We start from the raw sequence: 256,422 nt of genomic DNA, 5'->3' as shown, positions 1-256,422 counted from the left end.
GAGCTGCAATTTACTGTGGAGCAACTACAGCGGTAGTGTTATTATTTTCATGCAAACGTGCCACACAGGTAGCATTCCAAATTAATAGTCTTAAAACCTTTATTTGGACATGAAAATCATTTGAGATAATAAAATGTTCGGACATACCTGATTGAATTCATTGAGGAGTAGTATTGGATACAAAAATATATCTACATGTTTTGAGTTACGTTGACCTACTTCGAATGAATGAAATGATGAATCAACTTATTATAGGATGATATTTCACCCAGTTTAAGTTAAAAAACCATATGGACCAATCAATTACATAAATTAGCCTATTTATTTTGTATCAGTCAATTCAAGAACTTATAGATTTATGTTACTGAGGTTTAAAATCTATTGATGAAAATGAAAAATCACATTATTTTAATCTTATTCAGAAAAGTTTTTGAATTATTAATTTCGTAATAAAATTAGCACATGAAAGATAATATATAAAAAAAAAACACAATTGCACACATACGGCATGCTTGCTTTCGGATAATAATACGCATATTACGTGTCCATTAAAATTCATAAGACCTGTAATGAATACAGAATCGCTCTCTAACGATCAGTGTCATAATTGAAATGTTATTTTTTTATAATTTTTTGGAACATCTGTCGAACCACCCAAGTGGACGCCAAAGTCTTCCGTTTTTATGAGCAATTTTAAAATTCGTAATTTGTTATAATAGCATATAATTCGAACTTAAACATTAATTGTTCGAAATGTTTGACGCATTTGATAACTTCTCGGTTGATGTTCTGATCGGGCCAAGATACGACTTCTTGTATGAGGTCAGATATCATTTGGGAATTAATCTGTAGGTAACATGACTTTATTACCAATCATTCAAACGGGAATGCATGTAGGCATTGAGTTGCATATAAATTGAAGTTGTCAAGCGAATCGGCGGCCCTCATGCGGCTCTGACTGACGGCTCCTCGTTACCGAAAGGTCGTTGCTTGCTCGATGTCATTCTTTTTTTCTCTTTTGTTCGTATCGGTGATGGAGGCCAATTAATCAGTGTTATGACGCGTGACAAGACGTAATGAGCGCTCGGATTGGTCTCTCATGCAGAGAATACGAACTGTCTATAATGACACTAACTTTCGAAGTTGTTAATTTCAGGTACTCAATAGTATGAATTGAGTTTCAGTTTAGGCTATATTGTACCAAGTATGTATAACTTTTTTTTTTTGATTAGGATTATTGTTCTATCTTGATATTCTAAGTAAAGTCACAGCCTATAAATGCTGCCCTCTCGATCAAAAGCCTACTCTCATCTTGAGAAGAAGGATTGGAACTTTTTCACCACGCTGCTCGATAAAGGTTTGTTGGATACACATATTTTACAATCACCCAACACATGCAGGTTTCCATACAAGTTTTTCTTCACCACCGAGCAAGGAGTGAATTCTAAACACAAAAAGCACATAAAAAATAAGTGTTGCTTGCCCGGGTTTGAATCTGCAATATATTGTAAGATCCACGTGCTCCAGCCATTGGCAATCTCTGACATTCTGAGTACATATATGTAATTTTATATGTCAAGAAATGTTTGAATGATAGAATGTTTGAACTTCATACAGGTGGTCCGAATTTTAAATTTAAAGTTTTTGTTTTAGACCTCCTGTAATCTGTTAGAAGTATTCTATCTTGGTGGTCATTGTAGTCGACCATCAAAGTTTATTGCTCGACCACCTGAGATGAATTGTTCGTATCCTTAAACTAAAGATATTAAGACTAAAATTAAATAATAAATGAATACTTTAAATCCTTTTATGTGGGCGTCGACATCGTTACATACTTAGATAAAATTAAGCTGCTTAGCTCAAAATTATAACATTATGCAAATGTTTGTAACACATCAACATCGATGAGGATTGAAAACATAATCTTTGCTTATTATATAATCTAAAATTTACGCATTAAACGTATGCAAACATTTTATTATTAACATTTTATACGTGAAAAAAAAAACACGCGTAGTATAGAGTTGATCCATCAAACCGAATATAGTGTGCCGCCTAGTTTGTTTACATGCTGATCACGTGTCAACTTAGAAAAGAAAAAAAGTAAAAACAACACAGACGATTCACCACCCACGGCGGTACTGTCTGAGTCGCACGTGCGGCATTTGACGTGCCTCATCTCGGGTTGCTCGGTCTTACACTGATTTTTTATCACCATACGTGCAAGAAAGGCAGTTCCTACCCGTTTTTTTTTTTTAAATATTCGAACTCACGCAAGATAATAAATGCAAATTATCTTTAAGGCTTACAAGTATAAACTGCAACCAATTAGAACATTTTAGCAGTAATTTATATTACATTTTTACGACAAAATTCCATTAAAACTAATATGCAAGATATTTGTTGCTCCCGGAGATTCATTAACGATTTTATCTCTATTCTGCAAAGCGTAGGCAGTTAAGTTCAAGTCCGATTCATTCCAAACATGCCTTTAATATGTCCGCTGTCGATACAAAGAAAGAATCGATCCTTTAAAGCGTGCATTAATCGTGCCAATTACAGTTGCGTTCCGCCGATGGAAGGTAAGCTATTCCTTCAAATTAATTGAATTGATTAACCAATTCAATTTAACGCAATTCAGTTTCTATTCGATTTTTTTATGAGACAAGTTGTTAGGTTGCGAGAAGTATTTAACTCCGATCACATATTTATAACTCTTTAATAAGTAATCGGTGGTACAATTTTTCATTTGTAAGTTTTAGTACTTCTTTTATGTAGGTATATTATTATATGTATTGTTATTTTCGGTAAGGCGTCGTTCATTGAGTTTTGTATTTTTACATTTCACAGTTATCGGTGTGATCGCGTTAATGTAGCCTGTGTAGAGGCCATTACTTAGGGCGACGCCTCCGTACAGAATGGCAGCGACATTTCGATGCTTAATTACCGAGCTGTTAATGCGCGCCTTAAAATAAAATGGCCAGACGGAATTTTATCGAGCGGCGGAGACTCCTCGACAAGGTTCGCCACTACGCTGCCTCTTAAACTACGCGTCATTATTTTTTTACCTAATTTAATTTTTCCGACCGTTCGGCTTGGAATTGTTGCTGGAATCCGGTGATTAAAATTCGTATAAAACTCGAAACATTCGAAAAATGTTTAAATAATATTATATATCAAAATTACCTTGGCTACGGTGAACAAATGTATTAAAATTATACTTTATACCATGTTATGGGTACTAGGTAGGGTAGATAGGTATAAATAACTGATACTCGTAAAAGTATCAAAAGAGAAAAATATTATTATCACATATTTAACATTAATATATGTAGGATTTTATCTATTTTGTCTATTAAAGACATAAACATACATTATTCTGGAATAAAAATATTATTATACATACAAAACAGAACAAAAAATAAAATAATAATGTATTATATATATGTACATAATTAAATATAATGAAAAGTGATCAGTTCGTATGGCGTTCATGATGCATTCTTGTGCATGAAATAGTTTTGTCAGAAGATAGACGACTACACACGTCGAACGGCCAAAGGTGAACCTCGTGTAATTTTCAAAATTCATTACACATATGTAATTTCCTTTTCTACATTATAATAACCAATCAAAGCACCTCCTTTAATATATTATATATGCACTTGACTGCTTCGTTGGTTTAGTGTTAAGCTTACCAGCCTTGACGTCTGGACGTCTTAAAAAATAGACCATAATTCTGGGGCTCGTGGCTTTGTGGCTTTGAATATACTACACATACCGTTAAGACGGTCCTGAGAAGGACGGATGTCGGAATGCCTACACGATTCTGTACGCACTATTGGGTCGGGGGTGCGAGATTACTTTCGCCACCTGAGGAGAGATCCACCGAGCCACGAGCGGAGCGTAACGCACGAGGGCCGTGGATACGCTATATGTTCAGGATTCCGCAGACTCATAAAGGGATACCTTTTCGAAGTTTAACTACGTGAAAAAAAGCCAAAGGGCTAGTTTGTAAGGCCCCAGCGGCTAAGTTGAAGCCCCGTGTAGAGCACTAAAAATTTGTTAGGTTTTTCTGTCGACATATTCATAGCAGAAAGGATATACAGCAGTTTTTTGCACACACGCTAGAAGGTACATTCGAATATATCTCATGCGAAGTTGCCTAATCTCCGTTGAGAATGTTTGCCGACTGTCGAGGCCGGAATCGGTCAGGAGCGCGGGAGGACATCAATTAATATGTTGTTTGCGTAATCGTTTAGAGGATAAAGCGAACATATTTGTTTTAATTGTTGACGTAATTTTATGACTTGTTAGTCCTTATTTTATATTGAACTTGCAACTATCATAAGCTAGGCAGCTTGAACTCTATTGGACTTTCTAGGAAATTTACAGGCTGATATGTAATGGGAACATCAACGTGAATATTAATTACTTAACTACGAGTGCATTTAAGTGTTCATCCGTAAGTAGGCTAAAAAACAATTATTATGGAATCAACGTTGATTAATTTTTAGTTAAAGTTCTTCAGTTTTACTCAGAAATCCTTTTTAATTTTAATAAAGATACATATACACGTTATGATGCTGTCCACCTGATAATAAAATATTTTAAGCACGTTGCTGTTAACGAAAGTTATTGATCACTCTCTCCGTATCGTATGTCGTGTTATCCATATATATGACTCAATCTTGAATTTGGTACAACTGCTCAAAAACTTCAATCGACCTTAATATCGTATGCAGCACTGCGCATGCGTTGGTCGAGAAAGGACGAGTTCGTCACGAAACAGACTTAAAATGATTTTATAAGCTGTATCTACCCAGTTTTACGACATCTGCTTGCATTAATCAAGTCTCCTGTGTTTTTTCTTATTTCAACAATACAAATAAAAACATGATAATATACAAACAAAGTTTACAAGCGACCTTAATGTTTTCGCGTGCGGAACTGCGCGTGCGGTCGGGAGGACGCGCCCGTCACGATACAAACAGCTGAAATAATAATAGACGAAGCTTCAAAGAAGTACAATTGGTGCTCGTTTCGATTTAGTCTATTTATTTTATGAAAATAGTTTTATATTTTGGTAGAAATATGGCTATTATTTCATGGATGTATTCATTTATTTACTAACGCGTTACGACAAACGAATCAAAAATCCTTGTTTTCCTCTAACTTTTTAGAATATCCTATACACAATGTACAAATATTTTTTTCTTATCCCAAACGATTCACACATTATTCACAAAGTATATATATATTTCATTTAGCCTTCGAATTCAAAAACTGAACACTTCGTTTCGCACCTAAATGTTCAGACATTTTTAAGAATTAATTAGTTAAATCGGTTAACCAAATTAATTAAATCGTTAAAGGACATTTCGATTTCGGGACGATTCGAGTTGTAGCTGTGTAGACTTTTATGGGTAATTTGACGTTTTGCTTAATATACGAAATTGTCATGAAGCAATTTTCGTGTTATTATTAGAAATTTATTTAAAAAAAGATATTAGAAAATAAATACATTTTCAATAGTATCGTAATCGCTTAAATGTTGAATTTCATATAAAAAATATTTTCTCTTTAGTAAAGATAGTTTCAAATATAATGTTCTGAGCTTTATAAAATACAAACAGACTTGTTGTAAATTTTTAAATGCCATTATTAAGGGCCAGTATTCGCATTGGTTACTAGACTGATTAAGGAAAAAAGAAATACGAAATATAAATAATTAAATAAAAAAATACTATTAAAAACAGATTAAATTACTTCAAGATGGTATATATTGGTAAAATCTAATATTATAAATGTATATTATCTTTATATACTCTCCTTGAGTAAATATAACAATTAACAACCCGTATAAGTAGTTTTGAGACACGATTCTCCACTTAAACAAACATTTTCGGTATTAAAATGTATCATTTTAATAAAATGCGTATTTAGTAATGATATTTTTAGTACAAATTAATTCTGTACACTTTTGAAGCTAATTAAAAATATCTTAAACTTATAAAATACATTAAATCTTTTTCAGAACACATAATTAATCTTATAGATAACGTGCGCGTAAAAGTCATTTGCACTTTTTAAAAGATGGACATGGTCTATTGAAAAACCTCGAGATTCAGATAGCAAGGTATCGTAGGTGCTATTTAGCTCTCCAGGCACCGACTTCGTGACTTACCGCTCGCAATAAGAAATAAAACGCCCACGCCGCTTTAAAAATGTTAAAATAAATAAAATGCACACGTCCAGGCTTATCTTGTGCTTGCGCATAGCGAGGACAGGGTAAGGCGCACGTGCAGTGCAACCTGTTTTTATTTTGTTTTTGTATAGAGCTAGATTATGTAGATACATTAAGCCTTTAGGTAAGGTCTATTTCATATCATTGGAAATAAAAATCATTACGAGGGACGAAAAATTTACTTGAGAGTATGTAATCATTTAATTATGAATTTACATAAGGGAAAATGATTTGAGTTTACAAAGAAATTCTATCAATAGGTTATCATTTCCATTTTATTTTATTATCATATAAATCTTATGTCGATTGTTTTTTTTTTATTTTAATTACTGTCAAACGCTACATTGTTTTCTTTAGTTAATATACCTATAATAATTATAGGATTTCAGGATCATGAAACTATGTTTGAATGTGTGAGTGAAAATATTATGTAATTATCAATTTATTAAATTAAGTACATTTATATACTCGTCTTAGTGTGCGCGTAGCCTTCGTGGCGTGTGCCCGAGGCAGGTGCTCGCGACCGGTCCACACTACGGCAATATGGCACACGTATGCGTAGCCCTAACGAGCTACCATCATTCTCCGCGTACTCTATTGTTCTACATGAAATCATAATTCCACAAGACCCTATAAATGCCTTAAAGCCTTATCTTCTACCAGCCCGCCAGTAAGTATTTTAATGATACAACATAATTTGCCTAAGAAAATAAATAGTAATACAAGTAAAAGCTTCTTAAGGACCGCTTAAAACTAAGTAGGTATATAATAATAAGTAGGTATTTATATAAAGCAAAGAAAGACCGTCTAATTACATAGAGTAGTGTAGCTTTAAAATATGGTTTGTAAAAGATTTTTTAATAATATATTTTCTGTCATAATATGATGGCGTTTTCATATAACGTCATTGTCAAATTTACTTTGTTGTTAAAGTATAGAATATCAATCACATTCCATACAACTAGACACGTAAATAATTACTCTAAGATATTTATTTGCTACATGTTACTAATTACTCAGTAAACGCAATATATTATTGTACAAAAATAAAGCTAGATTATAATATAAAAATGCAGGCACAGACACGCTAAGTAGATAGAACTAGTTAGGTTAAATTAAAAATAATTACTACTATTAATTAAAAAATAAATAAAGATTGAAAATCAAACTATATTCTAAACTATTTATATAAAAATTGTGCAATTTAGATGTGAAAATGTCATAGAGATGGATTATCAACAACCGTATAGTTGATTGTTATAGTTCTAACATATTCTGGTGATTGTATTGTAGTAAGAAGTGTTACATTTTGTTACAATTATGTTATTAAACTTTCATCTGTCATCATTAGGTACGGTAATATTAGAATTAAGATTTTTCTTATAATGTAATTGAATACACTGTGCTGCTTAAAGTTTTAGTTTTTTAAATTATGCGCAGATTTTTTTAGATACAGGAAGAGCTTTTCACGAGACTCGATGCATGCGTTTCGTCACTGTCATGCGAATTCATTCACGGTCGGCTAGCGACGGTAACTGCATCCTGCGATCGCAATAATGTATGGTGACTTGCATTTCATATTTTACAATTCGCAATTATTCAATATCTTATTTTCTCAATTTAATCACAAATAAAATCGTTTCTTGTGTTTTTTTTTTAAATTATAGTAAAGAAAAAAATGCATTAAATAGAATACAGAGATGTCTGTTAACCAAACTTGTATTAACTTTAACCCATATTTTTATAATGTTTTATAAAATTAAATTATTTCGTTTTTATAATTTTAATTAAATTATATATTTAAAACCTAAAAATGTTTGTTTCATATGTAGCTATCGAATTGTATGTGATACCAACTACAGTTTTTTTTATTATAAAGTAACCAAACAAAGACGAACTGCACATATAAAAATATCAATCATAAGTAAAAATGGACAAGTCAAATTATTTTATTTAGTACAGTGTACCTACTTTAAGAAAATGTTTCTTCATATTGTTTTGGTTGAGATTTATATTAATGCGCTTTTACCTGGAACTTCTTGTAACAGGATTATAAAGAAAAATGAAAAATGTTTGATGTTTCCGCCATCTTCACAATTGCGCCGTATTTTTAACGATTATTAACGTCATGATAAAAACCCTCATTAAAAATAAATGTGGCATAAAGTGTGCACTAAGACGCATGCCGAAGACACTTCAATCTGAATCCGGTTTCGACGAATCGTCGACCTCTGTAGTTTTTTTATTCGCGAAACTGTCTTATTTACGTTAATTAAGTGAAGTATAAGTTCGTGACTAGTTGTGTGGGAGAGTCTGTAATATCGAACAGAAACGTGACGCCCGCTTCTGCTGTTGTTCTGTCAGTCATTCGATCATATTACTTGGTTTCTTGTATGCAGCGCGTACATCATCCAATGTCTGTTATTTGTAATTTAAAAAATCTCACCGTGGCTTATAACTCAATAGTCGATTACGATAACGTAACTTGTCGAAAAAATAACATTAACTTTTTAAGTGTTTTATTTTGAAATTTCACCATGATAAAAGTAATCAATACAATATACGGCGTTTTTTTAAAAATTGAATACACACGAAATACTGATATTGATTATGTACAGTTTTCTTTGCCTTATTTGCGATGTTTTTTTTTATTTTGAATTGAAATTCAAATGTCAATATTTGTGTCTAAGATTATAAGCCTGATGAGCTGTCTAGGTTGCAAGCCAATGTGTTGGGGAAATAATATACGTAGAAGGTGATGCTCATGATCTTGCTTATCGTATGTTTTGCGCGTTTGCGCATGATCGCGTAGAAGTTATCCATACTAGCATCCGTAAACGTTGCTGAAGCACTATAGTGTCGTAGCTTCCCCAACAGCGCCCAAAAGCATTTGGTCTATTTAACACGACGGGGTACACGCGTAGTTCATCCACAGAATGCAAGCGTAGAAAAAAAATATAAATGTTTTCCGCAAAAAAATGATAATTTGACCAATTTTGGTACTTATATTTTCGTATGAAATTGTTCTGTACTTTATTATAATGGGAACGTAGATCTGTACGCGGCAATATGTGACTTATGGGCGCCGTACACGTTCTTTATTACAGTTATTACATGCCCGAGGCCCACACGAATTATAGAATAACAGGTTCGAGAAACGAATACGTTTTTTATCCACTCCATTTCACCTTAAGGGTAAGTAGCTCTCAACCATTGTTCGGCTTCGCATGTACCAATTACCTATCATATTAAACCGCAACATAGTACTAATGTCAGATAAAATGTTTCAGTAAATAATTATAATCAGTGCCGCAAGCAAAAATAACGATCGTAGCAAGAGGTCTGACGTTTTATAGTTTATATCTTTAGTTTATGGCTGTTTTTATTTTATTTACCTATATTATGAGGCGGAGTAAATTACTTTAATTTATTTTGAAGGTTTAGTATTCAAGTTGCGTGCTTAAATGATCTGTACATTTATAAATAACAGTAAAAATAGAAAAATTTGGACCTAATACGTATTATAAATAACACTAATGCATTACTATAGAACAATTATGTAAACTTCTATATATTTTAAATAAAAAATCAACAGGAATGTCAACATTAGCTTGCCATTTAATGTAGCAAGTTCAATTAAAACAAAAGTTAATTATGTTTTGTTATATATTATGTTCCATTCTAATATAACAACATCTAACCAACTTTACCCGATATACTTTAGTGTGTGTATATTCAGGAATAGAGAACACATATGTGTATGTATTATCTATTCCCGAATATAAAATATTCCGATGGGACAGCGAGAACGTAGAGAGAACGTAGCTTATGCTTTTTTCGTAGTTCGTTTTTATTAGGCTAGTGCAGGACGAATCACAGCGCACAAATTTGTGGGCGCATATAAATGCAATTTCTTTTCCTATAATCTTTCGGCATTCTGACACGGTTGGGAAGATTTCAGGCGTGCAGGACTAATGGCTTTTCGTTTTTACAACTTCACGAGGGTATAGCTGTTACTGTAAAGGGTTACTATTGAAATATTATTGATAGAAAAGACGTTTGATATAATATAGCCTTTCCGTGATTTTAATTCAGGACCTCTAGATTTGCAGTAAAACCTAACTAACAACATGGCAGTTTTTAATATCTTATGATCTAACGCATGGAAGCTCGTTTATATGTACCCTTAACTCTATTAATCTGTCAATAGCTGTGCCTAGGTGACGTAGTAGGCATCATCGCGCTCGGTTGGTACTCTGTATACAACTCGATGTAGCGTGAAGGCAACCGTGGCACTTGCAGTGAGCGTGACGGAGAGCGCAACGTCATTCCCTTTGGACACGCATGTCTTGTTTCGCCTTGCCAAGGCAAATTAATACTGTTATGTTGGAAAATGAATAATGTTGTTTTTTCTTGAAATTTATACGAAAAATTTATAAATTAATAATACATATAATACGAAAAAAAAATATGTGAAGGTAATGTAGCCAAATGAGTCCATTTGAGCATACTTAAAGTCACGTATATTATATACATTCGTACATAAATATATAATATATTATTTGATCAATGTACTTAAAGGTATATTTCAATAGAACAGACATATTCTTACAAGCCGGTGATTATAACCGATTTAGCTCAAACTTAGCACAGACTAGTGTGGAATTTGTTTAATATTCAGTTGCGATATTTGGCTCACACGAATAGGTGAAATTATATAAAATATAGTGTCGTAAAGATATCTAATGTGTAAATATAGAAATAGAAACGTAGTTATAGCATTCCATGGATTTACCGTGCGGGCGCCGAGTCAATCGTGTAACATAGGGAGAAACTCCGAGCAATTCCCGTGACTTGCTCTCACTGTCCAGACAAACATGGTAGAAAACTGTTCTAACATAAAACTCAACAAAACAAGGTCTTATAAAAGGTTATAGAGTGATTTTGCAGGTATACCTCCCGCTCCCACTTCCCCTACATATACAGTCATTTAAGTAAGATTTCAAGTACTATAAGTTTGATTTGTCTATAGGAAAATAATATGTCCGGTCTAGATGACGAAATCCTCAAGCCCTGGGGGATTTATAGTGCTTTTCACACGTGACCATTAAAATACTCGTAGAACCTGACGACATAGGATCGACTAAGCCTTAATTTAAAAAAAAGCCTTCTTTTATTAAGCTGATTTGTTTTTTATTTGTGGTCATTTCTTTTTTAGCTATAGATACTGAAAGACTTACATACGTTAAGCGCACGTATGATTTGAAGTATTCTATCATGGCGATGTGAGTAATGACTCCTAACATGGAACACCTTGCAACTTACCTGGCTGGCTGTGCCAAGGAGGCAATACCTCACCACAATAATTATAACAAGATTTTTCAAAGGCCTGGGTGGATCATATGGAAGATATTATTGGAAAAGAGTAACTGATTTGGTATTATGTAGTAGTTTGACATTTAATACAATTTTGTAAAATTCATACTGCATGTAAAAAAATTTCAACAAGTATATTTTGATTTGATCGATTCAAATAGAATTTTAAGAAGGCAGGACCAGTCTTATAAAATGGTGTACCACAACATGGCTAATGTGATGCAAAATTCAACTATGGTTAACCGCTCATTTTGTATTTTAAATCATCCCATTCGTTAAGTGCGTTAGCCCAAGCCATCTTATCAGTACGTATTCATGACATATGCAGCTAACGTAACCAGGAGAGATTTACCGATATCATAAACAAATAAAAGCCAACTCAGATGTGATATAGTTGTCGTATATCCAAACCTTTTTAGTATTGTTTAAAGACTGTTGGCCTACCTAAATGAGGAAAATAATTTAGGGAATTATCGACTACTACCTCTAATGTTATGTACATCTTTTGTAATCTATTTTTGTACCAAATTTGAAAGGCACTGCTTTAGCAATCGCGGTAATTTGTACACATTGCATTATTCATTTGTCTATAAGAATATTTATAATTATATTTCAAAGGTTTTGTGTGTTTCCTTGATTGCTAATATGGTAAATTGCAATTGTGTGTGTAATGTTATCATGTCAAGAACCACATTGGGAAATCCATAGCATTTCAAGCCGAAAATGCGTTCTCGAGGTTTATCCAGCAGACTGTTATTTTCCTATTAATTGTTCTGTTATCTTTCGGGCTTACCGCTTGTAACGTGATCAAATCAGACAGCTAGAAATGCAGGGTAGGAAACCTTTCTTACTTATAATGACAATAAAGTAATTATTTTTATATAATTTAAAAACTATTATGCTGGCTCGCGTGTGTGAATTTATCAGACAAGAAAAAACATAATTCCTTAATCATATACTGAACTGTAATGAACAAAAATGCATCTGTTCATATCGCAAGTCACTAAATGTAACAAGGGCCTTCATTATTACAAGATAATTGCTTGAAGATACAATCACAAGTCCAGTTTTCGTGTTAAAATAAGGTCGGAAAATTGCAAATAGCCGATATCAACAAAATTATCTTATTTTGTTATTCTTACTTGACAAAATATTAAACGATAATATATATAATACAACAGAAATCTCTGAGAAGAATGGATTCAAAAAGAAAACTTTAATATCATATCTGTATTATGGATTTTAATTTTTATGGTAATTTTTCTAAAATATATAAAAATAATAAATTAATAAGTATGGTATAATTGTTCAAATGCAAGTTAAGTGGATTTTTTGCACACTTCCTGTCTGCGTAATGATCGAGGTCAAACGTTACACTTGTAAGGTTAAAGATTTTTCCAAACAATGAATTATATCAATCTTTAATCATCGTATCAGCTTTACGTTATGAAAGAACAAGTATGTAATTCGCTTTAATTTGCATGTTTTATGCGATTTAGCCGACAACAAGACAACATTCGCTGTCAACATTTATTCGTGTTTGGTAGCTGGTGAATATCTACGTGGACAATCGACATGTTTTCCCTGTCTGTGGTTAAAGTGGTACAACGCGTGACGTCTGGACAAAGTCTGTTCACGGTCGGTGTTGAATACCAATTACTAAATGTGCCAAACTGATTGTTTTCGTTTTTTTATTATAAAAATTTTTGCTCTAATAATTTTTTTTTTCATGTAGTGACTCTCTCACAAGAGGCGTTATTAATACTAAATTTGGGTTTTATGTTAAAAAAAGTCACAGCAGCAATTTTGACGACTCTTTTTAGAAGTTTACATTGGTGGTTGCTGTATTATACTAGTGTTCTTTTCGTTTACATCGTTTACTTTTCTGGAACCCTAAATGATCACCAGACTCTTCGTCTATAAGTAAGCAACGCAAAATACCTTTACAGAAATCCGTTTTTTTTGGCATATCGTATCTATATCTACTTACTTATTCATCGTATTAAATTGAAAGATTGGGTATTTGTTGTTGATACCTATAAATCAATTTTTATAGAATAAATAGATATACGGCACGCTAGTAGTATTGGCCAAATACCTATTATGTCTTAGAATTGCAAGTTTTTATCGATCTTTAATTAGATGCATATATTACTTCAACTTCATTATTAAAATACCAATAGATCAATTTTAATCCTAAAAACGAAATTGAATTGTCACACCCATATAACACCATTACTTAAGTATAGATCTGTCAATCATAACTAACAATACTTTTTTACCGATTTAAAAAAAGAACGAGGTTATCAATTTGGTTGTATTTTTTTTATTCAAACTTTTTTTATGTCATTTTATAACTAGTAATTATTCTAGCGAACAATAAGAATATTTTTTTTTTTTTTTAAATCAATTATTAATATAATTACTGCTACATTTAAGTATTAAATTTTAATTACAAAGAAAATTGTTTTAATTAAGAAAATTTCGGGTTCAATAATTTTTGAACATATTTAGTAAAAACAAAAACTGTCAAGATTATAAGACTATATAGTTTGTAATTTAAGAAATAAATTAAGTAAGATATATTTATTTAAGGAATGCAGATTAATAAATAGGTCACATAATGTGGGCCTTCGCCTTCCCGACACTGACGGTGTAAGTATATAAACCTCATATATAAATTACTCTTACATCGTTAATGTGACGCCACCCACGGGATCGAGATGTTAATATCCCTTGTACCTGTAAATGGCAGTAGTATAATTAGCAAGTAGGTGATACCCAACTCAGAGAGACCTACACATAACCACCTAACACAGCTAGATACAATAGGACGGACGGTAGAAGGTATATAAGAAATGTTATAGCAATATAAAAATAATATTAATTTATATATAATAATAATATTATACTGTTTATACGATATGTGTGTTTTGAAGACTAAAGAATAGTCACAAACAATTCACCTTTCGGACTCAGTAAAGTTAATCTAACAGTACAACGTATCAATCAATTTCGCTTGACATCTTTTATGTTATATTTACCATCGAAATGCTTCTAGTTTATTTGTACTCGAAGCGTGACTGAAAACTCCTCACGCACCGAACCGCCACACGTGCGATGGTCTTTGTGCATCTGACCAATTTAAAGAGAGCTGTCTCTTGGAAAATCTAAAGGGTCACCACACACAGCGTTTGAACGCATCCGTGGTTTCGCTCTTAACTCGGTTTTGTGTAGATTTCGCCCACGATTACCGCTGTCTTTTAACGCGAGATATTTACGTGGGCTTAAGAAAAAATACGTCGGAAGCTTAATTACGTCACTGTCACAATCTTCAACTTAAAATAACTATTATACTATTTATATTATAGGATATTGTGTGATATTCCTTTCATTAAATATATTTTGACATACCATAGATATGTAGAATTACAAATTGTTATTTTTGTCTCAGTACGATATTAATAAAATATATAATTACAATCGATTGACAAATTCTAAGTAAATTAAAAACCGATAGCATTATCTTCTTTAAACCATGCATACTAGTATACACTTCAGCGCGATTCGAAAATAGTGTCGTATATACTTAACTATACTTATGCTATCCTTGAAAGCTAACTTTATGAAAGTAGACCGTGAAACCTCAATATTGTCTACGCTCACATTGCTAGTGTACTAACTTGTACATGACTTATAGATCTAGATATGCATCCAGTTCATTGTAAATCGGCTGTGTCGGTGTAAAGAGGCGGCATCTAATTCCCGGCTGAGCGAGCGCGTCACGACTCATCTGCGCCCGCGCCGCGGTAGGCGAGGCGCACACGACTCTGCATAAATTACCTCACGCTCCAAAACAGGATTGCAAAACGTGAAAAAATACGATGAAATCGAATGCACTATTGAAGGACGTGTCTGGATCGATTTTGACTTCGGTATCGCCAAAAAGTATACGGTCTAAATAATACAACACTATGATACGTATTCGTATATTGCCTATTTTGGTATAGGTACCTATTATATACAAAACATTTCGATAATTCATTCTAATCTAAATATTAATAATGTCAATTATTTTCATATACTTACGTAAGTAAAAGTTTAATTTGTTTTTTAAAGCTTAGAAGTCAAGAAAGCAAAAAGTATGTTTAATTTCTTAGTAGTTTGATATTCGTCATGATTTAAATTAAAGCTGCAACGCATTTTTAAATTAGACCATTTTTGATGCAATGTTCAAAGTATAGTAGCTTTCACCTCACCCTATCACGCCTGATAGAGATGCAATAGTCAGAATTTTATGGTGTCGAAGACATTACAAGCCAAATTATTAAACTATTTTTTCTATGCAAACATACAATATTTAAATACACTATTACATTACATGATTTTAAAGAAAAAAGAACGACGAAAACGTAGTTTTAATAATAATCCTAATTAAGTTAAAAAAAAGGGAACCGAGGCTGGAATGAACACTTACGTATTATATTAATATTAAATGTAGACTTTTGCTCGATGTCGCGACGGTGACAAAGATAATATTTTAATATCTTTATAAGCTAAAGTATTTATGGTACTCTAGTTTATGTTTTATTTATAATAAGAAGAAAAAACTACAATAATAGTGCGTAGGATGCGTACCGTGAAGGTACTGTACATTAAGAGGTATACAGATATTAATCGATATCTTTTTAGTAGTCTGAAAGAACCATTTCTATTAAAGAGCGAATTATAAATCACTTACAGATTATCTTCCCTTGAATTAATGTGTAGAAGACGTTTCCATCGTTCGATATTTACATAGCCTATAGACAAATGTCAAGATTGTCTTGACTAATGTCTGTGCTAGCCCTAACATTAGTATCATCCCACGGCTGGAAGCGGCGCGCGACCGCAACGACCTCGACGACTGCGACGTTTTCTGTGTAAGTGGAGTACACATGCAGGAGGTAAATATTTTATGAATTTAAACAAAGTTCACTTATTTTAAAGTAAATAATAAAGAGTAAATAAGAAGTAATATATATTTTTAAACAATAATTGTAGTACGTTATTAAATAAAGAAAGTTATAAAAATATTGGATATTATTTAATACGTTTATGTTGCATCTATAAAATGCATGTATTAAAAAAAGGGAAATGTGTGCGATTGAATTTTAAATAGTATTTCAATTTATCTTTTCTACCTTTTAATAAAAGAAATAATAAAGGTTCGCGAGAGCATTATGTGTGATTGTGCACACATTAATCTTAAAAATTGATAATACTATACACCAATAATCTTAGTTGTATTAAAATCAACTACCATGCATCGGAATTCAAATCAAGTCATAAGTCACAACACTGTAAAGCTCTATCGCGAGTGTGCTGCGCGGGCGCATGGGCGCGGGCGGCGCGTGCCTGGGAACCGGCGGCGCGCGCGCGTTCTCACGGCCCGCCTGACCCGCCCCTCTCGTCCCGCGCCGCGCTCTCACCTCTAAGCAACCGACTGTGATTTATAGACTCGCTGAATTCCGGCTCAATTAGCTTGGATTAGTCGAACGGTGATAGTGTAGTTTATGTTTTAGAAAGGCTATGTTCGTGCTTGTTGTTGTTAGATAAAAAACATTAGTTCTTTCTTTCATTTGGATAGCGAAAAGTAACTTGTTTGATAAAATATCTTAACAAGCGTTTCCATAACAGTAGAAGACGAATGCGCAGTAGACATTACTTCCAATATGTTCTTTTACTTTATTTATTTTACTTGTTATTATGTGTTTGTATATATGATTTTAAATATATGTTTAATATATTTTTGGTCATCTTGGTATTACCTAAATACATTCAAATATAATTGAAAATAATTACACAGCGAATAAATGCATTTAAAAAGGTCAAAATGTAAAATTATAGCCTTAATCTACGGTAAGTTTAAGCTCGTTGCAGAGCGCAGGATCTATGCGACACACTGAGATGCAATCAGTTTGCTTTACGACGCGCGCCTCACTAGCCTTATGATTATAACATAAAACTCCAACAGAATGTATATCAGTTCGAGTAACTTTATACCGAATCTTTTGCATTCCATTTATATTTCCATATCCATTCCAACTAACAAGTCACTTTCACTTCATTGCATTTTGTATTGTTTGCATAAATGCGTAAACGGAAAATCAAATTTTACAAAAATATTTTTATAAAACCTAAGAGAATTTATTAAAACAATCTATTTCAATGAAGGTTAAATAAATATTCTATTTAAATTAATGTGAATGTATACGTAATCTAAGATGATTATAAAATATAAAAATATTTCGAAATTAACTCGAACATTAATCTATAACAAATTTTACCATTGACTAGTTATCAAGTTAGTCACCAATCGGTATTACTTGAGATAAAGTGTGTGGTTTGAAATCAGTTTAAAGAATTATAATTAAATATCAACCAAGATACAACATAGATGAATTTCGTTTTAAATTAAGGTTGATATCTGAGTTAGCCGACATTATCTACTTTGCATACTGTATAAGGCTCGTGCTGGGTTAAGAAATAAACAAAACAACATCAGTTCAAATTAAGCGAGATAACTGCGCAAAAACACGCTACCTGAGCTAACCTTACCTCGGGTCCTTATTGTGAGGACACCACTTTGTGTGCTTCTAACAAAAATTACGAAAACAGAACCTCAGCAACGAATGAGACAGACCTATATCGGCCACTGGAGGAAAAAAGAAAGAGAAAAATATCCTTTCTTTCCTAAACTAAGGGTTATGTCAAAAGCGGTCGGTAGCCAGAACAAGTTATTTAAATTTGGTGGTCGCCAAGACGCTACGCCTACGTGCCCCGCGAACGAGTCACCGAACCGCAGACTCAATCGCAACCTTTTTTTAAAAAATCGGTATCATTATTGCACCCGAGAATTGAAATTAAAATGCCTTCGTATATCATGCGAATATTATACAATACGATATCGTGCTAATGTATGCGTGTGACCAATAAAGCAATCATCGGGATGGCCTGGCCAATTACGGCGTTGGCGGCTTATTGGCTGAGATCGGATTTTTATATTTAATTGATAATAACTTGCGGTCGCAGCTCTTGTGGCGCGCGCTGCGGTGGCTCACAACGTTTATGCAAAAGAGATGCTAATTCAATTTGCGCTCAAGATAACTTCGTGAACTTCTACAGAACGTTCGTTTCAAAATAAAGGTAAACTATCGATAATAAAATATTCCGACGCGGTATAAGAGCTTTAATTGAAATGGACACAATATTATTCGAACCGAAAAAATGCCGTCTCGGTCCATTTCAAAGCTGCCTTTGGTTGCAGCAATTTGTTTTTGATTGTCTGCGGATGAATGAGTGTCGGCGTTGTGAGACACGCTGTGCATACTAATGTGCGTAGCACTCAAAATAATTCCAAAACACGCTAAGTGCAATTTCAAAATATGTAATTGTTGAAAATATTAGTAAATACTGTTTGTCTTCTAAGTAGAAAGTAGGTACTCAAACTTTATCATAAACTTACAAAATTATTTATCATAAATATCAATTTTATAGATACATTTTAATAAAAGCTTAATAATGTAAATTGAATTTAAGTGTATGTGTTTAAAAAATACATAAAAATATAATTTTTTTAAACTTTGCTAACTTCATATTGTCTTTAAAAATATCGTTTTTAAAAAATAAAACAAAATAACGCTAGTACAATTTAAAGTTTACTATTTAACATTAATCAATACAGAAAAGCGTCCATTAAACTAAATAACAATACTTGTATCATGTACACGATAAAACAGCGCAATTTACTCGTTGGCTATCGATGTTATTTAATGCGGCGCGGTCGCATTCGAATGAGAGGTGAAAAAATAAGCGCCCGGAGTGCATTTTCGAAAATCGATTAAGGGAGACATGATTGAAGAGGCACGTTTTTGTGCGATCGGTACTTGGCCGGGTAACGCTTTAACTTAAAATGTTAGCATACGAAGTCATAAAGCAATCTGACGGTGAATAATTACATTACCTCGGTTACCTCCCATTGTACTCCATAGCGCCGTAATTATTTCCATTCATATGAACTGTCATCTGACGTACGGATATATTTTTGTACTACAATGGAATACGGCTTCAACGTACCATAAAGTTATGGATGCGAATGATTCTGCGTTAAATATATGAAATACTGCTTAAAAAAAAGTTTTGGTCAAATAACAAATTGGCATCGATTCGATTTTTCGTTTTTGTAAATATATTTATAAATACTTGTTTCCTAAATCTGCGTAGACATTAATAATCTAAAATGTATATTGTGATTACTGCTAATTAACTACATACTTTTATAATATGTGCAAAATTATGCATTTATATATTATCGTAGTAAAAAGAAGAAAAAAATAACGCCAATTTAAAAAAAAATTCAACCACAACAACACATAAACCATGCGAGCTCAATGAAGCCTTCATTATAAAAAATTTAAAAAGCTTTATTGTAGATTTAAAATCGTACCTTTAACTAGATAAAAGTAAAACATACCTTTACTAACAAAACTAAACTAAAAAAAATGACGTTGGGTCGAATTAATTGTATGAAAAGAAACTCTTAATTTAAATGAGTACATTCGCAAAAAAATTACTTAAAAATATTATCGACAAACGATAGCATTGTCGAAACGATAAATTGTATTGACTTATTCAGAAGGAAATCCGGTTCGATGACATCACCACCAATGTATTCATCATTTGTAATTTGCAATACATTCAACGCGAATTCATTCGATGCGTTTTAATTACGAAATCAATAATCGAATTGTGAAAGCAATTTTCATCGATTGTCCTTAGATACTGCATCGCTATCAGATGCGTGCATCGCAATTTTAAATTTTAAGAACAAATTGCACATGAACATAATGATAGTGGACACACTTTCATTTATGTTTTTAAATTTGAATACAATTTTATATTTTAATTTTTTTTTTAACTTTTCAGTATTTTCATTTATTTAAACCTTTTGATTACAATATATTATAAATGACATTATCGACTTCAAATAAATAAAGAGTAATATTTCTTATCTTTTAATTTGAATATTAGAATAATATTTTCGAAACTGCCATCTCTCGGAATCAAAGCTGAGAAAGTGAAGACAATAAATAGATAGTATTTCTTTATAACACACCTTGCAATCTTATATTATCAATAATTGCAATTAGCAAGATCTTGATTTCATTATTTCTATAAACTTCAATAGGCTCTAAGAAGATTGAATGAATAGAAAAATAAGAGTTCTATATGAAAAAAAAAAACATATTTTAAAGTAATTATAAATGTTAATATAAAAAAATATAAGCAATAATTTGACAAATTGACAATGTGTAATGGAAGTTGCGAACAATTTGTATTAATAGAACATTCGTCTTGTTAATATGTGAATAAACACGAGTTCAAATGATAAATTAATTAATATTTCAATGATCTATGATAAACAGTAAGCAAGACTTCTAAAATTTCCTTTATTTAAATACGTAACTACAATATATATTTTATAATAAAAATATATGATTGGATAGTTATAGCCAAATACATCTTTAACGACATAATTATTACTTTTAACATTGAGTAGCCCATTACATGTTTCACTCCTCATTTTCCATGCAAAGTAACTGTTCCGCGACTATTACACTGCAGTTGTCGCATGACAAAAAGGCGACCGTTGACCGGTTGCCTCTCGGTCATTAAAAACACATCAGCGTCCGATAAATTATTTTATTAAATGTCGATTCACACCTTTGCCTCGACTTCAGCGTGTCTAATCGAACGGAGCCTTGAACAAATTATAGACTGGTTAGTTTGTCGTTGTTGTTGTTAGAATTTCGATGTTTGGAAAATAAAGAAAAAAAGCGGTCGTCGTAGCGGCGAAGCGGTAGGTGTCTTTTTATGGCGTCTGTTTGAGATGTGCCGCGGCGATTATTATTTATTTGTAATTCTAATTGACGCAAGATTTTATGGTTTGGTTGATTTTTAAAATTCGTATCAAGCCGATAATTTTGTTAAGGCGGCTTAGGAGCAAGCTAAAACCGCATATAATAACCGTTTACTTTACCAGCTAAATGATAATATATTACCGACTATACCTAATAAAAATAAGGCATTTAATTTTATTTCGAATATTAACTTTTGTCGTTTTTAGAATTTCAATTCATTGGAAATTCATTGAAAGAATTAAAGTGTAATAAATTGATATATAATTAAATGTTACGATGTATTTTGTTTCATTATAAAAAATAAAATAGAGTAAACAGTATTTTTACAGAGCTCGGAAGCTAAGGTTCCAAGCAGTTAAATAGTGTACTAAGCTCTTAGTACTATAATGCAAAGGCACACACAAAGGCACATTGAGCTGTCGACGTAAATCTCACGATCGTCAAGGTTGTTACCATGGTGGTCTTCATCCTGTCTGTTTAGTTGAATAAGACTCTGACATGAGTACTCGAATGAAGTATATGTAAACTTTAATAAGTTGTATATGTAAGTATAAAGCATGAAATAGACATACAATAAATCGCAATTTTTGAGAATATGCTGTACAAGTACAAGTAGCATACAAGTAGGACGTGTAAATGAAAAAAATATGGTTGCTACTTAAGTTGGCACGCTGGTATTGGTATGCTAGATGTGGGGCGCGGGAGCGAGGATGTTCAAAAGCAAGACTGAACATTTTGGTTATAAGCATGCTACTTATGATATGATATTGCCCTTTTATAGACAATCTGGCTGTATACCATCTAGATTAATAACACCCCTATATAGCTTACAATTGGCACATGAGACTCTGGATCAATGAAAGGATGGGAAATAGATGAAAAATAGAGAAAATCACAAGAACAGAATCCAAGTAAAATTTGTATACAGTACTAATCAATAATCCTAAAAACTAGGTTGTGATGCGGCTTGGAAATAAACCCATGATTGTACAAAAAATAACGTCAATCCACAAAATAGAAAACCTTGTGGCAAAATAAGGATATTTGCCGTAAAGTTTTGATTGTCAAATTATTATTACTTATTTGTAATAGTAATCATGTCCTCACAGTAATGATGTCCGTGTATTTAGTGTATCTATTTCATCACATTATTTAGTAAATTAATTTCCTTATTTTCTCAATAATTTATTTCATAAGCCGTGGACTAATGTTACGTGCCCAGCATACATTATACTACCCATTCATAATTTAAAACTTAAACATGTAGTTGCTTCGGTTTAATATCGAGAATAAATAAACACGTTTTTTTTTATTTTATTCTCTCTCTTAAAATAAGGATAACGGTCCGGAAAAACTTAAAATCTAAAAAAATAACGATAGAGCAAGAAAGATCTTTAAAACATCGAAAAACCAGATGTAACGCCTTAAATGCCAAAATAGTAGCTCATGAAAAATAATATTATTGTTCTTTCTTCATTAAAAAACAGTTCGTTTGTTATTTTTACATATGAATTTAACCAGAAACTATGTAATATACTAACCCGTTTTATACATACTAACATCACACTGATCTTTCTTTTATTCAATTTAAATAATAAAAAAAAAAAACATTATTTACAATACTATCTAAGAAGGATCAAAAGAGAAAACTGAATATGCAACTAAATTTGGCGGTTTCTGAAGTGGAAGCTAAGAATAATCGATTTGTACATAATGGTAAAATTGTATGTCGAAATACACTAATCTCGGTGTACTCAGAGGGTACCGCTAGTTAATTAAGTCAATTCGTAATTTGTTAAGAACTCGCCTGATGAATAGGAATTCACTAAACTGGTAATTACACAATTATGTAATACTAGCTGTGCCCGCGACTTCGTTCGCGTAGTTGTCGGAAACACTATCATGATTATCGTTTGATTGCTCACGTTGGTTTTTGTTATTATAATCGTCAATAAGATTTAATAATATGTTTTACAGTACTTTAGCGTAGATTATATTTTTAGTTTTATTTTCTTGTGGTAGAAGAACATACTGATTTTGCCCGCAACCCGAAATTGACAACGCGACATATAGTTGGCCGTGTGAAAAGCAGTCTTGACGTAAATCGATTCCTACGTGTTTAAATGTTTGGCCCTGTGATTTATTAATGGTTACGGCAAAAGATAACTTAATGGGAAATTGAATTCTTTTAAAATTAAAAGGTAAATCATTTGGAATCATTGGGATGCGAGGTATAAGCACTGTTTGACCAACTGCCGGACCAGTCAAAACTGTTGCAACGATCACGTTATTGCGAAGGAATTTTACTTGAAGGCGGGTCCCGTTACATAAATTTGGTGGTTTAAGATTTCTGAGTAAAATTATCGCAGCACCTATTTTTAACTTCAGGGAATGTGGTGGAAGGCTGCTCGGGTTTAAATAATTGAGAAACTCTTGCGGGTAATGGACAGCATCTTCTTGATCCATTACATTATCAATAGATGTGTAGGTAGTTATATCGCCTGGAAGTTTGGTTAAAATTAGGTCGTTAATTTCGTCAACGCTACTATTTCTCGCCGCCAATATTGCCCTTTGACACATCCATTGGTAATCTTTATTTTCTATTTCGACGATATTAGGGTAAACTTTTGATATTAAATCCTCTATGCTAGTCACTTTTTCTCCTAAATCGCGATCAATTTCAATTTTATTTTCAGAATGAGGTACTTTTCCATCTCCTATTAAAAGTAACTTTGAAGGAAAATTTGTACTTCCTCCCCCCAAATGTGCTCTCATATTCGTAGATAGTTTTAAGGTATGGACAAATTTCCATAACGGTGAACTTTTAAGGCAAGACCTTACAATGTCTGCTCTAGTTCCTCTTAAAATTACCGGTAAAGTTTGTCTAAATAAATTACCAACATCTGTGTTTTTATTGCTTATTGTTATACGGTCAATTATGACAACCCTTTTCTTAAACATAAAAGAAATATTGTACAATAGTGTACGATTGCGAATATTTTTTTTGTTAACAATTCGATGCAGGTGTATCGACATCTGGATGTAAGACAAAAGAAAAAGTCAATTGTAAATAAATAAATCACAAACAAAATTCATACTCTGCCAAAACAAACAAAACGTTCAACAGGAAATGTAATAGTAAATCTGAATGACTTTTCTTTGTCTTGGATTAGGAGAAAAGTTCATGAATTGTAATACCTGACGGTGGACATGTTTGCTTAAACACTCAATTTTGATTCCAATTTTCTGTCATTATATAGGACCACTATGTACGTATAGGGTTTAAAAAAACATCAAGAAGAAGTGTATTTATCGATAGACCAGATTTACAAATTTGGAGTATATCATATATTTACAAACCTACCTTGGCTGACACCGCCTCCAAAAATAACAATAATTTTAACTATAATATATTATCGTAATAACTTTGCTGACTTTTAAATAGTCTAAATATTTTTAATTTCATTTTACATAGTATAAATCTAAAAAATATTGTGATCATTGTTTGTTATTCATAGGTTTGTGTTAAGTTAGATTTAAAGTGGGTAGGTACATACTTATCTCCTTGCGTGGAAACACAGAACGTACCTAGATATTGGTAAGTAGAATAAGTTACTTGATTATTAAGTTGTAGAATAATAAGCAATTATTTTTTACTTTTTAGAGCATATTACTTTTTTTCTCTTTTGAAGTCGGTTTTTTTTTTGTCAAAATTTTTGTTTCTAAAAGATTCGGCCGAGTATCGCTAACGTGCTCCTTAGAATTGTTCCGTTCCCTTCCGTACCGTTACTTTGTCAAGGATCCTATGCTCAGAACCTTACCAAACTTTCACCATAGTACCCTTGAAGTATATCCTTTATAATAAAAAAAGAATGATTAAAATTGGTTGGCACAATTTTGAGTTATTCACCTATTTATCGCGCACATACATAATGCACATTTAAGACTTATATCGTTTTCATAGGGATACCATCATCGTAACAGGATAAAATTAAAATGGGGCCCCACGGGAAGCACTACCTTTCAAACAAAAAAAAATTATCAAAATCCAGTGAAAAGTTATGAGGTAACAAACATATAAAAAAAAAAAAAAATACAGACGAATTGATAACCTCCTCCTTTTTGAAGTCGGTTGAAAACAAATAATATTAACTTAAACGTAATAAGATAAACAAACCGAACAATAAGAAGTTTAGATTGTTTCTCCTTTGGTGTTATTATTTCATAAGGTGATTATAGTACAACCGTGTTGAATATGCTTGAACGTAATAGAAATTACTTGAAATATTGAACTACTAATTTATTTGTGTAGTTATTTTAAACGATATTCACCTATTTGCTTATTTGCATAATTTATTTTCTCAGTGATGATTAATCTGCATCGGTGAAAGTATCGCTCGCCATTTTGAACTTTTTTACGTGTGTAATGTTATTTTTATACCTTATTTATACCGTGAAACGTTTGAATTGTTTACTTGCAAAGTACGAAGGAATGTTCATTGAAATTTTATCTTATATCTTAAGTTAAAACTACAGCAGATTATGATTTAAATGTAACCGATTTTAAACGATAAAAAATAATGAGCAAATAAGCTGATAACAAAACCTAATTTTGATAAATAATTTAACTATTAAGAATGTTAATTTTTTTAAGTCGTTATGTGCATTGCTACTTCGCAGAACTACACCCGCGGGTGAGAGTGGCGAGCGCGGCGGCGGGGCTGACCCGCCTCCCCCTCAGCCGCCGCCGCGCCCCGCCTGCTAGCACACTCTTAACAAATAGACATATAGTGTCACGGACTTTTTTTTTATTATTAAAAGAGGAATATATCTTTCATACACATTTTTTGAGTAACTTTAAACGTTTATGCTGCGCACGCATCGAAAGTCCATAAATGTGAATAATTTTCCCCGTTTTTGCAACATTTCTCACTGTCGCTGCGCTCCTATTGGTCGCAGCGTAATGTTATATAGCCTAAAGCCTTCCTCTATAATTGGACTATTCAACAAAAAAAGAATTTTTCAAATCGGACCAGTAGTTCCTGAGATTAGCGCGTTTAAACAAACAAACAAACAAACTCTTCCGCTTTATATATTAGTATAGATTTATGATGAGTGTTGCGTCGATGAAGTAGATATTAATCGTATGAAGTCTTCGTTTCTCTCCGTAATTAATGTTATGCTATAATTAATATTAAAAATATTGATGAACATTTGATTTCTCTTATTAAATATTCAGTCATCGTTTTACATGAGTATGAGAAAATATCACCAATCCAATATCCTCCGTTTGTAAATTATTTATTTGTACAAAAAAAGGAAAGTATAAGTAAAGTTACATCCTGTAAAAGACCTACTTCTGGGCCTTCTCCCCATTTGAGGGGAGCTAATTCCACCACACTGCTTCACAGCGTTTTGGTGGATACACATGTGGCAGATTCACAGCGGACACATGAAGGTTTCTTCACGATGTCTTCCTTCACCACTGAGCACGAGATAAATTATTATAAACACATGAAAAATCAGTGGGACTTGCCCGTATTCGAACCCGCAATCACCGGTTAATATTTACGAATAATCAAGGCAGTTTTTGTCGCTGCTGCGATTTTGATCACAATTTTTAATTTAGTTTTATACTACAATCCCCTTACACATAATTTACCTATCAAATTTTCCTAAATACTAATGTAGTAAGTATAAAGGAATGACCTCCCCGCGAATTTTACTATTTAATTTGATTTAAGGAACATTTTTGAATGATGAATAAGAACTTCTTTGATGAAATACATAATATAGGCACATAAATATAATTTATGTATGTGACAACTATTGACTAACTATAACAATACGTTTAATATTAAAATACTAGGGGTAGCTTAGCTAAAAACATGTTTTTTTTTTAAATATTTTCCTCTCGAACTTAAGTTTCCTTTGAATAATTTATAAAGGTTTTTTTCGTAGGCCTTTATCTATGACACAGTTCATATCGCGTCGGCCCGGGCGTTAGATCGCGATACGGTGTGTGGTGCGCGGGCGCCGAGACAGATTCGATTTGTACAGTCTATGGTAGCGCTAACAATTTACTGAGAAAAGCCAGTTCCATTCTTTTTAGTAAGTTTATTTTTATATTCCATCATTTTCATATTTATAAATATTAACATTATAATATTTTTTTTATTCTAGACAATAAATTCAATATTTTATTACTAATGCAATAAACATTAACTTTGAAGACCATTCAAGTCATGCGTAGCTTATAATAACGAGTATATTTTATTCATTTTACAATCGATTGTAAAGCATAGAGGAGGTCGTACTATTTTTATATCTGGATAGATAAAGGAACATAACAAGATCCTCACCAGGTAATCTAATGTATTGCAATTGCTTGATATGCATTTCGCATTGTAATGTATGTCTTATGAGCTATGATTTCTACATACCGATGTCTATAAAAGTATGTAATTACTTACCGTATGATATTATGATTGATTTCATGCTATCGGATGATTACACGGGTCTTATTACAAAGTACAAATTATATTTATGCTTTATATTTATAAATTATTAATATAAATAATTTTCGAATAATTTCAGGCTCGCGATTTTTTAAATATAAAATAATTATTGTTTTTCATTATTATGTCATTTAAAAATATTGTTTGTAAACATCAGTTTAACTACAGTTTAAGCTATACAGTGACATTGGGCACGTTAACAGGACACAATCTATCAGTGGCATCGATTCAATTAGCAGTAGAACAATGGCGTTGCCGGCCGGAAAATGTTCCCGCGCCATCCGAATAGCTCGACCGTGCGATCGTATGCATGTAACTAAAAACTAATTAGACACAAAAAGCTTTTTTACAATGAAAAACACTTAGCATAGTTGTATATATCTATATATTGTATATATTGTATATATATAATATATTTATATCTATCTAATAGGGTTTACAAACCCTTCCAACGTTTTTTTTTTAATTGTAAATTTATCTCAAGGTGGTAAAATATTTATTTGTTTAGTTTATAATATTGGCGAAATTAAAGAAATAAAAACAATGTACTCCTGCCAACAAATTATTAAAATTATATACGATACTAATATATATAAAAAAAAATATTGTAAAAATAAACTTTCAGTACAATAAGAATTAGTACATTAGTAATTAAACTATAAAAAAATAATAATACACATTCGAAGCGACTATCAAGACTGGCTTTGTGCAAGCCGGCTACTCATCAGTTTTTCTATCGTACGAACATCGGTTTGAACGATGTATGCCAGCCTGTGTAATTACAGGTACAAGACATACATGTATGTAACATCCTAGATTCCATGGCTTGAAACGCTCCATGCACTATGTAAGACAAGTTTTACATTTAGTATCGGTACCTTCCACCTGCGATCCTGCTCAATTAGAAAACTTTAACTAATAAACGATACAAGAAATGGATTATTACGTGTAAAAGAGAAAACGTACATATTTATATAATAAAATATTAAGCACAAATAATAAAAAAAAGTGTATGCATTTTAATTGAAATGTTAATTTAAAAGTCAATTTGTACCAAAACAAGTTATGCGTGAAGTTCAATGAGTTTAATTAATAGTTGTATTCAGAAATGGCTAGGGCGATTTGATATTGGATCGCGCGTGGGCGACTCTTGACAGCGGAAATTTAAGGCATATTATTCACCGCGTACCTTACTGTTTTGTTAAGCTGCTTCTTATACATGTGTTAGTATAACTGTAGTTCTATCACATAAATGTTAAGTCATTAATATAATCCATATTATACTCAGTAAATTCGAATAATAATAATACACAAAGTGCAAACAAGTTAATTAATTTCATTCTGAATGTAAAGAAATGAATATTCCCGATCTATTTTGTATATTATCTTTAACTTATTTAATTATATGACATTCTGAAAAACAAATAATAATTTGTTATATTTATAAATATGTAATAATTATTCAAAAAAAATCAAGTTCATTTACACATTTATTTTTAGCTATGTTTTTATAGTTTTTCAGCATTTTGATTATTAATCCTATATGAAATATCATAAGCAAAATCATATTTAATTACAATCTATCATATAAAACCGATAAAACCAAAACGTGTAACTTGTCTAAATAATTTGTTGTAATTCGACTTCGAGCTCGTCTGGCACGTAGAATTAATGGTTAGGATTCGAATGGTGATACCGCAATCATTATTCAGGGCTAAAATAAATTGAGATATTCAGTTCGCCATTGATTACGAATGACATGGCTTGATTAATTACTAACTAATAATACTCTTTGCAATTATACTCATAGTACAAGTATAGTTCTTATTCACATTTGATTATATTCTGGTGATTATATAAATGTTATTACATATATGTATTATGTATAAAATCATTTCATTATTTTGCATCTTTAAAATAAACAAAGTTTAATTTATTACATTAGTAGCCCAAAGAAAAATATTTATTTTTTTATACAGAGCATATGTTGATGCCAATACGGAGACCTAAAAAAAGTTAGAGTAATCCGACACGTGCATTAATGAGTTATCTTAGTCCAGCTTAACATTTCAATTAAGGCGATTAAGAAATTAAACGTAATGAGTGAACTGAGGCGCTGATTACGCGCGGCTTTACGATACAAAGAAATGCAATCATTAATAGCGTTTTGGGTCTGAGTACACGTCACAGCTAGGTTATCTTTTTGAAAATGATTCAATATTTTTTTTTGTAACTATTAATCAAAGTTACTATTAGTAAAAGTTTCCTTAAAATTATTTAAGGTCATTTAACTTATCTGAGCATAAATATTAATATTATTTTAATCATACATTGCAATAAAATCTATTTCAAAGCTTTATGTTTTGTAAATTATTATTTGTGTACATTAAGTAATTTTGATATTATCGATAAATCTTAGTCTTACAGATAACCCGTAGGGAATCGAATATAAAATTCTATGAACATTAATTATATCACCATATATCTTGAAATTAATTCGATTGACAAAATTTTCTGATTCACAAAAATACCTTTAAAAAAGAGACTTGTACGTAAGCGTAATTTAAGAGACAAATAAGTTAACATAAATAGAAACAATACTTTGAATATTGAACACATATTTTGATGTACAAACCGAGCTACGACGACTTGAGGCATCCACGAGGCATCTCATTAAACTGACATGAAAACGAGGTACTTATACGGCAATCGGTAAATGGATAGTTAGCTTGTTATACATTGTTCCAGATGGAGCTTCTTTCCATACATACAGACGGTAATTGGAGGACGCAATTGTATCTGTATACGGATATACTCCAAAAACGCAAGCAAAAACTGGCGCAAAATGCCTATGCGAATGGGCCGCGGCCTTACCATATGAGATGACAGCGCGTTTGCGAAGCCAACAAAGAATGATACAAAAAATAATTACGCCCATTGATCGAAGCTCATTAAAGTGAGCCAATAGCCGCTCGGAATTGGAATACAAAAGGAAAACACTAGGTACAATTTGCTCCGGCGCCGCTGACTGCCCTTTCTCATTGTTACAATTCGAGGCAGCTACCGCTGGATTCAATTAGACAACATGTTAAAAAAAATTAATGGTTTAATCTTCTGAAGAGATTATTTTCAGATACTATACAATTTTTAATCATACCTGTTATTTTGACGTGGAAAAGGGCACGCAATTCATAGTAAATTGTATAAGAAATCTTCCCATGTAAATTGCAATTTCTGACTTATACATTGTCGAGATAACGACTTAAAAAAAACACATCGAAAATGACATATACAATTTTTGACGATGATTAACTAACTACGTAGTTTAAATAACAAAAAAACAAAGTAAACTATTTTATTAACGTGTTATCTTAAGTGTCTGCACGTATAATAATAACATATTACTAGACTATTATTAATGGACAGTCAAAGAAGTGTAATATTGTGACCAACTTAATTACCTTCCGACGAAAAAATGGTACCGTAATCAATATCTTTCCCGAATCGTGTATTCGTATCGTTGCACCGACGGTGGCACTCGAGCGATATTTTACCTTTTTAATGTGAGCATCATTTATCGCTCCCATCGCTTTATGTGCCCGCTGTAATGAGCCCCTTCATGTCGTTATTAATTTTATACCTGTTTCAACCATGTTTTAGCGTCTCGTGGCGCATAAGGGTTGAATATCGTTTACTACGATCGTACGCATCGTTTCAACTAAGATTTTCTCACTTCATGATATTAATAACGCATGTTATAGTACTCGCTTAGGTGCTAATGCGACGGTCATATAATTTAATGTATTGGTATATTACGTTAGTGGAAAAAAAATGTAGTACAAATCGTCTCTTTCATTTAATAAGCAATTAATTTAAGACTCGTGTAATTTATTACAAGTGTAATTTATTATCTAAATGGTTTTAATTAAAATACCCAATGATAACTACCGTCCTATTTATAAGTGCTTTTAAAATTGCTTATACCCATCCTTTCTCGTCGATTACTCGGCATCAATTAAAGCAAATTATAAAACAGCTATTAATACATTTTACTCGTAATTTAATTTCGTTATAAAACGAATAAAAGCGAGTCTCGGCGGCGCACTAGTTTAATATCTCTATACGAAGACACGGCTATTAGCACAAATTAACTGCGACCCCGAATTAGTATTCCTGTCAGTCCACGTCCGGGCAATTGACAGTGCAATTATGGATTCTCATCACCTCGCCGAAACAGAACCGATCACGTCCTTGTCGGAGATAAAAAGTGGTAATGTTAGTTAGTGGGATGGACAAGAGGTCCGGCTACTTTTTACCGGTCCCGTATCAATGGAAAGCTGAATGGAGGCGGCTGTACAAAAAGCGGCGTGCCGCGTGTCGCCATTAGTATGTGCGGCGAGATCTCAGCGTGAGCATTAATTTATTGGCAAAATTGTATTGAATAATGCACGTTGAGCTGGCGGTCAATTTCTTGGAGAGCACGCGCTCTCTTCCTGTCCATATCAGGGTGTAGTTTAGAGAGTGTGATGGAAGTGCCTTCAAACATAATTTTATTTAATACCCAGTATCAAATTTAAGAATATGTAAAAAAAATATTTTTAATTAAGCAGGCCTGAACAAATTTAAATCATAATTTTTATGTTGCAGCAGAGTAAAAGTTATTTAAAATATATGTTTTTCATTTTATTTTATTAATAATATTATTTGATACTTTTGCTTCGAATAGTATCTCAAGCGTTATAGAATATTATAAACGTATGTAAATAAGATGAGGCTAACGATTCGCACATCATGAAAAGATGTGTCATATTCTGAAAAGCTGTCGTGCCACTGTACTGTGACGAGGTTTTTATCCTTAAAATACACTGAACTAATTACCTTTGCTGAATAAACAGGATTTTGAATTTTAAAGAATAAGTATAATTAAAGGATTAATTAATAATATACACTTCGTACAAAGGTAATTAATTTAACACAAAAACTCAATATATACATATATTTTAAAGCACAAATAAATATAGTTATTTAACATAATTGTTACAAATACGTCATATCTCTTATTATTTAATATCGTTTTCAAAGCTACCATTGTTAGTAATAATGGAACCAACAAAAAATGTAATTTGAGTGCGCTCCGTTATATGCGTCATGTCTGATCGATTTATTGGTCGTTTTAGTACCAATTTTTTTGATACTTCGTTTTTTTTACGATTCGGATGATGCAAGATTATTTGTATCATCAGGTTAGCGAATATTTGTAATCGCTTTTAGTATATAAAAACGCTCTTAGCCCATTTATCGCCTGTTTTAACGCTATCTCCCTCTTCAGGTAAAGTCGTAGCCTCGTACTCGCATTTTTTAGATGACCCTTTTTGTGAAGTGGCACAAAAACAGTTTGGCCAGTTATTAAGTCAGTCACCAGAGTCCTAAACTCGAGTGCAAATGTCGCATATACACTCCGATATCATTGCTTTTATAATCTCAATGGAAATCTCATCCATCTCTAGCGCTTTGTCACATTTTAGGCTTTTTATTACGGCTCGTACTTCATATGCATATTAAGGATTATCTATCGCGAATAATTTGTCAGCGGTGGGGTAACATTATATGTTAATTACATAGATGTTAATGGATAGAGCTGAACCCACTTAACGGAAACGACGGAGGCGTCGTCTCGGCCCTCCCACAGCTCCAACGCCCGACTACCTAGAGATCATAGGGCGTGATCCTGGAGCCTTGAACACGTGAGGTGAGAGTCCGCATCTCCTGTTTCGGCCCTAAGTACTCCTGCCGTACACACTAGCGAGGACTGTGGGGGCGAGATTACCTTCACCCTCTGAGAAGAGCACAGCTGATCCACGAGCGACCAGCATGAGAAAGGCCGCGGTTGCGTTGTATCAACATGACCTCATAAAACTCGGTTTCCCACAGACGCTTGGGTACATTTATACAGGTTTCCCCTTTCCAAAAAAAATTTAAAAAAGGTGTAATGCGAATAAAGATGTACAATATTCCATCTCATACTTTGTAAATGATGAATAATTAAAAATTACTATCCTTTTATGAGAGACGAATATATTTAGCTAATTTTTAATCGTATTTCTAATTAACTTAACCACAAGTCAATGAAAGTTATTTTTTGTCTTGAATTTATAAAATATCAAGACTTAAACATTTAATCTCAAGTTTCCAACATGAATAATACAACTTTGCAATGTTACCTTTTATACAAAAAACTAAAGCGTTTGTTGAACACGGACAAATCCTTAAAACAATATAACGCCATGATAAAATAAATGTCATCGTAAAAAAATGATCAGGAATTAGCTGCGGAAGTTTTTTTATGTACAAAACAACAATTTCCTTATATAAAAATTGATATATTCTGTGCCATTATTTACAGCGTTCAGAGGTTGAAACACCACACATGATGCAATACGCCAGGAACATTTGTTAAAGGCATTCTTTTGATTAAAACTACTGATACTGGGGAGATGTAAGAAATTAATTTTAGCAAATAAATGGATGAGCTAAATTAATAATGCTCAAGTTTAATCGAAGTTAAATACTTACTTTTTAATTTAATTTTATTTATATAATCGCTGTATCTGAATGCTTATAAACAAGAAGCAGTAGCTTACTTCATTAATCGCGCTAAGGTACTACTTAGCTGTTAAGTTACTTAATGGTAGGACTTTATACAAGCCTATTTGGGTAAAATATAGAAACAACAATAGTAAATAGTATTGTTGTGTTATGGTTTTCGTGCGACATATAATACATATCTATTGCCTGTATAATACTTATTCATAAATGTATTTATTTATATATATATGTATTGATAATTTCGTGCAGGTCTATGATAGACCCAATTAAAACCTATCAACAATAATTATAGATCTTTTAGTGGACAACATATATCCATGAAATTCGTAAAATCAAGATATATGAAGATCAACGGACGGCCATGCATGACGTTTACGGGTGCGTTCAGTGTGTTCCAAATAATAATTTCGTGCAAAGGACAGTAAACTCAAGAGAAACTTATCGACAATAAATGATTAATAAATAAAAAACCGTTTTTGTTTAGTTTTATTTATTTTGCCCAAGCGTAGCCGGGTTTTTCATCTAGTTAAGGATAAAATAATACAATTATATTTCAATAAAAAAGACGTTTTTCGCAATGAATTGTTAAAAAAAAAAAGCGAATGAAGGCGTACATATCAGATGACCGTGGATGGTCCCAAGTTTGCATAGCGTCCGGCAATTGACAGCCGATTGACAATAAGCTCTCATTAAGTCTCTTTACAGATTCAATGCCAGACGAAATCCCCATTTGTTTTATTTTTTGCTTTTACACACTGATGTTACTTCCAATTCATGTTAGCGTGTATCTTTTTATTTGATAAAACATGTTTTAATAATATAAAATAATAACTGAAAAACAAATAATTATCTGTGGATTAATATTAAAATAAATTTAAATAGACCACTCACGAACTCTTCCGTTTTATTATATTATATTTATTTATTAACAAGTATTCTAGCTAGAACCTGCTAGAACCGTTTTTGGTGAAGTACATATATTCCCTTTTAGTAAAGCTTGTGTTCGGTTTAGAGACGCCAACAACTCAAAGAATCGAACTTGTGACGCTTACGCTTGCTAGATGTCGTATTATATCATTAATTACTTAATGATATAATACGAAGCTTAAAGTCTTGTAATGAAGCAACACATAAACTCAGATTCAGTCATAAATTTCTTACGCCGTAATACTGAATATTAAGCTATAGCCAAAAGGAAGCGTATTTTATTATGATTATACAAACTGTGGTCATTTTATGATATGACACTGATGAATACGCACTTTACGGACGTGTTTAACTCCTCACCTCGAGTACAGTCGTGTCGTTACTTTCTATTTTGGAATGGATGAGAAAATAATATACCGTGAAATGCGTTTTGTTAAAATTACCAAGATTTATCATCAAATTAAGGAATAGTAAGACAGAATATGTGTACTATTCGGATCATTTATATATATATATATATATTAGTGATTTATGAACAATGTTATATTCATAGCCTTGTATAGGGAGATGCATCGCGTAAATTACAACAAGGGTAACGTACCGACAGAATGACTGATATATATTCAGCCAAGACAACTGGAATCGCGGTGGCCATAGCAGCTCCGCAGCCGGCCGCGAAAAAACCAGACTGCACCCACTGCTGACCAGTTATTTGTCAAAAATAAAAATTATACTCAGATTATTATTTCAAGCGGGAGAGACGCCCGGCATCCGCTGCCGGAGCGATACAGGCGATAAAGCGACAATAAAATATATAAATAATTCATACCGGGAACGCGAGTATTGATTCGTAAGAACGTGTCTCAAATGTTTTATTGCTGATGGTATTAATAAATGGGGCAGATGCGCGGCCCCGTTGTTCTTGCTGCCACGATTGCGTCCCGCTTGGCAGTTCAATTAATAAAAATCAAATAACTCATCTGTATGCATAAAACAAAATCGAATAAGATTGCTTAAGGAATAAGCATTTTATTTACGAATATGCAGTGACTTTTAACAGAATTTAATAAATGAAGACGGCCGTTAATGTCGTTCTTGTTTCATTTAAATTATGTGTTGACTTTATCGTAAAATATTAAAATAACAGAAATGCTTTATTAGCACCGAAGAATTACATTTCAATAATTTTTTTGTTCTCTTATTCTTACTTAAAGTTATACAAGAAAAGATTTATCTTTATAGAACTACTAGGATTATTGCAATATTGTAATATATTTATATAAAGCGCAATTTTATAAAAAATCTACTTTTTATACCGTATTAAGATAACTAGTAAATATTCGTTCATCTGTGCAATGAATAAAAATAATGATGGATGATCAGTAAAAAGTAGAACTTGTCGTAAGCATTAATTTATTATGGATGCAGAGAAAAATAATAAAAGGATTGTGGTATTCAACATCAAGTACCTACGTACAACATACCAGTGAATATCTTGTTGTACATAAAAAAAACACGTAAAATAAAACCAATGGCAACGAGTAAATCGTCCAATGAGAAGATGAAAGTGTGGTGTGTTTGGTGAGCTACCGTTGGAGGCGGATCCGATTGTTCGCGTCTCTAGGACATTTCATACGTATGCCTTGTTAATGTACGTTTTAATTATAATTTTTAAATCGTATTTTTATTTATAACTCGAATTACAGTATAAGTTGGTTTGTATGCCGTTTAAATGCCAGAATGAAAAAGTGAATGTGAAATAATGAAATGATTAGTTACAATTTTTTTTAATGAAACGTTACTTCGTAGAAACTGTTTCATTTTAATTTTGCTATCTATTTATCTTGCTATAGATAAAATTGGTGACGATTTTTATATTTTATTATTATTTGCTAAAAAATCTTTTCCGAACTTAATAAATAGCTTACCAGTGTCCAATACAAATATATAACATAATTATCGAGTGTACCGCTCTTAACCTGACAGGCAGATATTATTAATTCTTTTAACATTGTAGGATTTTATCATATACTTTTCTCTCAAAATTTAATGCATGGATTTTCGAAGAAAAATATAGAAAAGTAAAATTCGTTACTAGAACTGCTACATTACTGAGAAGTATCCCGTTTGATTTTCATCCATGATCCGTATTTTTCAAGTTATTGAAAATAAAGTCTTGAAAATTATTTGAAATTTATATTTTAAAGAACTTGATGATTTTTATATACATATGTATTATATTCAGGCTGAATTACCTCTGCTAGCTCTACCTGACTCACGTGACTCAGCTCGTGACCACGACAGGTGCAACTGTCCGGAATAATAAATAATAGATACTTATAAAGAACAGACTATATATGTATATCACGAATGCGTAAAGTGTGTAAGTAGAACTATTTTAACTGAAACAACTTTTCAAGAGTAACAATACGTACTCGACTATAAATAGAAACTTAAGAAAATTATTTACCTACCAATTTACGCAATTTATAAACGTATGAACATCCATCAAATAAACGATTATAAGTTAAGATGAAAGCCGCCGCGGCACGAAGATTTGCTCCACAAAATGTCAACAAGGCTTCTCGCCGACAAAGGCCCGCCTCGGCCGGGCATGCGCGGCCCGCAACGGTTATTTTAAAATAATCGGTTAATTGCGCACCCTTAACGAGTCTGTGGAAAATGATTGCCTCATTGCTTGCACTTTTTCCAACCATTTTATGTACTGTTGAAATTTTTAAATAAAAATGTGTTTAAATTGCAAGCAAAACAGAATTACTTTAATTCAGAGACATAAATAGCTGTTCCATTAGCTCCTCCTGCGTAAATATAACACCGCTGAAGTATATAGATAAATATAATTCTTTAATTTCGTAGTTAAGAAAAAAATAAAATTAAAAATAATAGAAATAGATATAACACTTTTATATCTACTCACAACATTTCATATTGATTATTAATATCCGAATATATAAAACCAAACTGGAGATGTTTTTTGTCGAAATTACTTTGAATACTATCACATTTTCCTAATAAGTAATACTCGAAAATATTTTTATTTAATCCGCGACAAAATCTGTATACAACAAACTGTACATATTATGCAACATTAAAAATGAGTATCATCGAATACATTACCTACATTAGTCGATCCCAAGCTATTAACAGATTTTTATACACACTTATTTAATTATTATTATACTAAAATACACGAAGTACCATTTAGTTGGTGTCATGCACAATTTCAAATTTGAATAAAACTGAAGTGCTTACGAAAGCTATATGATTATTCAATATTTTTTTTATGCATTCTCGTTCCGCAGCAATAAGCTCTCATTTGTCGATAAATATTGAAATTTGCATACATTTTAAATTCGGACCACACACGGGGCGGCACGTTTGTGCTGCCTACGTAACTGTCGATGTTTTTACGGTTTACTGCTCATCTGTGACGACACTCTGCTTCATCTCATAAAAATTAATTACAAGTAATTACGTGCAAAAATTATAATCAACCATTAGCGATACGGATCGCCTAGTATTTTAAGTATTTTATGCTTTCGTATATAGGCAAGTACCAGAAATATAGTTGTGGATTCGTTTTACTACATTTTGTAATTATTTCTAGCTATATACATCAAGACAATTTTGCCAAATAGTTTAGTTTAGTTATATTATTTTATTAATTTACTTCATTTCCTTAATAATAAAAGCTGCAATTAATTTTCATAGGTGCATTAACCAACTAAAGTTATGAAGCGTTCAGCGGAACGACATAAACACTAAGCTTATCAGTACATAAACTCTTTGTGCTAATACATCCAGTAGCTATAGTGTGTAATTATTTTTTTATGAGCACTCATTAAATGTATGTATCAAAGTCTTGACCTGGGCCATAACCAGTCCCAGCTCTGAGATAATTATCCGCAGTTTCAGATCTATTGATAAAGGTTAATTTGCCACTAAAACGCGCTAAAGCAAGGTGAATCGCAAGACAAACGCGAGATAAAAAGTTTTATATATCAATTATGCAGATAACTCATTAGTATCGTAAACGATATTCGAGACCTGATTAAATATTAAAGGGTACGTTTTATAATAACTTAGTCGTAAAGTCACCCACAGAATGTCAACGAGTTTTCTCGCTTTCTGCGAACTTCTAATATCCTAAATTATGTAACTGTTATCATTTATATTATTAGTCAGATCAACCGTTTTGAACTTTAGTGTTTTTGGAAACGGTCCTTATAACGTTTAATAAAATATGAATAAAAAGTTGCCAACGTCTGATTCTGAAATATAACATCTGCATTAATAATTGATTTCTGATGACGTAAACGGTATATCACTTAGAATACGTTGAAGTTGGTTTTGGTATTAAACTCGAATTCTTAAGCTATTAACGGACTTGGTTATTAAAAAAACAAGAAACAACCTATTCAGATGAAATTTCTTTGTATCTAAAATAAAATTCCGCGGAGTATTATTATTATTATAAGATATTCGCAGTGACTGTGACTGTGAAGCAAGAGCACTGAATATTATTGCAAAATCATAATTCTGAATATTATCGTCAGGTTCATTAATACGATATGTTGAAACCACCACTGCCTTGTTGGCCCGATGGCTAGCTTTTAAATGCAAATGCCCAGCAAATAAAACTCATTGAATTTTTCTCTCATCAAATTCTCCGTAGCAGCCGGAATTGGGAAGGTAATGGCAGTGTTATATTTTCGTCCCTCGGAAAGCATGTGAAGTTGCTCGTGTTTTCCCTCCGGTTATATCGGATTGAACTGAAGGAACAGAGTGCTTATATCCTTAAGAATATATGCAACATTTAAATAATAACGGCATAAAATAGAATTATATATTAGTTCTATTTAGAGGCAAACTTAAAAAAAATAAATGTTAAATCTTGTCTGTATACCGAGAGCTCCTAGAGTGATATATATGTATCTCATAACAAAAAACTTAAACATAAAAAAGGCATTTGCTCAATGCGTTATCAGCCTAAAATGTTTGGCCAAGTACCCTATAATATATATATATTTTTTAAAAGTCGAGATGTCCCTGTGGTAGATCATGTGAATTTTAACCAATGGTTGCGCTTTCAAACCTGGCCAAGAAGCACTTAATCTGAATTTTTTATTCACCTCGTGCTTTGCTGTTAAGGTAAAATGAGCCACAAGTATGCCTTATACGCTAGACAGCGTGAGCTCTAAACATTAAAAAAATTGTTGATGACTCAGTCAAGTACTAGTTAAATATATTGTAAATTTGTGCATTATCATCACCAAACTTTATGTAAAATATGCAATGAACAGAGTCCGGTCCGATTTATATTAATTACTAATGACCACTGCGCCACTGTTCCCTCTGGAGCCAATGTTGTCGCCTTCACTTTACGGCTAATTAAAGTAAGTCCCATGTACCCAGCATGTTCAAAATATTGTATTCTATTAATTTACATTACATTTTTTACATTAGCAGTCTGTAAATTTCCCACAGCTGGGCCAAGGCCTCCTCTCCATTTGAGGAGAAGGCTTGAAGCATATTCTACCACGCTGCTCCAATGCGGGTTGGTGGAATACACTTGTGGCAGAATTTCGTTGAAATTAGACACATGCAGGTTTCCTCACGATGTTTTCCTTCACCGCTGAGCACGAGATGAATTATAAACACAAATTAAGCACATGAAAATTCAGTGGTGCCTGCCTGGGTTTGAACCCGAAATCATCGGTTAAGAAATCTTATAATATATTAATTTATAGTAATTCTAAAACACTTAGCCTTTAAAGATGATACACCTTCATTTTACAAGTTTTTAAAATAAACTCTTTTATTCCACAATGCAATTGACATATTGTATGGGAACATTGAATTTCGTGACGTCACAAATTTCCTTCCTTTGTGTGGTTTGAATTAATGTATTGAATGATAGTAGCTGCCTGCTTCGTGACCGTGGGAGGGTTATATATATACGCCTTTTAACCGTGGGAACATAATAACGATCTAATGGTTATCTGATCATAATGGCGACGTTTATCTTAAAGAGTCAAAAACGTGTATTGAAATCAAAAAATAAATTGAATAATAAAGACCAATCATCATTCTTAAATGTTGACCTCAGTAGCTAAACGGTTGCGTAGCGAATATATTAATGTACAAGTGTATCCGTTGGTAAAGGGCAGACAATCCGACATGTCCGTAGTAGTATGATAAGGCGCAGGTTTAAAGCTTTTACAAACTTCCGAGACAAATGACTGTAACACTGACTTCTTAACTGCGCCTGCAGCCGCTGCTCTGGGCTAATGTCGAGCTGTTTTTAAGAATTTCTTAGAATATAACCTCAATATCTTTTACAAGACCAATCAGCGGTTTCGAAACGCAGAACGTGGGATCTTCGGCTGTATAGGCTGACTAGGAAAACGCTATTATTTATATAATATTATTCATTCTCTTGATTACTCAGTTGATTTAATTTCATCATCATTCAGTAATAAAGTGAAATCATAATTTAACTGAAATATCTGTACTTTAAAAAAAAATTAAATAAATGTAAATCAATCAATCGTAACTGTACTACGATTGAATAATTCCCCTTTATATACCGTAATAAGAAATACGTATATCATTTCGCTCACTCATGTTACTCGACACACAGTAACGTTCACTCAAAGTTAATTTATTCTCGAAGACATGAATGCAATCATAATTTAATGTAATAAGATGAGATTCGGAGTTCATCATAATTGTAAATTACAAAGCATCGATATGAAGAACTTGATTGCCTCATTATTTGCACAGTTCGGAATATACCTAATATTCCTTTATATACTCGTCCTTAAGAGACCATCAAGTAGACGCCGATATTACCCAGTGATTAGAACGGTTTCAAATCCAGGTCAGCATCACTGATTCGTTATGTGCTTGATTTGTGTTTATTTTTTACCTCGTCCTCGGGGACGAAGGAAAACATCGTAAAGAAACTGCATGAAAGTCTACAATATGCTTGCATTAGGAACGAGTTCCGAACCATCTTTAAAAGGAAGGTAGTAAACCTAGCACTGTGACATTTACAGGCTGTTACTTTACTCTTAAATGACTATTTACGTTCACAGCCAACTTCGTTTAAAAAAAAACATTTAATTTGAAGAAAATAAGTATATAGTATAGTTAAGTATAAGAATATAAACAATAATGTGTACAAAACAACACACAATAAGAAGAGCACTTTTATAGTCCGATCAACGATCTACTTAAAAAAATAAAACACATTATTAATAATCAGTAATTTATATAGATGGTTTTAGTTTCATCGTTAAGCTGTCTAGTTATGGCCGCCATACTGTATTTAAGAAAATGGTTACGGGTGGTAGAATTGTTTACATTATATATATAAAATCTATAGCCGTTTATGAAAGTTTATATACATGTGGCACGTACCCCTGTAAAAAAAATATTTAGGAACGCTCGTTATATGTAGGGTTGCCAGGCGTCCTGATAAAGTCGGATGTAGTTAGGCTTGCGTGTCCGGCCAAAATAGACCGTGTACGACTTGTCTGGCTTTTGTTAGACTTTATACATTTTATTTATTTATTTCGCCAACGACACTCTCTATTTTATTTATATATCATTAGAATTTAACAAGATTCATGGTAAATATCAGATTAGCAATAATCAGAAAAGCTTGATTTTACATAAAAAAAAATTATTGCATCTACTAATACTGAGACATAAAATCTTCAATAATGTAAGGTGTCCGGCCTTTTTACCCAAATGTATGTGGCCAAACCAGCCGGTTGATCTGTCCGGCTATTAGGATTGGTGACCTGGCAACCCTAGTTATATGTAATTCAAACACTATCGGATACTAGATCCCTTGTATAAATGACGTTGTTCGCGTCATAATTACGAAGTCATGAATATGCATATTTGTACCTTGCACACCGTACGTAACAATAGGTCATTGTTAGTTTTCAACCTATAACCCTTTTTGCAATGACGAACAAAAGACGTATCGATTTCTGTCAATAAAATGTATGAATATTCTAACATGACAATTAGATTAATTAATATTTGCTTTTTTATCTTATTTTTGTTTAGTCATATACCAATCATTACGGCGCATCTTTCTTTATAGTTATGAGAAAATGTTTTTAGAAGAGGGTTGAGAGTTGAATTGTATCAAAGATTTTTAACACCTGGATTTATGATTGGGCGTATTAATAATTATTATTATTTCTCAAGTGTTGCGTCACCGCATATATATAATTACATTCATTCATATTATTCCTAAGTACTACAATACGGGATATTTACCATTTATAGGAAGTACTATTAGTAGGATAACTTATTCACTTTATCACTTATTCAAATTGACTTACTCTTATTATTTAAATATTGACTTAATAACTGTTTTCTATTCTATGTTGCGATATAAGACGCTAAATTAGCCTAATATTCAGAAACAAAAAATTTAACATACATACATATACTCTATTCGTACCATAAAAGAAAAAAGCCAAATAAACAAATTGACGCGATATCATTGGTTGAGAGCTTGATAATCTATGATATTCACTATGGATTTGCGAAAAAATAGAGTTTTAAACGTCGAGGAAACTGTTAGCGGAATTTTGGAAGTAAAATTAAAGTGGAAATAAGTAGTTACGTGTATTATAAACAAAGGTATACTAATCATAAACTCTTAGTAGCAGTATAGCAGAGCTATTAGCAAATCGCATGAAATACGTAAATCTAAGGTTTGTTTATCTTTTTCATACTTCCATTGGAATAGGAAATATAATAGAATTAGTAGACAATAGGTATAAGCAGAGTGAAACTACTAGTATTTCAGATTAGTAAAGACCGCCTTCGCCTCTCGGTGCGTCAGTTCTCAAAATGACGCTAACACAACTACTTATATAGTGATGTGTTACAAAATTTCCAAAAGCATCTGAGAATCAGATGTCACGTGAAAGTATCACAAAACCGCTAATATGCAATTTAAATCGCTTAAATGAAAATTAAATCAAATAAATAAAATAGATTATAAACTAGACTAGGTTAAATGGTGAATCACGTATGGCAACTTTTGCCAAAAATTTATATGGGTTAGATGTAGCTACTCTAAAAATGTTTTTTTTGGATGTCAATTAGGTTGACGGACTGGCAAATAGGCCACTTTGTCACCTCGACTACACACCACATAGATCACAATAGTCACCAACACCCATAGACAGTACTGTAAGAAATATTAATCCATCCCTAACTTTGTAAAGAGCAAAGGTGGCCCAGTGGTCAGAACACGTGCAACTTAACTAATGATTGCAGGTTCAAACTCAAGCAAGCACCACGGAATTCATGAACTTCATTTGTGTTTATAATTCATCTCGTACTCGGCGATGAATAAAAACATTGTAAGGAAACCTGCATGTGTTTAATTTCAAATAAATTCTGCCACATCTGTAACCCACATTGGAGCAGCATGGTGGAATTAGCTCTAAAACCTTCTTATCAGAGGGAGAAGAGGCGTTAGCCCAGCAGTGGGGCATTAACAAGCTGTTACTTACAAAGTAAATGAACCATCAACCTTGAGAACAAAGATGTTGTATCCCTTGTGCATGCGGTACTTACACCGAAATACTCTTCAAACCGAAACACGACAAAACTTAGTACTGCTGTTAGGGCTCACAGACGGACTTGGACCAGTCCTATCTATCACCAAGAACAATTCAGTTATAAAAGTAAGCAAATTAACTTATTTTTCCGAAGTCGTTACAACTAAGTACTACTCAGAAAACAATCAGCAACAAAGTTGTCATTATTATTTAGTTTATTATTCTCGAACTATTATAATACTTCTATACGTTTAGCAGAATATGCCATATATTTGAAACGTTAACGGAAAATAAATGAACGTACATCATCGAGCGTCTTTATTCTTATATAATTCGGAAGAATTATGACACATAATAATGATAACAGTTTTATGTAGCATAGTAAGAAAAAGAACGCCGGAGAAGTAAGGGTATCGTGTTTAATTTGTATTGCGAAAAGATTGAAATTCGTTCCATTAAAAATAGTCTTTTGAAATTATTGTTCACCTAATTTAACTGTAATATTAATTTATATTTTTTGTCTTATAATTATTATATTAGGTAGTTATTATCTTATTGATTTTTTAAGACAATATGTATGCACATAACCGGTTTAATTGTATATTAATGTCAAACTTGTCGTTCCCTTGAATGAGAATATGAGAGTGAAAGAATAGATATTACATCTGTGATTGCGGGCTCGCTTGTACAGTGTGCACTATAATATATGGCAGCCGTTGCCAAAATCGGTAAATTTTCTCAACGTTTGATTAAAAAGGTCTGGACAGGCAACTTTCTGTCCGTCAGCATGTAAACTTTTATTTCAAATAAATATGCAATTTATTGGCATAATATATATATCCAATGTCCGACCTAGTTTCATATCAATCGGGATCAAGTTTTTGCCTGAAAATGACATTTATTTCATACAAACGACACGATTTATCGAAAACTGTCTTTTCCCCTTAATCTCAAACAATTGCAGATATATGCATACGATTATTATGCATTACGATAATAGACTTAGATTAATATATGAAAGGTTAGAAGGTGGGATCTAACAAGACTTCGCCACAATTTATCGTCGGTTTCATACAAAAAAAGAAAGATTAGTTTTTTCTGTCCAAACTATAATGTTTAGGTAAAAAATGTATAGGACAACTATTATTTGGGTTAATGTTCGTTATTGATTAGCATAAAGAAAAAACGAATAAAACAAACTTGGACCATAAGTCCCTCAGATCACGGTTCCGGCCCACTGCGGCGTGCCGCCGGTGGCGCTGAGCGCCTTCTAATGCGACACCTCCAAAAATGCATCGATCGCGGCACCGGTGCTCTCAAGGACCTTGCGCCCGTGTTAGGGCCGAAGCCGCGCGCGCGGTAGCAAAGCAAGGCGCGCCACCACAAGCTGCGTCTTTAAGTATCTACTGTACACAATAACTTTTTCGCCATACTTGTACGAAATGTTCTCTTTTCCGCCAACTCCCGTATGGAGTAACTTAAATTTTTCACACAAGTATGACGAAAAATACAATTCAACCCTAAGGAGGGTAATTAGACCATGTCAAACCACGTACTTACATCCGGTCTATTTTCCTTCCCTAGGCACTCCTAGTATACTATTATTTCAACGTGAAATCAGTCTTAAAACGGATAATTACGCATTATATTGGCGTAGTGTTGCATCGCTACCAACGACGCGTGCCGGCACATGTTTTGATTCGTTTGAAACCACGCCGATTGGTAACTCGGATGTATTAGAATAATATAAAAATCTAATTCAAATTGCTAGTGACGTTGCGGCGGTCATTTTCAAAGGCTTTTAGTACGCGTGTATTAAATTTTGTTTTACCGCTACACTGTAGTTTTGGGAAAAAAGCCTTGATGCAATGAATTAAGTATTATCTTTGAGTAAACATGTAAATAAATCGGTTTTTATTATGATAAAAATTACATAAAAGGTATCATTTTGTTATTTACTTACAGAGTTATTACATAGAGAGTATTGCGACATGCATCGGGGTCAGAGGTCATCAAAAACAGCTAGCGAAATCAATGAAAAAAAATAACAATGAGTGATAGTGATATCGAAGTTAAACACCTAGGTATACCTATCTCGAATTTTCATTTGTTTATCCTAGTGCAGTGCGCAACAAACAACGCAACGAGTTTAATCAGTACGGAACTACAACGCAGTATTCACATTTAGAAGATTCGTAGACGTCATCAAACCGAAAAGAAAACGCCAAATAACGCTTTTTTTATAGTTTATCGTCATGGTTGAGTCACTCTTCTAAGCGGAAGACATTTTCAAAGAACATTAATGTGAATCAATAGAATACCTTGAGAATTAGATACGGGTCGAAACAAGGCCTTAGATTAGATCAGAAACCTAAACATGGCATATTTAAATATAATTGTGTAATGTAGTACATAGTAATAATGCTACACTGTTGTGGTATTAAAAAATGAGGCGGTCATTGCAAACATTCCAACTTGATTAAATTCAACGATACAGTTGCTCAATAAAGATTTTTTTTAATAGCCAAAAACAATAGAAGAAATACCGAATCAAGTTAAATAACTTCATCTCATGTAGTTAAAGTTCGTTCATTAAGACCTATAAGAAAGAAATTATACGACAGATTTTTAATTATAAATTCCATTAATAGTAAAAGGCTTATTTTAATACATCGGGCGGTATTCCGTACGTTTTAAAAACAGTATGTGCGGTCGCTCTAAATTAAAAGTTAGACAGGCTAAGTTTATATTTTATTGTTAATAAGCATTTTTATGAAATGAGAGTTGTACGCTCAAACTTGCTATACTTTTGTATAAGCCTGCAAGTAGATTTATGTCTGGTCAGTTGTTTGTATTAGGTACTTGATATAGATACTAACAAATCAAATGTTGAAATATTTATTCTTTTAGAATACTCACCTAACCCAATAGATAAAGCATTTTGATTTTATTTCATTCCCGCTTACCAAATTTGGCGAAATTAAATTTAAAGTACTTTTTTATGACATTTAGTACTGCTACTAATTAATTACCGACACGAAAACTAAAATGTATAGAAAAATTTTGTACCACTTTCAATCCTTATACCATCCGTGATCATACATATAGCAACTATTTACTACATAATGTGTGTGATATAAAATATATGAAAAAATAAAAAAACATGCTTTCATTTTTTTATTAAAAAAATACTTCATGCATAAATATATGTAAATGCAGAATTTTAACAATTTAGTCTTAAAATTATCATCTCATGTCAAATACATGTTAAGTCTTTAAGCATTAAAGGAAAATGAGAACATAGGAGAGAATGAATACAAAAAATTTTGTTCAAAAAAATTTCTAAAGTTTAGAAATCCAATCTTGCAAAGCTTTTATGTCAGTTGGATTGTCATCATCCCCAATGTTGGCCGAACATTCTATGATCTCCACTTTGCAGCTCAGATGCGAAAATTCAAAATCTTTTCCTAACTTCCCGAGATAAGTAGAGTTGCTTGATTGTGATGGATCGACAGATTGCAGCTGACTGGACTTGGTGATCCGCACAAGGTTACTAGAAAAATTTAATTTACACTATCATTATGGAAACTAATTTATTAAGGGAATTGTACATAATACTTGTAGATATAGTAGATATTAGTGCTCATTTGAGTAGTTACTGCTCACTAGTAATTCTAGAGTCAAGAACAGCATTATTTGGACATTAAATTCTTTATGAAGACAAAGTAATAATATTTTTAAAACTCAACAGAGTATAATTCTCCTAGCAATGACAAATTTGTATCTTCATATGGGATATGGGGGGTTTACATAGGCTATATCCACTCCTAGCAGATCCTTAATTACCTAGCACTTGTTTTGAACAATTAAAATTATACAGGCATTTTAAAACTTGTTGTTTTTTGCTAAATGGTATATTCACCATCATATCACTTTTTCATTCATTACAAGACTCATAGAGCATTTATCTTTATTTATATAATTTAATCATAATTTCCTTACATTTCTTTTTCAAGCAATCCCTTGATGACTTGACTGCCCTTTGCCATTGGTTGGTCTTGTTTGTTGCACAGAATTAGCAATGGAGGGCAGTTACTCTGTATGACAGGATCCAATAATATTGTATATAAATATCTGAAAAAATGCATTATAATTAAGGATTAAGTATGTATTTGATTACGAATAATTAAAAATTCAAAAATTAAAATTGCATTAATATATATTTACAAATTATTTGTAGTTCTTACATAATATGAAGCAAATTGTTCATAAAAGTCTATAATGTAACAAAGTTAACATATCATAATAAACTTCATACTATAACATGGAATATTATAATTGCTTTAAAAATTTAACAATTATTTATATTTTGTTTAAATGACACCTTATTAGTATTTCATTATATATATATACTTAAATTGCGATAAAATTTCCACTAAATATTTAAATCACATTTAAAATTATTCATACAAAAGTAACCTGTAGGTTTATGTGTTACATTATCATAACAAATCTACAGATACAATTAAATATATTGAAAGTCAACATAATTAACCTAAAACTTGAAATTATTTGATATACATTAAAATTAATTTTTACAAGGAAGAATAAGAAGACTTGAGAAACAGCTAGTAATGTGTAGAAACTTACTCTGCAACATCTCTTATTTCCTTTTGAATAGTGACTGAGTCCACAACATACACAATAGCCTTGGCACTATTCTTGTACTGATCAAAGAACTTATTCCTTAGCCGTTCTTGACCAGGCAAATCTATAATTCTTAATGTTTTCTACAAAAAATAAACATTAAATTATTAAGACATTTAATTAAATGACTGTTACGTTATGTATGTAATAATATAATTATCAAACTTACATTAGATGTTATGTAGTCCTCAATATTTTCTTTCATGGATGTGAAAGTTTGTCTATACTGTGAGTATATCAACCTGACGAACAAAAGCGTCTTGCCGGCATCGGATAGCCCAGTAAGTAGAACAGAACGGCGCAAATGTCTACGTCGCGAAAAACACCACCAAAATACTGAAACATATAAACATAGAAGCATTTTTATGAATATTATGAATTATATATAGTAGAATTAATGAAGATAGTAAATAATGAAAAAACTTACGGAAAGTGAATAAAAGCACGATCAAACTTAATAAGGTTATGTACCGAGGATCATTTAACACCGGTTCAGTGTGAATTTTTTCTTTTATTACTTCAGATTCAGTCTCCATTGTGCTTGCAAAATAGTTTTCTAGATATTAAAGCCAAAATTTCAATTTAATATTGTTTCACACAATACAATATAAGTAGTAGGTACTAGGTACACAAAAACCGAAATGCTTTGAAGTTTAAAGTTTTGACATATCACGCGACGTTAAGACACGGTGACAATGATATTTGGCATTTGGTACGATGATTCGCAAGTGATAGTGGGGTACTTACAAAATAGAAATAAACATTGTTTATTTCTATTACCATATAAACATAAACATAATGTTTATTAAACATAATAATATATGGTTGCTATAGGAGCGTTCATAATATGTTAATGCTCAAGTCCCTAGTAAAATTGAACAAAGATTACTTTATTGTTGATTTCTTAATGCATAAATTATGTATAAATATGTATGTATCCTATCTATATTGATATAAATTTGTCTTAATAAATAATTAAGTTATAAAGTACAAAGTTGTCCCATGAATATTTATTTTTATTTTTCTCAGTTTACTTTTCACTAGATTATTTTATCTTTTTGGCTAAAGTATTAGTGATTTCGCAACGTAATTTTTCGATTATTCATTCCATTTTTTATAATCAGACTTCGACTAGAATATAAATTATATTTATATATGAAGGTTACATTTTTTTTAAAACCGTTTAATAATTCATGACGAAAAATTAATCTTAATTTGCAGTTTTTTAAAAGTGCTCATAAGGTAACGAATTAACCGATTACCTTGTCGATGTTTACCGAATTATGTATATGAACATAGGGTTACTTTATTTGTCATACTGGCTCTATTGGCAGAACTGCATTACTTATTGTTATTATTATACGTCTATGAGATTGTATTAATACTACAGTTTAATAAATAGACTAATTTGAAATTAGCACCTTTTGAAATCTTACTCTATCGGATATTTAAGAATTCTTCAAATGACATCCTTACTTTATTTCATGAATTTATGAGCTGTCAATAAAATCCTATAAAATCATGCTTTAATCACATACCGACACTGATAACAACAAATAAATATGTATTAAATATCAATACAAAAAAGCAACACAATAGTGAGTTCTAATTAGTAATTAGGTAGTTTGCCTAGGTATCTTACCTTACTTATGTTAAAATAGTTTTTTTTTTAAATCGAATGTCTTACTATTGTATATTTGTTAGTCTACAAAATAAACGAAAGTTATCATCGCAAAAAGTAAAAGTAGCAGTAGTAAAAGTAGCAGACTTTATTGTCACTTATAAGTTATGATATAAGTAATAAATATCGACAATTCGATAGTCGGTGCCTGTTGCCATGCAACACTAGAGTCTATAATGTAAATGTGTTATAAATTACTTCATCAAATAATGGTGATTGTATTGTATACTCTGTCATCAACTACAAAGAAGTTTGATAAGAAATAAGAATTAGTTTTATTAATGTTAACTGATAAGGTGCAAAATATGTAGCAATCATTATACTATTTGATAATACTTTACGTTAAAATTAGAAAATAACTGTTTTGATTTATTTTTAATTGAAATAACTGAAACTATTCAAGATTAAGTGATTAAAAGATATTGCTAGAAAATCTTAGACTTACTTTGAGCATTGTGCATTGATACCTTAAGTATATAAAAGTTATAAAATCATTAGCAAAGCGGAAGACGTATGGGAACTAAGTACATACAATTTTGCTGCAATAGAAAACTACTTACTGTACGCAAAATGAGTATCGACATTGGTGGTTCGTTTCAATCATATTTTTAAGAATTTATAATAATTTTTTTAGTGAATTTAAGCAAACTTAATCGTTGCAAAAACAAAAAAAAAATTTGCGTAATAATATTGAACTTTCATCACGAATAATAGAATATATTACTAAACAAATAAATCTACTGATATTATAATTTTTGTCATCAGTATTTTAATTTATATATTGAGTACTCATTGTTTTTTAGGCATGAGGATTAGATATAAGGATAGAGAAGAAACATTTTTAGAAAAACATCTAGTGTCAAAAGAACCGTTTGGTCAATTTAAGGCATGGTTTGAAGAGGCTTGTTCGAGAAAAGAGATCTTGGAACCTAATGCTATGTGTCTTGCAACTGCCACAAAGTAATTTGTCTAAATTTTGTTTTTAACACCTTATTTTAGTTTTGGTATATAATTATTTTTACATTCATATGTAAATTTGAAGATACACATATTTTTAACTTTTAATAATTTTATATTAATATGGATTTCTAATTTTAGAGATGGTCAACCTTCAGCCAGGTTTGTATTATGCAAAGGGTATGGAAAAGATGGTTTCAAATTTTTCACTAATTATGGAAGTAGAAAAGCCAAAGAATTGGTATGTCTATTACTATTTCAAAATGTATGTAGTAGTAATTTCATGAATTCAAGATTATTTTATTTGTTCATTGTTAGGAAGAAAACCCCAATGTTGCAGCAACATTTTACTGGGAAATACTTAACAGATCAGTAAGGATTGAAGGACATATTGAAAAACTTTCTGAAGAAGAATCAATCAAATATTTCCATTCCCGACCAGTTCCAAGTCAGATTGCAGCTTGTACTAGCTATCAGAGCACTCCTATTGAATCACGAAATGTGCTTTGTGAGAGGGAAAAGGTTTTAGAAGCAGAATATATGATACCTGAAAAGCAGATTCCTAAACCTGCATTTTGGTATGGCATTTATGTATTAGTAAATTTATACCTTTAAGATAATTTTTGTATCTATTAGAATTACATTAGATAAATTGCCAAACTTATATTGATTTTATACTGTAAACTTATTTAAAATTTCTTTTACTTTTAGGGGTGGATATCTAATACGACCAAGAGCAGTAGAATTTTGGCAAGGTCAAAGAGATAGACTCCATGATAGGATTAAGTTTAGAAAGCCTAAAGTAGGGGAGGTTCCCGATGAAAAGCTTCTACATCAAGGTGAAGATGGATGGGTATTCGAAAGACTATCTCCTTAATCTGTACTACATAAATATTTATAAATGAACAAAAATAACACTTATTTATGTCTCGGGTCTTCCATTTCATATTAGTAAATTATGTATATTTTATAATGATTATTGGTAATGGTTTATAAACAATAATTTCAAGAAACAATTTATGACTTTTTTATTTTTAAAATTTCTCTTTGTATTCCATTACTTGTTTTCCATACAATTTCGCTCTTAAAGCAAGTATCTTTAATGGCTGTTTCGAATTGTCGCATGCCACCTCCAACTCCAAAGTAATATGTTTTAGCAGCTATAAAAATTATTCCTTCATCTTTTAACCTGTGTTGGAATAAAGCAATAAGCTTATCATAATTTTTAACATTATACAATGTCTCTGATGTAAGTATTATATCAAATTTTTCTGATTCTTCAAGAAGTTGGTCAAACGACACCCAGTCGCCAGAGTAAAATTTACTGCTTTTAGTTTCTTGATCTATTTGCTCTTCTTCCATGTTTAATAAAACATTTGGTATAGTAGAATATTCAATTATTTCTTTATTCTGTAAATAAGGGGTTGGTTTTTCAAATATATTTTTCTTTTTTTTTTTCCAGGTTTTTAATTTTACTGTAAAATATATATATTTTGCATTATACATATACATTTACTTACATAATCTTGAAAAGTCACGAGAGCTCCTTTTACTAAGGCATATATTCCCAATATACCAGCACCACAACCTAAGTCCAACACTTTTTTATTTTTAAATTCAATGGTTTCTTTATTTTCTTCTAAATAATCAACTAAATCATAAGTACACTCCCAAATCTTTAGGCCTCCTGCAATTTATTTGTAAGATGTAGAATTTAACAAACTAGTCACATAATCTAAAATAATTAATTTGTCACCTTCATATTTGCCAGTGATAAGGTCACTATGTTCTTTTTCAGCTAGATCAAGGGCATTCTTCACACCATTTTCTTTCATAAACGTCAACATATTGCTAATCAGGACATGTCCTATTTCCACATCTCCGCATATGAACATTTTAGCCTGAGTGACTAAATCTTTAAGATCCTTTAATTGATTATTTGGAACAATTTCTTCACTACCAAACCATTCAATTTCTTCATCATCTTGAAAGAGAATGTTAATTTATTTTTTATTTTGTTTCGGTGGAATAATTTAACCTCATACAAGATATCGTTAATACCTTTGTCTTGGGACCCATCTGAAACACCGGTGAAATTAAATTTGAAAGAAGTCATTCTTGAAACAATGAATCAAACTTTATTAAAGGTTCTTAATTAATCTATTTTCTGTTATGATTTGTATCCACGTTTGGATCACTTTAAGAGCAGGAGTTGGTTGAAATAAAGTGTCGTGTATGGTAGAAGTTTGATCTGCGATCACCACAATATCGCTCGCATTAAGAGACAATGTTTTTTTCAAAATTATTATAACCTATAAAAGCGGAATAATGGTAAATAGAAAGTAGTCACGTTAGAGCAGGATATGTTTTTAATTTTGACATGGGTGCAACACTACTCAATACGTCATTTATGTCAAAACGTTTAATAAATTTGTCAAAAAGTCCAATACTACAATCAGTACGTTTTAATGTTATGACTGATAAGAATTAACTTAAATAGTTTTTAACTTTTAATAAATATTACGTCTGTCAATCTGACTGTAAGGACAATTAGGAGGAACCAATCTACGTAGGCTTGTCAGTCTTCCCCTAGACACATTTTTATGAAATCTTAATGCGAAGTCAGTGCACTCCAGTTGCTGGTTGCCTTATAAAATGAAATGATGAAAACCAAATATTAGGTGACGTGAAAGTATTTCTTAGAAAGGGGATATTGTTTTGTGACTAGCACTAAGGAAAGTAAGGGACTTGGGGATAGCGGAACACTTTCCCCTTCTTTTGTTAGCTATTAAAATTTACCCTTCATGCTAGTTGAGCACAATATATGCTAACAACTACCAAGATACTTATTTTCAAATTGATTGATTAAAACGCAGTAGATAGTGTAAAGGTTTACAGATTTACCACTATATAGTCTGAAATATAATTAAATACAATTTCATTTTAATTTTTAGCATGTGAAGTCTGATATTCAGCTTATTTTACGGTAAAAAAGCCGTATTATATTGTCATTTGTCTGAACAAAACTGAGTGTAATTTTTCTGTCTGATTCTTATCTTTAAGTTAGTAGAATTAATGTACTAATTGAAAAATATATATATATATATATATATATATATAATATGTATATATTTGTATATACATATATATATATTGATAGTGTATAACTGTCCTTTAAGACATCAACTATTTTATTTAAAATTTAATATAGCTCAAAGTGCTATGCTAAAAAAAATTAAATAATAATTTTTACAAATAAATATAAATTATATATATATCATTGTTATCTTAATGCACGTTTTATAAAAAAAAATAAGTTAAAATATAAACTCTCGAAAGCCATTCATTCGGAAAAAAAATTAAAAAGTATGTGTAACATTTTGTTGTCAATTCATTAATAATAAGCGATTAAATAATGGAGATAAATTGTTATGAAAACACAAATGTGGTAGGAATATTTATTTTACATTAATAATAAATGTATTATGCACAAATATTACAATAATTATTGAGATTGGACAAGTGAACGCACCCAATTATTCCAGCTATTCATTCATTCAAGCACACGAGTCAAACTAAAGAGTCAAAAGTTGTGCGGTTTCAACTGTGTAATTTCTATTACAGAATATTTATACTTGTAAAACGAATAATAGTATTAATAAACAATGACAGACGTTGCGAAGAAGGTAATGATAAAACTATATAATTCAGTGGTCATCCATTTATAAAGTTTGAGCAATATGTTTGTATCATCCATTGTGCTTTTTATGCAACATGCTTATTTGCAACAATGTCTAAAGATTATTTAAAAGACAGTCATTTAGGTGTGTGTCCGTAAATTGGTGTCTTACTTTAGAGTAGTTTTTGGGAAGTAAAGTCAACATAACCTCCTCGATGTTAGTGCGGCCATGGGGGTCTGTGATATTATTCATGGCATTCATTTATAATTTTATAATACCCATACGTCCGCTATTTAGACTTGTTATATATTAAATAAATATTAAATAAATAATATTTCATTTCAGGTTCAAGACTATAAAGATTCACTCAAACAAAAGGCAGAGCACCTAATTATAAAAGGATTTCCAGAAAAGATAGTAAAGTTGAATGAACTTCTAGAAACGTCAAATTTTCAAAATCGAGATCTTTCAGATGTTCATCAGGTAAACAATATTTAATTTATAGAATATCTACTTTATATGTAAACAAAAAGTACTTTTTTTTTTTAAATAATGGAATAATATTTGAATTTTAGTATTGTTTTGTTAAACATACAACTTTAATACTTTATTGCAGGACTTAAACATTCCAGTGCCTCCTCCAGCTCAGTCTGTGAATGAGCCAAATGCTAAAAGGCAGCGTATAGACTCATCTGAGGTATCAAGTAATTCAACTATTGAAGGCACTAGAGTGTATGCACTGCCTAATGGAACAGTACCATGTAATAAGCCTCTTAGTGATCTAATACATCTTGTCAAACCTCATATTAGAGAACTTGTTGAAGACTCAAACTTAGTAAGTATTAGTTTGATTATATATTATAGTTCTTTTGTGACATTAGTTAAGATTAAATTATTTATTACTTGAATATTGTTCATATTATAAATTTTATTTTAATATACATTCTTTGCATTTCAGCTTAAAATGTGGATTTCATTTATGATTCCAAAAATAGAGGATGGAAATAACTTTGGTGTGTCAATACAAGAAGATACTCTTGCTGAGATACAATCTGTGGAATCGGAAGCTGCAGCTTTCTTTGACCAAATTTCACGGTACTTTATTTCACGAGCAAAGATAGTATCCAAGGTTGCAAAATATCCACATATTGATGACTACAGAAGAGCTGTTAGAGTAAGTTTAATTTGTATAAATAAAGAGAAGATATTTATGTTTGGTTGCCTAATTGTACAAAATACTAAAACAATATACTTAAAATTTATACCACAAGATGCTGTAAGTTTAGTGTTCAGGTGTGTATCATAGGCTGTTGCTATTATGGCATTATGAAAGTCCCATCTTAGTAGATCCTGTAGACTTATCATATATTCTAACACCAAATAGCAATACTGAGTACTATTATATTCTCGATTCAAGGGTAATTAGCCTGTGTAATTACCAGCATAAGGGATGTAACATCTTAGTACGTAATGTTTATGGCATGTTGACAGCGTAGGGGCTAATATTACTTACAGAGCATGTGTAGAAGGGGGTTAGTTCCACTTGCCTTAGGTGGCGCATTTGACTACCTATTTAAAAAATGCTATAATTTAATTATATATTTTTGTCTCTGTTTCAGGAACTAGACGAGAAGGAGTATTTGTCTCTTTGGCTTGTTATGTGTGAGATTCGCAACCGCTATTGTTCTTTACATGACATTGTCATTAAGAATCTAGAAAAAATTAAAAAGCCACGCTCGTCTAATGCAGACTCATTATATTAGGTCTTAACTTTAATCTCAACTAGTAATCTTAGGTGCAAGGATACCTTGTGAATTTTAAGGGTAACTACCGAAAATTTATCTCGTTTTTTATTCACTAGGTATATCACTGTATATATTTAATTGACAGTATTTAAACACATAGGTGATTAGGTGCAAACTAATGTGCTATACTATAGCACGTAATAACTGTTTAAAATAGACACAATACTTAGCTAACTTTCTCTAATGTTAGCAATCACAACACAATTTTTTTTTTAAATCACTAGTGAGTAAAAAATAGATATTTGTCATATTGTGGTTTTGTAGCAAGAATTGTTTGTATTATATGGTGAGACTGAACTAACACATTTTAATATTTCTTATATAAAATGTCATATACAAATTGGTGTCATAATTGTTTATAATTAAAATTTTATATGGATGAATTTACTTTTAATGTTCTAGCAAGAGTTGATGCAATAATTTTGTTTTTTGCACATTTGGTCGCCGCATACATAACTGAAATTGCAAAGCAACAAAATTATTATGAATTGATTGCTAATAATGAATGAATGCAGAATGTTAAAAAAACAATGATATGATCTGACTCTTTAATAATTTTAAATTATTAAATGATGTTTGAATAAAAACGAATTAGCAACTGTTCTATACAAAGTTTAAAGCTTAAGCATATATTATTCTGTAATGTGTAAAATCAGAAGAATGTAGAGAGCTTAAAAATATTCCATGATTTTTTTTAATAGTATCTTGCTATAAAACTTCAATATGATTTCTTGTTCAACCATCGAGTGATCCCAAATTTTATTCTTTATGAGACATTAGTTTAAGTGCATAATGTTGTATTTACACTATTAAAATAATCCATTTAAACTGATAAGCTAATTTTAATTTATTGTACCACTGTTTCGTTTAGGATTGCCTCTTCATAAATTTGTAATTTCATAACCTACCACCTACCATCATCAACCGTTTTGAGAATTTTCGATGATTGGCTAAAACAGATTGTTAAGTAAAATTATAATCAATTCAATAAAATACGTTTCTACGAATATGTGGTGTTTTTTTTAGCTAAATTTGTTATACCTTTGACCATATGAATTCAAAAGTGACCTGAAGTTTACTTATGCACCTTTTTTTGTTTCTTTTTAACAAACTTTAAAAATACCTAATATGGTTAAACATGTAAATTTTAAGCAGAATTTAGGGATCAAACCAGGACACGAAAAACTGAATTTTCATGTGCTTAGTCTATGGTTTATATTTCATCAACCGCTCTGTAGTTAAGGAAAATATCTCGAGCAAAATTTTCATCTGACACGTGCAGTGTCAGATGAAAATCTACCACACATCTCGCTAGCAACCTACATGGCAGTAGCATGATGTAATAAGTTCCAAACCTTCACTTTAAAAGAAGTGCCTTAGCCCACCTGTGGAACTTTTTACTTTATTTAATATAAGCTCTTCGAATATTTCTTTATTTAAAATTTATGAATAAGTCATTGTTTTTTTATAATTTTACATAATTATAATAAAAATAGATGTCATAACTAAGGGCATTACTTTTTGTAGTAAATCAACGCGTTTGCCAAGCCTTCACTGATTTTACAGTTTGTATTGGCCTTTGAGTTTCACTTTGTGTTTGGCTTTTAATAAAATAAAATAACTAACATGCATTACTGGATATTAGAACTCAGTGTTCATATGGGCTTTTTATGCACAGTACGAATCTTTACCACTTTAGGCACAACTCGAATTAGAAAGATCGATGACCCAGATCACATTATATCCCATCAAACAGATTACACAAAATTTAGGATTTCTAATAAGATCAAAATAAAAACAAAAAAACCAACTTTGTAAAAAGTGATAATATTGCTGGTGATAATATTGTTGACGTTCATTTTTAGAATGAAAATAACATTTTGACATATGCCAATTTTACCAAGGCCTTATTTTACGTTTGCACTTTTTATTTCGAATCTTTTATTTTCGCCGGATTTAGTAAGTATGGTATTTTGTTTTTGACGTTATGGCGAGCGACATCGACCAAGGAAACTTTGGCGATAGTGCTCGGAATCGAACTAAATATGAAATTAGGCTAAATAGCTCAAATCATGTATTTGATGGCGCCGGAGAGAATATCCAGTATCACAGCGATAATGAGTCCTTAGCTTCGAGAAAAAGTAAAACCCGGTATATAAATCCGGCTATTTATATAGAGAAAGTTGAATCCACTCATTCTGTGACATCATTACATACAGACTCCTCTTGTGTTGAAGACGTCACACCACATCCGCATAGTTCTTATAGGAGTAACTCTACTCCTTTTCTAACTGGACGCATATCCAGTTCATCTGCGACGAGTATCAAAAGAAAATCATGTAGACTTATAAGTCAGGAAGAAACTGTTCGTGATGAGGACACGCCAAGATGTGGTCGTACTTATCGTGATGATGGTGCTGATACATTTCGTTTATCCGTCGCGTCGCTTTCAACTACAACGACCGCTAAAGAAGAGCGCGAGCGTAATGAAAAGAAAAGACAAGAAGCTTTTCAGCAGTGGTTAGAACGTAAAGAGCAACAGGTACACGAAGCTTTCTTCATTGTAGCTTTAGTGTAGTACATCAATACTTTTTATTGATCAATAACTTTTTACATTAATCTCACACAAAATAGTATAAAAATAAAATAATTTGTAGTAGTAATGTCATTTATTTTTAAAATAATTGCATCAAAATCACTAAGTAGGATCTAAGTTTCCAAATATTAAAAAATATCGAGAAACATTTCATCAGACATTCTCGAAGAGACAGAGGCAATGTCTTCGAAAAATTTTTTGCACCGTCATCTTGTACAATTGTATTGTATGTATAGATTAATATGATATGTGTATAAATATAACTAATTGAGGTAAATATTAGAAGCGAGATAAGGCGCGCCTAGAAAAAACAAAAACCCAAGTTGTACCGACAACTACCCAAGAACAGCGTGAGGAGTCATTTCGGCGATGGTTAGAGCGTAAGCGCATGCAGAACGAGCGACGTAAAGCCGAAGAAATTATGAAGCAGTATCGTCACAACGAACAGCTTGAACAAGAACGAAGGAAGCGACACCAAACTAAAGAGGAAAAATTGGCAGAATGGATAAGAAAAAAAGAGGAGGAAATGAAGTGTATGTTATTTTTATCGCATTAAAAACAAGGGGTATTGTTTATACGCCGTATAATTTATTGAATGAATGTTAATAGGTACTATTTATAAAGATCAAGAATCTAGTTTAGGCTTGATTAAGCCATGTAACTAAATATTTTTTTCCTATGAATTTACAGCCGTGATAATTTCCATAACATTACTAATATTATCTGTATTATTAAAAAAGGAAATCATAAGAGTTAACATTATTAACTTATAAGTAATGAAAACTCGATCCGAGCGTCGTGCTGCGCGTCTTGCGATCGAGGACGAACGTCGGCGCGTCCAGGGTGAGCGAGCGTACAGAGATTGGCTGCGGAATAGCAAGAACAAGCCACTGCCTGTGCCTCTTAATCAAGGAGAACTTAGTTAGTATATGTTTTAAATATTATAATATTTATGGTACAACTTCGTTCACGAGGCTTCACGAGGCTTCACGAGGCTTCACGATTTCTTGTGTCTTTTATGAAAATCCATGAGATACTACATGTCCCATGTTGATCCCGCTAATTAGCTAATTCCATGCTGAGATTCGTTTTAATGTTATCATTTAGTTTAGGAGTACATGCTGGGATCGATGGTTAATATTTTCAATATTTTTTTTTTGTCACTATCGAAATCAAACAATATTAAATTCAACTACCTAACATTTTTATATAATTTAGCAGTAATAGAGAGGGCTGGTGAATACATATTTAGCCGGCTTGGGCCTAGAGTTGCAGATTCGAGTGGCAAAACGTCTTCTTTTTTTTATATTACGTTTGTAGTTGAGACATTACGAACATCAATCAAAATCAAAATAAAAAAATACTTTTACAAGCACTTTCGAATCGTCATTTAGCAAACTATATTAAGTGAAGCTGCCATCGTTTCGGAATGCAGGTTCTACCGAGAAGAACAGACAAGAAAATCACTATTTACTCTTTTTCAACGTTTAAAAATACAAAGTCGTATTACTTAAATACAATTATATATATATCCTGCCTGGAAGTAGGTATATAATATATCCTGCCTGGAAGTCAAAAAGTATTAGCTCCACGCTTTTTTATCATCTATCATCATCACATCTTTCCAATGATTTTTCCCACTTGTCATTCATTGTTAATGCATTGATTTAATTTTTTTATGAAATAACTCTACATTTTTTTTATTTAAACTTTTTTCGAATGATTTATTTAACTCTTTTTTGATTTTCTCTAAAAGTAATTTTTAATTTTCATGCATACAAAATATTAGATGTGTAAAATGTTTTAACGAATGAGTATGACTAAAGTGTAAATTCATTAATATTAGTGTTTTTGTTTGTTTATTTGTTGTTTATTACTACCAATGTTATTTATTTCCCAGGTATGCGAGGATCAGTGTCTCGAATGTACATAAATCCTATTCCATGGCAACCCCTTACGCAATGAAGATATAGTGTTTATAATAATAATTATGAAGTTTGTTTTCGGAGTTATTTTGTGGGAATACTTTAGATAATCTTTGAGTTTTTAGAATAACTTTATAATAATATGCAATACTTATTTAAAAGTTTATTTTTTATTTGTTGTTATTAGACTTTATTGTTTACCATGTAATATTAAAATAAACAAGTGTTTTATTCTATATTAGTTTTATTATTAAGATTGTTTACTAAATTAATAAATTGCTTAGTTAGTAAGGGTCCCTACAAGCAGATACTAAAATACATTCAAATATACGAAAATACTATTCTAAGTAGATAAATACTATCCTAAAAAAAATAACATTCATGATACAGAAAAACTTTTGAGTCCAATTTAAAGTATTAATTGCTTAACATAAGAAACACTTTCAATTGTAAATTGCACTTGATTCCATCTTATATTTTAAATGAGTATGTGAAAGAAATTGTAGTATTTATAAAACATGTTTAGGATGGACATTTATCGTTCGTTCCTCAATTTTCCCATATCACTTCCAAGTCAATACGCTTCTTCCTCCTCTTTAAGGCGTAATATATCGGATTTATTCATGAAGTAGTATGACGGCTGTCGACCTTTAAGATCTTTGAGTACCCTTTTAGCACCAGCTCGTATGAGTATTCGGCTTAAGGATTCCATCTTTTCAACGCCCATCGCGTAATGTAATGCAGTGCGTTCCAGCTGTAATTTGAAATAATTATTTAAAGGAAGTCAACGCCTCCCGAGCTTTTTAATACAAATAATCTGTTAAATTAAATGTATTATTATAAGTATGGAATTGCCTAAGACGCATCAATATGCAGGATGAAGAATTATTATTTCATTAAAATTTGTAGGTTTTAAAATGTGTAGGTACAATGTTATAATATTGCGATCAAATATTTTTATGTCCAGTATAAATACTGCTTAGCAGATAATTATCTGACTATTAAGTATGACTTACCTAACCGTAGCATTCTTGAGAAAATATTTAGTAGATACCTAACTAAGAAAATATCTTAATTTTGATGATATTTATGTTAATTAAAATAAAAGTTACTGACATTATCACCGAGACGTAGCATTTCTGGGTATGTATTAACTAAATGTTCCACGATGTCCTCTTGTTGCGCTAACACAGCAATATGTAATGCGTTGCGGCCGAGTGCATTCTGTGCGAGGGCGAGCGTGCGTCCGCCCTCTACTGACAGCAATTCTTGAACACTGGAGAGGTCACCGTGACGTATTGCGCCCTGGAGTGCTTCCCTCGATTCCTTAAAACCAAACGTAATTCTAAAAGAGTAGCTAAAAACCTTTAACAGTGTCTTTTATTGAATTATTATTATCCAATTAGACATGTTAAACGTGCTACTGAATATTGTACAATACTTCTTTTGTTTCCAAAATATGTAAAATATTGACATTGGAAATATCATATATGACATCGAGTAACTAATAATATCAATTTTGCAATGTGGTTAATTTTCTTAATTTTGGGTTAATTAATACGAGATACAATAAAATTTCGCAGATAAATTGACATGTATCGATTAGTGGCTATTCAAATCATGTATTCATAAAACAAAATTAAGCGTGATATGTTTTACACACCTAATAATTTAAACGTGAAATTTGTATTTAAATTTCATTGGATTGGATTTAAAATTAATAACCTTAAGGCACTTCTAATAAAATACTGCCTTTGAAGCCTATTTCATTAATGTTCGTGAACTTTCTATGAATTTATTGATTTGGAGACAAAGTTGCACAGTGATTTGGAGTTTTTCAATGGTTTTTGTTTAAGAGTTACCTCGAAAGGTGGAATCGATGCAAGAAGATTACTCATTTCATTGTCGCCCCGTTGAACCACTACGTCGGATATTGGAACCCCCTCATCGTCTATTATGTCTAATATATGATCGTATCCTTGAAGTAACAATTCCATTATTTTGTCTGACTTTCCTGCAACGATTTTTGTTGTTAGAGTCTATGTTGAAAGTAATAAAATTTATAAACTGTATTTGAAGAATAGAACTATTTGATAAATTATTTAAATGTAAGCGTATGTGATGATGATATATTACATTTCAACAAAAAAAAATGAATACATCTTAAAGCATTCTTGTAAAGTGGAAATCAGATACCTCTAGCAGCTAAATGCAGAACCCATCGATCGATCTCAGCAGTATTCTCTAATACATTTGCTTGTATCGAGACATCACGTGCAGTGCGATATAACTCATCTCGATATCCAAGACTAATGTCTGATTCCTGTAGTAATTGAAATAACGCATTGTTTGTATGAGCTCGCGCTGCTGCGAAGTGTAACATGGATTGCCCATGCTCGTCCTTAAAAAAATAAATCTTATGAACAAATATGTCTTGTAACAAATAATTTTATTTTTAAACATACTCTTTAATGGATACAAATCAAAATATATATTCCTTCTTACCCTGGTGGGACTTGTGAGAGCTGTTTCGGGAGCATCAGGACTAGTTTCTAACTGGGGATCCACGGTGATGACGTCTATAGGTCTGTGTGGTCGGATAGCAGTTCGAGTGCGGTCAATCGCTACATGTTCTGTTTCTTCAACTGTATTCTCTGCAGTGCCATCTTTGTAATCGAACGGCGGATGTTCATTGTCTACTTCAGGTGCTTCTTTCGTTACCAACACGTTTGATTCCTGGTTAAGTGTAGTCTTTTAATGTTAGGTACAGACTAATAACGTTGTTATATTAAAAACAAAACTGGATTTCATTATTAAAAAAAAATATCATAGAGCTTGAAAAAATAATAACGTACACGTGTTGTACACTCGAAGTTTCAGTGACAATACAATGAGATTACCATAAACCACCCAACAGGAAATATAACATGTGTACTTTATTGTACTGTTTGTATATAATATAAATGTATAATTTTGATCTGTGAATGAAAACATAGTCACACATATTGTATTTATTGTCTTTGACGACCAATATTATTCTATACACTTATATGCACATTAAAGGTTTTTTTTATTCAATTAAATAATAAATATATAATAACCTGTGTTCCTAATCGAGGTTTCTCGTGCTCGGGAAAATTGTGAAGAAAACTGGCGAGAAAAGCTACGGGGTCTTTCGGTTTTATATTTGCCACTTCGGTTAGACCTTTGATTAAAGGATCGCCAAGTGCTGTAAATATTTCGAAGTCGAATTCATCGGAACTATTGACACTTTTTCTATCCATTTTCAATAAACAAAACTTTCAAACTTAAAAAGTATTTGAAAAAGCTTACACTTTGCAAGGTATCTGCCTTCTTCGGTATGAAAGATGGGAATGTCCATATGGCCGTTAACGTCATGGCTTGTACCTGCAAGAAATCAATTATTCACTAAGATGGCCTTCGATATAATAGCGCTAGGCGTTTTAAAGGAACATACGTGTTTGTATAAAATTGATCGATCGAACGTAATGATGAAAATAATACAAAAGCAGAAATGAGTTTTATAAACGTATTGTAGTCTTAAATACTTATTATAAATAGATTACTTTTCACATAATAAATATAGTATGTAACAATTATAACCACATTTGTTATCGATTAACATATTATACAAAAAGCTTTAGCGAAGACACATAAAAGACAGTAAGCATATAACTTATTTTAACATTAGATAAAATACAAAAAATTGGAAAGACAAAAGTGCTTGTGCTGTTTATTGTGCTCTACAATAAGCTTTAAAGTTTTATTCAAGCCTACGTGATATACAATAGTGATAAATCAACAAACTTTTAAATTCACACGGACACATTTTTTTCTAAGACACTCAAATAGCAAGTTAAAGTACTGACCTAAATATTTGTTGCGTATTTAAATTTTAATAAAATTAATCCGTAGAAATTATATCTCTTACAATGCACTTTTGTCTTTTCAATTATATTATGTATTCAAATAAAGTGGCGCAAAAACAAAATTTAAAGTGTACTTATTATGTTCATATTACTAAATTAATGATTTTCTTGAAATCGATCCACTGATTCGTGTATATCAGCTAAACTGCTTCTTTTTCTTCGAAATATATTACTTAGCATCGTAGCTACATGAGTAGAATTTTGCATCGACAAATCTTTTTCTAAGTGTAGGAGGTTTGATGTTGCTGTAGCAAAGTCGTTAAAACAATTGAATTCTGATATGCTCAAACATTGATAATTGCTTATTCTAGCAATATCAGTATTTAGCGTTTCTCTATATTGCAATCCTCTCATGGCACACAAGTACTTAATATTATCAGTATCTTTTGCTAACCCTGGAATGTTGACTATTAGACTAAAACGAATACCGGCTCCAAGAAAAGTTGGTCGGCTAGACAAGTGACCAAGCTTGTGATCCCAAACAAAATCGAGTTTATCATGTAAATATGTCATTATATGATACAGTTTGGTAAATGTAATGCCAATATCTCCTGGTGAATCAGCAGGCGTGGAAATGAGTACGCGTAAATGGTCGTGCACATTAATCCAAATGGCAATAGTTTTATCATCGCTGATAAACACACCACGCGCATATGGCCAATATTTACCATGGAGGAAGTTACAATCGTCAATTTCGTCTCTATCACAGAGAGGTATTAATAATCCAGCTGACGCTAAAATAGCAGATACTTCTGAAGGCTTTTCTAGTATCTCATTTAATGTGTAATAGGTACCTCCTTTATGGTCTGATTCAGCATTGACTTGTCCACTTATTAAAGCGAAATCTTCTCTCATTAAAATTGTTGTTATTACTCTTTCAACGCTTTCTAATTTACCAATTTTAAGATTAAGTGGTAATTCAAGGCAATCTATATTTCTTGAACATTCTATAGTTCCCGATAGGACAAATTCGTCGTTAGGATCGATATTGATTTCTATTAAAGGTTTAGATGACTGTGTTGATATTGTGTTTTTAGTAAAGTCAGATATAGGATGTTCAGGCAAATCCGCTTGAATATTAATGTTATGAATATCCTTGATAAGTGGCAATAAAAATTCAGCGAATACCTCATAAACATAATAATCAGGGGCTGAAACTCCACCGGGAAAATCTTCCTCTACTGTTTGTATAATATTCTTGTTATCAGGTAATTTTTTGACAGCTGGCCATATAACGTCAAATAAATTGTGATCAAGTTTAGTAATTCTATATTTGATTAAATCGAACACTTGTTTTTTTAGAAATCTGCCTAGTACATGTGGTGGAGTAGCATTATTAAACGATGCAGATAGTGGAGTTCGTCCTGGCTTAGCAGAAGCTAGAAGTCGGTAACACCGCTCTAAAGTTTCCAATGCTTCAGGTATATGTAAGATACGTCGAGATGATACGCGGTCATCTGGCACTAAATATATTTTTATTAGTTTTAGTAAATAGTATGGGTAACAATTATATCCTTATTATTTAATTTGTAAAGTTATTACTTAATCTAAAATGATTACTTTATTTCGTTACCAAAAAAATAATTAAACATTTTATTACGCCATAATATTCTAAAAGGGCAGGCGTCATGAAGCGTCTGAAGATAATTTTAACACCTAAAATCTAAGAGGACGGGTATAGGGAACATAATGGAATTTATTTGTAAACAAACCTTTATCCGAAAACATTGCATTGGCTTTCTCATCACTAATACCGAAATCTGTTAACATTTGCCTAAATGAAAACAGAGTTGGGTTTCTTTGGTAATCTTCAGCGGATCGACCATTCTGGAGTAAGATAAATACTAAGTATATATAAAATAATTTGATTAAATAATTTTTGTGAGTTAAAAATACTTTAACAAGAAATTTTAATCTTACATCGTCCAAATCCTTTGAATTAGCACCTAACTGTTGCAATATATGGTAATAATGACTGTTATCTGGTAATACTGCAGCGTAATGTAAAGCAGTTCTCCCTTCGAAATCCACTGCGGATAGTGTCTCAGGAAATCTTCAAAATAAGAAAATTAAGTGAAATGTTTTTTACGACTATAAAGTTAATAGTTGTATATTTATTGAAGAATTGATAAATTCTTATGATATAATATTTTTTCATACTGTTTTTTTCTTACCTTCCTCCTAAATATTTCATAATGTTGCTTTTTCCAAATACTGTAGCCACGTGTAAAGGGGTAGCTCCATTCGGTGAAATTGGATCTCGAGCGATTGCAAATTTTCTCCGGTCTAAAGCTGCTTGTAAATCTTTTAAATTACCTTCTCTGGCAGCTACGTGAACTCTGTTGATTTTTTGCTAAAAAATAAAAATAACGTAAGCAAAAATTACCCTTTTTTATATTATATTACCCTACAATAAATCTTAATAAATACTGTACCATGTAAGTGGGTACATTGTTCAAAAACGCTTGCAATTCCGTATTTCTAGACTGCCGTCCAATTAATCTAGATCCCTCTCCGTTTAATACTAAAGTTGCCAACATTTCCATATTAGCTGTATTGATTAAGTCAGTTACTTCCGGGTCTATTTCATTGTCCTGTTTATATAAATAAATACAATATAATATTTAAAACGATTACTACTTTATTTAAGTGTGAGGCATTCGCGGTCTAAGTTCAACATATAACCTAAGAAGCTAGCAAATTAATCTAAGTTTCGGTGTTGACAAGTGTTTGTGAAGTATGCAGAGTGCTACGTCATTTCTATTCTAAAACACCACAAGTAAGTTTATATTTTTCTGTAATGTTACCTTTCACATCATGGCGAATTGTGAAATTTATTGATTGCATATACTTACTACAATTAGAATGTCGTCGTGATATGGGCCATCTCTTTGAGTGATACTTGCGTCTTGCGTTTCTTGTTCAGCTTCACTGCTAATTATACCTTCTATAAGACTTTCCTGTATATTTCGGCCGTTGATGAGGTTTCCTTAATTAGCAAAACAATCAAAAATATTGAACTCGTCAGGGACCCCGTAATAATATAGTAAATTGAATATAATTATATTTCGTGAGTAGAACCAGAAGAGGCGCTAAAGTCACCTCTTTTGGCACTGCCATTGCTTTGTCTTAATGTAGCGCTTTTAGTGTGAATGTCATAGTGTTCTGGGTGAGAATTTCCTTGTACTTGTACATCATCATCATCTTCAGGATTATCACTATCATTACCTTCATTCGGTGTAGTTCTAGAGACATCCTCTTCATGAACTTTTTCCTTATTTATTGTATCTGATTGAAAATTGTCGTCATGATCATGGTCATCAGTTTTTTCAGGAGTACCATGACCATTACTATTTTCATTTACGCTTTCTTTTTCGGTTAATTCTTGAGGTGTACTTTCCAAGTTGTCGTGAGGACTCTCAATTTCTTTATTTTCTTTTTTAACTTCGTCATCTTTAATGTCAGAGTTGACACTTTCAACAGCAGTTTGATTTTTTATTTGTTCTTCTTCATCTTCTTGTTGTGTTGTCGATTCATTATTTACATTATCGTTGTTCTCATCAACATTTTTGTCTGTCTCTTCCTTAACTGATTCAATATCTTTTTCATCTGTGATTTCATTAATGTCTTTGGCTGTCTCGATGTTTTTGCCTTCTATATTTTCATTAGATTGACTAATATTTTCCATTTCATTATTCTCATCATCAGTATTTCCAATCGTCCTGTTTGTATTCTCGTGGTTTTCATTATTTTCATCATTGTCTTCTATGTTCTCAATATTATTTTTGTCAATATCATCAGGCTGAGCATTTTCAGCTGGGGTTATGTCATTTTTTTCATCAGAAATATTCTCATTTTCAATATTTTCTTTTACGTCTTCAGGTTCAGTTGCATCCTAAAATAAAAAAAATATGATTCATGCAAATGTTCCTTTTTAAGAAGCAATGCAAATCAATTAAAACAATTTCGTTACATGCCATGCGTACCTTATTACTTTGTGCATCTTCTTCGTTAGAATCATTACTAATTGCATGAAGTTTCTCATTATCATTTAAATCTGGTAAATCACTAATTAGCTCATGCGTACTGCTATTTTTCATCAAACTATTGTTATTTTCTACACTATCCGATATAGTATTCGTGTTGTTTTTTGATGATATATTTTCACTGGATGCTTTTAAATTTTTCTTTCTAGACTTTTTATTAAAATTTCCAATATACTCAGTGTCTAAAATTTTCCAATCCCATGAAGCTGGATAAGCACTAGATGGTGTTCTTGGTGCATCAGGCAAAATTTTAAAAATATTTTTATCGATATCGTGGGCCCTATTGACATAATATGCTGGTGTTTTATTTTTCTAAAATGTAAGAATGAATGTAAGAAATCTTAATTAAAATACGACTGATGAGATTATAAGCTTAACTAAAATATTTAGTTTTAAGCGGCGTTAAGCAATCATATAAATCAAAGTGCGCAAATATAAAAAAATCGTTACTACATTTTGAGCTGGACACGCGCCCGGACGCTTAGTCGGCGGAGAGTAGTTAATAAATTACTACAAAAAGCGCCATAAAATTTAATAACTATTACATCTTGTGTAGTAGTGAAGTGGTTGTATCTTACACTTACATTATCAACTGCGCCCTCATCAGCCCCAACGCTTATAAGCGTGTTATACGTATGTTGCTCATCTTTCACTATAGCAGCGTAATGCAAAGGTGTGCGACCATCATTGTCTGTGTCATTTATGCCTTGAGGGTATCTTTCTATCATATACTTCAGTATACTACCGCGACCCAGACCAGCAGCCTGAGGATATATACTTTTACAGCTTACGATTAAATAAAATTTACATTTGTACTTTACACAAGAAGACATAAAATGTATTGAAAAAGCTTTCGAAGACGAAGACGTTTGAAAGTCAACTAACGACATTAATTTATATGTATTTTTATTATATTACTAATAAGACCTAATATTACGATTTACTTAAGCTTTAAGAACATTTCTAATAGTAACTCAAGTCTACAATTTTGTATGTTAAGTAGCGTATTTAGTATGAGATGTGTTATAAACCGTTGAAATAGCAAAGGTTCAGTTATATTTTATTTGCAAGTGTTTTTTTTTTATTATTTTAGTAAATATATGACAGGATGTTATATAATCATATACCAATTAAACGTACTGAAACAAATACATATATATAAGTCCAATTACTTTTGTCTTGAACTCTTTACCACATGAGTAAAAAAAGTCTTATGACAGTATTCTGTAATTTATACAATAATGTTAGACTATATATTTATCAACTGGAAATTATTTTAAAATCATGTAAAAACACTTTTTTAGAGGATTTTATTTTAGAGTAAAATTCAGTTAATTTTCTTTTTTTTAGTGCAATTATTTGATGGAAAACGGCTTTCGGCCTTTGACCATACTTTGTGCATAGCTGTCAAATTGTTTGCATCTCTGCTAGATAGAGCTTGAGGTGGTATTGGGTCAGCTGTGAGCTTCATGAAACCTTCCAAATCATTCTGAATCACCGCGTTGTGTATGTCACGAATTGTGTTCTGCAAATTTTTAAAAATAAAATAATTAACAATATAAAAAAATCACCAGTTAAAGAAAAATGGCTGAATGACAATTGATATTTTTTTCTATATAAAATATAAAATTCGACATTATATTTAAAATATTTTACTGAAGACGTATTCTTTAAAACCATTAATTAAACTACTTACTTAATCTATAGCAATTGCTATAGATTTAAGATACGATTAATAAAATATTAAAAGATAAACGAAGTAAAAGCTGATTTGGGTTAACGTAGAGAAATACAATTTTAAATAGATCATCATCATAAAAATCTAAGTAAATTGTTATCGAAATGATTAATACCAACGACCACTGTTAATAAACATCTTTAAAATGGACGAGCTTGCAACGATATCATATCAACATAAAAAAATGGCTATCACCCAGTAACCTACCATTATATAAGGAACAGCTTCTAAAAATTTCTTAACGATCGGCTGGCTAGACACTTCGCTAAGCAGTCTTGCACCTTGGCCCTCCCACACAACGCGTTGTAAGCGTCCCATGTCGCATTCGTGGCACCATATTCGTATGTTGTGTCGTTTTATAACCAACCCTGTTGAAATAAAAATAAAAAACAATTTGGTTGCTGTTTAAGACATTGTCCGATCACTTAAATAATCTCGTCTTATAAGCAGTAGCTGGTGCGTCGATTAAATACTTGATGCTTACTAAAAACTCCCTAGCTACTCATTACAACACCGCTTCAGTGTATTAGAGATTACTTAATACCCTTATTCTGCAGAGAATTATTATACAGCGTATTATGGACTTTTATTTACCATTCATTAAATTAAATTTAAACTTAATCAGATAAAATGTTGTAATTAAATTAAAGTAATATTTTAAACATACTTAATACTTATGTATCAGAGTACATATATCCTTGAGCCCTTTAAATGTGGAACTTTTTGTTTGTTTGTTGTTTTAAAGGAGGCTTATGTAAGTTAGTCGTCACTGGGTATGAGATAACTTACGGGTAAGATGACATGCATGTCTTTTCGATGTAATTATACTGGTTCATTCACCACACCACATTGTTATATAAAACCGCATGTTGCATTGTTATTTTTAGTTGAATACCTCATGACTAGATAATAACCTACGCAAGGCTTCTACTTCCAAGAAAATATATACATATAATTAGTTATTTCTAGCTATCGGCGTCGAAAGAAATTCAATTTGGACTAGATTTCATCCGATCAATAAAATTCTATTAAAATTAGCCTTTAGTGTTAAAGCATATATAATATTGGTGGTACCATTATGACGATACGATGGTTTCGTTAATTATTCTACCTTAATCCTAGTTTTATAAAAATCCACTAAAATCTATTTGTATTAAAATTCAAAATGTTATGAAAATACAAAATATAAAATTTAAGCTTCAATAGCGCAATGGTTTACTCTAGCGAAGTATAAAGTCGCAGGTTCAATCCTGACCCTTTTGGCTATTCGTCGTTCAATTATTATAAAATACCCATTTTCCAATTGCATGTTAATATTTATATGCTATTATATGTAGAAAATTGTAACTACAGTGACTTTTACTTTTTTTAATGAATTCTTCCCTCACTATTGAATCAAAATCAAAAATACACAGTATTCAAAATATTTTATAGTTGTATGGTATAATGTATCAAGTGAATTATAATGTTATGTTGTTACAATTTAAAAACGTAAAAGAAGAACGTTTTTTTAAAAGCATTTTTTAGAATTTTCGATGATAAAGTTCAAGTGAACTGCTCTTTTTGAAGAATTGTTGATCATAATGCTAAGTTTATAAGACTGCAAATTTTGGAGTTAAAATCGCAGGTCGACCCACAAAAAGGTTACTTCATTTTATGTATAACAATATCTCAGGAGTAAACCTGGACTTGCGAAGTTGACATTGTTGACAATTTCGACGCGTAAAGATGCAGATCCTGGATCGGTCTCTTTTCGATCGAGTTGGAATTGTCGATTTTTCAGATTATGAAGGAAAATTAATTGAGATTGCATTTGTATTTGTGCACACATTTTTTCACTAGTAATATACCCTTCAGAATTGTCGCTGTGGCCGAAATCATCAAGAGGAACATAATCGACAGCTGTGGCGAAAGTTTTCCGTTTCGTTTTTGTTAACCCGCTTCTCAAAAATAAATTCCTAACATTTATTACATAAATGAACTAGTAAGGGATTCTAATGAATGCGTGTCTTCAGCCGACGCCATTGATTTCTGTCAATCGATCGCTTGACACATAATTAATTGTGGATGTCGATTGTCCTCGATTTTGAAATCGACTTATTTTTACTGAAACTATTCTACGAAGCCGCATAATATTATTATGTGGAACTACTAAAGGTTATTTATACTGACGTCATCGTTTTTATACATCGGAATTTCAGCGCTATTATCATATATTGCACTTATACATTAAGTAGATTACAAATACTCGATGTGCCTCGCGGATTTAGTCACGTGTTGTTCTAATGTAATAAAATGTTTATATGAAATATACATAAATTTAATAAAACCCTGCATAGTGATGATTAAATAAACCCAACCGCCAAAATTTAACGAATATAATTGATAAAATATAAGTATTACGATAAAATATCTGGTAAGAGCATTCTTCTCCGTTTCATATTCGAGTTTTGCAATAAATTAGTTACTTATAAATGAGAGTTAATAATTAATATAACGCGAAGCGACATTCAAGCGGAGCAAATAGTCTTATTAAATGTTGCCTATCTATATTAAGTAAGATTTTTTTTTTTAATTAGTATATTTCACAACAATGTCCATGACATTAATTAATTATTTTAAACTTTGTTCCATTTATATATATTTATGTGGTATATATATTTAAATGTATTTGAAATGCATGTTCTGATTCTGCAGTCTTACGCTTTTCTTTTTAATTTATTTGTCTACAGACATTGTGTGTGTACTATTTTTTGTTTTTTAGTGTTTTTTTCATTATACACATATTATTATATTTTATTGGTTGTAAAATTAATAAAACCAAATGCGAATGATTGTGACCTGTCATCATACCTTCATATCTATTTGGCTTCAGCGTAATCGAGTAATAAGCTTATGTTCGATGTCATAATATAAGACACACTGTATCAATGATCTGTATCTGGTTTCTATTCGTACTTTTTCTTTTCTTTTTTAATTTATGTCATAGGTAGGCGGCCGGACAAATGGGCCACCGAGGGTAAGTGGTCAGCACTCAGCACCGCCCATAGACTTAGGTGCTATAAAAATATTAACCATTCCTTACATTGCCAATACACCTGTATTGGCTCACTCACCCTTCAAATCGAAACACAACAATGATAAGCGCTGCTGTTTGGTCGTAGAATATGTGATGAGTAAGTGATGGTAGTGGTTATCCTCATGTTAAGTGGTCACCACCGCTCATAGACATTGGCGTTGTTAGAAATATTAACCATCCCTTACTTCGCCAATGCGTCACCAACCTTGGAAACTAAGATGTTATGTCCCTGGTGCCTGTAGTTACACTGGCTCACTCATCCTTCAAACCGGAACACACCAATACAAAGTACTGCTGCTTGGCAGCAGAATATCTGGTGAGTGGGTGGTACCTACCCAGACGGGTTCGCACAGACCCTCTCTTGGCGATGATTTCGAGGTTTCAATGTTTTTGACACGTAAGTCTTAAGATTCATAAATTATATAATTTTACCTATCATTATTATAATTACCACTGAGAACATTTTATTAAATAAATAAATTGACAATAATTAAAAGTTCGTAGATATTTTTGTTACTATTGTAACATAAATATAAGATGAAATGTTAACGTAGGAATTATAAAAGAAGTTCCAAGGTTACATTCAGACAGAACGAGCTAGACAGACATGTTGTTAATGTTTAATGATGTTGCCGTCGATCGATGGCACCAACCGATCGGAACGTAGCTTATGTAGGACATTTATTGGCTTACATTAATGTCTATACATTTAGAAGTTATTCCACGTGTATGTATTTATTATTAAATGTAAAATATAAATTAAATTAAAAACATTCGGAGAATTTCAAGGTTATTTCTACAGACTGGATATAAGTCTAGGAAATTTACATATCTACCTACCTGCTTAAAAAATACCGTCAACAATTGCTTCACTTACTAAAAAGGCTCAAGGGCCAATCTTTTTGCAATTTGGAATAAAAATCATATACGAGTATAACGTAGATCAACATTAGAGAGCAGTTTGTAGAAAATTTATTCCTACAAACTGAAAAGTTGTCATAATATAAGTACAAAATAAAAATCAGCTTGTCAGGTTTTTGTAATTTTAAAACAGTGACAGAACGAAAGTTTATATAGGACATGCGTAATATAATACGTAATATTTAGTAATAGCATTCAATAAAAAATAGTTAAAAAATAAATATATCTTCTTTAATGAAAGCATTAAAACTAAAAAAAAACACGTGCACGTTTACGTGCTTTCCAAAAAACGGAAATTCCAAATTCCGTGCTAGTAATAAGAAATTTCGACAGGAAAATCTAGTAACATTAACCAGAATTTTGAACCTATAAACTAGGGTTCTGTGGCCGGTAGGTAGCCACATCATTGAGACAAACCAAAATAATAATAACTAGGTAGACCTAAACCCTGCCAATAATAACAAATACTTTTAAGGTTCAAAGGACACAATTCGTAAGACTTCCGTCTTACATTTCGTGTGATTGATGGAGGCGGCAGTTACTACATTATGCTATTCACTTTATAGGTCTTTGGAAATTTTGCTATTAAATATACAGTAAGTGTTCATAATCTTATTCGTAACTAATACCGTTTCGTTACTTTATTTATCGCTGTTTTTTTTGTTAAACGTAAAATAATTGCTTAAGGGTACACTGTCACAAAATTATAAAAAGATATAAAAACAAATGGCCACTAAACTCTCACGTCTGCACATAAAAATGCTTGAACCGATTTGAAGCCGTAAATCTTCGGTTAAGTTTCATGTGTAACAAGCACTGGTCCATCTCGGCACTTAATTTTTGTAAGATTTTTTTATTAGTTTATGATTAGTTCGTATTATGTATAAAAAATAATTGGCTAATTTACAAAAACATACTTTAATCATAATAATTTCAACATGAGTTTTATTGATATATATATATTTTTTAAATTTATGTTTACATTAATAATTATTTAAATATTCTATTTATTGAAATGATAAATAAAAGCTATTCTTATTTGAATATTTATTGCTAATATCTTTATGTTTTGTTCAATGGAGCAACAAGTTCGCGTGTTTGAAAACCAGAAACAGAATCGTTACCGAGATTAGCATAATAGAAGCTTTCCCAAAACATTATGAAATAAACCGAGCGCCATTAATTGTAAATAATTATATATTGCAACAAGAAGACGTGAGTAATGTTATCAATATCAATATTATCAATATCAAAAAGAAAACTATGTAGGTACATGAGAAAATGTTGAATATGAAACTTGTGTATAAAATAAATGATTTTAACTCAAATAACTATTTGTTCTGTATCACTGTAAATATCAAAATAAAAATAAATTCAAATTAAACAGAAATCGATGTAATTATCTAAAAATTTTTATTCTTCATTCCACAATGATTTGATTGTAAATTACATGTCATGTTTAATATTAATAAATCAACATTTAATAATAATTAAGAGTTCCTAAAGAAGTAATAACTTGTTCTTAAAACAATATGATTATATGTGTTTAAGTTTAAAGAAAATAACAGCTGCTTGTCTCACACACACAACTGTGCGAAGGCCTCTCCTCTTGGAGAGAAGGTCACGGATTTGTGGACGAATGTGTTTTTGGTTAAATTAAACTTAAAAAATACTCAATTAATCAACACTAACTTCAAAATAAATCATTTCTATAATTTAAAATATCTGATATTGATATGAATTTAAGATATACAATATAATAGCAGTCCCGCAACGGTGGATAAAGTGCGTCCGGAAAAACTTAGTACCGAAACTAATAGACAGCTAGATAATGCGACGTGATAACGGGTGGGGCATCAATTCGGTGAAAAGGCTACCATAAAATAATATTCATGACCACGCAACATTCAACCCCACCTCTAAAAGCCAAGCCTTTACACGCCACTAAAGCTAGATATTATAATCGGACACTTTTGAAAACAATGTATAGAATATACAGTTGGCTACAAAAAATTGCCTTTACTTAGCCTTTATTGCGTGTATTTTTACCATATGAGTTTTAATACAAATTATATTACCATATGTACTTTTCAACAATGTTGAAAGCACCGTAATACTCGCAGCTATGAAATGATAACGATTAAAGCGCAATCGATTTGAAAAAATATGTGATACGACTATGACTCAGGACTCATTTTATTGAGTTGGTCATATGATAAATTAATATGTTTGGTTTGATTTGTACAACGTTGTCATATTAAATTAGTTTGACTAAATAATTTTGATGATTATTTATTTCACACTAATCGTTTGAATATACATTATAATAAGTAAAAATAGGTTTTAGATTTTCTACTAATTACATTTCTTGTTACTTAATGAATATAACATGATTTACTTTTCAACCAAAAATTAATTTGTGTTGTGCTTACATGATGCAACATTTGGGTTACTAATAGGTATAAATTGGTAATTGATGAATTAAAAGAATTGCTTTCTTTTTTGTTATTAATATTTTTTTGTGTGAGTTAAAAAACACACACGATAAATTTGTGTGTACACATGTTTAATGTACTCGTTGATGCGGAAAGCGTATTTAAACGCATTGTAAATGTACGCACACTCTTATTTGTAATACTTTAAAAGTAGTGGTTTCAAATTTTAATTGATGACTTAATATTGAAAAAAGTCAATAATTACATTTAATTATGAGCTATATAATGATTATATAATTATCGCTTTAATAGTCATCGTATATAAAAAAAACCAAAGCGTCTTAAAAAAAATCAATTTTACATTATATCTAATTATGTTAAAATCATGTTTAATTTTGATATCTGAAATTGATCTATTAATTATAATTATAAAAGCAGTAGCAAAGCGTAACTTTTAATAATGTATTGAACTTAAGTATTTTTATTTTAAACATACACATAGAAAATAAAGTTGCAATATTATATTTATTTGTTATAAATGCAAAATGCTACGACTATTAAGAATAGTAAAAAAATATATAAAATTAAATAAATTTAAAAGGTTTTTTAAAGACTGTAGTATTTTTACATATGACAGTATTGTTTACGGATGTTGATGCTGGTAACAATGCTTAGTAAGATGTTAAGGTAGTTTTAATTACAACGTTTGTCAGTTATTATTTTTTAAAAGAAGGCTGTCGTTCTGATGTCACTCATAATAGTGTATGGCATCTTTGCTCATAAAAAGTGTTAAACACTATTAATACATAATCTAATATATTATTTCCCTTGTGCATGAAATTACACTGGCTCACTCATCCTTCCAATTACGGAGTATTCTTATTTAGCTATAGAATAGCGACTTTATAAAGCTATAATAGCGTTGAACTATTAAACACACACACACATATGCATTAGTATTGTAGAACATATTATTGTAGTTTTTTTTCGTAAGCACATGAACCCTACATATTAGTAGTAAAACTCAGATTCATCAGATTAATTGTAATTTAATTACTAAAATTTTTTGTAAATTTGAATATTATATGCTCATAAATATTACCTAACTAAATATAGGTTTCATAGGAATTACCGTGCACGAATCACTTATTTTTGTTCCAATACCATCTTAAAGAAAAATGTTGAAGATTTATTTTTATAATTTATAATTCATCGTTTATCTTGTTTAATTTAAAAGTAGCAGTTACACAATGATAACGGGTTATTTTGACATAGATATTAATATAAATGCGGTTTTTAAAATTAACATGTTCAACACTTCAAACTTGAAGAAATTATAACATAAGTTAATATTAAGAGAAAATTTCTCTACTTTGTCAAGTATAGGTTTGGTCAAGGGATTCACGATAATACATGAACAAATAATAATAAGTACAATAAATAAATAATAAAACTTCCCTATTTTAAAGCAATGTCCAGTTCTTTCACACTCTGCCCTTTGGGTTAGTAAAATTCAAATGCGACAAAAAATTCAACAATTAAAAGTTAATCTTTAAAATATCTAACATATTGTACAAACGAACATTGGAATATAATAAGCATTATAATATATTTTATGAATTCTATTGTAAGATTTGTATGTTATGTTTTTTAAAAATTTATTCAACGTGAATTACTCTTTCAATTTATATATTTTGTTAAATATGAATATTGTACATATTTAAATAAATGCCACGCTTTATATTTAGTATTGTATGTTAATAAGTATCTGCATTATGTATAAGGGATGAATGAAATTTTAAATTTCATTAGATTATAGATATTTTTTATGGATACTTTATGTAAATAGTGGCGCAAATTTTGATGATTCTGGCTAGATACGTGTTTAAGGGTAACATATAATTACATATATAGTATTAATCCGGTAATAGCTAATATATTTATTTTCACCTAAAACGCAGTTACGAAAACAATTTATTTTTCTATTTCAATTTTTTTTTTTTCGTAACGTGGAATTGCTTGTAACACTTTATTTATTGCGTTTATTTGCTTGAGAAATAAGATATAAGATGTTTATAGCACTGAAAATTACTACTTTTGATCACTGAAATAAGTTCAGCAAGTAAGGCTGAGTACTCACCTGTCGGTCGCGGCATGTTCGCAGCGTCGGGCAGCGTGAGTGAAGTGCGCGCGGCACGGTAGTGTGCGAGCGTGCGACCACCCGCGTCCCGCGTGCCCCTGTCCGCGCCCGCCCGCTCCAACAATGCCGCGACCGCTGCTTCGTCCCGACAAGCAGCAGTGTAATGCAATGGTGTACGACCTTCCTATAACAAATGAAGATTTGTTGGATCTTCTTCCTGCGTATTCTTATTTATGAAAAAGATTAATGTTACTTTTTAGTATAATGCTCTTTATACATAGGCAGAAGTGAATAGAACTAATTTCCAAATAGTCAATGTCAAGTCTATATTATCGGTCACCGTCAGACACTCAGTATACTAATGAGTTGTTAAAACTTTAATTTAAACACATTGAAAGTAAAATAAGATAAATGTGTCGACATCAATTTTATATAGAATACTTACGGAATCTTTTTGATGCACAAGCTGTGGATAATTGTTCACAAGCCAATCTATGATATCCATAAAATTGTAAAATACTGCTTTGTGTAAAAGTCCTACGCCGGCTTCGTCTAAGCATGCTACATATTTGTGACGATTGTAATCACAGTCTATCAGCGCCTAAATAAAAAAAAAGTACAATTTCTGTATCTGTTATTGGTAATTGAGAAAATAGCGCGTGAGATAACTTAGCAAATCAAACAACAACCTAACCTTCTTAGGTTAGGTTGTTGTCTTCATGAGAACTTATTTTTATTTATTAACTTTAATTAACATTTTTTAGTCTAAAAAGTAGTATGAAATTATTAAAATGGTAACGGAGAAAAATTAAGAAGGTATGAGTAATGAAATAATATGTACCAGCAATACCTGCAGTTCCAATAACGACCCTTTCTCTACAGCACTATGTAGAGACTTGCATTTTGTAATTAAATTTATGAGATATCTTGAAAGAGGAAGGGCCTCAGCCTCCGCCAGAAGACGGTGGCCCTGGCCAGCTAAGATCGCTCGCTCCAGCTTAGTCTCCGAACCACGACGCGCCCATTGACGGAGTTGTGCTGATGATACTATTCCCAACACTGCAGATTTATTTGGAGTTATATATTTATTTTATATTGCTTGAAGCGCACTTTATAACTAGAAAATAAAGTAAAAAACTGCAATGTGCAATATGACTGCGATTTTACACTATAACCTAAATGAAGGATTTCTTTATTACCATAGCACGGCTTTTTAAAATATTTAATACTAAAGAAACTATCATATCATATATAATTTTGCTACGATTTTGCTACGACGTAGACGCTGTAGCATTGTTTGCTTCACTTCATCTTAATGTTTATAAAAATGAAATAAGTTTAGTTTCCAATATTAAAGACAATTTTTAAGAATATATTGTCTTAAGATAAAGGTTTTCTTTCTGATTCAAGATTTAGAAGTGGACGGTATCAAAGGTAATAACAGAATAAGCTTAAACTGTAACTTTAACATGACGTAGCAAGACTTTATCCGATGTTCGACTAAAGATTAGCCGATAATTTAAAGTGTGTTCCTTTACGCATCCAATTTTTTTTTTGTATATAATATAAACTACTACTCTAATTTTATAATTTAAAATATTATTTTTTGTTGATTAAGTGTCTAACTTAGGATATAAGAACGATTGCCACCTAATTTTACCTCTTTATCAGTAAAGCAACATTAAGGTTCATTTGAGTAAAATAAATAGTGATGTGAATTTGATAATATTTTACGGTCTTGAGTTCATATAGTCTTAAAATATTTAAATAAATATATAGATTGAGTAGTTACAATTGAATTTATGATATTAAGCTTGTTTAACGATGATTCTAATTTTGGCCTGTTTATATTTGATCTCGTTACCTACATAATTATGTTTTGTCTTAAAAAAATCACCCTGTTCCTGAAGATCGCATGAGTTAGCCACTTCGTGATGCGATATTGCAAGATTTATTCTTTAACAGCCGGTAGTGGAGTTGCCGCTTTCGACCTTAAGCCGATACATATGAACCTACATAAAGCTACCAACAAAATTGCGTAGTGAGTAATTTAATGTCAAACCACTTATACGGCGCTCGCTTTGTACGGATTTTTATGCAAATTCAACCTATTGTTTATGAGGTTTTTTAAAGTGAAATTATTTATACTGACCTACAGTGTTTCTATGTCGTCAATCTTATATGGCCTTCGTTGATGTTTTATACGATGTTGATTGTACATGATTTGTGCTGGTATAACTTTAAACTAGGCTGGCTATTGATTTGTTCTGTTATATGAATATGTTATGAACTGTGGTTATAACCGATTGTCATGATTGAAATTGTAACATTCAATTTAACTCTATAACCATATATGTATCGCTCAAAGAAATACTAGTAAGACTATAATAAAATATTGGTTAAGGAGAGCAGATAATGTGTTTTAATAAGATTTGTGTTTTAAAATCTTATGAGTGTACATCTGTCTTATAATGTACATAATATATATTATTTAGATTGTAACTATGTACTTCAGGGAGGCAACTCTACTAACCTATAACGGCTGAACGAGACATTAATGTTTTTTTCTTGTTAAATATTCTTAAGACAATAATACAAGAACATGTTAAAATATTATAACATTAGATTAGAATTAGCTTATAGGAATCGATATTGTACGTGGTAATAAAAAAGTGTTTTTTTTATGAACTGAAGCTATTTTACAGATTGATGTAGAATATAAATATGCTCTTTAGTATCCATGAAATATATATTCAAAAAATATCGATGATATTAGAATAGTCGATTAAATAAGAAAACCTATGTTGCTATAGTGAATTTATTTATTTGCTCATTTATACAACTTGTTTTACTATTGTGACGTTGTCATTAAAATTAAAACACAAGATTTCATAAACACGAATATTCAGAGTTTTATTTTTAATGGTTTGTTTAGACGATATTATGTGTTCACATTTAAAAAAAATGTACTGTAATATGACATATATATTGAATATATTTATGCTTGGGCTATTAATAGTATAGCAATAGCCTATAAAGGTTAAATACAACTGTTATTTTACGGTTTAATGGATACATGTGTCATCATTCGACTCGTTGGTGAAAACTAAACGCATAAAATAATGAAGATTATGACTGTCATTGTGACTTTACGGAACGGCTAACATTTCTTATACCACATACTATCTCATTTGACCGTCCACCTATTCATTACAATAAAAAGTTTTGGTTTAATAACATAATAGAAAGTAAAGTAAATAGCATGTAAATGTCCCAATGTCCTTGCCTGGAGACCTTAGCCTCCCTTCCCTATTGAAAAGGTTAAGAACTTATTCCAACACGCTGCTCCATGGCGGGTTGGCGGTTACCCATATGACAGATTTCAGTCAAATTAGACACATGCAGGCTTCTTCGGGATGTTTACTATCTCCCCCAAGAACGAAATGAATTATTATCAGCACAAATTAAGAACATTCATCGTGCTTGCTGTGCCGTGCTTCAACCCGCAATCATCGGTTAAGTTTAACATGTTTTAACTTTAGGCTTTTGGCTTTTAATTAAAAAAAAATGTTATTAGAAAAAAAAATTAATAGTATTTAAACTTGGGATAGATTAGTTATTAAACATACATTATTACGCTAATGACAACAACGAAAACGAGTGAAATTAAGAAACTCATAGCAATTTTCACTAATTCTTCCAATTTTTGTCTCTATCATCTCTCAAAACAAATAAATGCTGTTTGTAATTATAAAATCGATAAAACTGGTTTTCAATCAGATTTTGAAGTATAATTAATTATTAATTTCTAAAATTGAACGCATCTTATGATTCTGGGTTTTGATACATATTATTAATAATAGACATAAGGACAAAATAAATAAATAAATATGTTTTAATTTTCAATTGCTTTTACTACCGTTGCAGTATTTAAGGGTTAGTGCTGTTAGATATTAAAACTGTAATGAAATACCTGTCCTTATTAATCTAATAATCAAAAAATCTAATAATAATCTCTAATAAATATAAACATAAACATAGTTCTACTCACACATTAAAGAAAGACAATCCGCGTATAAAAAGGAAATGGTGCAAAATTTCACGGTAATTTTCTAAAGTTTACATAGCCTGCTTTCCTGTGATTTGGATGGACTTTTTAAATAAGTGCTCGTGTGCTTTATGCGATATGCTTTTCACGCGACATCACGCTAAGGTCACGTCTACATAGAATTTTTTTTTCTTATTCCTATTCAAATGATGCATAATTTTGTCATTAATTATGTTAGCTGACCACGAAGTGGGTACTATAAAAATGATTTAACACGGCTAATGAGTGACGTTTTCATATTTTATGATAAATCTTTTATACGGCTAGGTAGTACGTACGCTTTTATATAATTCAAAATAAAACTAATACGCATAATCAAATACATTATTTGTTTAGATATTTTTTGGAACCTAATATTTTTGGGACCATTAAATCCATAATATCTATTTGTTAGTAGTGACTAATCTCTGTTTTCTCGTTCACACAGTTTGATTCTTTGTTATATGAATGTAAATTATTATATACTTTTTTTATTTATACTCATATTACAAAGCTGAAGATTTTGGTTGAACGCGTTAATTTCAGGAACAAATAGTCCGATTTGAAAAAATATTTCAATGTTAGATAGCTAAATTATAGAGGAAGGCTATAATCTATTTATAATCACGCTACGACCTATAGGAGCGGAGTATTCGTGAAAACGGGGTAAAAGGAACACCTTTTGAGAATAGGATAGCTATATATGTGTAGATTTGCAAGCAAATGGAAAAGTAATTTCCATTGACTATATTTTATGTGTGTACAAGATATACCGTTTGCTTAAATCAACTAATATTTCCCTATCACGAGGTGCGGGTCATTAAAACCCGTATCACTCGGTAGCATATCAGTAACATATTGTGGCTTATAGGTATGAATTCAGTAGAGACCTAGTTATTCTATAGTTCTTATTTCAATGTCATAAGGCTCATATTCAAGAGTTACATTCCTATGAATAGGTTATATCGTCAAAGGAAAACGTCGTTATAACTTAGGTAAAGTTCAAGTTTAAACGACAAAGATGAATTGTTGAACACGACGTTCGATACTATCTATCCATTTGTTTGTTTAATATTAATTATACTTATATATTAAATGATTAAAAAAAAATGTGTTAAAATCATTTTACTTTAATAATGTAACGTGAAAAGTAATCAAATTTTAAAATAATATCGTCGTTTTTCACAGAGTATACAAAAATACTAGACTATTAAAATATAACTTATTTGAAAGTTAGTAATTAGTAAAACAATTAGTTCCTATTACTGTATTAGTAGTATTTTAATAAATTAAAATAATTCTATGACAACACTCCCTAACATCACAGCCGTGCAACAGACATGTCACGGCTTACAGCACGCGAACTTGTTCCAACAGGCGAAACATTTAACGTTCTCGCTAGTTTGTTTGTCATCACTCATGGTTATAATAAAATCCTTTTTGAAGTATAATTAATGATAATTATAGTATCAATGTAACATAAGATAACGGGAAGTATCTTATCGGATTTGATTCCCTTTGCAAATGTATGGAAAATGTGACAAACGATATGTTTTGATTGCGTAGATTTAGAGGTTTGATTTTTTCACAGTTCCATTCAATGGACTATAGACCTCAGTGTTTGGTATTAAATTCAATTTTATAGCTCTATTTTATAGAAAAAGAGTTGCCAGACAGAAAGACAACGGACGGACGGACACCGAAGTGATCTTATAGAGGTTCCGCTTTTTCCCTTTAGATGTACGGAACCCTTAAAAAAAGTAGGAAATAGACAAAATACTAACTTACATTTCGGAGGGCTGGTGTGTACAAATAGTCCATTTTTCTTCTCGATATGCGAAGATTTTTTTTTATTTAAATTCTCCATTGCGTTTTAATAAAAATATTACTTTGCATTAAGTTTATAATAATACACACAGCATTCATTATTTTTTTTATGTTCACCGCGTACTCTATTTCAGTAAGTATATAAAATGTCTAGCTGAGGCAATGCGGTCATAAGTTATTAATAAAATTTATACGTACATAAAAATAGGATAGCAAACAAAAAGCATATTATAATAACACACTTTGAATGTAGTCTCTAGATAAATACGTCTAGGTATCAAGGACAAACGAAAACTTACATTTTTTATTATAATATTTTAATGCTAAAAGCGTTCAAAATATTTTTTCAGTGAACATTTCAAACAAAAACTAAAGTTTTATTTATTGATTTCCACTGGCGTCATTAAAAAAACATTGCATCTATTGCTATCAGGTTCCTAACCAATTTAAGCGGCAATTAGGTGTCTAGCGTTAACATAAAACATGGTCATTTAAAACTATGTAGGCAAACATCAATCGATTTTATAGCCGGTAGGCACGAACGATCGAAAATGTTCCTTATCAAATATTTACCGACCCGTCCTTCTGGCATCACTTAGTGTGCCATCGAATGTTCTAAGTCACAACAAAAAATATTATCTATTTAATTAAACTTTATAAGTTATAAGTTTTTAAATACAGTTTTTAAATTTTTCTTGCTGCCAGTTTTCGTTTTGTTAATATATTATTGTTTTATAGACTTCGTTTTCTTTAACACTGTGCTATATGGAAGTAACACCCATGTACTAAAGTAAAAGGCAAGGCAGAAAATTCTATATAGAAACTTAACTAGAAGCATCTACAATAGGTACACACTTCCTAATAGGTTTATGTTACTATTTATTTAAAAATGTTTAATATTTTTATACGATTTTCTCAAAATATTGACAGGTTAGGTTAGGTTCCTTCTCACAATTTTGACGATATTATATGTTTAGTTAATTATGGTTTCACGATATATTTATTTAAATTGAAGATTGGGTTTATATGTAAACTGGCCACTAGTCTCGATCTCGTTTCAAACAAAATATCGAACAAGTATAGTAAGTATCTTAAATATTTTATTTATAAATTGTTACGTACATATTACAATTCAAAGTCTGCATTCAATTAACTTCTTTTCGATTTCTACATTAAGACACGTGCGTTATTGCTTGAATCTAATTTGAGACGGAGTAAATACAATTGTAATGTTTTAGGCAGTATGACTGTACCTGTTAACATTCATCTTAAATTCGAACGCATAATAAAAATGACGTTGCCTACTTGTGAAGTGAGGGTAACGACGGTGGCAAACCCGTAATTATTGATGATGATTATATATCTTTGGACGCTATAAGCTAGATATTTTTCTCTATTTTATTATTTCAAATAGAAATAAAACTTCTATTACACATCGATCAAAAAGCAAGTAAGTTTTTTTAATGAATATAATAATGATTTAATAAGAAACAGTAAAAGAGACCAACTAAGATATTATAAGTGTTTTACTTCAAAAGAAAACGTATTAATCATACACATACTCGATAGCAATTTAACTGTCGGCTAACAGGAACTTGACAGCATCGTTGTCCATGATACGGCAACATTTTATAAAAAAATATCGCAATTCAAAGAAGTTCATGTTATTAACGAGTTTGGTATGTGACTCTTTGAAACTAATTAATACTTAACTCGGTATACGGGGTGTAAGCTCCATTGTTTGTCTGCGCCGTGGAAATAAGGCCATGTTACATCAAACTGAGTAATCATCGTGAAGGGAAGTAATTTGTTCGACTGTTGGATTGTCGCATACACAGGTATTTGGAAAATGTTTGGACAAATAATACGTATATAGTAGTTGTTCCGATAAAATTTTATTTCTGGTTTAAAAATAATATAAATGTCAATAATCGGTAAGTAAATTCCAAATTAAATAAATGCCTTAAAACATTGAAAATTACCGCTATAAAAATTACATCCAAACTTTCGTATTATGTAAATTAGTTATAATGTATTCGGGTTGACATTTATATCATGTGCATTTTTTAAAATCATGCCATGAAGTGGTAAACTAAAGACTATCAAGTCTTGTTATTTTCTCCTTAGGCGAATTCGTAAACAAATACTATTGGTGATAATCAAACAGATAATTTGAGTATGTTAAAAAAGAAGAAATTAAAAATTAAACTGTTTCAGAAGTTATTTTTCTTAATACTTTCTTCGCTGTTTGGTACTGCGTCATTGATATTCAGACCATATCCTATTTTATTTTGATTACTATTTAGATCTTCATTTTCCTTATTAACGGCTTTGGCTGAAAATAAATAAGTAATAAGATACCCAAAATATCTAGTTCATAAATTTGTACTGTACGTTTTAACCTAGTGATATTTTTTTATTAAATAATTCTTACCTTTGTTAAACTGTACATTAAGTATTCGATGATATAGTTCATTGAATTTCTTTTGGCGCTTCATGTTAGATGGAGTTTTAACTACCAAAGTTGGTAATAAAATGAAATGTTCAAGATTAGGTTCTTCATTTTTATATTTCTTTCTTGATGAATTTTTTTTAATTACTAAACGAGGATTCTTTTTGCGAACTTTGCCATTGGTGTTACTGCTATCACTTGTTAGGTCTTGTATAATACTTCCTGGTATAGAACTAGATGCTGGTTTCGAGCTACCCATTTGATTTGAGGGACTTGATGTATGGTAGCAACATGTAGGTTCTCTGTTTGTTCGGGAATGACGTGTTGAATAACTAGGTCCTGGTGGACAGTCTTCTTGTGTAAATTGTTTCCTTTGTCTTATTTCAGATTGAAGAACAGGGTCATGACTTTTATGAGTCTTACCAGGATATAAAACTTTCTTATGTCGCCCTTCTTGCATTGAAATTCTTGTATATGTATGGCCGTGAACTATATCGTGATCGTCATTACATGGTATTTTCTTGTGACTAGCAACTATTATATCTCCAGTTTTACCCATGGGTCTACAATTTTCGTGACGATGGTTTAATTTAACAATTCGGTAGTGTCGTCGTCTTCGCCTTTCGACATGAGCTACTCGTTCTCTGAGTAGACTATCTATTAAACGCTGCAATTCTGATTTTGGTCCGTATCTTTCTGAGTGAGCGAGCCGACGTGCTAGTCTAGTATTTGGCCAATGAGTACGACAAACATCTTCCCATATTATATCACTCAAAACTGCCTCTCGAGAAGGTGTCAATTTTATTCCGTCATCACGTGGAGCAAATTCACCTTGAGCTAAATAATGGACTGTATCCATAAGTCTATAATCACGGACTGGATTAAGTTTGTGTCTTATTTTGTGAACTCTATCTGCAGCTATTCTCGGCCCATCGTCTCTTTTGCAAGGGACGGATGCACATTGACGTCTACCTCTTGCTGTAATGCCATCATACAAAGTAAAATCGCGACCATATTGCTCTGAATTGTGTTCTTTTTGAATGGTTGTAGCTTTACTGGCCGATAAAGGAGCAGGTTGCTGAGAATATCTCTGGAATGCTGATGTTTCAGGTATTTGACTATATTCTACATAACTACATCCAGGTCGCCCGTGACTTGATGACTTTTTCATTGTGCGAGCTTTGGAATCTTCATCTGATGAAGACAATGAAATGTTAGGATCAAAAGAACGGAATAACATTTGCTGTCTGAGAACTTTCCTTTCCAGTTGTTCTAGTCTTTTATTTAAATTATTTATGTTTTCAGTTGAGGTTAATATATCTTGAGAAGAGGAATTAGTTACTACAAAGGTACCAATATCAGCTTTGTTTGATCTTCTATTATTATTTTGAAATGTTTTTGATACTTTGGGGATTGTCATGGTAAATTGTGGTTGAGTATAAACATAGCATTTTTCGGTAAAACGTTGCTTAGAATGGTTCTTATAGAAAGGAGGACAAACAGATGAAGACTCAGTGTTTATACATTTTGAAATTCCTGTGGTACTATCCTCTCTTGTCGTAGTCGTTGAAGCCCTATTAGGTATAATTTCGCTTCTTGTACGATTTCTGTACAAATAATTAATAGATTCAGTTGAATTCAACGTGTTTGAATCATTGTCACTATAATCTAAAATAACATTAATAATTTAATATTTAAATGTAATATAAATAACATTATTGTGATACTTTAAAGTAACTACTTACGAGATGTAAGCGATGAATAATCTCCTAAAGCAAGCCGTGAACCCGCTTTAGTAGAATGCTGTAATATTTTTTATACGCATTTTAAATAAATCATCAGATGACATTTTGAATAAATATCGTTCACTTAAATAATTATGCTTTATGTTTACTTTACCTTCTTTGACTGGAATTTATTCTTTTCGGCTAAAAATAAAGTTTTGATCGCTGGAGATTTTGGTTTTATAGACACAAGTACTTTTTGAGATGGATTCTTACAAGAGGACCCCTTTCGAAATATTTCTACAAAAAAATTAGCATGTTCAATTTTAATAAACACGTAGCATTTATAAAATTTAAGAAATAAAGTTGTTACCCAGAAATAACTTTTTAGGTAAACGAGTTGAAGATTCCGCAATAGAATCGTAATCGACTTGACGTATTAATTTTTCTTCTTGAATAGATATTAATTTTTTATTTGATGGAGACTTTTTATTTTCCATTACATTTTATTCTCTTTTTCCCGAGCATAGTTATTTTATTATCGTAAGCCTGCGAATATCGCACACAAAACGATAATTTTGAATAGACTAGAAAATTTTACGTCATCTTCTTCTTCATTTTGATTCTTAACATAATATTGACATAATTCGTCCTGTTTCTTTCAATTAAAAAAAAATGCAAAAACTTTTTTGTTTTTATGCCTCTCCAAAGAAAAGATACTTACAGATATAAAGGTAAATTAATTTTATTTGTATTTTCTAAATTAATTTGAGTAAATGTTTATATTTGTATTACAAAAGTGAATTGAATAAAAATTATATTTTAAAATTAGAAGATAAGGAAAAAAACAAGTTAGTTAAATGTCAAAATTACAAAGCGTGACGTTTAAGCAATTATTGAACTTTTCTAAAAATTGATATCCATTTTTTTTGTGACAAAAAGTGAGTGTATCAAACGGATGGATGTTTGAGTTTTCCTAATGTCGGAACAAGAGAAAAAGAGTGGCGGGAGCGCCATCGAAGGCTCTGTAATGATGGTAGAAAAGACGCCAGGTGGTCGGTTAAAGCAGCCCTATAGACCCAATGAGCTGCAAGATAATACTGATTTTCACCAGAAACGTCCCAGGGCTCCTATCGTACCTTGTAAATATTTCTCGATTACAATATCCACATTCATTCAAAATATAGTGTAGTTAAATTTCTATATAACTACGCTAATTTTATTATATATTCAGTTTGTACGTGAAAGTTCTAATATTCTCATGAACAAATGTAGAGCAAACTTTTTAATATAACCGTCTTTTTTTAATAAATAGCTGTTGCTGAGGAAATGAAATATTTTACTGAAGATTGTACCTCTAATGAAAATGAGTTCAAGAAAAGAAAGGAATATGAAGAAGGTTCCTAATAGTTTTATATATTAGTGGTTTTTACCAAAAAATATAGGAATTTGATTTATGTTTATTATTATCATCAGGTTTTCTTGTTTTTTTTTTATTTGTTAAATTCTATGACTTGATCAAGTTTAATTTTGATTTAATTTTTTCTTTTCATAGTTTCTTATGACAAAGAAAAGCAAAGTATTGCAAAAAAAATTACATCAAATACGGAGAGGCGGGAACACTCACCTGAATCTATTATCTTACAATCTACGGAACTTGATAGAAAGGTCAAATTCATTATTATTTATATAAATTACACTTATAAAATATATTAGTTTGTTTTAAGCAAAATCACTTACCCTTAGATGAAAACTAAATGTTATACTAGTATCATATTGCGCTTGTTTTTTTTTATGACATAGTAATATACGGCAAATGGGCCAGTGAGTGAGTGGTCATTACCGCACATAGACATTTATTTATTTTTTATTTATTTATGTATCTATCACATTTTTTTTATTCATAATGTTGTAAAAGGTTGCCACGATGAGATTGCTGTAAACAACAACTATTGTATTAATACGCTAATGTTACTTAGTTTTATTTATTTTTATATATGTTATTTGCACAATATAATTTAATTTCACTAAAGATGGCCTAAATGATATTGCATTGAACACGAAAGTTATTAGGTTTCGTCTGCGTATACAGGGTTATTGGTAATTCGACGTATTCCCGTTAGGAGGTAATAAGGGTGACTATTTGTGAACATTTTAACCCCCATCTGCATGATGCAAAAGTGAACCATTTTTGAGTTATCACGTTTTTTAATTTTTTTCAAAATAAGTCAAAAATGCAACTTAAAAAATTTATTTAAAAAAAAGTATCAATTAAAATCTATTTTATTCTTTTGATTTGTAAAAATTATTAAACACTGGTTATTTGTCAATATTAAAATAGTAATCAAATTTAAAAATGCGAGACGGAAAAAGATATTACTTCAATATTTTTTTTGATATTTTTTCCACAAAAATGCCTTAAAAACTAAAAAAAATGTTATGAAACTTGTCCTGCAGATTATTTTAAAAACATAACCGTTTTCTTAGCTTCCAAAAATGTATAACAACTAGGAACTTATTTCAAAGCAATCGAAAAAAAATGACCACAAAGGACGCTGGTGGAAATTCGTATTCGAATAAAACTTACCATACGCATACCTAACCAATGCAAGATTATTCGCGTTTGTTTCCTAATCAACAGCTACCCGATATGTCACTTTATAATAAGCGAATCCGAGAACCTGGTAGTGTTCAGAGACGAAAAATTAGAGTCGAAAGACTCTCAGTCCATGTTGTTAATTACTAAGAGGATAAGAATTTATCGATGAACCATTCGAACCATTTCGCCAAACATCTTCGTCGCACGACTATCTGTAACAGAGCACAACACACACAGCATGGTCTAAAGTGCATAATGTAGGATTCCATCCTCATCATTATACTCCTGCGCAAATTATTTTCGAACAGGTCCCTGAAAGGAGCGTTATTTTTTGTAGATTCGTGCTTAATGCGGATTTAGGAGTCGCGTCTTGTTACGAAAAGTTATAGCCTATATGTTATAATTTATAAAGATAAGCCTTACTTAGAAATCTATGATTGTATAAACATTGAGAAGTAGATATGTATATTTATATGTATTATCATGAAAAAAATATATTTGTCGAACAAGATTTTTAAACTTGTACTTTTTCATATCGATTATAGAAAACAACCCATGGATCCATTAAACCTTTAGTTCAACCCATACCTGATGTGCGATCTACAACATCAGGTCTTATTGATAGTGAAAAAGAAGCGACCATGAAAATCGACGATGGCAGCATAACAGAGGAGATTGAAGAGTTACAGTCGCCAGAAGTCGCTAAAAAACACTCTGATTGGGTAATATCTTGAACTCCATACCTCTATATATACCTTGAATGAAAACATTGTTGATGCGCGGCAGCCCTTACTATAAATACAATACTTTAATCTGAAATCTACCTATTAATATTACAAAAAACAATGTTGGTTCTTATTGTTTAACATCGCGTTTCATGTTGTTTCTGTTGTAGTCGGATGACGAGGAGGCGGGCGGGCTGCCGCGCAGCGACTCGCGGGCTTCGCGCGTCTCTCGCATGGTGCGACAGTTCTTCTGTTGTGGAGTTTCTTATGAGGCTCCTTCCGAAGACAATATTTCGACGCATCGCGCTTTTGGTCAAGGCATTTGAATATGCCGTCGATCGTCGTTCCCATTTATGTCAATACTACTAATGTATCTATCTAAAAAAAATTATATTAGCTCGCCATTTCAGCCGTCAGTTTAGAATCTTAAATAGCATCTATGATTAAGTTATAAATGAGAACACGAACGCTAATGTGTCATTATAATCGGATTTCTTGTTGTCTGGGAATGGCTGGCTAGGATTATAAATATAATAAGACGTGAACTTGGTGCTTGTGCGAAACTGTGTACATAAAATTATCAATAAAAGTAGTTTTTTTTATATCTCCGTCCACTTCTAAATTTGCAATGGATGCGTGAGTTCGCCCTCGTCTAAAGCAAAATAGTGATTAAATATGTATTGTAATTTGTGTTGTAGATATCGAAGTGTGTGACTTACCTAAACGTTATCATGTTACGGTTTTTAATTTATATAAAATTACAAATGTATTAGCGATTTATTAATATAATATAGACATATACGTTCATTATAAAACTGTCATTTGATTCAAACCATTAAATGTTTATTTTGTAAATAAGTTCTTTTAAATAATTATTTTATTTTAATGATTTTAACATGAATACAATTAAAAAACTGCCTTTTGGTAGGTAGGTAGGTCTAATAAAAAAAAACCTTCGATTATGAGCTATGTTTTCCTATTAGTAAGTGGGAGGTTTCGATATAAAGTTCCTTTCGGGCTATTGACGGTATACAAAAAAAAAATTAATATTCCAGAAAACAATGTGCCCTTCGGAAGAAAAGAGAGAAGTATCTTGGAACAAATACGAGAATATTGCTAAGGTAAATGTGTCGAGGCTCTATTTTATTATTATAGTATTAACTATTGTGATGTAGGTACATATTATTAAAATTTTTATTTATTATGGAATATAGGGTGTAGAGGGAAAGCCGAGTGATGTATGTATATTAAGCCGTAAAGCCTCTATCGGGCCCTGCTTCAAGAATATGGCACCCCATAAGGGTCCCTCTGGAATCACTATATGCTTACCAAAGGTATTTTTTAGGTATTATATATCGTTTTCTAATATACAACAAGTAAGTTTTTATTCATAAATTGGTTTGAAATTACAGAAATCATTGAAATGTGTGAATCAACCATCTGGAATCAATGTCAATATATCAAGGGTATGCTCATTTTATATTTTATAATATGATTTGAAATAATTTGCTATATATGAAGATATATTCACAGAAAGGCTTAGGAAAATCTAAATCAACGGCCAATGAAATCTGCCCAATTGAAAGAGAGCAAACACTTAATATAGAGAAGCGATCCGAAATTAAAAACAGTGATGCTCTGAGGGTTTTTTATGATAGCGTCAAAGGTAAAGTTAGCGAAGTCCAAAGCAAAATTAGAAGTTTATTTCAGTCATGATTTTATTATGACAATAATAAAAATATAATATGATTTCTAATTTTGTTCCGTTTTATTTATAAAAATTATGATTAATAAATTACAGCTTATAATGTGCGATACTTATTCTTTTAATAAACATATTTTGAAGTGTTATTTTTTTGTATACCAAACACCACTACGTTTACAGTTGTGGAATTCTTCACAAATACAACAAAATCCAATTTGGCCAATTACAAATAAAAAAATGGCGACACCGAATATGTTTGAGGTTTTTGAAGTTCTATGAATCTTTGAATCTATTTCTCAATTCTTTATCGATTCGTACGCTTCTTGGTACATTGCAAACATTACATGAAAGTCCTTTTAATGGCATTTGATGTTTCAAGTTGGCAGCTCGCGCGGCATTGTAGTCCGCCTCCCGGGGTCTCCAGCACAGTTCTGTACTTCCACATTTGCAGCTCATTTCACGACATATCTATAAAAAAGTATGAAACTATCATAATTAGCAGATTGTATTATTCAATGTACAGTTTAGTAAAAAATATATTGATGCAACTAAATTGGGCAAGTATATTGACTGAATTATCAATTATTTTTTAAACAAAATTTGTATTTTTGTAAAATGAAACAAAAAGTTATAAAGCAACTGACACATCCCTAAAATAAAATTGCGACCTCTGAGAAACATAAGGTGAAATGTAAAATTTCAATGGACTATAATACCTCTTGAGTTATTTGGGTTACAAAGTAATGTAGTTTTTGGTGAAATTTTCGTGATTAAGGAATTACGTCCGTTGCAAAAGAAAAAAACAGATGTTATATACGTAAAATATTGCCATTAATGATGATGTTCGAATAATCATTATTTAACTCTTATAAAATACTTACTGAAGCTAGGTATTCGTCTCGACAAGTATCAGGACAGTCGCAAGTCCAGTTGGTAGGTGGTACACATGGGACGATAGGAGGCGTGAAGCATGTGCCTGGATGAGCCACACAGGTGGAACAGCAACATTGATGGCACATTGTATATACCTGTTAAGCAAATTATAACTAATGTCATTAAAATACTTATGCGAATTTGTAATCCAACTTCAAAGAAAAAACGAATTTAGATTATTGTTTTGAAATTTTTCAAAAAACGCCATCTTACCAGCCATATAGCGTGAGCTATCTCGTTACGAACGTATGGCAAGCAATTGCATAGAAGACAGTTCTCAAATTTGGATAGTTCCGGAATACCTAAATTTTTCTCGATTCCAGAAGGTCCTAAATTAACCTGAAATTGAAATCGCACAATTTCTCTTCAAGGTTTTTTTCACATTAAGTCGATGGAATGGTGTTAATCTTTTTCTTACTTCGCTTGCAAAAAATTGACAGTCCGGAGCGCAAGTGCCGAGACTGTCTACGTAGGCGCACTGTATGATATTTCTTCCACCTTGCAGACCCTTAACAACGTTAATAGTATTTCTTGCCAGAGCGTATGCGCCCGCTAGACAAGCTGTTTCAGTACACGAGCACTTAGCTGCACAGACTGCCTCGTTCCCGCTCATTATAGACGATGTCACACATTCAGTCTGTTATATTAGAATGAAAGGTTTACTATTAATTATATTAATAGTTTATATTAAAGTATAACTTTTGTTTTAAAATTAACCTGTTCCTGTGACATGGTACATGGATGAATAGCAGCGGAAAGTACCGGGACCATCGTTTTAGGTGTAGCTCCGCCAATGACGGGCACACGAACCGATTCCGGTGGTACTCGCATAAAATTCGCCAACACAGTATTTGCTCGAACACAGTTTAACTCCACACAACCCAGAAGCAATCGCGGGTTGTACATGCCACGCAGTCTTTGTATTTCACTAACTAGTGGAACCAAGCTTTCTATGGGCTCAGTTGCTGCAATCGTAAATGCCTACATAGACATATTACTTATTATTTATACACTTTAACAGTATTACATGCAATAAATCTTTAAACTTACGTCAGGGCAAATATTACAAATTTGCAGTGTAATTTCTGTTACGATCGGAGCATTGTTTTCGAAGGTATCACATTGACTTCTTGCAACAATTACGACTACTTTTGCGCCCTAAAATATTTATGTATTCAATAAAAATATTTCGTTTAAACAAAGAAGACAACTTGAAACAGCATTACTACACCGAATCGTGTTCAATTTTTCCAAAATAACATTCAAAGTGCATTCATACCTTAAGGGCATCGCAAAGCATATGACGTCCAGAAAATGACGACACTTTGCACTTAGTATCGACGTGACTTAGTTCCATGCCGTAACCACAAGTGGCGCAGACATCGTATAAAGCTATCTCGTCTAATAAAGGGCATTGCTTTAAAAGCAATGCTAAGGGTTGACCTATAAATATCAATATATTATAAAACTTGTAATTTCCAAGTTAAAAGTTACAATAGCACTTTGAAAAGATTATTAGAAAAATTCTATCTCGAAATTTATTTATTAGAAATACAGCCAATATAATGCAAAATACTTAGGCATTACTCAAAATCAAAAATATCTTAATACCAATGCAGCCTACTCAGAGCTAATAATACCTAAAACTTACTTAATGTAATATATACTTATAATATATAAATCATACGATTCAACTTATTAAGATAAAGATAAAGATTAGATGCACATATAATATATTATTATTAATGGTTATTTGTTAACTTCATACTTTACTTTTTAGTGCATTAAAATTAAGCAATTTCTTGGTATAAATAACTTAAAAATAGTAGACAGTAGAATACCGGTACATCCCGCAGCTCCACAAATTGTAATCTTCATCCCAGCGGGACAAGTGCTATAAGGACGTCTCATCCTGTTTAAGACATGTTTATGTTCTCCGACACAATTTTGTGTTACCCTAGTTTTGGTAATTCGTAGATATTCTTTACCCATGTTCCACAAATATCGTGTAAACATTTTTTTTTAAATTTTATAATATTTTATTTTACCGAAAAAAAAATTACATTGTACATTAAATTTGGATTTGAGATTTTACGTGTGCGTCAAAATTTGATGGATAGAGTAATTTGTCATTTCTTCTGGTTTTCAGCTATGATTTTTAATGTATTTAAAAAAAAGGTCCAATTTGAAAACAATTCCATAAGTTTTTATTGCTAGAATGAAATATTATCTATATTGTTATTTTTTTAGATGAGCAACAATGTAACAGTGTAAATAGTAGGCTTGAAATTATTTCTTAAAATAATATAGTACGAACAAAACTCATCTAATATCTAGTAGTTACAGCGACAAATCTACAGAAAATCATGTCGACAGAAACATAATGACGGTCGTGTAGTAACTTCTGACACGCGTTAAATATGAATTTTTAATTTTATGACGATAGTTTCTTTGTTAGATAACAAATAGCAATATCCTAATGTACTGGCGCAGCCAATAACTTGTAGCGTTCTATAAAGTGAATTGCTTAGACGCATATTTCTTTTCCGTGCAAATATTTTTATACTGTTTCAAAATGCTAAATATTTTTGAAAGATATTTTCATTTTAAAGCACGTGCTAAGCAAATTGTTCGCATGGAAGATATTATCAGACCATTATACATCGTCACTTCACTGCTCGGCTTGTTTCCTTACAGCGTAAGGTTTAAAAAATCAAAAAACTCATTCGAAATTATGAGCAACGCATACTTTAATTCCTTGTGCGGGTTGACTATTATATTAATCATTTTAGCATTCTCAGCTCTGCATATACAAAATGTATTTCTGACTGCAGATAGCGTTTCAATGACTGAGGCGATTATGACTAAAATGAATTATGTATTTGAATTAATCACCCTTGTAATTTTTTGCCTTGTTGTTTACATCTGTGCCTTTCTAAATCGTGAAAAATATGTCAAACTATTGAATATGATAATCAGTACATGGTGCGACATACCGATTAATAGCAGCAGTCAAAATATTCTCTCTAATTTGAAATTTCACGTTAAATTTATAGTGATGGGTAGTTTAATTATGATAGTAATCATACAAATTGCTGTTAATTTTTCTCGAAACAGTAATATATGGAAAGTGATTCTTGTAGCATTAACATTTAATTTGCCACAGACGATAGAATTTACAGCGCTGGCTTTTTTTTATTCGCTTGTAATAATGCTAGTCACCATCCTGGCTAACATAAACAACAACTGTTTAATATTGACGAAGAATACCAAAGTATCAGTGAGCGAAATTACTGAGGTACAAATGAAATCAACGGTTACTCTGCGTCAAATGGAACTGGCCTATGTAAAAGCATTTGAAATTAAAACATATATAAATAAAGCTTTTGAAGGGCCTATTCTAGCTTGCACGATACAATGTTTTCACTCAATAATAAGTGAGTCTCATATCATCTATCATGGGGTTGTAGTAGGTAACACTCTGACGACTCACGATGTCGTAAATTGTTCTATCTGGATTGCATATCAGCTTCTCAAAATCTTCTCGTTATCTTACGCTGGAAATTTGATAAAATTGGAGGTACCTCTTGGTTATTTCATGCATATTTTTCTACCCGAATTTGTCGTCTACGTTTTAAATAAATATTAACTTTTCAGGGATTAAAAATTGGCCAAACTTTGCACAATATTCCAACCGAAAAACAGGATTTACGTCGGTTAATGGAGGTATTTAAATTTTATTATGTTTATAGTATTCATTAAATTTTTAACGAATTCATGCCTTTACGTTAAGAATTAACCACATTCGAAATATATATATATATATATATATTTATGTATAATATCTATATAAATTAATAATTGTTTAGTTTTTGTATATAAATTATGAATCGAATAATATTAAGCGCTTGATATAAAATGATACAGATGAAATTGTTTCATACTGTTACTATTTTGAGAGAAGCAAGCTATTTCCTTTCGTCCAGCCTTAAATTTTAATTTCCGATTTAAAGATTTAAATCAGTAAACTTTCCAACTTGGGTCTTCGTTAATGAGATTTTTTTTAAAAAAAGTAAAATAGTATAGTTTATAAAAGTTCTTATCAAGTCAATGTCCATTGGTGACCACTAACGATCAAGTGGCCCGTCCGACTATCTATTTTATAAAAAAAATAAAATAAAGAGATAATGAAGATGTCTAGTTTCGTATAAGTCAAGCGAAATGTAAACTAAATGTTACATACTATTAACCATTTGATGAGTTTCTATGAATATCTCCAAACGCCATCATCATACTATCTCGATTGTACAATACCATTGTATTTCCTCTATAAATGCAAATGTAAGTATGCAAATTTATAATTATTCAGAAAAGGTTTGTACCTCTTTAGAGTAAAAAAATATTTTACTTACATATTTACTTCAGTATTTGTTTTTTGTGTGTAGTAATAATAATCCGTGATCTCCGGAACTATTGATTCAATACTAAAAATATTTTCACTGGAAAAAAGTCGTTGGTATTCCTGCCTGCTATGGGGTATAATATTATTTATTATATCGTTTTTTTTATTTATCAATTGCTACAAATCTAATCTACGAAATCTGTGTCTTAACCATAAAGGTATACCTACGTGGAAAGACTTCAATTGTTACAGTTTCATTGTTTAATTTTTTTGTTGATAATCGTTACTGGAAAAACTTAAAAAAATATATATGTTAATAAAATAACCTATATAGTGTTAACCAATATATTACACATAGGTATATTATATATTATTATTATATAATATACTTATGGGATTTCCTATAATAATTATTAGATATTATTAAAAAAATTAGAAACAATTAGAAGTCATAAAATAAAAATATTATAATAACAAACTTAGTGGATGTTATTATTAGCATTCTTTCGTAATTTATCCATCACAAGTTTTTTTTTTTATTTATATTGGAAAATTAAGTAACCTTTGACTTATTTATACAGAATAACTTTTTCAATCTCTTTTAACAATTTTTTAGGTAATCGAAACGCGTAAGTCGTGATGTAGCCTCTACCACGTCGTCTAGTAAATCAGTGTTGAACGAGACGTTCTACTGAATGAATCTGTGACTCTTTAGGCATATTTAAATTATCAACGACATGTATCCACCTCTTAATGTTTTCAAATTTTTGTTCGGCTCTAATATAATTTTGGTATTATATTTACTTGTTACCGTCTGGGTAGGTACCACCGACTCATCAGGTATACATCAGGTATAGGCCGCCAAACAGCAATACATAGTATTGTTGTGTTCTGGCTTGAAGAGTGAGTGAGCCAGTGTAACTACTGGCACAAGGGACATAACATCTTAGTTTCCAAGGTTTGTATGTATAGTTATTAATAGTTATTGGTATAAAGATGGTAACATGAAAGTTAAATTTCTCGCTTCGCCATAGTCGGTTGAAAGGTATTTTAATATTTATTTTTTTAAACAAAGTATATTAAAGATATATACAACTATTTACTGTATTCTTTACAAACTTTACCTAATTATGTATATAAAATAAAATTCTTTAACAAACTAATGTTATCTTCCAGATTCAACATTTCTCTTCTCTTATGTCTTACCAAAAAATAGAAATGACGGTGTATGAATACTTTCCTCTGGATGCGACTCTTTTGTATAATGTAAGTTGTAAAAATTTCGGTAATAGCCAAAGAATTATCGAAATCATATCATTCATATACTATGTGGATGTACGATTTTTGATACTGTAATAAGTAATAATATGTATTTTTTGTGTTATTTTCAGATGCTGGCATCGGCTATGATGTATTTGATAATTTTAGTGCAAATTGATAAGCGAGAATAAATTATTTCGTGTACTATTATTTAAACACTAATCTTTAAATAATGAAATTTATGTGTGGGTTTAAAAAACAATATAATAAAGAGATTACTTAAGCTTGTTTGTTTATTTTTACGAATTCATGCAAATAATAATAATTCGACTGGTAAGTTATTGGCAATATACTTTTGAAGCGAACTTTACCAAAAAGAATGATGAGATTTATTCTCCTGATCACCCTAGAAACGTACTACCTTAATGGGTACTATTATGAATACTCATGGTATACTCACTAGAGTATTTATATCCCATATTTACTTATATGAAGTTTTTTTAATCATATAATGATAAATTGTAATGCTGAAAGCAGATGTGGTACGATTTTTCAGTTCTGATTCAAAATTAACATAAATATGAGATGTTTTTATGTAGGTATTTCGATTAAATATGTAAGGAATTTTGACTAAAATTTCAGAAAGTTATCCTTATTAGCAATACTATTGGCTGCTGCAATAACACATGACTTTTTTAAATCAACGAATTCGACTTACGACTCGGCCAAAGTTTTTAAAATGCTAATGGTACACATATATATATATGTGTTATAGTTACGGTTATGAGCGTCTATACAAATATAAAAATATATACTAAAAAAATATGATTACTTTTTTACCTCCTCATTATAGGTAGTAAATATTGACTAAAGGTAGCAAAAATAATTTGAGACGAGTATGATTTATAATTGTTTTTTTCTTTTTGGCTTTTATTTGTGCCGTTATATACAGGCACAGATTATTTCGCCAATGTATGCTTTATAAATACAATAATGCGAATTATGTGTGTAATAAAGCACTTATCTTACTGTATTCAGCCAATAATCATAATTAATGATAGTTGAAAATTATAACCCCTTCTTCGATATAAATAATGAGTAAGTATATTGATTGAATAAAATATGCTAATTATTATACACACTATTTCAATTGCTATTTTTAAAATGACAATACCTAATGTATTTAATGACAATTCGTCATGACACATAAGATGATGGCAACTTTAACAATTCTATTGATGGAAATTGGAATATCTCATGTTCGGAGTCTAAGCGCTTTTGTAATAATTAACTAAAATTTCGACTTTTTATAGTATTAATAATCATTAACTACGCTTATTTCTATTTTATCTTCGTAGTTTTGTAAAAGTTGCAACTGTGGATAGATTACACAAAATGGTAAGTTTACTTTGTGCAGTCATGAAAAGTAATTTCATGCATACATTTTTAACATTTCTTGTTTATATAATATATTTCCAATGTTTCTTTTAACCCTAAAATCATAAAGTCACTATAAATACAACATTTTAACCCTAATTATGCCGGCATGTCTGTAGCCATTTTGAGGTACCGTAATCTTAATGGCCGAGCGCCATGTCATAGCTCAAAATCACATGTTAACTTTTATTTAATTAATTATATACTAATAAGAAAAGTCCAATGTGAATACTACGAGTATAACGCGTGCTATTAATGTTAACTTCCCGAATAACATAAATAGGAATGTTATAATTGACTATGTCATATTCTATCAATGCATAAATACGATATATACAGTAGCCGGTAAAAGTAAAAGTTTTCGGCTAATTATATCATATATAATTATTAAGTAAAAGTTCGGCTCAAATAAAAATTTGAAAGATAAGTATTATTTTACGACCGACATTAATGAAACAAGCATTTTTGGAGAGGGTGTATAGTTTAATGTCACTCAAATACCGGCAAAAATAAAATAATGTCAACAGAACGACTTAAAGTAGCGATGATATAGGTGTTCTGTGTTGTACAATGTTATCACAACATATTAAGATTTAAATGGACATAAATCTGTTTATTTTGGGTCAACTCAAATAATATAAACCTCGAAATAATATTTTTATTTACATTTTATAATTTTTATTTGGTTCAAATAAATACAATGCACTTTATATTTATATAAATAAATCGAAATTCTAACAAGATTGATAAATTCCACTCAATATATTACTATGACCAAAGGGTTTTATCCTCCAGATGGATGGTGGTGTTGTACACCCCCACTCAAGTGTGGTCCATGGAGGGGTGACAGGAGTTGTACATGGAATGCCAGTACATGGGGCGGGTCCAGATGGAGAGCATCCTCCTCATGGACCACGGCGCCGCTATCAAAACAGACCCAAGCCCTCTAACAATTTGGAACGTCTACCACTTGATGAAGCTGCGAAAAGGGTAAATAGTTTTAACCATTAATGTTTGAAAAAGTTCTATGTAACATAAGATTAAATTCATATTCACAAATGTATATACAAAGCATATATTTTAAATTATAATTTAGGAAATGGAAGCTCTCCCAATGAAGACACCAGTGTCAGTACTGCAAGAGCTCTTGGCTAGACGTGGCACGGTTCCCAAATATGAGCTGGTGCAAATAGAAGGAATGATTCATGAACCTACCTTTCGCTATCGGGTGACTGTTGCAGATTTGATTGGTAAGTATTGACATACTAGTATTGGGCCATTTGTATAAAAAGTTTAATATCAAATGGCAAATGGTGCTATGTTTGATTCTAAATATGCACAAATATAATTAAATTGAATAATAGGATCCTCTTTGTGTAATTCTAAAATAATAGAGCATGTTAAAATTTGACAAATAAACTCAATTAATTGCCAATAAAATATTAAGCCATTCATCATCAGAAAAAATCTTTGTAAATATTGTAATACAATAACAACTAGCCTTCTTTTGACAGCAATGGGTACTGGAAGATCGAAAAAGGAAGCTAAGCATTCAGCTGCCAAAGCTTTACTTGATAAGTTAACTGGTGCTACACCAGCTGATCAGTCAACAAATGGAACTGTACCTGAAACGTTAGTATTTGTTTAATATAATAAGCCTCCAAGTGTGTAACAATTTATTCATGTGTTCACTATATCGGGGTATGCCTTTAGTATACAAAATGTGTCACTTCGAAAACTAGTATTGATGAATATTTTGTTTCATGATCACTATTATGCATATTTGACTGGTGTACTGTTTTTATTCATATTGCTTGTATACTCAATTGTGTTATTAACTTGAATGTGCTAAAAAATCACAGGCAAAGTGCCTGTGCACATTACTACTTTAAAGTAACTTAACATATATTAATGCAATTATTTTTGAAGTAATGAATGGTATATATATAATCCATATTCATATAATTTACATTTATACAAATGTAAACTAATATTTTCAGTGGGACTGTTGTATCATCTTTTGAGGACAAACTGATGGGCAATCCAGTGGGATGGTTGCAGGAGCTTTGTATGTCTCGCTTCTGGCCTCCACCCTCATATCATGCAGAGAATGATGACAATGTTTCCAGGCGTATGTTCTTTTTTTAATATTAATGTGCTATGCCCAAATTATAAGTTCAATAACTCCTTTTACCATTAGCAATGTATAAAACTGTTTTCAATATGTCAAGAGACACATTGATCATAATGTTACAAATACAAAGTGTGTTATGTTCGTGTAAAATAGTTTTATAAAATCTCTAAATTTTTATTTATATTAAATTAGGTTTACCCCATGAGCGCCAGTTCACGATTGTTTGTACACTGTTGAAACGTCGTGAGGTGGGAACAGGAAAGTCTAAGAAATTGGCTAAGCGCCAGGCAGCATACAAAATGTGGCAAGCACTTCAAGATAATCCACTAGAGACTTTCCAACCTGAAGAAGAGGTAATAAATAAACTTTTTAGCAACCATAAAAAAAAAACTGACAATTTATTAAAAATATTTATAGTTTATAGTGCCTTGATTTAGATTTCTTGTTCACTAAATTGTACAAATGCAATAAAATGTTTTATTGTATGCCACTATGTTGTCTAGTCAATCTTCAATGGTAGAGATAAGTAAACAAGGTATCAGTTTAATTTTAATTGTTTTAAAATTTTTAATTTATAATGATATCAATTAATGTTTTATCCATTTGTATATTATAAAAAAAATATAAACTAGTGACAATTTTTAGTCTACTTAAATTTCGATTGCATTGAATTTATCATTATAATAAATCTCATTTAACTTATATTGTCTTCGGTAACTAAAGGTTAGGTGGATCTTGAGTCATTCTCCTGAAAGGTCGATAGCACTTGGCCAGGTGTTTTACTATCTTTCGGTCGGCTCTAACGATTTTGCACCACAGGACAAATGGACAACGCAGAGAAGGAGCAGTTAACATAAACTTAATTTTCATAATCTTGTGTTCTAGGGCGGTGTCGCAGCCCGCTATGCCGACCTGAAAGATAGTAAAATCTCTACACTCACAACCAGTCACAGCCACAAGGTGTCGCAGTTTCACAAACACCTCAAACAATCTGTCGGCCCTAACCTGGCCAAGTTGCAGGTATGATTTGAATTTTTATGCATGATGGGTGTAAACAGTCTGTGTTAGTAAAATCAATAAATGCATGAGTTGCATACCGATGTAGTTTCCTTGGTGGATGTTTTGTTGTGTGTAAATGTTCATAATATATATATATATATATACACCAGATTTAAATAAAACTTTTTCTATTAGGTGACCCCGCTTAACAACAAGGACTTCAACTTCGTCCAGTTCCTCCAAGAAATAGCTTCTGAGCAGTCTTTTGAGGTGACGTATGTAGATATTGAGGAAAAGTCTATGACGGGGCGCAGTCAGTGTCTAGTCCAGCTATCAACTTTGCCTGTCGCCGTATGCTATGGTTCAGGGCTAACTAGCAAGGATGCTCAGTCTTCGGCAGCACAAAATGCTCTCGAGTATTTGAAAATAATGACAAAAAAGTGAAACGTCTCCTCATCTTGCGACATCAATTATTCACGCCTAGTGTCGATCTATGCATTATGATCAATGTAAAATATATGGCCACTACAAGTTTATACTTTAATTTTAAAAAGAAAATTTAGTCAGCATAGAACGCCACTTCAAGGTTTATGATTGATGTCGTCAGGTTTAGAGTCTGTATGAATCTTTATTACCACAATCCATATGAGTATGGCAATAATGCCTTAGTGCCAGCAGCACTTCGGGCTATGCTATGTAACTGGCATATTCGCAGTATATTACTAACAATTACTACTATTAATATAGCTTTAATTAAATTTAAATACTATTTTATTAAGGATAAAAAAATGCAGTGTTTCTTGCAACAATCTCAAAATTATGATAGTTCATGTTTTTTTTTTAATAACAAAGAAACCTTTTTCAATTAATTATAATTATAAAAAATCTAATAATTATTGTATAAATAAAATAAATTATATTAGGAAGTTTGTAGAGACATAATCTCATCCTTCATGTAGCATGCAATCTAGTTTAATTTGAAAATGTTACAAGTTATTCTTGTGGTTTCTTAAAAGTATTCACATTTAAACTTATTTTTTAAAAATCCCTTCACTAACCTTGAGTAATACAATTATACTTTAAATATATATAAGGTATCTTATAATGTTTGTTCGAAAATGAATTTGCACTAAGACTTGTAAAGAATAAACTGATGAATTTGTAGATTGTTTGCTGAATTTTGCTCATGACGCAAATAGTAATGACACACTTTATTGTATGATCATCATTAATTTTGGAAACTATGACGAAGGTCTTGGCTTTCATGAATAATTCGTAACCAACTGAACAAATCTAACAGGATACGAAACAAGAACGAAAAAGCCTACAATTTCATCTATGGTTTTTTTACTAACTGAAAACATTTCGTACTAATACTGCTAATATGCGAGAGTAAATAGCATAGCCCGTAAATATAAAGAAACAAAGTATGGAGTGGTCATATAACAAATACAAGCTATACTTTGCATAGAATTAGTGTAATTTTCCCAGCGTGGAAATTACTCAATAATTAAAAAATGTAAAAAAAATATATAAAATATGAAAAATGTATAAAAAAAAGTGTGGACTATGAATTTCCAGTTTAATATTCAGCATTATTTAGGCATAATTTTACATAATTATAATAAAATGAACTCATTATTACTACTTACCCAAAATATTAGCTTTTAATGTATCATATTGTTATAAAAAAAAATATGAATGAAATAAAATATGGTGTTTTAGTTAAAGTATATATTAATTTAAATAATATTTTTTCTCGTCCGGTGTGTTAAGGATTTTTCTAACATGCTGAGCATTAAACGGAAAATATTCTCAGCTGGTATTGTCTTGTTGACGAACTGCCCGACCTTTGCTTTGTAATTCGCTTTGAAATCGTTGTTAAATTTACAAAGTGCAAGGGTTGGAACTTGCAGGTAACTAACTTGTGATTAAATCGGAGAGGCAGGATTGCTAATTGTATTTATTTCAATTTTACCAGTGAACGTATAGGTTTTCTTTTTGAAACATGATGGAAAACTTTGCAGGGAAGCTGAGAACTAGGTGTTAGAGTGAATATATCACTGGAATTAATGGTTGCGATGTTAGGATCCCTTGCCTGTGAAAATGGGCATTATTTTAATGCAAAGTATAGAGGTTGTAACTATTTCTACTGGTACAGGATCGTCGTCTTATTGGTTGTTACTGATAACGACGAGGGTTTTGCACTTACCGAGTTTCTTTTAAATTGAATGGTGTGAGTTCAGCCTGCCCTATTAAAACATCGCACTGTTCAAATTAGAAAAGACTAATTGGAGTAAAGGAATGGAGTTCTGTTCAACCAAGACCAACTAAATAAAATTATAATGTCAGAACATCGAGACGTTGAAGTTCACTTGTTACACTTTTATGTTTAGTCAGTCTTGGTTTTACTTTAATTATAATAATAATAATTATAATATAGATATTGTCACTGTAGTAAAAAATCAAAATTTTCCTCGCTTTAGCTGCGGTGTAGTCACTTTTTTGAAAAATTATATAACTAATATATTTGCTGCGCGTCTTTTCTGCTCTAACTACAATAAAGTTTGGTATTGCTTAAAATCGTCTTTTTATTTTAAACCTTACATTCAAACATGGGCTTATATATGTTTACTTATTGAATTATTTAAGTAAATATTGAAAGAAAATATTTTATATGTCGCTTACATATTTTTTGAACAAAACTTATTTTCGAAATATATTTTTACGGTTAAATTTAAACTGTGATAGTTTAGCGCGGGGTAAATTTAAGAAATTAGATTACTTTCAATTACATTTTTACGCTTAACTGTATAACACTGACTAGGATTAAATACTTCATCACGTGGTTCGACGTTTTGTGTTAACGTCCATGTTTCAATTTCTTTATATGGAGTTAAATCGTCTTCATAATTTTCACTAAATATATTATTTATTTCGTTATCATATTTACTATCATTAGAGTCCATCAAGTCGTATTCCCTATAAATCTTATCATCACGTAGAACAAACGGTGACGTTGGTTGAAAAGTATCGTTATCGCCGAATTCAGGTGGTGGAGGTATTATGTCATTAGTAATGTCTTTGCTTATACACTGTAAAAGCATTTTTGGATTAAGTATGGCGTCGGTTACCTCTAAGTCCAAATTGGTTACTTCCTCTAATTTAAATTGTGGTGATATGTTAGTTCCTATTTCGTGTGTTTCATCTTCCGGATCACAAACACTACTTTGAATATTTTGATCAATGATTTCAGACTTCACTTCTTGTTCTGTATTTGTTATATTTTGACTTACGATGTTACCTACAGTTTTAATGCCAATTGTTTGACTTTCCCCTATTAAAAAATTTGGCAATTCTACATTTATTGTGTCTAAATCGTTGATTCTATACTTTCTCTTTAGTTTTACATCAGCGCATGTAAAATTGTTCTCTTTAATCTTTTCGCTCGGCATTGCTAGCCCAGATTCGACGTTATTTTTGTCTCGTCTGAAAGTTTGTGATATTATTGTTACTTTACTATTTTACGGAATGATTATTATATAATATTATCTTTTTATGAAGAGATTCAAAATATAATCAAAGTCTTTTGGTATTATATATTGTACAAGAAAATTATATAAGATTTGGTATTTACTTGTGTCATATTGTGTAATTCTATTACAAAACAAATATTTATCATATAGTTTTAAAAATACTTACCTTTTTACTAAATTATTGTATTTTTTTAAGATATCATTCACATTAGGATAACTTTTTAATAACACTTTTTCTGTCTGATCGTGCAAAATAAAATGATTGTTATCTGAATCACTAGAATTTTGTGTACATGATGTTTTTAGCGCATTAAATATTATGACATCGTTTTTATCATTTTTTGGAATAACTTTTTTGTCAATAACATCCACATTAGAAGCACTTTCTGAATCTTCAATAGCTATCGTATTTGAATGAATATTATTTTCGCTGCTATAAACGATTTCAGTTACGTCTAAATTGATTTCCAATTTTCCTACCAAATGAACATTTTCATTAAAATTATTTTTAATAGTAGCGTCAATATAATGCGTTTTACTTAAGGTACGTTTTCTTGTATACTCAGATTTTTTTTGCTCTTTTGAACTTTTCACATGATCATTTATCTTATTAGAGTTGTCGTCGGTACTAGAGGTCATTAAGTATTTGTTCTTGTATAATGATGTAAATGGTTCAATGGGATTAGTATTTGATACTGCAGGTCGTTGTATTATTTGAAATTTATTAGAAATATTACTCGTTGACATTGTATTCATACATGCAATTGAAGTATTTTTTGTTATTGTTGGCATATTCCATAATGTATTACTCAACAAAGAATCTTCTGCCTCAATGTCACAAGTGTTATTTTCTTTTCCTAACGATTGGACGGTTTTGTTTTCATCTTTAACAATTAATTCTTTTTTTGAAAGTAACACGTTTGAATCGTTTCTGTTGGTTTCGACGGAAATTGCATCGATATTTTTATTAATATTTTCGAGTAATAACCAATCATTCTGCGAAGCAATTTCTTCTTTTTTTAGGAAATCTCTTTCACTCTTATATATTGGATCTTCTGAAAATTTTGTGGTTTTACACTCTTCTGTATTTTTCATCATAATAGTATTATGTTTTTGACAATCAACGCCTACATCTATAATATTTGCTTTTTCGCTCTTTATATTAGCTATTTCTTTTAAATATTGCTCTATTTGACTTTTCACAGCATTATTAAAACCAGTTTCATTAATAGCTTCAGCCGTGGTATCTTCATTATTCAGTTCAATATTTTTTTCTAACCTTTCTATGAAATTATAATTATTTTGTTTATTTAAAGTTTTGCGTTTGCCGATTCCACTTTTATCCCTAGAAGTATTAAATATCATAGCTGAAGTACTTGTATGTGGACCTTGGTTAGTTTTTTGTGCATGATAATTTACATCTGCAGATATTGTGGCATTCATTGTATTTTCTCCAGTTTTTCTTTCGTTTTCGATTTCATTCAGAATATCGTTTACTTGTTTATCGTCTTCAGAGTCGTTATATTCAAAATCTATTCGAAAAGCGTTTTGAATATCATTACTTAAAATTAGATTTGTATCGTCTGGCTCATTAGCAGTTTTATTCACAATATTGTAGTTTTCTGATTTTGTCAAATTATGTAGTATACTATTTGATAGTTCTGCAGTTTTATGAAAATTTTCTTTATATTCATTTGAAGTCTTCCCTAAAGACTTTTTAAGGAATTTAAATTTTGCTAATAGATCATTTTCACGCTTCTTCTTTTCTTTAGATTGTGTTATTTCATTATCGTTTGAAGACTTTCTTTTTCTTTCTTTGTTGATATTAGAAGTAGCTTGTTTGTTGGGATTTATTACTGCCACTGCTGCTGAATATTTAGCACTTTCAATGTTAGAAGGAATATTATATAAATCCTTAAACAAAAATTGACACTGTTCATCTATACCCACTGAAAATACACAATTTGTTATTAACATACAATTTTAAATTATGTATTTCCATTTAGTGTTTAAAATACGTAAATAACTAACCAAAACTTGAACTAATGCAGTGAATAAATATTTTATGTTCGTTATCATGTTTTCTGTTAATTTTAAAGGTCATGATTCCGTCATAAATGTTTATTAGATCGGAATCCCTGAAACAAGATATAATATTTTGTTGGTAATTTATCTTAACCTACACTTGGTGTTAGGGCTTTGTACAAGCCCATCTCGGTAATTACCATCCATTCATCATATATTCTAACACCCAGCAACAATACTTCGTCCTTTTGTATTTCGGTTTAAAGGGTAGGTGGGCCAGTGTAACTATAGGCACAAGATACATAATAACTTAGTTCCTAAGGTTGGTTGCGCATTGGAGATGTAAGGAATGATTAAAGTTTTTTTAAAGCATCAATATATATGAGCGGTGGTAGTCCATTCGACCGTTCACCTACCTATTTATTAAAAAAATCATGTACTCTGGAATATAGTCAAGAAAGTGCTTGTTCATATAAAAAAAAAATTATTACCCAGTGGTCGAAATTCGACCATAATCATTATTGGAAATTTTGCGCGTCTGAAATTTTTTCAAGAACTGGCAAAAAACTAATTTATTTCTATTTGTACAAAGATGTTTTTCATAACAATAATCTTATCTGCAAAGTTTTGTCCGTGTTTCAATACTTACTTAAAATATGTAAAGTATAACAGATTGTTTTCAGAATCTCCGACAATCACGTAGCTCTTGTGACCGGCACCAGCAGTTAGGTGTTCGATATTTTCAGCCAATAAGGCATGATTTAACAACGACAGTTTAATTTGTACAGTTTGTTCGTTTATTGGTGTCGTAGTAAGATTGTACTTTGGAAGTAAATTTATTTGTTTTCTCATAATATTACCAGCTGGTGGAGCCTTGTTCATTATCTAAAATATAAAAAAGTACGTAACTAATATATAAATTTCGCCACCTACCGCCCGTACTTTTGCCGTAGATACATTACAGTTTAACTGTATATAGTGTCTTACCGATATATATCGATATTGAATCCTATAATTGGTATCCATATTTAATGACAAAGCCTTTTCGTTACATATATGTATTTTATTTCTTACACCGAGACGTCAAGAGCTTCGGTATCGAGGTGTAAACAAAGCAACAAACTAGCAGCGATTTTCCTTTAAGATTCATGTACATTCTATCCTATAGACTAAATCGGCTTACATACCTACTACAATCAAAAGAATAATTAATTTATGAACGGTTTAAATTTTAAACTAACCCTTTCCAAATCTCTCGGATGACTTTCTTCTAGTATCATGAAGTTAACTTTTCCGGCAGACGCGAGCAAAGCACTAAAAGTCGGTCCTATCCCTTTTAATTGTCGGCTGACGTAAGGCGAATTTTCCCATAACTGAGCCGATATACACTTAGCTAGGATTAATGAATTCAGTATTGTCGCAAAGAATCTCGGGTTTTGAGAAATAAGATTGGAACGTGTTACGTAAGATACTAGACCTGAAAAATATAAGGTGTATAATATAGCAAACATAAGTAAAATCTAATTATCCGATGGTTCGGGGAGGAATGAATAATTCAGACATTTTTAGGTTATACGTGCTTTCCGAGGCACGGAAGTATAAAAATTGCCTTTGTCCTGACTCAGGACTGCTATTGCTAATTTATCGACGGTAAAATTCGATAACTTTTATTATGGTCCAACGGAGTTTAAGCCTAGGACCACGGATTCTGCCTTATAAGCTAGCTATTGAATACCTACAGAATGTTTTTCCTGTTGTTTTTATTGAGTTAAGCCTTGCATGCATTAATTGCATGCAATTTTAACGATCGACAGTTAGAGCATCGATTGACAATTCTTACATTTGCACACTCTATCCGCAATTCTTATGATCTTCATTGCTTCTTGGTTGAGAGAAGGGTCCGGGATAGGCAAGCAACCGAGCACAGCTTGAATTATACTATAATAATAATGAAAAAAGTATGTCCTTATTTTATTCATAGATTAAATTCGCGTAGTTACCGACTATTGATTGTCATTTTATTTCAAAGTAACATGGGCAGTTTCCCTCACTTTGTGCTTAAAATAATGACGTCATTACCTCAATGGATAGTAGAACTATTTTGTAAGAACAAACTCAAGTTCATCGTAGAATACGATCGTGAAATTTCACTGATATGCGACATTCATAATATGTAATTAAATCAAAGAACACTTCGAATCTCACTCGTGAAATGTTGAAAATTGACTTACGGTGATACGATTTTATGCTGTATATAAAGATGATTTCTATTGCATACATTTTAATAAGCTGCTATTAAGTTGATGCTTCATCTCTTTGAAGTATCATTAAATCGTCTCGTTCAATTATTATTATTAAGAATATTAGATATGTATATTCTTTATAATAAAAACTATTTAATAAAAGTAGTTCATTATCTATATGATCAACTTAATCTGACATTACGCCGAATTTCTAGATGCCCTTCCAGTAATAAATACGTATAGAGTATTGAGAGAAATATGAGACTAACTGCATTGTATGATTATAATATAATTATCATATTTCGCTTTATTTATAGTGGTCTTATATAGAACACTCAGTGCAATTAAAAACGTTAACATCAAGGAAGTTCTTATGTTACAACCTGTCATCCTAAACGCGAATAAAATAATTTAAGCATATACAATTATATTTTATCATGTTCATAACCGTACGGTGAAGGGTAAACTTGAACACGTAAATATATGTTACCTGACCTTATAAACGGGCCTTTTCACGCATCAAGCGAGTGTGAAAAATTTACGAGTACTAGATTAAATTGTCTTAATTAAAACAAAAATGATTTGGTTTTTTGGTCAGATACAAAACAAAAGGTCGAGGGAGCGAGCGCTTGGATCATTGTACAGAAGCAACAAAAGCGAATGCTAATGTCCGGTGGTGCTAAACGACGCGTCTTTTCGTTAATTTGTCATAAGTGCTGTCTCTTTCATCATCGGGAATTTATTCGCTTCATCATGACGGTCCGCGCGTTCCATTTGTCGTCAGTTTTATAATCTGAGTTTATATGTATCAAATAATTTTTACCCTTGGCGAACTATAAATGTTTATGTATTATAATTTATATATTATATATTGTGTGTATTAATATATTCTGTATGTTGTTCTCGTGTAGCTAGTAAACTATTTATTAAATTTAAATAAATAATGTATTTTAGTTTCGTTTTTGAGGCTTGCGCGTCCTAGACTATAGCCTATTCCAATCATAAGAGGACACAAGCTAAATAAACAGTTTTGACATCGAATTGACGTGATATAATTGGCCAACAGCTTAGATAATCTATGATATTCATAATGGATTCGTGTAAGAATGACGTTTTGAACTTTGACGAAGCTGTTGTCGGAAATTTGGAAGTTAAATTGATGTGGAATGTTGTATTATAAATAAAGATAGGTATACCATTAATCTAGAACTGTTAGTAGTGTACAATATAGCTGAGCAAATTGAAGGAATACGTAAATCGAAGACTAGTGTATTTTTGTTCTTTCTTCGATTGGAATAGGCTATATGTAAGATTAAATCCAACATGGCGAATGTAACTTGCATAACACGTTAAGAAAAAGTATTGAATCATTTCACAGGCATATTGGCTGAATCTAAATCCAAGTCGTGATTTTTTGTAGATCAGTGTACGTTCCTAAACTTATTAAAGATTATTTTTAATCATACTGAAATATTAATGAAATATAAATGATAATGTTTAGCTTTTACTTTACTTGGTGGGAGGGTTTTGTGCAAGCCTGTCTGGGTAGGTACCACCCACATATCATATATTTACCGTCAGGCAGCAATACTTAGTATTATTGTGTTCCAGTTTGACGGGTGAGTGTAATTATTGTACCTACACAAGGGACATACATCTTAGCTCCCGAGGTCGGTGGCGCATTGGCTATGCAAGAAATGGTTAATATTTCTTACAACGTTAATGGCTGTGGGCGGTGGTGACCACTTACCACCAGATGCCCATTTGACTGTTCGCCTACCTATATCATTAAATAAATAGGTATTGTTACAAATCTGTGTTAAAAATATAAAGTATTTGCAAACAAAATTAGGTACCAGTTAAGCTTCATCTGTCTGCTGTTTATTTTTCCCTTCATAGGAAAACGTATGGTTGCCGCGGCGTTGTTCCTGTTCAAGGCGTTGAGACATCTTCGCTCGTCAACTCGGAGGTGCATGTCTGAGAGCTCGTGACTCTCGCACACGAGCCATAGGAGGCGTTCCAGTGATTCTGTTCCTTCCAGCTGCGCGGAGTTTATAAAAATAACGTTTTCCGATTACAGCGATAATAGTAATGACTCATATGTAACATCGGTCTGGAATTCTTTTTATTTAAATCCGCCAAGAAATGCTCGACTCGCCTCGACTATAACTATAACGCTTAATTTAGTGTAGATTGCCTTTGTACAGCGATATTTCAAATTCTTGAAGAAAATTTTCAACCGAGGTTAATAATGTTACATAATATGGGGATAAATATAAGACTTAACGCTTACTAGTGATGGGCTGAATGTTGGGTTTACCGATACAGATATTCGATAATAAAGTATAATTATGTAGAGTATACCATCAAATATTGTAACTTGTCATAGACAGTCGGTAGGTTACAAATTTTATATAATAACTAACCAATGAAAATGCTCTATAAAATTGCTTTGACTGTTGTACCTATGTTAGCATGAACTTATAGAATTTCATGTTGAATTTACAAACAATACGCGAGGTGGTTTTTACTTATATTTTCATGACCATACCAACGATTTCTTACGAGGTTGCCCTAAAAATACCCTAATTTTTTTTTTATATATATATTCCATTTATCTGTTATACAAGTGTTAAGCACTGTAAGCTATTCGTTTATTGCTAGTTTATCGAACGAATATTCGGCTTATCCGAACATTTTACTCTATGCGCTAACTAAGAATTTATTGTTTCTAAAGTTTTCGAATTCGTGTCAAATAAATGAATAGAAACAAAATCAAAACCTTCATAATGAGTTTCATAGTTCCCAAATCTAAATAATATACGGACATAAGACGACCGGCTTCCGTCGATTCTATGCAGCTTGCTTCATCCATTGTTATCAGCCCGGCACTAACCAAACCATTCATTGCCTTTACGCAGAGCTCTGAAAAATAATTAAAGTACGTAGATATCGTGTTCGAAACCGAGATTTTCCCCTTGAAATAAACTTAATGTGGCCCGTCTGACAAGTACCGCTCCTGAGATATCCAACGGAACATCAAAGCCAGTCTCATATTAAAATAGACATCTTGAAAATATGAAACATATTTGAAGTAAACAGTGCGTGGGATGTTTTCGACTTAAACATTCATGACTACGAATATACGAAGCCAACAATAACAGATATCAAGCACTTCTCCCGATGTCGCATTTTATATTCTTTAACATTAATAATAATATCATTTAGTGGAACTGAATATTGCAATACGAAGAAAGAACCTACGACCTTCACATCTCTAGATGGATGTTGCACTAACAATGACCCTAATCAAAAAGAGTTATAGGTAATTAAACGTAGAATTAATCATGAAATATTAAAAATACATATATTTCGTATAACGAACGAACAATTTCTTAGCAATTTTTAGATTTGTATTAATCTGACGTCATCAACAGTATTAATCTAGATTATTGGACCGATGTTCCTACATATAATTAACCTTGTTCTTACCATCAGCTACATATTTGGATTGAGCCGTGACTAAAAAAAAAACTTCATTTAAATTATTTTTCTCGCTAGACACTTGACCGTAAACGGAGAAAATAATTAATTATTCAAACGTCGCATGTAGGATGCGCATACGATACATTATCTTATTCAGTCACATTAATTAATCTACGGATTCTGTGAATTTCTTCCGTTCACAGTGTATGCTAATTTAGAGATGAGACGCTCAATCGTCGTACTTGACGTTTCTTTAAAAATAAACATGCACTCATTAGGTGCATCGATGACATTTCCAACATTAATGGGTAAAGGGCATGCGATAGGCAGATGGTCTACGAAATAATCTACATAAATATTTATAAGCGTAAGCGTTTTGTAATGAAAGGGAAATAATAACGGCACTAAAAACAAAATAATACAAAACGCATTCTCTTAGTGAATTTCTTTCACCAAAAATAGTTGTCGTTTAATTGCTATGACGGAGTTTTTCTTGGTAGTAGGGATTTGTGCAAGCCTGTTTGGGTTGCCTGCCTGGTTAGGTTATTTATACTACCGCTAAGCACCACCACCAACTACTCTTGCTTTCCGGTTTAGTGGGTGATTGAATTAATATCAATATGTAAGTGTCATCTGACATCTAATGGTGACAACGCAGGAACCTATAGAAATATTTACACTTCTATTATGAGCTATTATGAGCTCTATGGAGAGGTAAACCTGTACTATCAGATGATCCAATTTTTTTTATGTCATAGGAACACGAACTGGCAAATCGACCATCAAGGTCCATAGGTGGTCCACCAAGGTGGTAAGGTTTCACTACTGCCGTTAGACATTGGTACCGCAAGAAATATTAATCACTCCTCGTATAACCTTCACCAGCGACATTGGGAACTAAGATGTTATGTCCCTTGTGCCAGTAGTTACACTGCCTTACTCACCCGTCTGCCTTCTATATTGATAAAACTTTTCATATTTCACATACTCCTAGTGACGATAGTATTATTTTATTTCAAATAACGTATGATCGCAAATGCAGTTTGAGAAGACTCTTTTGAATAATTATGATTTGGTAACTGTCTATTAAATATTCTGTCTAAGTAAAACACATTGATACACGTTAAGGTCAGCTGTTTATTAGCAACTAGTAAGTTTTCCTTATTATTTTAATGAATATTTAAAAAATATATATATGAAACATGATTATTTCTTAACTAACCAATTATTTAATCGTCGCGATAATAAAACAATTTAAAAGTAATTATTAAATACCAAATAGCAAAAAAATTTTGATTGCTTGTATATATGATCTAAGAGATCGATATTTACTCGGATTGATAACTATAAATTGCTAAAAAAAAATACATTAAAACGAAAACGTTGTTGTATTAATAATAACCGATTGTATCGATTAGTTACGGCATACTTATCCTTTTTTCACGATTACTATTTTCAAACGCGTCTGCTTTTATTTTAAGTCATTTTTAGGATCATCTTGTGATGTATAAAATAAAGTCACTTGAACACGTCCGTCTGAGTATTCTTAGATTTTAAAATTACTTACGGGTACGGTTTATTCATGAATCCGATATATTTTCCTATCAATATAAATATTAATAGTAAACATAACAACGATTTCTAGACAGAGATCAGTCTGGGTCTTAATTTAACAAAATAATTCGTAATTAAATGTCTCACTAAATTGGATTAGGTACATTTCAAGTCCGAGTTCGATTATGTTTATTGTTAGCAATTTACTAACTATAACTTTCTGACCTATAAATCAACAATATTCACTATCTTAAAAATAAGTTGTTTCAGTTTAATGTATGTATTAGGAATTCAATATAAAAGAGATATTTATCGTGTCAGTATACACCGGGCGTTACATTCAATAACTATATATATTATATAAATAGTACCGAGCGAAGCCGGGTGGTATAAATGTGAATTATAAATTGCGTGCATCTTATTGCAAGGAGCGACGTGTGCTCAAGACTCATCCATCACGATCCGGAACTACCTACTTAGCGAGGCCATAAACGTCAGGGTGATGGTCTTTACAAGATTTTTATGTACATATTGTTTTGATTAATCATATAAAATTTTATTACAGTAATTATAAATTATTTTTTGCTGCAAATAAACGAGTGATTATGATACATGATAGCATTTAGTATCGATTGATCTTTTCGTGCTACGACACTTCGGTATTCATTACATTCGTTTTATATAATTCGAAACTGCAATTAGTAAATATTTGAACTTAAAATATAAAAAGGTCTGCATGATTGACGTATTATGATGGTAAATTAATAGGTAGATATGCATGTTTACACACATAGGCGCGTACCTTGTTCAAATATGTATTAAATATATATATTATATTTAAACATCTAACAACTAATTATTTTTAATATATATAAGTAATCTTTAGATTGTCTTATTACTTAAATAAATGTTTTCTGTTTTCAAAATTTATAAAAGCATTTGAACATAGTTGTAGGAACCGGACACAGTTTTTAACAGGAGGCTTAAAAGCAATTTAATATTTACGAATTTTGAAAAATTCACACATTTAAAAAAGTGTATAAAATTTTATTTGATAAAGGTACGTAAGTATGCCCCTTGTTATTATGTTTAACATTTTGATAACATTTAATGTTTAACTAGGATTTAACAAAAATTTATAGGTATGTATGAGGTTTTATGACGTATGTTTTTAAATATATTTTAAAATGTTGCAAATTTAACTAGGCAACAAATATTATGTTTTTCTACCCTACAATAAATATTTTTTCTGTTATCACTCATATAAGAAAGCTTTTCTCAGTAGCACATAGGATATAAAATCTGAATCGTAGATATGATCTATAATCTATTTACACGCGCATAAATGAGATAAATCTCCAATAAAAATTGTAAAGCAATATATTTTTATAATAGAAACATCCTTAAGCCAACAGCAGCTGCCGCACATTATCTTCAAGTTCATTTAATGCCTATTATCATGTTAAAGTAATAATACGAATCTCATCTATTACAATGCTTTAGTAAACATATTATATTTATAGTTTCCTTATATTTTTTCGTATGCGTAAATAAATTAATAGACTAATCATGATTAAAATATACATATTAAATACTTAAAGCTTTTAACAAAAGTTAAGAGTATTGAACAGTTACGAATTTGTATAAGCGATAACAAATATTTTACCTTCTATTTTCTTAGAAATTTGGTGCGCCGGCGCAGCTTGCGGAAGACCCAGGTATCTCTTCGGATCACGCGCGGCTCGCACGCTAAGGAACGTCGAGTTGAGCCATTGCACACATTGAGCGACGTCGCAGACAGTACCAAGTGCTGCCTCACTATTTAGATTCTCAGCTAAACGTTTGTGCAAGTAGCTTTGAAGAGGCTCGCTTCCACCAACTAAAGCTTGATACCGGGACTGGATACGTTTAAAAAAAAATGCAATCAAAAAAACAATACCTAATATACAGGGTTATTGGTAATTCGACATTCGATATTCCCTTTGGAAGATGAAAGAGGTGACTATTGGCAATAATTTTAATCTCCATACGAATTACGAATAATCCTGTTTAAAAAATATACATCGGTGATTTTAAAAACATATTACATTAAATACAATAATCGATTGTACATTAAATATTGTAGCCACAGTATCCTTAGTGTCATTTATATATATTTTTTCATATTAATATGACCTACTAATGACAGCGTCAATGTACTGACATTTGAAGAAACACGTTAAAATTTGTATTTTATTATAATTTGGCTTGAAGAGTTTTTGTAAACATTTACTTATACCATGGGTTTATCTAAAGAGGAAAAGAAAGCCAAGAAAGAGGCTAAAAGGTTAGAAAAACTTAAAGCAGAAAATGAAGCACGAAAAGCGTTAAAGCGTGAAGAACTCGAACGAGAAATAGCAGCGCAGGCTCGAAAACGTGGCGAGTTAGACAAGAGCTGGCGTGAAATGATGCTCAAAATAAAAGAACCGATATTCAAACAAGATATTGAAGTATTGTGGCATACATTCGAAAGAGCTTATGATAAAAAAGATTACTTGATTAAATACGTTATGCAGTTGATGGATGTTGCTGATGATCAGTTTCAGAGAACCGTAGCCAGTTTTTGTGACACAATAGACACAATGATCAATAAATTCCTTTCAGAGTTAGAGGAGTTAACAAAATATAACGATATAAGAACGTCTCAAATACTTAAATCTGGCGAAGACGAAGCTTCAGGTATAGCCACTGATCATAACGCTGCCGAGACTCATCTTCAGCTTTTACTTTTTCATGGACGTACAACAGCGGATTCTATGGCTTGGACTACTAGGGGCGAAAATTTAGTTAAGGAAGATGAGGAACGAAATAAATATGCTAATGAACGAGAAAATTTGCGTTCATTCCTCGAAAACACTTACAATTCTACTTGGGATGAATATAAAGCTGTATTGAAATCATATGTCGTTGAAACGGCTGAAAATCAAAAACAAGTACGTAAATTGCGAAGGAAAGAAAATCTAATGGCAGATATCATTGCGTCTCAGGCTAAAAAAATTGCCAACAATGACGGTTTGCTAAAACGTCTTCGATCTGAATTAGCGGCATATGAATCGGGTACTAAGCAAGCAGTGTTTCGAGATCGTCGAGATCGCCATCGGGCAGCGTTTTTTAGATTGAAAAAAACTTTGGCAGATGGTTGCGCTATTGATTCAAATCAAATGGCAACATTAGTTAGACAGTCCGATAGCGCACTAGAATGGCTTGAATCAGCTTATAAAAAAGGTGAAAAAATATTACGTATGGCTGCTTTATGTAGAAAATTTGAAACGCAACGGGAAAAAGTTTTGCCTTTCGGTTCCAACCAGCCGTATTCCCCGACAGAAACGAAAATAAGCTTACGACAGCAACATTCAAATGAATCATTGGTCGTTAATGCTATGTCGTCTACTGGAGGACTTACGAGGCTCTGGCAGAAAATATCCAACGCCGAATTATCGAGGAGGGCTTTGGTTCGTGAAAAAATGTTTTTAGAGAAAGAAAACGCTTTAATTATACAAAAAATTCAAGAATATCAGGAGTCAAACATTATACCCGAGTCTCGTAAATGCCCTTGTGATCCAGGAAAGACGGACCCTGCTAGCCATCCTGTAGCTATAGATGGTGTATTGGAAGTACTTAAATATAGATGATTATTTTTTATTAATAGTTCTATCATAAATTAGATTAAAAAAACTCTAACCAAACCAAAAGCAGTGTTATTATATTTAGGTAAACACAATGAAGTAAAACTAATTTCGCTGTTCCTGGGAATCCTCAAAGACTTTTAAATAAATTTTGTCACATCAAGGCAAGCGGCGTGAGCGTTGCATGTTGCAATGACATAAGGTATAATACACAACACAAGGCGCAAACGATGCCACTTTGACCTTACCTACTTCTAAATTTGTGGAACACGACACGACCAAGAAGCGTTTATTTTCAATACGAAGCTAAAATTGTGTTCGTTTTTAATAATTTTAAGATATGTTTTAAAATTTTACTCAAACCAATCAAACTCGTCGAAAAATTATATTACGAGATATGAAGAAAGAGCTTAGAGAAAATGTTCAATAGCAAATAACAATCGCTCGTCTCTGCTTGTATATTGCACCAATCTAAAATGTCAATCATTATAGAAATTTAAGATTGGGCGCTGCTTTATGTATTAGTATAAAAATAATATTATTATGAATGAAGATTTGATTTTGTTAATATTAAAAAGTTGAAATGACTACTATGACTTTATTTAAAATGAATATTTATAACTAAATACTGATTTTTAAAATTGCTTTAGAATAAAGTTTAATTAATAACAAACTATGTTTCAAATTGTAGATAGATGATTAATAAATATAATTATGCATACTTTTTAGTAAGTAAAAACTCTTTGTAGCTTTGTTAACGCGTTTCTAAAGAGCCAGTCATTTTTTAGGGATTAATAATAATTTATACTCAAGGCTACTAGATTTCAATTTATTAATAATGGTTATAAGATCAAAAATATGTACGTCCATCATAGTTAAAGTAGTTCTACTAAATCCTAAACATAAATTATAATTAATTTCAAATCCAACATATCAAACAAGCGACGAGTTTTTTTACAATCGAGTTACAAAAACATTATTATTTGATATTTAATACTGACAATTCCTTAATGTTTCCTTCGCATGTAATTAGGTATAAGAAAAATATGACAACAATCGCACGTTAAATGAATAAATTAAATCGAAAATCTGAACAGCTATTATTCTGAACAATAAAATTACAACTCAGCATCGATTGCACACTTAGTACATCAATAAATGCACAACAAGAATATTAATCTTATCGATTTCGTTCTGAAAAGTAATAGATAGCGATACTCCCTCATTCTCAAATATAATTATTCGATCAATAAATTAAGTTTTTTTTTTAAATTATGTCATGGATATATGATTTTTGAATCACTATTGATATTATTTCTAAAAACAAATAAATAAGTTGAGCGTTATTATAAATTTACTCATACATTTAATCGCCATAATTATTTATATACTTTTAAAATATCAATGTTCCGGATAAGTAGTTTTAATTCCGAATAATAGTATTTATTCAGTTTTATAAGCAACTGTTTACTTATATAAATAAATATATAATAGAAAGAAAATTATCCCGGAATTTCTTCAAGTTCTATTCGTCGCTTGAAAAATTTTGCTTTCCTCTTAACGAAAGCTGCTTACAAATTTAATGCGTACATCACTATATGTACGTTACAAATTTTATTATATTTGTGTCACAAGTTATGTTGATCGCTTTCACCAGGTCTGTGGTGAAGATAGTCCTACAAGGAAGATGGACGCCCTAGATAACATAATGAACTGTATTATTATGAATGAACTCTCAGAATGTTCTATGAAACTAAGATTAATTTGTTTTCACTCATTTAAAGGGTAGATTTGCGTCACACGCGCGGAAAATTATTAGCTTTATCACGACTTGCTTTGTAATGAGCTTTAGAATTATTGTAGCGGTAATTTTGTTCGTAATTTTGTTTTTGTACCAAATTATGTTTGTTGTTTTACGTTACGCATAATTATATATTTTATTTTATATGAGTATTTTAAAGAATACTTACTACTGAAATAGGAATTTAATTCAATCATAATATTATACGTTGATTATTTATTTATTGTTCGATTCAAATAAATAACCTTGAATAATTACACTGGCTTAAAATTTTTACCAAAATATAATAAAATATTAGTTAATTAAATAAAACATAAACTTGCGAGCATACCAATAATAACTTTTTTACTTTATTAACTTAGTTATTTTGGTTATATCTTATAAATATATAAGAAACACAATTTGCAGATAATTATTTCTAAAGTATTTCTCGAAGTAGGTAAATTTTTTTAGTACATAACTGATGACAGTATCATTGGAAGCTTACAGGCAAATTATTACTTAAATATATAATTTTAATCTGTCATGGTATATGGCACACCTTAGAAGTTTTTAATCGTAGGTTACATTTCATAGAAGCAATTAGCAGATTAATTAATTGGTTACGATTGTAGCTTTTCCAACGTATCTCATCGAGTCCCATATTCAGGGGTTCATGGCCGCGAAATTGATTGGTAAACAAAATAAACGCCGTATGATAGATATTATGAAATGTGTCCAATAACACAATAACTATAATCACAGAAACAGCTGTCACGAACATGCCTTCTAGTACATTTGCGTATTTAAGATTATTATTTTGTGTCAATGTTACTACTTTTTTTCTAGATAATACGTTTATTATTGTTACTTGTTACGTGTTATTGTTATTCGACTATACCGGGTTGATTTTTTTTTAATTCGATGATATATCTGGAAGTAATAGTTAAGCCATGAGAAACCTTATTTGTACTATACATTAACTCATTCTAAATATTTTCTATACTACTTTTCTAGTGATGTATATTAAAATTCATATATTTTCAAATTTAAATGTTCTTTATTTTCAATTATTTTCGACGGTAAAATGGCTTTCTAAAATTTTATTATTATCCTTGTCGTAATTTAATAAATGTCAAAATGTTTTCTTAGCCACATTATATTTCACCTCAAAGGTGTATATATTTCTTACTTATAGAATTTAAACTTAACAAAATTTACTCTTTTTAACTGAATTATTTATGTATCGATTTGAAAATTTGATAGTTTTTTTTTTGTGTACCTGTAATTTATTTTATTTTAACTCAATTTCGGATAAGAGGAGCAAATAGATAATGATAAAATTGGACTCTTATAGTCATAGAAACTAGAACTGCAAGAAGTATAAACACTACTCTTACTGTGTCGTCCCATTTGTAAAGTCGAAGTTTACAAAATTGCTTTGTTATCCGATGCTTGCGTTTTCAAATAATGTACCTATATACATATGTTCAAAATTTCAGTTTTGACGACTTACGATAGTAGTTTTGGCTGTACCTAGAGACTATATCATCAATGCGCTGCCAATTACTCGATCTAAGATGTAACAGGTATAACCATTGTAATTAGAACCCTATAATTATATCGACAATATAATTATAGGGATCAAATATGTATATACGAAATATTGTTTGGGGTAGAGTAAGTGGGTGGTACCCACAAAGACGGGCTAGCACAAAGTCCTACCATAGGTTTAAATTTTCTAAGTACTACAATAGATAACAATAATTATCCTTTTTAATAAAATATCATCATACTATTCAAGCAAAATCCTATATTGTTTGACATTTTTTAATAAGTATAATTAAAACATATAATGTCCTTTGAAAACGCGATAGCGACCGATATAGTACGTTAGGTGCTAGCCGTGCATGTGTGGAGGTTTAGCTACGTTATGGAGATATTGCAGCATCTTCTCGATGCCTGGGAAGCTGCAGGGTGAGTATATAAATGTAGAACGAGGTAGGGGCGCGACATCAGTCGACTTCAAGCACGCTTAAGGCACTATCGTCTCAGTCATATCGTATTTAGTGTTTGTGTGTGCTTTTGAGTATATACGGTAAGTTTATGTATTGCTAAAATAAATATTTTTTTATGTCAATAAATTAATACTGTCTCACTAACAAGAATTATTACAATTATGTTTAATGTTAAATAGAACTCTGACCTTGTACTTCGATGAATTTCCCACCGAAAATACAAGTGTGGGAATCTTTTTTTTTTGTGTTATTTTTTATTAAAAAATATTGTAATTCATATGATTTGGTTATCAAAATTCAAATAATTGGTAAAAGAAAATGCAATTTATTATTGATATGGTGTGTTTCGTGCAAGATCATGTAATATAATTTACTTATAACATTAACTTCGATGAATCCATAATATCATGACTTGTACTAATCATTGTATGATTGAGGTCTACGAGTAGGGTATAAGTCTTGATTTACAACTCTATCATTTTAAATTTCATGCAATATTTGATATTTATTATATCTTGTTAGCAAATAGTATTATTATACTATAATATAAAAAAATCAACATTGTCTAGTAAAGTCTTGTAACATTTAAAAAACAAACACCGACATATGACAACAATTCACAAAGGTGTTTGGGAAATATAGATCCATAAAATACAAAATGTAGGTACGCCTCGGATACTTTTTTCATACGCTAACGTTCGTAATCACGTTATTTTTATTGTAATATTAAGATAGCTATCAATTGCTTAAATCATTAAGCCAATTGTTCGTTCCTGTAGATTAGCAAAAAGGTGTGAATGTGGGTCATTATTACAAGATCCGAAGTGTCGCATGCCATTGAAATGTCAAATAAAAACTTTGACACTGAAACTTTACAGCCTATTGTTCATTTATAGAGTTATCTATTACGAAAATGTAATTATAATGGAATATTTGTCGTATATACAAAGAAGCATCTTGTTTTCTTTAACGATTAGTACGAATGTTATTTCAAACAAAGTAGTTATTTAAAGCAATTGCCTTTACGCTTCGGTAACTTGTGAACCGCAGTTATACGCGTAAGACCATAGCAACTATTAATTTGATGCGTACAACTCATCATCAAATGCATGTTTTCATTGAAGAAAAAAGGCTACAAATAAAAATATATCACACTGTAACTTAGATTTTTTTTAAGTGCATAATAAAGGATTAAAATATACAGCATTTATAGTGCTCTTTGAAACCATATATCGATAGAAAAAAAATTAATAATAATTTATCCTTAAACCAAAATTTTAATGTTGCTCGGTAATAAAAATATGCAGGTACGAATACTAAAAAAATAAATACAAATTTAAGATGCATACACCAAAGGCACGGCCAATTTAATACAATAAATTGGTATGATTATTGAAAAATTGATTTCGACAAATTAGCTAAGATAATGGAAAATAACGAAACTTCATAGTAATCAAAATAAAAACTAAATTAAAACATATGTACTACTACAAGTATCTAATTACCATTGTTAAAATATTATTAATTGTAGAAACAATTCAAGTTCTCCTATCGTGGCTCTAAGAAAAACCACATTATAATTAGCTTCGCAATCACATGTCTGCAACGATATCGAGACAAAGCTAATTTTCCCGCAGGAATCGATCACGCAAGGCCGAACAAAAGTCAATTATTGACATACCGATTTTTTATGCAGATTGCGACCTCAAACACTTCGTTAATGTTTAATTGATCGCTATTATCATATTTCAATTTGTAGATATTAGTTTAAATATTCATATCGTTAATACGTTACAATACTTAAGTTCTTTTTTATTGGAAATTATTATCGGATACGATTTGCGGACAACTTATTTTACACTGTAGTACAATATTTAACTCAAATAAACGTACTAGCATCACTATGCTTTTAAACGTTTTGCTTGACTGTAGTAGTGTAACTTTGTATGCGTGTATGAGCACTTATACACGCAACATAGTTACACGCACACAAGCTTAAAAATGTCAGAAACTGAGAAGCGGCAATTGGAATAAGCGTGATAATATGAAATTATATTGACAATAATATAATTTACTTTATAAAAGAAGTAACAATACACATTCTTACAATATTTATGTCTACATACATATGTAATTTCATATATTACATCAATGTTTTATTTATAAAAGATTCTATGTCAATTATATTTGTTTTTATTATTAAATATGTTATGATATCTCTCAAACGACCTAATTAATTTACATGAGAAGCTTGTAGTGTTGCATTACATGCAATGTAGTTATATATTATGTTTCATAAAATTATATACCGTAATAATTATCCATCTATGTATGTCTGTCGAGTTAAATGGTCATAAATAAAACTAAAAACAACGTTTTTTATTAAACAAAAAGTCATGAATAAAAGAATATTCAATGAATAGTAAATAGCATTAACATCCGGCTCTTATTATTAGATAAGTATAATTATTATATAAGACATAGAATTATATAAAGAAAACAATGAGAAAACACTCATATGCTCCAAAAGATTAGGGGATAAATAAAGATTAATTAATATTTATAACTTTGACTTTCATCGAAATAATGATTCATGTGTTGCTCTTGGGAATGTGCACTAAACCTTATTCTAATCTAATTCTAACTTAATTCTAATCTAACTAATCTACATATTAAATGTTGGTATGTTTCGTTTCTCATCACTTTCGTGTAAATTTCACAATATTGTACTCATAATATTAAAATGATATATTTTGGTAAATTACAATAAATAACTAGGTGTCGCGTGGCTTCGATCGCGCTTCATTGGTTGGTGGTCAGGTGTTAGGCTTATAAAACCTATGACTTTCCTTGGGGTTCAAGCTTGCTTCATAACGTACCAAATTTCAATAATTTCTGTCCAAATGGTTTGGCCGTGAAAGAGTAAAAGACAGACAGACAGAGTTCCTTTCGCATTTATAATATAAGCATCGATAATGTAGCCGCTACTTTATGTCTTTGAGAAGAGAAGGGTTCTCTTTTAGTAGCTAAGGAACTTTATTCAAAGTCCACACGAAAATTATAAAAAATCCATGTACATTAAGTTACAGTATTAGGTAACTTTTATTTCGTATGTTTGTATTTGTACATTCTAACTTGTCGCTATATGTCCCTGGGTAGAATGGATAGAGTTTCTTACCCAAAACTGTTGAGCATCACATTATAATATAAAATAATTTTCTTCACACTTTTGGAAGGTTAGTCCATTACAGGAGATTATATTCTATAAAATATTATAGATCCCTAATCATTATATATAATAAAAATTCGTGATATTATAAATCACTTTTAACTTAATCTGTAAATACTATAACTCACGCATACAGAAAAAAAAGAATTGCTTACAACGAATTATTTTTAAATTGACAAAATTTATTCGCAGATGACTTCCGTTCAGTGGTTAGCGTGTGCTTTCGTGTTGGTGTGTGTCAGCGTACACGTATCATCCGCGCCTGCGCCTGCGCCAGCGCCGCAAGAAGAGAATTATCCACCAATGCCGGTTAATATCTAAATTTTTATTACATTTATTTGCACATCATATATTTATATTTCTACCTGTGTAATTAAGTATTTAATCAAAAAACAACTCAATTTTATATATTATTAAGGTAAGGACCAGATCGACTTCTAAAGCTACAATTAACAGGTTTACCCATTCATAGCGGACTAATCTTGTACCTCGAATTACTATCGGAGGCATCTCAGGCATTATGCTAACGATGTGAACTTGCGACTGAGTACCCTAATTAAACGCTATTGCGTCCAACCGCCTTTGTGCGCGCTCTCTGACTATATCTAATCTTTATCATTAGTAACATTAAACAAAAAAGAATTCAATTCAATAGCATTGTCTAGTGTCTAAGACGAATATAGATTTAATTTATTTTATACATAATGTAAATACCAAAAGTAATTGTCCGTTCAATGTTTTTACTTTTATAAATCATAAACGCGCGTAAGTATTTTGTAAGGCTTCTTTCGTAATAGCAGGTACATCGTTTATATTCATTGACAGTTTTGGTAATACTTATAATAATATTATATGACACTGGACTTTTAAATGAGTATATCACAAAGTTATTTATATGATCTAACCGAAGAAACGCTGATTTTATTAATACGTATATCACATACTAAGCTATATCCCTATAAGTATATATCAACCCAGTAAAAAATCAATCAATTCGGTCGTGTAATTTATTTTGTATTATGTAGTAAATACAATAGGATTTATCATATAAATAAAATAGTGGAAAAATTAAAATGATATATTATTGATGTTATTTAATAATAAATTGTTTTTCAGTATGAATATAAATACGATGTAGAAGATCAAGAAAAACTGCTCTACTTTGGAGCGAACGAAGCGGGAGATGCACAAGGCAAGGTCATTGGTGGCTACCGAGTTCTACTTCCAGACGGTCGTCTCATGAGCGTTGAATATACAGTAGAGGGCGATAGTGGTTTCGTCCCAATAATCAAGTTCGAGGAAAACGCTAATCCATTTGGCAAAAGGAAGTAGGTCTTAGACTAATAAAGGAAAATGCGTGAATGAAAATTTGTGAACCAACTGTAAATGTTTGTTATTTAAATTATATAGGACTTTATCAATATGTACAAACTTATAAGAATTTAAATATGGGCCAGACGTTGCCATAATTTTGTGTTCAAATAAGACAATATTATTAAAATAATATTTGATATGGTAACTTACATATGTATATCCATAGTCGAAAACTCTCTTAAAAGAAAACATTGTGTAATGTTTTTTATTTATTGTTGTAAAGTACAAAATCCGATTAAAATATAATACCAAATTTAATAATGTTAAGTTGTCGTGATTTTCCTTATGTAAATAACCGTTTTGATAAGCTTAGTTTTCTACGAATAAGCTTCCAAAATTTACTGGGAAATGTGTTTCTGTAATATTAAACAAACATGTCAGGCAAGTTACCAATTCTGTGATTATAAATATTATCGCATAGAGTATAGATCGTATAGAGTATATATATTTTGAATGTTGGTTTGGTCGTCACAATCGCCTTTTGTATGTACATAGTACAATCGTTCATAGTTTAGCACAGACCTATTTCCTTTTTTTACGTCCTAGTTAAAATATTCTTATTGTATGTAAGTTTTTAAGAAATAAACATTTTTGATACAAAACGAATGGTTTATATTTATTTTTACTGTTCTAAATAATTCGCATTTTACAAGATTTTGGCAGATGTAGGCTGTATCTGTAATAAGCAGTTATCACAATTTTGTTAAAATATATAAATAGTATGATATTTATATAGGGTTGAAAATCGTTACGTTGCGTCCTTCTTTTCAATGATCGTAATCAGAAAAAAATTAAGACATATATTGTAACCTACAAGTACTACTACTAGCATTTCTTGTTTAAAAAAAAAATAAACTAAATTAATTAGAAGTAAATAAATATGCAAAGTACTCTCTGATTTCGTTGTTTTTTCCTATGCTATCAATTAAAATAAAATTTTATTAACATCGGAATATTAGATAGCATAATACTAAAGGAGTCTTTGGTTTATTTTTGCAGAATATCTTATTAACAATTGTTTCGCGTAATCGACGAGCGCAACTAGCGATTCAATGTCTGTGTCACCTAATATAATCCATATTTCCATACTAATATTATAAACGCGAAAGTAATTCTGTCTGTCTATCTGTCTGTCTCGCTTTCACGCCAAAACTACTGGACCGATTTAAATGAAATTTGGTACACAAATAGTCTAGAGCCTGAGAAAGGACATAAGCTACTTTCAACTGGAAAAACGTGTAAAGGGTTGAAAAGGAGGATGAATGGTTGTAAGTTGTTCAAAGTATTGTCATTTTTAGAACTAGAAGCATAAAACTGATATTTTTGAGCCTGTACACTTATAAACTAACATATCATGACACCTACTAAGGAGGGAATTTTGGATATTCTGCCCCTAAAGGGGTGAAATAGGGGTTGAACGTTTGTATAAAAGTCCGTCATTTTTGAAGATAGAAACATTAAACTTTATTTTTGGAATACAGATTAAAAATGATTAAATACGTATTTAAGTGTTTCTAGATATTCTACCTCTAAGGGGTTTAATAGGGGTTGACATTTCTTATATAGATTAGTCTGGAAGGCCGTAATTTTTTAAGTTAGAAGCATGAAATATTATTTTTGTTTTACTGATTAAAAATGAGTAAATACATATTTAAGGGTTTCTTGATATTCTACCTCTGAGGGGTTGAAATAAGGATTGAAAGTTTTTATGAGAGTCAACTATTTTTTAAGTAAATACATGAAACTTTATTTTTGTGACTCTGATTAAAAATTAGTAAATACATATTTAAGCGTTTTTTGATATTCTAAATCTGAGAGGGGTAAAATAAGGGATGAAAGTTTTTATGGAAGTCCGACATTTTTTAAATTAAAAACACGAAACTTTTTATGGGATACTGATTAAAAATGAGTAGATACGTATTTAAGCGTTTCTGGATATTTTACGCCTAAGAAGAGAAATTGGGTAGACATTTCGAATATAGGATAGTCTGGAAGTCCGTCATTTTGAAGTTAGAAGCATGAAATTTTATTTTTGGGCTACCGATTAAATATCAGTTGATTCGTATTTATGCGTTTTTGAATATTTTACGCCTAAGGAGAGAAATTGGGTAGACATTTCGTTTATAGGATAGTCTGGAAGTCCGTCATTTTTGAAGTTAGAACCATGAAACTTAATTTTTGAGCTACTGATTAAAAATGAGTAGATACGTATTTAAGCGTTTCTTGATATTCTACCCTAAGGGCTGAAATACACACCAATGTGGTATACAAACAGCTAGTATCAAAATAAAATATAGTAATAACATCAAAATAATCTTATGGCGAAGTATTATATCATATTCCTAATGTATCTGTAATCTAGTTCTGCAGCCAAAACAAAGAAGCATCAGAATTTTTTAAATAAGTAATAGAACCAGAAATAGAGCTTAAAATCGTCTTCATCTAAATTGTGTTATTTATCAAGCATTTGTAATTATATAAAGGTACTTATTTATTATTTTTAATCTGAAATTATTCCATCTTTTGAATTTAAGTTAATCACTTTTTAATCTTAGAATGAACATTATTTTTTTATGCTATAGACGTAGCAAACTATTTTTAACATTAGTATATAATCCATGATTAAAAATTTGCCACTCCGATTAAATTCATTTTATTTATTTTTCATGTGTTTTATACATAATAACTATTGTTACTTCTGTCGAATATTCGGTATAAATAAATAAATTTAAATCATGCTAATTTAGATGTATGAGTGTTACGAACTTTAAAAACTATAAATTTTAATGTGTTTTTTTAGCATCTTACATAGTTTTATTTATATAGTATTTAATAATTCGTTATAAAAAATATAAGTAAAAAAACGCATTTTATAAAGAAAAATGCAAAACGAACACAATTTCGATGCAAAATATCATCCTAATGACTTCCGCGGCTATTAAAATTGTTAATTAGTAAGATTTTATTTCACATGTTGATGATTATGAAGTATTTATTCATCGCTCTACGAATTACGTACATCTGCCGATACAGGTGTATATAGAAGTTAGTAGGGCTTAAATCTCATTCCTCGTATGGTTATACGAGCTAACTGAGAAATGATTCGATTGGTTAATCGAAGGAGAAGAGATAGACCTTAGGTTTAAATATTCCATTCGATTAGCTAATAGCTCTGCTATATAACGAACTTTTTATATTATTGGTGAGCGGACGGGTAATAGGTCACCTGGAAGTAAGTGGTCACCACCGCCCATAGATATGTGCGCTGTAAGAAATTATAACCATTCCTTACATCACCTATGCTCCCCTAAACTTGGGAGCTAAAGTGTTGTCCCTTGGGTTTGCAGCTACACTGGCTCAAAACGGAACACAAAAATACTAGGTTATTTGGTTATAGAATATGTGATGAGTGGGGTGTATTTGGACGAGTTTACACAAAGCCATACCACCAAGTGAAGCAAACAGTTCTCGATTCATCTTTTTTATTCAACACTATTCCACTAAACAACCTATATTAACTTTATTTTCGAAGTTCCATAAATGGATTTATTCGCGAATCTTTCCTGAATACCAATTTTTCAAAATCTCGACTAACGGTATTGCGTCAATTCAAATTAAAATTGATTTATTTATCTTCAGTCCTATTTTGGAATAGATTCCTTCATCTTGTATATCCCTTTCCAGTCGTGTCTGATCGTAGTCAGATTGAACTCGAAATAGCTATTAACATTAAATCAAATCAAAATATACTTTATTCAAGTAGGTTTTTGCGAGTACTGCGTCATTATACATGACTAAATTAAATTTAAAGCTACCACAAGTTCGGAATGTAAATTCGAGCGAGAAGAATCAGCAAGAAACTCAGTAGTTACTTTTCTCCGACAATCAGTTACTTAGATTATAATATATAAGACGCAGATAGCTAGTTCAAATAAGATCCGAGAGCCAAAATTCTGTCTGTTTTATAATTTATATTTTTACTTTTATAATAAAAAATCAACGTTAATGTATTTATTTCTACAATATATAATAAAGTCGTAAGTAGGTATGATAATATGGTCTAGTAATAAAAAAAATATAATAAATATTAAAATAAAGAAACGAAATAGTCAATGTCCCACTTTTGAGCTAAGGCACCCTCTCTTATTGAGAAGGCGTGGAGCTTATTCAACCACACTGGTGCAAAACAGGTTGCTGAATACATTATACAGATTTCCATTCGACACATAAAGGTTTCCTCGGTTATTTTATGTCATCGAGTACGAAATTAATTGTAAATACAAGTTATCTCCATGTAAGTTCAGTGGCGCTTTTCTGGATTTGGTCCCGCACTTAACCTGTTCCTACTATCTCAGTTCGAATTCGATGAATGTTTAAATACATTATTTTTTTCTAAAATTGTCATTGTTAACACTCACCTTGTCTTGTAATCTTGTCATAATAACTGCGGTGGCCTCAGTGTCGTATTGCGGTCTGCCCGCGCGACCCACCATTTGGAGGATGGTGCTAATGCTGTACTCCTATAGGATTAGTTAAAATATAAAACTTTAATGTGAATGGTCATCTGACATTCTCTTACAATATTGCCGTCGCATCTTCGCAAGGACTAAAACATTACGTCATTTACAACGTGCAATTACAGCCGCAATTATCGCTACAAAGTTTTCAAGTTTATTGTTCCGAATCGTAGAACTAGAGAAGCTTATGTACTGTATATTTGACGAATAAATAATACTTTGTAGAGAACATCAAAGTATAACTCAATTTGTTTCCGACAGTGGCATTGACTGCTTGTAAGAGGAATGCAGGTACTCTATGTGCTTTTGATGGACCCCTAGCAACGTTTTGGATAGTTTCATGATGATAGATTGAATACTTAAGACGTGAAACAGTAACAAAGAGACTCATTTATTAATACTCATCATAAATGAGAATTTATAATGAAATATAAGCTTGTGGGTCCTGGTGAACTGACATTGGTTTCCTGGGAAAGAGAACGGCTCCACATGCGTTGACACGCTGACCCCGTCTCAAACAACAAACAAACGATCCATATATTGACACTTGGACCTTAGAGTAGTAGTGTAAAAACCTTCATTAAAAGTGTAACAGCTCGCCTATTTGCCTTAGCCTTATTGCCTCTACTGGTGACAGGAGGGTTGGTTAATATTTTTCCCAGAGTATCGGAATTGCGATTCCTTAATGTTAACAATTCTTGTGTAAATAAAACATATAACATTATTCGATTATAATAAACAGCAATGTGGTACAAGAAACAGAACAAGGATTTCATTTCATGTTTCGAGATAAGACTTATCGTGAGAAAGCAACGCAACATGTGTTATTAGCTGGATATTGACAAACTGCGACCGCAGAAACTATCTGCGTTTCGTTACGTATGAAAGTTAAGACACCTTTACTGAATTACGCTCTATAATAATATATTATTGCATAACCTAAAAGAAATTGAATCGACGATACAAAACGACCTTAAACTGTACATTATGCCAATGGCAGGAGAAGTTAAGAAAAACAAACTTAAGATTATCATATTCCATGCGACTTGCTAAAATTTCTTAATTAATATATAATCTTTATTTATAATATAAGAATATTCCACTTAACTAAATATATTTTCTTCAAGTATACTTCCAAAATTACGACAGTAACATCGATGACATTCAATTTTTTTATCGAATCCACAACGAATGCTCTAGATCATTTAGGATCTCGACCAATAATGTCATGACAATGCAAGATCAAAGCTGTTTCTTTACTCCTCCTTCCATTGAAATCGACTCCATATATTTATTTCTTTAGAACAGTAAGGCAAAAACTTGACACTCGACGGCTGACCGTAGGTAGTATCTTATAGACATAGACACTATAAGTAACAAACTACTATGCTGTCGATGCTAACCGTTAGATCTCATATGTTACATCAATAATAATTATGCCTGTTATTAGCCTAGCTCTCTTAAAATCGGAACAACGCATTACATATTATTGATATTTGGAGATATTAGTCTTCGAAAGTAATCTCTCTGTTGCTCTTTCGCGCAGGGCCGGACCGTGAGTTTAGGGGGCCCTGGGCTAATACTACTTAGGGGCCCAACTTAAGACACACCTGAACGTAGACTTCAATTAAATTAATTGAATGGGTTTGATTAATTGCAGGATTCGCAGGGCTGCAAACCACACAATCTGTTTAATTTAATAAAGTGATGGATTATTTCGCATTAACGTCTATTTTTGACTTTGACTTGACTTAGCTGGGGGCCCTTTAAATTCACAGGGCCCTGGGCTGAAGCCAAAAAAGCCATACGATAGATCCGGCCCTGCTTTCGCGGCCAAACTACTAAACCGAATTAGATGAAATTTGGTATGAAGAAAGCTTGAACCCCGAGGATGGACATAGGCTTGCTTACCTCACACCTGACGAACAGTCTCTACAACGCGAGGACAACTTGTAGCCTATAAAGATCACTACTTCAGTGAGTAAGTCCGCCCTTTACATGCTTTTGTGTGTGCGATAGACATTTTCTTAATTGTTACCTTGATTTGCGGAAAACTCTACCACCACTAGAATTCCTTATTCTATATTTGTAAATATATAAGAGTGACTGCATACCTGATAAGCTCCATTGACGTATTGCTGAGTATTTTTGATAATCACGAGATGTGCCGGGAGATTAACCCCCATTGCTGCGTAGAAACAGGAGGTTAAATTACTCAAATAAATCGTAATGTATACGTAAAATATATATCATAATGCTTTGAGTATCGAGTCAATAAATATTTTAAACGATTCGTGTATAAGAACCGATTTAAATTCATTTTTTGTGGTGGGTTAAGTATAGCTAACCGCTGGTCCGACTAAAATCAAAATGTGAAGGAAGCTAGTCGACACATCGGTGAAAGCATCTCAGGACAAGGACGCCCTTCAGTACTGAAGCAAACGAAGAAGAAGACGTATAGCTCCAACGTGACCCGTGGCAGGAGTCGATGTATTGTAAGGATAATAATAATTATAAAAAAAAATCAAATTTCTAAGACCACATTCAAATAGAACTTATTAGCCACATACTATTAGTTCATGTTTAATCTGTTAATGTGTATCTTAAATGATTACATGCAGTGAAAGGCTTTACGTGTTCTCTATCAAATACGGAAGCATATTTCTGGGAATATTATCAAAATGCAACGGTTTCCGTTTTTCGAACCATCGCGAACAAGCGACGTCACGTCGCGTCCCAGTCTCAGTCTTATCTGTGATCGAGGAGATTATGGGACACCGAAAAGTATATTAATATCCTCTTTCACGTTTTATACAATATAAGAGCTTACGACATTGATATAAGATGTGTAATCGCTTGAATAATTTTGATATGATATCGTAAAATTCTCGTATAAAGGCGCGATTTGCGAATGTCTTTTTGCGAGAGCGGCGTAACCAAAGCATGAGGTCGAAGACGTGACGTACGTTATCCTTCGCTCGTACGAGTCGTACGGTACTAACTATCAACGAATAATCTTTGGGAAACTAAAATGCTATGTCGCTAACGGGACTCCGGTACCGTCATACTTATATATCCGCATTATATAATTGAATTATGCAATTCTATTAGGGAACTGTTAAAAGTTAGTAAATACATTTTAATAAAATAATATCTTTATATATTTTGCGTTTAAACAGTAGATTTTGTTAAAAACAATTTTTTTGTCTATCATTGTACATTTGATTGTTCAACTGTTTTCTTCGTTTTCGAAACAGTTTGTCAACATCAAAAAAAAAAGGTTCAAAGAGCAATTATGTATTTGTATATTAGTAGTTCTTGATATAGGTGGCAAACAGGAAAGTGACTACCACTGCCCATAGACATCTGCAACGCCGGGTGCGTTGCCTGTCAAGTTGTATCGATTCGGAAAAACCGCCGGCAAAGTATAATTATATTATTATGTTATATTCATTTTACCTAAAGTAGTTGTAGTAATAAGTATAGGAAGGTCTCTGTTCCGAAACGCATGCTCTATGTTCATTCGCTCTTCAAAAAGTAAGCCGGCGTGGTGACATCCCACACCGCACAGGATCAATGACTGAGGAAGAATTTATCTAAAGTATCAGCGATCGAAAATATTTAAAAAAAAAACTCTCTTTGAAGTGATATCCAATACTAAAGCTTTCTTTTTATCTACAAAACAGTTTAGGAATTTTAAAAACAACTTACATTTCTCTTTTATATTATTGATGATAAATACCTGAATTTTCTTAGTCTTTATAGTAGACGCCAGTGCTGTCAATTTCATCTTCTGTTCCGAGCTGAAGCTAACCGTTATTTCTTTTGCGAGCGTCTCCGCGGTTAAAACTACACTCTTTCTTGTATTGCAGAATATCTAAATTAAGAATGGACTAATAAAATACAACTTTTAGATAAAGTTCTATAATAACATCCAAACATTTTGTATTGGGTCAGCTCTCCTACTAATAAGGCAGTTTGGATTTTTGGGGAATACCCTACGATTGTTGACTATAGGCTAGTGGATCTTTTTGTGGCAGATTCGTTTACGAGCACTAGATGAATTGTAAATGCAATGTCACACATGAAAATTCCGTGAAGCATACCGGAATAAAAACCTGAGAGCAGTAGCGACTCCTGGATAGTTTTTTGGGAGGGGCTTGAACCCGCTGAAGGTAGGCAAAGTAGCAAAGTAAACAACATTTTATTTGCTTTAAGCATATTAATGCTTGGGGGCCATTCATTTATTACGTAAGACTATTTTCGCTTGTTTTTGACACTATTGAATAGGCCGTACCCCTGTTTAATATTTATTACGTAAGAATCTAAAGGAAAAAATGAATACACGTTTGGTTTATTTTAATGTTTATGTTTCAAAGAATCAATTTTTTTTTATTAATTAACTTTGTGCATTTTTTTGATCTTACGTAAGAACTATCGAGACTCCTTCCCACCCCTTGTAAGAAAATATAAGACATAGTCGACACCCCTCCCCGCTGAAATCGTCTTACGTAATAAATGAATGGCCCCTTGCTAAAAAGTTTAATTAGAAGAATTACATATTATCAAGTTCGCTTTAAAATTATTCACGGAAGAACTCAGATGCTTGCTTGTTGGAGGTGCTTAAACCCCTTAGCAATTCGGAGGGAGATGTTAAGGAGTTCAAGGGTTACCTCTCTAAATCCACCACTGCCCGATCTTTGATTAAGATTAATGATTCATCTTGTATAACGGAAATAATTTGATGATCTTTATTGTGTTAGAAAATATTCAGGGACACATTTTAACTTTAACCGGTAATAAGATTATACATATATATATATACATATATAACTGTAGATATACAAAACAAAACACTATCAGAAAAATAACATTCTTAAACTTTATCAAATTTATATGAATATAAATTTAAAAAAGCCTGTTATTTATAAGAAATCTTCCAAAACTTTTCCAATATTTTAGATTGAAATAAAAAAAATTACCAAAGTAGGTTTCCCGGCGTGATATTTCTGGATGATTGGCCAAAGCTTATAATTAAGTACGATATCGAACTTAAATATGCTAGTGCCGTCTGCACACGGATACCCTTCTACTATACGTTTTAATTTAACGGGCCGACACTCGTCACCGAATCTGGTCAAAACAAATATCAGAACGTATAAAATTCTGGGTTTAGTTATAAAAAAATAAGTAAAGTAACAAAAAACCTGTAAATTAGCCACTGCTGGGCTAAAGGCTGTTCTTTTGAGGAAACCCATGAAAGCTTATTTCACCACGCACATACTAATGTGACAAACATTTATCCGACATGTTTCGATTAAAAATACCACTAGATAATGCTCAGTCTCAAAAACGGTAGCAGCAAATAACGCAACTTCAAAGTAGGGTTTTGTTTCAATTTAGTTCACTTTCGTTTGCGCCAACGTGTTAACGTACCGCAATGTCTCAGTGTGTGTTCGTAAACTGTGAAAATAACTATCGAAAAATAAATGTATCGGACTGTATAATATACTTTCGGTAATTAAATGATATGTTTTAAATTAAATAATAAAATACTCAACTATTTTAAGAAGCATCTATTATTTAATTTTTAACCAACCCACGCGCCAATTTTATCCAATGTTTGGCCAGCAAATGGTTGCTTTAGAATAGTAAATGTATGGAGTAACTTTATACTTTTTTTATTAATATGTTTTTTTTACTGCACCGTGGTATTGTTGATCGAAAGACACAAGCAAGTTTCCTTGCGATGTAAACACAAATTCAGAACATGAAAATTCATTTTCATATTGTTGCACTGTACATAAAAATAATGTCGACAACAATTATTATCATATATTTTTTAACTTAATTTATTTTAATTTAATTAATAAAATAAAGAAAACAAAGGATTTTCCGTGAAGAAACTAACAGTGGCAGCTCGGAGTTTGTCGTTTATCCTGCGTCTGAAGTCTTTCCGGTCGTATTGGATTAACCGCCCCATCGTATGAAGAGATGAAGGAATACAGAGCTTAATTGGACCATATTGGGTAAAAATGTTCCATCATAAAAACATTTAGAAAAGTTTTTAAGTTTAAAATGAAAATCAATGGGACAGTCACACTAATCCCGTTAAAATATATATTTATATATCTAGTTATCATGTTATGTATATTATTTCAAATACATTACATAAAGTTTATTTCTTTTATAACATTGATTTTACCTTTCATATCTTAATGACTTTTATAAGAAGCTTTGTGGGTTGGAACAATCCTGTACAACACGGTTAAATTGTACTAGTGCACAGAGCAATCTCATGCTCAAGAATGGTCGCCGTGGCCCTAACCAGACAGGAAAATATAATCATAATTATATTATGTACATTATTTTCCAAATCATTTACTTATAATAAACAGCCTGTCGATTTGCGGTCCCGAGCCAAGTAGCGACGTCATCAGGATTACTAACAGTAGCAGATATTGCTACGAATCTTATCTTGGCTGCTGATACTGAACTTATTGAATTTGTTCCTTCGTATTGTGCTTTGAGTTTTTCTAAACGATGGGCTGATTGAGCTGATGACTTCATATGCGAAAGAGAAAAACATATTGTGAAATTGAAGTAAAACTTGATATACAACTTGGTGGTAGTAATTTGTGCAAACCCGTCTAGGTAGGGACCATCCTCTCATCAGATATTCAACCGCCAAAAAGCAGTACTCAGTATTGTTGTGTTCCGACTGAAAGAGTGACTGAGCCAGTTTAACTACAGGCACAAGGGACATAACATGTTCGTTCCCTAGGCTGGAGGCGCATTGGCGATATAAGGAATGGTTAATATTTCTCACAGCGCTAATGTATATGGGCTGAGATGACCACTAACGATAAAGAAACGCATTTATCTACCTGTAAAAAAATCACTAATATAATTACGTCCCATAATGTACGAGTTTTCTATTATAAAATAGTAATGTTCATAGACGAGGATGGATAAGATTTTTTAGTGGTTCATGAACTTATTTCATCTAACTTACTTCAATAGTTTTCATTCTACTGACGACGGCTTCTAAAACTGGTCCACGTATTTCATCATTCAGTATGTGAACTTCATCAATAAGGAACAGTTTGATAACTTCGACTACAGATCGGTGGTCTTTCCACCTACGGGTTAGCATGTCCCACTTTTCTGGTGTTGTTATTATTATTCTATATATTGGGAAATTATAATAGCATATAAACATATTTTTATTAAAAAAAGCGACTGCGCTGAATTGATGAATTTATTTATTTATAGCCAATGAAAATTTGTTTCTTTCAAGTACTAGACGATTCTCTTTCTGGGACAGTTTAAACAACTGCTCTTATCATAATCGTGTAAAGTAACAATATGTAAATGTCCTAATTTAGACGAAGGACCTTCTCCTTTAGAGGAGAAGGTCTCACGCCTGCAGGTTGGTCATTTTACACATGTCGCAGATTTTTAATCAACACACGCAGGTTTCCTAAATTATTTTATTTCACCCCTTTCATTAAGCTCATGATATCTCGGTTAAGATTCATATGACCTAATTTTAATGACCTTCTCTGCTCACGGGGCAATCGCTTATATATTATACTGGCAGTACGTCCCGACTTCGTACGGGTATAATTCATACAAAATTAAGATTAAAAAACATACAAATCTAACCTGTAGGGCTTTAACTGTGGGAATTCAACGTCCGTATCACCAGTTACCTCGATACACAATAATCCTAGTTTGTTGAATTTTGGATACCATTCAGATAGTCTTTCAGTGCATAAGGCTTTTACTGGAGCCACTAAAATGTACCGATAAAGTAGAAATTAGGTAAATATTCTGACGATAGCAAATAATAATCGGCGTGACGCCTACATCAAAGATTCCGCCGACCAATAGATATTGGAGTCTACCAGGTGTAAGCGGTTATATTTTTAATAATTATAATTTTAGAAAAACATTTAAGGCTTTTAGCTTTTGTTATTTTAATCTGTTTTAATAAAGCATATAATGAACTGTATAATTCTAAAGTTACTAACTGTATATAATTTTAAAATCATCTGTGTAATTTTTATCTTCGAGTTCCATTAGTAAATGTACTATAGCCATTTCAAATATAACAGTTTTACCAGAACCTGTCGGCGCACACACTACCATCGATTTATCTGTAAATATATTATATTAAAAAAAAAAATTCAAGGACGTTTTTACGAAGTCTTGCGTCGACTAATAAAAGATCTACCACCAATTCCGAATTTACATTATTCTCTGAGAAGAACCGGTAAGAATCTAGGAAATTATTATTTTTCACACATTGAATTACATTTATAATATATATATACAACATTAAATTATTTAATTAATTTAAAAAGTAATATAGATACTAGGAATATTTTTACTCGCCTGTATATAATGCATCCTCAATAACACTCGATTGTACTAAATTAAAATACGGATAAGAGAATACGTGTCTATATTTTAGATCTGAAATAGTAAATCAATTTAGAAATGCAAATAGAAAAACTAACAGATTATTACTTAACGGTCTGCTTGTGACGCCTAAGAGTAAAGAACTTAACTTGGACGGGTTCGCAAGTGAATAGATCTATACTTATAAAAGTGTTTAGTAGGTGTTGAGTTAAACACTGATATCTCTCGTTCTATCATCATTAATTTGATATTTGAAAGAAGAATAGACCATTGTTGAACGAATCCCTCCCTTAACAACATTTATAAGTAAAGCCGTAAAGGCTAAGTTCAGACGGCAATTTTTCTCGATATTTTATGGAATAAGAGTGACAGCTGAAAATAAATTAAATTGTTTACATGGAGTTTATACGAAAAAATCCCATGTTCGAGAAATACTTTTCCCGCATAATGTTCAAATCACCGAAGCAAGGTTTCACGCGTGTCGAAACGACTACATCGAATACGACATGCAGTAGCGCTTACGTTCATTTTATCGTCCGTCTATAATACCAATATAAAAGACGTCCGTTTCCACGATCACCTTAACGATAAATGTTGGCGTGCACGAAACAACTGGCTGTATTTTAACGTACGTTTAGATCGAATCAAAGTCGTTGTCGTGAACGACTGTCTCGTAAAGGATAAAACCTTTTACGTGAATAAATCAAATCATATAGCGCCGTGTGAACGTAGCCTATATAAATATTCACAAATAATAGTTTAAAAGTAGGTACCTATTTCTTCAATGCTCCGAAAATTACCCTCCTGACCGGTATTTTTAGGTGGTCGATTTTGCACTACATGTTCTTGAAAATCTGAATTATTTGATGAAGGTAATGAAATAGGTTGCGAACAGTCTATTTCATCGTCTAAAATATCTGTGAATTTTGAACTAAAGAGACTTTAATATTAAGTTGTAAATCGTTATCCAAACTTTTGCGACATGCTGGGTTGGCAAATAAGAATTTAGGAGGTAATCCCTAAAAAAATAATAAATAATCTTCAGGATGGACAGACTATATAATTTTCTCTTTGAAATTCGTGTTTCTCATGAAAACTTACTTATCGGTAAGAGATATATGAATTATTTCTATAGATTTGTAGAGCTTAAAAATACCTTAGACTGCATAAAATGACTAATGTAAAACTAAAGACAGCATTTATTTATATGATATTTTTTCAATAACATTTGTTAGGCACGCCTAATATTAATTTAACGTGGAGAGGTGCGTCATCGTGGGTGAACAGAAAGGCTATTACGGTTAGCTATCAAATATTTGTTGCGGATTGATATCAAATCAAAAATTTATAAATATGTTTTATGGACCTATGCAGTAGTATAATACTCCATAATACTGATTTATCGATTGCAACATTTGCTATGCTCTAACCGTAATAGCTTCACAGATATATTCCTGAAAAGGTTGCGACTGCGAATATCTATCTTTGTATCCTAAGGTCAATACACATTATAATTTAAAATTAATTAATCTAAATAAATCCACGATGTAATGGTTTGTTAAGCAAAGTTTATAAGCTTAATGAATATGATACGACTTAAAAACCGTTTATTTTGATTATAGGACATTTAATGATTGGTCCTTTAATGACGAGTAAATGTTGTAAATTAAGGAACTTAGTTAATTGTTTAGAATAGAATAATACATTTAATTCATGTATTTAACATTTTATTACGAGGACACGTTTAATACTTACATGTGTTCTACCATTTTTTACGAAAGAAGAAAGCTCTATTCAACAACAATTTTACTAACTTAACGTATTAAAAGTTTTGCATTTATAATTTGTCTTGTAATACAACCGCGCCAAAACCATTTTACCATAACTATTTTGTGTGTTTTCTTGCCATAAACATGTATATATTTGCTTTATAGAATTCATGAAGTATTACAACTAAATCTGTTATAGAAATACATAAAAAAATATTGAAATTTTACTAAGGAATTCCTCCTTTATATAATTAAAAATCTACATAGTTTTCAATTAGGAATTAAGATCCTATTGTAACTAATTGATACAAAAACTAAAAATTATAGATATAGCAATACTGCTTCTAATTGCCACTGTCAAACTGTGAAATTTGAGTTATTATTGTATGGAATTATAATTTTCCTCATTGTAAAAGAATGGTTTTCCAGTAATATTTCTAGGAATTCTTTAGATCTCTTATGAAAAATATCTGAACTTAAGTTGTAAAATGTAAGGAAATTGTATTATATTGTTTTAAAATACTTTAATTCAATAAATTATATTGTATTACGAAAATAGAATAGAATTAAAGATTCTTTTCGTTTCAGGGATTTATTAAAAGACTACGAAAATGCAGATACCATAAGTATAGATACATTAGCTCTTGAAGAAGTATTGCAAGAAGAAAGGGAAAGAGAAATATTGGAATTGAAAACACTTAGCAAAAAAGTATGCTACCTTCACACGAGTTTATTGTACTACAGAAATGTGAAGACAAAAACTGGCACGACTTGTTATGAAGCATGGAAAACCCTCGTTAAGAAAGTAGGAGGTTCTCTTAATACATGGAAAGACCTTGGATATGCTCTAGGAATATCACAGGATGATTTAGATGTGAGTTTCTTTTAAAATATCTTCTAATCATTATGTTTTGAAAATTGGTAACTAATTATCATTGTAAAAATGCCTTAATAAAGTACTCAACGAAATGATATATATGATTTTGAAAAACACAGTTACTTTAATATTATATTTTTTCTTAATAATTTTTTGTTAATCCAATGTGGGTATTTGTTTTATGGCTAAAAATGAACCAATTATATTACAAGATATATTGTTTGATGATATGGTGGCTTATTTCAGAAACAATTTTAATCTTCCGTTGCAGTGTAAATAATTAAATACTTATCTTTTTCAGTATATATCTAATTCAGTTAAAGAGGATCCTGCAGACATTGTAATTAAAGTTTTTATGCAAAATGACACTGCCACATTAGATAAGATATTAGATGCTTTAGTAAAAATGAAAAGATATGACATTTTGAAAGCTGTCCAGGAACCATTTTGTAATTTAGCTCAATGTTTTAATAAAGAGGACAGTGGCTACCACAGCACAAGTAAAACAAGTGGTACACGAGAAATTGTAAGCTTTACAAAAAATTTAAAAAATGATTTACCTCCAGCCTTAAATAAAAAATTTATTGCTAAAGATAAAGACCAGAAACCAAAACAACCATCACTAAGACCATCAACAAATACCGAAAGTGCCAAAATTGAGAATGACCATCCTATACTCTTTTTAACATATACCGAAGATGGTTTAGATACTGCAATAAATATTCAGCAATATGTTAGTGAGTGGGATGAAATGGATGTAGAAATATTGACTCTCAATAGCAGAAGAGAGGAGGTATATCAAAATCCGGAAACATTTATTAGAGAGTATTTTGAAAAGGTTGGTTATAAAGTTTGTTGTTTTTGTATTTCAAGCCATTGGGAAATTTCATAAATGATGATTATGTACTAATGAGATTTTTTTATACAATGTGAAATATGAAAATATTATCATAAGTGCATTTGTTATATAATATTACATACATAATAAAATATTTTTTACAAACTTTTTAAAAATAATAAATTTAAATAGCTGTTCTTCTTTCAGGCTGACTTCATAGTACCAATTATAACAACAGGATATCTTAACAGAATAAAATCTCATTCACCGCAAGTGCCTAGTATGAATGACAATTTAGATTACAAATATGTTAATTATATATACAATTTAATAATCAATCACTATATTTATGTAACTGGCTGCCTTAATGAGAAAGTCAGGAGTGTGTTACCATGTAATGCAAGTGTTGATGTACTAACAAAAATATCTATGTACCCAGATTTAATGCCATGGACATACGAAACAAATTTTGATGATAATTTTAAAGCATTTTTGAAAAAGGATTAATCAATTTTAGAAGTGAAATTAATTTGTTACTACCAACCTAGTAAATGTTAAATGGAACCTTAAAATATGTTATAGTGTATTATTGAAAGTGTACCTGTATTTTGGCAATTTATAGTGAAATATATATATTTTTTAATATGGACTATTTATTTTATTATAAACTTTATTTTGAAAAATTACATTCTACACTTAATCTAATTTCTATAGTTATTGTTCAGTACATAAAATATTTATTGTAATATTCCAAATCAGTATCAAGGACTTAAAAAGTATTTATAAGAATTCTTTGATAATGAATTATAAATGATACTAAGATATTGTGTAGAAAATATGAAATAAATATCTTAGACGCTATCTAAATGGAGAAAGTACATACTTTTTAAAATAAAAGTAACACCACTTAGGAAAATTAAAATTTAAAAATGAACTTAACACACAAAACTAATAAAGACCATATAAATATACATTATTTCTGGTTTTTAGATGGATCTGTTTTAATTATATCTTCCTCTGGGGCTTCGTCTGCAGTGCTAACATCATTGACATCAATCCCAGTGTCATCTTTGCTGCTGTTCGCTAGCTCCTCCTTAAAAAAAATAAAAATGTCTTTAAGCCATTCATTCCATTATATAGTAGAAAAAAAAATAAAAATATATATATATATATATATATATTAACCAAAAACCTATTGTAGTGCATGGCATATTATAAATCTAAGGTTTGTTTATCTTCATCCCTTCAAATTAGATTAGAGTTTTTAAGTATTATAGGAAAATTATGTTACAATAGTCTGTTTTACCACATTTTTAAATTTTTCTATAAATTTTAATGAAGCATTGCTGATATAATTCTCATTTTTATTTATTAATTTATCTGCAATACAATTCATATTTTGCTTTCAAATTTAGATAGATTCTGGACCTTTTGTATGTAATGCTTACAAAATCTAGATCTAGAAGATATTGATTAAGAAATATTTCACATTATATTTAATGTCAAAACGATTTTTGATCTGTGGAACTGTTAGACCTATTCCAATCTTGATCTAGTAATGATATAACTAAATCCATAAGACAACAATTTCACAATGTTTGGTACCTACCTTAATGACTTCAACAAAGCTATTGGCCTCATCTAACATTTGTTTATACTGCATGTTCTCTTGTTTTAAATCTTCAATATTTTGTCGTAGTTTTTCATTCTCATCAAGAGCTTCTTGTAAAGCAACTCTATAGAAAAAGGAAAGCAAAAATGGATCACTCATATCTAAAAAATATTTTAAAAAATAAAAGAGGTACTCACTGACGCTTCTCTGCTAAAATTTGCCAATATCTTTCTGAAGCTCCTTTGGGATTTGTCAAATCATCAGCACTTATTTTGTTCTCAAGATTAACTTGAGTTTCCTTTGTGGAAAGATTTTTCTTCTTCACCTCTACTTCTCTAAAATATGGTTATTAAAATATTAATACGATTAAATGGACTTATAATATTAGAACAAGACTATTCTAAAAATAATTGACATACATAACAGATTCTTGACTAAGCTGATGTTTTAAACTTTTTGACGGCCTACCCACTAAATTTTCTGTATCGGTGGCGGTATGTTGTAGTGTTTTAAGAGATCTTCTCGTAGTCCGAGGCATTTTCTGAAATCGTAAAATATCTTATAAATATGAAATTCTATGGTAAAACATGAACATAACCTGAATACACTAATTCTACATATAATTTTATTAATAAAAGACAAACTTTAGTTTAAGTGAATATTAGTTACTTATATATTAACAAAAACTTTACCTAAGGAAAATAAAAACTTTTGAAAGAAATAAACAACACAATTTCCCAAAGGCTTATAACTTTGCCGCCAACGATAAACCGGTCATTTATTTGACTTTGATTAGTTAGACTCGGCTTGACATTTTGTTTCATAAATTCCATTCGTGATAAGCAATGAGCTGTTACCATACAGCCTAACTCAAAAGCTATCTAATTTCATAAGTTCTCATGGGACATGTGGATTCTTTGGCTGCCTTTTTAGTCAAGTGTCTTACTTATTAGGCTGCAGGTCCTGCATTCAAATATCGTATCATCAAATAAAACGTTATTGGGATTTAAAGTAAAGTAGTTAATAGTTATATTTTCATTTTATCTCTTTTTTGCATTATTTTTTACATATATTTATGAAAAGGTGACGGAAAAGACAAGACTGACTGCAATGAATAAAATTGAAAAGCGTTGTTTAAAACTTATATCTATCTTTCATTGATATAAACTTTGAATATTTCAAAATTTTACGATTGATAATGATGATTTAAGATTCAAATAAAATAACTTAAGTGCTACAATAATAATTTAAATTCTACACTGAATTTATTTTAAAATGTTAATATAAATATTATTGTACTATTACACTACATAATTATTATTTAATAATCAGAAACAGTCAACTCCATAAACTGGCAATAATTGGATTGAATTTGTCAATTGTCATTCTGCTGCTGCTAGTTTTATTTGATAATGGTCACTGGTCAGTAGTTCAGTACTGTGATGATGTTGAATGTGTTTTTAAATCAGTACATTCTTATCTTTTACCTGTAAATTTCTTAAAAAAACATTTGTTATTTCCAAGAACCACAATAGTGTTAGTTTTTATTGACTTATTTATCGTCGTCGAATCAGATATCGAATAATGGATACCCTGAAGTAAGTAAATATTAAGTGGTACACATAAACAAAATATCTAATTTTGAAATATAAAATAATCTTTGTTACAATGTCAAACTTTTGCAGATTTTATTTCGTGACCTGGAATGTCGCAACTAAATCTCCAGGTCAAGACCTTAACTCATTACTGGATTTTCCATCTCAGTTTAATAAAAACAAATCTTTACCAGATTTTTATGTTATTGGGTATGTTCATTTTTTTCTTATTTTTATTATTTTCCAGATTCGCTCAGATTTTCAAATTATTAAATGAGACTAATGGAGGTCAGAACTTTAAGAACAAGATAAGATATCTGCTAGTTGAAATTGTATAAAAACATGTATAAAACTTTCTATTCTACTTTTATATTTCATTCAAATAAATTCTTTTTTAGATTACAAGAAGTAAAATCTCAACCACAGAACATGCTAATGGACAGTTTGTTCACTGACCAATGGACATCAATGTTCAATAAAATCCTGTGTAGGCAGGGATTTATAGTTGCTAAAAACATCAGATTACAAGGCATCATGCTGCTCGTGTACACTCAAATGAAACATGTGATCAACCTCAGAGACATAGAAGCACAATACACTAAAACAGGACTGGGTGGCTTATGGGTGAGTGAATTTTTATTAACTAATATATAATAATAATAATAAATGTAAAAGTTCTTGGAATATGATACTGTGATTAATTAACAGTTGGTGTGTAATGAGACTTGCTGACTTAATATAAGTATGATGTAAAACATTGTTATGCTGGTTCTTTGAATTAAGAAAAAAACTAACTATTTAATTTTTCGTTTGGTTATATATATAAAAATATCAGGAATTAAAGAGCTGAAGAATATAATAAAATTTATAAATAATGTGAATAATATGTATGTTTGTTGAAATTCTCATAGAATATTCTATACATTCATAATTATCAATGGCAGTGATAACTCGAAGTGATAAACCACAGATATAAAACCTAATGGGTATATCCTTATGTGTATGGGGGTAATGATGGTGTCATTTATAAATATTAAAATCTTCGATATAAAATTGTAGGGTATGTTGTTCTCTTAAAATTTATTTTTAAATAATATATAAATAAATAATATATTATATATAAACAAACCATATAAACTGAAACTTGAAGCTGTTATAAATAAATTTTATATCAATTGCATTAGTATTTAAATATATACAAAATAATCTCAGTGAAAATACATATTATCTATGCCAACATTTTTTTCTGGGCATTTTTCAAATATTATAATTATAAAATTTAGAGGCAATAATAATGTTATTAATGCTTAAGACAAATAATTTGACTGCAAATTTAAATTTTTCCCTGAATAGTAAATAAGGATGAAAAACTGCTGAAAAGTAAATAAGGATACTGTGTTATATCTATTGATGGTACTTGCTATTGCAATTTTTATTTATTTAATTTATGAGGCTAACAAAATAAACAACACTTAATACATAATATTCTTAATATATTATATATTTATGTAACACATAAACATTCTTTATAGCTCATTAGTCCAGTCAGCTAAAAATAGTCCAATTAGCTATTAAAAATAAGGGTCAACCTCACAAATGAAAGATAATGATCTATAAATTTGTATAAACCTTAATAATAATATCTCGTGTCCGCATCTTAAGCTATTTAAGGTCAAAGGCCAAAATTCGGTTATTCATGCATACATTGTTTTCTTTGCCTTAGATTGATATTAGCACTTATCATAAAGGTCGTAGAGCATAATATTGCCTACAATTTTTGCTTTGAATCATATTCTTATTCGTTTACCCATTATTGAGATACGCAACACGTAAATACGCAAATAGTAATATCATCCTTGAATCCCAGTGAATAGTAGTAATAATATTTTCATTTGACGAATTGCGCAACCCCTAATATGACTTTGCTAGACAGCTTTTGTTCATATTAAAATTCTTAAACTATAAAGTGAAATAAAAATCCAAAGAGACAACCATTAGATACGTCATTATAATGTTGTAGTGGTTTATAAAACTATTGATTCGCTACGGCTTGCTACGTAGTAAATAAACATATGCTACCTTACTCATAGACGTTGTTCAGTGATTTCTCTCTTTCCGTCATTTTTGATTGGACATTCGATAGAAGAAGACAGCATTGTTTAATCAATCAACCTCTACAAAACATTAATAGGTAAAGCAGATAGTATCGCTGTCTTTTATTCTATCCATTTATATAATTATACGATACTATATTATTTTTATATTATCGATTCACACACTACACGTCATGAGTACTACCAATACGCCTCCGAAGGTCTCAGGCACACAATTAGTCCGTCTTATTCGGCATTTATAAGTTCGCTAATTTGCATTAAATATTCTTATTATATGAGATATATAAAACTTCCTCGACAATCCTTGCAATTCCTCGAAAATCTCTCTATTGAAAATAGCGTAAAATGAAACATGTGATCAAACTATAAATTAAGTTATAGAGGTAGCCGAAAACTGTAAATCACAATTTACATTTATTGTGTACATTATAAAATGATAAGATCGCTTTAAACATCTATTTATATGCTTAGTACATTAAGTAAAAGGCTTCAGGTTGTACGTTTATTTATTAATTGGATTGGAATATATTGCGCTAGTCAAACTAAAAAATAGTCGTATAAAGTAAGTCGTTATCAATATATTTTTAATAATAAACAGCTATGGTTATATCATTATCGATATAATATGGTTTGTGGAATTATATAAAAAGAAAATTAGAAAATTATTACAATACATAAAAGTTATCGAACGAACATGAGCTGTATAATATACTAGCTATCGGTCCCGGTTTCACACGGGTACAATAATATATACAACTTTTGGACTTAAGAACAAATATATAAAAAGATAAATTCTTTTCTTTTCCGGCTAGGAGAGTTGAAATTCTCGGTTTTTTCTATACTACCATAATACATGTATTATACGTATAATTTCTCCTCTTGAATCGATTTTTTTATTGATGGAAACCGCATCCAAATCCGTTGCGTAGTTTAAAAGATTTAAGCATTCAGACGGCGGGAAGCGATTATCTAGAGAAAGTATGTTTGACTGGATATTATATGGAATTTTCATAATTCAGTCATAGCTTTCGTGCTACCATGTGATTATATATCGTCAGTCACCAGTCAGTCACCAGTCAGTCAGTGTAATTAGTGTTATTAAGCTATATATTTCGGGCAAAAAACAGTACGTATATACGGCATCCTGTTAGCTCTTGCTAATTATGTAATTCAGCAACTAAAAATATGTATGCACACAGTTGTCCATTTTTTATATCAAACTTATGCTCAATGATTTCACATTAAGCGTTTCGGCTTACCGTTAATCAATTCAAACATATGCAAGTTTTATGAATATCTATTTTATCTTTAGCGAAAACGTCATTATATGTAAAATATTACCCACAAGTGACAATCAGTCGGAATGATTGTCTGATATCGATATTATTCCTCATTCGTATGTCGTCATATAGTATCACCAGTCATTTCTATATTAATGTCTGATGAAGTTAGTGACCTGCGTGAGCTTGATCTTGGGGAAATTACATAGTTTTATATATATTATAAAAAATATATATATCTACCCATCATAATATCTATTCCACAAATGCAAATAGCTGTTAGCGTTTTGCAGTTTAGGCCAATAGTTTTAGAAATGTTGTAAGATTGTGGTGACAAAAAAGACGTGACGTTAGGTAACATTATTAGCACGGATAGTCGATGCCTATTGATCGTATAACATTTGATGTTTAAATATTAAGGATATGTCATAGTAAAAAAATGGGTTGAAAACCATTTATTTTATATGTGCGAATATATACAGCAAGTAAATAAAATAATTGTGGTAATTGAAAGAGAAGTTAAAAAATGAGACTATTCTCGTAATAATTAAATCATTAAATTTATGATAATGCTTTATTAATGGTTTAATATAATAATAAGTGAATTTTAACCGAAGTTTGCGGGTGCGGATCTATTTTATTACGTTGCATAAAGAAACTATTTCAGATACGCGTAACAAGTTTGTAACGTAATATATAATAAGCATACGCTGACATGCTCCGTGAGACTTTTGTAATACTTGTGAAACCATGCCGTTTGAAGTTGATGGGCGAATAAAATAATAAAAACTCACCACGTAAAAATAATACAAAAGACGTTATCTTAACATCAGTTAGCTCTGACGCATGTTAAATATATTTCTAAAATAGCAGTGTGATGATTTATACGATTAATAATACTGCTACTTGTCAAGATAATAGATAGATCAAGATCTATAATCGTGACTTGTTGACTACTCCCTATTTCATGAATATATATTTAAATGGAAGACGAGATGGCATATTATTTGAAGCGTCAATAGTGCATTGGTTTATGGGTCATCTAACGATGTAAAAAGTCGCAGGATTTATCTCGAACCCTTGGGCTATTGTCGTACCGACTCCTAACACAAAAGCGAAATTCCTTTACAAAATTGGAGCAATGCTACTATTTAAAAAAAAACAAACAAAATGGATTTCGTAGTGAAATATATTACATAACATATTCAATTCAAGCAAGCATCAAAATTTTTAACTTGAAATATGCTTAACTTTGTCGTGCTTGTCCAATACCGATTGGAGGATATACATTTAGAGTAATTTCATTCAACCCATGCAGACTCCTTAACGGAAAAGGCTTTTATCCAGTTGTGGGAAATTTTCGTGTTGTAACTATATAAATTGGAGTATGATATCATGTTATGTTTTCTTAATCTATCGATGACAACAGCTTACAAAAATATTCTTTTCATATCTTCATATAATATTAATATAAGTATTGTTTATTGTTCTAGTCTAGTTTGGTCATGGCGTTATTTTTTCCGTTTAATATTTGATATTGGTGAAATTCATCTTTATTTCGTCAACATTCTAAATTGAAAGCGGTTGAAACTGAATTGCAGCTATATTATATAATAATGTTATATACTAAATTTTCCGACTACCTTTTTTCGACACGCGGTCTATCTTCTGATATAAGTTTTATGTACATGGGTTTAATAGTTCTTTCATTCGGAAAAAATATATATTATATATTATTTTATAATTATATTATATAATTATTATTAGTATAAATTTTAATACAGCTTTAAAATTAAACAAATAAAATGGAAATACTGTTTGGGAATGTCGAACTTCTTGATGCAATATTATTTTATTAGGTTTATTATTTGTGACGACAGGATCTACTTATGCTTCTCACGCATTCAGTAATATACTGGAGTAATATAATATACTTAAAGAGCGATTACTTTAAAAAATATTTTAGATAATACTATAAATGATGGGTTAGAAAGACCTACAAGTAAGCTGGATTAAAAGTTACAGCTTACATTTATCGTAACGTAAACTAAACCATAATAAATACGCAAGTCCAATTGTTTAATTCTGTTATTTCGACATTAAAATCACAATATTATTTTTGTACGAAATATGCTCTTACTCAAAAAAAAAGTAAAGTTCGTTATGTTTAATTTTTTTTATAACATACCGAATATGTTTCGAAAGTCAAGCCCATTGGGGAGCATTGCGCCCAGTTCTTGCAATGATTCAGATCTTTCTGTACAGTGTCTGCTATTTGTTCTAGGGCAACAAAGGAGCTGTGAGCGTCAGGTTCAATATTTACGGATGTTCGGTGTGCCTTGTGAATTGTCACTTGACCGCCCACGAACATTTGCTCGCAGACCGCATTAACGATTACAACACTATCATCAAGGAACACGGCTATCATCTCACCGAGACTTCAAATATTCTATATCACGAGTAAGTATGTTATATAAAACTTATTTTTATAAAGTTGTACAGAAACAGAGAAATATAAATATGTATATATATATGTATATACATACATATAAATATATAATCACTAGTTGTCATCCGCGAAATCGCGCGCGTTTTAGGGGCTGGTCGTTAGGTGTTAACCATAAAAAAGTGGTCTGTCCTTGGGGGTTCAAGATTTATTTACGCCAAAGTTCATCAAATTCTGTTCAGTTCTTTGGCCGTGAAAGAACAGCCGACCGACAGACAGAGTTATTTTCGCATTTATAATATCAGGATAGACGAAGATCGATTGATAGTTAAATAATTAGGAAAAATATGTAAAACTTAATTTAAATTGAAATATAAATGGTGACTCTAAGCTGGTAAATAAACTAACGACCTTCGACCGATAAAGTCTAAAATCAATAGTTTTAGTTTGGTTAACAATTACGATAAGCGGCTTGTATATTATGATATGATATATTTGTATAATTTAAAATCTAATATATTTATAATATTGTAATTTTTATTTTCGTGTACACCATATATTATTTCTTTAACCTAATTTAAGAAGTTACCTAATCGACATTGTTATCGAACTCTTTATCTTTTTTTAAATAATTAAAGCATTTTGATTGAATAAAAATTTTTTATCTATCAAAGTACCGTGTCGATATTTATCTATGAGGTATCTTTGTACCAAGTAATAATTAACTACAAATCTCGCGAAATCTAATTCAATTCTCACAAATTGATATTTAATAGTCATCTCGAATGTGATTTTGAATATTAGAATCGCAACGCGTAGTCGTATTCCTTATCTTCTAGTATCAGTTGTTATCTATAAAAGCTTAGTATCTCTAAACTTGAAGTGGCTTCACTACACTATTTAGTTGAGTGAATATATTTCTACCAATTCGTTTACATGTAATGTAAATAAAACTACGAACATATATATTTTTTTATTATATGTTTTCAAGTATAGTCTATTCCAATCGAAGCAGTGAATATAAATAAACCTTAGATTTTTTTTATTATTTAGTAACAATGGGCCCTTAAAATGTTAAGGAATTACTAATATTCATATTAATTACCTCTTCAATTAAAATCGAAGCTTGTTGTGCTAGGAGTGCCTGTGACTATATCGCTAGGCGGCTTGTCAAATATTGCACTAATGACTCTTAAGATTTATTTATTTACATATTATAGGCGATTATGCATCCCAAGAGTATTTGATTAATACATATTTATTTAAAATAAAAACAAAACTACTCCAATTAATTTACACACTTCTTATATCCACTGTAATTTGACTTCAAAAGTTTAAAAAATTCGCCGAGTTTTCACAAATTCATATTGAATATCATAGATTTTATTCACGATCTCGACCAATCATATTGTGTAAATTCAATGTCAAATTTGTTTATTCGTCTTTACTCTTTCTGTGATTAGAATAGCCTTTATGTTTAACTTATACATTCATATGTAAACACTCACGATAAAAGGCTTGCATATATTTTCATATGTATAAGCTTAGTTTAGCTTAACTAATCATAGTTTTGTATATAAATATTTTAGGCACTCTGTGAACAGTTAGTCAATTATTTTGTCAATTTTATTTAGTTTGTATTTATCGTTTATTAACGCATTAAATTTAACTCGGGAGATATTGTATATCAGTAGTATTTGTTGTAATATCGAGATACGTAAATGTTATTTGGTTATGCAAAAGCTGGCACAATGAGCTTGATAAGATATGATTCATTTCGATGACGTGAATTAAAAATGATCTAATAACAATATATAGTTTCTGAATTTATATTTTAATAATGTACTATAATTTTTTTTTTATAATATTTTAAACAGTATTTGTTATGTTATTACATATTTTAAACAAACATAAAATATAATGCGGAAAACGGAAAAGAAATATTATTATTTATATATTCCTTATTTAGCAAAAATATTTTACTCTAATAAAATAATTAAGCCTAGAAAAGTAATTTATAATTTTATGATTCGATTTAATTTTAATTAAATTCTGACTAACTGAAGGTGTTTTTATTTTTATGAATTAAAGTTAATAATATGTATGTTTATAGTAAAAACTAATTTCCTCTATAGACTAACAAAAAACGATCAGAAAAATAGTATGAAAAACAGAATTAGTCGGTTTTTGAATTAAGAATAATCCAGACGGGATTGTACCACCAATTCGAATACAAATTTGAATAATAATTACATTAGCTGACATAAATTTTAGATTAACATGATAATAACTCATAAATAAAGATCTGAAAATATTTACCAGACAGAATATTTTCCACTGAAACATAATCATATTTCAGCTACGTGTTTTGGATCGGTGACTTGAATTTCCGTACTCACCATCCAGTGACCAGCAGTCTATCAGCAGAAGAAATCGTAGATGCATTACAGACGGTGGAAAAAGACAAGTATACTTCGATTTTGAAGTACGATCAGTTGCTAGCGGTGATAGACAGCGGGGAAGCATTCTCGGAATTTATGGAACCCGAGATAAGGTTTCCGCCTACCTACAAATTTCACATGGGCACTGATGATTATGACCTAAAGTAAGTATTAACCGTGGGTCTGACTAAACATTTACATAACGCTATCTTTGCAAGATATAGATTTAAGTTGATAAGGTATTAATAAAAATGATAACATCAATAAAATTATTGATCATTTTACTTGCAGACGTAATAATAAAAAAATTACAAACATTTTATTATTAAAAATTATACATAGACAAACTTTTATTTAATCTAAGCATACTATATTGTACAGTCAGCAGTAACAAGTTTGTATGTTATTTTAGTAAAATTTGTTGGAACTGGGTAAACTCGAATAGAATGCAAATGTAAGATTTGACCCACAGCAAGAGCATGTCTTGCTGCTACTCCTAAGCTCTAGAGCGGTATTTCAAGATCTTCGAGAAAATTTAGATTATGTGAAAATTTATAATTACATATTTTGTTTTTACGACGTGTTTATTAAATACAGTTATTTTATTTCCCAACTTTGGTATCAATATTATTGTTAGAGATATAATTTTTTTTTTTTTTTTTTGTGTTTTTAAACACCGTCATTTTGCTTACAAGTAATAGTTTTTCGTTAGGTATGACATAAATAGTTCGACATACAATAGTATAAAATAACAGTTAACAATACTGAAATGATTTTTTTTTACTTTTAGTAATGATCACAAATATTGAAATTAGGCCAGTCAATAAAGCCCGTGAAGGTCAAGTAATTAGTATCATTATGATTTTTTGATATGTGGTTTGGGCGTTAAAATAATAACAAATTAAAATTTTCAACCCTCTGGGGTGAACGCTAGGGGGTTGAGAGGGTGAGAAGCGTTTTTGTTTATAACTTTGTGAAAAAAATTGTTAGATGGTTGAAAATTAGGCAGAACGTGTAAATAATTATAACTTACCTTGTATTAAAATTTCAACCTTTTTTGTTTAGTGCAAAATTAGTTATTATCAAAAAGGATGTTTTTTGTACCTTATTTATTTGAGCATTTCTACTTGTAAAGTTACCTTAGCGTTGTTAGAATGTGTGAAATGAGAATGTGTAATGTAAATTTAAATGCTTTTTTTTATGAATATAATAATAAATTTCTTCAAATGTTCTTAATTATTGTAATTGTTTATTCTTTTTTAAGTAGCACTGTTGAAACGATCAAAAGGATCGCTGTTTAATTGCTTCGTTTAATCCGTTAGAATTTTCAATGTTTTTCTTCTTTTTTTTGATCTGTTAAAACTAAAAACAATGATTTTCATGTAATTGTTAATTAACAAATAATAATAAAATGTTGTTTGCAAAAATCGTACCTGAAATACGAATGTTAAAGACAATTTTCTATGTTATCTATCATTTTTCTCTATTTTCCCTTTTTTTTTCAAATTTATTATTGTTAAATTTGAATTTGTTTATGAAAAAACAATAAAACAAGTAACATATAGGGTGACACTTCAATTAATTACTAATTAACAACTTTCTATAAACATTTCGACCCGTTTAAACAAGTTTTTACCACTGTCCAAAAAACATTCTTTTTTGTTAATCACTTTTTTTGCACTAAACAAAAAAGGTTGAAATTTTAATACAAGGTAAATTATTTACATCTTCTGTCCAATTTTCAAACAACTAACAATTTTTTTCACAGAGTTATAAGCAAAAACGATTTTCATCCTCTCAACCCCCTAGCGTTCACCCCAGAGGGTTGAAAATTTTAATTTGTTATTATTTTAACGTCCCAAACCACATTTCCAAAAATCATAATGATACTAATTACTTGACCTTCACGGGCTTTATTGACTGACCTAAATGTAAATACTATATTTTTAAAAATTCCAAATAGGATTGTTCTTTCCTCGACCATAGTTAATCCATTCGTAGAGTAGCGTAGAGTTTCCTTATGATATAATATTCTTTTTTTATTTTTGAAAATATCTATGATCTTGCAATATTTTATTACCAATAATGCTAACAGGTATAGATCCGATATATTCAGCCAAGTCATAACTGCTTCTATTGCCTTCTACGGGCATTATTCACTGACACGGCTCAATATTTATTCTACAAACAAGACTCTATAATATTTTTAATTGCATTGGAATATTTAAAATATATTCGATTTGTTTAATTTACTATGGTGTTAGCTATTTTCTTCATGGATTTGAGTGGACTAAAAAGAACTTTAGTAATGATTAAGTATCTTTTAATCCTTCTAGTTTTAGGTTGTTTTAGTTGTCACTCACGTCTTCGCTCGCGTTTTAGGGGTTGGTCATCAGGTGTAAGGCATAACAAAGTATCCTGTCCATCCTTGGACTTCAAGCTTGCTTCATATCCAATGTTAATAATTTCGGTTTAGTGGTTGGGCCGTTAAAGAGCAGCAGACAGACATAGCTACATTCGCATTTTCAATATTAGTATAGATTTAAACTGCGTGTACTTTTATTTAATTGTTCTTGTTAGTTGGGTCAAATTTTAAATTTAAATCATATCCATATATTTTACGCACGTTTTAATGATAGTGACAATACGATGTAATATGTTAAATATAATATGCATTTATACAATAATTAAATTAAAACTTTTATATTACTTTTATATTGGATACTTAAATAGTTATAATCGTGATATTTTCAGACGCAAACCATCATGGACAGATAGAATATTATACAAAGTGATTGCTAACAATTACGAGAACATCACGCTTAGAGCCGACCTGATATCTTACCACCACATACCTCACTACACGGTCAGTGACCACAAGCCGGTGGTTGCGCAGTTTAACATTAAGGTTAGTTTTGGTTGACACACTATATCAGATTCAGCTTATTAATGTAATTATCACTTACTTTCTGCAACAAAAAAAATACTTTATCACAATACGAACACGGTTTAAATTTATACTAACAAATGTAACGTTGGTATGTCTTCAATGTTTTTTGAAGTGTTCTGACGTCACGTTTAATGATTTATGTTGTAGAGCTGCAAATGTTGCCGTCAAGTCATGTAGTTTTGAGTTCAAGGTTGTTGTAAGGTTACTTTGTGTTCGTACGAGAAAGTGTTAACGATTAATCCTATTTATACTTGCATGTTTGTAGATATTATTATTTAATTGTTATTAAAATTGGTTTGGTATGATGTAGTTTATTTAATTAGTTTTCGTAATATATTTGTCGATACGAATAAGACCGGTTTCTGAGTGGCTAATTAAAATCATAGGTATTCTAGGGATCGCTGATTACGATTTTGATGTCAGGATTAAAAAGTTTATAATTCGATTTTAAGAGAATTATACCCTTAAGAAAAAGTAATCAAATTTTATTATGAAGTATACGTCACAAAAAAAATCAAGCAATTCGACATTTAGTTTAAGATTTTTTTTTTATAACTATAATAATATTTGTATAACTTGAACACACTTGAAACTACTTAGAAGTATCACGTATAGGAAAATCCACCGACAATAAATCCAATAATCTCCATGCATATATATGCAATATGCATCAGCGTTTCTTAAAGGGTTAATAGAAATTACATTTTGTCCAGTTTGCAGAAACATTGTTTAACTTAAACTTAACTACTAATAGCGCAGAAAAGGCCCAGAGGATATAGCAATCATCCTTACCAATGATAGATTTTATGTCCGAGCAAACATCGTTGAGTTTCTGTGTACATTACTCGTGCGTTTGAAATACCTCATGCACGGTAATGCACTCAAGAAGAATATCCTGAGAAAACTTGCAGCATATTTGTAAACGATCCGTTATGGAGCAGCATGAAAAATGCCAAAAACTTGCTCCTTAAAACGAGAGGAAAGCCTACCATAAGTTTATTTACTAGGTCCTTATTTGTGTACCTATGATTAAGTTAAGTTAAGAATGTTAACTTAATTCGACATAATTGTTTGAACCGAAATTTACTGATATATTTTACGATACTTAAATATACGTTATTCATCTATTTTTTTTAGCAATTTAGCTCTTAAATAATCGTCAAACTAATATAAGTAGCTTTAAATTGTTGGTAATTTGATATTACCAAAAAATCTTACAGAAACCGGTTATAATGTATCTAGTCTAATCTCTATCGACATGATTAAAGAGTTGTAGGCATTCCAGAATGCTTTTTGCGTTACACAATACCTTTAGAAAATGCGTGGAATATGTTGTTTTTTATAATGTTTACCTAAGCACCTTACTACTATTTTGCTAAGAACTAGTTTTAGACTCATTATCTACTAGGATGGACGGAGAGGAGAGTGAGTTAATAACCAATGGACATGGTTTGTCATCTCCACCTCAATCTCTGTTTTTCCTTCTCTTCTCTCTGCCTATCTCTGTGCTACTCTATCTTTCGTGGATATCGCACTCAAGTAGCTAACTCAAAAATACATTGCTTTATTTCATTTCACACCATTTAACTTAATACAACTAATTGCACGGTAGATACGCCCCTCTTGCTATGTAGCTGTGCCGAAGGTCAAGAAAGCACAGATTCGCATGCGATCAGCTGTAATAGACACTGAAGGTATTGCTCCAGCTTCCGCGATGGTTGAACCAATAGCTGAAGCCTGTGCTACAGAAGAAAATGTTGTGTCAGTTTCAAATGAATCTGAAGCTGAGGTAAGGCTATTTCATCAGTAATTTATTGCATGGTAATTGTATGTGAAATTCAATCAGATAATAGAGTTAGGCAAGCAAAAACTTATGTTGTAAATAAAATATCTATGCAGAGATATTTAATTTCCCTTCCAAAAATAATCGTATTTATTTTTTTACATCCATTCAGACATTATTCGAACTTATGAATCTTTTGTTGCCATAGATTATAACATCGCTAATTTATTTTTTAATTTCAGGCTTTTTCCAACTTCACAGTAAAGACGGTGGAGTTCGCTCCAATCGTTCGTATTTGGTACATCGGTGATGCAGATTTTAGGACAGAGTGCACGCTGTCCCCCGACGTTGAGATCAATCCCAATGATTGGATTGGGATATATGATGTAAGTTATATATTATTCTATGTAATTTATTATTTAAGATATTTTTAATTTGAAGCTTTTAGTGTGAATTGTTTTTGATGGTAAATAATCATCTTTGTCCATTGGCTCGAGCATTTCAATATTTAAAACTAGTATTTACGCCGGCAATACGCCGCTAACCATAATACCTAAGATTTGGTCTCTTGTGAATATAATTATGCTAGTTCAATCACCTAATTAATAATTTGGTGGTAACTGTCCACTAAGATGATTAAGACTAAAGACGAAGACTAAAATATTGCACCAAGACCAATTATTGGAATTTTGTTGTTAGTATTAATAGCTTTATAGCCTAGTCCAATAGATTTACATGTGCCATGCAATTTGCTAATAACTTCTATATTAAGCACTACAATTATTCATAATTATTGTGTCATTATTTTCAATACAGCAATATTCTACTTATAAATAGTTAAGTTAATCATAGATTTATTAAGCCTTCGACCAATGATATCGCGACATTGTCAGACGTTTATTTCGCCTTTGCACTCTTCTGTTTGGAATAGGCTATACATATAAAACAACATTCTTCGCAAATCCATAATGAACATTATAGATAATTCAATATCTCGACCAAAGATATCGTGTCAGTTAAATGTCAAAGTTGTTTCTTAGTAAAGACATTGAATAAAGACTCCTGTGGTTGTAAGTTAACTTATTTTATTTATTGAGGAATGTTTTACATGTGTAATATAATTAATGGTTCATTTAATAGTATTATGATTACGACCAAAGAAACGATGGATGGATTGTGTGAAAGACGATGTGGTTAGAAAGAATGTTACTTGTGAGATGACGTCCGACTGAGACGTATGGAAGAAGAAGACATGCTGCGCTGACCCCAAGTAGAATTGGGATAAGGGCAGGAGGATGATGATTAGTAGTATTATGATTGTACTTTGTTTCCAGGCTAACTTCCACAATCTCGACGACTACATAGCGTACGAGTACCTGGCTAAAGTGAACCTCACGCAAGAATCGTTGGAGTCCGGTCAGCCTCGGACGATAACGCTCAGCTTTCCCGTTGGGAGCGGAGTGAGGACGCCTGGCTTCTATAGGTTTATATACTTCAGCCAACCGAACAACGACGTTAGGAGTGTTCTGGGTTTGTATTATGTTATTTATTTTATATTTAGTAGGATTGCCGTCGGCTAACTCAGTTGACAGATCAACTGTGTTAGTTGATCTGTCAACTGAGTTAGCCTGTGGCAATCCTTATGTTATGTCAGATTACTACAGATAGTATGTGGTCACCATCGCACTTATTAACAGCAACCGTGGCGCTTCAGGTGCTATGGCTTAATGCAATTATGCTGATTTACTGACCATTTAAAATTGAATACGTAACGTTGCGTACATAATTATCGCCAGCAATGATAAAGATAAGTTCGATTATTTGTATGTTTTCAAAGTAAATAAATCCTTCAAATTAATTTCTGAAAAAATTGAAATGAATATATGCAATAGTACGCACGCAATACAGGGCAGTAAAGAATAGCGGTTGTTGAGAAAAGTCACACAGCGTTAATTGTTTCATCGTCATCATGCGTTCCTATGGTGTCCAGTGCTATGAAATGATTAGTGACTTTCCATGCTTTTATTATCTATAGCAAGTACTCCACGTTTTTTGTTTTAAATATCAAAGGTACGCTCAAAATTCTCAATCCCATTTTTTTATTGTAATGAGAGTCTGTATTATTTTAGGTTATTAATCTATATGGGCCTAGGATATATTATTTTACGTCCACTTTAAAAACATTAAGTATTTTTTTTTATTATTATACAATTATTTAAAATAAATGAGTTTCGTATACCTTTACGTTGTCAAAACAAAATTATCTATTCTTCAACTGGTTTACAAATTCTTTAACTGGTTTAATGACATTTCTATCTTCCTCTCAGGTATTTCTGAACCATTCGAGGTAAGCAGCAAAGAGGACAGCTTAGTGGCGATCGATCCGTGTGTCGAGGCTTCGACTAGTGCGGGCGGGGCGTCCAAACCTTCCACCGCCACGACTGATATATTCACGGATTTCACGGGACTCGATGTCGCGAAGCTGTCCCGTCACTTCTCAAACGATCTTAGTTTCGACTGACTAAAAGGTTACTTGCCTGGTTCGCCGGCAACGAGACGAAGAGATGCTCCTTAATTTTTTATATTATCTTGTCATCTCTTCGTAAAATGTCACGTCATGACATGCACAGTCCTAAATGTTGTAAAGCTATTTGCCCTATAAAAGAAAATCAGCTTATTTTCAGTGAAATATAGATTATGATATAAAGTGCATATCATGAATAATTAAATGGCGAATGTACTTTCAATTTTTAAGACGTTGATAATTATCAAAAATATGTGAAATGAAAGTGATGAAATTAATTTTGGTGGTTAAAATGTCACTAAAGTTTAAGGCAAGTGTACTTCAATTGCAGATTTTCGCCTATAAATTATTATGGTACATTTACTTAGTGATGTATCATAATTTCTTCATAACGTAAATTTCACTTAGAGAGAACATATTGTAATAGTCACAAGTAGTCACAAAATAAAATTAAAACGTTAGTTTAGTTTTGTAATATTTAATTAATCATTACAATTAAAATAGTTTTGAGAACATTTAAGCCGTACAATTTTATTGAATGACATATTTAAAGAGCTTTGTGAAATGTATTCATAATCACGTCGCAAACCGACTGACAAAGACTTTAAAATTACAAGGTCAAATTGTTCATGACACTTTTTGATGTAATTTACCATTCCAAAACCAATATTTGTATGTTATTTAAAATGAACCTTATGCCTTTAATATACGGTATATTTTTAATATGAACTTGGCTAGGTGTATTTAAAATATATAGAGCTTCATTGTTCGAGCAACACCCCATGGCTTTAGACAATAAATATTGTATTGCTTGTTGTAATATAGTTAATAATAAAGTATATTTTGTGATTCCATTAGTACAATTTGTATAACAATGTAAACTAGATATAGATTTGTAGATAATATATTATAGATAATTGTTGTGTAAAAATTATGCCATTATATCTCGTTCAATATGTAGTTATCTTAAGGGTAATTAAATTAATGCCACATGCATCACATACTTATAGTACTTCGGAATAAATATTGTGCATCGGTTAACATCGTATTTACGAAGACGAATGATCACATCGAGGCGATATATAATATAGAGTTGTTCGTACATAACGATTAATTTGGTTTACTTTGGCAAACTATACACGACGAGGGGTTAAATCTACTCTGTATGATTCCATTAAACCAAAATCCTAGTCGTAATTGATTGATTAAATTGCATGCAATTATCGTTGTTCTTAGAAACGTCATTAACATTCATAATTTTTGTAATAAAGTTAAAATAGCAAATGTACTTTTCGACCAAATTACTTTTTCGAATCGATTTTGTAAAGAAAAACACGATTGTTGCCGATGATTGTTGATGCTCAATTGTTTTTCTGAAGTATAAATGTTATAGTAGATGAATAAGTCAAAGTTAAAATAATTCAGTCTGTGTTATAATGACTGCCTCAAGTCAAGCCGGAGAAGTTTTTGGGGATTTTCTGTCTAGGAATACTCAGTAGCAACCTGATTTGTATAGTGAATCTATATAGTCTATACAAACAGATAATCTTCGTTTTGAATAGCTGCCGTGAATATTTTATCAGATCATTAAAACTAGTAAGCTCATAGATTGTTTCATGATTTGAGAACTTAAACATATCTAGAAGTCGGAATTCGGAATCTTTGAATAACGCTTCAATTCACAAGGTCTCATTGGCTTAGGTTGTTCACATACTATGCATTTCATTTAAATATACTATGTATTCATTTAAATAACAACGAACATTACGAAAATAAAAATAATATCAAGTGATAATCAGAATTGCGCTTTTCTACGGAAAATTAAAAAAATATTGTGGTTTTTTCGGATCAATGATATTGAGTTCCTATTATTTAGATATAATTTTTATTTAAGTAAAAGAAGCTAAATGTTACTTTTCACACAGCTTATTCTGAGATTATTAGTTTAGATGTTTTATACAATCAAAGAATTTTTTCCATCGGGTATATTGTAGTTAATAAAAAATTATTTAAATATTTTGAAACGATATGTTGCTCGAAATAGTGTTATTTCATAGTACCTACAACATATTCGTCTAATTATAATAGAGTTTCGAGCGAATGGATCAGTCCTAATTATTGTAGTAATTTATCTGATTGCATGATTTGATTTGGGGCGTCGAGGCGCTAGTAACTGACGTAACAACGTAGTAAATTATACTAATAGATACCCTTATCAAACTAATTTTGATTGAATCGAATGTATTAAATATTAATGAAATTCCTTAACTCAATGATGATTACAATTTTATATAATTTTCATAAAATAAAGTATTCGCCGTTAGGTAACGAAAATTAATATTATATTGTTAACAAGTGAGAAAAAATTACTGTTATTATGGATAGCCAAATATAAATACAAATATTAAAACTATTACAAAACATTCATTGAATTACACTTTCACTTGACACGCACCCTCATGATTTATGAATTGTACTTCGACGGTAATCTAATCAGACAATTAGTCACTGATTTTTCGTATCATTTCTGGTTTTTTTTTTTCGATGTGACATTATTGTCAAATACATTGTTACTTGTAAATTGATATAGCTATTTAAATAAAAATAAATCACTATTTCCCTTGGTCACGTCATAACTCGAATGACTTACGACTCCATTCGTTTTTTTTTTTAATACTTTGTAGAAGGTTCTTACGAAAAGAAATATTTAAAAAATGCGTAGAAAATTTTCAGAAAACCGAGTTTTTGTACCGTTTTCCGTACACGGGTTTTCTAATAGGGACTGCGAGCCAAATATTTATCGGCGACTTCAACAAAAAATCTATGAATATTCACATTGTCTCTCTATTCAAATCTATTTATCTATTTCAATATAAGCTATCGTCTTTTAGTCAAATATATTTAGTAAAATGTAGCTAAGAAAGTATTGAAATTAACACTATTGCTGATCGTTGTGTAAATAATGCTTTTTTAGAATTTCGAATTACTGATGACGAATTACTAAAGAGAGAAGTTTTTGGATTACTATTAACCTTCTTAAACGTTTTAGCAATTAATGTCAAATAATTAATCGCAAATCGAAGATCGAAAATAATTGTGTTTAATGTGAGATTTAAATCAAAACCTGACTTGCGACGTCTTTCAAATGTTATACGATTACGACGATCGAAATATCTTATGACTTCTCGTAATGACCTGTTTTATTTATTCTCACCGAGATCAAGAGTAGTTGTCAGTGTAGGCGACTTTGACATTCATCTTTGATCATCGGTTGTCAATTCAATGAAAGGTTATTAGTTCGTTAGTCAAAAGTAAATTTTGAATCATATCATAAGCCTTCCAGAAACCGTTAAAATAGCTAATGTACTTTATGTTTCGTAAACGTAGTTACGGTTTTATTAAGTTTGTTAAAAATAAAATTCACTTGTTTTGATGTATAACATTTATTTTGTTTAACACATATACGTGTAAGTAGATAAACAAAAAATGTGTTTGAAATAGACATTTAAAATGGGCAAACAGATAGTAAGTAAACTAACTTCGTAAGGGAAATGTGGTTTTAGTTTATATTTCTTCAAACAATAATGTATTATATTATTGTAATACTAGACTGTCATATCAGCCTTAGTATATTATCTTTAGTATTTTTTTCAACAAACTTAACATAAGTACAATGTGAACTTTTTTACTGCCCTTAAAACGAAGGAGGATTAATTCAGCCTTATTTAACGTGTATACAAATCGATAAAAAAAAAAACGATTTCACTTTGATTCACACTTTTTTATACTATTTCATAGGTGAGTGAGTGTGTGTGTGTGTAATTCTTTGTTATTTATAATTGTATTCATTTTTATTTTTTATAGAATGTTTTTTTTTTAACTAATTAGGCCTATCGTCAATCAATTGACGTTCATTACTAGCAATTTATCTTAATGTAATGTGACGAAATTACTTATTATATGATAAATCACATTCACTTACAACCTTGCTCTATATGATTTGTTTCTCAATAAATCAGCTTTATCAGCTGTATCTTTTAAATACAATGGTATATACTTTTTTATTAACGTTTTTAAATTGTCACGTCTTGTTGAACAGTGTTTTTTATTTCGAATATCAATAAAAAAAAAACTTGCTTTGTCAATGTGACATTTTTTAATAATAAACTATTAAGGCGGCAAACGTCATAGACACATAGACATACAGACATTGATACTGTAAGAAGTATTGAGTAGTCGCGATATAAGGGTTACTGTCAATACGCCACCAACCTTAGGAACTTACACGCGTTAGTAGAAGCATTAGTAGGTGTAATCAAATTTATACGCAAAAAAACTTTTTCAATGACTTGTTCCGACAAAAAATCCCTTCCGTGAATGATTTTTTGTAATGGCCTTGTGTCATTTTCTGGCATTGTAACGATAGTTTTTCTTGGGAACTATAATATATCGGTCTAACTGCTCGGGACATATTGTTAAAATTGTCCTTCACGTCCGTTGCGATTATGACAAGCCTAGTTATTCATACGTGCCGAAATCAATAATATTATCGGTCTTTGTAGATAAGAAATGGAATACTAAAATAGGCTTAGTACGATAATTATAAATTTAGTTAACTAAATAAGAGGGTTAGTTTATAAATTAATTCGACTCTTGGGTAATTGGGTTTTGATATAGTGGGCTGATACGGCCTCGATTTATTTCAATTAAATTAATTTGTATAGTAAGTTTTATTGGTAAATATAAATTTAGTAAGTATTTAAAGCTTTAAAAGTTACAAAACATGTTGTAATGCGAAATGTTATGACTACATAAATTTCATATAATTTTGGTACAACTAATAAGCGAATCGCATTTCAAAAGTTTCAAATATACTATCTTTCTAGTGGCCTAGTTGGTTCAGTTGATATATGTGTAGTTGTTCATTACGACGCTAGTATTTTATACACAATATACTGAATTGGTGTTAATAATTACTCTAATGCTACGTGATGAAGAAGATTTTGTAAGGGAACTTGCATATGTTGGAATTCTGACACGTATTTCGAACAACCGCCTGAGCAGATCAATGTAATTAGATCCAAATCCTTTTACTTAACATAGATGCGTTAAACCTCAGCGAAATTATTTAGGACTTTGATCTGCGCACGTTTTTCACAGTATTATAATCAGAGATTCTAGTATTGTTATTCTTTGTTTTTATAAATAACGAAGCTGGTTACAGCGAATATAATGAGAGTTTTACGAGTAAAGCTAAAATCTAGATACGTTTGTAAGAGAAGAGAACACACGAGTATTTAAGATCAGGATTACGAAAATTTCTTGTCTTCAAACAGGACAATAGTGAATGGCTACGATTTGTATCTCGGGCCCTCAGAAATTGTTCGTGTTATCTTTTTTATATAACAAAAAATACTTAAAGCGTTTTGGGCTCAAATATATGTATGTATAGCTCATTTGTGACAATAATTTTATATTTAATCAATCATCATTAAGTCTATTTTTAAAATGCACTTCGACGTTTGTTGATTTGTTGGATGTATATTTAATTGGATTCGACTTTTGTGTGCTTAGATTGAAATAAATACGGAATTTTATGAAAACCAAATTTATTTAAGTAACGTTTTAATATCCTCGGCTTTTTTATGTAAGTGTGTTTGTATGTAAGTATGTCAAAATCTAACCATACATATATGTATGTATTACCAGTTTTTTTTGTATATTAAAAACAATACATTAGTCTTTTTTAAATGGTCAAACTTATTTTGTAAGTGCTATCAAGCTTAGCCTATCACGTCTTTAATTTGAGCAGGTATCTGATACAATGTAAACAACGTCGAGTCTTGAAAACTATTTGCTTTGTGTAGATGTAATGGTTAGACGTATTTTCCATTGAGGCCTTGTGACTTTGAAAGTGAATTTCGCCCCAACTAGAGTCTAATTCCTTTTTAATGATTGTCGAGAGCGAATACGGCACATTTGGTAAAAACTTCATTCCGGACAAACAAACAAACCGGACTTCATAATGAATGATCTTGTTTCCATAATGTTAAAAATATAATACGAAGCACATATTTAAACGTTTTAAATTTTGTTTCAATCTTATTATTATGAATTAATTATGTTTTGTGAATTTTATAAAGTTAACAAAAAACCATATACTTTGAATTTTTAACACAATGTTTTTAATTCATTCAGAACAGATTGCGAATATCGGTATTTAAACTATAGGTATGTAACGAGATTATCACGGTTTGAACCAATTATAATAATATTAAACTGAAATAGCATAGCAAATATTTAATATTTACAATAATTAATTTAATATTCATCTGAGAGATTAGGAATGAATACATTAATTACCTACTTCAATCTTATTGTATGATTAAATTATCAACCGCGTGAAATTGTACTGAAGGTTTAAAATACATTTCAGATAAATGTAATGTTGAATCATTGTACTAAATTGAAACGATTATAGTCGTGTCTTTTATATTAATTATAATTGTATTTAGCACATTTTTATTTTGGGTTTGACTGCAAAATATTTAGAACATTTTTTTTAAATTGTGTATAAATCATTAATTCTAGTTCATGTTGAACTTCATAATATATTTTTTTATCATTATTTATTTTTATTTAAAAAGTTAGTTCTTTTATTTTTCTACAATTTACTGGCAGTCGTTTATATGGGTTCCTCTACAGTTTGTGTACACTTTTTTAATAAGTAAGTTGATACCATAAGCGTAATTTGATCGTTCATACGGTATAATTAATATAGCGATTGTTATAAGAGACGATTGACATGCAAGAAAAGGTACATTTTTATCTATTATCATCAGCAGTGTAAATTACCACCGAAATATAAATGAGCAGAGCGCTTTGTATCGTTTATATTGGCATAATAATTATAGTTAAATAGAAAATAAGAATGTTATTTTATTATCACGATCAGTGAATTTTATAGCGTGAGATATAAATTGTTAGTTTAATTGGCTCTTTATTCATTGTTATGTTTTTAATGTTACCTCTAAATATGCTTGCCATCGATGTATTAGAATAATGACTAATTTTAAAAGTGTAGTAAGTAAATGTCATTAGCGGGGTGTGTATAGTAATTTATAGAGGAAACTATTGTTAAATACAAAATAAGCGTAATGGTTATGGGATAAATTCTATTAAAACACTTTAATTATCACGTTTGACGGTTTGCGTTTTGTTTGGTAATATTTAGTACAAATATGTTAGTCAAGAGGCATCATTAGCTGCAATAAATTAATTTATATAGTGAAGTTTTTGTTGTATTATTATTTTCCTATATACATGATCGTAAATTAAAAACGTACCACGTGTGCGCCGCCGATACTCGTATAGGTGTGATGTTTGTTCTTATCAAACAAATCATGTTGCGATAAGCGCAGTATTACGGGCGATGTTTATCTCGTCCGAGCGAGGCGGGCTGCGGCGTTGATGTCGAATGCGAGCGCGTAGCTCGTAGCGGTGTTATCGGGAAAGCGCGGGAAAAGCGACTATCAGCCATTCAGTTCGCTCGGCTCTTGCCTCAGTAGGCTCGCGACCGCCGCTAGAGATGGACGGGTCCGCGCGCGCGTTCGTTTTCGCACTCGCGGCATTCGCGCTCGTGGTCGCGCGCGCCCACATGACGCCTCCTTCCCATGACAACATATTACGGATACAGCTATGGGACGCTGAAGGGCTCAGCCGGGAATCGGTTACTGTGGAAAATCCTACGACCGTTAAACGTCAAAAATTAAAAGTTAACTTGGACACTTTGTACGACGCGATGATGGGAGACGAGTATCACGGCACTGAAAGGTTTGCGAGGCACAAAGTGAGACATAAGAGACGGAGACCCCGGCAAAGCGGGACCGATCTGCCATGGAGGTTCCACTCGGGCTCTGGACTGACGAACGTGGAGGTGTTTAATTATGATGTGCCCTGGGACGTGATAGAGGATAAATATTCTGGAAGCGTGATTGCAAGTGCTGTGAGTGATTCGAGTGCCCCAGTGAATGTGGAGAGGGATGTGTCACCGCCGATGACGTTGCGCCAAGACGAGGAGGTAATGCTTGAGGTTAATCTTAACATAGAATGAAGTCACACTTTCCATCCTTATCGTCGCCTCGAGGTGGTTAATAGTGAATAGCTAAGAAGTCAGCTTGACTGACACCGCGAGCTCTTTTATTTATACCTCGCCTTTCAGTTTGAATCCTTGAGGGGCGATGCGTTGATAAAAGTGTACACGCTTCATTGTTTTTAAAATATGTCTTTTCTCGCTGAATGTAGATGGTATCGCGGCCGGCGTCGAAATGGAGTAAAATATTTTCGAGGGGAATTCACTTGACTGTTATCTTTAGATACGTTTTTGATTAACTTATCTCTATGGAGTCAACGTGTGCAGTATTATTTCATTATACTTAAAATTTTGTTTCAACAATTACATACAAAATAAATTTTGTTAGTAATTGTTGAAAAGTGTATTCCCAGTGGACTAGTTTCCATGTAAGAAAGCGACTAATGTGACTTATAATTGCTAATATTTATTATCAGTTATAATTAATAACACCATGTAAACGATTTATTACTTTATTATACTTTTCATTACAAAAAAAATAAAAATCCAATAGAGTTCCTTTATTGTTTTTAAAATTATAATTGTGGAATCGATTAATCGTCGTCATTACTTTTAAATACAAGTAACTAATTTGTCCATTCGAACAAGTGCTATTTAATTTTCAATTTTACTGTTTGTTTTCGTTTTAATTTCTTGTACGGTTCCGCCATGAGACGTCATTATTCAGAAAGTTTTTTATCTAATATATTTTATAATCTTAAAGGATTTTAGTCCCCTGAGTTTTATTCTGTGTTTTATGGCCCGTGTTTGTGGATCTTGAAAATCATTTATGATATGATTGAAGAAAGATAATGAGTTTTTATTAATAACATATCATTATGCAATTTTATTAGCCATATCAAGATATTGATAATTTAATAGAGATAACAAAAATTGTTACTAAATAGCGATTTAAGTTAATTCCTTATTTGATAGCTCATTTGAAACAAAATTTGTAAGAATTTTAAGAAATAATATGTAATTTAAATATTAGAACATATGAAACAAATATTTTTTAGAGTTAATTTGTTTGAACGATAATCTCAGAATAGTTACGTTTACCGTGGGTGTAACTGCACGGAATAACTATTGTTAATGTAATTATCAATCGTTTCCTCAAGAACTGTTTCAGAATGAAAACAAGGGTTTTATTTTATCAGTGTACATTCTCCCTACAAACAATATAACACGACTCTTCTGCAAACACTGAACTATTTCCATCGTGTTTTAATTATTAGTACGCAATCGTATACACTGTTTTTACACGCATATTATTACTTACTTGTGAGTAATATTCAGCGTGTAAACAAATCTAGGAAGTCGATTTTACTTTTAGCGTATTTTGAATAAATGTTTATTTGAAACTTTGCAAGTATATGTAATAGGGATACTATACTCGTACAATAAATTGGTAACATCGACCTGATTTGACGGTGGAGTTAGTTTGCATTGTGGAACTTTTCAATAGCTAGTAAATCCGAATTTGGATTAACTCGGTTTTCTTTGACGAGCTACATAAAAAATCGTGGATTTATTTAAAAAAAAAAAGCATTTGCGTGCGTTATATTAACTTGACTTGTAATGTCACTGAACTTTATATAAATGTAATGCAATCTTGCAACTGAATGGTTATTTACTCCGAATTTACGAAGTTTGAAATTTTCGATTTGTATCAAGAGCCTGCGATATTATAACAATTTCATGGAAAGCACGTAAAAGCGTTTGTCCTGTGCCTGATCTCTCCGATCGTGTCGGATTGCTGTTCAATCGGAGAATGAAAATAAGGTAATAGAAAGTGCACCTTTGTTTGAACTAAACGCACTACAATTTATCCTGCAGTCTTTGATATTCGCCGCTGTGGCTGAAGTATTTTAATTCTTATTTCCAATAAAGATAGATTATAATTCTGATTAAAAAAAGAAAAAAACGTTTTAATAAGCCATTGATAGACCAAACAGGTTTCTCTTCAGTAAGAATTTTTAAACAGTGATAATTAAGATAATTGTATTGAAATGATACATTATTTAGAATGCGGTTTTTCTAACTTATAACTGAATTTTAAATTAACTAATAATGGTAAGTAAATATGTAGACAATGAATTTGTAATTAACACGAATATGTATAATTGTCGATATTTACAAATTATTAAGTCTACAAGTGTCTTTCGGTAAAAAAAATCGTCCAGTAAGTTCGAAAGTCGATCGGTTGCAGGACAGTAGAACTATACAGAATAGTTCTACTAAGAATAAATTCGAAACTCATAGCAGAACACGATCATGACATGTCAGAAAGTATATAATAATAACAACAACATTTAAAGAACACGTATTCAGCTTTCTCGGTTGACATAAGAAGTCATTTCTTACAGAGCAGCAAAAGAATAAACTGACGTGTTAACATTTATAGACAAAATAGAATAAAAATATTGTTAAAATGTAAAACGAATTTGTCAGATAAATTTTAAGTTAAAATAGTTATTCATTTATGAAACAAAATTTAATTCAGACTTAAGATGTTTCAAAACTAAGCTAACACGGCACCGGTCGTGTCGCTCTTGCCAGTCATCCCAACGTCGAGAGAGATGAGAAACATCTGAACGAGCTGCAATTCTGCAACATTGTTGCCGTTAGCGAACGTTAACATTCATGCTAAAAAGTAACTTCTGCAGCATGTTCATATATTTAATGAGAACAGAATGTACTACGTAGTATAATAATTGATAAGGATGTTTTGACCTTTATAAACGAGATGGGATCACTTCGGGAAATATATTGTAGTTTACAATAATACTATAAATATTGTTTAGTAACATAATGATTATTATGATATATAAAAACAAAACTTAAGTCGTTACACTATGTTCTATGTATGTATGTGTATGTATATCAACCGAAGATTCGTGTTCTGAAGCCAAAATAAGATGGACCGAGTGACATTGCAGTATTTACAAATTGAAAGCATGCCTACGCTATATACTTATTTCATCCAATGTACAGATAAAACAATATTTATACTCTAGACAATACTAACTTTAGTATCTTATCAAGTTAATCAAAAGAATGCAAAAATATTTTTAACAAACCGGTATCAAAAGCAAGATTTACCTTCCGGCTTATGTATTATTGCTACATTACGCTACGCTTAAACGCAAAGCGGCTTAGCTGTTTTAAATGACTACACAGAAAATACCTAACGCATTTTACGAAGAGTTAGTCTCGATGTTTAGGATTTATCAAACTTACAATATTTGTGATATCTCTTTTGAGATAGACATCACTTTGAAGAAAGTGGCACCTCATCAATAAAGACAATTCCCAAATGGTTTCTGGAAAAATACAATATTATAATTTTTTAAAAAAATATATGAAACAGCAATCGGCGAGCGTACATTTAAAATTCAACAATAATGTAATTACGATACTCATCGTTTTGGAGTTCCGTACAGAATAAAATAACCTTTTTCCTTTTTAGGAGCAAAATTTTTGATGTTATATTCTATAGTCTATAATCGAATTAGCTTGATATTTTTATAGCTTGATACATATATTCTTGTATTAAGAAAAAAAAATTTCTGTTAAATTAGACTTTGTGTTAAGTTTGGGTATGAAAACATTTACGACATTCGTGCAAAGGGTCAGAATAGAACCTGCGTTTTTCATAACGGTATACCGTTGAGCTTTTGAGTCTAATTGTTAAGGTATTATATATGTATATGTTTTTAATTTAATCCCTGGAACTGCCTTAAACAGTTCACACTTGGTTGGTTATATTATTTATTCAGTGTTGCCAGCTCCATGTTTTTTCCGGACGTGTTGTGGACCCTCTGCAATTTTTGACATTCGACCTTTACACAAATTGTTAATCCAATTGTAGCAAGGGTTACGCCTCTCGAATAAATAATGAACTTTATTATTTTTATTAACTTTAGCGTCGTTATTATTATAACTGTGTTGTCATCTCGTTTTTCGTCCTCTGTTAATGGATGTGGTTGAATTATTTTAATGTTTTATTGCTAGTAAGATACATTATATTGTGGATTTTAGAATAGCTTTGACCAGGCAGTTAATATTTTAAGTATATGAAATATGATGTACTAATATTTGATGAAATTATAATCGTGTAAATTTATAAAGCCAAGACACATTTATATAAAAACAATTCATATTTTCATAATATATTTTTGAAAATTTGAATTTGTATTTGCAGGTATATTTTGGTCTTATCCGCTCAAAGTGAAGTGGAGAAGATGGCTTATTTAAATTTACAGAGTTCGACAAAAAGCGATCCTTTCTAAAAATACTGACTGAGAAAGGTAAAAGTCATCACATTGAATATTAAAACTGATAATAAATTAATATGATCGTCGCTCGGACGATTTGCCCTTGGCATTCAAAGGGTATCAAGAAACTTGAAGGAGCGGACGTCCATTAACATACGAAAGTGACGTAAAGAACTTGATCCTAAAAATCCCGTCCGTTATAAACATTTTAAAATATGAATATAATCGCTGTGATTTTAATGGCTATAATTATATTAGTGAAAGAAAACATATATTGTGTTTTGGTTTGAATTGCCGCTCGGCGTTGTTTGAATGAATTCGAAGTTCAAAGAATGGAAGACAAAAGCAAAAAGTCTTCGAGTCAGTGGGCACGGTTATATGATTGGGATTTCGATTGGCAATCGGCGTTATCGAATATGTATCGAGATGTCTGGTGTAATAACTGGTTGGCAGCAGCCCTGACCGCGTCCACGCCCGCCACCCGCAGGGCCGGTGGACTCCGATCGGCCGGAAATTAGGCACAAATCAATAATTTCCTCACTACGATGTCCGCACGGCACGCGCTACGAAGCACTAATAGAGTCTGATTGACTTGCTCACATGTTACGTCCAGTCACTAATGTGCGACTTGCGACAACTCACTAGTCGGATATTATCGTATGCTGTTTCAGTTATGTAAAATTTAAATTCGGTTCAACGTTGGAGGGTATCTGCGTATTTATCAGAATATTTTGTACTACACATTAGAATAATTCTGAAACGGAACGTTGTCCGTGTATAAAAGTATCATCTTTGTCATAATTATTACCTATACATTTGTTACCTAATTTAGTGATTTTGTAAAAACGTTTATTATTTAAGTAGAAGGAACTTACATATATTTATTACTATAAACATGTTGACATTCAAACGCCTATTTATATGACAATTGAAACATAAACATGATAAAGGGAAATTAGATAAATACTTTGCCTAATACACTACTACAGCATTAATCTAAATCTATTTATAATTAATATATACGAATTATAACTCTGTACGTTTCTTGCCTATCTCAATAGGTTTTCAATTAATGAATGTAAAAATATCTTCGCGATTGTATAAAATAATTTAATAATGCTTCAGGAGGGATCCTTTGACTTCAAGGAATCGGAAACCCGATTTAATAGTAAGCTTATCTTAATTCTATACTATTATATTACTAGATTTTTAATTGACTGAACCATGAGAGTATAGTTTTGTTTTTAATAAAAAGGTAATTTTATTATAGCAGTAGGTTAAGTTCAAACATAACTCCATTTCTGTTCCTGTTCGAGGTATTATGAATATTCAAGCGCCGTAAGCCTGTAAACTGCTACAATAGAACTGCTTTCAAAAGTTAGCGCTCGCTGGAATATTCTTTCAGTTTGCGAAATGGATTTTTAAGTCGCTTAGGAAACACGATTTCTTTTCAAATATCGAAATACAAATAGTGAAGAAATTATTTTTATAAGACGTATGTACATGTGTTTTGTTAATATATATATTTTTTTAGTATATAATTCACTTATGTTATGACTTAAAAGTTTGCTGTGTTTGTTACTTATTCTCAGGGCATAGGATTCGCTTTAATTAATTTACAAAAAGTAATCATTAATTTATATTAAATTAAGACAGTGAAATGGTTTTATAAAAGCTAGTGTAACTGCAACACACATCATATAGGTTTTTACTGAAAATATTTTAAATATGTATGTATATAATTAAGGAGAAGAATCTCTACGGTGAGGAGTATAGCGAGCAATATTTCGCTTCCAATTTATTTGACTTGCTCATGTCAGCATGAATTGTTTTTTTTTTTAAATTACTTACTCTAACCACGTGTTCTTTGTATGATTTTAAGCATCCCTAGAGGCAGATAAAATTTTACTCAAATTACGTTCTTAATTTAAAGTCAGGTAATTAGATTTTATTTTCTTGATAATGAATGATGTACTGAATTAATAAGGTTTAATAAAACATTGCTTTGTTCTACATGTTATTGCTTTTCTACCGAAGTTTTCAACGATAAAAGCTCTTTAATGACAAACGTTAATTAAATTATTCTTAATTATACACACAAAATAAACACGATCTATATTAAAGGTGGGTAAAATGTAATTAAACTTTGGTATTAAAATGAACGTTTCTTGTTATAAAGGTAATTAATCCCAGAAAACAATATGTTATATCGAAATGGATCTAACTTGAAAGTAATATCCTAATATATTATAAAAGCGAAAGCGTCGCTTTACGCTCTCACGCCCAAACTATTAAACCGAATTTGCAATTTGATATGGCGGTAGGCTACTTTTTCATTATACCTTGACGTCCAACCACTAAAACGAGCGCGAAGGCGCGGTTGACAGTACATAATAATTTCAATCAAAAGTTTTTATGTAATTAATTGAATAAAGAATGAAGCCGTGTTTCTGGAATAAACTTTTTTACCAATAATTGTGTTTGTTTGACTATATCATAATATTTTTTTTGTTATTTATGTTGGCAGTGGTATAATGTACCCAAGGAATCGAAAACTTTTTGTGCCTGAAATTACACTGGCTCCCTCACTCCTTTGAACCACATCAAGACAGATAAAACAAAAAAAAAAATTGTCAATGATTGGTAATATCTGACGATCGGATGTAATCAGCCCAGGCAGACCTGTACAAGGTACTACTATTGTTAAAAATGTTTGTTTTTAACATATTCAAGAATGCCCAAACTTTTCACATATTTAACAAATAAGTACAAAATAAAATAAAGAAATAATAATAATTATTTAAATGGATTAGCCGGTCACGACCGCTGTACACGCGAAGTCTGAATTTAATAATTATTAATTAAATCAACATCGGTTATTTCACTATTTCAGTAAATGATCTATCACCATTAAGCAAGCGATGACCTGAAGGATATAGTCGTCCATAGGAATAAGTTGCCTTTAAATTTACATTGTATTAATGTACATTAGCCAAAAAAATATACCACAAGAAATCAATAGTTAAACTGCCGTCAAATTATTTACCTAATATAAAAAAAAGTTAAGTGATAATTGTAATTGACAAAAATTTTGGGTTACTATCACTAGAAGGGCTCTCCGTATATTTATCTTTTATCAACGACTAAATTACTTGTACTTCCAACATAAGAAACTTATTATATTTTTGCGTGACGCAACACCATGAAAAAATAATCGAACACAAATTTCCTTATATTTAAACTTTTTTATTATTACTATTTTCTTTTCCAATGTACTTAAATTATGTAATGGAGTTTGGTTGAAATAAAATGTTAGTGTTATTGAGTCGTTGTGTATTACGCTTTTATTATATTTAAATGTAACTCATTGTGAGCAATGTATTACATACATATATGCGTGCAGAGTAAATTAACAGTTTACAACACCTAAGATAAAGAATCTGTGTTTAAAATCGTTTCTCACTAAACCGATAATAAGTAAAAAATATGTGATGTATGATAACGGTTATTCCTTGTATCTTCGATCACAGATTAAGCTTCGAGTCACGTAGATAATAATCTCGAAATACTTTTAAATTACTTATCTGTCCCAGATCTGTGTTGCCATTTTCATTTTAATAATGAGTTTCTGAATTTATCGAATAATACTTTAGGATATTAATAGCATATTTAATTTTAAATTTTAAGTAATATTTTTTTACTTCAGTAAAATTAAAAAGTATTAAATAAATATTTTCGATAAAAGTCAAAGGCATATTTAATGGACGGCTCTTTGTGTTTCTGAATTCTACCTACTAACTTTTACATAATAAACGTAGTTTAGAAACCGGGAAGGAATTATGATTATTACTCCTGTTGTACTCATAGCGCTTTTATTGTATTGTTACAAAACATTTATGGTAAGTAATGTGAGACTGTGCTCGTAATAAAATATGATTTCGAACTAAATGTGGACAAAATAAGAGGATACCATATTACGTTTAATTTTGTTGAATTAATAAATTGTATTCTGTATATTAAAAACTATCAACCGAATTGCGGTTCAATAGATAAATATAATAAAGGCGCATTAATATAAGCTTTCAATGAAGTGGAGAATCATTTAGCGATTTATGTGCTTGATCATAATATTACAACGCCTCTGTGTGCTAATTAAACATATTGTTTCCATGATTTCTTATCATTCAGTTATTATATTTAAAGGAAAACATTTTTTTAAATATATTTTATTGTTAGCTATCATCAATTTAATTTTGTTTAAATAAATAAATAAAAATAAAGTGCTTGTAAGAGCCTACTTGAATAAAGTATATTTTGATCTTGTTATGTCCCTTGTGCCTGTAGTTACACTGGCTCACTTGCCCTAAAAACCGGAACACAACAATACTAAGTGTTGCTTTTTAGCTGTAGAGTATTTGATAAGTGCTTGGTACCGAGACGGGCTTGCACAAAGCCCACCAAGTGGATTTACAAGTGGACATTAAGATTATTTTTTGTTTGTTATCATCCAATGTTATAAATAATAACAAAATAATATTTTGATTGTAAAAAATATATTTATTTAACTCATCCGTAGATAGTATAGTTCCTATATGTATTTATTTTCAATTTATCTTGTCATTATAAATAATTATAAAACTTGTCTCTAGACATGCGTGCCGCTTCTAATAAGCGTTTAATATTTGTTATCTGTGGTGTTCGTAACATGTTAATGTTGGCTCTGTAAATAACCTTCATTAGTAATAAAGATAGCCATCAGAACGATCCCTAGGGAGGCTGTAGATAGATTGCAACAAGTATTGCGGTGTAAAAAGATAAAAATAGATAAAACTGGAGTTAAACCCGATAGACTATCTTAAGCCTTATTTAAACATTGTTTTAGTGGCTATCTTATTTTTATTACACGTTCTATATTAGATTTACTTGTAAATAACTAACAAAGTATATAAGCGTATGTTAACAAACGTAGAACTCGTTTTATTTAGACGTTCTCCTAATTAAACCTGTCGATTTTAAAATTTGATAATTCTATAATCGATACCGCTTTAACGATCTGATAATGGAGCGAATAGACTATAATTAAAACTAATTTACTAAATAAGTTTGTTTAACTACAGAGTATTTATAAGTAATTGAAGCCATATGAAATATAAAACGTGTAAAACTAAAGCCGTGAGTGTACTTGCAATATTATTAAGAAAGATAATTTTTTATAGGCTTTCTATTAATTATAAAATATATAAAAAAAATTGCCAGTCTGCGTTCCTGCATTTGCTAGCTATTGCGGTTGGCACTAGTGTAGTGGTTTTTCACATATTGCTATTAACGGACAATAGATGGCCCGCTAGTATTCAATAATAGTTAATTGAAATGAAAGTACACACACACAGTATAGCAAGGTATGCTGGGATTCAATATACGTATGATACAATATACAAACTTAAACACTGACACACACGTATGCAGATAGAGATGCTCTAGATATAATTACGGAATCTCTAAAAACTTTATTTTTTTTCTATACGGTCGAAGGTACATCCACATATAAATAAAGAAACAAAGTTCTCCAGAATATTACCATTAACTTTAACCGAAACCTTATAATGTATAAACTTGCTACTTAACGTTATTAATAAATTTCGTTAATTATCTTTATTGGAACTTTTCTTTGATAATTCGTTTTTATTTAAACCTTTTTTTTTTATAAATTTTGACATTATAACATTAAACTACATTTGATTACATTTATTTTAAAGTTTGTTTTTTAAGAAATATAAAATATTTTATTTTCTTATTAATAACAAAAAATGTTATAATATTTTTATTTATCAATTACTGATTATTATTATTATTATTTTATTCTTGATGGGAAACAATATTTTATAGTCTTAAGTTCTTCTTTTGAACAGCTCTTATTGCAAATGTGCAACAAGGACTTTAAATACGTAAGTAAAAACGTAATCAATTGTTAGCAATATAACGAAAATTGTTGCTATAGAAAAATCAATGTTATATTTTTATTACAATCAAATTACAAACTTTGGCAATTTGTCCGAAACCGTTTCGTTCTTGTTATCGAATTTTATGATTATCTTTAAAATTAATGTTTTATTGAGGCTTAAATAAAATATCAATTTTTTTTAATAGTATTCGTTATATTTAATTAAGCTTAATACTATACACGTTTGGTATATGTACACGCTTATGATATGTACACACTTTATGTTACGTGTGGCAAATAAATAAACGGACGAATGATGATACAATAGTGGATATATTTTTTTCTTTTATCTCCTTTAGTCGTACAGGTGTTGCTGCGGCTGGATATTAGAAATATTACTTTGTAGCGATCGTTTCACTCGGTCTCACTTGTACAAACATATGCACGTTTAATCATTAATATATTACAGAACGAGAAGATTCGCAAACACGTTCATAAAACTTACATCGTCATGTATAATAATTATAATTCAAGTAAATATATTATTCAAGTACTAGATGAAAACCCGGCTTCGCTCGAGTAAAATCTGTACTGTAAAATAATTAAGTATACTAACTACCGTATCCCTGTACGAAAATATTATTTAGAACACACTTTCTGAATGCACCCGTAAACGTTTTAACGATCTATAATTGTGGATTGCACGAAATTATTAATATAGAAGACAAAACCTACCGACATTGTAAACGCGTATAGTCAACAGCTATTCAAATATTTTATACATATGTATGAATATAATATATTACCAATACTCGGGTATTTCTCTAGAAAAAGAGCATTGTAATCCTTCATACGTATAAAATGTTGATTTATAATTAATTCTTTGCCAGTCGCCACACGATCAAATGTCTTTAACTTTGAATGGCATTTATTTTATATGAATGACGTTTCGTTTTTCCTATGAATTAAAAAGTGTATTGTTTTTTTATCTGTATCTATATAAAAAATGACGTTTGTATCTTATACTATTATTAAACTTAAATACGGATTGTTTGGTTGTCATAAAAGTTTAAACACATATACATTTTTTAAACGAGATCATTTTTATCCTATTTGTTTTAACTTACCGCTAGATGACGCTGAAGCGTATCAATATCTATAACATTCAACCGAACGGCATAATAGTTGGTATATATACATATATAGGTATATACAGGTACATACACACACAGTTTTGCAAGTATATTGTAATAATTAAAATTGTATTTTAATACCAATCAATTGTTGCAATTATGTAATCATATAACATGTCCATATTTTTTATAGTTTTATTATTAAATTGATTGTGTTTTTTTTTTATACTGAATGCGTTAAAAATGTTTTATTCAAAAGGTTTCGAGAATCTGTTAATCGTTTTAAAAAATATATATCGTCTATTTCAAATTGATAAAAAATGAAAAAAAGAGAATTATTTTCAATAATGTCCAATAATTCAAAATAAACTATTAGTTTGAAATAAACATTGTAGTATTTTAATCTGGGTGATGGATACTTTAAATTAGCTATTGGATTACAATAATTAATTTACCTTAATTGAATCGTAAGTTAAGTTATACGCCTGTACAATTTACTGTACGCTAATAGCCCAAGGGGCCAAGTTGAGGGAGGGCCATGCGAGTTTTACTATTCACCTCATAAATACCAGAACACCGGCTCACTCAATTTTGATACATCGTATTGACCGAGTGGCTAGAATATTAGCTGAATATTGTAGGTATTGTGCTTGAACGCGGGCAAGGAAAACTATTTTAATTTGATTAATTTGTTTAATAAATTAATCTCTCTGTATCTCTTTCTCTCCCTCTCTCACTCTTTCTTTCTCTCACTATCATATTAAACATCAACATCCTGAAGAAACTTACACGTATTGGATTCAATTGTGTCAAATGTGTATCAAATTATCAATGTATTAATCGCTGATATTTACACTGACATTCTACTTACAATAATTTTTTATCTCCCCTGGCCCTACAATTATTGTTTTCATCTCGATTGCCTATATATGTCATTCGACCCATTAAAATAGAATATTATAAAATATATTAACTACTAATAAATTAATGATAATAAATCAGTTAATATTAAATTATTCATATATACACAACAGTTATTTCTCTTACATTCGTAAGTAACATTCATCTTATTATGAAATAAGTTACAATCAGTTGAATTGTCTGTCTGATAATAAATATTACAAGACGGCGTGTTGAGACGCCACTAATTAAGTTCTTGTGGGTCCGAACTCCGAACAATACGTGGGCGGATAGAACTATGTCTTAACGATCTTTTATCTAACAATCCATTGGAAACTATCCCTTAAAGCTCTTGTAATAATAACCATTCTTATATATCACATATCGTTTAATGCAAATGACATTTTGTTACATTTTGTAGTCACTGATTATTTTTCCATAATTGATAATGCTTATTAAAAGTCAGATATAAAATATATATGCTAATGTTTCGTGTCAAAGATAAAATACGGTACGTTGATATCTTTATGTGAAGATAGGAGATTGTAACCATTAGCATATATTATTATTAATTTCGAGATTAAACTGAGAAACAAAAAAAAGGTTGGGTTATAAAAAGGTTGGGTTGGTTAAATACACTATTAAATTTACTTATAAATAATAATGCTTGCGTAAATAAAATGACAGTAGAATAACTTCCTTATGTCATTTTTATATATTGAAATGTTACCTATAATTATATTGCATTTGTCTTGATTTTAAAAGTGTACTCTTGTTGCAATCAGAGATTTGTATTTCGAAATACAACTGGCGAAAAATTTAAAATAATAATTTAAAAAAAACACTAGAAAACATTCATGGCCTACAGCCAACAGAATGTTACAAGCATGGAGTCTAATTAAAATTGTTAAACATATCAGTAGTCCTAAAATTTAGTTTCTAATACTGTCTGGAAACAAAAACCTGCGGGAACATCATAAATTACGTAAATCAAAACAATAGAAAAGATAAACCCGAACAGCACGTTGAAGGTAAGAAGATTATTTACAAAAAAACTCTTCAACATTCAATAAACTTATACGTTGTCTGTTTTTTTACAAAGAGGATGAAAGTTCCCCATTTTTAATAAATGAAATACATACATATTTCAAATGCAACATTCATACTAGCTTAATCCCTGTTAATGTGTGTTACTTATCAGAGAGCTTTGTTGTAAAATAAGTTATTTGCATTAATTTAAATGGAAATTAAACTTACGGGTATGTCATTATGAGCGAATTACCATATTAAGGGGGGGGGGGTGTATCAGTTTGTTATATTCACAATTTAACATATACCTATATTATAAGCTGGTTGTTAATCGTACGTTTTCATGAATTGAAAATAAATTAAAAATTGTCCTATGTATGGACTAGAACTTTATCTATCTATGTAAACAGCTTGATTACCTGCTCATCACTTGGCGAGATCGTGTAACAAGAATATAGATACAGTCTGGCGAATTAGTATAGATAAGAAAAATACCAAACTTAATATAAACATGTAAATCAACTACTACTTACATTTATAAGCATTTACTTAAAATGGCCACGAAATTGAGTTGTTCTAGCTCGAACGATGTAAAACAGATTAATTTATAGCAACCATAAAACTTTTATTAAAACAAATTTTCTTTTAAGGTTTTACCACTAATTTCAACCTTCAGTTAAATTAAAAAGACATTTTACAACTGGCCGTAAAAAAACTAAGAAACAAATTCAGAACGACCTGTCGTAAACATGCATCTATTTATAATCTATATTTACTTGCTATTGGACCTCCTACAATTCTGTACTGTAACGATCTTTAATCATAGTCATTCCTTCAACATAACAAGGTACAAGCGAGCACAAAGTGAGAGATAGGACCCACTTGCCTATTCCGTGAGACCAAACAATGTGCTCACCAAGCAATTTGTCACACGCATGTACATATGACAATACGAAAACACCTGTATTCGTGTATTCAGTTTTTATTTTCTAAAGCATAAAGGTCATATTTCTATACACGTAATTTATTTGAGTCTGGACTTCCAAACTTGTCACGGCTTACAGCTATAAAGTAAACACGATTAATAGTATGTTCACAAGTCTTTGAATGTAAATATGGAAGTTGTATCGTATTTTAGTTTATGTAAATTAAGGACTCCTATACTTATTTTAACGGACAAATTGAATTTATTACTTTTAAACATTTTATATTGTTGCGCTTTTATTTGCTTGGGTTTTATTTTACAGTAGAACATAAATAAAAAATAAACGATTCGATAATGATAGCGAAAATGGCGTTCGTTGGGGTAAAATGGGTGATTTAATTTTTAATTACATTTCAAATGGATGTTAATATCTAGATGTGTGTGTTAAATGTACATGTATATTATTGTCTCTCTTATAACTTACTTAAGTTTAAATTTACGTAGAAAACGTTGATTTTTTATATATGTTTCACTAAAATTATTTCGTTGACAGTTATGATATTGAGAAAATCTTATAGTAAATGTATAATATCATGTCTCGTTGTATAATAATAATGCTCTTATTTATAGGATGAGCCAACTGCGCAGGATATATGCACGCACGCATACGTGCACGCAAATATAGGTATTACTCTGATTAACTAGCTGAACCTGTGGCTTTACCCGCGCGAAAAATCAAGCGTCAATAGCGCAATGGTTTACGGGCCGCCCAGCGATGTAAAAAGTCGCAGGATCGATCCTAACCCCTTGGGCTATTGTATTCCCCGTTCCTAAAACAAGTGATAAGCTAAGATAAGATAAAAAGTAGGGGTGAATAGGAGTATTACTGATTCCTCAATTAATGTTATTACTACTATTCCTGTCTGAAAAAACAAAAAAGAATTATAACACTATAGCACACAAACCTTCTCCTCTCGACGTGTGAATTAATAAAACTAGCCTTTTTTTTCTTCCTTTCACGGTACTCAAATTATTCCCAAACCAAATTTCATCTGAATCAGTTCAGCGGTTTCAGTGTGACAGAGTTACTTTCGCATTTATAATATTAGTAGGGAATGTGGCGGTAATCTGATATGAAGATAGATTCAGTACAGGACGAAAGATTTTATGTGCTTGCCGAGGTAGAAGAGTGACCAACATCGTTCGCTGCTACTTTTATTGGTTCAGCCTTGTACGTTAAGTTTAACGGATATTATAAATGCGAGCTTGTATATTTGTTTGTCATGATTTTACGTTTCAACTACTCAACCGATTATCATGAAATTTTGTATACACATTGACATCGCTAAAAGGACATAGCATGAACTAATACCCCCCTAACGTGGGCGAAGCTGTAGGCAAAAACTAATATTAAACACGATATGGTTATATAGTAATTGTATTACAGAGGAAAAAAAATTGCAGACACTTTAACGATCCGGTGGAAAGGATTCTACCAAAATCAGAACCTCCTTTTTAATCGCGGTTATAACATAACTACTAAGTCTGTCACATGTTTCGGTAAGATGCTAAAAAAGTCTGAAACGCAATCAATTCGGCGTTGGCAGAGCGCTCAGCTGTCGTCACTAAACCAACAATTTATGCATGGGCCTAATGGCGCTCGATCGGTCTGTTTGCGAAGCTTTCTATGAAATTTTATGCCGTAATGTAATCTTGTTTTTCCTCAATTTCGTGTAGACAATATGCCTTATTGTTTAACAATTTGAGACAAAGTGGAATAACTTAGTAAGGGTATTTCAACAAATTTTATATACTCGTAACTGTATACCTATATTTTATTATAATTAAATAATTTTAAAAACTATAATAAATTTATAACAAATCAGCAATCATACAATTTATCTATCATTTTTTTTCATATTAAACGTAATGTAAGTACGAATAATTTCAGAGAGGTCAGAATAAAATATTTTCGGCAAAGTATTGTTCTTCTAAAGTCGTCCTCGTGAAAGCGTTTGTCGGGAACATTCATTCGAAGCGGAATGCTATAAGTAGAATCCTTTCTGTCCTTTATCGGTTCCTACAAAACGTTAGTGCGTGCCCGTTGCTATTATAAAAAGTCGTCTTGCAGCATTACAAATGGAACGTATAAGGGAAATAGTTGGGAATTTTATAACGCTGCCTAAGCGTTGGCGGTTTTTGTAAAGGATTCTAAAGGAGAATATTATTCGTTAAAGTGGATTGCGACGGTTTTGACAATATTCCATTCAATCTGAGTGATATCAATCATTAAATGTTTTTGCTTTTTGCTTACTACCTTTTAAGTGACATCGAAATAATTTAAAGTATATGAAGATCTTATTGATATTTAAACCGTATTTGTCACCGCACTAACATTATAAATTAAAGATTATTCATATTTAAGCGGGAGTATGGTAACTGTGAAAGTGTTAAATAAAGTTGTTTTTACGCTTTTAATGTAGCATTTTCGTTTTGAAATTCATATTGCAATGTTCCGAATACCTTGCAATCCAAGCACCATTCGACTTTTTACAATAACCGCTCTGTTGCGTCCAACATACATACACATACATTCTCAATCGGAACAGATTAAAAAACTACGCCAACGTTAAAGAATGCAATAAACAATATAGTCTCTTCCACCTTTGAATCTTTTTCAAACTTTAGAGGCGGTAACTGGTTAAATATCGCAAATATATAAATTCGATATATTACATTAAAGTTTCATTCGAGTTATGCGATCTTGACTACAATACCTATTATATTTAAAGGTTACACGCACCGAAATTGCGTATCAATGTTAGTTAGTTTTAAACATTTCACAAAGCGTTCGAGCAACGAGCGTCAAATTTGTTTCTTGCAGAATAGCTCTGGACGTCCTCATCATAAGTCTCGCATGTCTGTAGATACTATTAAGAGATTCAATTCCCAGTCTGACAAGAGGGTGAATTATGAACCCTGAATCAATGTAAGGATGCTTAAATGGGACACGGACACCAATTGTTTTACGGGACGATGCAATCCCGTGGGATGGACGGGCTTTGTCTTGCACCAGACTAGCCTTATAGTCCGTCCTATTTGGTTATTTGGAAGACCAATTTCATTGGCCCCTATGCATGGACTCGATATTATCTAAATTGCTCTCTGTAGTTTGCCGTATCTATCCCGTTTTAAGATCAATATATGTAAATTCATATTTATTGCTGAGCGTTACGAATATATTTTAATTTAAACTTTAGTATGACAAATTAAATCGTTATTTGCTTCTGATTTGCATGTAGATAGTAAACAATGGAAACCAAGTTTCTAAAAAGCTAGATAAACTGATAATTACTCAGACAGGCTTAAACCAGATTTGAAATGAAAAAGAATGTCACTTATACCTAGTTATACATTATGGTATCATTAAATTTGTATTAAATCGCAATTTGAGAGTGAACTAATAATACCATCATTTTTCGTAAAAAAGCCTTAATGCTCATATAATCATTAGCGTGGTAAAGTTCATACGTTTTTCCATTCTAAGAAACATCGTTACAAAAATAACACGAGGCTAGAAGCTAATGTAATTTACTTCGCGAATGTTGTTATATATTGTAATAAACTTTGCTGGGACTGAAAAAAATACTGCCTCGTAATGTCTGCAATCCACGTAATATATATTACTCTAATATAAACAGATTAGTCTGATTAATACTTGTATACCACTTTATATAATATGTTTTCCTAAAACGTAGTATTTATAAAAATAAACCACGACGTACAATACCACATTTGTGTAGAATAAATAATGAAATGAGTTTTATTTATGTATGATTAAAACTAGAACATGACCGGGATGCGTCAATGGACAACATATCAACCTAAACCGAAGGTCGTGGGTTTTGTTTCGGTTAAGCACCGCCGTGTTAGATTGGTTAGGCCCTTAATGTAGTAGTTTTATTTCTAAGGAGGGTTGTGTGTTTTTGATGACATGCTGTCACATTATTTAGTATGTGCTTTCATTGAAGCAGTGTATTGGAATATACTCTAAACTTTTGCTATAAAACAAGTAATTGTTAAATGTATGACAAAGCAATTTCCAGATTTTTATTTAATTAATATTTTGAAGTGAAATTCAAACATTATTTTCTTAATCATCAAATCGAAGTGTCAGTATTTAAAGGTTCGATAACATTGTGAGGTTAGTATTTTTTTTTTCAACAAATTTAATTAAATATCTATTATTATTAAAACAAACAACAATCAAGTATATATGTACGTACTACTATTTTCGACCGTTAACAATATTTAACAATTAGTCTTAAATATATATACATTTTTAGTAACAGAATGTTTAACGAAACTAATTAAAAAAATATATTCTATTTTTATTCATTTCGTATTTGAAGATTTCATGCAAATAAATTACAAATAAATTGTTGGAATGTGAACAAGCGGAACTTTTTGTAATCAGTGGGCTGGCAAAAGAATCTGACTGTCGAAATGTAGAGCGCTCGAATTAAGTAAATTAACTTTTTTATAATAAAGACGATTTTGCAAACGACGTTCAATTAATTGTTCGAAATCTTTGAGGAACGCCTTTTGACTTATGTATTTAATGTCTTGCATTATTTATAATCTGTGCGAGAGCTATTACAGTGAAGTTATCTTATTCATCGCTATTTTTTTAAATATTTTATCTGTAGCACATAGTGTTATGTGTTAATAAAAATATATAGAATTAAGACAAAAATAAACCATATTTTATTTTAAAGACACTTTTTTTAAGTATCTTTTGTAATAAAATAAAAAACTTTGTACGACTTTGAAGATGTAAAATAATTTTGAAATGAACATTAAAATTGTTTGAAATTATCCTATTAAACGAAATTACTGTTATATACATACATAGCTGTTATTACGTATGATTACGCTGACAGACTCATGATATTCATTGACAATAATGACTTTACGGCTCACCTTAGAATCTTAATTCCGACATTGTATGTGAAAATTGTTAAAAGTTTTATTAAATTTGTTTCCATTGATGTAAAAGTTATTTTGAGTAATAATAAATTATACGAAAGTTAGCGATTTACATTTAATATCCGGCGGTGAATGGTCAATCATACAAGCTTTATTCGATTTCAATGGATTATATTAACGATAGATTCATATAAAATTATAGGGAATTTATAAATTATTATATATAATAAATAGGATAATCACTACTTGATTCACAAAATAATGCTGTTGAATTAACACTTAAGTTAAATGAAATACATACATTGTGATCTTTTGTGTAATCACTTGCGTCATTTTTTTCGCATACACAAGTATGTATATGAACTAATATGTATATGAACCTACATCTTCATAAAATATCATTAGTTTCAGAGATGTAACAAACATTCAGATATTTCGTATCTATATTATTGTTATAGTTTCAAAATTAAATAGCTGAACGTAATCATATTCAATGTAATGACATTTATTTGCTTCGTTCTGTGTTCAAATTTAAAATAATCAATTTTATCAAGGATCAGGTATTGCAATTAAATTTTATAATAACGGGTAATTAATACCGCAATTATTACACTAGTCTGACCCGCCTCTGGCAACATTCGAGTACATTTTGTGTGAGTATTTTATTTTAATCGGTAATTATGGAAATAGTATAACAATATGGATACTATATAGCATTATATAGTGTAGATATAGTAGTCAGAATTATGTAACCTCTTTGATAACTTAATTTGACAATCAATAAGTAAGTGTAATGCTTCTATATTGAAAAAAGGAGTTTTAGTTTGAGTTTGCGTTTGAGATAGATGCATTTAGCTGCAAAGAGGTTTTATTTGACAACAATAGATTAAATTCTACCATATGTGTATCTAGCAGATGTTACATTTTGTGCATGTAGGAACCGTGTTATGGTATAGACCAGAAAACTTCTCCTCAAGCAGCATTTGTCCAACAGTGGTATATTTACAGGAGTAACTTCACTTTACTTCTTCATAAATGGAAAATTGAATCTATATCTTTTTATAGGATGTTTTGGGTTTAACAAATTAAAAAATATATATATCAGGACTCGATAATAATTATAATAAAAAAAATCGAACATTTGAATTTATTTCTACTAATAATTAATATTTTATCAAACGTTTATAAATTGTAAAAGAAAAATAAAAATTAACACACGTACCTATGATACTAATTATATATACACATAGATTGCATATAATTAAAATCCCATTTGTACAAAACCGCGTCAACTTCTATGTATTAATGCTCCATTAATATTTAAGTAACAATAAGATTAAAAAGTCATAAACTTTATTTACGTACTGTCTGAGAAAACCGGAATATTAACCATAATTACAAAGTTTTACGTCTTTTCATATCTATAAAGATAAAACTGCGTTCTGTCCGATAGTAAAATGCGTGATGGTCGCTAAATAATGAATAAAACGTTCAATTAAACAAGCAAATGTAACTAATTCAGTTTGTGGTTAGCGCGAATTCAAATTAGAAGCTCGAATTCACATGTATTTATTTATCGCATCGATGACTACATTAAATTGATAAATATTTTGATTTGATGCATCCATTCATACGGAAAATTATTTAGTCTAAATGTTAACGAAATTATTATATAAGTATTGCTTGTATTCAAATGTTTATTGGTCGAGTCGTATTACATTAAATTAATCACGTTCGATATGTCAATTAAATGACGAAATATTTAGCCTTTTGTGTTAGCAGTAAGCTCGCTCGATGTGTTGAGGATTATGATATGCAACCTCTTTTACAGCCATCCTTCATGTTATTGGTTATTGTATAAGACTTCATATTTTATAGGAATAACTATGAATTACTAGCATTTACTACCCGTTGCTGTATAGGTATGTTTATTTAGTGCTAAAATATATATGACAATATTTGAGTTGTTCGACAAATTCAACTTGCTCAAAGAATAATATATCGAAATAGTATATTATATTATATTGGAAATAAATAGTAAAATTATGATTTCTCTTTCTACACGTGGATATACGTGAAATAAATTAAATTTAATTACGTTGATTCCCTTTCTTCGGTAATTCTTTCTAGAATTCAGCTTATAATTGCATAATAAAAAAAAAACCGTTTTTTTTTTACGTAACCGTTAAGCGCAACTCGCGGTGTAATCCCTTTGTCATCTCATAAATCAGTGCTGGACGAGACGTTGTGCTGAACATAACTGTGCAACTTTTCTCCGCAAATACAGGGCACAGGGGGTGTGAGATTACCGCGCGCCACTCGGTAACGCCCAATCGAGCAAGGTCAATGACGTATATCCTCTTAATTAGTAACATAGACCTCCTCTAAATTTAAAGCCTATATGTATAATTTAACACATCAACCGCAAGTCAGCTAGAACATAGCCTATTATAAATATGTCAAATTATTATAATATATTTATAAAAATTCAATAGTACTTGGAACTCTGTAGAAGGTTAAGGTAAGATTTTTTTTATACCATACCAATAATTATAAAAATGTTAGAACCTTTGATGTATACCTTTCGTTTCATTAAAATCATAGGGGAATTCGTTATACCGACTCCGCATCATTTACTACGGCTGTACATTGGCAAATTCCGAAACGTTCTAAATTATAGAGGGCGCGTTCGATGGGACAATAACTCACTGCTATGAACAACCGTAAGCTCCCCAACTCATAAATTATGAAGCGGTGACATTCAGATTCGAATAAAGGCATTTAGCTAGGTCGGAAATATAACCCGCGGAAATACGCCTCAAATTAAGATGGTATTAGCATTTGTTTGGTATCTTATAAATTACGTATCAGGTAAATGAGGGTACATTTTAAAAATTGAAGGTCCATTGTAATCGTTTGTTAAATAAAAAATGTGTATAAACAATTGAATTATCTTATGTAGAAAATGTTCGCAGTTTGTATGTTGGTACAAGTGTTTGCAATTATTAGACTTTGACAACGTTTGATCGATCAGTTTGAAATTTTAACACATTATTGTAAATATCAAGAAGAATGTATTTTTTTAACTCTTCGATTGATTACAGTGCAACATATGCGCTTCTATGCCGTTGTCCATAACGATCGCCATGACATTTAGTATATATACCTATATTTATAAACATGAAAAATTTGCTTGGTTTTGCTAGTGATATATAAAATATTAGCTTTGTGTTAGCATATTAGATAGATACTACCCATTTATTGGATTTTCCACCACAACGTATACACAAAGGAACTTGTAGTATATAATATAGGTTAAATCGTTAGCGATGCATTAGCGATAATAGAAAATAATAATAGAAAGGTTTTAAGTATTTCGTGGTTATTGAAGGGCGGAGATACATACCATTACACCACCGTATTTGAAAGTAAACATAGGAATAATTCAAAATGAATTATGATAAAAATGCAAAGAGCGAAAATTTATTAACATCACTAACGACTAAACCACTAATTTAAACATTATTCCCACATTATACGGACATACGTTAATGTATTTTTTGTGTATTGTCAATAATGTTTAATGTACGTCATGGGTTATATTAGCAGAGGAATTATTTTAATTTTCAATTATTCGTGAACCAGAAATAACAATCGGACCAAATTAATTGTGGATGACGTAAGATATATTGGTCTATAAACTAATTGTATTTTGTGTCTGTACTCAGGCTTCATCGATACTTGTTATATAAATGTGTACGCAACTATGACAGATCCAAAATATTTAATGAAAAATTTAATACCAGTTTTTTAAAAACATGGACAAAAATATTTAAATCCCATTAATGTTCCACTGCTGGACGACTCTCTATCCTTTATCATGTTTGTCTATAATGCGAAGTGCTATATCGGCTGAGTATACAAATAAATATAATATACTTAGCCTTATCGTATTTCAGTTTAAAGTGTGATTAAATAAGCCCCGCTAATTAAATATCATAACATCTAAAAATAACAATGGCAGATGGCGACACATTGACGTTGACACATAAAAATAATTGATTTAAAAAGTATATGAAAAAAAAACAAACAAAATTCAATAAAATATAGGACATTGGGTTACTCATAAAAACGATAATATGTTGATAATAAAAATATAATATTTAAACAAAATAGCGATTGAGCAGCGTGATGAGATAAGTAACAAACCTTTTCTTTAAAAGGTTGCTGGATAAGAAAACTACTCTACTATTACTACTATTAATCACCGGTCACTTTTACAAGTGATACAATTAAAACTCAATACGGCAGCGACATGCAGTCCTCCTAGCGAAGTATAAGTCAAAGGGATCCTGACTCCATTTTTACGTAGGCAAAATCTTATTCCCGATATCCGTACCCGATGCGCACCTATATAAGATTTTCTAAAATTAACTTTCGGCTAGTGTATGTGCGTTGATAATAAAAATATAAATTTTGAATACCAAATCAAAACTGTTGCTGCTAAACAAATAATACGAAATAATAAAAAACAGATGTTTCAAAAGAAAGTCTAATATGTTTAAAGAGCAATTTCCTCGAGGCAATCTTAGGGACAGAGAAACTTGTATAGTGGCGATATAGGGCTACAAGTATTACATTGTTACGACGATTAGATATTGACGAGAGAACAAGACGAAAACAATAGTATTATATCTTTGTCGTATGTGTGACAACACACGACCAAGATATTTTATGTGTGAGCTAAATTGACACTTGAAAACGCAACGTATGATGTTCTATCCATTTAACTATCCTCTCCTAAATAAAAAAATACAGCTATTTCAAGTTTTTTGGTACCTATGTTTTGATTTAATATTCAAAAAGAGTAATTCAAAGCGGAATATGTTCGCGATCATTTCAAAGAGTCGGAATGTCGATTTCGCTCAAAAATAGTCTACGTTAAGTCGGAGTTAAGAGTCATAATGCTTTGCAGCCGTGACGATTACATAACCAGAGCCTGTTCCGTCAGAGCTCTGAAGGATTAAAGGTAGTCATTTCGAAAGTCCCTAACGCCTCGAACCATATGGTTTTATTTTTTATTCGAAACCTTTTAAGATCTTGATTTTGTGATTTCTCATTGCCTACAGGTTAAGTGTCACTGAGTTTTCATGGACTTCATTTGTATATATGATTCTATTTGCGAACGCCAGTATAGAAAAAAATTACAAGAAATTCTGAAACACGTATATAGCCGAAAAGCAGTAGCGTTATGTAGTAATCTCAAACCTTCTAAAAATGATAGCCTTGTTTTTAAATGTGCCCTATAAATATAAATTCTTTTTGATATTGAATATTAAGCTCTATGAGAATGAAAATATATAATACCTAAATCAATGATCGAATATAACTTAACGAATATAAGAGATGTAATTCAAAATGAGGCCATTCCCATGACTCAAAAATATTTTATGCTCTATTCTATAAGGTTCTTTTACTTGTTGGCATGGCTTTGTGCAAGCCCGTGTGTCGGTACCACTTACTCATCAGATATTCTACGGCCAAACAACAATACTTAATATTGTTGTGTTCCGGTTTGAAGCGAGTGAACCCGTGTAGCTACAGGCACAAGAGCATAACATCTTAGCGCCCAAAGTTAGTGGTGCATAGGTAGAAAGAAATAATAATCATTCCTTATATTAGTAAGTGCCAGAGTTTATGGGCGGTGGTGGCCACTTACCATCAGATGGCCCACATGCCCACCGACCTAACCAATACATTAAAAAAATTCCATCCACCAAGTTCCATTCCATGTTTATTAGTTTTGGAGTGATTGTGTAACAAATAACAGTATATAATGACAAAATGTTCCAATAACTCAAGTTTAAATACTAGGTGAATTTATAAATTCAATAATAAGTATTCAATTAATACCATTCGACTTGATTTAACGAGAATCATCAAATTCAATTCACTTTATATGAACAGTTAATATTCATAATTATCATTACATTTTACTAAGCCTATCCGTCCGTCCGTGTGATAAAGCATTATTAAATTTTCTATATTTTGAACATTCCATAACTAAACATTCATTGGTAGGTTCGGTATTCTTTATAATTTTTATACTGATACGTTTTTAAATAAATTTTAAGCTTGTATTTGTACACTATATTAACTTTTGAATTTTGGCTGCCTCGTTGGTCTCATGGTTAGGTTATAACGCTGCTGTCCTTGAGGTTTTTCTATCGAAAATTTCTTAGGAGCAGTTCGGAATCAGGAAGATCATGAGTGTTAACTCTGTGCCTCGGAAAGCAAGTATTTTATATTCCTACTATACTTTATTTAATTTTTTTGAGTAAGATATCAAGAACACTTTCAGTATGATGTCTTTCGGAATGATTTTCAGGCAGTTCGTGCTACAGGTTATATAATATTTAGGGAATAAGTAAAGTACTCATAAAACGTTTATTTTGTGAGGTGTATCTTAAAAGCCTGTCATCTGACTCAAGCGAAAATCGTACATGAAACAATTCAGAATTTCCGTCAGTCTTGTAAGCATTAGGTTAGTTAAGTTTCATATAAATACGTATAACATTACGTATGTTTTTTTTCTATTCTCGTCGCGTCCCTACTGGCTTCATGCGAGGGCTGTGACTCGACGACCCTTGTCATGAAGAGACACGTCCTACATTTGTGTAGTGACCGAGACCGACTGTAGATAACGCTTCAAAGTACACATGGAAACGGGAAAATTTGCATCTATAGACCTTATTCATATGCGCACAAGGGTTATATTTAATAAAATTCTATATCATATTGTCGTCCGCTGTGCAATATTTTATGAGTGACATTTGCGGACGCATAGATAGTTTCATTTGTTATATTGAGGGTTATGCCAGTACATTTATTGCCAATATAATGTATAGCTTTTGTATTTTCTTCGTTGTTATTCCGATTATTGGTTTACCTTATCAAGATATGTACTATGTTTGCTGGAATCGGTTCATATTATTTTATATTACTACAAGCTAGCCATCCCGCCTTCGCAAGGGTAAAATTAAGGTCTGCTCCATGATTTTATTTGAAACTAGATATAATATTATTAAAAAAAATTAAAAACGATCTCCACATACAGAATGTAGTGTTCTAATACAAAATGCCGCTCAACTTTTTTTGCCTCAATATTTTCAAATTTTTAACTCTTATTTTAGTTTACAAAAAAAATAAAATGTTAAAAATTATAATACATTACTAAACAAGTTCATACAAACAAGCACTAAAGTTTTTCTCATTTTTTTTCTTTTATTAAATATAAAAAATTATACAATTTTTCTGTAGACTTGTCATGTACTATTTTAGATACAACGTTTGCGTATAAATACGTAAATAATGTAATACGTTATAAACTTATACATTTTTATTAGATGCAAAAACTTTATGTATATTTCTAAGGATGCTTTGTAAAGATTCTAATGTACCTGTTATATATTTTGTATTTAACGACAAGTATTGTTAGCTTTTTTTAGGGAGGCATGAGGCAGGAGAACTGGTTCCCTCTCTATATTGTTTGCTCCTCTTTTGAGATAAGGACGTTAAAAATTCCATTCCCTTTTTTGACTATAAACATTATCTGAGGGACACATTGTGGCTGTGGGAAAAAATAAGAATATTGCTTAAAATCCAGTTTGGCAAGTTCATTAATTAGCATAGTATTTTTATAATGTAACAACAACGCAAGATGATTCTATAAAACCTAGCATTTAAATTAGCATTTATTTTTAATGTATTTATTCCTACTATTCAACAATTCATTTTGAGACTAGAGTATCGAAAATATGACGTAATAAAATTCAAACGTTGTTAATTTAAGGAAATGTTACCATGCTTAATATAATTATATTGGTTTAGATTGAGTAAAATTTTGTTAGAACAAAAGAAAGCGTTATGTCTGTTGTGTTATTTTGTAAGTACTAATCGGAAACTCATCTCACACACGATAAAGAAATTTCAGAAAGTGATAAGCGACATTACATATTATTCGACTTATTGATAATAAATATAGCATTTAAGGATTACACGCATCAAAATAGAATATCGGAGTATGATACGGACTACATTTTAAAATAACAGCATTGCAGATCTAAATGTATCGTGTCTTGAATTTTATTATAATTCTATCTTAAGACGTATGGGTATGCATGTCCACACAAGGAAAATTGACAACTTTTGTGTTGGCAACACAACATGTGGTGTTAAAAGTTTCTGCAACTACCTTAACCCTTTCCTTGTTCTGGGAAATATATACAGCTTATATGAAATAAGGATGACTCATAATAGGATTCATGCTTATTGTTTAACTATTGTGTGGGCGATGTGGACAGGGATTCTGTTAAGACAGCTGTCAATAGAAATTGCCTAATATTTCAGTTGAAATGTACGATAATGTATTTAATCTTGCTTCCGTTTATAATTACACTCCTTTTCACGGCCTAAGTTAAGAAAATCGCTATAAATATCCTTAATATTATTCATTAAACTGGTTGTATTACTTGAAGACGTTGAACATTTATCAAAGAAGAGAATATTCTTATATTATATTCTGGAACAATCAAAGCGCCCTCTCCCGTGAAACCTTTGTGCTAATTTTGGGTATGCCAAGAATTAATTAGAATCCGGTTCTGACGTTATTGATCCGTAAATCCACGCTTTTATCTTACCTGAGTAATATGATTATAATTAATGAAACATAACGTAAATGTTATCTTGAAGATTCATGTCGCAGTCGCAAGTCGTTTTTATAGTGAACGGTTATCTTTTTGTATGTAATTGATAGGCCGACGATTACAGTGAGGGGTACCTTTGGAAGATCCACGTTTAGCTGATTTTCTAGACATATGCAGGTTTCTTCATGATGTTTTCTTTCAACAAGCAAAAGATGAATTATTAACACACATTCAGCACATAAAATTCAGTAGTGTTGGTCTGGGTTTGAATCCGCAATCATTGCTTAGGATTCAATTGTTCAAACTACTGAGCCACCTGGACGGATTAAAAACCTAAAAATAATTATTACACTATGGAATTTGACATTTTGGATATAAGACAATTTGAATAATAACATTCCGGCACTCTTTGAGATATTTAATAAAACTGGTTATAATATGATATATTCATATTTCGTCCATAACATATAATTAAAAAAAAGTTAGAATTTATCTAATTTCATAAATTACAGTCTTAATCCACCATATTATACTTTTAATGGTAAATTACGGAGGATAAAAAAGTTAAGTGCTCAATCTACTAAGGTAAGCGAAGATTATATGATGCTATAAATAAATCGATTCGTAATAGACACCAATTACCAACTTGTTGGTAAAGGCATGACCAGACACTCTAATATATTCCGTATAAAATCTAAATATTACATAAAACTCTATCTTATGTAATATTTAGATTTTAGTAACTTATCAATATAATATGTATAAATATGTAACATTATTAATTATTAAAATATATCGAAATAATTAAATTAAACGTTTTAATTAAGTTAAAATAAACTTAGTATATTAAAAGATTCAAATGCGAACGAAAAGTGTGATTTGTGCCGCGGCGGCAATCTCAAAGACTATCTACCATAAGACATATACATAATTATACACAAGTTGATTTGCAAAAATTGATCAATTCTATTATTTCATGTACAGGACGAATGGCTTTACGTAAATCTTCTCAGCTCCTTGCTGATAATTTAATCACATAACTTAACTTATATCTTTGGGGCCATTGGAGTCAAAAAAAGAATCCTGAATGTAAAGCCTAAGGTAGTAGATAAGAAGTATAACAATAACCAATATATACGATATATCTTAAATTGGATTCGTAAAGTATCGCTTTCGGAGTGTCAATACCCTATAAACTAAGACTGATGTATGAGGCTTAGGCTAATTGGGAATGTTAACGTACCATTCATGTTTACGAGATACGTGAAAACGGTCTAGTACTAAATGTGATTTGTTGTTCTGATAGCGTGATATTTTATTAATCGTATGGATAGTCCTATTAACAGAATTAAAGGTAAGTTTATGTGCGCTTTGATGGTGCCAGGAACTGTCCATTAGGTGACCCCGACTATTCTTAGACTTTATTGTTGGTGTTGTCTTAACGGACAGAGCTGAAAAATTGTAGAGAATTTATTGGTACTTCCATAATGATTATCATCATTATGTTATTAACGATATGATGACGCGTCGAGTCGTAGTGCTGTGGTGCTTTAAACACGTGCTGGGAATTAGTTAATATTAAATACAGCCGAATTCACTCAAATTTATCGATCGATTAGGATTCAACAATGTTGCCGTTTTCATTTTATGAAATATTTGTCTACAATATCAAGAACGGCCCCATGACTTTGCTTACCGTATTTTTGAAACCATACACTTAATTTGAGGCAATTATTAAATTTATTATCGACGAATGTTATAAAAAAAAAGTATAATCGTCAATAAATTACTTTTATTTAATATATATACACATTAAAATAATTATTAAAACGATAAAATAATGAGAAACGAATTCAAAATCAATAGAAAATTATTACAATGTAATAAGAATACAGTTAAGTGAAACAGATAGCGGCCGTGAGGCGGCCCCACTAGTTTATCAAAGCAATTACGACGTATGAATATCCTTAACAAATGACTCATGCGTCGTGGCAACAATCGAACAGACAAACGTTGATATGAATTAATATTTTATTATTATATTAATTAAACATATTAATTGTTCTTAGCGTTATAAAAGCACTGATATTCTGGACCGCTTGATTGAATATAGTGGGAAATTGTGCGGATACGGTCATTTTTCAAATCCAAATTTCGTACAATAAGTACTTAGTACGAAAAAATTGTTCTCAATAGTGCGAAACGGAAGGCTCTTTCTTGAAATCCACGCCATTGTTTATGATCAATGTCAGCGATGAAGTTACAAATCATTACAAATGCTATAAAACATATATTTATAAATTGATTTATTTGTATTTTATTTACATATTATATATTATATTACAGTATAATTTAATTCGATATTCAATCTTGTAAGTTATTGTACACGTTTAAAATATTAAATCTAGGGTTATAAAATGCAATTAAAAATTAACGTTCAATAGTTAATTTATCTATTAGGAAATGTCCAGGGTTTAAGATTTCTAAATATTTCTTAGCTCTGGACTTTCTCTACCAATACTTGTAATTTAATAAAGTGTCACAGTAATGAGAATGTAGTGCTGGTATCCCTTGCGAGTTGGGCGTGCCTTTGACTCTAATCCATCCTTTGAAATGGTCGTTTGCTGTAACTTGTGTTTATTTATGTCATCAACAAACTTATTTTATTCAACTTAATTCTTAATAATCTGTCACGGTCAATTACATTTATTTCGCATTTTGTGAAGGAAGATTTATTATTTATGATTCGCGGGATTTTGATATATTTATATACGAGTACGTAACAATTAACGAATCTATAGAACTAGAAGGAAATAGAATTTAAAAAAAATGTATAGTCTTTTGTCGTGTCACGTGATCAAAGATTGACGAATGGAGTTTGACAATCGTTTTGTATTCCAAGGATATTTTGTTAGGTATCTTTACAACATTTTAGATAAATTACCACTTCGACAAGTGACATTGATGTCTGTCTGTCTATTATTTGAATAATTTGCCTGATATTTGTAAATGTTACGTACGAAATCGCTAACGAATACGAAATTAGAAATAGGTTCGACAATTTTCGAATGCATTTCGTATAAATTTACAGAATCTGTTTAGTATGCATGAATTACGTGAGTTACGAAATATAATTTAACCCTTACTAATTTTACTTTGAATGACTGGTAAGAGTTCTGTTAGAAAACAATGAGACTGATATATCGTCGTGTTGGTTTTTAATTAAACCATTCCTATTAGTTAAATCATTAACTAACGGCCTTATGTTGTATAGCGAATGAATTGTCACTTCATTCATTCACATTGGTTTCTCTCTTTCTTTCATCACTAATTTGACATTCGAAAGAAGAAGACAAAGCATTTGTATTTGATTCTTAATATGAAGTAGTATGAAGTATCATTAGAAACGTTATCATTAAAACTGTCATTAGTAAACATTAACATGTCAACGTAAATAATTATAATCTATCATAATTAGCTTGTTGATAGCAGACTTCATGATTAAATGAAAAATAAATGTTTATGTTTTGTAATCCTTAACTAAATTATGTTCGGTTCTTTTTTTTAAATGATGTCATTTTATTTGACAACACGGCTTAAAATTGAAATTAAAAGTAAAACTTACTTAACGAAATGTTTGAATTGAGTTTAATTAGTTGATTTAAAAAAGTTACTTATTTTTAATTTTCACGGAAGTAAGATTTTTCTTTTGCGTTTATAACAATTTTTAACAAAGTTATCTGAATTTTGATAAGGAGTCTCTATTATTAAATACATTACGTTACAACTATAATACAAGAGGTGTTGCCTTTACTTGTAAAATTGCCGTTTTATATAGAAAATATCAATCATATCGTTTTTAATAGACTTGGATTTTTTATTAATATCACAGACATAAAATTTTGAAAAAAATTAAATACGAAGAATTATCCGTCGGAATACTTTAATGCAATAATTATTCGAAAAGTAATCATTTTTATCTTACTATAAATAGCAAGGCCATACAAGAGTAGCCACCCGAAGTATCTAGAAAAATGATAAATTCTCCGACGGTTTATTTAATAAAAGGTACGTGAGGAATAAATTCAGAGTGACCCTTACACATTTCTCATTTTCGTGCTAAGAGCGAAATTCATATTAAATGGCATTTGATATTCGCTCACACGTAAACCCGTCAAGTATAACATGATAAAAGGCGCCATTCAGAAGGAATTCTGGAGCGGAAGAGATTAACCTGTTTGTTGAAACCTAATGTAAAGATAACGATTCCTTGATACATTTATTACGAGCTAAATTAACCTTATTATTATGAGATTAATTGTGATTAATGAGTGTTTATAATAACGGCGTTTGTTGCTTAATGGAATGGAATAAAGTGGTTCAATGTTTTAAACATAAATTTTCTTTAAGATCTTTAAACGTAAAGCATTTTAGCGTCCAATACTTTTAAAGTTAATATCGGATAAAAATAACTAAATAAATTCTTAAATAGAATAAGGCCGTAGTAACAGAGATTATAAAGATGCATTTATGTTGTAGGAATTGATTTTTCATCACGATCAATTACAATTACAACACGAGAACATTACGAATATTTTGCTAGCGCGTGTTGAAATTATTTGTTGATAAAATGATCGATTTACATTTTCTGTAGACGCTGTTTTATACCTTATGTTTCAAATGCCACATGTGTGACTTTGTTGTTGTGATCATATCAGATGCACACTCATCTTATATTAGATAACTGTTTTGTGTTCTACAGACGAAATACAACAGAACAGATAATTTTACTACTTTTTATTAGATCAACTATAGTTGTGTTACACGTAATATGACATAATTCGTAACGTAAAGTAAGTCAAATCAAATCTTTTTTTAATTTCTAAGATTTGCCTGAGTTTAATTGTATGAAATCGCGCGTTTATTGTGACAAGTGTATTGTATGGTAAAGAATAAAAATGCCTTTATAATAATTTATTCATTATTATAACATTTTTGAGAAAAAAAGTGTATTATCAAATATTGAGAGCAACTGCTTTGCGTTAGAGATGTATACAAAAGTAACTGCCTGTATATATTTCAATGCTTAACTAAGGCCTCATTTCTTTGAGAGGAGAAAAGGTGAGTTTAGTGCTTATCCCATAATGCTGGTTCGCGCGTGGAAATTTTCGAATGAATTATGAATAAATGAGTTTCGAATTACAGTTACAGTTTCAGTACAGTTAAAATCTTATCATGATATTATGATAGTGGATGATAATTTTCGTCAATAATGCATTTGTAATTCATGTAAATCCTTTGTTTTGTGTCCGGTACCGACTAATCGCATTCTTAGATTGTTCACGTAAAATTCGTGTTAATCGACGTAAGTTATCTGCAGGTAAACCCGTTCGCGTCAGTTCATGTTTACGTCAATAGAGGTGATTTAGCAAATAAGTATTCAATCTTCACGTTCGTTTTAGTACCTTCTGATAAAGTTTGACCTTTAAAATTACGTCACGCGCAATTTGTGCTACCATTGTTTGATACCAGTGGTTGGTACCTATTTCTGGTAAATTATATATTACAAGCTATTTAGATATCAGAAAGAACAATTATTTTATTTTGTTTATTTGTATTATAAATACTATTATTAATAGCATTTACTGAAGAGAGATATCATGAATTGTTTACAGAAGTGCTCTATAAATGTCGGTGCATACAACTTGTCCAGTAATCATTGACCTTGCTTTGAGGCTCGCGTACTTTACTCTATCCACTGGGCTATCTTATCAATCCGCTCTTAAGTACTCAACATAGTTGTTACTAAACACAGATGAAACAATTTGTTTGAACATGTATCACGTGTCTGTGTGTACAGTCTCAACTTCGTGTTGTGTGCCTATCTAAAAATATTTTCCCTTAATCATCCCTTAAATAATTTTCCCTTTGATATATTGTAGCAATTTGTAAATCCTTATTTTTGGTCTAGTCAGATTGTGAAGCAACAGATCCCAAGTTTCTGAGTCTTATCCGTCGGTAATTAACAATAGCAGTCCATAACTGGTAGACTTCTGGTCCTGGTCTTGCGTTCTGGCTTGAACTCTTTCAGGCCTTTTCGTTTTTTCCGTTTAATATCGGATTAAATATATGAATGTTGGGGCATAGTAGATCAATCTATATACAAAACTAAACAGTTATTGTAATAATCTATACTTCTATACTAATATTATAAATGCGAAAGTAATTATGTCTGTCTGTCATTCTGTTGCTCTATCACGGCCAAACTACTGAACCGAATTTGATGAAATTTGTTATGAAACAAGCTTAGACTCCAAGGAAAGACATAGGTCATTTTTATGACTAGACGACCAACCCTTAAAGTGCGAGCAAAGTCGCAGGCGACAACTAATTTTCTCAATAAAGAGGTCAATATGTTTTAACAAAACGAGTCCAAAAAAATAACAAAATATAATTTTAAAGCCTAAAATGGTCACGACTGTCGTAAAGAAAGATTGACATAGTTTATTTGTGGTAAACGTATTCCATTTATATGATTAAAATCATACAAACAATAGAGTCTGAAGTTGTGATAGTTATTATCTCCTTTTTTATATATGTATCTATATGTTGGATATATATAATTATGATGTATAACCACTTGTAGATATTATTTATATAAATAAATAAAAGATAATTAGATTTTTTAATTAAGATATTGTATTGTGACAGTTTGTATACTAGTATATATATACTATATACTATATATTTATAAATCAGAAGAAAAAAGAAGATTTTAATCGAAACTTTTTTTTAAATAAATATTTGAAGTTGCAATTTTGACTTATTTTGAAAAAATGTAAAAAACGTGATAACTCAAAAATGGTTCACTTTTGCATCATGCATATGGGGGTTAAAATTATCGCAAATAGTCACCCCTATCACCTCCTAACGGGAATATGTCGAATTACCAATAACCCTGTATATACAGGGTTATTGGTAATTCGACGTATTCCCGGTTCGAATGTTTCATCGATAAATTCTTATCCTCTCAGTAATTAACAACATGGACTGGGAGTCTTTCGACATTTATTTTTCGTCTCTGAACACTATCAGTTTCCCGGATTCGCTTATTATAAACTGATACATCGGGTAGCCGGTGAAGACGAAACCGACGCGAATAATCTTGCATAGGTTAGATATGTATTAAACTTATTTGCGAGACATTCAAAGAGCGAATTTAAGTTTTGTTCGAATACAAATTTCTGCCAGCGTCTTTTGTGGTAATTTTATTTCGGTTGTTTTGAAATAAGATCCTAGTTGTTACACATTTTTGGAGAGCTGATAAAACGGTTATGTTTTTAAAATAATCTGCAGGACAAGTTTCATAACGAATTTTTTTTGTTTTTAAGCCATTTTTGTGGCAAATAAGTAAAAACAAAAATTTAAATAATATCTTTTTCCGTCTCGCATTTTTAAATTTGGACCGATAATTGTTGTTTTAATATTGACAAATAACCAGTGTTTATTCGTTTTTATAAATCAAAAGAAAAAAAATTGATTTTAATTGATACTTTTTTTTAAATAAAATTTTGAAGTTGCATTTTTGCCTTATTTTGAAAAAATCTAAAAAACGTGATAACTCAAAAATGGTTCACTTTTGCATTATGCATATGGGGATTAAAATTATCGCAAATAATCACCCCTATCACCTCCTAACGGGAATACGTCGAATTACCAATAATATTTTTATATAAAAACTCTTTATTTACATTTGTAAATGAGTATATATAATAGTTAAAAAGGCTTCGGTTAGGTTTTTAGAATATATTTCAAATAAAAAAGAGTAAAATAACACTCTGTATCATGTATGTGTCGCTGTTGGGCTTAGGTCACCTCTCCCCGTGACGAGAAGGTTATTTCAAATAAACATATAGTATTATTATTGTTGTGAAAGGTTTTTATATTGGTATTGGTGGATAAATTAAGTTCTTCGCCGGTACTTCTCTGGTCTGGCCTTTGATTTGAAAGAGATTTTAAGAAAAAAAATTACTAATAGTAATTATTGTATTATGTCAACAATAAAATGAGAGCTATAATTTTTTTTTTAATTTTACCCTTACGACGTCAAGACGGGCTAGGAATATAAGGAATAAACAGAGAATCTTAGAGATTCTTTATGTAATAAAATCAAATAAAACGGATCGTTTTCCTTATTTAGCAAGACTTTCGAATATCAGAAATAGAGTTATTTTAAAGTGATGATCAAACCTTGTTAGTGGCAAACTGCGGAACAAATACGGTGCAAACAGTTCTTAGAAGTGTACGTAATCGGGTGCCTGATAAATTGGTCCGTCCGTTCGACCGTCGTCGCTTTGCGCTGGCGAAATGATGTCTTTTAGTTTTATCAAGCGGGTTTAAATATAAATGCATCGGAAAATATTTGATATTTATTATCATGTAATAATATTTTGAATTAAGAAACGAATAATTTTCGTTATGGTCTAGTTATTCCTTGGCAATAAACTACCTTAAGAATATTTTACAGTTTGTTTATGATTTTAAATGTTTTGAAGTTTTACTTTTGGTGTAATTTGAATTTGTCGATTTCATGACCTTTATTAATTTAATTGAATTAATAATTATTTATTTATTTCATTTTAAGAGGCGAGAGTTTATTTGTATCTTATCATTTACTGTTACCGATTGTTCGTTGAAATTTTAAATGCAGTGAAGTTTTCTTTGGAAGGATAGGACTCTATGTATAGGTTCAAACGTTATGTTCGTATGTGTGCGTGATAAACGCGATATTTATATTTATTAATAATTTAAGTATGTGTGAAACACATAGTGTGGACTAAATCGAAACTCACCTAGGTTATTTTTATTTACGATCTCCTTAGACTTTATAGGCCATACTTACCTATATAACTTTATTGCCCTTTCATGGATGTTTTAAATAGTTTTATATGTATTTTGGACGCATAAATAATATCTGAATTTATGAGTAATATAATGCGCTATTATTGTGAAAAATGTTTAGTTGAGATTTTGCCAGGTGACTAATATTTGGACGTGTGTAATCTCTAACAGTTTTATACTTTATAATAATGTGGTATGGCCTTGTTCTCGTCTAATTATACCTAACCACTACCACCTACTCATCAAATATTCTACCACCAAATAGAAATACATAATATTCTTGTGTTCCGATTGGAAGAGTGAGTGAGCCAGTGTAACTACATGCACAAGAGACAAAAGCCAACGCGACAAACACTGAAAAACAACTTACGATTATCTTGAAAAGCTATGACCCCTTTACGGGTTTGCCACTGATCCCAGACATAAATCGATAAAGGTTTTTATTATATTTATTTCTTTCGCTACGATCTTTTGCTTGCGTACCTTTTCTTTTAATACTAATGATTTATATACATATATAGATACATTTCTCCGGAATAAAAGTATCTTATGTGCTATTATTATTATTGCTATATAATCTTTCTCTTTGCCAAAACTCATGCAGATTCGTTCAGTCGTTTTGGCGTATAGCAAATATCAATCCATTTAAACTTCCTTATTTATAATATTGATTACCTAATGAAGATAAACTCTACAGTCAACAAAAGATCTGTTAAAAGGCATCGCTTTGTGATACTTTTTAACGCAAACTCAAATTACGCATTAATGTGATATGCTTAAGCCATTATATTTTGGGTCGTCGTAATTACTGTTGCAAAGTACACACTTATTATAATGTATGGAGACGCGTCTAATGACAAGCGCTATTCGTGTTTAAATGTGAACAATTTTAGCGTTACTGTTTTTGTAAACGTACTTATGTATAAAGCGTAAGATTTACCAGAAATGTATAACAGTCTGTAATACGATGAGCCGATGCTACATATGTTTTAGAGTATGTTTGTTTCAACGCGCTGCTTCAAAGCGGTTTGGTACTTGTCATATTTTCATCCAACATATGCTGGTTTCCTTTACCACAGTACGAGATTAACAACTACTTGTACATTACACTTGATCTAAGTTGAACTCAGAAGATAGTTATAAAGTGCTTTCATAGATATCGTTTTGAGGATCTAAGTTGCGGAATGCGGGCGGTACCTTATATTTATATACATTACAATTATACTGAGTTATTTGTATATATTACCATACAGTATATTATTTTATAATACATAGTACATCTGCTCTCAAAATATTAAGTATTATAAACGAAATATTCCGTGGTCTCTATGTTCAATTAACGGGCGCTTAAGGAAGGCAAAGAATTTCACAGAATGTCTTTCTTTACTAGCTTTATCTCACAGCTTTGCATGCGTGCAATGCTTGCTGTGATATACTCCTTAATAAATGTCGTATCTAAAAGATACGTAAAGATATTTTAATGAAATCGGACTAGTATTCTTAGAATTACGCGTTCAAACAAAATAATGAATACTACGGGTATACGGTTATTTTATTCTTTATCAAGGAATTATGTTCTGAAGAAAAGTTAACATGAACAAATTGTGTTACAATGGAAATCATATCTCATAGATATGAGTATAGTCCTGCCACTCTAAGAGTGTTTCTATCGTTACCGAAGGACTTAATCGGATTAGTAGATAGAAGAATAGATGTTATCAATAAAAAAGGCGGTAATGACAAATTTCCGAAACATGCAAAGACATAAATTATATTTGTTTTTCTGGAACTTTCAATAAAGATTATAACCTATAATCTATCTAATTTCGACCAAACAGCGATCACTATTTAGGTGTTATTAAATATGTTGTTTTTGTCAACAAATGCGTGCTCAGTATTCATAGTATATAGGTACGTGTGAGTTTTTAGTTAGTCGTATTAAAATAATGTGCAAGGAATTCAATGAAATAGAATTTTATATATTTAAAACATATTTACACTTGAACAATAAAATTGAAAATGCATCGTACACATTGTACGAAGAATTGCTAGATGACGCTTCAAGGAATAAATTGTTCGTGACAGGCGTCGACATTAGTCAGGAGTCGGTCCTGTCTCAGAACGAATCTATTGGCGTTGTACACTTATATGGAAATATAAATAAAACTTGAATTACGAAAAACTACTGTGTTTGATAAATTAATTATACCATTGCATTATTCTGATATAGGTCTTCAGAATATATAATATTTATTTCAAATTCCGTGACAGCATTCACTTATTTTTTTAAATTATTAATAGATTAAGTCTACTACCTAAATGGTAAATTAAGTTTAATTATTTTCAAAAGAAAAATAATATTCTTGTCATCATCACACGCGGTCGTTATTTAAGCAGTGGCTATTTTTAATTTTGTTTTTATAGACATATTAGTTGTAAAATTCATACAGATCCTTCCATCCCAGATTCTCCTCTTAAAGTGAAAAATTCTAAAAAAATAATTTTCTTAGTATGTACTTTACGTCATAAATTAAACGTATGCTCGAAATTTTGAGTTAAATGTTAAATTAATTATTGTTGGGTAATATTACATGTTACACAACTTTATCACCAGTAGAAATGTTTTCTTTTTTTAGTATTATGTTATTTACTTACTGGTAGAACTCCGGTTATGTTCGTATAATACATAATGATGTTCATTATGTATTATACGAACATCGCGTTCACGTTCATCAATCATTCTAACGCCAAACATTGATGGTTGAGATAGGTAGCTGTGTTTTGTTATGAAGTGAGCGAGACAGCTTAATTACAAACACAAGGGACAAAGCAATTTAGATCCTGTATTTGGCAGCGCGTTAGTTATGTAAAGTATCGCTAATGTCTGTTACAGGGCCAATATTCGTGAAACGAGATGTGTATTTACCACTATTCTTCTAGCATAAATACAACAATTAATGTCCCACCACTGGGCAAAACCTCAAACCTTAAAGAAAAGGTATCCTCTTAAGGTAAGGTGTAAACTTATTCCGCCATTGCTGCAGTACCGGTTGGTGTATAAATGTTTTCATTCATCGCTAAACACAAGATGCAAATTAAACACATGAAAATTCAGTAAACCTTAGGACTATGGACTTAAGCTAAGTTTGATATATGACGGGCCATCTACATATATCATGGATGGTTTTAATATTCACAAAATATATCGTTTTTTATACCTATAACGATTGAATAACCGTATAACTCGGCTCTACTAAGTGTTCGCTTAGTATTTTGAAATTGTCTTAATAAATGTATGTAGGTCTCGCGCTAACATCCATTTTTGGTTCAATGGTGACACACGACAATCATCATGACAAGCGGACAACAACGAATATGGGCTGGGCAGTTCTTTTGAATAATACTAGTGTTGACGAGTAGGTGTCGAGTTGAATGCATTTATGAGAATACATTACTGATTCATTCCTTGAACAAAATTAAAAACACTTCGTTTATTTCGTGTTTTTGTCTATGTTATTATTATAATTTGAAAACGAACGAATATACTATGAAGTTACACAAAAATTATTCAAACTTTCTTTGCTTCAGTCTTTTATGAAAATACAAGTTTTCGTTAGTTGTGAAGTTGTAATTTAACTTTAGATCTCCACAAACAGCCAGGTGTGCGATAAAGCTGTGGCGAGTCTGAATATTCCAGACTGCCAATGGTTATTTTTGCAGCGAAAACTTCTGCGTACTTTGCGTGTTTTCGACGCAAAAACTTGTCTCATTCGTTATCGTTTTTCCGCATACGTGCTTTCCTTTCTATTTTCTATTTTGACAGTTGGAAAAGTTTCCCTTTGTACCTTTTATAATTTAAAGAAATTTGATATTTCTTGTTTCGTGGAATTGGCAAAAACAATCGTCGTAAAAACGTGTGCTTATTAAATTTTTTACCCTCTTTTTAAAATTATTTTGGTTGTATAATATTAATGAAATAAGGTAGTCTGTGTTATTGACTTGAAATACATTACGTAATAATTATTTTATAAATCATATTTGAACCACTTTTATCTAAATATTTTAAGTGTTTATTCCTATGTCTACTAATAACAATAAGTGATATTGTTTGTATCATAACACTTAGGGATTCACGATGTTTATCGCGGACCCGTGTTAGTCCTGAGAGCCGAGATGGCCCAGTGGTTAGAACGCGTGCATCTTAACCGATGATTTCGGGTTCAAACCCAGGCAGGCACCACTGAATTTTCATGTGCTTAATTTATGTTTGTAATTCATCTCGTGCTCGGCGGTGAAGGAAAACATCGTGAGGAAACCTGCATGTGTCTAATTTCAACGAAATTCTGCCACATGTGTATTCCACCAACCCACAGCAGCAGCGTGGTGGAATATGCTCCAAACCTTCTCCTCAAAAGGGAGAGGAGGCCTTAGCCCAGCAGTGGGAAATTTACAGGCTGCTAATGTAATGTAATATAAAAAGTCCTCCTCGTGATCCGAATCCGAATCCGGATTCTACTCTATGATTGAAACCGTCGCCACAAGACGTATATAGATTGATGTATCTAATAATTTAACTTATAAAATTTATTATTGTATCAATCAACAACTCACAAACCGATCAACTTGAATTTTTTTACCGAGAAAGTCTAAGGACGAAGTGATATTAAATAAGAGAATTGATATCCAAAACAATACACTTTGAAATTATTTTGTATAATACGATAAAATGTTTCTTTCTTTGATTTTTAAGCTAACATTGCAGTTCTTTAGTTATGGCGATTGACGCACGCAAGCTGATGATAAGTTTGCATGCATATGAATCTTTACGCAATTATTCGTGTGTGAAGGTATTTCAGACCGGACTATTGGACTGTTCACGTACGTTTTGATAGCAATTGTTGATGTCATCTGCGTGATTGGTGTGAATGCGTCATGAATAAATCATTCTGTCCGGATCATGACGCGGATGTTTAAATCGCAATGCATCCTATTTTTCATGACAACAAAAACATATACGATTTATGCTCTTTTGTCATACGATTCGTTTATTAACCAAATATTGATAAACGACGTGTCGTCGGTAAAAGTGAAATTGATAGGCCCGATAAGCATACCATTATGTTTTTTACTACATAGTCAAAACCATTAAGCGTCATAGTTGAAAGATTGCAATGAATTGTATACATAGAGTAGACTTTAATCAGAGGCATCTTATTAAAATCTAAGGCAATATTATTAGACTCGATTAAATATTTTACGAAATAAGTTGCCTTTGTAAATATCACAATGAAAATGTAAGAGTTTATTCTTTACGATGTCGAGATTAGTGTATGATATTGGCGTGTTGACGATATAAGGATAGAACCCTTGAAAGCCTGAAGCCTAGTGAATACAACAAATTATGGTTGTAACTCCAGCAATTCTACGGAGTGTTCATGTACTAACGTATAAATAGATGTAATTAAATCTCAAAAAAAAAATAATGGAGCAGAATGTTGGAAAAGGCATATTTTCCCTTAAGAAGAGAAGAGACATAATAGTTATGATCACTAACTCATCTATTTCTATTTTTCAGTACTTGCATCGATAAAAATACCCAGACATGTATAATGAATATTCGTCCGTTCGCATTGTGGAAAGTCGTTGGAAGGTCAATGACCTTCTTCAAAACAGATGAGAACTTTGCATAGCAATGGAACAGATGAATTCCGAGACGTTTCTGGTGTATATTTGCCGATATAACGCGATATAATGAAACAAACTCTATCTATGGTAACTGATTAAGACACACAAAGAAGGTCTTATGTCTTAAGTATAAGTATTATACGTAAATTTTCAAGCGGTTTTAGTCGCAGTCGGAAAATAGTATGACACACGAACGTTTTTTTATCTACCTCACGGATATTCTTTTACATAAACAGGATGAAACGTATCCTACGTTGTTCTGTAATTTTTTGACATTGGATAAGTAAAAGAAAAACTTTAGAAAAGAGTTTTTGATATTTGAAGTGTTTCGAATTGAAATAAAACTCATTCACTCAATCTTTGACTGACATACATCATTAACAAAAAAAAGTCAAATTTACAATCATATTAATATAAACATCGACGAAACATTAATAAAGATTCTTATCTTGAATAATAGGATAAGAGAGAATACAGTGGATTGATAACATACATGTGCATAATTCTTAAGAAAACATAAAACTAGGAATTTAGTATGTGTATCGTGGAACTCGTTATCACAAAATCTATGGTATTTATATTTATACATAAATTACATTTAATACATTTGAAAATGTTTATTGAAATATTATAGGTTATATAACTTTACGCCACTATGCTAAGGAGCTGAGCAGTAACTATAAATGTCAACCAATCATGTAAACTTTAGACAAGCATTCACGACGTGTATGAAACAGGTACAATCTATAATCCAAATTTAACGCGATTGAAACGCAGTTAGGAGAGAACGGAGCAGTTTGTATAGAATAATATATTTGCTAAGATATTATGTTATTTAAGTAATCATAGATTTAAGCTGTCAAACTTTTAATTCAATATAAATATTATAAAAGAAAATATATTGTTTTATATCAAATGAATAAATATTAATTATATTATAATCACAATGTATGAAAAAAATATATATTATTTTTTTATTTTTTACACATATAATTGATGATTAATTTGTATTAAGAACCGAAGACTACAGTACAGTTTACGTAAGTTTATTTTTGTTTTGCTCTCAGGCTTCAGTCGCCTTAACTCACTCAAGTTGGTCTACACATTTTATTTTCATCAATAAACTTATTACTTCATACTTTGCATAATTTCTGGCTCTGTACTCATTTTACTTTTGTATTAATTATGTACATTGAATCTTAAATAAAACAAATAAATAGTACCTCATGTTGCCAAAGTTGTTTCTTAAAAAAAAATTGTCTGTAAATATATTAGTACTGTTGCCTGACCGCGGTCACGTAATGAAGGAAGTGTTTGCCTATATATACTGAGGTATGTCTTGGCAAATTATATGGCGGTTAATTACTACTTTTTGGTTTAAACCTTTTTTAATTTGATTACGAGTTTTTTTTTTGAGTACTCCGTTGGTTGTTTAATGTATTATAAAATTCCTTAATGAACCTTTGCAAGGTATATGATGTATACAAGGAATGTGCAAGTAAACATCTAACCGGCTAACACAATTAGCACTAATGGAGCGTCTGTTTGTTCGTGTAGAGAACCTTGTTACGTAATACGTTTTAAAACTTCAACGCCTCTGAAACAGTTATTTTTCTTTGCTGTTTGTTTCTTGTTATTCGTGACATCGTTGCACTGTCTCTATGAAAGTCAAATGTGTCAAGGTTATATACAAAAGTGTTATGAAATTTACATTATTTTAGCATTGTTTTTTTCTAGTCAAACGTTTTTTTTTTTGTTTATTAATCAATTCTATTTTCATATGTGTTTTTCGTTGCAACTTTTTCACACTAAAAGGTCAGTCAGTTACTTTTTTAAATAATTATATAGAGTTTTTTTTGCTCCGTCTGTTGGGAATTTATATCTAATTTATAAATTCTATATATGTCATTATATCTAATATTATTTTAAATACTGTATTATAAATATTTTCTGTGTTTGTATTGACAGCCATAGATCGAGCGCTGCGGCGTATAAATAAATTAAGCACCGTCATCCCTGCTCTCATTCGGCTTTTCGAAAAACAGAATGTCAGAGTTCTTTAGGATCATTTTGTAGTTTAATCCCTTACAGTATTGCTGGAAGAATTTGGCGCCAACCGGATGTATTCCTAGATTCGTTAGCGAGTTTTTGAGATTGCTAGTCTCTCTGTATTCTACTGGAAAATATATAGACAAATGATAAATTAAAAAGTTTAATGACGTCACCATAGAAAATACTTCATATTGTTAAGGCGAAGCGGTGATTCATGGTAATTTTATGTATAGTAGTAGCACGCTAATGTTATCATATCCGTATGTATCGGTATCGGTATCGGGATTTCCGTTCCTACTACTTATTAATCTCGACTTACATACATTTTATCTTTTATCATTTTTAGGTTCCTTTTTAATAGATCAAATCAGATCATCACACTCAGATGAATAGCTTAGGAACGCATAGAGGACAAACACACGAACCATCATCATGTTTAGAAAAATAAAATAATATACTAGTTACAACAAAACACAATCTAAATTCCCCAAATGACTCATTAGCAACTAGTTGTTGCCTGTGGCTTCGCTCGCGTTTTCGCGGTCGGTCGTCAGGTATTAGACATAAATAAGAAGTTTGAACTACAACTTCCTTGTAGTTCAAGCTAGATTCATACTAAATTTCGTCAAATTCGGTTTAGTGGTTTCACCGTGAGAGAGCAACAACCGGACAGACAGATTTACTTCGCATTTATAATATTAGTATAGATTACTATTTTTGTTAAAGGAAATTGTAATAAAACAAATGAAGAGAATTCCTTAATGTAGATATTTAAATAAAACATAATTAATAATTTAAGCTAAAATAGATTTGGTTTAACTTAAACAAGAACATTTATATTAAACCCACAGTAATCTTTCAACACCTGTGTCTATTAAAGCTCTTTTAAATCTGTTTGTGTTCACGAGCCAATGTTTGTATGTCTGTGTAAACGCTTCCAACAAATGTATTTGTTGGCTTCAGAGATTTATTGCGCTTGCACTGTATACATAAATTAAACGAATTTATACAAACGTTTATTATCCATTGAAGATTTGCAAGAACAAAACAACACCAGCTGGTCTCAGTATCTTCAATGTATAGTGAAGTCACAAAGTTTACCTAAGCATTGCGCGTGAAATGCAAATATTGTGGTTAGAAGTTATTTAAGTAGTTTTATATTGTACCGATATTTCGCTGTTTGATTACAAATGTGCCAATATTTACTTCGATTTTATTTAAATAGTTAATTTTACTGAGAATTGACCTGTTTATTGCAATTTGATCACAAATATTTTTTTAACATATGTATGTACGTACCCGGAAAATCAGATATTATTCATATTTGAATTGCTCCACCTTGAATATCTGTATGCGTACTTGTGCTGTAGATATATGTAAATTTGTAATTAAATCGGGTTTCTTTCCTAATTAAATCATTCTTAAAGAGTTATTCTAATATTTTGACTAAACGTTTGGAAATCAAGTAAAGAAATACAAAGCGTAAAATTATAAAAATGAAACTAGAAATGTACGTGAAATTTTATGTAAAGTGTCAAAGAAATGCCGGTTAGCGTTGTATAGAGATATAGCTGGGACGTCGCTTTTATTACAATACGATTAAGAGCTCTCTCTACTTCCTATACTTGACTTAACAAAGAGATAGCGCAAGCAAACAAGATTGCCCGATAACTTACAGTTTATATTTGAGTACATTTCTCTTATAACATTTATTGATTCAATTTAAGTGAGTATTTGTTAATAATATTGATGCAAGTTGTTTAAATAAAATACAACTATTTACATTGAGAGCATTCAATTTGAATGTTTTGAGCGAATGAATAAAAATAAACGTACATACGTGTAAAAATATTTAATTTATTGTTTTAACCACATCGCCTACCTGCTTTTGTTAAGCCCTAATGTGTACGTTCGCTCATGAGTTAGTTATTCTTCCGCTAAATATCAATACGTATTAATTAATTTTATGAAGGATTCTGACTCACACAGTCAGTTCAATTATTATAGCCACAATAAAATAACGTCATAGCATATGGTTGGAGCGTATTGAGTACATATAGGTATATATCTAGGTATAATCTATTAATATAATTTACCTGAAATGGCCCACTTGATGAATTATCTACCTTCCTGAAATAAACGGATTTAATATACAGAAATAAATATAAAAAAGCAATGACTTTGATTATATATATATATAATGGTATCAGATTGCTTAGTAAATTAAACTAGGAGATTTACTGCAGTATTTCCAACTCGTTCAGACTAATTCGATGATTCCAAATACGATGCATTTGCTGATAGATTTCAAAAACTTGGTTAGTCTATAGTTTGTAGTTCAGGTTGCTGGCGACAAGCTGAGTCTGCCAACTGTGGACTGAATTAGGACTAAATTTAACCAAAAATAACAATAACTAAAAAATATCTGATTACTCAAGACTAAGAAATATTCCGATCGAAAGAGCCGTCGAATATTTTAAAAACGTATTGAAATAATTTCATTCGCTTAGGACATTAGAAGTCGTAGACATATGAACGCACCCGCAGACAGGCATTAAAATTATAACAACACTCGTTTTTCGAAGTTGATGATTAAAATTGATCCTATTAAAATTATAAACGCGATACTTTATGCTTGGAGGGATGGACCTTTGTTACGCTTCTATACAAAAACTACTGAACAGATTTAAATGAAATTTAGAATAAAGGTAGCATATATACTGACATAACACACAGACCATCACACCTACCCCGAAACGCAGGCGTAAGCCATGGGCGCAAGTAAAATTAGAAAAAAAAAATAAAAATATTATTAATAGTTTTTGAAATAATATTAATTGAGGTTTCACAATTTTAAACCATTTCTATTAATAAATCGAACTAAAAAATTGAACTAGATACATTAACACTAAACGCTTCGGTTGGCATAGTATTATGGATTGTATTGCTGAACTTTTAACCCAATAAGGAACAAAATAAGCTATACACTAATGTGAAGCCTATTAGTATGTGGATAGAGGATCCCAAATAAACAATTGAAAATCAAATTACTTACGGTAGTGAAGTGAAGCGATCGATATAATCTAATTAGACGATTGCTATTGGTTGTGTTCGTTGATTCTACACTTGATTGTTACGAAGCTGATACGATCTGTGAACAGTTAAACGGCCAGTATGGTCTAATTAACTGAGGATTACATCCTGATAGTCCAACTTCTAGATGCACCTTTTGTGACAAAGATCTTTGTTATATATAAGGTGTCTCTCTGTGTGAGACGCAAGTTTTATCTGTATATACATAGCTAGCCGTGCCGGATTCACACAGGTACAATAAAGGTTAATATACAACTTTTAAATTGAAGAAAAAACATTAAAAAAACACGTATTGTCCGGCTGGAAAAATTGAAATTTTCGCTTTTGTCTCAATTGTAAAATGTATGTATTATATAGTATATATAATCTTATCTAAAAAATATAACTATACAAATTTAAAAGTAACTCTATCTGTGTGTCTGAATTTGATGAAATTTGATATGTAGCAAGCTTGAACGCCTAGGAACAAGACATAGACTACTTTTTATATCTTATCTAAAAAATAGACGAAGTGGCGGGCAAAACTGATCGCACTATAAAGAAGAAATAACACGAAGAAAGTTGCGAAAAATAAATGCCTCAATACCTATCATCACCAATGTTCAATACCTAGTCTATAATTGGACGTCGAACAAAAAGAAATGTTATGAGTAGTAATAGGTAATTACTCTTATATTATAAGAAGCCTCCAAAAACGTAAACCTATTAGCTATAATGACCATTCGTACAGAATTCTTTATACAGTCTCCCCTTGACTAATCCCACCTGTTCGATATTAAAGAATAATTTAATTTCGGTCCGATAATTGCATTCGGCTTAGACGCTATGAAGGTTGCCGCTTGAATAAATGTCATCTTAAAACTGGTAAGTGTATTTTCCTCAACCTTTTACCTGCACTTATTTAACTTCAACGATGTAATCTTCAAATGAATTATAAGCTATTATAGCATGAGTTGAAGGTTGTTTTCGATATATTCCAATATTCAACATAAGAGCATTATTATAGAGCATATTATTAGAGCATATTGGTAATGGAGGTTAAATTAAGTGTCTCCCCCAGAAACAGCCAAACACGGCCCCCTCCAAAGACAAGATGGCGTATGTTAGAGAATGATGAATGTGCTAGTAGATTTAGGAACCATATAGTGGAGAAAATGATAGAAATGAATGATATGGAAGAGAAATCGGTAGATGAATGTTGGAATGAGATGGCCAGGCACATGAGGAAGGTCGCAAAAGACGTGTTTGGAGAGTCGAAAGGAAAAGGTCTGATAGATAGGGATACATGGTGGTGGAATGAAGAAGTGCAAAATGTACTGAGAGAGAAGAAAGTGGCATTTAAAGAATGGCAGGTTGTAAAAAATGTGAATACAAGTTTAAAAGATGAAAAAAAGGAAGTTTACAAGGAATTTAAGAGAAGAGCAAAGAAGGCGGTAGCAGTGGCCAGAGCTAAGGCACAAGAGAAGTTGTACAACTCACTGAACAGCCCTAGAGGCCAGAAGGAACTCTACCGAATTACGAAAGAGAGAGAAAGACGATCGAGAGATATAACACATATCAAATGCATGAAAGATGAGGCGGGTAAGGTGTTATGTAGAGATGAGGAAATAAAAGAGCGATGGAAGATTTATTTTGAAAGGCTTATGAATAAAGAGAATGACAGGAATGGTATTCTCCAAGAGGCACAAGTAAATAAGGGATTAGTAAGAGAAATAAGCATGGAAGAGATAATTACAGCAGTCAAAAGCATGAAAAATGGGAAGGCTTTGGGTCCAGATGACATACCAGTTGAAGTATGGAAGGTGTTAAAGACTGACGGATGTATGTGGTTGACTTTATTCTTCAATAAGTTGTTGCATGAAGAAACCATCCCTCAAGAATGGTGCAATAGTTCGCTAGTGCCCATCTTCAAAAATAAAGGGGATGTACAGGATTGCAACAACTATAGAGGGATAAAGCTCATGTCACATACTATGAAAGTATGGGAGAAGGTAATAGAGAGAAGATTGCGAGAAGAGAGTGAAATTACCCAAAATCAGTTGGGGTTTATGTCAGGTCGAGGGACAATGGACGCTATTTTTGCACTCCGCCAATTGTGCGAGAAGTACAGACGTGCTCACAAGAACCTGCACATGGTGTTCATTGATCTTGAGAAAGCCTATGATAGGGTGCCTCGTGAAGTGTTATGGTGGGCATTGAAAGAGAAAGGTTTGCCTGGGAAGTATGTGGAGTTAGTCCGTGCTATGTACAGGGGATCCTGTACCTACGTCCGATCGTCTGCCGGCAACACCGACCAGTTCAGTGTGGCTGTAGGGTTGCACCAAGGGTCGGCTCTAAGTCCTTACCTCTTCCTGCTAATTATGGACGCTCTAACGGCGGACATACAGGAGGAGGCACCCTGGTGCATGCTTTTTGCCGACGACATTGTACTGGTTAGTGAAGATGGACCTGAGATCCAGAGCAGATTGGAGGATTGGCAACAGAAACTGGAGAATGTTGGCTTGAAAATCAGTAGAACGAAGACTGAATACATGTTCTGTGATTTCGGCGGTCTCTCCGGTCCTGAAGCCATAGCGCTTGATGGCGTGGCCCTTCCAGTCTGCTCCGACTTCCGGTATCTCGGTTCACTCATTCAAGGCGATGGCGAAATAGATCGAACGGTGAAGCATAGGATTAACACAGGGTGGATGAAATGGCGGCAGGTTACGGGAACAATCTGTGACCCCCGTATTTCCCTTAAACTTAAGGGGAAGATCTATAAGACCATGGTCAGACCTGCTGTTCTATATGGATCAGAGTGTTGGGCTATAAAAGGGATGACTGAAAGACAATTGCATGTGGCGGAGATGAGAATGCTGAGAGGAATGTGTGGTGTTACGCGAATGGATAGAGTAAGGAATGAGTACATAAGAGGAAGTTTGAAAGTGGCACCGGTAACCGAGAAACTATCCGGAAACCGGCTGTCTTGGTATGGGCATGTTATGCGGAGGAATGAGGACCATGTTGTGAGAAAGGTTTTGAAAATGGATGTGGATGGATATAGAGGTAGGGGAAGACCCAAGAAACGATGGATGGATTGTGTGAAAGATGATATGGTTAGAAAGAATGTTACTAGTGAGATGACGTCCGACAGAGAAGTATGGAAGAAGAAGACATGCTGCGCCGACCCCAAGTAGAGTTGGGATAAGGGCAGGAGGATGATGAGGAACATAAGAGCATTACACTTTCTTATTGATTGTTAAAATTCTACCGCCGGTATGGAAATAATATCAAACCTGAGAACCGACGACAATAACTCAGCGGGATTTGTTTTTACTATAATACTTTTGACTTTTTTTGGTTAAGTTTTCTTGTTTTGAACTGACATATTAAAAGAAAAAAGACTCCAATTAGTTTTAATTTTATTATTACATAACGATTGAATTATTTATGTTATAAATATCTGAATATTAAAAAGTAACAAAATAAGGTTCTCGTAAGTCAAAACGGAACCCTAAAAATGATTAATGGCATAACTCTCCCAAGAGGCGTAAATTGTATCGGTTTTTATTAGATTAAACGTTTTAATTTTGAATTTTCTGCGAACACTTTCCAAGTTGCTCTCTGAAGGATGAAATTATGTTATTTGGAATTATGAAAGAAGTTTGACTCAGTTCATAGATCAAAAGTATTAGTAGATACTTTTTAATATTGCGTATAACATATACATGTATAAATTATTATTATTGTTAAATATTTTTATTTTAATTTGACTGGCATTTTTCTTTAAATTCGTCTCCATAGTTGTCTTTGGTACAACCTCCTTGTTCTTATTATATAATCTTCAACATTAATACATTTTATTGTTATATTTCGGTTTAAAAGAAGAGTATATCTTAGATTACATACTTGGCTGCGTAATATTACGTTTGAAGCGTATAGCAGACGTGATAACTTATCATCGAGTTGTCTATTCTCCCGTCTGCCTTCCTTTATTAACATAATAATAATATTATTATGTGATAGATAATAAAAAAAATAAAGCAATAGCTTGTAAACGTCACGACTGCTTGGCTAAGGCTTATCTCTCTTTTATCAGGTTTTCGAGATAATACCACCGTGCTATAAAGCGGGCTGGTGGATACACATGTAGTAAAATTTCATTGATATTAGAAACATATATGATATGATAAAGAAATAATAACTGTAAATAAAAATACATTAAATACGACGTTTATGTAATTACATTAAAACTGAAATGGATAATATGAACTCACTTTCCCGTGCAAGCGAATAATAATCTTAATAATTACAACAAGTTTTTATTTAAATAAAGTAGCCATGAATATTGCATTTTATAACTCATAAGGCTATTCTTTATAATCGTAAAATTTTTATATACCTGAAAAAAAAAAACGCTTGCGGCCATATCGTTTGTCAACATTAATATTTCTTTTAATTCGATTTAATTTCAGATATTTTCTTATTTTACTTTAATACAATTACTTTTTTATAAAATTTTGTTTAAGAATTCATCACTACGATTAAGAAGATGTCTATATTATGTATTTTGAAAAGGAGATACGAAATAAACTTGACGTACATCCGCACGAATATATTTCAAAACAACAAAGTTAAGATCTAGAGTTCTTAAAAATAAAGAGACTTTTCAAAAAATGGTCTACAAATATACGATTAGTATAATATACACTACTGCTATATTCTTGTATTACAAGTAACTATTAATTAATTATAATACTTTTTAAAGTGATATTGTTGTTTTTGAGACTTTGAAACAAAACAAAAACACCTGTCTTGGCCTTTTGTCAAAATAAGTTTTTACTAGCTTAATTTGTGTGACGCAAACTGCTTGCGTTTGATAAGACTGTCTTTAGTACATTCAATAACGTGCACAGAAACAGCGCGGTGAACTCGAAACGTCCTCCTTAACAAATTTTTTATCATTTTCCTGAAAGTAGACAATAACCTAAATTAACCTTAGAATTATTAACATTAAGTCATTAAATATATACAAATATTAATTATAAATAGTTACTGTACAAATTTTGACATAGCAAGAACATGGCAAGAATGCCTGTGAACGAACCTCCTCAATGTCACTGAAATGCAATAAGGCGAGGCGTTATACTTTTAATGAAGCTTTTGCTTGTAACTCTTATATTTATAAATTATTATTATTCAAACTTTATTGCCTCCTAGCATTTGTTAGCGATCAAGAATAGTGTTTACAGTGACCACGCGAGTAGTGATTTAAAGATAATGCTATGCAAACATTAGATGGGATATGAAATGAAATGGGACAGGTTTGTCGAGTATCGCTACTAGCCCGTTTCTATTATGTCGGGCTTCTGTTTAGACAAGGCTTGGACAGAACCGTTCGCATTGTGCTGGATCATCAGATCAATAATCGTACCTACCTTATATTTAATATATACGTTGTATAAAGATTTGCTGTCCGTGAATAGTGGCTAGTTTGTACGGTGCAGATCTGTATGTACTGTTTACAAATCCTGTTTCCGGACGGTAAAAATTATGCCTTATGGAATGTCAAGAAGTTTTTAGTAGCAGTCCATACTTAGGAAATTAGGAGTGTTACATTTCCGTGCCTCAGAAAATACGTAAAGATCTTCTGCACCTGATTTATCTCAGTTTCTGTAGTACATATACACATTGAATTAATAATAATAACAATAATTTATTTACACCCAAGAAACTCATGTATATAATTTGTTTACAGTATTTTCTCAATCTAAAGTTTTTACATTAGTAACTCTCATAGTGGACATCTGACCCCGAAACTAATATAAATTGTAATATCAGAGTCAGCGAATTTATATGTGGATTGATTGAACCTATCAAATTATCGAGTGAATAGAGTGCATACAATTATACTATAATATCTCCTTCAAAATACTGCTCACTCCCTAACTTCAAATTGTAACATTATTTGATCGTAGAAAAATGTATATATTCGCCCAATCCCGAGTTTGAACTCTAGTCCTGGCCTTATAAGCTAGATAGTAGGCCAGTCAGGCAGTTACCTACTTTAATATTGAAGTATTGCCTGAGATACTTCAACGTAGTAAATATTGGGGCATGTATCGAGCTTATGCAAGTAAAATGTTCCGTTAAACAATGGATATGCGCCCTTACGTTGTGGCAGCTACAGCAAATATTTACCTTCCATTATCTTTCACGCGACCGGCATCTTGACGGGATGGATGCCGGCTGGGATCGCGTGAGGCAAATTCATTTTATCTTGATGAAAATTTATTGATATCTTCGATAAGGTATTACGGGAACGCAACCTTCGTTAAGTATGAATGGTATGAGACACCCCCGTTTTAAATTAACTTAATGGCATGTGAACGGTGCTGATAGGAAGATTGTGGCATTTCGATTTCAAGATAGTTTCTTAATTAAGTTTATATTAGGAATATAAATTTGAAGGCTTATGAACAGCAAAAAGTAAAAAGTAAAATAACAGCCTGTCAAAGTCCCACTGCTGGGCTAAGGTCTCCTCTCCTTTTGAGGAGAAGTTACAAAACTTATTCAAACATTCTGCTCCAATGCGGGTTTGTTTTCTTGCGATGTTTTCCTTTACCGCTTAGCACAACATGAAGTATAAACTAAAATTAGGCACATCAACATTTTACGGTATTCGCACGGGTTTGAACCGACAATCATCGGATAAGACTAACGCGTTTTTACCACTGAGTAATCTTGCCGTTTTAAAATGAGTTTAAGTAACAATAAACAATGAAATCAATGATTTAATTAAAAAGAAATACCAAAAAACCTTTCAAAAAATGCCTAAGAAAAGATCTCATAAGATTAATTCAACATATTTGTTTGCAATCAAAATAAACGCAATATAATATTCAATATCAACGAGGAAACAGCTCGGTACACTTTATACATAAATTACAATTATAGGTTTCATAACTTAACCTGTCTTATTCACGATTGGCCATAGCATATCAGGCTAAGGAAATGCAACAGAAGTGCCTCAGATAAATGCACAGAGATGGTATTCGGATGGTGCAATCTCCTCAACAATCACAATGTTATTGAATTCTCCGTTCCGCCTCCAACGGGTTAAAGTTTAGGATGGATTTATGAACCAACAGTTATAAGATGTTATTGGAATAATTCAAACGAGCCTTATTGTTCAAATAAACGGAACGGTCACGAAGTTTAGGCGCTTTCATTTGTTTATAGAATGGAATTATCCTTCACAATTGATTGTAAGTGATTTGGCTTATTTTTTTTATTTGTGTTTTATGTTTTGTTGTATACGGCTTAGTTTTTATTTGTGCCAAAGTTTTTGTAAGTACGATAACTTTATTTGATTATAGCAATACTTGTTATAGTGGTTTAAGTATAATAGTGTATTAATTACTTTGCAACCACGTAATGAGTAAAATTTTTTTTGTTATGAATTTACTGTATTAAATTGGTGGACCAGATTAGTCAATTTTACGAAACTGTTTTTTTTTTAATTTATTACAATCATACAAATGTTTTACTAACATCCAAATTTCATAATTTAATCTCAGTCGCTTGTTGCATCAGAGCATAAGATATTCAATCAGTTATTTAAATAAGTTTCTGTTTAAGTGAACCGATTTACACAAAATAATTAAATATATCAGAGTCCAAGGAAGTGGTCTAGAACTGTATGATGCAATTTACCGGTTGTCGTGGGCGCCTGTTATAGGGCTCTATTTGTAGACGACAGACGACAAACAAATTTTATATCTTTTCTAAATAAAGCTGGATAGCCACTCGCCATATAGTTTCGCTAAGCGCTAGTTAAAGACGCGTGCGACGATACGCTGCGAATCATGATAGATAATATAGCATTACAGGATCAGTGTGAAGGGCTTTTAGTCATACTTCTTTCTTATTGTCGATTGTCAATGAAGAGGAATAATTTAATATTAACAGTAATATCTACATGAAAAAAAACAGTTCAAGTACAACATCATTGTCTATTGGTTGAAAAGGTCTCATGCCAAGAGGTAGCCATCTTGGTTTTGAGCATTTATGATGTTGGATGGTATACAAAATCTCTAACTTTTTTTTTGTTAAAAAAGTATAGAAGTTTGTAATGTAAGTACATCTTTTTCAACCTTATCATTCTGTAATATTATTTGTGAAGCGATATTAAGATAGTTTGAAAAGAAGCGTATGTGATTGAATTCGTCACACGCCCCCGCATTTGTACGTATTAACAAATAACCGTAGGATGCTAGTTGGTCGACATGACGAGCACGGAGTAATACACTTTTTTATAAAATGAGAAAAAAGTAAAATTGAAAGAGAGGAGGTGAGCTTATTTCACCACGCCACTACAAAGCACGTGGTTATGTTCTTATCGTATATATGTATGTGTGTGTGTGTGTGTTTGTTTGTATGTGTGTATTACAAATGTCTGCAATTTTTAAATTATAAAAAATATAAATAAGCATTAGAAAAGCTTAAAGTAATGTAAACGTTCCACTACTGGGCAATAGTTTAAAAAAAAAACTATATTTATTTCTGCACCAATATCGGTTATGGATACAAATGTGGCAGAATTTTATCCAACAAAGGCTTTTGCACGATGTTTCCTGTCACTGTAGAGTAAATTAATTTTTTTTTTGGTAATTGTTTTGCTATCCATCCATCATTGCACTACAATCAAAAATTAGTAATCAATCTTCATTCTAACAGTGATCTTTTGACCAGATCGTAGATTAGGGAGCGTCGTTAAGATCTGTATTTAATTATTTTTTTGTGTTACCAGAATAAAAAGAAAATAATGTTAACACAAATTAATTCACATACGACAAAAACATAAATTATTTGATTAATTTATATTACATTAGAAATAATGCTATTAGCAACTGCCGTGATTTATGAAACGTTTTCGTCCAACATTTTACTGTTTGAATAATGAGTATAAATAAACAAGACGACGCAATCAAATAAACTCCACAAGAGACGTCGATGAATATATGTTACGGCTTGTTTTATTATAAATCCTCACGACATGATTCTAGGGTTCAATGATACTACACAATTAACATAACGAGTTGCAGATGTGATTCCTCTGACGCATATCGTACAACGTACTGACGTACACGTGGGCGATCATATAAAACCTTACCGTTCAACCATTTCTCAAAATAACGACCGTTCAAAGTTGTATTATCATATTTTTCATGGTTCGGAAATAAAATTTCTTTCAATTAGGCGCCATTCTGGGAACTGGGTTGTCGTGAAACGTGATTTATATTGTGGTTGAGGGCTCGCTGCGTGGGCGCCTGTTATCTCTTACTGTCACCGTCGGGCTACCGGCCGTACGTCGATATCACGTCATGTCTCGAGATAAGCCAATACACGCTATTAAATACACATTTTATGGGAGCCGCTTTATGGACGCCGTATACGTCACGGAATTGGAACACGGAAGATATTGTCTTATTGTTCCACTGTTAAGCCTATTAAGGAGATGCGGGTATCATGAATGGTTATTTCTTCACAACATTATTGTATCATTCTTTTTATGTAAAGATGTAACCGTAAAACGATATACGAACATTTAAATATTTAGAAAACTTATTAATGACTTGGCATTTATAAAGAAATCATTCTATAAAGTTTGTTTATTTTGTTAACTAAATTGATGGCTTTAGATCACATAGTGAGATTGAGTGGACATTCGAAGCCACGGCATTCCAAGTATTCTAATATTGAAGTAAGTGACAGATGTCATATAATAAAAGTAAACTTGAAGAAGGCGAGATGAGGGCCAGTTAGATTCCTGTACAAATCAGGGACAGTCATCTGACGTAACGATGCTGTCACAATTGGTAGTCGATATTATAATTTTGATCGAATGATGTCTCGATATAAAAGTTATGTAGATGGATGGATGGATATGGAGGAGTATTAAATATTTAACGTATTAATTAGTAATATAAATAATTTCAACGCAAATAAAAACTTTATGTTATTTTAAAAAAAGGCAATCGTATTAAAAGATTTAAGAGAATAACCTATATAATTAAAATATTAAAATTGATTAAAATTAATATTTTTTATGTAAATTAATTCACTATCGCATATCATCGGAGCTCAAGAAAAATAATACAATTCACATGGAGGACAATTCAAACCTTGGGATCTAACTCTGAATAAATAACTAATAAAGTCCGATAAGGCTGGGTCTCTACGGAGGCCACTTAAAGAGATTGCCCCGAGGCCTCAACGCACCGAATTTACTCTCACTAGATAGAATTCTGTTAATATGAGTATTCTCTCCGCAAAGATACTGGCCAAAGTGCCGAAATAAATATCTTTAAGTACAAACACAGCTGTCTAGAGCAGAAATGCTAAGCGATATATATTAGGGCGGCGAGAGATTGCGACGTCAGATAATCAGAAATAAAAGAAATTAATTTGCCTTATCTTTCCTTCGACTGCATTTCCACAAAACGTCCTATTAAAATACTTTCTCGAAATACGCGGTGAAATTCTCAAGTTCTGGTTTATTCAATTAAAATGTCCGAAGTCGTTTACGAAAGAGGCAGGAATACGTTTTTATTACAATATAATTATGAGCTAATTGTCGAGATGCGACGGATCTCATTACGAAGTCACGGTTTTATATCTAACTAGCACCGTGCCTGTAAAATTGCTATCTAACTTTATAAGAAACAAAAAATCTAGGTATGTTAGTATCAATATTTAGTTAAGTTCGACCGATTATAATTGAAATTGAGATTCACGGAGAATAGACAGGACAGAGAAAATTTATTCACACATAACTTAACTATCGTAGGCCACAGCACCTTTCACCAAATATAGATAACTAAATATATATATACACGCTGGATAACCTATGTCGGGTTTTGCTCGTAGTATTATAAAATTAAACTGCCTCGTTTGTCTAGCAGCTAGCTTATACGACTCGGTCGAGCCAATAAATCTTATATTGGATTTTTATGTCCAGTAATTCTTAGTAGCAGCTCCGAGTTGGTTGTGTTACACTCTTGTTCCTCGCAAGTCACGTAGAGCTATTGATCATGCGCCTGATCGTGTTGGATTGTCGTTATAAAGAATTGTGAGGGTGTAGGAATAGAGAATGCACCTGTATTTAGGTACACCGGAATACTAGACTATTTATTTATTTATTTATTTATTTATACTTTATTGCACCCAAACTTAAAACTAAAAATTACAATATTGAAACAAAAAGTTGCATGAGGTGCAACAGACTATTAAATGCTTTGGAATATAATTAGATTTAAAGTTTAATAATTTATTTCATACTAGCTGTCGCCTGCGATGGCTTTGTGTTAGGTATGAAATAGCCTATGTAATTCCTTGGTGTTTTAGCTTGCTTCATACCAAATGTTATCAAATTCAGTGGATTAGGCATGAAAACGTTATAGACAGAGTTACTTTCGCATTAATAATATTAGTATAGATTCATAATTAATATGAGGTCGTATTTCTGAGAATTCTCAGTTACAGACTTCTGTATTAAAAACTCTCGACCTCTTTGGTATAAATCTTAAGATGCCCTTTGATCCTAACCTATTTCGGTCATGACAACCATTGTTAACGGAAACAAGTCAGTAACACAGAACATATACAGAACAGGTGTATGCAGAAACTCAGGTTCACTCCTATAATCGAATGGGACAGCAAACCGACATGAATAACTTAGGCGTAGAAACAATGGCCTTACATGCATTCCGAAGCACGAGAGTGTAAACTTACTATAATGAGGCACTACTGAAGATCTATTACAAAAAGCAATCGCTTCAATAACAACACAACGAAACTATTTATAGTAATATCATTATCTGATTATGACAATTTAAGAGCTCTTTAATTATCCTAACTGATCAAGGAGTATTTTGATTTCGATTTTATTGTCACATGAATATTAATTTCACAATTTTAATGATCAAGAAATTACAACAATTTTACATCATAAATGACATAAACAAAATTTTACTGTACAATATAAAATCAAACTTCGGCAAGGGATATTATATATAATGTATCTTTTAAAAATTATATTATAGTAAAAATATTTGCATGTAATATAAGTGACCTAGAAACCCATGTCCTGTTGGCAGATATATTAAAAAAAAAACCTTTGAAAAATGGAACCCTTCACTTGAAATGACACTTAAATTATTCCAAGCTTAATCTTTCATTCTGTTGTTTCTCAGTTATTTATTTTATGATTGGAATATATCTACAGAATTTTTTGTAAATAAATAATAGTTTCATACAAATTAACCCTTTTTACACGACAGCTCAACAAGTTGAAAACTATGGTGGATTTATTTATCCCAGAAATTATTAACAGAATGGGATGTATCGGGTATCATTAGATACATTCTAACTTTGTAAACAAAAATCAAGATGCTGGGTCGTGCATGCTTCTGTAGCTATCATAAAGTTTTGATATGTAACGTTTTTACCGCAAAGCTTGACTATTCTGAACTGTACTGTACTGTTATTTTTATATAATTTGACGTTTCTAATGCTTATGTTTCACTTCTGTCATGTGTCACCGCATCCGTCTTGATTTTTTTATTAAGGCAGGCAAAGGAATTTGACTGTCATCCGATAAATCACCTTGGCCCAACAGATCATATTTTAAAAAAGAAAAAATATTTTCTTATATTTTCATTACGTTGACAACCATGGGATTTAACCTTGAGTAAACACCCAATGAAATAAGGAAACCCTTATACAGGCTCAGTGAGTCCTTATATTAAAATAGCAAATTAAGGCATCCATAACCTGGATATTGTCTATTATGTTATATGAATAATGACGTATTTTTTATTCATTATAGTTTTATGTACTAAACCTTTTTCTGGTATATATTAAAAAAATATCTGAACAAAAAACATTTCAGTTATACGAATTTTGTGATTTTTTTTATTATTAAACTAACCCTTATTTATATAAAATAAAGAATTCCAACGTCTGCGATATATCATTTATTGCCAAATACGTTCGCCTTAACCGAGACTTCTGACGCTGTTTACCCCTTTCCTTGTTATCCTACTTATTTCAACGTAACCTAAACGTGACTCGAGTACTTGAGGTTTTCTTATTACCTGGCCACGTGCTCAGCAAATGTCTGTACGTTCATTCAAATGCCTGTCACTACTCAATGGTTTCTCAGTAACAGTCAAGTGTAACATCACTGGATTTCTTTATTAAAGACTTATTATGGAAGAATCTGTGACGTTTTTATATATAACTTTAAAGTGCATTCTTTGCTTCGAATTACATGTTTTTATTTTATCTTATTTTTTAGCTTAAATAATAAAATTGTATAAGAATGATTATGATAATATTCACGAACCATTTATTGGTAATAATTGGGTTTAACATAGTACAGGAACGGATAGTGGAATGTATAATTATATTGATATCGTAAATGTATATTGAATTGTAATTAAAAATGATTTATCTTGTGTAAACACATAGAGCTTCTTCTAAATTTAACAAATTATTATTGAAAATAATTCATTTTTAAATTTAGGTTTTAAATATACTTCACCACCTTGTCTACCTTTTTAATTTTTTAATTTGTGAAATGTCTTGTATAATGTAGATGATCATTTAAAAGTAAATAAATAAGGTATCGTTATCCCTTTTTCACAAAATAATTGACTTGTACGCCTACGTGTAATCATAATTCTTCCAAGCGTTCAAGTGTGTAACAAAAATCCATATGTACGTAAATTTTGAAATACACGGTAATGAATATTTTAACAAATTTACATTTAATCTTGTCCCCAACAAAATTTCAGGTATCAGAGATTTGAGGATAAGTATTACATATGCCATTTTCTTATCATTTAGAATTAACTGCTTAGATTTTTTTTTTCACAAAATATCACCTTTGTGTCGTATAAATAGAAAATAAAGCCCTGTTACAGTTACATAAATAAAATTACATCATAAAACGCGCAGTGTTATCGAAAAAAGTGCTTTCAATTAATCTCAATGTAATACAATACGCTCGGAAAACCTTTTTTTTCCTCTTTATTTGGTTAACCAACAACTTTATATTTCACAATAACACAATATGTAACATACAAAAAATAATTTTAAAATGCAAAGCCACTTACGGGAAAACACAAATTTAAATAAAAAATGATTTATGACAATATTTAGACAGTAAAAAATAATTACATTTAAATTTCATTTTATACTAGTCGAGTTTTGTGCAAACCTGTCTGGGGGTACCACCCACTCATCACATATTCTACCGCCCAGCAGCAATACTTAGTATTGTTATGTTCAGGTATGAAGGGCGAGTGAACCAGTGTTACTACAGGCACAAGGGACATAACATTCTAGCTCCCAAAATTAGTGGCGCATTAGTATTGTAAGGTATGGTTAATATTTCTTACCGCACTGGTGTCTACGGGCAGTGGTGACCGCTTACCGTCAGGTGGCTGATTTGCCTGCCAACCGACATCATAAAAAGAAATAACAATAAATAAATATATTTATACGTATAAATGCTATATTTATATTAAATTCTTAAGTAAAATTTGTAAAGTAAAAATAATTTAATTATTATGCAAAATAGATACCTGTATAATTTTAAGATCGACGCTTGGTCTATGAAATAATCAGTTTCTCTGAAATAAACATTGTCATATGGAACGATTATGACATTCAGCTTGCTCTGTAATGTCAAACAGTTGAACTAAAATGGATGTTATATGTCGACCTTTTATTGTTACGACTTATTATTGTACTGAGACAAAAATCGGACCTTGTTTTCTCGTCAAAGAATATTCCCAGGGATTCCTTTATCTAGTTCAAGACTGTCGGATATATTGATACATTAACACTGATATCATAATTCAAGTTGAATATATCAAATGTATATTAATTGCTACAATCAATACATATTATGTATAGTCATATATATATGTAAATATATAATAGACAGTAGAGACTTATTAATAACACAGCACAGCTTAGTATATAGGCAATAGAATATTAAGGAGACTTTAGTTGCATATCTTAAATTACGCAATTAGTTTTCTATGCAGGCAGGTTTTTGTTAATTTTGTTTTGATTATATTTAATTAATTAAAAACTAAAGTAATCAAGTTCTGAATTCTCGTAATTCATTATTTTTGAACAAATTACTCTCAGTGAAGTACTCAATTATCAACTACGCTAAGTCAGAGTTTCTTCAGATAATACTCAAAGAGATGTGAAGACTGAAGGCAAATCTACATTAAGGATCTAGAAGCTTTAGAAGAAACATTCTTGAATCTTAAGACTATTCGAAGTCAATCCGCTTTAATTTATAGGTTTGGTTAGATAGAGAGCTCATTTCCTAAGGTTTTATTGCAACACAAATAGCGATCTCCACGTTTTCGTTAAATTCTAATGATTTTCCTCTTGTTATACTCGCACTATTGATCGACCGCAAATGTTCAAAATAACGATTTCGGTTTCATTTATATGGATCGAAAATATATATATATGTCGGAGGAACAGGATGTCGAACAGTTGGATTCGGGGATTGATCCGACATTTGGTAGACTAATAATTCATCTCGATTAAGAGCAAATGGGTTTGCAAGCAACCATCGCATTCGAGTAGCTTGTCAAAACATAACGACTCGCGTTGCCATGACACTTACCACTCCATTCGGGGTGACCCGCTCTTAAAAGTAAATCAGCCATAAAACATTATTGCCAACTACTCGATTCATTAATTATCCAAATCAACAACCAAAGTAACCGCGCCCCATTATATATATATATATATATATATATATATATATATTAATATAAATTATTTTAAGTCAATATCTATATTATTTAAATACACAACTATTTAAAAAAAGCGAAATCTAATATAAATTGCAAAGCAAATAAAAGTTATGATTATCCTTATACTGTATACGGATAATCATAACTTTTATTGTCATTAAATTTATAATACATGACATAGATTTTTTTTTGGATTTTTCTGATAACTGTTATGACCTGGCCTATCACCCGGTACCGCCTTGACGTCGCATTCCGGGACAACCTGTATATGATTATAAATTTAAACGATATATTTTTATGAATACAATTACGTCCCCTCTACTTGAAGATGGGTTCTATAGTCTCTCCGAAACATGACGAGAATTCTTCGATTATTAATGTATGTGTAACAGATAACCAACTATAAAATATTGCTGTGTGTCCCCTATTATAACATGGGTAGGATTATATTATAATTTGAAATACGCTAAGCGACCTCTTCAAACCATATTTAGAAAAGCTACTTTCGTTTCGAAACGAAAATCTACCAAGAAACGGCAAGAAACTCAGTAGTTACCGTTTTCCGACATTGAGAATAACTTATGTTAGTTACTATTAGTACGTATATCCTACCCGCAAGTCAACAAATTTTACCTCCACGTTTTTTCATCATCTATATAATATTGTATTGACTAATATGCTTTAATTATTAGTGATTCTTTAAAAAAAATATTTTAATTCATAAATTCAAAGTATATCTGCAGAATTTTATTATAGAAATGAATACTTGGTCTCAAGAAGGATTTATTGACTTTGCGGTGTCGGAAAATTGTCGTTATAAGCTTATTCTTACGTCCACGTATATAAAACTATTATCACTGATTCCATCAAAATGATCAATGTAACTGAATATACATAACATTGTTTTAAAAATACTGTGACACAACTGTGAGTATTCCTCCTTATATTTATATATCCGTATAAAGCTCCAAGAAATTACGCGCCTGTGAGAACGGCGGCTTATGATTTTATGTTTTGCCATTTAATATATAATGAAAGCATTCATTGAAACTTCATCAGTAAAAGATCATATGTATCGTTAGACGAACTCGTTTGTAGAAAATATCAAAATGTATAGAAATAATATAGTTATGTCACTTGCTCAAGGACATATGAATGAAAGGTGATGGAAATCGATTTTTAAACCTTATAATTGACCGTTTAAAATAAAAGTTTATTTTGCATTAAATGTTCTAAATCTATTTTCACATTTATAAAGAAATTTACTATTTTGATCTTTTTATATTATTAATTTAAAGTTTAAAAGAAAATCAGTGTAAAGTTATCGATTTTGTTTTTTCAACGTGTTCTAGTTACGGGGCCATCTTGGTTCTTGTATTTATTCTTGCAGTTCCAAAGTACAAGCGTATACTTTCCCGTGTTACTGAACGTTACGAGATTAGTTCTTTCTTCTTACCCCTATTGTCACTATACTCAATAAATTTGAGACTTTATGTTCTCTCGACCAGAGGAAAGACCATCGTATCGTAGACATTTTTATGTACGTATTTCTAGAAAGAAATGATATATACCGTATAATCATACATAGATTTACATAAATGGAATGTGCATGTTTTGGAGTAAATAATTGTTCAATGATTATATTATTAGGTACATACTATTTACTATTATTGGTATTATTTACATGTGTTTCTTTTCAACTGTATATGGAAATGTGCTGTCGTTTTCTATCTCAATAAAAATTGACTTTCACTAAATCACAAGAGGAAGATATTTAAAAAAAAATGTATAAAAGTTTTTCAAAGAGCTGTAGAATGTTGCTTATTAAATGAATCCAACCTTTGTAAGAACCCTTTGTTATTTTGTATATTTGATTGACGTAAAATTTCCAGACGAAAGTTTGAAACGAAGAACGTGTCAAGCTTTTTCTAAATTAAAAAAGTTTTAAGCCAAAATTGAATTACTGGGTGAAATAATTTATGTATTCACATATATATTTAAGTCCAAAAAAACACAAGATCCATTCAAAATAATAATGATAAAAAAAAAATAGAGCTCTATTGACATAGTTAACTAAAATTTCAACCACCAATCCTTTGTGTAAATTCCAAAGGCAAAGTTCTTCTCTCGTCAAAAGGAAGAGGAGACCTTTGCCCAACTATGAGACGTTAACAGCTAATACTAAATTTTTTCCTTTAACTAAAACATGTGTAAATACTTAAATTTGTTTCAGATATAAATAAATTCAGTAGCGGTTGATTTAATTAATTTAGATAACGTTATTTGCAATTCATATCGAATTCATATCAATATCAAGAATCTTATCGTTTTATCGCGAACCAAAATACCAAGCGTATCACGAAATTAGATAAGGCTGCTTAAATGAAAGCATTATAAAGAACCGCTGGATTAAGGCGGTGATTTCTTGGAATTATTAAATTGAAAACAATCTGAGGTACTAAATAAACGAAAGAAGTATCTACTTTCTTCTAATTCCTCTGCTTTTTACCACTAGGCGGATACAGGCTTTGTAACGATATAATAGTGTGTATTCTCGAGCGCGGGATGAATTGTAAGCACAAATACTATAGATATATATAGACTGGAAATCATCGTTTATAATTCAAGTATATAAGTATTTTACCGTAATATTATCATTGTAAACAATCTTTCTTAATTTTACACTAATTAAAGTCAATTGTTGTTTATTCAGATTACCAATTGTCGTTGACGTTGAATGATATTCTCTGTATTTTTACGATCGATCTTCTGGCTTTAATGATGTTAATTTTTCATCATTTTCAACATTAACAGCATGTAAATTTGCCACTGCTGTGATAAGGCCTCCTCTCCATTTGAGGAGAAGGTTTGGAGCATATTCCACCACGCTGCTCAATGCGGGTCTGTGATATACACATGTGGCAGAATTTCATTGAAATTAGACACATGCAGGTTTCCTCACAATATTTTCCTTCACCGCCGAGCACGTGATGAATTATAAACATAAATTAAGTACATGAAAATAAATTGGTGCTTGCCTGGGTTTGAACCCGCAATCATCGGTTAAGATGCACGCGTTCTAACTACTGGGACATCTCGGCTCTTGTTGCAAATTAAAAAAAATATATAATAAAACTATAAATGCAAAAGTGAGTTTCTTTATTTGTATGTTGCGCTTTCACATCTCAACTACTCAACCGTTCATCATGATATTTCCGTTGACGTTGTCAGAGGTACAGAAAAGAGCACATAGGGTACCTAGCACAAGTGTTAGGTTACCTCACCCGAGGGGGAGAAGACACGACAGTCGTCAATTGACATTGAATAAAGAGACTTAAAATTGAATTAACCACGCACATCAGTTATTCTACCGTCACTACATAATATTTCACATGGCGATTTGATAGGTGAATTAGTCAGTATGTTTACTGGCACATGGTACAACATCTTCGACCAACAAACTTTACCTCTGTGCCCGAACAGCAAGCTGGTCCATTTGTCCGTTAGCGTTCCTGTTATAAATAAATAATAATGCATGTACAGGGAAATTTACTCAAGTTCGCATCTCGAAATAACCGTAATTGAGCAACGTTGAAACTTTCGAGGGAGAAGTAAATATTTACGGTGTTTCCTGTCGCGATTGTTTCGCTAGTTGACAGTGACGTCACGAGCTCCCGTGTTCCGAAGTGAATATTTTTAGAGAAAGGAAAAACTCGTATAAACCCGTATAAAACAAATTGTTCCAACGTTTCCTAAAGCTGAGAAGTTTTTAACTTTACGAATAAGCGACTCGGAGGTTGTAATTCTCGACCAATGTTTACGTTTGTAGTTTTGTTACGTCTGCTTTAAGACATTTCGTTTTTTAATTGTTTATTTTTTATAGACAAAGAAGCATTAGAAAGTATGTAAGTATATATAAATATAATGTTTGCTTTTGGAAATTGAAAATAAATCGTTTTTTAAAATCTAATACGTTATAACTTTCAAATATTAAATTTTATTTAATATTATAAGGATTGCCATAAAATTGATAACCTCAATTTAATCTCAATATTTGCATATGCTGTACCTCATGGTCTAATAGCTAACGTTTTAAACTGTTGATCCTGATGTCCTGGGTTCAAATTTTAACTAGGGACGGTAAAATTTATTAAAAACGGAATAGTTTTTACTATCTCCGGGACACTGTTAAAATTTTTTTGGTAGGCCGAAGAAAAAGAGGCCTTGATACTTTGTAAATAATTTAGTCCTATGCCTGATCTTTCTTCAGTCACATTATAAAACTTAGGGAATAGTAAGTGTTCCTGTGTTATGCTCATACTTAGACATATCTATTGTGCAGTTAGCTGTTGCTTGCGAGGTGGCTCGGTGGATCATTTCTGCCAGGTCTCCCTTCGTCTGCTTTAAACGTGGAGAGTTAAAAATATTAATAATGACTACTTAATTTTCGGTAATGTAAACAAACTTTTAAGTATTAACATAAAGATGATTTTGTTTTCCTTGTAAATAAATTGACATTTACATAGCATTACGACGTTTTTGGTTCATTTGGGACGTGTTATTACTGAGTGATTAGCGTTATTGTATGTTATAACTGGTAATATTATAAAATAAGGTTTTAATCCGTGATGTTTTTTGAACATCGAGGTAAGCAATTTACCGCATTAGCTGTGTAACATGTCGAGTATCCCTTGATCAATAACTTAACTCATAAAGGAGTAATAGTATTAATATACTGTAACTGTGAGTCTTTTTAGATCAGTGTGGGTGGCTGTACATTTCTTTCATACACTTGTTCTTCTACCACCAAACATAATTACTCTGAAGTGTTCTATTCTGATTTGAAGGGTGAGTGAGACAGTGTAATTACAGGAACTATACATAAAAGATCTCAGATCTTCTAGTTGCCAGTGTAACTGCTTATGTGTTTTAAGATTGTGGTGTAAGATTCTTGTATTGCTAATGACTATGAGCGAACAAATACCACAAGGAGAATCTACGACTGCTATCCGAAAAAAAACACACTTTTAAGTTATCTGTATTTAATAGTATTTTAATTTTATATTCATTTGATTATGTTACTAATTAATTTTTGTTCTAAGAAATTTAAATGCTCAGCATTAAGTATTTTCGTAGAAATATTTAGTGCTGGATTACGGCGAGCTATTCGTAATTGTGACGCGGTTTCGAGTAAACGAGAACAGTGAATGTCGTAATGGTTGCTTTATGTTGATACTAATTGGTTAGGTGTCTTTCACGAGTGAGTTCTACAGATAACTACTAGTTTAACTGTTCATTTATTTTACTATACTTTAAATATATAAGTAATATATTTTATACGACCGTCAATAATATTGAAAATACTCTCTGTTGTATGGGTATAAAATCAAATTTTTTCTCTATTTAAGTAGGCTCATAAAAGCACCATGGAAGCGTTGAATTAAATGTAAACTTAACACCGTTTCGGAAAGTAGATTCTACCAAGAGTAGCGACAGAAAACTCAATATTTATAATATCTTTTCCACTATTTTCATTACAGAGTATATCGGTAAAGTACAGTTAAATTTATACGTATCCTGCCTAGTAATCAACAAATACTGAGACCACTCTTTTTTATATATTTTTTTATGCATCACATGGTTACAATTTGATAATGAAACGTCCTTGAAAATTATAGGGATCACAAATAATAGGAAAACCTGTATAATATAAAGGATGGTCCTTTATTGGATCAACTTTACTATATTGGATTTCAATATGATTCACCTGTATTGTAACAGTTTTGATTCGAGCATTACATAAGTAAGTGAGAAGAAATGAGCCTCAGAGTGTGCCTTTAATGATAGAATTTGTCCGACATTGTAAAAAACAACTTACTCGACTGCAGGCAAATTCTCCCGGTGAAGGATGGCCCTTGCGCCAAAGAATGCACAATAATGTATATTGATCTAGTAACAATACTAAGTTTTAAATTATTCATAAATAAATTTACGAAATTAGCATAATTTTAAAAATATTCATAACATCATTTTTAGTATAGAGATTTGAATATAAAATCTAGAAATTAGTGAATTATTTATTCGGTTTGTAAGCTATTTATTTTCAATGAAACATCCCTAAATATTTCATATAACAGAATTTCTAAAGAATATTGTTTATTTTATGTTTTTAGTTAAAATAAGGATAAAGTTAAAACATAACGTAATTTCAAAGTACGAATTTAAGTTCAAGATATTCGTCGCTTACGTGACCAATTTTAAACGCAAACATTGCGTCAGCTAGCCTCAGTCAAATTTCTTTCATGAATACCTCAAAAGATCAAATACTCGCCTTGAATTCTGATTAGGCACTTGTCATATGATCCGTACCATATATCATTGTTTAAATGACAACCAAATTAACTTGTCCTTTTAGTAAATTGCCTATTATGTGGCTAGCCTAATTGATGTTGATTCAACGTAACTTCAGAATTTACGTAAATCTGATTTATTCAAATTTTTCACAGGATGAGGAAGTCAAGAAACAATTGCCGGTGGTACCAAAATGCTGTGCGAGCGGCCAAAATCTCTCAATATCTTTTGATGAAGATGGAAAGTTGAAATCCGTTTGTTCTCGATCCACGCTCACCTTTCAACCGATTTTCCATAAAGCGAACGAAACACACATTTGGAGCTATGATAGCAACGTATTTGAGACGATCGTTGGAAACCCCTGTACTTACGATAGGTAATTACGTCTGTGTAACTGCTTCAACATGTTGGTAATTTTGTTTAACAAGAACAAGAATACAAGTCTCTTTAAGGTTATTCTCATAATCTTGAACCATAATCAAATTATCTAAATTATATTCTTTGATCTTTTGTTCGGTAAAATTAACTTAATAAATACAAAAATGTATTTATTCAAAATTGATTTTATTCTTGTATTAATGCATATTTTATTTACAGATATAAACTAGAACCTGAAAAATTCAGCAAAGATGAATTTTATCTTTTGTTCAATGGTTCTCTATTCGTACCATTCAGTCAACCGCCACTTCTCGGTAATAGAGATTTTTGTATGGAAACATTCTGGAACGAATCTTACCCAGCAGGAATTACTCTTCCTTTAGTGTGTTTTACTTCACCTATAGAAGAAGCGCATACTTCAGCTACTCTTATTGCATATGCTGTGGGTAAGTAATACTACAAGTATAATATATATATAATAATACAAGTATATGTGATGAAAATACTACTTTAAGAGCCGAGGTGGCTCTGAAAAAATATCAATCTAATACATAAAAACACAACTGAGTTATTTATGTGCTTTATGTGTGAACTTAGATTTTTAATCGTTAGCGACAAAATGTCGAGCAAAATAAACTAAATAATGCATAATAAGAAATGTTTGAATATTCAAATCTAACTTTTATTACGTTTTCAGGTCTAATCATATCAGTACCATTTCTAATAGTAACGGCATGCGTTTATATATTCATAACTGAATTGAGGGATACCCACGGGAAAGCATTAGCTTGCCACTCTATTTGTCTTGCGATAGCATTTAGTTGCTTAGCTGCCACACAGCTAGCTGGTCACGCATTTCCAGCGACGGCTTGTAATATAATGGGTAAGTCTATTGATAAATTTCGTTGAAAATTTTGATTTATACATATCTTTTAAGATATCTAATAATTTTTTTTATTGCAGCGTATCTGATCCAGTTTTCGTTTGTATCTTGCTTCTTTTGGCTGAATGTTATGTGTTTTGACACTTACTTAAATGTACGGTAAGCATCTATTTCATTTTTTTATTTAAAGGATAGATTACAATCTTTAATAGTTTTAATTTTTCGACACTTACTTAAATGTACAGTAAGCGTCTAATTATGGTAATTTTTTCATGTTTCGTTTGTTTTAATTTTGTATTAATTTCCAAAATATCCGAGAAATCCAAATAAATACAAAAGTAGATCTTAATTATTTGTATCCTGTCCAGAATTATGTCTGTGGGACATTTAAGGGCTGTTATTTATTTATCGTATTAATATAATACTATTTCCAGGCGCTACATACATGCGTCAGTAACCAGAAGAAGCATGAGGCGTAGGTTTACTTGGTACTGTGCATACGCTATATTATTCCCTGTAATTTTACTGATTGTAACGATTACAATGGACTTATCGCCAGCCGTACCGAGTACCTATTTGAAACCTAACTTTGGTGTAAAAGGCTGCTGGTTTAAGAGTGAGTCATCAAGTATTTAGTATTGCCTTTTTATCCTTTTTAAATATATAAAAATTATTATAAATTAACTTGATTTAATTCGTTAGAAAATGCACTTCTATTTAATTTATCGTTTAAATTATTTACAATACGGATGAAGGCGAAATAAATAAAAGTAAGGTTTTTGCCACAAAATCTAATTACATTTCTTTTCTTTAGCGGATCAAGCGGCGCTGCCCTATTTCTACGGACCTGTGGCGGTCATTCTCTTTAGCAATCTCGTCATATTTTTGTTTACATCACGAGCTTTTGCTAAACATTATGACAAACTCAAGGATGTCACGCGTAAGTTGAATTTTTTTAATGTAATATTTTAATAATTGTTCAATATTTTCTATCTTACATTGCTTTGGTTCATAATAAATTTAAAGATTATTTTAAAAGTAATTAATAGAAAAGGCTTAATACGTTATACAAGAATATATGATGTATGATAAAAAACCCTAAAGTATGTAATCGTTGATTACCGTACAGGATATGTAAATTTAATTTTATTTAAGGACAAAAGTAAATACTGTGTTTCTTTATTATTATTTTTTCTGTAACTTAATGATTCAAAAGTTCTTGATTTCATTTATAGTAAATTATTTTTTTGTTTTTAATGTTTTGTGAGATTGATTGTTTAATGAAAATGCTTCTTTTATTCCGAAATTGTTAGCGTTAGATGTAGCGCATTCAGACTTCAGTACAACAGATGACTGGGTGAGACTTGGTACTGTATTGGGCCAACCTGTGACAGTACAAGAGAGATCAACTCCACCGCCACGCGAGACACAGGTCAACTTCAATCAAAGACTAAAGAAATATAAGAAAATGTAAGTTGTTTTTTTTTTTAATTTGTTTAGATAAGAAGAATACTGCATCGCATATTAAATATAAGTTTAAATTAATAAAATCTAGTACTATGTATTCTTACTGAACATTCTGAATGATTTTTTTCTAATAATAAACTGATAACTATCTGTTTTTATAATAAAAATCAACAATAACATTAATTACTTTAAATGAATAATAATTAGTAATAACAGCCAACTAAAATGACAAAATTTTCTATGACTCTGAATATATGTACATATCTCTGAAGCACCTAAACTTCGAATCTGAGCCAAAAAGTACATCGTGACATTCTCCTATATTTCTTTATATATTTTTAATATCATCGAATATAGATTCCGCACGTGCTGTCTTCTATCGGTGATCATGGGCCTATCCTGGGTGTTGGAAGTGGTGTCCTGGGCTGCAGGAGCAGGCACGGCAGCTGTGTCTGTATGGTCTATCTTCGATCTAATTAACGCATTGCAGGGAGTCGTCATATTCGTCATCTTCGTCCTGCAACAACCCGTCCGTTCTTTTGTTAAGGTATTATTTAATTATTATTAGTACTTATTTTCATTAAAAATTGTTACTGGTAAATTACATACATTTTTGGTCTATTACATTAAATAAGTAAAGAATCCGAATAATGCTAGTACTTTTATCCATTCCATATTAAACTTTCGTAAAATAATACACAAAGATAAGCTTAGTAAAGCGATTGGCGTTTTCCGTTATTAAATAAGCATTTATTTGAATAATCGTGTTTTTGTGCCATTTTTGTGAGCCATTTTATGGTAAGTGATCACCACTGCCCATAGATATTGGCACGGGTTTTCACAAAGCTCTAGCACCAAGTAAATTTGAAACACATTTTGTAATATTTAGACACAATGTTTTACCAAAGACTTCATCATAATGTCAAACAATCGTTCAACTTGAATTAATTCAATAATTTTTGTTTTCAACAGTTCTCAAAATTATGTAAAACCTGTAGAAGAAAAAAAGACGATTCAGAGGTATCAGTAGTAAGTGACAGAAATAGTATCGACTGCGGGTCGGGCCGGAGGGATTACGTTTAGTGTGTGATTACAATGAACTATGGAAATGGACCATTTGTATGGAATAAATCAATGTGAGCGACACCGAGACTGATACCAGTAGCAGTATTATCCATTGGTTGGATTTTAGGGTACGCCATCAAATGCAGTTTTGGTGTATGAAAATTTTGGGACCCATTTCTTTCATTTTCTTTACTAATGCGATTGTATGTGTTACTTCATGATTTTCGGGTACCATTTGTGTGTATTTGTGATTGTGTATTATATACGTTCATTTTAAATATCATTCGTATTCCTTGCGGTCATTAAAGTATATATTTGAATGAAAAATCATCAAACAGTTATAATTTTTATACGCTTACAATTCACAATCTACATTTGATTTTAAGCCGAAATAAAGTCTTACATACTAGAAAAACACATAATAATTCAACTAAATGAAAATGTTATTCCTGTGATACGCCTTAAATTGTTTATTTGCATATTCACCGTATTCTCACGATTACTTATACTGTTTTCGCAAAGTTCCTCAAGAAATGACCCAGAAGGAGTAAAGTTTGTGATAAAGCGCATTGTTCCTCTGAATAGTAATATGTTTATGAAACAATGCGTGCCAGGTAAATGGACCAAGAGAATAATTTGTATTTGTTTCCAGACCAGGTAAGAAAATAACAATGAAAATAGAAATTCCGTTTTATAATAAATTTTCCTCTTATTTAATCCTTTTGAAAAAATCGCTTTTCTCTTTAAAATTCATTTTATAATATAACAAGTTAAGTACAGTCATACATACAGTCTTTGTTTGGTATTTGATAGCCTCTCTTAGTGTTTCGTACTCAATTTAAAGGCCTTTTCATATGCTACATATATATGGTCGTTTTGATTACCGGAGGCTATTTCTGCTGGCTTTCCTGAGGCCTTCTTAATAATTAAACTGTCATAGAATATATTCGTGAAATATTAAAGTTATTTTCTTAGATGATAATAATTTACTTATATATCTTATACATTATTGTACGTCTTCACTATTACATTAATAATGTACTTTTGTTCCTATATCTGTTACTAATTCAACATATGCACAATTAAATAAATTGCTTCGTGAAATAAGTAGCTGAATGTGTTTCGTTGAAGTTACCGATCGTTGCGTTAGGCCATATCTACACTTGGGCGTAACTTCACTATATATAGTAATACAATAATTATGGAAATTTATCTAAGTACCAACATTTCGATAGGTGAAGATATGAATAAATTACAATATTAATTCGATTGTACATTAATTAATTAATTCACGAGCGAAATAGTTAATATTTTCTTCAAAATCCTGACTATTCAAACAGATTTAGATCGAATAAGTTACGCCTTAGTGGTCAGTGGACCTCACAGCTTGTTGTAACTAATTGTTAATATTAGTTGTAAGGAAATACATATTTTTATAAAATAGGAACCCGTGACCAAGATGTTAATGGTTCTAGTGTTTAAGAGCAAATGGAGTCCCTTTTGTTTAGATATAGGACTTTATAAGACAACTTTAGTGCCATAAAGGTAGGTTATACTAGAAAATGTATGGTGCGATTAATTTCCTTTGTGAGAGCTAGTCATAATATTGTAATTAACGAACTCCGTAAGATATATATAGATGTAAAAGTTTTTAATTTATTTTTATTATTAAATTATCATATAATTAGTATTTATCTAGGTTTAAATAAACTGAAATTGTGTTATGTTTTATAATAATAGCTAATTTAATTTTTTGTTAGCTTCGATAACGAATGTGGTTTTGGTAACTGTTTTTAGTTGTTTTTTGCTTATCCATATTTAGTATACATAATATATTCTTTATATTTAATTTGGTGTATATTTTCAGATTATTGTTTTATATATTTAAGCATTAATAAATCTATTGTACGTACTAATATAACATATTATTTTATATTGTATTATTCTTCTATATTAAGTATTAAAAAATTGGTGTAGCTTTTTTTATATATAATTTGTTTTATTACATAAGATTTCATTTTAACATCTGTAAAGTATAATCTTTTATGGCTTCTTGACTCTTTGGCATTCAAATTATACACCCAAAGAATTATTACGTTAAAGTTAACAACTTTATTTAATATTATCATTATATCATTATTTCCATTAATTGGAATAAAATTAAAGAAGGCTCCACGACAATAATTAGATTTGTAACTTCGTGAACCATTGTAAATTATTTTAGAATTTCATTAATTGAACAAAATTAATTATTTATTGTGAATAATATCGAATATGTTACTTTGTCGTTTTATTACGTGTCACTGTATACAACTATGTGTGAATTTATGTTTTATATAAGTGAAAATATAAATGTGTACCTATGTAATATAGCATTGTTAAATGTTGCGGAATTTTTAAGTGAAATGACGATTTAAAATGATGTATATTTGTCTATTTTGCAAAACATGACGTTAAATAAAGAAGCTTTATAATAAAAACAATGACTTTAATTTTACATTTTTTTTTTCAATATAATTATACGTATCTAAAAATCTATTTGTCTGAAACCTCGGTACTTGATATATTATAATTAATACAACGGAAAACATGTGATTTAAGTACAAAGATGTTTATACTTCTATGTAAGTATTGACCTGTTTTTTTATGAGACGAAAATATCTCAATACTAAATATGGTAATAAGTATACAAAACTAATATAAAGTTAAAAAACTATACCGAGTAATCGGACGTTTCAGGGAGCGAGTGTGTTGCGGAGTAATGTGACTATTCCCTGCCTATCTTAGTTAAAATATAATTTTACGTTTATATTTCTTATATTTAAGTATCGGTTTGGCTCGTGATTTCTTCTAGTGAGTTAGGATCCATGTAACGTTGATTTTGTGTAATAACCGTGTTCTTTTAGAGCGTCAGAGATTATAAGTACAATCGACTATAGAGGAATCAAATAAAACCAAGTTTATCTTTTGAATGCGTTTTTAATATAAATATTTTGTTTAATTAATTTGAATAATAATAATCGATTGTATGAGATACCGATCTCATTTCCTTTAACACCTCTTACGAGTAGCTAAAGGATGTCGCTCCTACCCATCTTTATATATTTAACTGTTTTGAAAAATATAAAAGGGGGAGGAGGTTGAATTGGCCCCGCGCCCGCCGTCAACTGTAGATTCCAACCATAGATCGGCGAACCTTCCTCGAACATGGGAAGTATAATTTTATAGTGTGCCAACACATTGTTAAATAATATATGAACTAGAACTAAAGTCCAGCAGGTATCACAGCCGTAGCTGAGGTGTATAAAAGACTAATAGTCTTATAAATAAACTAGATCGTAGTCCAGCGGCTAGTACAGTAATAACTACGTTATTCAAATCAACGATTAGACTTATAAATAAATCAACAAACTAGACCGTGGTCCGGTGGTTTTCACAAGTCATATCTGCGGTGTTTATAAAGTAGCCAATGCCACAACAATAATAATAAAAATAAGGATCAAAGTCCCATAAATAGTCAATCAGTCATAGCTGAGGAAATCTGTAGTCAATGGGTTAAACCCTGGATTATCATTGCATTAAATCACTGTTTCTAGTACCAATTCAAGTGCACGACCATCAGGCGGCCTAATGCAAGCAAAACGTTATTCGTTGCTATATCCACTGTCGCAGAGTGTCGTTTTATCGTAAGATAATAAGTATTAATTCCAAACATAGTGGAATAATATTCAATGAAACTCATAGATTACCGCGTAGGAATCATTTAAGTGGATTTAACGTAATTTGTTATATTTTCTACCGTAGTAGGTTATAAAGTATGAATATATATTATAAACGTATTCTTCTTATAACTAAGACTTATAACTAAATATAACGTTTTCTTAACTAGCTTATAAACCTTATATACGCTTCGCGTATCACGTTTTACTTAAATCTATACTAATATATAAAGCGGAAGAGTTTGTTTGTTTGTTTGTTTAAACGCGCTAATCTCAGGAACTACTGGTCCGATTTGAAAAATTCTTTTTTTGTTGAATAGTCCAATTATAGAGGAAGGCTTTAGGCTATATAACATTACGCTGCGACCAATAGGAGCGCAGCGACAGTGAGAAATGTTGCAAAAACGGGGAAAATTATTCACATTTATGGACTTTCGATGCGTGCGCAGCATAAACGTTTAAAGTTACTCAAAAAATGTGTATGAAAGATATATTCCTGTTTTAATAATAAAAAAAAAGTCCGTGACACTATATGTCTATTTGTTAAGAGTGTGCTAGCAGGCGGGGCGCGGCGGCGGATGAGGGGGAGGCGGGTCAGCCCCGCCGCCGCGCTCGCCACTCTCACCCGCGGGTGTAGTTCTGCGAAGTAGCAATGCACATAACGACTTAAAAAAATTAACATTCTTAATAGTTAAATTATTTATCAAAATTAGGTTTTGTTATCAGCTTATTTGCTCATTATTTTTTATCGTTTAAAATCGGTTACATTTAAATCATAATCTGCTGTAGTTTTAACTTACGATATAAGATAAAATTTCAATGAACATTCCTTCGTACTTTGCAAGTAAACAATTCAAACGTTCACGGTATAAATAAAGTACAAAAATTACATTACACACGTAAAAAAGTTCAAAATGGCGAGCGATACTTTCACCGATGCAGATTAATCATCACTGAGAAAATAAATTATGCAAATAAGCAAATAGGTGAATATCGTTTAAAATGACTACACAAATAAATTAGTAGTTCAATATTTCAAGTAATTTCTATTACGTTCAAGCATATTCAACACGGTTGTACTATAATCACCTTATGAAATAATAACACCAAAGGAGAAACAATCTAAACTTCTTATTGTTCGGTTTGTTTATCTTATTACGTTTAAGTTAATATTGTTTGTTTTCAACCGACTTCAAAAAGGAGGAGGTTATTATAATAATACATACATAATCAGCCTGTAAATTTCCCACTGCTGGGCTAAGGCCTCCTCTCCCGTTGAGGAGAAGGTATGGAGCATATTCCACCACGCTGCTCCAATGCGGGTTGGTGGAATACACATGTGGCAGAATTTCGTTGAAATTAGACACATGCAGGTTTCCTCACGATGTTTTCCTTCACCGCCGAGCACGAGATGAATTATAAACACAAATTAAGCACATGAAAATTCAGTGGTGCCTGCCTGGGTTTGAACCCGAATTCATCGGTTAAGATGCACGCGTTCTGACCACTGGGCCATCTCGGCTCGGAGGTTATCAATTCGTCTGTATTTTTTTTTTATATGTCTGTTACCTCATAACTTTTCACTGGATTTTGATAATTTTTTTTTGTTTGAAAGGTAGTGCTTCCCGTGGGGCCCCATTTTAATTTTATCCTGTTACGATGATGGTATCCTTATGAAAACGATATAAGTCTTAAATGTGCATTATGTATGTGCGCGATAAATAGGTGAATAACTCAAAATTGTGCCAACCAATTTTAATGATTCTTTTTTTATTATAAAGGATATACTTCAAGGGTACTATGGTGAAAGTTTGGTAAGGTTCTGAGCATAGGATCCATGACAAAGTAACGGTACGGAAGGGAACGGAACAATTCTAAGGAGCACGTTAGCGATACTCGGCCGAATCTTTTAGAAACAAAAATTTTGACAAAAAAAACCGACTTCAAAAGAGAAAAAAATAATATGCTCTAAAAAGTAAAAAATAATTGCTTATTATTCTACAACTTAATAATCAAGTAACTTATTCTACTTACCAATATGTAGGTACGTTCTGTGTTTCCACGCAAGGAGATAAGTATGTACCTACCCACTTTAAATCTAACTTAACACAAACCTATGAATAACAAACAATGATCACAATATTTTTTAGATTTATACTATGTAAAATGAAATTAAAAATATTTAGACTATTTAAAAGTCAGCAAAGTTATTACGATAATATATTATAGTTAAAATTATTGTTATTTTTGGAGGCGGTGTCAGCCAAGGTAGGTTTGTAAATATATGATATACTCCAAATTTGTAAATCTGGTCTTTCGATAAATACACTTCTTCTTGATGTTTTTTTAAACCCTATACGTACATAGTGGTCCTATATAATGACAGAAAATTGGAATCAAAATTGAGTGTTTAAGCAAACATGTCTACCGTCAGGTATTACAATTCATGAACTTTTCTCCTAATTCAAGACAAAGAAAAGTCATTCAGATTTACTATTACATTTCCTGTTGAACGTTTTGTTTGTTTTGGCAGAGTATGAATTTTGTTTGTGATTTATTTATTTACAATTGACTTTTTCTTTTGTCTTACATCCAGATGTCGATACACCTGCATCGAATTGTTAACAAAAAAAATATTCGCAATCGTACACTATTGTACAATATTTCTTTATGTTTAAGAAAAGGGTTGTCATAATTGACCGTATAACAATAAGCAATAAAAACACAGATGTTGGTAATTTATTTAGACAAACTTTACCGGTAATTTTAAGAGGAACTAGAGCAGACATTGTAAGGTCTTACCTTAAAAGTTCACCGTTATGGAAATTTGTCCATACCTTAAAACTATCTACGAATATGAGAGCACATTTGGGGGGAGGAAGTACAAATTTTCCTTCAAAGTTACTTTTAATAGGAGATGGAAAAGTACCTCATTATGAAAATAAAATTGAAATTTATCGCGATTTAGGAGAAAAAGTGACTAGCATAGAGGATTTAATATCAAAAGTTTACCCTAATATCGTCGAAATAGAAAATAAAGATTACCAATGGATGTGTCAAAGGGCAATATTGGCGGCGAGAAATAGTAGCGTTGACGAAATTAACTACCTAATTTTAACCAAACTTCCAGGCGATATAACTACCTACACATCTATTGATAATGTAATGGATCAAGAAGATGCTGTCCATTACCCACAAGAGTTTCTCAATTCTTTAAACCCGAGCGGCCTTCCACCACATTCCCTGAAGTTAAAAATAGGTGCTGCGATAATTTTACTCAGAAATCTTAAACCACCAAATTTATGTAACGGGACCCGCCTTCAAGTAAAATTCCTTCGCAATAACGTGATCGTTGCAACAGTTTTGACTGGTCCGGCAGTTGGTCAAACAGTGCTTATACCTCGCATCCCAATGATTCCAAATGATTTACCTTTTAATTTTAAAAGAATTCAGTTTCCCATTAAGTTATCTTTTGCCGTAACCATTAATAAATCACAGGGCCAAACATTTAAACACGTAGGAATCGATTTACGTCAAGACTGCTTTTCACACGGCCAACTATATGTCGCGTTGTCAAGATCGGGTTGCGGGCAAAATCAGTATGTTCTTCTACCACAAGAAAATAAAACTAAAAATATAATCTACGCTAAAGTACTGTAAAACATATTTTTAA

The 256,422-nt window shown here is 31.2% G+C and overlaps 18 protein-coding genes and 1 long non-coding RNA gene across 23 annotated transcripts; 12 read left to right on the top strand and 7 right to left on the bottom strand.

Moving 5' to 3' along the window:
- Positions 1-48,583: 48,583 nt before the first annotated feature.
- On the bottom strand, positions 48,584-50,647 carry LOC113398011 (signal recognition particle receptor subunit beta). Its single transcript, XM_026636569.2, has 5 exons — positions 50,394-50,647; positions 50,136-50,302; positions 49,910-50,049; positions 49,262-49,393; positions 48,584-48,812 (listed from the first exon to the last, which is right to left on the bottom strand). Exons 1-5 carry the CDS (start codon positions 50,500-50,502, stop codon positions 48,602-48,604), a joined length of 759 nt encoding a protein of 252 aa, XP_026492354.1. The 5' UTR covers positions 50,503-50,647; the 3' UTR covers positions 48,584-48,601.
- A 1,301-nt stretch (positions 50,648-51,948) lies between these two features.
- Positions 51,949-53,635, top strand: LOC113398012 (pyridoxine/pyridoxamine 5'-phosphate oxidase-like). Its single transcript, XM_064216831.1, has 5 exons — positions 51,949-52,236; positions 52,451-52,607; positions 52,746-52,845; positions 52,923-53,182; positions 53,316-53,635. The coding sequence occupies exons 1-5, from the start codon at positions 52,161-52,163 to the stop codon at positions 53,479-53,481; spliced, it is 759 nt and encodes a 252-aa protein (XP_064072901.1). The 5' UTR covers positions 51,949-52,160; the 3' UTR covers positions 53,482-53,635.
- LOC113398009 (histidine protein methyltransferase 1 homolog) lies at positions 53,621-54,929 on the bottom strand. The gene is made up of 4 exons (XM_026636567.2): positions 54,666-54,929; positions 54,361-54,588; positions 54,125-54,291; positions 53,621-54,014 (listed from the first exon to the last, which is right to left on the bottom strand). Exons 1-4 carry the CDS (start codon positions 54,718-54,720, stop codon positions 53,622-53,624), a joined length of 843 nt encoding a protein of 280 aa, XP_026492352.2. The 5' UTR covers positions 54,721-54,929; the 3' UTR covers position 53,621.
- A 1,075-nt stretch (positions 54,930-56,004) lies between these two features.
- Positions 56,005-58,293, top strand: LOC113398014 (proteasome activator complex subunit 3). 2 transcript variants are annotated; one of them, XM_064216832.1, is made up of 5 exons: positions 56,005-56,052; positions 56,630-56,767; positions 56,901-57,119; positions 57,243-57,458; positions 57,904-58,293. In XM_064216832.1, the coding sequence occupies exons 1-5, from the start codon at positions 56,020-56,022 to the stop codon at positions 58,045-58,047; spliced, it is 750 nt and encodes a 249-aa protein (XP_064072902.1). In that variant the 5' UTR covers positions 56,005-56,019; the 3' UTR covers positions 58,048-58,293. The 2 variants fall into 2 exon arrangements, with proteins under 2 accessions (XP_064072902.1, XP_026492357.1); XM_026636572.2 differs by lacking the exon at positions 56,005-56,052 and adding an exon at positions 56,127-56,290.
- A 1,693-nt stretch (positions 58,294-59,986) lies between these two features.
- Positions 59,987-62,861, top strand: LOC113397939 (uncharacterized). Its single transcript, XM_026636469.2, has 4 exons — positions 59,987-60,631; positions 60,969-61,218; positions 61,460-61,606; positions 62,586-62,861. The coding sequence occupies exons 1-4, from the start codon at positions 60,077-60,079 to the stop codon at positions 62,648-62,650; spliced, it is 1,017 nt and encodes a 338-aa protein (XP_026492254.2). The 5' UTR covers positions 59,987-60,076; the 3' UTR covers positions 62,651-62,861.
- Positions 62,862-62,991: 130 nt separating this feature from the next.
- LOC113397999 (uncharacterized protein) lies at positions 62,992-80,996 on the bottom strand. The gene is made up of 18 exons (XM_026636555.2): positions 80,920-80,996; positions 72,552-72,712; positions 72,000-72,131; positions 71,191-71,370; positions 70,547-70,918; positions 69,789-70,455; positions 69,416-69,549; positions 68,996-69,154; positions 68,735-68,913; positions 68,481-68,613; positions 68,273-68,387; positions 65,944-66,018; positions 65,712-65,839; positions 65,116-65,346; positions 64,807-65,011; positions 64,473-64,624; positions 63,727-63,936; positions 62,992-63,364 (listed from the first exon to the last, which is right to left on the bottom strand). The coding sequence occupies exons 1-18, from the start codon at positions 80,933-80,935 to the stop codon at positions 63,185-63,187; spliced, it is 3,429 nt and encodes a 1,142-aa protein (XP_026492340.2). The 5' UTR covers positions 80,936-80,996; the 3' UTR covers positions 62,992-63,184.
- Positions 80,997-88,915: 7,919 nt separating this feature from the next.
- LOC113397937 (uncharacterized) lies at positions 88,916-91,622 on the bottom strand. The gene is made up of 5 exons (XM_064216705.1): positions 91,383-91,622; positions 91,185-91,309; positions 91,031-91,088; positions 89,268-90,953; positions 88,916-89,168 (listed from the first exon to the last, which is right to left on the bottom strand). Exons 1-5 carry the CDS (start codon positions 91,507-91,509, stop codon positions 89,047-89,049), a joined length of 2,118 nt encoding a protein of 705 aa, XP_064072775.1. The 5' UTR covers positions 91,510-91,622; the 3' UTR covers positions 88,916-89,046.
- Positions 91,623-91,897: 275 nt separating this feature from the next.
- LOC135193605 (uncharacterized) lies at positions 91,898-95,119 on the top strand. The gene is made up of 5 exons (XM_064216763.1): positions 91,898-92,151; positions 92,325-92,408; positions 92,565-92,677; positions 94,154-94,330; positions 94,504-95,119. Exons 1-5 carry the CDS (start codon positions 91,989-91,991, stop codon positions 94,657-94,659), a joined length of 693 nt encoding a protein of 230 aa, XP_064072833.1. The 5' UTR covers positions 91,898-91,988; the 3' UTR covers positions 94,660-95,119.
- Positions 95,120-95,548: 429 nt separating this feature from the next.
- Positions 95,549-95,998, top strand: LOC135193579 (uncharacterized). Its single transcript, XR_010309306.1, has 3 exons — positions 95,549-95,667; positions 95,746-95,799; positions 95,867-95,998. It is a non-coding gene; the product is annotated as an uncharacterized LOC135193579 (long non-coding RNA).
- A 131-nt stretch (positions 95,999-96,129) lies between these two features.
- Positions 96,130-99,067, bottom strand: LOC113397936 (malate dehydrogenase, mitochondrial-like). The gene is made up of 8 exons (XM_026636465.2): positions 98,813-99,067; positions 98,251-98,414; positions 98,022-98,129; positions 97,689-97,952; positions 97,390-97,608; positions 97,185-97,310; positions 96,920-97,066; positions 96,130-96,506 (listed from the first exon to the last, which is right to left on the bottom strand). Exons 1-8 carry the CDS (start codon positions 98,985-98,987, stop codon positions 96,312-96,314), a joined length of 1,398 nt encoding a protein of 465 aa, XP_026492250.2. The 5' UTR covers positions 98,988-99,067; the 3' UTR covers positions 96,130-96,311.
- A 582-nt stretch (positions 99,068-99,649) lies between these two features.
- LOC113398015 (uncharacterized) lies at positions 99,650-102,824 on the top strand. Its single transcript, XM_026636573.2, has 4 exons — positions 99,650-100,551; positions 100,629-100,697; positions 102,550-102,639; positions 102,765-102,824. The coding sequence occupies exons 1-4, from the start codon at positions 99,706-99,708 to the stop codon at positions 102,822-102,824; spliced, it is 1,065 nt and encodes a 354-aa protein (XP_026492358.2). The 5' UTR covers positions 99,650-99,705.
- Positions 102,825-103,830: 1,006 nt separating this feature from the next.
- LOC113398005 (interferon-inducible double-stranded RNA-dependent protein kinase activator A homolog) lies at positions 103,831-109,786 on the top strand. Of its 2 annotated transcripts, none has more exons than XM_026636561.2 (8): positions 103,831-104,031; positions 104,851-105,060; positions 105,167-105,320; positions 105,585-105,702; positions 106,071-106,201; positions 106,397-106,557; positions 107,090-107,224; positions 107,399-109,786. In XM_026636561.2, exons 1-8 carry the CDS (start codon positions 104,029-104,031, stop codon positions 107,645-107,647), a joined length of 1,161 nt encoding a protein of 386 aa, XP_026492346.1. In that variant the 5' UTR covers positions 103,831-104,028; the 3' UTR covers positions 107,648-109,786. The 2 variants fall into 2 exon arrangements, with proteins under 2 accessions (XP_026492346.1, XP_026492347.1); XM_026636562.2 differs by having other exon boundaries at positions 103,832-104,031; positions 104,866-105,060.
- Positions 109,787-109,971: 185 nt separating this feature from the next.
- On the bottom strand, positions 109,972-146,826 carry LOC113397935 (probable ATP-dependent DNA helicase HFM1). The gene is made up of 21 exons (XM_064216675.1): positions 146,813-146,826; positions 145,831-145,988; positions 145,031-145,111; positions 144,667-144,792; positions 144,299-144,428; positions 143,646-143,817; positions 143,016-143,194; positions 141,613-141,763; positions 140,373-140,507; positions 140,090-140,210; positions 138,745-138,818; positions 136,532-136,633; positions 121,714-121,945; positions 117,790-117,932; positions 116,864-117,048; positions 114,605-114,702; positions 114,006-114,241; positions 113,414-113,649; positions 112,771-112,877; positions 110,906-112,688; positions 109,972-110,692 (listed from the first exon to the last, which is right to left on the bottom strand). The coding sequence occupies exons 1-21, from the start codon at positions 146,824-146,826 to the stop codon at positions 109,972-109,974; spliced, it is 5,184 nt and encodes a 1,727-aa protein (XP_064072745.1).
- LOC135193606 (dynein regulatory complex subunit 2-like) lies at positions 122,289-124,066 on the top strand. The gene has a single exon (XM_064216764.1). It carries the CDS (start codon positions 122,327-122,329, stop codon positions 123,716-123,718), a length of 1,392 nt encoding a protein of 463 aa, XP_064072834.1. The 5' UTR covers positions 122,289-122,326; the 3' UTR covers positions 123,719-124,066.
- On the top strand, positions 127,421-132,706 carry LOC113398017 (cuticle protein 10.9-like). The gene is made up of 3 exons (XM_026636575.2): positions 127,421-127,590; positions 130,932-131,048; positions 131,856-132,706. Exons 2-3 carry the CDS (start codon positions 130,932-130,934, stop codon positions 132,069-132,071), a joined length of 333 nt encoding a protein of 110 aa, XP_026492360.1. The 5' UTR covers positions 127,421-127,590; the 3' UTR covers positions 132,072-132,706.
- A 364-nt stretch (positions 146,827-147,190) lies between the features above and the next one.
- LOC113398006 (uncharacterized) lies at positions 147,191-149,190 on the top strand. Its single transcript, XM_026636564.2, has 4 exons — positions 147,191-147,316; positions 147,415-147,700; positions 148,005-148,541; positions 148,749-149,190. Coding segments are annotated over exons 1-4 (1,125 nt in total). The 5' UTR covers positions 147,191-147,314; the 3' UTR covers positions 149,049-149,190.
- Positions 149,191-149,209: 19 nt separating this feature from the next.
- Positions 149,210-150,971, bottom strand: LOC113398016 (geminin-like). Its single transcript, XM_026636574.2, has 5 exons — positions 150,846-150,971; positions 150,573-150,694; positions 150,351-150,488; positions 150,151-150,277; positions 149,210-149,634 (listed from the first exon to the last, which is right to left on the bottom strand). The coding sequence occupies exons 2-5, from the start codon at positions 150,689-150,691 to the stop codon at positions 149,515-149,517; spliced, it is 504 nt and encodes a 167-aa protein (XP_026492359.2). The 5' UTR covers positions 150,692-150,694; positions 150,846-150,971; the 3' UTR covers positions 149,210-149,514.
- A 592-nt stretch (positions 150,972-151,563) lies between these two features.
- LOC113398002 (inositol polyphosphate 5-phosphatase K-like) lies at positions 151,564-168,492 on the top strand. Of its 3 annotated transcripts, XM_064216772.1 has the most exons (10): positions 151,564-151,751; positions 151,839-151,958; positions 152,147-152,372; positions 157,427-157,602; positions 159,948-160,193; positions 162,784-162,937; positions 164,592-164,768; positions 165,005-165,148; positions 166,097-166,292; positions 167,090-168,491. In XM_064216772.1, the coding sequence occupies exons 1-10, from the start codon at positions 151,738-151,740 to the stop codon at positions 167,281-167,283; spliced, it is 1,647 nt and encodes a 548-aa protein (XP_064072842.1). In that variant the 5' UTR covers positions 151,564-151,737; the 3' UTR covers positions 167,284-168,491. The 3 variants fall into 3 exon arrangements, with proteins under 3 accessions (XP_064072842.1, XP_064072841.1, XP_026492344.2); XM_064216771.1 differs by lacking the exon at positions 151,564-151,751 and having other exon boundaries at positions 151,822-151,958; positions 167,090-168,492; XM_026636559.2 differs by lacking the exons at positions 151,564-151,751; positions 164,592-164,768 and having other exon boundaries at positions 151,822-151,958; positions 167,090-167,542.
- Positions 168,493-174,794: 6,302 nt separating this feature from the next.
- LOC113398001 (G-protein coupled receptor Mth2-like) lies at positions 174,795-249,109 on the top strand. Its single transcript, XM_026636557.2, has 10 exons — positions 174,795-175,366; positions 245,393-245,613; positions 245,835-246,061; positions 246,313-246,498; positions 246,579-246,657; positions 246,933-247,114; positions 247,313-247,438; positions 247,812-247,968; positions 248,323-248,512; positions 248,938-249,109. The coding sequence occupies exons 1-10, from the start codon at positions 174,875-174,877 to the stop codon at positions 249,046-249,048; spliced, it is 1,971 nt and encodes a 656-aa protein (XP_026492342.2). The 5' UTR covers positions 174,795-174,874; the 3' UTR covers positions 249,049-249,109.
- Positions 249,110-256,422: the final 7,313 nt, after the last annotated feature.

Source organism: Vanessa tameamea, chromosome 13 (assembly GCF_037043105.1).
Source record: "Vanessa tameamea isolate UH-Manoa-2023 chromosome 13, ilVanTame1 primary haplotype, whole genome shotgun sequence".
NCBI lineage: Eukaryota > Metazoa > Arthropoda > Insecta > Lepidoptera > Nymphalidae > Vanessa > Vanessa tameamea.
The sequence above is the reverse complement of the archived record's forward strand: the minus strand, read 5'-3'. Positions and strand labels throughout refer to the sequence as shown.

What these genes read in the sequence shown, in the direction of transcription:
- LOC113397935 (XM_064216675.1), bottom strand. An exon ending in TGATTTTAAAATTATATACA is followed by an intron (nt 144,429 to 144,666) that starts GTTAGTAACTTT and finishes GGTACATTTTAG; the next exon opens with TGGCTCCAGTAAAAGCCTTA. An exon ending in CGACAGGCTGTTTATTATAA is followed by an intron (nt 141,764 to 143,015) that starts GTAAATGATTTG and finishes TGTTTTGACCAG; the next exon opens with ATTCGGTGACGAGTGTCGGC.
- LOC113398016 (XM_026636574.2), bottom strand. Translation starts at nt 150,691, where the DNA reads ATGCCTCGGACTACGAGAAGATCTCTTAAAACACTACAACATACCGCC. An exon ending in CTTAGTCAAGAATCTGTTAT is followed by an intron (nt 150,489 to 150,572) that starts GTATGTCAATTA and finishes ACCATATTTTAG; the next exon opens with AGAAGTAGAGGTGAAGAAGA. An exon ending in ATTTTAGCAGAGAAGCGTCA is followed by an intron (nt 150,278 to 150,350) that starts GTGAGTACCTCT and finishes CTTTTTCTATAG; the next exon opens with AGTTGCTTTACAAGAAGCTC.
- LOC113398006 (XM_026636564.2), top strand. An exon ending in TATCACAGGATGATTTAGAT is followed by an intron (nt 147,701 to 148,004) that starts GTGAGTTTCTTT and finishes TATCTTTTTCAG; the next exon opens with TATATATCTAATTCAGTTAA. An exon ending in TTAGAGAGTATTTTGAAAAG is followed by an intron (nt 148,542 to 148,748) that starts GTTGGTTATAAA and finishes TTCTTCTTTCAG; the next exon opens with GCTGACTTCATAGTACCAAT.
- LOC113397999 (XM_026636555.2), bottom strand. An exon ending in ACAATGTACCCACTTACATG is followed by an intron (nt 68,914 to 68,995) that starts GTACAGTATTTA and finishes TTTATTTTTTAG; the next exon opens with CAAAAAATCAACAGAGTTCA. An exon ending in AACCTCGATTAGGAACACAG is followed by an intron (nt 65,347 to 65,711) that starts GTTATTATATAT and finishes ACACTTAACCAG; the next exon opens with GAATCAAACGTGTTGGTAAC.
- LOC113398017 (XM_026636575.2), top strand. Translation starts at nt 130,932, where the DNA reads ATGACTTCCGTTCAGTGGTTAGCGTGTGCTTTCGTGTTGGTGTGTGTC. An exon ending in AGAATTATCCACCAATGCCG is followed by an intron (nt 131,049 to 131,855) that starts GTTAATATCTAA and finishes ATTGTTTTTCAG; the next exon opens with TATGAATATAAATACGATGT.
- LOC113398011 (XM_026636569.2), bottom strand. Translation starts at nt 50,502, where the DNA reads ATGGAGACTGAATCTGAAGTAATAAAAGAAAAAATTCACACTGAACCG. An exon ending in GAAATAAGAGATGTTGCAGA is followed by an intron (nt 49,394 to 49,909) that starts GTAAGTTTCTAC and finishes GCATTTTTTCAG; the next exon opens with ATATTTATATACAATATTAT. An exon ending in GGATTGCTTGAAAAAGAAAT is followed by an intron (nt 48,813 to 49,261) that starts GTAAGGAAATTA and finishes AAATTTTTCTAG; the next exon opens with TAACCTTGTGCGGATCACCA.
- LOC113397936 (XM_026636465.2), bottom strand. Translation starts at nt 98,987, where the DNA reads ATGTTTACACGATATTTGTGGAACATGGGTAAAGAATATCTACGAATT. An exon ending in TTTGTAATATTTGCCCTGAC is followed by an intron (nt 97,953 to 98,021) that starts GTAAGTTTAAAG and finishes ATGTCTATGTAG; the next exon opens with GCATTTACGATTGCAGCAAC. An exon ending in TAGCTCACGCTATATGGCTG is followed by an intron (nt 97,067 to 97,184) that starts GTAAGATGGCGT and finishes TTTGCTTAACAG; the next exon opens with GTATATACAATGTGCCATCA.
- LOC113397939 (XM_026636469.2), top strand. Translation starts at nt 60,077, where the DNA reads ATGGCGAGCGACATCGACCAAGGAAACTTTGGCGATAGTGCTCGGAAT. An exon ending in TAGAACGTAAAGAGCAACAG is followed by an intron (nt 60,632 to 60,968) that starts GTACACGAAGCT and finishes GGTAAATATTAG; the next exon opens with AAGCGAGATAAGGCGCGCCT. An exon ending in AAAAGAGGAGGAAATGAAGT is followed by an intron (nt 61,219 to 61,459) that starts GTATGTTATTTT and finishes TTAACTTATAAG; the next exon opens with TAATGAAAACTCGATCCGAG.
- LOC135193605 (XM_064216763.1), top strand. Translation starts at nt 91,989, where the DNA reads ATGTCGGAACAAGAGAAAAAGAGTGGCGGGAGCGCCATCGAAGGCTCT. An exon ending in CAGGGCTCCTATCGTACCTT is followed by an intron (nt 92,152 to 92,324) that starts GTAAATATTTCT and finishes TTTAATAAATAG; the next exon opens with CTGTTGCTGAGGAAATGAAA. An exon ending in CTAAAAAACACTCTGATTGG is followed by an intron (nt 94,331 to 94,503) that starts GTAATATCTTGA and finishes TTTCTGTTGTAG; the next exon opens with TCGGATGACGAGGAGGCGGG.
- LOC113398005 (XM_026636561.2), top strand. An exon ending in GACTGTTGCAGATTTGATTG is followed by an intron (nt 105,321 to 105,584) that starts GTAAGTATTGAC and finishes TTCTTTTGACAG; the next exon opens with CAATGGGTACTGGAAGATCG. An exon ending in CTAACCTGGCCAAGTTGCAG is followed by an intron (nt 107,225 to 107,398) that starts GTATGATTTGAA and finishes TTTTTCTATTAG; the next exon opens with GTGACCCCGCTTAACAACAA.
- LOC113398009 (XM_026636567.2), bottom strand. Translation starts at nt 54,720, where the DNA reads ATGACTTCTTTCAAATTTAATTTCACCGGTGTTTCAGATGGGTCCCAA. An exon ending in AGATGGGTCCCAAGACAAAG is followed by an intron (nt 54,589 to 54,665) that starts GTATTAACGATA and finishes TTCTCTTTCAAG; the next exon opens with ATGATGAAGAAATTGAATGG. An exon ending in TCGTGACTTTTCAAGATTAT is followed by an intron (nt 54,015 to 54,124) that starts GTAAGTAAATGT and finishes CCTTATTTACAG; the next exon opens with AATAAAGAAATAATTGAATA.
- LOC113398002 (XM_064216771.1), top strand. Translation starts at nt 151,822, where the DNA reads ATGTCAAACTTTTGCAGATTTTATTTCGTGACCTGGAATGTCGCAACT. An exon ending in CAGGACTGGGTGGCTTATGG is followed by an intron (nt 152,373 to 157,426) that starts GTGAGTGAATTT and finishes TATTTGTTCTAG; the next exon opens with GGCAACAAAGGAGCTGTGAG. An exon ending in CAAATGAATCTGAAGCTGAG is followed by an intron (nt 164,769 to 165,004) that starts GTAAGGCTATTT and finishes TTTTAATTTCAG; the next exon opens with GCTTTTTCCAACTTCACAGT.
- LOC135193606 (XM_064216764.1), top strand. Translation starts at nt 122,327, where the DNA reads ATGGGTTTATCTAAAGAGGAAAAGAAAGCCAAGAAAGAGGCTAAAAGG.
- LOC113398001 (XM_026636557.2), top strand. Translation starts at nt 174,875, where the DNA reads ATGGACGGGTCCGCGCGCGCGTTCGTTTTCGCACTCGCGGCATTCGCG. An exon ending in CAAACTCAAGGATGTCACGC is followed by an intron (nt 247,439 to 247,811) that starts GTAAGTTGAATT and finishes CGAAATTGTTAG; the next exon opens with CGTTAGATGTAGCGCATTCA. An exon ending in CCGTCCGTTCTTTTGTTAAG is followed by an intron (nt 248,513 to 248,937) that starts GTATTATTTAAT and finishes TGTTTTCAACAG; the next exon opens with TTCTCAAAATTATGTAAAAC.
- LOC113398014 (XM_064216832.1), top strand. Translation starts at nt 56,020, where the DNA reads ATGGAGATAAATTGTTATGAAAACACAAATGTG. An exon ending in ATCTTTCAGATGTTCATCAG is followed by an intron (nt 56,768 to 56,900) that starts GTAAACAATATT and finishes ACTTTATTGCAG; the next exon opens with GACTTAAACATTCCAGTGCC. An exon ending in ACTACAGAAGAGCTGTTAGA is followed by an intron (nt 57,459 to 57,903) that starts GTAAGTTTAATT and finishes TCTCTGTTTCAG; the next exon opens with GAACTAGACGAGAAGGAGTA.
- LOC113397937 (XM_064216705.1), bottom strand. Translation starts at nt 91,509, where the DNA reads ATGGAAAATAAAAAGTCTCCATCAAATAAAAAATTAATATCTATTCAA. An exon ending in ATAAATTCCAGTCAAAGAAG is followed by an intron (nt 91,089 to 91,184) that starts GTAAAGTAAACA and finishes AAAATATTACAG; the next exon opens with CATTCTACTAAAGCGGGTTC. An exon ending in TAATGTACAGTTTAACAAAG is followed by an intron (nt 89,169 to 89,267) that starts GTAAGAATTATT and finishes ATTTATTTTCAG; the next exon opens with CCAAAGCCGTTAATAAGGAA.
- LOC113398015 (XM_026636573.2), top strand. Translation starts at nt 99,706, where the DNA reads ATGAGCAACGCATACTTTAATTCCTTGTGCGGGTTGACTATTATATTA. An exon ending in ATTTACGTCGGTTAATGGAG is followed by an intron (nt 100,698 to 102,549) that starts GTATTTAAATTT and finishes GTTATCTTCCAG; the next exon opens with ATTCAACATTTCTCTTCTCT. An exon ending in ATGCGACTCTTTTGTATAAT is followed by an intron (nt 102,640 to 102,764) that starts GTAAGTTGTAAA and finishes TGTTATTTTCAG; the next exon opens with ATGCTGGCATCGGCTATGAT.
- LOC113398012 (XM_064216831.1), top strand. Translation starts at nt 52,161, where the DNA reads ATGGGAACTAAGTACATACAATTTTGCTGCAATAGAAAACTACTTACT. An exon ending in TGTCTTGCAACTGCCACAAA is followed by an intron (nt 52,608 to 52,745) that starts GTAATTTGTCTA and finishes TTCTAATTTTAG; the next exon opens with AGATGGTCAACCTTCAGCCA. An exon ending in ATTCCTAAACCTGCATTTTG is followed by an intron (nt 53,183 to 53,315) that starts GTATGGCATTTA and finishes TTTTACTTTTAG; the next exon opens with GGGTGGATATCTAATACGAC.